Genomic DNA, 288,358 nt, shown 5'->3' on the forward strand with positions numbered 1-288,358 from the left:
AGATGAACCATGGCCTGCACCAGGAGCTGGGGGGCATGTTGGGTCAGGTATGGTCTGATCTTTCTTATGTTTAGTAATGCAAAGCGGCACGAACGAGCAACCGAGGTAACATGATCTTTGAAGGTTAGTTGGTCGTCAATCATGACACCCAAGTTTCTTGCTACCTTTGATGGAGCAAGACATAGGGATTCTAACATGACAACCAGCCTGTAAACGTTTTACCGGCTTCCCGACCCGGAGCTCTTGACATATGCTGTTTACTGTCAATGATGCGGTTATTTGTTTCTCCTTAATTAGAGTTGAAAACTTCTTCCTGCGTCCACACAAACCTTCCTCTGGCCGCCATGTTGGTTCTCTTGTGAGTGACCCCCAAACACCGCAACCAACGCAGCTGTTTCCATCGCTTTCGAATCAACCAAAACCCGGCGCTCGCGAGCGTCTTTTCATTTGTGCGAATCAGGGGATTTTAATTGGAATTATGGTGTTTCCATCATAATTTTCCATCTGAACAGGCTGATGGAAACGCACCATGTGACCTCTGAGTAGCAACAAGACGGTCGTCTCGACGACCACGGACTGTTTAACTGGCTGGAAAACGAATAAAAGTCGGTTAAAATGGTGAAGATCTGTTGTGAAATCGACTGTTCAAACGGATCAGATTTTATAGCCGACAGCTGGGATCCAGGTTTGAAATGTTGGATTTATTTATTTATCAGGTTATTTATCTTCTGTGTAACTGCAGCTTTTGTCCTGCAGACGGAGGTCAGGTGAGAACTTTAACTTCCTCATACTGACCCCAGTTTACATGTCAAATGTTATAAATAGACGGCGTAAATAGGGGGAAAAACCTTTGAAAACATTTGAACCTTCAGTGTGGCTCCTGCAGTGAAACTGCATTAATTCTCACAGTTTTCATGCCTAAAATGAATAGAATACAAACCGGAACGTTGGCTGGGGTCTCCATTGACAAATCTATGCTTTTTGATCGTCGTTATGTTGCTGGATTGAGGTTCTTCAAATAGATTTCTGCATTTCGGCGTGTAAAGATGTCGCCTTCCTGCAGGGCTTTTCTGGTCACACTCGTCCATGGAATTTAGCCTCATTTTGTCCAAGAAGAGGCAAAATAAAGCCTTTATGTCAGTTTAAACAGCGAGACTCACATGATTAACAAGGACAAACAGCAAATCCAGTCGTTTCCCATGTGAGCAAACTGAGGCAGAAAGAAGAAGGGTCCATGCATAATTAACAGCTGTAAATAAAGCCTCTGACGGATCAAATGGAAAACTCATTTTGTCAACCTGTCACATTTTGCCTTGAGAGGAAACCGAACAGTTAAATACAGATTCGAACCTGAAGACAAAGCTCGCCATCGCGTGCTCGTGTCTGTTCGGCGCTCCTGTGGCGGACTCGTGGGATGGACCGCCATCGTCCCACATGGCGCTCTCTCAACATGTTCGGCCGGTTCTTTTACAGCCTGAGGCGTAACTCGGCTGATGACAGCCATGAATGTTCCATTAATCATCTGAATGTCTGAATTAGGCGTAAAGGGGAGGGAGAAGAGCGCTCGGAGTATAAAACCTTGGACACGCTGCCCTTTGCTGGGTGTTCTGGTGATAAATTAGATTTAGAACAAGCTGCTGTCCGAGGCTCCGTACATAAAGATGGTTTTCGTGCAGCTTCTGAAATGATGGCACACCTTCATCTGAAGCTCAAACAAACCTGGAACCTCCGTGTTTCAGCCCATATGTTTCAGATTTAACGGTCGCAGTTATTTATCTGTCTGGGCAGAATTAAAAGACTTTTTGAATGCTGTGTCTTGGCCCAAAGATTAACAATTCACCAAGCGCCTTATTAGAGCAATTCATCAAATCAGCGGGCAGCGCTGATTAAATCAACTTGGTAATAAATGGAATGATCTAAAGCCTTCTGACGCCCAGAGTCCTCACAGCACACCTGCCTGATTAGGAGGCAATTTATCCCGTAGTTTTCCACAGAGTGGCACACTTTAATTGGGGGGAAATGAATGTCATTCTGTTATGCCTGATGGCAGGAACAGCAAGTCACGATGAAAGATCTTTGGGCAAAACTTCTGCCTCACGAGGAGAAGAAACCTTGTAACTCTGCAGTATTTTCAGACTAATTTTACAGGGTTTGAGCTCCCAAACTCCGGCTGAAACTGACTACGGAAAGACAAAAGAAAACTTCTGCCTCACGAGGAGAAGAAACCTTGTAACTCTGCGGTATTTTCAGACTAATTTTACAGGGTTTGAGCTCCCAAACTCCGGCTGAAACTGACTACGGAAAGACAAAAGAAAACTTCTGCCTCACGAGGAGAAGAAACCTTGTAACTCTGCGGTATTTTCAGACTAATTTTACAGGGTTTGAGCTCCCAAACTCCGGCTAAAACTGACCACGGAAAGACAAAAGAATGAACAAAACATGTATCGAACCAACCATGTCAAGCCGGGACCAAACACATCTCGCCTAAATTCAGTCGAACCAGCAGAAAACGGCCTTAAACCAAATGTCAAACAAAAATAAGCAAATAAGATCCAACCGTGGCAAGAAAAAACTAACACGAGCCTCTTTAATCTAGTGTGTCTCATGTGAAAGACCCTTTCTGGGCTTTTACATGTCATTAGAATAAGAGAATCTGATGATATTTGGCCTGCTAAAACTGCCTTATGATCAAGAGCCTGTTACCTATCAAATATCGCTGTTTTTCAACTGATATTCAGTAATTAACTGAGCTTCTGAGTGATTTATTCTTAGCATTTAAGATGAATAAACGAGAGAAAATAGTTTTAAAGCTGCGCTCGTATTCCCAAAGCGAGAAGAAACTAGATTTTTTTTCTCTCAGTCACCACATAAAACCAATAAAACTCTCAGAAAAACAGCACAAAACCAAGAATAAATAAATAATTCATCAGCTTCTCTTCCAACAGAGAGTAAGTGAACCAGTGTGAGAGGTTTATTTCTTCAGAATCATTAACATTAAGCTTGGTCAGCCCGTACCAAACCAAACAAAAACAATTAGACCAGATTTCCACAGAAAAATACTCTACAGCCAACATTCTCTGTATGTTTGAAAGTTTCTGCATCGTTTTAGTTTGATTTCACGTCATCAGGCCCGAAACTAACCAAATTAGAGCTTATCTGAGTTGGCAAAAGCTTCAGATGGTTTGTGATGAGTCGTCGATTAACGGTAAACTTGTCTCCAGCGAATGAGGGAGGTGAGGATCGCTGTTGGGGGGGGGAAGGGGAAGGACATCCATTATCCAGCAGCTAATTATCGAACCACTGCCATTTCCATCCTCCACATAGCTCTTTGATTCAAGGGTTTGGTCAATCAAACAGATAACAGCTCAATGAGCTTCATCTTTTTAAGTTAGAACTGAGCCTTAAAACAATGTACATGTATGATGGAGGTGTTTTCATGTGGGTCCAGGACCCTAAAAAAGGTAATACAGCAGTTTATTCATCCGCAGAAGCAGCACAGCCGGTCTGACCTTGACTTATTTCCTGTTTATGCGCCTGCAGCCCACGCACACCTTTCCCTTCCAAATCCATACAGAGATGCACAGATTCTGAGTAGATTACAGGCGGCATCTTTCGATTAGATGGATTCTCCAATACAACGACTCTGTTTCCCAGACATGTTGACTCCAGTCTGACACGCAAAGCCAGTTACTTCAGAAGGACTTAAAGAAATATCATCCGAATAACAGACACTGTTCCACCAAGATCAGCTTCTTTTGATAGACACGAAAAGAAAGTGGTAACCTCTGTCCACGAAGGTGGACTCTGGAAGCCATTTTTGATTCAGACATAGCGCAACCTGCAATAAAACCGATATATTTCTCACTTGTGGTGGTTTTGGGCTGTTTAGAAATAGAGTTGATACACTTAAAGGTGAACCACTGGGACCACTTCATCCACACGCCCCCCTGCAGCACAGCTTATTCACTCCGTGCTCTGTGACAGTCGGCTAACTTCACACAGAGTTTGCTGCTGATAGTTTTGTGCAACATGGCAGGATATTTATCAGATTTTGACAACGTGGACGACGACTTTGAGTAAGATGGACGTTCTTACCGGAGTGAATAAGCTGTGCTGCAGGGGGGCGTGTGGATGAAGTGGTCCCAGTAGAGTGCCTGTGTAGAAATCCCTCCGTTAGCTCTCCTATAGCTGCAAGTAGCCACATAACAGCAGCTATGAGCTAACAGAGCTATAGCACACGTTCATTCATTCATTCTTCTTAAAGTATTGGTGAAATAAAGACAGATAATGCCTTATTTAGAGGCTCTAAGCCCTGTTCACTCCGTTATATGGATCTCCAGTTATCTAAATATCTTCTGAAGGACGCCGACTTTCATCAAACTGTTCTCAGTGAGTAGATGAACGTATTTCATGCCAGAAATGAGGTTTAAAAATACCGGAGTTCCCCTTTAAGAGGACGTAAAAATGCATTTGACCTGGCAAACAACACAATGAAGTGACTCACGTGCTGTTATTGGTCTTAACCGGCATTCAATAAACTAATGGGACTGACCTGAAGATATTCCCAGAGTCTCACATACAGGTGCCCATTACACTTCCTACAGGTTTTATTTTCAGTCAGGTTGTGTTTCAGCCAATGTCTGATTCTCTTTGTTTTGGTTTTTCAGAAGATTTTCTTTGCTTTTTCATGGAAACCCGACGAGTTACTGAGTTTTGCCTGAAGGAGGAATGTTACAGCTGAAAACAGCTGAGCCAAAACCTAAGTTAAAGCAAGAGGAAAAGAGGCTGCATAAAAACATCGATCGTCACAAAGGAAGTGGATGTTTGCTGCGGTATTAAGATTTAATGAGGTTCTATATTGGAAATTTAAAGTTCCAGCCTTGTTTCTGGACTTTTTTCCACCCAAGCAGCTCTGAACGAATGTGCGTTTGTGCTCCACCTTGATAGGAATATCAAGATTTGGCTCATTGCATCAGCAGAAGTTTGAGGTCAAAGGAGCAGTCAAACCTCGGTGGAAACGCCATTTTAATGGTTCCATCTGTGAGTTTTAGGAACGATACAATCAGGCGATTGCTTCCACGCAAACTGGTATAAGGTGAAAAGAAAGTGGCAGCATTAATTCATATGAAAACCAGCTGTCTGTGTCGGTCATGCGTAATGGCTGTGAAAGACTTCGCTAATGAGGCTTTAAACGGAGAGTGAGATGTTTTGGATTCGCTCTTATTCGCTGCAGACCTCCAAAGGCTGTTTAAGGCCTTTTAAAGTCCCAGTGGCCTGCATCTGATGCTGGTTTCATATTATTTTTACCTCCCTGTGGTTCTTTTCCTGTTCACAGAAGTGAGTTAATCTTTTTCTCCATTCAGCAGTTCTTATTCGTGAACTTCGACCAACAAAATAAAACCCATTGAATTTCAGTAAAACTGCTTCTTTTTTAAGGTGGCTGTCATTATCGTCTGTATTTGTGTTGAAAACCAAGTTTTTATCCACTCAAGGCTAAAGTGAGAGTGAGTTTCCCAATGTGTGTGTATAGTTTCATGAACAATAAAATGTATAAAAGGAAACTATACGTGTGTAAAGCTTTATAAATCAGAAGAAAAGACTCGCTTTTGACCATTTTCTCCTTACTTGAGCCTTCCTGTGCACATTAGATGCTTATGTCTTTGTTTTGAACTCAACTGTTCGACCAGATTCATAAAGAAACATCCTAAATATCAACTGATGAGTCCTACAGGAGGTGGTGTGGGCCCCACAGAAGCCTGATAACTCAGTGATGTGACCTGATTAAAGCAAAAGAAACGGTATGAATCCACAGAAAAGCTATTGTGAGATGTTTGCAGCGACTTTCTTGGCAAGTATCTTGGAAGTGAATGGCCTAAAAGTGTACCTCTGAGCATCTGAGCAGTTCTAAATGCAAATATTGATTTTTGCTAGAGTTTATACCTTTTGCTGAGCCTTGTTTGAAGATGGATTGAACGACCGGGCGCACAGACTGTGGGAATGTGACTCTTAAGAGGCTCTTTTGTTTCTCAGCTTACTTACACTCTCGCAGACACACCATAGGTCACCATGGCTCGTGTGCTTTATTGTGAAAGATGGCCACTTGCGGCTAAGGAGGCTGATTTCATCTCCGCACAGTGGGGGCTTCCTGATTAGGTAATCCATCGAGGGCTTCCTCCAATGGAGACATCAAAAGTTGAAACTCAAATGGTGTGACAACCCACCCAAGGCATCGGTTTCACGCAAGCATACACAAAGCTGTCTTTGTAGTTGTAGGGAGCCACCCAGGCTGAGAGCATGAAATATTAAAGACCAATTTCACACTTAGCACACATACAGACAGTAACGTTTGCAAGAGAGACTATGATGGTTGTGTTTGGGGGGGGGGCTGCAGGGAGAGGTGTGGTCCATACATAAACATTTCACTTTCCCCATCGGAGACGATCAGATGTGCTGTGGGCCTGGGAGGCCGTTATGTTTTCTGTAGCTCATTTACAACCATTTCATGGCCAGAATGATGGAACATTGTGATACCTGTTGGAATGGTTCCACAGAGGTTAAATCACACTTTATTCATTCTAAGGTATGGTGAGAAATTCAGTTCAAACGGTTCAAGAAAAGTGAGAAATTCTGCCTTAAAATTAAAGTTAAAGGGGAACTCCGGTATTTTTAAACCAAGACCTTATTTCTGGCATTAAATACGTTCATCTACTCACTGAGAACAGTTTGGTGAAAGTCGGCGTCCTTCAGAAGATATTTAGATAACTGGAGATCCATATAACGGAGTGAACGGGGCTTAGAGGATGCAGCCTCTAAATAAGGCATTATCTGTCTTTATTTCACCAATACTTTAAGAAGAATAAATGAATGAACGTGTACTATAGCTCTGTTAGCTCATAGCTGCTGTTATGTGGCTACTTGCAGCTACAGGAGAGCTAACAGAGGGATTTCTACACAGGCACTCTACTGGGACCACTTCATCCACACGCCCCCCTGCAGCACAGTTTATTCACTCCGGTAAGAACGCCCATCTTACTCAAAGTCGTTGTTCACATTGTCAAAATCTGATAAATATCCTGCCATGTTGCACAAAACTATCAGCAGCAAACTCTGTGTGAAGTTAGCCGACTGTCACAGAGCACGGAGTGAATAAACTGTGCTGCAGGGGGGCGTGTGGATGAAGTGGTCCCAGTAGAGTGCCTGTGTAGAAATCCCTCCGTTAGCTCTCCTATAGCCGCAAGTAGCCACATAACAGCAGCTATGAGCTAACAGAGCTATAGCACACGTTCATTCATTCATTCTTCTTAAAGTATTGGTGAAATAAAGGTCTAAGTTTAAAAATACCAGAGTTCCCCTTTAAAAGCGGTGTCCACTGCTTCGAGGACACTGATTTCCATTTTTAATTTGCTTAATTTGCTTTTAGCAGACGTGTAAATGGTGGCAGACACGGAAGTTTAATGAGGTAAAAAGAGTCTAATTTAATATGCAGCGGGTGGTTCTCCAGTTGGGAAGCCTGCCTGACGTATTATTATTTCCTGTATGAGCCACAAACGCTCCATCAACTGCTTTGTTCCCAGACCTGTTAAAAGAGTTAAAAGTCGTGGTGAAAATGTGCTGGAACTGCTGAAAACTACTGGGATCTAAAGACACTCGGGCCGTGTGAGTTATTTGAATTAATTTACTGAAACTTATTCTTTAGAAATGAAGAGGAAGGAGCTCTTAAACTGTTCATCCCTCATGGCTTCTCAGACTCCAACCTAACCGTTCTGTTTTTGGGGCATTTAAGGTCAGCAGAAGCAGAAAGTGAATATATTATCACTTTTAAACGTTGATGTGGGGATTTAATAACAGTAGCTGTGTTTATCCCTCCAGCCGGTGGAGGTGAGCTTTATGATGTGGAAAACTGGGAGAATACGTTGATGGTTGGGCCAATGAACCACGAATTCAGCCTGTTTAAACTGGGAAGAAAGGAACTAGTTACCCTGGTTCATTAATAAGTTAAGAAGCCTTGTTTTTTTGCTCCTCTTTTAGCCGTATTGGCTAAATCAGTAAATAGCCCATGTTTAGTAGACTGTGTTTGGCTAATTTTATTAGAATAAATAGCTATAAACGTTTAAATCAAACATACATAGTATGTACATTCACTTGGTTCAGATGATGAGCTACAAACAGACGCTTTAACGGCTAATTTAGTGATCTTCTGTTTGCATTGTCCAGTTTAAGCTTAGATACTAGACTGGGAAGCTGATTGAAACCTCGTTGAAAGGGATTTTATGGTATTTTCTCTCCTTCCTGGTAGGGCTGCAACTAATGACTAGTCATCGATTATTGAAACGATTAATCTACCAATCGATTAATTACTAATTAAAACAATCTAAAACTTTAAAAGGATACATTCAAGCCAGATTTCATCTTGACTTTTCACATTAACTGAAAATGCTAAGAAGAGTGCGGCTGTAATGCACCAAAAAGTCAAATAAATACCAAAAAGTGAAGAAGAATAAAGCCTGGTTGTAACTTTTACTGTGAAGTTAAATAATACAATTTTAACGTTGCACTTTAATGTTAAAATCCAAGATAACTCCGCTTATTTATAGCTAGCAGGCTACGCTAACAAGCTAAATATCTTACCATGGTGAGTTCGCATCTCCCAGAGCGCCAACCTGCTTCCTTCACATGTTCATCCCTGACAGACGTACTCCCCTGAGGTCAGCTTTACAAAACCTGCAGGTAATCTATTTTTCTGGGTGTTGAGGGTGAAATGCTCCCAGATCCTGGACACTTTTAGAAGAGAGGACGATAATTCAGCCGCAGCCATTTCTACAGGTTTCTACAGGTCATCTCCAGCTATTATTTACTGTAACGTGCAGGCATCTCTAAGCAGAGATAGGCAGGAAGTGAGATGACTCACTCCGTACGAAAAATTACGTTCAGCTCGACAGCGTGAAAAAGACGTAACGACAATTATCGACAATTAAATACGTCGACTAATCGTTGCACCCTTATTGTTTAGTGAAAAAACGCTGTGGGGAATGTCTGATTTATGTGTAAAGAAGCTGATGCCCAAAAATTCACCACAGCTGCTTAAAAGGAGACCCGTTGTTTGCCCTCTGACCAGGTCTGAAAACCTTTCTGGGATAATTACGAGGTGAAATATCCCACTCGGGTCTCAGGCTTTACACCGTAATGTACCCCAGAAACATTTCTTATCGTAGCACTTTTGACACAGTTTCTTTCTTAATGTGTGACCTTTCTAACCTGCAGAGTTAGAAAAGCCATAAAGTCAAAAAAATGTTTCTTCGAGCCCGCTGGAGAACGCCATCGAGGTTCCACGTGAACACGCCTCATGCGTGATGATCAGTGTGTTTGTCGCAGATGCATTCAGATAACAAGTCGACCCTGGGCCCATAAATCTGTGAAAAACGAAGACCTGCTGCGTATCCAGCAGACCGACTCGTGTGTTGTTTTAATGACCCGAAGCCTCAGGCCAAACGCTGCTTTTCACAGCTGCGGTTCATGCAAAATGCAGATATCAGTGACACAGCAAAGCGTTCTGTGAACACTCGGTGTCAGTTTGTTTCTGCATCAACGTCTGCAGAGTCACGCCAGGCCCATATTTCTGCCACTTAACTTGTAAATAAAACTAAATGAACAAAGGAGGAGGCAAAGGAAAGGAGGGATAGAGAAGGTAAAGAAAATAGATGGCTGGGTGGGATAAATGTACTGACTGTACAACCTGAATGGACACTCACTAATTGAGACAAATGAACAACAGCAGAGAGGTGTGTGCACGAGGCGACAGTGGATTTATCTAGTCCATCTTTTGCCCTTTTACCTTGCGGGTTTTTTCTGTCTTTTTATTTCCTTTTTTACTCATGCATGACTGTTTTTTTTTCCTCTGAACAACAGAACGAAGCGCCGCACACTCCATCGTACATTTGGAATCTATAAATCATGTATGGCAAACCTCATTGTTAAATGAGGTTATACAATAGGAGTCATTGTAAAATTCTCGCTTCTTCCATTTATTCTGCATGTCACACTCTGATGCTGCTGGGGATTCTTTCGCTGTACTGTAAGTGTTACACGCTGCAAATGAAATGGAGTTTTTCTCCAGCTCAAAACTCCCCAAGTCTTTCCCTGCAGTTTCTGAAGGAGGGATCAAGTGTTGTGGACGGAGCATTTTGTTCCAAAATTAGACCAAAGACGGCCGATCCAACAGGAAGTCTCGAACTTTTATCCTAGTGGCTCGTTTTCCAATTAGCAGATCGTGGATGGAGGCAGTTGGTTTAAAAAACCTGGGCAGAGGAAAGTGAAGAGTTGATATATAATTAGAATAATCAGCTGAATTGGGTGTCTCCGGGGTCAAAGAGCACCAACATGCCGGCTTCCAGATGAGAAGCCGTCACCTCCCTTCTGTCCTGAAACCCTTTTTATTCCAAAGTCCAAAACAGAAGACGTGCATCTCGTCTTTTCCCGCCTGATAAAGGCAGCGTGGCCTTTAAATTAGGCTGCATGTGCCCACCACAGCTCGTCCCTCCCTGAGGGTTAGCAGCCCAAACACACGTCCAAACCCTTTGAAGTTCCCTAATAAACAACCAGAGGAAGCCTCGATAACTCGGCTTGGCTGGGATTTGGCATTAAGTTGGTTAATTAAACCATAAAGGTCCTGTTTGTGTCCACATTGTGCAGCATCCTCGGTGGGTAACATGCAGGTGATGTTCAGGTACGATCCTCTGAGAAGGGAAGCCTTGTGTCGGTGAAATGCCCCGAGGCTGTGATAGACTGCGACTGTACGACTGATTTAAGCTGAAAGCTGCCAGCTCGGGCCTTAAATTACTGTGCTGCCATCTGACTGTACATCCCTGGATATCATTTAACAAACGGGCTTGCTATGAAATGCCATGTGAGGTAATGAGATGATCACCCCCCCACATGCTGTGTGATTACCCTGAGAGGGAAGTTTGTTTCTCATTGGTTATGTTGGGGTGCGGGTTTGCTCGGCTTTGGGGGAAGGAAGGCAAAGTATTCAGACTTTAATTTACCACAGAGCTGCGATGCTCGGATTTAAAGGTTTGGAATAAGCTTTGAATTGATCTGGAAAAGCTGTTGACAGAGGCAGAAACGCTCATAAATAAAAAACTTTGGGTTTTATTCGTGTTTGCTTTTGAAAAACAGCCCCAAAAAAAAAAAAGTTTGACTTTGAAATCCCTCAAAGTTTAACTGGAGAAACATTTGAAAAAGCCTCGGCTGACACATTTAAAGCACGACTCTCTGCAGGATTGAAAAGGATGCTGTTGCATATCTGATCAGCAGCAAACGGCGCTCGGTTCATCTGCCGGTGACGGCCTGGCCGGAGCTGCTCGGCTCATCGTATCAATTTGAATTTTGATCTGCATTGACACGCAATTGTTCTGCACTCTGAGACGAGTGCGGAGCTGTTTTGAAGGAGCATTGTAATTGGTTAATGAGTCGGAAAGGGAAAGCTTCTTGATCTCATTTCCAGTGCTTAATTAACCTTGGAGTTGGAGATTTCCCCCCGGTGCCGGGACGAGGCAGGGCTGCCTGGTTCTTTGTCTCCGTCTTGCTTCCATTGCTCCGCCGGGTGTTCGACTCTCCCCTGCAATGACAAAAGGATGCTCAGCTTGTGTCTGTCTGGAGGCAACAACCCCGTATCGACCGATTTATGAGAGCAAATATGCGTCCGTGGGTCTGTCTCACGCACTGATGGTCAAACGGGCGCCGATATCTGCTGCATCTCCACTTTCTTCTCCTCTGAAACAGTTAAGTTCAGACCAGAGTGATATAAATAGCAGCTCTTCCCCTCAGCCTCTCCCTGGGCCAGCCCAGTTCTGCGGCCCCGGGGGTATGAACCCAGTTCTGACAGAATTGATCTCTGTTTCCTCTGTTCGGCTGCACCCGTGGGCCCGCCCCGCCGCGACTCGTCCGGCGCCCAGCCTCCGCAGCCCGTCCTCGCCCGGCCAGCGTGTCTCGTCTCCCGCCCTCTCTTTTATTCCCCCGTCTCTGCCCTCCTCCTTCCATCTGGCCCTCTGCACTCTCACTCTCTGTAGAATTTTCTTCTTCCACGTCCTCAAAAAATTGCTTTGGCTGCTTATTTTTCCTCCTCTCTGTCCACTACTCGAATCCTCCATCTGTTCACCACTCCATCCGTCCCTCTTCACCTCTGTCGAGTGCAAACAGCGCTTCTGTTTATTCAAAAAACACCAAATACGAGTTCTTTAATCCCAGAGTATTATTTCTATAATTACTATTATTTGGAGCTAAAGTCGCGGCTGAGGACAGTCTCTAACAGAAGTAGTTGACTCTGCAGCATCTTTACATGGACTTGAAATACTGCCAGCGCCATGGCAACAGACTCACAGATTTAAGTCTAATTTTATCTCTCGCTGCTCTGCTGCCAGTGTGATTGCATTGTATTCTATAACCTAAACATCTAAACACTTCTATCGCGGCCAACAACATTTTTAGACCACAGGCCTCTTTATTTTTAAGACTTCTGAAGACAAAAATGTCCCAAATACATGTTTAAGTGGTTATTTTTCTGCAGTTTGTCAATTAGACATATATATTGTATGCAAATGATGTGAATTTTAATGAAATAAGACCTCATTTACATACTTTAACATTTGAGAAAACCAAAACAACAAATAATTATACTTGTTTTTTTTACCTTTTCCCTGTAAATTGTGTTATAAATACATGAAATGTTACTTTCAGGTTTTATTCGACATCTTTATTGAATAGAAAACCTTTTAATTACCTCTGAATTAAATACTTCAGTACCAATAAAACCATTTTACATTCAAATAACCCAAAGATTTTGTGTGCAGATGATATTTGCTTTAATAGATAATGCCTCCTTTTCATGATTAAAGTGAGATCTCATAAAATAACCAGCTCCGGGAATTTTGGGTCCTTTTGGGTGAAGTTACCATGAAAAGATCAACTCAAAAAGGACACGTTTAAAAAGTGTAAAAAGAAAGGATTCACACCACATAAAAGAAAATGAATGATGAATAAAGATAAATGAATATGTAGAAACAGAAAAGATCAGCGGGTTAACGTCGAGCTGCAGCTGAACACACAGGAATCCTTTTTCTCTGGTTTCCACATCTTGGTGCTTCAGCCTCGGTCGGGTTGCCGTAAAGAATCGGTGTCACATTTAAACGTCCTTCCCTCTCTTCCACATTAACGTCTCCTTCTTTCTTCCCACACTGAGCTGGACTGCTTCTCTGTTTCTGCTTTGCTTTCCCTTCACATTCTCCTGCCAGGTGAGTCCTTGTGTGCACCTGCGACCTCCCTTTCCCCCTCTTCCATCTTGCGTCCTGCACCAGATTAATGTTCGGTAATTTGCTCCTCGCCGTGCACCTTCAGATGAAAGAGGCACTTTTTTTTAGCCACCTAAGTAGCTCTGCTGTCAGTCCCCTCCCTGCATTCATTCCCTTTCATTCTGCAGCTTCATCCTCGTCCTCTTCCTCTCCATCCGTCCATCAGAGACGCAGCCATATGGCTGGGTGCAGCCCGGGCCGGCCCAGCTCTCAGCCTCCTTTAAATTCACAGCCTGCGGGTCATTCTGCCTCTGCGGCAGGACGACAGACATTCCTACGAAGGGAAGGCAGCTGCGAGGTCCGACCAGAGAAGAAGAAGAGGGAAATTTTACTGCGTAAATATAAATAAGACATTAGCGTGCTGGAACTCTGTGATATTCTAACATTTAAATGAAACACATGGCAGGAAACAGCTGGTAGTTTGACATTGAAACAATGATTTGGGGAGTAAATTGGAGGTATATTAGTATAAATTAGCTTGACCCAAACTCTGTTTCTCAGTGTGAGAAAGTTCAGAATCGTTCCTTGAATTTTTATTTGCTATTTTCTGTTGTTTGATCAAAGACTAAAACCTTATTGGCACCATTTTTTTTTGCCTCTGGTGATGTGTGAAACTGCTGAAAAGCAACCAGAATAAAAGATGAAGCAACAAAGTGGGTAAACAGGGGATGACGCTTAAAGAGGAAAAAGAAACGGCAGAAGGAAAAGAGATAAACGCAAAGGGGAGCGAATGAGGCCGAATTCAGCAGGAACGAGAGGAGGAGACTTCTGAAAGAGTGAAGCTCAGCAGCAGGTTGGAAAGAAGAAGCAGAGACGAGGCGAGGAGTGAAACAGCGGGCATTAGAAGAGGGGAGGTGTGAAATTGAAACCAATAAATCCAGCACAGATCCCCACAGTTACAGCAGCCCCAGCAACTGTAACACGAGGACTCACAAATGAAGCGAGCCGCCTGCCAAACAGCTGAAACTCAAGTTCAGAGCAGCTCTGACGCTGCGATTTTTCTCCTTTCAACGGGATATTAAACAGAAAGAATTTACCGATTTTACCACCTAAATGAGTTCAGTTCGGACTTCTAACATCTGTAACTAAAGGTTTTAAAGCATCAGTTTTGATGTATTTGATCCATCTGATATTCAAACCTTCATTTCTACCACAAGGTTTACTTTAGTCTAATTTCTACAACACTGTACATGTGAGATAATCATCATTTATGAGTGAAAAACGTCACCTGAAGTCTCCTCCTGCATCTTATAGCTGTTTGAAGTTATTGAACCAAAGCAGTTTTTATACCCTGAAGGTGTCTGTCAGTGTATTTTCAGCCTCTTTGTGTTTGCTACAGCGCCGCAGCTACGTTTTCTAATTTAAATTTAACCACCGCTCTGCTGTGTAAATCGTACTCTAACCGTTTCCAAGCACGCGTTTCTTCATGTAAAATAAAGCAAATCAAGTATTTGTATACCACCTTATTATTAATTCAGAAAAACTTCAAAGGAAAGCAGCAGGTGGTCGTGTAAAAAGGGTGGAGGAATCGTCACACAGCGTGCTCATTTTGTCGTCTCTTATGGTCGTTTTAACATGCGTCTGTGACCCTGGAAAATAAAAGTAGTGCAGTTGTCTGTTTTATATTGAGATCAACACTAAAAAGCTCCAAAATAAAGCCGAACGACAGAGAAGCTGAGTGTAGTTTACGTCAGGAAACCTCCTTTTGACCGGTTTCAGGGCTTAAGTCCTCCCTCCACGCCGGCTCTTCATCACGTACTCCGGTTGTGTTTAACTGTGTGAAACCATGTGTCGTACTTGGTATAAATAGCTCTCATGAATAGTAAGCACTCGTAAGAATAACACACTGATGGAGTTTTATATCTTGACAAAGCAGAGGATTTATTCTGTGCAGCATTGTGAGAGGGAATGCGTTTTCAGCTGCCTGAAAATGTCATCACTTTGGCAACGTCACTTTTTCGATTTAAACCCTCTCAGATGATGTATGGCTGCAGCGCGCCAACATGGCACACACTAATTGACTGAGGCATATTGTGTGGATATTTTCTCCACTCATCCACTCAAGATCTTGAATACCAATCCTCCGCCCCCCCCCCCTCGCCCCACCTTCCCGCATAGCGTGAGCAGAGTGCGGCGCTCAGATTGTGATGGACTTCAGCTGCACCGAATATGCTCGATGATATTAATATAATATATCTCTTTTTAGAAAAAAAAACAACTGATAAATGGCGGCCTTGTCCGACGCTGACAGTGAGCTCCGGCCAGCATACATCAGAGTCCAAAGGCCCCCCCCCTGCTTTATAGACGGCTATTAGGATGAGCTCCCAGGCAACAAACCATACATAACAAATGGGCCTCTTTAGTAATATGATAATTTATAAAAGGCACCGAGTGAGACGGAGTGAATATTCTGCAGAATTCCCCCACATACTTTGTGCTTAATAGATGGTGTGTGTTGCGTGGACTCTCCTCAGGACTGTGGGAGCTCCTGGGGATGATGGAGTGAAGGCCGGCGCCGGCCTGACAGCTTTTAATAACTAATGAAAATACTGGAGGGTGAATTTGCAAAGAGAGGATTAGAGTGTGCCGGGGACAAAGGAGGAAAAGCAAAGGACGAGCGTCTGATTGGGAGAAAAAGCAGAAAATAGACGAGACGATCGTGCCTTCAGGCACCCGTTGAACCTGGGCGAAGCGAAGATGTGGCACCGCCACGTTCCCAGCATGCATCAGTGGAGGAGCCCATTGATCAGTTCTATTTGGGCTGAATTGCATCTTACTCCTCTCATATCAACACCAATCTTTCTCTCAATCTCTCTTCTTTTGCGTGCTTTGTTGCCACAGCCGCCCTGCTGAGTCTCATATCTGGAAAAAGAAAACGCGCACGCCTTCGGGATCAAACGCTCGGAAAACATTGATTAGGTTAAAACACAAGGAGGCTTTGGTGAGACTACACCTTCTGTCATCTTTGATGCTGCGCCTCATTCATCAGGGGCTGCTGATGAAGACCGTCTGGCTGTGAGTGTGGAAGCATGCGTCCCCACAAAGGATGTAGAGCCGGTCTGCAGTTGGCGTGCACGCAGAGGATGTTTTCATGTAGCGAAAACACAGCTTCAGCTCCCTCAGCCCTGAGGTAGACGGATAAAACGCTGTCTTCGTGCTGCCAGGTCTGGTTTCTGGAAGCGGGAGACGCCTGCGTCGAGTGTTCAAAGATCCGGATTCAAGCAGAAATTCTGTGAATTCCAGCAGAAGCAGAGCAAACAATCATTTTTCCAGATGCACGAGACGATTTTAACAAGTTCAGGGTAGAATCCTGTCATATATTCAGCATTTATGCTGTTTCTTTTTATCTTAATCTAAAAGGCTCAGAACACAACTTTGGACACGAGTCCCTCTGGCAGCTTTTTCAGGTCCATCCATTGATTTTCAGGATTGTTTCGGTCAGAGGATTGTTAAAGCCAAGACTACACCTTAATGCACCTTTCCTCTTATAGAGGCCGCCCTGTTTGCATCCAAAAAGTTAACCTCATCATCCTTCTGTCCAACATCCCTGAGGACCGATCTTCTTTTGCACATTTCATAAGACGAGGGTGCAGGAAATGTGCTCCAGAGTCTGCTGAATCTTTTTCAGCCAAACCTGGGTTCTGATTTACAATCCTATGAGCAAAACTCGGCTTGTGTGTTTGTTAGTTTGAATATATCTGCTAAAACAAAACTCTAGAGGTATTAATTGATGAATAGAAATGAAAATTTAACAGAAAATTCCTCAAATCTGTGATTAAAAACACGTGAACTGGCATTAGCAGTTGATTTGAAGGGGACAATCATGTCTAATCATTGTGTTTTATTTAAAGAAGCGGGATCTATCAAAGTCTGAACCCTTGACTTGTTTGTAGACTCTCATCATGACATGAAGAAAGGAGCCTCTGAGTGTCTCAGATGCTTATCAGGCTGCAAAAGAATACAAAACCATTTGCATAGATTCCACATGTCTGCAATCAGAAGGATTGTGCAGAAGTGGATGAAATCCAAGACCATTGTTCCCCTCCTCAGGTGCTTATGAACAGTTAGGAGCCTCTGTGGCGGTGGATCGCGTGTATATTCATGAGTCCACTGTCATGGAAACAGCGAGCAGCAGGAAAAAACAATCATTTAATTTCTCGGACCATTTTCAAAGGGATGTTAGTCCTGCCAGAATCACATGAAGTTGAGCTTCTCAGCAAACTGTTGGAGCTTGAATCGCTGCAGCATGTAAACACTCAAATGTTCATGCCTCAAAGCTCCATCTTTCTGCATCTCTTCCTGAAGTCAGTAATGTGTAAGTGTGAATCAGTGCAGCCAAATTCCCAATAAAGCTGCTGCTCTTCACACATTCTTGTTTTTCCTTCTTTCAGACGCGTCAGAAGTTGTGACTGAAATTGTTTGGATTGAGACTTCACATTCATTTAGATCAGGGGTCGGGAACCTTTTTGACTAAGAGAGCCATGAAAGCAAAAGATTTGGAAATTTATTTCAATGACAGCCATATAATATATTTTAGTAGCTCTCGGCACGCTTTCTTTCTGCTGTCTCCTGCCGGGTATTTTGATGCAAAGGTAGCATGGCGCGTGTCGAAGTTCCGCTTTACGTTCGACCGTTTCATCGATGTAATTTTGTCTTTGTCAACCGCAGAATTTGCTCTCTCCACAAAGGCGAATTCTTCAGTCCATTCGGCCTGAAATGTACGACACTCGTCATCTTTTTTTCTTCGTCGAAGGGTTAGCTTTGAGCTAATGACCGAGCAGACTGATTCAAAAGGGGGCGTTTACCTGTTTTACGCTGCCAACGTAGTCCAGTATCATCCAATTAAAATAATGGACAATTGCTCCTGCAGCCCTGAACAGGACATGAAAAATCGATGGATGGATTAAAACAAGTGAGAATATTTTGTTTTATCTGCGAGCCAGATGCAGTCATCAAAAGAGCCACACCTGGCTCGCGAGCCATAGGTTCCTGACCCCTGATTTAGAGAGTAAGTGAAAGGCAGTGAATTCAGCTCAGGATCCACCTCAGAGACAGTCAGAAGCAGCAGAACACTGCAGCGAGCCAGAAAACACATCTATTTTTTAATTAATGGCACTGAAACGGAACGTTTTAGCACCACAGTCGACCTTAAGTCCCATCTCTTCAACACGGTGGTGGTAGTATTATGTTTTGGGGCTGCTTCGGTGCATCTGGACCAGAGAGGAGAGAGCTCAGGACATCCTGAATGTACAGCAGGCCGACTCGTGCAGCTGTTCCTCCAAATATCCCAACATTTCATCACATCGAGCTGCAGGCTGGTGCAGATGTGTGTTTACTTTGGTACATGCTCATCAAAAGGTTACGCAAAGCTCCCTCACAGGCTGCTTGATACTCTGCGCGGCGCTGCAGTGCTCCTGTGGGATAAGACAGACCCAGAAAGGCATTATCACCTTTCTGCCAAAGCACAGGAATTCAATGAATTATTTACGTTACGGCAGGTGGGCCCCAAGACAGCTGAACAGCACAAGATTCAGTTAGGGGACCCGGAGGCCAGGGGCCAGCTGGGAAACCAGAGGGAATCAGTAGGGATCCCGAGGTAACAAGAGAGGGGAAATTAGATGACAAAAAAAAGCAGAAAGGTGGAGCCGGATCCGGGGAATGCAGCACACACTCATGCACAGATTTTTTGTTTGTGCGTTTCTTCTTGTAAGCATTTACCGCCGTTATCACACACTCCCATCGCTGATCTGTGCCTGTAAACATACAGGCCCGACTCTAAAGAATATCTAATAAGATCCTGGAGTCCACGTGCACTCACGCACGCGCACACCCCAACCATCATCAATCTCAGGCTTCAGAGCCGTTCCCCCCTCGAGTCCACGGCTCTGTTTTTGGCTCGGTCTCCATGCAGGTAGGAGGTCTCCTGATACTCACCACTGCGTTCGCTGGCTGCATTAATGCAACATGCTCCCCCATTAAAAAGCCCTATATGTGCCTTTGTTCCTTTCCCCCCACTCTGCAACTGAATCCACTCTCTGCAGGTAGAACTAAACAGGAAAGACTCAATCACAGTTCAGCTCGAGGTATCTTTTTTTTTTTATTATCTTATGAAAAAGACATCAGATGCATTGTTTGTGACACGGTGTTTTCATCTAAATGCAGCCTGACTCAGAACCCAGTGGAAATATATTCCCTGTTCCAGGACTCCACTCGATTCCTGTGGGACTTCTCCAAGGGGTTTCTTCTTCTTCTTCTTCTTCCTCTTCTTCTTCTTCTTCTTCTTCTTCTTCTCTGCTGGCCTAACTTCAAAGCTCCCGCAGCCAAAATAAACATCCGGAATTCAAAGTTTTGGAGGGAGGCAGAACAAAGCACAAAATATATCAGAAACTTTTTGGTATTCACCCATACGTCTCGTTTTTAAAGCCACGGTGTGACCTGCTCTGTTTTTGCTTGGTTTTGGATGAAATCAGGGTGTGAAAATCAGCGCCGAGGCAACCAGGAATAAGAACGTGTGACGGAAAGCATGGAAGGTAACGACATGCAACATTAAAATCACCTGCATGTTATTGTTTAGCAGCTTTAATCTCACTTACTTTGACCTCTGTCTTCCTGTGGCGAAGCAAAGCTAAAGGACCAGCAACAGCTGTCTGAATGTATGGCAAGATTTTACAGGCCCCGATATCCCACAATGCACCACAGGAGCAGCAGCTCCAAAACTTCTCAAAATGTCTGTCTGCTGACATTTTAAAGATATTTTAAGGTTTTTTTACGCGTTTCGTAGCAAAATATGATCGATATTACTGTTTTATTTTTATATCTATATATATATGACAGGAGATTTATCTGTTTTCTTTCTTTTTAACCGCAACACGAGACAAGTCCTGAACATAGTTGTTACATTTGATGTGATTAATGCGAATAGAGCTGGAGGTGTTTTGTGTTTGTGGAGTGGAAAATGTGTGCACTGAATTGTGCAACAGCAGTCACACCGTTCACAGCACAGAGCGCATTCTTTTATTATAATGTTCAGCCGACTTTGCAGGCGTCTGCAAACACATTCCTGGAAGTCAAAAGTGACTCTTGACGCAGTTGTCGTGTTCGAGCTATCGTGTCACGGTCATTTGTCTTCAGTTTGTGTCGAACTGGACTCAAACTTGGTCTAAAAGTGTCTCACATGGAGCCTCAAGTCTCAGAGCATAATCCACTTCCATCCTTCCAGCTTCCTAACACAGACTTTGTTGCTCATTTACAAGGCAAATCTATGCTAATGGCTTTGAATGTGTAGCGTGTGACCTGAGAAACAACTATGTGTGCAGCAAAAAGAGAGTCCAGAACAAACTGAAGCAAAGCAGGAAGTGACGCCCAACAAACAGCTGACAGATGCACATCTATGTGCAAACCGACCCATAATGTCTTCAGTTTTTGTGTTTTTAAGTGGAGACGAAGACTCTGGAGCTCTGTTGCTCTGAAAGAGGTTTGAGAACACGAACGTGCACGACCGACCGGTCTGGGCAAAACCAAGAGCTCATGAGCAGTAAATACGAGACACAAAGAGGAAGAAGAACATCAGTACAGCACTGTGTCTCTGCATAGTAAACGGCTGCAACACCAGAGCCTTTTATTGCTTATCTCAGTTCCTTCTGATTCAGGCCTTGATGTGCATGTTCCACAACTCTTTGACACCAGATTTCTGTTGATGTCTCAGAGGACCGGGCTTGTTGTGGCCCGTCCCACTGATCCTTAATCAGAGTGGGACCGAGGGAGTTCAGGTGGGTGGAGTGTCTCAAAGCAACATCCTCACAGATGCTGGAACCCAGCGTTTCTTTAGAGAAACAAAACACTGTTTTTACTGTTGTCTTTACGCTGATCAGCGGACACTCGACTTCGGTCCTGCAGCTGCACTGTGGTTCGTTTTAGTGGCTGCACAGCAGTGGAAGGAGCGACTGGGACCGAATTACCCCCCTCTAAATGAAATATATATTGACCAACAGGAAAGCCAGCTGTCTCATAAAAGAATTCATCCAGAAGTAGATGATCAAAACATGCTCCAACAGACTTTGAAATCCACAGGCAGTAAAAATGTGTGTTTTTAATAAAGTTACTCAGATCACTTCAGATACTAGTTCCAGTTAAAAAAAAGACACATTTTTAACTTTTGCGACATTTTTTTTATCTATTTGCAGAAAACAACATGTAAAGGTGTGAATTTAAACATTTTTAATCATAGTTAGATTCATGAGAGCTAACTAGATTTAATAGATTTCTTACTTTTTAGTTTTTTAAATCCTCGTTAATGTCGTTTTTAAATAGTTTATATTTTCAGTATTTTCTCTTTTCTCGGATCCAAACATGTAAAATGTTGTTTCAGCTTTATTAAACTTTACCTTTGCCAGACATATAATTAAAAATACGACCAGAAATAAATTTCCAGCTCTTTTTTTGACAGAGATCCGTGTTTTTAGTGTGTTTGGATGCAGCGTAATTGATTCCCACAGTGAAGCCCAGCCTCCACAGAGCATCCGTGGGGGGAAGAAAGGGCTCCAGCAGGGCAGGTGTCCACAAACCGAACACCTGAATCCAGCCTTCTCTTTTACTCGCTGCACAACCGTGTGTTTTCTTTTTTTATCGCCTTCAGAGTAATGCAGGGTCCAGAGGAAATGGGGTCGGTGAGTTGTAAAAGGTGTAGTACAAGCTTAGCACTTTGTTCCCCACAGCTGAGGCTTCGTCCTGCTTTCAGAACACTATTCCCAGATCGGATTCACCATCCTTCGTGCACCTCACTGTCCAACTAAAAGTAGCAGGAAACTTTCTCGCTCATTTATTCCCACTCAAATGCCAGAATATGAGTAGAAATGGAGCTAAAACAAGCTCTTTTATGATAAAAAATTATCTTTTGTGACTTTTTAACAACCCTTTTACTCTCAAATGTTAGTTTTTTTGGGCTGAGAGGAGTTCTGTGACAGCCTGGGTGGAGGTAAAATAAAAGAAAACAGGATGATGCTTCTTCAGGCCTCCATCCAAGATTCCTGTATTTTCAGATCATCTTTAAAGAGAATTAATTTCTGAATAATAATAATGAAGTTTTTCAGTTTTTGGTTGGTTTTGCGTAGCCACAATGAGACTTTCTGAGCCTAAAAATCTCACTTCTGTCACTTCTTTCTCGGTCTGCAGATGTTGGTCAGATAATTATCAGTCAGCTACACATGAGTCATGCAAAATGTGTTGTTCTTAAACCACAAAACTCTTAAAACACAAAAACCTAAATCTGTAATTTATTTAAACGTTAATTTAAAAGAGACAAAGCGAGGTGAAATGACTCTCTGTGTCTTCACTGGCCAACTTCATTGTATTTAGCAGCTTTAAGCACATTTTAAACACTTAAAAACAACAGTTTCTGCAGAGGAATCATCTGTGGACAGATGCACCTTCACACATATGATCCAGGACATGAACACGGATGCACCTACTAACGATAAATCCACAGTTTTAATGAGAGGAATCATCACTAATGGCAGGACATCAGAAGGTTTATTTAGAACTCACATACAGGCAGCTAATATCGTATGTAAATGAGTGTAAATAAGCAGTTTACACCTGATGTAAAGCTATTTAAGTCAATGCAAACATGCATCTGTAGCACTTCCTCACTCTGATTAGAGCAGCGAGATGAAGCCTCTGAAGAAGAGTGATTTGAGTTAAACATATCAGTGTTAACGAGGTCAACGGTGAACTTTAATGTGCCGCATCTCCTGCTGTGAGTGGGCTTTAAGCCCATCTGGGAATGATTTGCACCTATAGAGTGATTGTTTACAGAAACCTGGACATTATAACCATAGAGTGTATAAAAATGTTCTTTTTTAATGACATAAAACGCCAAATAACATGAATGAAACCCAAATATAAGTCCGTGAGCCTCTTTAATGCTTAAATCATTTTATTATCATGACAGGCGTGACATCGAATTGTTACCTTTTAATTTTTTTAATGAATTATTTGCCTGCATTTGACTAACTTGATCCTAAAATCAATTTGTGGCCGTAAAACTGGGGCTGGTGAGCAGGGAGCCGGAGCAAGTAGTACAAGCTAGGCACTTTGCTCGTACAGCTGAGTCTCCGTCCTGCTTTTCAGGCTATTCCCAGGCCAGGCCTGCCTACTGTGCTGTGCTCCCTCGCCTGCCTATGATTTGTGGAGCTCACTGGGGAAGAAGCTGGCTCTCCCATAGGTTAAAATCTGCAAACAATGAGTCCTGTGTTCATGACGGATGGCCTACATCCCTCCCCATTTGTCTGCACTTTATCCCCATCTCGGAATCAATTGTTAAACCCCAAAGTTTGCTTAACATACAGTCCACGGTATGCCGTGGAGATGGGAATTAAAAAAAAGAGTGGAGGGTGCAGAAAATAGAGGCGAGAGTTAGAAAGGGGGAAGAGAAAGAGATCAAAGTTGTGCTGGAGTAGAAGAGCGGATGAGAGGGACTTTCAGTATGACTTTCAGGGTCCTAATTAGGGACAGGACAGCGAGCTACCTCTCTCTGTGACATTTAGCTGGACATACTTGATAAATGTCACACTGCTGGATACAGCCACGACAAATGGATGCATCAACAACGGCTTAATAACCTTTACTGATAGTCCTGCCAGGAATTCAAATTCTTTATCTGCTCCTTGTTGCATCCCTAAAACACGGGGCCTGATAATCAACAGTGTGTGGCGGACGCTCTCGCTCACCAAATTAAGTTTACAAGAAGGCTGTTTCATGTACTCTTGCACTCCATCAGCGTGCGTGTTCACATGCGCTTTCGCGTAGTTCTGCCAAATTATTTTGGCCACGTATCTTGGCCGGGATGGCGGCTTTGAGAGGGAGACCTTTGTAACTAATCAGAGAAAATGGAGAGCTGTGGACCTGCCTCGTATCTTTCAAAGCTTGTATCTCAGCTGAGGAGCCAACTGAATTAATCAGCTCCCAAGACGGTAACAATTGGAGAAGAAGAACTAAGATATCGAGCCTTTTCTTTTGTCGGGAATATGATCGTTCAGGAAGTAAATGTCAGAAAAGTAACAAAAAAAAATGTTGCTTAAATGGGACAAACAACTTTATTTGGGACAAGCGTAGTCTGAATAATCAGAACTCCTCAGAGGTGATTTAAGGCTAATTACAAATGAGCACTGTCAGAGTTGGCTTCATTATTGATGAAGAACACGGTGAAACTCCGGCTCTGGATCCGTTTGGGTCCCATTTGGTGCTGCAATCAGCCTCTGATTGAAAGTGACGTCCCAGCCGGTCGGTTGGAGATTTGATAAGCTCCGGTTGTTTGTGGCTGACAGGTACACGACATATTTAGGGCAAAACACACATAAGGCGCCATTAGACTTGTGGGCCGTTGTCTCGAAGGGTAATTAATCCGGCGCCGCAAACTTCCCGCCGCAAGAAGCCGGCGATTTCTAAGCAACGAAGCGTTTTTTAATGTCGTTTTTCCTCACTTTCACACGGATTCTTTTGCTGAGACCTGTGATTATTTTTAAAAGAACAAAACCCAAATGGACGCCGTTTCCTTTGAAGTCTCCCTTTGATATGAACAATAAGTACTGAATAGAAAAACCCAGCTTTTGTCTGATTAAATTAGCCGTCTAAATATACACTCCTCGGTTTGTTTCTGGGATTCTTTTATCTGAGAAGTGCTCTCTGCTCTCCGTGGACCCGCGCTCCTGAGTGATTAGGCCTTATGTGTGTGTTGCTGCTTTGTAACACCTGCAAACGTGCATCGTACGTGCGCTCGCAGATCCCTCAGTGTTTGTTTATGACCATGTACGCTTGCATGCGTGTAGTATGTTTCAAATCATGCAGCCGTAGCGGCTGTGCGGTGGCTAATTGCCTCTCCTGAGGAATAATTAGGTGACAAAAGCTAACGTAATGGTGCCTCGGCTGCTCAGAAAGATCTATGTCGTGTCTTGTGTGTGTGTGGATCCGTGGCGACGCCATTTGTTTGCCGGTGGTAAGGAGAGGAGCAGAGGACGAAGCAGAGGCCGTACGTTTGGAGGCCAAAACCTGCAGAACCAAAGATGGCGCGACAATTAATTACAACTAATTAGATGTATCCGTTATATTTACTGGGCCAACAATAAATCAAATGGTCAAGCTATTTTTGTCCTAAAAGACTTAACTAACACCCAGCCAGTGTGTGCACGTGTGTGTGTGCACGTGTGAACATGCTGATGTTATGTTTGTGGGTGTAAACTGCTATTTACCGTTAGCTTTCCAGGTGTTCAGAGCTGGGTCGCCTCAGCCTCCCTCCTCTCAGATTAATAATCCATTAGTAATCCATTTCACTAATGAGCACTCAGCGGAGTCTGGACCGAGGGGGACACAGAAACGGTCAAGGGAAGCCAAGTGCATAATTAATGTCCCAGCCAATCAGACGTGCTATTACAGTCGCTACCCCCTGGAGGAAGGTGTCATCTGCCCGATAAAATGTGCAGTTTTCTTGATAAAAACATTTCACTTCCCGAGATTTTCTACCAGCTGGAAAGATGAAAGTATTGTGCACTGAAATGTGAATTTTACGAAGGTAAAAGCACTCTGTGTGGACAATCCAGGCTGTTTTAAATACCTTAAATGCAGCTAAAACCCCAAATTATGGTCAATAATCAATATATTGCGCACCCCCAGTTGGCAGAGGCTCTATACTATATAAACCAGCTCCTGGACGATGATTAGCTGGAACGATGTCAATATGAGAAGGTGAATACTCAATGTCCCAATGTAGCAAACAATCGGATCATCTGTTGCCTCCACCGGCTTTAACACAACAAGGCACAGAACTGAAGAAGCCATATGGCATTAGCATAGAGAAGCTACAGCTAGCATCTAGAGCTAGCAAAGCACAACAGTAGACACATGCTTAAGATGACATTTTACTGAATAGTCTGTCACTTTGGTAATTAGCATGAGAAAGCTTGTCAGATTAGCTTCTAATTCGGTCCGTCTGTCCTGTGGTCTGACAAATCAGAAAGATGCCACATCCTCTGAGGTGAAAAGGAGAAAGTTATCAGTTACTACTAAGTTCAAAAGGTCAAGGTGCTAAAGTGACACGTCTGTGGTCCCTGAGCTGAAATAGGAGCAAGAATAACTAAACCTTTGTCCCCTAACATACTGTACCTGTTATGAATTATGGTATTTAGTCTTTGTATGATTTTCAGTTACATTCAGGTTGTTTTTAGGGTACATTTAGAGTGTTTTTAGGGTACATTCAGGTTGTTTTTGGGGTACATGCAGGTTGTTTTTGGGGTACATTTAGGTTGTTTTTAGGGTACATTTAGGATCCTTTTAGGGTGTTTTTAGGGTACATTTAGGATCCTTTTAGGGTGTTTTTAGGGTATATTTAGGATCTTTTTAGGGTACATTTAGAGTGTTTTTAGGGTACATTTAGGGTCTTTTTAGGGTACATTTAGTGTTTTTAGGGTACATTTAGGATCTTTTTAGGGTGCAGTTAGGGTGTTGTTAGGGTACATTTAGGATCTTTTTAGGGTACATTTAGGGTGTTTTTAGGGTACATTTAGGATCTTTTTAGGGTACATTTAGGGTGTTTTTAGGGTGCAGTTAGGGTGTTTTTAGGGTACATTTAGGATCTTTTTAGGGTGCAGTTACGGTGTTTTTAGGGTACATTTAGGATCTTTTTAGGGTGCAGTTACGGTGTTTTTAGGGTACATTTAGGATGTTTTTACGGTACATTTAGGGTGTTTTTAGGGTGCAGTTAGGGTGTTTTTAGGGTACATTTAGGTTGTTTTTAGGGTACATTCAGAATCTTTTTAGGGTGCAGTTAGGGTGTTCTTAGGGTACATTTAGGGTCTTTTTAGGGTGTTTTTAGGGTGCAGTTAGGGTCTTTTTAGGGTGCATTTAGGATCAGTTTTCCTGTTGGAGGAGAGAATTTGGAGGTGACTTTGAAATGACTCCCAGTCTCCGCTTCACCACTCAACTTATGCAGACTTGATAAGTATGTGGCTGTCACGCTGTGATGGGTAAAGCGCTGCTTTTTAATATTGTTCCTGTGGGTTTTCTGGCTCTTAAAAGCTGTTACAAGCCCTGGCACATCAAAATAAGCTGGTAAACACATAAAATTCCTCACAGCTGCCGCCAATCCAGCACGACTACACCAATCTAGATCCTGTGTTTCAAGCCTAAACAGAAGATTTCCCCAGTGCTCCACCTGGCTTCCCCACGGATCTTCTGCCTCTTGTTTAGTAGTCACAACATGATGGAGCATGACAAAAGAGGCTGTTAAAAATTGAACGCCGTAAGTGGGAAAATGTGGTAGGCGGGCCTGTTGGTACCTCCACCATGTGCCTGGATGAAATCTGCCACCCTCTTCTCCCCTCACTCCCGGTACAGCTTCTCTCTCCTGCTTTCCTCGCCCTCCCTGGGGGAAGCCCTGTATCCCATCCATTCGATTGCCCTACGTGATGGATGTGCAGTGTGAGGAATGGGCTGTCCCGGGGGCCATGGCGTCGTTTCTGGGTTAAACAGCATCCTATATCAAACCCATCTATACCTTCACAAGCGGGAAGCCTGTTTACTGGGGCGGGAAACCACCGCAATCCATTTCTTGTCAGGATGTCTCGCCGATGCAACAAAAACTTGGACAGCTGCAGCTATGGGAGTGCTGGAGACGAAGGTGGTGATAAATGCAGTATGTTCTGTGGATTGGGGAACTTTGACGCTTAGGAGTAGGTTTGCTGCAGCCCTGCTGAGGTCATTTTAATCTGCATTCAATTAAAGGAGTAAAGTTAAGGTCCAAAATCACTCAGTGGGCGTTGATTGATTAGAAGGTTACACGGTATATACGTTCATTTCAACGACCGGGAGCTTTTATCAAAGATAAATGAACTTTCACTGCATCTTATGTCTGCCTCAGAGTATAAATGTGACTGACTACAAACGGTAAGAACTATTCCTGAGGTGGTGCAGCTGAGATTAATTTGTTTGGTAATTAAAGGCTCATATCAGCCTCTTTGCAAGTTTTGTTTTTCGAGTTTTTCTCATTAGAATTAATCTACATTACAAGCCAGTAATTCATAAAACAGATCAAACAGTTCTGGGGACTGTGAACTGGTTTGGATTCTCTGCTGCTTTGCTATTCCAACTGCAGTTTCATTATTTCAGGGCCGCTGAACCTCCAGAGTGTGACGGATGTTGTAAAGGCAGCTGCCGGTGCTGCAGTCAGCCGCTCGCCGTTTTCTGACCTTCTGTAGACCGGCCACACATGCGTCTGCTGTACTCTGAGATGGGAACGAAGACGGATCCGATGAAGCTCAGTTCTTTCAAATATCCGTGAAGTGGAGGAAGAAAGAAGAGTTAGCAGTTGGTGGAGTTATTAGAAAGCTCCGGCGTTCTTTCACAGGAATAAAGTCCAAACTCTGACTTCTGTTACATGCACAGTTGAGCTGAGCTGGACGCTGCTCGTGTCCCAGGATACGTGCACGGGTAGAAAATCAAGTTATTAAACTAAACTCAGTGACGCTGCGGCAGTAAAGCTTTGATTTCACACTATTCCAGTCCGTCTTTCATGCATTTAAAAACCCAGAGACTGTTTTTCTGTTTAGTTTCTGAAAACTTCGGTGTCGATGCTTCGTGTTTATCTAAGTTTAACAGTCCCATGGATCTCAGAGTGGAAACTGTCCTCTGAGGAAGTCGCCTTTTGCTGCACACGGGCTGAAAAAGACGCTGTAATGTGGTCTGTCACTAAGAACAAAGACATCTCGAGTACAATGAAGATCTCATCTATATAACCAAAGCTAATGTGGGTTTAATTAGCCTTTAAGGCATATTAGTCGGGGTTAAAATGCAGCCAACAGCAAGACGAACACGATCAACCAACCAAGACTATTAACGACTCTGATCACTGCAGCATGTTTCATTTAAAAGGTGTTCAGCTGCTCCGTATCAGACTAAAAGGAGAGAGTTGTGTGTGGGGAACATCTCTTACAAGCTTTGCTTTCAATTCGTTGTCTTACGACTCGGTAACAAGACGTTTGAAAGCAGTTTGAGTCGGGCATCTTTTCAAATCAGCGTGCAGTGAAGCTGGACTGCCAGGGAAGCAGAATACAGCTGAGCAGACTTGGCAGTAACTGCGATGGATTACAGCGCTCAATCAGATTACACCTGTCACCTCGTTGATTTTCATATCGTTCAGAGCTAAACTGAAACCAGCTGCTTCCTGGAACAATGCTGTGGGCATGAGCGATGGAATCTGATCAGTTCACTGCAGCTTTGTCTGCAGCTCTTTAGAAATATCCTCTTTCTCTTTGAATTGGATTCTTCTAAGCAGTTTCAAGGATCTAATTAGATGTTTTCATTCATATGCACAAACCTGCTCTGTTCTTCATTGTTTGTTGATTCACACAGAATGAAAACAGGCAGAAAATTCTCTCCTCTGTTACACGTGGGATTGATAAAGCAATAGCTGATATCTGATTGTGTAATACCAGGCTGCTCTAATTGATGGGCTTGCTGTAATTCCTCCAGATGCCTTGTCATTGAAAAATAAAACCAATTGTTTAGCCAGATGATTGTTGGTGGTTCTCTCAATTGTAGCCCCACTAATTAAATGAGAGAGGAAAACGTTCCCTGCCGTGATACCCAGTGGCTTTACGCTGTAAAATCCTCTCTGCCGCTCACACGTTTTCCAATAACTCGTGTAAACTGAAATGGATATCAAGCCATGCCTTGTTCTGCAAGCATATATTATTTTTAAAGATGCAGCAGCCTGGGAAATGAACTTAAAATCACTTCTTTCAACACATCTTTCTCAACAAAGGCAGCGCAGGGATTCACTTTAAATAAAAAAGTAGCATATAATGTTATTTGAACACTTGAGATGATTCAGTGTGCGCGGTTAAGTGCCGCATCCACCTTCCTTTTGAATATCTCAGCTTCTGAGGGAGTACACTCAACCTTTGCTGTGTGTGTGCGCATCCTTTCGTGTGCACGTGTGGCTCGCTGTGGCGTGTTTCCTGGAGATAAGACTGCAGTGCCAGGCCCGCTGCAGCCTTCTCCGCAGGCAGACCGTGATTAGAGGAATTTCTCATTCTCTGCAGGGCGGCCCCCTCTGCAGTCACAGCCAGCAGCCTTTGTGACGCCCTTAATGTTCACACCGCGGTACAAAAGGACCTGTGGTTGGTGATTTTATCTCGCTTTAAGATATGATACCGAGCCACTCCTTTGCTGTTAAAAAGAGTTATAAACATAAGTCCTTGTGTCTGTGGGTAGATGGGGGGGAAAATGATAAAAGATGTGAGGATCAACTGCATAAATACCCCCATAAAAGCTGTTTTTTGGCATATTTTAAACCTACGAAGCTCATTTTTGCCCACCAACAGAGGGAAAGGCCTCAGTTAAGATGATACTCCAGTCCACATTACACATTATATCCAAGCTAATGCGGTGTGGGCTCTCACCTGCGCGCTGTGGGAAGATCAGGAGTCAATTAGTGGGATTGGTTGGGCCGCCTCAGCCAAGTGGCCTGAGCCGGCGACAGTCTGTGGTGGACCAGCACACCGCGGGAGCCAAGGCGAGGAGCAGGGGAGCCTAAATGAAATGCTAATACAGGCCACAAAAGTCAGGGCTCTCTAATTGGAACACAGCTGCTGCAGGGACTAAGTATCCCGTGAAGTGGTGCAGAGGCAGAGGAGGCAGCGGGTCACCGTGATCAGGTCAGGTCCTCTCTTTGTGTGCAGCTCAAAATACATGCCCTAAAATGGCTGCTGGAAACCCGAGGAAGGGAAACACTCAACTTCAAGTTAAATCACAGGCTATTTCCAAACTAATCCACATCAAGACTTCCCTTAAAAACAAGAAAAAACACCCCGAGAGAGAGTTTATTTTTAGTTGTTCAACCTTTTTCTTCACACCTTCTGAAACTTCCAGATGTCCAACACGTTTCTTTCTAAAGATATTCTGGGTAAAAAGCTTGCACAGTGACACCAAACTGCTGTTTAGGTCCCCATATGACACCTTTTGAACATGAAGACTCTCTGCTTGGGTTGATGTTGGGTTCAGGGCCCTGATTGGTCCCATTTTTTAGGGAGAATATGTCTGTTTGGTGCCGCCCTCACGCAGACTTTTGCTAATTCATAGAAAACTCTGTGGGCTTGTTCCTAATGTGCAGCATCACCTCCCAAACTGTGAGAACATTTCAAGCTTGATATGATTTTGGTGCTATTGGAGCACTCTGCTCACGTGACTTTTAGAAGCAAACGATTATTTTGAGATGATAAATGGCTCGTGCGCTGCTTTATGTTTCGTGAGGCCTTGAGCTGTGTGAGGACCGTCTGCTGCAGCCCCGATGCTCCCTGTTTGTGAGCCGATGGGCTCGTTTAAACTCCAGCCGTTGTGTTTTTCATCCTAAATCTAAGGCAGCCTCATAAAACAGGCTTATTTTCCTCTTCTTCACTGAGGAGTGTCTGTTTAACATTCGATAAAACCGCCCTTTGTTGCGTTCATTGTCGTGCTGAGCTAGTTGCGATGCTAACGATGCTTTTATATGCTAATGATTGATTAGGCGAGTGTCACTCCTCACTCATGGCTGAAGATGGAAATCAGCCGCTGCCATTTGAATTTAAAATGAACATAATAGAGAAAACCGTTTTTACTTTGAACATTTAACATGTTTTCTTCATTAAATATGGTTTTTAATTCCTTTTAAGTGAATATTTCCTTTATTAGTTCAGCTCAGAAGTGAAAAATGATGTTACCGACCATCTATGTGACATTGCGGTGTAACTTTTGAATTAATTTGGCTCTCGTGCTTGTGCCAACAATGACAGATGTGTTTGGAAAGATTTAACAAGATTTCCACAAAATGAAAAACAGCATGTCCTCCTTTTAGGTGATGACTTTGCAGCTAGAACTTGAGACTCTATCCTCTGCCCAGAGGAGTTATTCTTAGAGGAGCGGGTCCTACTGAATCACAAGCTCGGGCATTGTGACAGCCTCTTAGCCCTTTTCTTACATTTTAAGCTTCCTTTTCATTGCCTGGATGTCAGCCTGGCCTTGCTTCACATAGGCTCAGATGAACACACGATTAGCTGAAGATGGTGGCTGAGTCAGAAATAAAGGGACACAGTGGGTCTCACTGCATTAAGGTTCGTCAGACCGTCTGTAAGCTGTCATCCCTCCCCCTCGGTATAATGCACGAGCTCATAGTGGTGATGGAGAGATGACTCCTGCCTCAGAGACTAAACTTACACCAACAGCCCAAGACCGAACCTCGGGTGGTGAGGTGGTCGGCGAGCCTTTAAAGCCGCCGCCTGTGATAATGAGGCCATCTCCCACAGTCACCTCAGCTTAGCCCCAGACACTGAACACAGACCTCATTTCTTTTCAAATATTTGCTCTAATAGAAATTAATAATGCACTTAAATTTTTGATGACATTTAGCCCACGCCTGCTTTTTTCCAGCGACAACACGCCAGCCACCGGGAGCCCAGAGGGAGACGGCTGCAGAAGCAGCTCTGCGCCCACAAGACTGACAGCTGTGTTCTGCCTTCAGCTGTTCTCATTCAAATCCAGAAGACAGCTGTTGAGTCTTTACAGAAGTCGTGATGAGAAATCTAGATGCAAAAATCAGCTAAATCATGACGTGATGCTGGAACAGATAAAGGAAGGAGGATCATGGTGTTTCAGGGCTGAGCTGCCACTCTTTCTCTCTTATATTTATAGCTTTAGCTGTCCCGTATTAGCTGTCCCTCACTGTCATTTTTCTCTCAACTCAATAACTTCTCCATCTTCTCTGCTGCCAGCATTTATCAGCCACTTACAGCCCTGCATGGACACCTCTGGACGAGGACACAAAACATGCAGAGGGGCTGACGGATAGAAAACTGATTCTTTACAAGTGGGGTCAGAAGTCTGTATCCAAACCGTCTGGCAGAGTACACTAATATCCCCGTGCTGAGCATCTTGGTGCTATTGAGCGCGACCATGCGCATCGGTTTCACTCGGCTGCACCCAATGAGCCAGAGCCGCGGAGCTGACGGGCGGCGAAGGGAAATGGGAGAAAGGAGGGGGTGCGAATGGTGGGCTGCTCTCTCCGAAGCACTTTATTCCATCAAATGAACGTCAGGGTTCTTTTAAAATGGAAGCAGGGGAAAGATTTGGCTTTGTTGGGCAATTCCCAACCCTGGGTGGTAAATTTAAAAAACTCTTGCTTTTGAGCTAAAAGAAAACAGCCAGCAGGAGCTGCCTCTGCTCCCTGGAGTTTGGGCATTTAATGGGGCATTCACGACGCTCGCAAGCCTCCAACCTGTTTAAAACATGCTCGTCAGCCTCCTTTTTCTCAGCCTTGAAAAGCATAAAAGTCCGGTGTGTTGTATCATCCGTCTCCAGTGACATTTGATGGACTGCTGGATTAAAGCGGCGAGTGTCTGCAGGGAGAAAGTAGCAAAGTACAGTGTACTCAGTCATGATGGAATATTCTCCTCCTGCCACCTTATCTACTCAGCTGGACTTACATGCAGTGAAAATGCAGCGCTGCAGCTTTCATTAGTGCACTGAGCAAAGATTATGGCTCAATGCAGAGCTATGAATTATGCAGGCTCTATGCACCGTGGTGCGCTGCCCCCCCCCAACTTTCCTGTTCATCCTAATATGAGGAACACACCCACAGGGTATTCCTTAAGCTCACGTGCATCAAATGCACAACCGTTTCAAATTAGGCTGCACACCGTCATGCTTTTGCCCTGAAAAGAGCAATCAAAGCCGTCACTGGTTCATTATCAGAGGCTTTTCCTGCCAGTAGGAAGGCTTCTCAGTCATAATCTGACATCTTCCTTCACCTTCTCCACCGGCTGATGATGCAAACCTTCACGCTCCCTTTGAGTGATCTATTTAGTCACAGTTGGCTGCAATCTTTCCTCACAATGCCTGAAAAGATTAGGACATTAGATCACATAATGTGGATGAACATCAATTGTTTTCAGGTTGTCGGAACACAGAGTGTAATTTGACTTAATTTACCGAGGTTATATTCGGATAGAAATGCCGTTCCATGCAGAATTACCACGTTGTAATTTCCTTCTTTGACTGTAACTAAAGCTTGGAGTCGGATCTCAAACATTGTCCAACTGCTGTTGCGTACAGTGCTCTGAGCAAATGGCAGGAAATGTGACTGCAGCAGGAGCTCTGTCTGTTAATGGTGTTTAGTGCAAGACGGCAGATGGTGGACAGGCTGGAACCAGCAATAAATACTAAGAGTATAATCCAAAACAAAGATGACAGCAGCCGTAACTGTTTGAAGTCACAAGTTACAAGCACTAAATGGAGGAAATTATGTTTTTTTTCTTCTTATTCAGCAGCAGTGGAGGAAGACGTGGGATACAAGCAGCAATATGGTGATCAGTGCACCTCAACCTCAGCCAGACTCAGCTGAAAACTGGTATACGGCGGCCTTTATGTGTATGGGAGGATGAGGAGGACGAAGCACTACATTCAAAACACAGTTTTTTATTGTAGTTGTTTCTGACACAAGTTGCCAACAGCAGCACATGCAAAGAAAAAGTCAAAATCCCACCAGAACGGCTGCTTTTTACAGGAAACTCAAAGAATATTGTAATCAACAATGGATCCTCAAATTCTCAAAATTATAGCTGCAAGCTGACAATTAAACTCTGTTTCAGACTCTCATAATAGCCCCCTGATTTAGCTGATTTTGTAGCTTCTAGAAATCTAAAATCCACCAAATAAGATGATAATAAAATGTCTCAACCTTGAGAAGTCTCATGCAAAAACCACAAAAAAAGCAGAAATGTGTCACAGTAACTCTTTCTCACTGTTTTGGAACATTTAAAAGTTCAGTGACGGGTAATTTTACCACTTTTTTAACCCTTTTTTAGTGAAACTGCCACGTTTTGGACAAAGGCAGCTATTTAACTTGCTGACATATTATTTGCAATCATGAAAGAAAATCTATGAAGTGGCCTTTTTGTTCAAATCGAACATGATTGAAATCCATTGTGGGGTAAATCGACATCAGATGGTGTTATGAGTCCAATTGTACATAATGTTTGTATATTACCGAACATTTCTTTCACCAACTAGCTGCTCTCCAGTGCAACATGATAGCAGATAAATATCAGAAGCTGAGGACACATATCGAGGCTGCTTTGATAGCTTAGACCAGGGATGTCCTCGAGGGCCGCTGTCCTGCAGGTTTTAGGTGTTTCCCTGCTTCAGCTCACCTGATTCAAATCAATGCATCATTAGCAGGCCTGTGCAGAACTTAACAATCTTTTGAAAAGATCCATTTCATCTGAATCAGGTGTCTTGAAGCAGGGAAACACCTAAAACCTGCAGGACAGCGGCTCTCACCTGATCTTCAGAAACCCTGACGGCTTCCTTTACAGGTAACATTTACATCAGATGTCACTGCTTCATACAGTGAAAAGATGGAGTGTTAAGGACACAGACATTTTCTCTGTTGTGTCCCACTGACCCCTGAGCTTTCAACCGCCTGGCTGGTGTTGATTTTAGCTCACAATCAATTCATTTTAATCACGATGTGCAGCGCAGGGAGCGGCGTGCTAATTGATTGGCAGGTATTTGCATATACAGTATGCAACAAAATGTCACGATCGGCCTTGGTGGTGACCTGTGTGGGCTGCTGGCAAAACAAACTGATGAGGGTAATTTATCATGCAGCTTGAGCTCTATTGAGCGCGGGGGGGGGGGGGGGGGGGGGGGGCCTGCCGCAGCCACTATTGTTAGCGTCGTCACTCACTTGTCACGCTGTGGTGAGCAGGAGGGGAGGGAAGATGGGATGAGTCAACAGAGGAGGAGAGAGGGGGAGGAGCCAGAAATGGGATGATTAATAAGATGATTAATAACTGAGCTGTGAGGCAGATGTTGCTGTGTGTGGCTACTGCAGGTTATATATATATTTCTGTATATATTTATATATATATATATAATTAGCTCAATCTCTCATCAGTCTCATCACGCCTCCTGTATTTAACCAGTACTGTCTAACCTCTTTTTTCACTGTTAAGGCTTTGTCGACTCATTCATTTACCGGTTATCTTAAATTTCCCTTAAAGGGAATTAAACTGTGTAAACTTCCTCCTCCTTGCTCTCTGCTTTGCGCTACATCCTGGACGTCTCTTCTTCAACTTGTGCGGATTTGGGGCCTTTTTCCGGGCGTAACTTGGTCCTCGGTCGCTCGGTCATAAGTTCAAAAGTGTCAAAAGAAATGATTCCGTTTTGTTTTCACTGACTTAATGTCACGTAGAATGCCTTAATTTGATTAATAACTTTTTAAACACACATCAAGGAAAAGCATTTGTTGTTTTTATAGTTTTTTTTATTTATAAAACAACCTGGAAGTTGCCTTGAAAAAGTTAATTTAGTCCTTGAACATATTGAAGTGGGTCGCAGTGGCTCAGGAGTATGACTGAGTCCACTGATTGCTACATTAGCTTTTCGGTCCTTTGCCCTGCCATATTCCCAAAGCACCGTTGGTTATTACTTCTCTTTGGCTCTTCGGACCTGGTGTTAACGTGTCTCCTGTCTGATGGAATCACAACAGCAGGCAAGTTGCCTAATGAAGGAACCCAAGAAATTGGATTAAATCTTCTCTTCAATTCAGTTCCCTTCCTGAGTATTGCACAAAGCAACAGTGGAGAGGAAAAACTCCCGTTTAACTGGAGGAAACCTCCAGCAGAACCAGACTCGACCGGTTGGGGATCGATACGACAGGAAAGAGAAGACGACAAGCAACAAAACACCAGGCTGGGGATACCTGCAGAGAAAAGAAAAGAGAAACACAAGTTAATGTCTATGCATAAAATATGCATAGACGAAGAGGAAATGATAAAGAGAGGAGAGGTTCCTCATCAGTCTAGGCCTATAGTAGCATAACTGAAGGGTGAACTGTGCTCCTGAACATTTTAAGCCTAATCTCTAAAATAAAGGCCCCTGAACCAAGACAAGAAGCTGGTTCCAAAAAAAGAGGAGTCTGAGGTCCAAGGACAGCAACTTCAGTCTTGTCTGAATATAGAATCAGAAAATTCAAGGTCAGTCTTACCAACTGATTGGGTAATCTGGCTTTGTGGAAAAGGTATAGCTGATTATTATCATTGTAGCCACGCTGCCTAATAACATTACCTAATGGAGTCATGTACAAAATGAAAAGTAGTGGACCGAGCACAAATCCCTGTGGAACTCCATCACTAACTCTGGTTTGTGAGGATGACTCAGTCGCACGAGCAAAGAAGAAAGTGAGGAAAAATGAATAGATACTGAGAGTTAAAGGAAGACATGACTCAGCAGAGCTGGTACTCTTAGGTCAGCCTGGCTACAGTGCTGAAAAGAAACCTGCAATTATTGTTCTGAATAAATAATAAGCAGTTCTACAAAGATCTAGATTCCTTATAAGTTATTAAACTATCTTTCCAGACTAGGTAAAATTCTTATAAATATGCCATTTTCTGCCCACCTTTCTTAAAATCTGCTTTAAAGCATGTTGCTGTGGATTTAAAATCAGGGTCAGGTGACCCATAAACACCAACAAACAGTCGCGTTTTTTGTAATTTCCATTTTGAGTGAGAAATAAAGTCTTTCATATACCATGTGGCTGTTTGAATCTGCTGTCAGTTGAGGGCTTGAGTCACTTCAGCCAGGCATGACCCTGCAGCCTCTCCAAGGTGAGACGCAGCTGTGGGTCCTTGGTCAGACACCCCCTCAAAAAGTCCTTACAGTCTGCACAGAAATACGGGGGTGGTCAAATTTATTCAAGTATTGGTGCTCTTACAGTTTATACAAGCAACATGTATGTGGTTTTAGACAAAAACTACTTAGATATCAAACAAAAATAAGAATTCAAGTAAAACTTTTATTTTTTGGACGATATATCCTTCTGTTATCCTTTGCCAGTGTTGATTAAGACAAGCCAGGTTTTAATTTAACTCCATTCCAGCCTTAATTTCCACTGTGGTGCCTCTTTTGAGATCAGTAGTACTCAATAACCCCTGGAGCACCTTATGATTAGGCATCTGCTCGTCTTGAGTCACGCATTCAGGGTTTATTAAAACCAGCCAAACCTCCTCTGTTACATATTAGCTTCATAAACCTTTAGCTTGTGCCTGTTGATGCATTTCTTCGTCTTTTGTTTAAAACTTTAGAGGATAACATTTAAATCAGAGAGAGGCTCTAAGCCTTTTTGAGTTAGTATTGACTTTGGACGCCTGAATATATGCTCTCCAGCACAGAAAAGGTAAATTTTATGAGTTTATTTTGTAGTTGTCATGCCCCCTTAAGGATATTATGTCAACGAAATGGAAACTGGAAAGACCCAAGAATATTTGGTGGATAAGCAGCGAATTTATTGCATTTTTCATTTTTGTGATGACAAAATGTTCCATCTTAGCATAAACTAAGTCAAATATTTATGAAGTAACACCTTGAAACAACCACATGAATTCTAATTAAGGACTTTATATGTTGCAGTTTTAATGCTGTTGATGAGAATAAAGCGATAAAGTTGTGGAGATGTGTTTCTTACCCTCTGAAAACTCGGAGAGAATCAGTGGGTGGTTGCACATGATTCCCCTGCTGGTTCTGAATGGTAGCTTCCTGTGCAACAGCCCGTACATTACCACCCCCAGCTGCCACACTGTAGTGGGTCCAGCCATGCAGCAGTGATGCTGGTGCAACTCTGGAGGTGTGTACACTTTGGTTCCTGGAATGCCATCAAACACAAGGAAGAAGGGTGAATGGGGAGGGATTTGACGTGGGGAGGTCAGCGGACAGCAGGACAAACAGCATACCTGTACACACAGTGAATACTTCTTCTGGAGTGCATGTGGTCGCACAGCCAAAGTCAATGAATCTGAGTCGTGGGGCATCAGTTCCTTTCTCAATCAGAATGTTTTCAAGCTTAATGTCCCGATGGAAAACCCCTCTGGAGAGCATCTCTATAGCTGCATCTACGAGCTGTTTCAGTATGACCTGAGAAAGATTACGACCACAGGAATGACCACGGGACAGACATTCTCCATGAAAACTGCTATAGGTTGTATCCTAATTACCAGCCACCTACCTTAACCTCCCTCTCTGGACGACGGACCAGCTTCCAGTTTAGGTAGTCCAATAAGTCCATACAAGGGTTCGTCCTTTCAAAAACCAGAATGAGTTCATCTTCTCCGTCAAACCAGTCCAACAGAGCTGGGGTCGTGCTGCTGCTTTGTTCTTGTGGAGCAGCTCCAACTTGGATCAACATTTCCACCTCCAGAGGAACGTCACTCATCTTCCCGTTCAGAACCTTTAAGGACCGAACGGCCAGATCAAAAACCACAGTCATGTGGACTTAAAGAAGAAGAAATGTAACACTCACCTTTGGTACGCGCTCAACTTTGCTCTGAGGAACACGTTTTATAGCCACCTGCATGGCAGAGACAAACTTGTTATCATATGTCAAACGTTTTGGACAAAGAGATCCATTCTAACCCGTAAAAACATACCTTGACATTGTCTTCTTTGCGGTATCCAGCGAAGACGGAGGAAAAACCACCGTTTCCCAGCAGCTCCTGTTCCTCATATTTGAACTGGAAGACATCTACAGACACACAAAATGTACAAAATGATGTGTCCTAAACAATGAGAAAGCCTGAAGTGCAGCTACTAGCTGAAGCAGAAATTCCTTCAACTAGGACTAATTAACAAGATACATTAACCCGTAATCTAGAGAAAACAATCGTTGTTATCTTGAGATAAAGACATAATTAAACCGTTATCATTATAAAACCAGCTTTGTTATCTCAAGATAACGAGATAATTAACTTGTAATCTTCAGATCATGACATTAAAAATACTTATTGAGCAAGGCCTGACGCATCATCCATACTAATGGATAACTAGTAGGTCATTTTCAGGAGGACCTGACTCGTTACGAACCCTTCCGTGCCATTTTACTCACATCTTAACCCAGCCTGACATCTAAACTAACCTTGGAAATGATTCCTGATTTAGTTTGTGATTTGCTCATAATCCTTGGAAAGGCCACTGCTTGTGTCTTACCTCTGATGTTAGTGTTGATGCTGCTGGCTGAGGTGGCAGTTGGGTAACCGGGTTCTGTTTTCTTCTTCTTCTTACAGTGTTCTTCGCTGTCTGTGCTGCTGTTTTTACGCTTGATGCTCTTCTTTGACACATCACAGTTGGTCGGAGTTTTAGTTTTCTCCAGAGAGCCTGAAGTTGTGTAAAATGTCATTATTTTTGGTCATTTTTGTGTCTGTGTGCGTTTTGTACAGATGGAACAAAACTAGTCTTTCACACAAAGGCAAAACACAAACTGCATATTTGGTTCAAACTGACTAAAAAGCTGTTTAACTTCAGACAGAAATCTCATATGTTTTATGTTTTGTTCCCTAATATGAAAACCTTAAATCCTGTAGTTTAAGGGGACAGATTCTGTAGTTTTGGAAAGCTGATATTTTTGCTAAGGGACATATTCTGTAGTTTAGGAAAGCTGATATTTTTGCTAAGGGACAGATTCTGTAGTTTAGGAAAGCTGATATTTTTGTTAAAGGACAGATTCTGTTGTTTAGGAAAGCTGATATTTTTGTTCAGGGACAGATTCTGTAGTTTAGGAAAGCTGATATTTTTGTTAAGGGACAGATTCTGTAGTTTAGGAAAGCTGATATTTTTGCTCAGGGACAGATCCTGTAGTTTAGGAAAGCTGATATTTTTGCTCAGGGACAGATCCTGTAGTTTAGGAAAGCTGATATTTTTGCTCATGGACAGATCCTGTAGTTTAGGAAAGCTGATATTTTTGTTAAGGGACAGATCCTGTAGTTTAGGAAAGCTGATATTTTTGTTAAGGGACAGATTCTGTAGTTTAGGAAAGCTGATATTTTTGCTAAGGGACAGATTCTGTAGTTTAGGAAAGCTGATATTTTTGTTAATGGACAGATTCTGTAGTTTAGGAAAGCTGATATTTTTGCTCAGGGACAGATTCTGTAGTTTAGGAAAGCTGATATTTTTGCTAAGGGACAGATTCTGTAGTTTAGGAAAGCTGATATTTTTGTTAAGGGACATATTCTGTAGTTTAGGAAAGCTGATATTTTTGTTAAGGGACAGATCCTGTAGTTTAGGAACGCTGATATTTCTGCTCAGGGACAGATTCTGTAGTTTAGGAAAGCTGATATTTTTGTTAAGGGACATATTCTGTAGTTTAGGAAGCTGATATTTTTGTTAAGGGACAGATCCTGTAGTTTAGGAAAGCTGATATTTTTTTTAAGGGACAGATTCTGTAGTTGAGGAAAGATGATATTTTTGCTCAGGGACAGATTCTGTAGTTTAGGAAAGCTGATATTTTTGTTAAGGGACAGATTCTGTAGTTTAGGAAGCTGATACTTTTGCTAAGGGACAGATTCTGTAGTTTAGGAAAGCTGATATTTTTGTTAAGGGACAGATTCTGTAGTTTAGGAAAGCTGATATTTTTGTTAAGGGACAGATTCTGTAGTTGAGGAAAGCTGATATTTTTGCTCAGGGACAGATTCTGTAGTTTAGGAAAGCTGATATTTTTGTTAAGGGACAGATTCTGTAGTTTAGGAAGCTGATATTTTTGCTAAGGGACAGATTCTGTAGTTTAGGAAGCTGATACTTTTGCTAAGGGACAGATTCTGTAGTTTAGGAAAGCTGATATTTTTGTTAAGGGACAGATTCTGTAGTTGAGGAAAGCTGATATTTTTGCTCAGGGACAGATTCTGTAGTTTAGGAAAGCTGATATTTTTGTTAAGGGACAGATTCTGTAGTTTAGGAAGCTGATATTTTTGCTAAGGGACAGATTCTGTAGTTTAGGAAAGCTGATATTTTTGTTAAGGGACAGATTCTGTAGTTTAGGAAGCTGATATTTTTGCTAAGGGACAGATTCTGTAGTTTAGGAAAGCTGATATTTTTGCTAAGGGACATATTCTGTAGTTTAGGAAAGCTGATATTTTTGTTAAGGGACAGATTCTGTAGTTGAGGAAAGCTGATATTTTTGCTCAGGGACAGATTCTGTAGTTTAGGAAGCTGATATTTTTGCTAAGGGACAGATTCTGTAGTTTAGGAAGCTGATACTTTTGCTAAGGGACAGATTCTGTAGTTTAGGAAAGCTGATATTTTTGTTAAGGGACAGATTCTGTAGTTGAGGAAAGCTGATATTTTTGCTCAGGGACAGATTCTGTAGTTTAGGAAAGCTGATATTTTTGTTAAGGGACAGATTCTGTAGTTTAGGAAGCTGATATTTTTGCTAAGGGACAGATTCTGTAGTTTAGGAAAGCTGATATTTTTGCTAAGGGACATATTCTGTAGTTTAGGAAAGCTGATATTTTTGCTCAGGGACAGATTCTGTAGTTTAGGAAGCTGATATTTTTGCTAAGGGACAGATTCTGTAGTTTAGGAAGCTGATACTTTTGCTAAGGGACAGATTCTGTAGTTTAGGAAAGCTGATATTTTTGTTAAGGGACAGATTCTGTAGTTGAGGAAAGCTGATATTTTTGCTCAGGGACAGATTCTGTAGTTTAGGAAAGCTGATATTTTTGTTAAGGGACAGATTCTGTAGTTTAGGAAGCTGATATTTTTGCTAAGGGACAGATTCTGTAGTTTAGGAAAGCTGATATTTTTGCTAAGGGACATATTCTGTAGTTTAGGAAAGCTGATATTTTTGCTAAGGGACAGATTCTGTAGTTTAGGAAAGCTGATATTTTTGCTAAGGGACAGATGTTAAACACAATCTTTTGGATAACAGAAGCTTTTCCGTGGGCTCATCAGAGTGGATTTCAACCTGTAACGGTCTGACTCGCTGCACATTTATTGGAAAATACGGAAAATTTTTACTTCTGTTGATGAGTTGCAATCAGTCTGAATTGAATATTCGTCCCGTTTTATTTATATTTCCCATTAGTTTCTATGGTTGAATTGTGTCTGGATCCCAGAGAGGGACTATAACCCATACCTTCCTCAAAGTTGTATATCCTCTTGCTGTATCGGATTCGCCCATCCTGGAAAAGCCTGGAAAAGCACGGGGCAGTGCGCCAGCCTGCTTAGAAATAAAAACAAAGTACATCTATGTCTTTATCGGACAGTTTTAGGTCAAGATTTTGTTGCTCTGATGTGCAAAAGAAAGACTTTACTCACCACGATTTTTACAAGACTCCACAACACGTGAAGTTTTAAGGGTTGGCAGTGATTTTGAAAACATATTGTTGAGTTAAAGTGATACTGAACTGTTCTCAGTGAACTTAACTACAGCACAGTGTGGTAGTTTGGAAGGAACCTGCTGTTCTCATACTCCATCACAACAGAAAATGGTTCTAACCTCTAATTTATGAAAGTTCTGTTTCCGTGGCTCTGGAATTTGTTGTGAGATCAAAGAAAAACACCAACTCACACATGCTGTTTGTGTAGGTGCAACAATCATGACACAAAGATGACTTATATGGACAAAAAGTGCAAGAAAGTCAACCAGCATGGAAGCAAAAGTCTTTAAAGGACATAACAAGCAGTGATATCTGTCGTTGGTCGGCACAAAAACACGGAGAACAGCTTCAGTAACCAGGATTCAGGCTCTAAATGTTAGATGAGGAGCTAAGAAGCTAAGCTAAAAAAATATATATGTGAAAATATCGATATAAAAGCTCCTTTTCCACCTTTAAAGTCGTTCCTTGCTCTGATACAAGTGAAGCATTTGTGTGTTTTCTGATAATATGTTGCACATTTCCTCGTTTTATTCTGTTTCCAGGAGCAGGGCTGAGCTTTTTATCCTTGTTTAACAGTCCTGGGCGGTGCTACCTGTGCTTTAAACGCCTCATCCAGCACCACAGTTAACCTGACATACCTGATAGTTTGTTCCACTGAAAAATATGAAAGTTTAATTGCAAACTAAGAAGAAAAAGGCGGGTTATTTTGAAGATATCTGGCCAATGACTGTATTTCTGTCCATTGTTGCTAGCTTTAAAGGAACAGAGAGGAGTGGAGCCAGTTTGTGAGCTCAAACATCAGAGAGATGTCACACTCTCCATTACATGTGCAGAGTGACTCTCTTTGGCATTTGAATGGCTGCCGGTTATATGATGAATCAAATCCAAACATTTTCTTTCTTCTCCAATTTTTATCCTTTAAGCAACGTGGATATTTGACTAGTTGATGAACGCCTCCCACCTCAGAGTAGCAATTCAGTTTCATTGTGCTGTAATTGCTGGGAAAAACTGTCAAAACTGTCGCGTGTGACTCCAACATTAGATCTGCTTTGGCTTCATGACGGAAAGAATTTTCTGCACCTCTGCTTTTATTGGCTCTCAGGTTGCTTGATAGTATGTGAACCTGCTGTGATTTCCTACATTTACAAGAAAAGTATTGATTAAAGAAAATACACCAAGCAGTACTTTTTCTTTCATGAACTAGGAACCACATCTCAAATAAATTGGGACAGGTCCATGTTCCCCGCTGTGCAGCATCCCCTCTTCTTTTAACAACATCTGTAAACATCTGGAACTGAGGAGACCAGCTGCAGGACATCTGGGAGAGGAATGATGTCCCGTTCCTGTCTGATAGAGGATTCTAGCTGCTCATCAGTCCTGGGTCTTCTTTGTTGTATTTTCTATGTACCTTTCAGCATTGATGGAGCCGTTCCAGATGTGCAGGTTTCCAGTTCCAGATGTGCACACCCCCCCCCCCCCCCCCCCCTAATCAGAGATGCAGGCTTTGAACTGAGAGCTGATAACAAGCTGGATGGTCCCTCTAATTTTAAGGATGTCCATAATTTTGGGACTTTGGCAACTTATATGTTCGATCAGTTGGAAATTATCCACTTTAGGACTTTTTAGTGTTTTTAAGTATTATTTCTGCAAACATAAAGGATTGAAGGATTAAACACCATCCACTAACTATGTGATATGAACTCTATGTAATATAGCAAAATGCTAGCTAGATTTTGAGTCAGTTTTCTGTCTTTATGACCCCTTCTCTTGCTTTTATTACACATCATTTTATACTTTACCCTAACACTAATTCCCACTTGCAGCCACAGAAGTTATTGTTCAGTTAAATTAGAGCAAGCATCTTAAAATGCACGCCAAAGCTGTGTTCTGTCGCTTCATCTCAACATTTAAAGTAAAACTGAAATGGCTGAGGCTGTAATTTGCTTTAGCTCCACCACATCCTTCTAATTCCACTTATCAGTAACTGCACTGAAAGAGAAACCAAAGTGATGTTAAACGTCCGTTGGTCTATATTTTTAAGCGTCTTTATGGGTGCAGTTTGTGAATCAATAGATAGTTTGCTGAAGTGGTGCGCCTGCATCATAACTCTCCCTTTATTATAACTGCATGGAGTCTCAAGGCAGTCTCCTGTGTGCAGACTCTGCTTATAAGGTAAACATTTGGTCATCATCACCATAATTATGCCCAAAGACAAGTCCCCATGCACAGCCTGGGCAGAAATAGAGTTAGAGGGCTAAAGGGAGCCAATGCAACTCATTAATAGTGTGCCAGACCTGCTGTGATAACATTGGATCCAATTCCTGAGAGAGGTTTTATTTTTTGACCAATTAGCTGCCTGAACAACCTATTGGCCATGAAGTGATCTCTGCTGGGACTTTATCAGACCATGCTCTATTAAATAAGCTCTCTGACCGGGCAGTTATGTACCACCACGGTGCTTAGAATGGCCGGTTCTGATTGATGTCACTGGCAAATGCCAAATAATAACGGCCGTTATGGTACATCTCTGTGCTGATGCTTCCTTATGGGTGCATTCGCTGCTTTGTGCGTGTTTCAGCTTTAGATATAATGGGGGATTTTTTGGTGTGCATGTGACAGACAACTTTCAGTGATATGCTTGGTGGAATGATTATAATAATGCTCAAGGGTGGAAGCTGCTCTGAATCTGAAATTCAGCGTTAGAGTATTCAGCGTATGTCTTCAGGTGGGTCACAGGCCCTGGCAGTCGCTGTTGTATAATTTAGGCGTGTGGGAAGTAATTGTAAACGCCATAAATTCAGCACGAATGCATCCACTGACACGTCTGAGTCACTGCAGGTTTGGGGAATTATTTAATGAGGCATAATAATTGTTCAGAATCGATGAATACCCCAGTTACATGTAGGCGTTTGCACTGATTTAAATTTCATCCGGTTCATTTCGTGCTTTTATTATTGGGTCAGTTGTATCATGATAGCATCTTCAGATTGGAAACATAACTGCAAGGTGCAACCGTGTAGTTATGTAGCTGAAATAACCATCCAGAAACGGTCAGTTTGACAAAGACGTCTATGAATTCAAACGCTTTATCAGGTGCCTGAACGCACCACAAAAAGACACAAGTCAAAAGTTTGACATTGTGCCAAATCTTTAGCATTTCTACTCTACCTTTAACCTGACTTTTAGCATGAATGATGAGTTTAATGAGCCAAAGTTTAATGTGCAAGGCTAATAATGTAGAATATTCTACTTTTTACTCAGGCCGAGACTTTAACACGTTAATTAAGATTAATTAATTACAGAAAAAAATTAACACATTTTAATCGCACTTATTTTTGCACCGCGGAACGTTTCTCACTGGATGAGTTTCCCCGGTTCGAATCCCGCATCGGACGGTCTTTAACTGCTTCATTCCCCCTCTCTCTGCTTTCTGTCTCTTTTCATCTGTCCTGGTCATTAAAAGGCATGAAAATCTTTTTTTAAAACCGGAGGGATGGATGAAAGCGTCGTTGGTTAAGTACCACCTTGAAAAAAAATAAAAACGTTTTGTTGCTTAAGCTTATGTATTCAGTCATTATTCAATGGTATACTAAAAAAAAAAATGCTTCTCACTGTTTTCAGGTCAAGTATTTATATGCGATTAAAAATGCGATTAATTTTGATTGATTAATTAATTACAAAGCCTCTAATTAATTAGATAAATTTTTTTAATCGAGTCCCTTTTACTCTTTGTGCTCGTTAAAAACGATACTCTAAACCTAAACCTACCTGTTAATGGGAGAACACAGTTGAAAAAGCAATAGATTTCACTCTTTAGTCTCAGTGTAGAACCTTGACTTGGGTGGAATCTGCAGAAGTCAAAAGATTGCCATAAGATAGCAGGTTTCATTGCTTTTTAATAAAGCCCAATTATATGAATGAAGCATTCTGCATCAAGGAACTTGACTTCCAGTTCAAACTTCTTATGTTTCAGTTTATCTCCTTGTAATCTCAGGCTGGGAGACGTCATGTTCCTGAAAGCCAGTTCATGAAAGGCATGAAAATCTTTTTTTTTTTAAACGGACGGATGGACGAAAGCGTTGATAAGAGCACGGTTGGTTAAGTGCCACCTTGAAAAAAAATAAACAGCGTTTTGTTGCTTAAGCTTATATATTCAGTCATTATTCAATGGTTTACTAAAAAAAAAAAATGCTTCTCACTGTTTTCAGGTCAAGTATTTATATGCGATTAAAAATGCGATTAATTTTGATTGATTAATTAATTACAAAGCCTCTAATTAATTAGATTATTTTTTTTAATCGAGTCCTGGCTCTACTTTTTACTCTTTGTGCTCGTTAAAAACGATACTCTAAACCTAAACCTAACTGTTAATGGGAGAATACACTTGAAAAAGCAATAGATTTCACTCTCAGTGTAGAACCTTGACTTGGGTGGAATCTGCAGAAGTCAAAAGATTGCCATAAGATGTCAGGTTTCATTGCTTTTCAATATCGCCCAATTATACGAATGAAACATTCTGCATCAAGGAACTTGACTTCCAGTTCAAACTTCTTATGTTTCAGTTTATCTCCTTGTTGTCTCAGGCTGGGAAACGTCATGTTCCTGAAAGCCAGTTCATGAAAGGCATGAAAATCTTTCTTTTTTAAACGGACGGATGGACGAAAGCGTTGATAAGAGCACGGTTGGTTAAGTACCACCTTGAAAAAAAATAAAAACGTTTTGTTGCTTAAGCTTATGTATTCAGTCATTATTCAATGGTATACTAAAAAAAATGCTTCTCACTGTTTTCAGGTCAAGTATTTATATGCGATTAAAAATGCGATTAATTTTGATTGATTAATTAATTACAAAGCCTCTAATTAATTAGATTATTTTTTTTAATCGAGTCCTGGCTCTACTTTTTACTCTTTGTGCTCGTTAAAAACGATACTCTAAACCTAAACCTAACTGTTAATGGGAGAACACACTTGAAAAAGCAATAGATTTCACTCTGTGTAGAACCTTGACTTGGGTGGAATCTGCAGAAGTCAAAAGATTGCCATAAGATAGCAGGTTTCATTGCTTTTTAATAAAGCCCAATTATATGAATGAAACATTCTGCATCAAGGAACTTGACTTCCAGTTCAAACTTCTTATGTTTCAGTTTATCTCCTTGTTGTCTCAGGCTGGGAAACGTCATGTTCCTAAAAGCCAGTTTATGGTTTCCACGCCTACTCATGTGATGAAAAATCATCATCAGTCAGTGAGATTTCACTGAGTCCGAGCTGACTTCACACATGCAGAAAGATGGAAACAGATCAAAGAGGAAGATGAGGAGCAGAGTGATGCGAACCCTTGTTTTTTAGCAGAGAATCCAGCCCTCTGTAATGTGCTGTAAACTGCTTACATGCACATGCATACGAAGCTGCAGCCAACTTACCCAAAAGCTGGAATGAAAGGCACCTGGTTCACTGACAACCGGGCCAAGCAAGGACATTTAAATGTGTGGAAAGTAATGAAATAACAGCTTCATACATTTATGGTGCTGTGGCTCCATAAATCAGTGAACTCTATGCAGCCAAACTGTTTCCAGTCTGCACTTATCTCATCACCCTGTGGTGACATTTTGATCATCTGGTTGCTGTGTTGGATTACTGGTTCTCACCCTCTTTCTGATTACCTCAGCTGTTTGGTCCGGCTCTAAAGCCGACGTTAAAGCTCGAAGCTAAGACTTGATCCTGTGAAACATGATGTGCGGTGACTTAGGAAGGAGTTGGATGGCGTAAACATGTCAGCCAAGAGCCACAAATCACACAGAGGAGGGAGCACACCCTGAATCTCACTTTCAGTTTCATGTGTTGGGTTCAAAGTCGGACTATCATTGTTGTGTTTGCAGTGTGAAGGCTCTCTGATCCCTCTGATAGAAATCTGTCACAGTTCCTTGCACGGAGGAGCCCATTGTTTTGAGGATTAAGGAGGATTAGGGGGCGGATGCTGGCAACTGTGGGGCTTGAGCTGTGTGACCCTTTAACTAATCATTATGCGACAGATACAGAGCACTCACACTCTTAAAGCCAGAGATCGCATTGGATTATCAATTATTCATGGCTGACAGGCAGAAGGAGTATGAAAGAGATGGAGATCCTTGCAGTGAGTGTCCAGAAAAGCACTGCAAACACTTGAGAAAAACTCATGAATGGAGGTTTTGAGTTTCTCATGTTAGCAGCCAGTGTGTGTGGTAGATTTAAGAGTTATAGAAGCCCAAAGCTTGGCTCTGTGGGCGTGCACGTTTGGTTGAGTGCTATAAATAATACACTAATGGATGTTAAAAGCTTCATCAATCAAAGATTTTACATTAAAAGTGGATCAGTGGCAACAATAATGTGAACAAAGGAGCATTTTAGCATCTGTCAGCTCGTTAGTTTGGTTTTATGACCCACAACTTCACATTTTTGCTTTGCTGTGAGAGCTCCTCTGTCTCTCCACCACTGAATTAGCAGATCTCTCACTGCGGGCTGCCTAACCAGCTCCACTCTTACCAACTAACTCCTCCACAGGCCGAGGCTGCAGAGGATTCACTGAGTGATGGGGCAGACAACTGCTGGATAAGAGGTCGTGGACGGCACTAAATCCGTGACTCTTTCTGTTTGCACTGGGTCCAAACGGCACAAACGGACTCGGGCTTGTTTAAGATGAGCTTCAATGTGTGTAAAAATGCAATGATTTGGGACTCTTAAACCAAACCTGCTCACAGTTGAACATAGAAAACCTATCGAGTGTTGAAGTCATTATTTAATGAAAAGTATTGGCTCCGGCAGCTTTAGCTCCATGATTGTAACTCTTTTTTTGATAATTGGCCTGTTAAAGGTGACATTTATTTCTTGTTTTGTGTCATTTAGCTTCTGGTTTTATTCCACTTCTCAAAATAAAGGCTACTGTTCACAGCAGTTAGTCACTTTCTTTAGTCCACAGTTGAACTTTTTCTGCTCTTATTATGCTGGAATTGGAATTCTCTTCCTGAACTTGGTGGAAAAAACCCACAAACGTGGGCTTTAACGTGATGTGGGGGGTTGGTGCCTTCACCTCACAGCACGGGGCTTCCTGGTTCAGATCTCAGATGGACCCTTCTGCATACCCCAGTCCAAAAACATCCATGTTAGGTTAACGGTTGATTATTCGGAGGAAGTGTGAGTGGGCTTTGTTGTCCGGAGCTTCCTGGTGGCACCTTTGGATAAAGAATGGATGGGAATGAAATGCTCCACCTCACTGCAGCACATTATCAGTGCTGTTGATGTTTTAGCTTTGATTTCCCTTCCTCAGTCTCTCTGATATCATGTGTGTGTCAGAGCTGAGACGAGTTCTGTTTTCATCGTAATGGAAGGAGATGACAGCGATTGTGAATGAGACATAATGGACTCACATTAGACTTCCTTTTGTTGTCTCCAACATGAGCAACTGTCAGAAACTCACTTGTTCCTGCTAGCATCTCCCCCGCTCTCAGCATTACTTTTCCTTCCATCCTAAAGACACTGCAGGCGACCGATGAGGCACAGCAAGACTGATAGTTAGCATGGCACACCATCAGCCCCCCAGCATTGTCTCTGGGGGGCTGTTTCAGAGGTTGGCGAGCTTTGGGCGCAGACACTAGGCTAATTAAAAGTTATATCCAGCTGTTTCACTCCAAGAAGTCCGGTCTGGTGCGGAGCTGCTCATCACCGTTAGAAACTCGGAGAGCATTCATTTGCAGACTGATATTTTCTCAGCTCAAGAGAATGTTTTACTGCAGAGTTTCAACATAATCTTCTAGTTGTGCTTTATATCCCAAGTAAAGTAAACAGAGAATCCACTTTTACCCTCGAGTAGATGCTGCACTGCCCAGAAAAACTCACCATTAAAGGAAATCCTAAAGACAGCTGGATAAAATGAGTTCCCTCTACAGAAAATACAAAAACATGAGGCATACCTCTGTTTTTTTCCCCTCTGGTCGATGCTGTTCATTTGAAAGTTTTGTCTAAGCTCGAGGTCCATAAGGAGCTGAGCTGAACTCAAATTAACTGCTGTGTTGAGAAGACAACTTCACATCATTTCCTGAGGCTTTGCAGAAAAATCTGTTTCACACTTTGGTCAAAATATCACAAACCTGTCTTAAAGCCTCCTCCCAAGAACAAGAAGAGCTGTGTAAAGTGTCCTCTGATTGGCTGAATTACTGAAGCTTTGTTAGTCTGGAACTCTGTCATCCAACCTGGAGCCAGGAAGCTACGACCACACATGGGGATTCATTTGGACACGTTTGAGCCACAGTTGGATCCAGAACATGAAAGAAAGCAGCGTGATGAAGCGCCACAGCGAAGATTACACCAGGATGTCACCGTATGAGTAACTCTCTGTGTATAAATTCAGCTCAAAGTACCGTTAGCTTTGTTCTAAAATGTGTTCATCCCAACACAGCCGAGACATTTGAAACAGTTTAAATCACTGTTTGTGGTCCAGACTTGTGCCCTTTTAGTGTTGGAACATTCTTCTCTTTTAGCTTCAGTCTGACCACAAAGCCAGCGTTGTTCTGCTTCTTCTTCATGAAACTTTCATCCGTTTAGTGTGAACAAATCCACACCTTTTGTGCTGCTAGCCAGGAAGATAAAAGAAGAAGAAGATGCTGAACAGTTGCTCTCACAAAAATATACATTTTTTTCTTTGCCTTTGGTGACGTTTAAGGTGATAATTCATCATTTTAACACATCAGATAAGCCAGAAAACATGGAAAATCAAGCATAAAGCGCCTTAACCGTCATCCTTTATGGTTATACCTCTGCAAAAACTCCAAGAAATCCCATTTCTGTTCAAAAGATGTGAAGTGATGAAGCTTCCTTCAACAACTGTGTCATTATTGGATGTTTGATTGAAAGTTTTATTAATGATGATTTAAGTGAAACAAATGAAAGCCAGCAAACAAATTATTTGGCTTCTTAGAAATTCCTCCTACTTTTAAACGATAGCAGTGCTGACAGCAAACATGAGTGGAATTAAAGGAGCCACCTCCTGGAAAAAGAATCGTTTGATGCAGAAGGTAATTAATTCAATATCCATACCTTTACACTCCACCGTGTGTATTGATTCCTTTAAATTGCCAGTAGCAGCTCTTGGAATGCAGGATTGTAAAAATGGAAAAATAAACGTTTAAGACACGCCATCACCTCTAGTTTGAGGGCACAGAGTCCTTCAGGAGGTGTCAGCGTCCCAGGCGTGCTGTGAATTGTGTTGTCGGAGGGTCACGTCCTCCCTTTCATCTCCCACCCTCCTCCCAAAGAGAGTTCTTGTGTGAAGCTGTTAGTGTGCTAATCGCCTGCACCACACTCCATTATCAAGGTGCCGTGTTCCTCCGGTAAATGCAGTCCCTCACTTCTCACCCAGTCTTTTGGGGACAGTTTGAATAAGTTGATGATGGCTGCTGGAAAGTATAAAAGAGTTACGTTTGTTATAACACACAGACGCCAAGTTGCTGATTCATTCCTGCTGTGCATGAATTCTGGAAAAGCCTATCAACCATTCTGATAAGAATAATCATTTTTGCTTACTCTCGGGGGACTGAAGATGTTGCATCAGCTTTTTGTGGACGTTCAAGGGCAGGTTAACTGTTTTTTGGGTCTGAGAAAATCTATTGAATGTATTTAAATGTAAGTACTGGATATAAAAAGTCCCCACCCAGCAAAAAGCTGTCGGAATGTTGCTGTTCGGGGTTTTTCTTTTAGATAGACTGATAATAGTCGGTGTGAAGGATATATTTATAATAAAGGATTGAACTCACGTCTCCCACATGATAATCAAACGTAACTCACTGAGCAACACCCACGATCTTAGAAAGAATAGCACGTATGTCCTTTCATCTCTTGGTCAGTTTTCTCTCGTCATTTCAGTGCAAATCCACTGAAAAACCATCGTTTAATGTACAATTTCCCCAAAAAGGGATGTTCCCTGAAGTCCACGTTCACATCTAATTCAGAACGTTGCACCAAGACGATGCGAAAGCTTGTGATGGACATTGTGAAACGATCATTTCTTTACTTTTCTGCCCTCAAAGAGCTTCTGCAAACAAGATGACGCAGTACCAGCTGTGCTTGTGAGTGTTTAAATGAATGCCGACTGATTTGCTTACTTTGATATAAAAGAATCGGACACAAACTCAAGGCCTAGCTCTGAAAAAAAACCACGTGCCGGTGATTCACGCCTCCTGTTTCTGGACAGTGGATGACGTTCCTGGTCCAAACTCTCCCACAGGTGTTAATTTGGGTTCAGATCTGGTGGCTATGAGTTTTCATAGCACATAATTCACATCAGTGCCGCACTCGTCAAACCTCGGTGACCCCTTCATGCCTTATGGATGTTGGACCAATCCCACTGGGACAGAAATGTTTTATCATGTGATAAAAGTGATGAGTCAGAACTGAACTTTGTATCGATTTTCAGAGACGGTTCCCTCTAAGGAGTGAAGTGGACCCAAACCATCCCAGAATTATGACCCTGCTGCATAACGGAGACAAGACATCCGTCACTGTCGGGGTCAGGGGTCCTTGTTTTCCCTTTAATGTGCCCCCTGCCTGTACAGTAGGTCAGCTTCAGAGATGCTTGCATGGTTGTACATTTTTATTCTGTACGTTTGCACCAACGAGCATCTCTGCAGACCTGTGCAGTGAAGACCAGACGAATCTCTTCAGCTCTTAATAAAAGTCTAACTGTGTGGCGTGGCCTGACTGGTTTTTGTTACTCAGCACACTGCTGAAATGCCATAAAATGCATATTTGCATTGTAAAAATAGCAAATTTCATTCTTAGCACAAAATGAATCCTAATTTGCTGAGTCAGAGTTCACACAAGATGTTAAGCCTCATTTTCACATCGCAGACAAATGGCTGAGATCTGAGTCAAGTCTGTGTTTTGATCAGCAGAACAGCTCCTTACAACATGTATTAAATTACCTTTAAAGAACTGGCATGATCCACCCAGCTCTGCCTTATTTTAGTCTATAAAAGCAGAAAGCAATGAGTCAAAGTAGCTGGAAAGTGCTCTTCTGGGTGGAAAAGAAGAGATTTTTACATGTGGGCTCGTGTTTCTACTGCAGCCAGAGATATGTGACAATGATGAATAAAGTTATTGGCTCTCTGTGGTCTGTTATTTTGTCGGATGAACGCTCTGAACCCTGCGACTTCCTTCTGTCACATTAAGCTGATAAACATAACCTGCACAGATAGAGCAGCTCCCCACTCCACCCAAATGTTCTGAGACCTCATTGCTTCACTCAGAAAAATCAAGGAAACCGGGTGAATTAAAGCTTGAAAAACAAAAGCGGAAGAAAACATGAGGGAAATAGGAACCTGTCACTTTCACATGAAACCAAAGATGGCAATTAAAGTTGGGATGATGAGTCGCTCTGTTCCATAAGCTGTGAAAGAAGAAAAGTAGAGATTCACTTCAGTGCTGTGACATAACAACAAGCTGTGGAAATGACAAGATGATGGGAGGACGTGCTTTCAGAGTAATTATTGTGGTGCCAGAATGGCGAAATAGAGTTGTCAGGCTCCTGACCCCATTACCGCTTCATATTTTCATATTTCAAACCAACTTTAATCCTTTAGAAACACTGAAGAATGACAATGCGATTAAAACTCTTCTGGCCTTGTTCGTGGAGGACTGTTGACAGTCGTGGAAGAATTTACAGACTCTCAGTGGAGCTTTAGGTGCTCCTCCACTGAGCCCTTTCTCGGTTAATGTTTGATCAGAACAGAGCATGAATGTGTGTGTGTATTTGATCCTCTTTGTGTATTTTGCCTGAAAATATTTAAATGTCTCATCCTGCCAGCATGTGTCATTTAAAAAAGAGTGCATGCTTCAGCTGTCTCAAGGCTAACAAAAGCTGTCAAATAATCAGATTGACTTGTAACAATATTTAATATTTAGATAAAAAAACAGTGTATATATTTATTTATTTCATCACTATTATGATTTAAAAGGTTTACTTATGTTGAGAATTCTAAAAAGAATCTTCTCAGGAACACAAGCCATAGCTAACCCTAAAACTAGCCTCTTAGCAAGCTAAGCTAACGTAGGTTTGGCTAGCTTAGCTGTGGAGCTAAACTATTCCCTCAGTGCTAAAATTACTACCTGAAGTGATTTCTTGACATAAATTACACACCAAAGCTGGAAGAGGAAAGCCCATAAACTGTCTTTTTTATTGTTCAACCACAGTATAGCAACCAAAGTATGGTGCAACCCATCTAATCACCCGTAGCATTCCTTAAACCTCCTCAGCCCTGTTTTCTGCAGCTGCCAACTCTGCAAACCCTGAGCTAGTTTTCTATCCTGTAATTCTGCTCAAACACATCACAGTGAGATCCTGTGGGTATTACTGAAAGCCTGTCCAGAGAAATACTCAAAACACAACTTCAAAATGACTAATAACTACTGTAAATATGTGAATATTTACCAAGCAGACACCGTTGCAAAGTGCAATACTCCCTGGAAGTTGGTTCAGTTGAAAGGTTCTCAGTTACTTTGCTCAACTTGTGTCCTGCCCTTGTGATTTTTGTCCAACTATTGATTGTGTGATTCAACGTTGTCATTCAGAGTGACACAATCAACCAGTGGTGTTGTCTTTCAAACAAAGCTAATTATGTCAGTGGAGATGCTGCACATGTAATTTCCAATTTCATGACAAAACTGATTAGCCGGCTAATGAGCTGTTTGTTATTTACTCCAGGAAAGATGTCATCATTGCACACTGGATTACATTAAACAGAACACACTCACTGCCTCAAACTCAAGCTAAATCACTTTAAGTTTGATTAAAAAAAGAAAAATACGTGCTGCATCTTTTTTAATCACCGGATTCGGATGGATAAAACTGCACTGGTTAAACACTCTGTGTATGCAAAGGGCAGACACAGGCATCTTCAGTTTGAATTCTTTGCACGGTAATTAGTTTAATTCACAATAATTTACATTGATTAATGTGTCTCATTGATAAGAATGCAAAGACCAACAGCATGAAGTGTTTTAAATTGTGTCAATAATGATGGTGGCTGGAACCTTAATGACGATATCCTGCGTCTGCAGGTCCATGTGATGCCAAAATAAGACATATAAATATATTTACTGTCTATTTAGTTGATGTTAGAGCCTGCTTTGATATTACTTCAGTACATCTGGGCTTTGGATTGTCAGCCATCTGTCACTCAGCCTTGCTTCTCTTTCATAGGATACTGGACTCAGACTCCTTCTTTTGTTTTGTTTCTGCAGCATTTTGGGAGAGATGGGCTGTTGTTGGGTGCTGTCTGAATCCTTCAAAGGGACCATCTCACTGTGACAATCCAAGCAGAAGGTATGAATATCTGTTTTGTTGCCGTGTCATTTTTATTTAGAACTGAACTGAAGACGAGACGTTTGCAAAACATGAAAATATGCTATCGGAGAAAGCTGCTCGCAGGATAGAACTCCGCTTTTAGGCAGAATTTAAGGCGGTAGATTGTGGTTTTGTTCGTATTTGTGCTATTTGGGTTATTATTGAATATTATAGGAGGTCTAGAAAGTCTGATATCCCCTTGAATAACATTTTACAGACAAAAATGGTCTTTTTTCTCCACCGAAATGTGTGATGATGATCTTGGTAGTTTTCTTTGTTGAGGTCCTGTAGTTAAAATGTGGAACAACAGCCACCAGAACTAAATCTGACCTCTGACGGTGACATTTTGCTAACTGATGGTCATTGATAACACACGCTGTCTCAGAACAGTAGAAAACGCATTTCTCTTAGATCAGGGGTCGGGAACCTTTTTGACTAAGAGAGCCATGAAAGCAAAAAATTTGGAAATTTATTTCAATGAGAGCCATATAATATATTTTAGTAGCTCTCGGCACGCTTTCTTTCTGCTGCCTCCTGCCGGGTATTTTGATGCAAAGGTAGCATGGCGCGTGTCGAAGTGCCGCTTTACATTCGACCGTTTCATCGATGTAATTTTGTCTTTGCAAATTAGACACACCGCAGAATTTGCTCTCTCCACAAAGGCGAATTCTTCAGTCCATTCGGCCTGAAATGTACGATACTCGTCATCTTTTTTTTTCTTTTCGCCATCTTCTTCGTCGAAGGGTTAGCTTTGAGCTAATGACCGAGCAGACTGATTCAAAAGGGGGCGTTTACCTGTTTTACGCTGCCAACGTAGTCCAGCATCATCCAATTAAAATAATGCTCCTGCAGCCCTGAACAGGACATGAAAAATCGATGGATGGATTAAAACAAGTGAGAATATTTTGTTTTATCTGTGATGCAATCATCAAAAGAGCCACACCTGGCTCGCGAGCCATAGGTTCCCGACACCTGTCTTAGATTTTTAGAGCCATTCTTCCTTGCCAAGCCTCAATGAGGCCCTTTATAAGGTGATTATACCCTCAGAAGACAAGTGTTGGGTTCCCAGTCTCGCTTTGCTCATCTCCTCTGAAGAGTGTTTAAATTTCTGCAACAGTTTTGCTACCAGAAGCGAGTTTCCTCGAGTGATTCATCCATTTCTGTGGAGCGATATCCGATCCTTTTAGGAAAAGCTTTGTAAAGCCTTAATTTTTTTTGTGTTGTTATCAGAGTTGGGCTTTATGAGACATCATGATTTGCAGCTGAAGGGTGATTCTGACTTCTTGTGGGGAAAGTTATTGATTGTTGGCTTTCAGTGGAGACAAAATAAAGCCTTTAGGTACACTGTTTCAGTACAATGTGTTTCTAATCAGACAATCTTTCCAGTAAGGAACAAACCAGGTGAAAGTGGTTAAAAAACATAGTTTTTCTCCAATTTTACCCAAATTCCAGTGAACTCGTAGTCTGACTGATATTCATGCCTGACTTTCAAGAAAAGCTGAGGATAAGTAGAAACTCTTAAATGAGCCCAAAGACACTGAGACAATGCTTCTATGCCCATGTCGTGCACATGTTTGCGTCTTTTAAAAATGCCTCAAAGGGAGTAAACACTGGAAAAGCACAGATTTTATCCAACAAACAATCTGAAAGGTGAAATCCTGGCAAAGTTACAGCAATCTCAGCCTGCAGTGGGGACCAGAACTCCTCTTTCAGCAGTGGGAATGTTGCAAATAATGTGTGAAACGACAAACTTGGCTCGTCTCCTGGTGCCATACTAATTGTTTCTGGTTTTATTCACCAGCTATTTCCAGTTTTAGACTCACTTGTCTGCTCAGAAAAGTTGAATATGTTCACAAACTCTCTGGTAAAATGTTAATCCCTTTAATTCAGCCGTGGAGCAACAGCAAGTCTGTAATTATCCATCACAAATAAAACTGAATTGCATTGTAGATTCAGTGGAGGATTGAACAAACTAAATTGATATTGTTCATATTGGTGGTGATAGTTCAGCCAAACAACCCAATTATTTCCGAAAAACTGTTTTTTTCTTGGTTTCTGGAAGACAAACTGACAGTATTTACGGTGCAGATGAACCGCTCTGCATTGGACGATGCTTTAAATAAACGGACAGCTGAATGACTCTAATAACCAAATAAAAAGCAGACTGTTATCTTGAATTATGTTGAAGGATGGGGCTCGTGCACCTCTACAATTATGCATGAGCCCCATGTCATCAATCCTGTCTATAGCACTAAATCTTGCCCAGGATCTGTGAACCCCTATTGATATTGGATTTCATGACAGCTATGAAACTCTCAGTCAAAGCTTTAAAACATCATCTTTGTCTTAATCCACTGATCGATAGGTCTGACAGGTTGAAATAACACAATAAAGTAGATTTACGGCTCTGACAATGTGGGAACATTTTATACTTAAGATTAAAGGCTAGTGCAGTGAAGGGGGGGGTGTTACAGTGTCTCTGCCTCTGGGAACACGTTGGTCCCAAGATCATGAGCAACACATCCAGCTTTTTAGGTATTAAACTGGTGATTAGATTATTAATACCACTCATTTTTTGGTCATATATACATGTGTAATATATATAGCAGTTTTATTTTGAAAACCAACCGGATTTTCTTGCGTTTCACTCGTCCAACTTCCTGTCTGCGTCATCGCCGCCAAAACAAAAGCTTAAATCAAACGCAGAAAAAACTAAAAGAATCCAGAGCAGCATATCGTCATATTTTACAGAGCCACAGAGAAAAAATATAACAGAAGATGAAACAAGGTCTGACATTGCCGATCGGCTGGTGGACAGCAGCATCTCCCAGGCCGAGGGGTCACTTGCTAATCCCTCGCCCCTGAAACCATGCTTGGGGGCTGCATTGAGCCGGGTCGCTTCGCTAAATGGCGAGAGGGTCGAGAGGGGCGAGAGGGGCTTATTGTCACCACAGATGGGTCAGTCCAGTGCACAGCCTGCTCTGAAGGTAAAGATCTGGGTCCCTATACTCTAGGCTCCACATCGACCTGCATATTTTTATTTTGGCAAATTTAAAAACAATATTTTTTACAATATCTAAAACTGACAAAGGATGCATTCAAGCCATATTTCATCTTCATTTTTAACATTAACATTGACTGAAAATGCTAAGAAGAGTGCAGCTGTAATGCACCAACAGTCAGATCAATACCAACAAGTGAGGAAGTGAAGAAGAATACAGCCTGGTTGTAACTTTTACTGTGAAGTTGAATAATACAATTTTAATGTTGCACTTTAATGTTAAAATCCAAGACAAATCCACTTATTTAGCTAGCAGGCTACGCTAACAAGCTAAATATCTCACCATGGTGAGTCCGCGTCTCCCAGAGCTCCAACCTGCTTCCTTCAAATGTTCATATATGTTTTTATATATATATATATATATATATATATATATATATGTTTGTATATATATATATATATACAATATACACACACGTGTGTCTGTGTGTCTTCCAGCTACGGTCGAAGTTGAAGCACGAGCTATTTGGGTGAAAGGTTTGGATAAGGGTATACTTTCACCCTTCCAGGTCACCCCTGGAGTGGCACTCTCAGTGATCAAAGGGAAAATTGGATCTTCCATAAGGGCATGTGGACCACTCGAGTGCCTATTTGGTGTGACATTCAAAAATAAAGCATGGAAGTGCTCCACTTTGGTCACAGATATATCCCTCAAAAAGTCCACTTTAGGACTCCGAGTGAAAAGCAGCGGCTGCTGTGTTTTATCCTTTTTCGTTCTCTTTTACCCCCTTCGTTGCACAAATGGTGGTTTTACTCATAAAACACAATCTGATAATACCTACGTAAATACTGTAATTGCACCAGTTTGTTTTTTGTTAGAAAAATATGAAGAAAAGAGGCACAACTTCACATACAGGCACATAGAGTTTAGAAAAGTCAATATTCTTGATTCACTCTTGACAAAAGCATTCCCCTGTGACCGAGAACCAGAGGGATTATCTGAGAAGGAGTTTGACAGTTTAACATATACATTTCAGGCAACATTAGTTCCCTATATGCTGCGCTCAGGGACACAGATTGAGACTGGAACCACGACAAGCTGCCGCCACTGATAAAGGCCCATTTAAATGTATAGAGGAGCGTCACGTAAAGAAACCTACTGTATCGGGAGGGTTCCCCCGGGGGCGGTAAGAAGCTGAACTGAAGGCGCGCTCGCCCCATGAGGCCCATTGTTAGTCTAATGAACAGACAGAATTTGATTAAAACATTTCAAACATCATTTGGCCCACAATGCGAGCCGAGAGGCTCCCCCACAGAGCGCACTTAACACCCTGATGATCTGAGGCGGGAGGCCTCTTACCCTCGCTCAAAGGTGAGCCTACAAATCACTGTAATGCATTCAGCGGGGGTCTCTCTCGCCGTTTCCGTTCCATCATTAAAAATTCATTAGACACTGTTTGTATCGCCTTCTCAAGGTTGTCATCCTCGATGGCCGACTGCGTCGGAAAAGGCTGCCTCCGCCGGCTGGAGGGGATTGATGAAGCTCCCAGTGTGTGCCGAGGTTCTCCTCGCGGCTTTGATGGCGTGCAGCGGATCAGAGTGTTGCAGACATGCTCCGAGTCAGAGAGAGACTCGGCAGCGTTGTGGCGTCTGACCACAGACTGTGAGCCCGGTGCGTTTAACTACTCTTAGAGCCTAAGGGCACATGCAGGCCGTTTGATGAGCTGCTGGAGTGGCGTGCCGCCGTGTTGTGTGTTTTGTTAAAGTCAGAGCGGGATGAATCACTGATACTTTTAAACATAAAGCATCGTGAATTTGTGTCGTGGGGCAGAAACGCAGGATAAAAGCTGCAGTAAGTGGAATGAATGAGAAGAAGAAGCTTTCATGCTTAAGTATGAAGTATATTAACATATTTATGAAGTAGAAATCTGTTGGGATTTAATACAAATAACAATCATTACCAACTTTAATCATAAAAAACTACACAGTTTCCATCTTTACTTGAGCAGCTACTTCTGTTCTGGAATCAGTTGTTAAATGAAGCCCGGTGGACACTGGACATTTAATTCAGCTCCAGGTTTTAGGTCCAACAGACCCTTTTGGCTGCTATGCAAATGGGAGACAAACTGAGAAGATGTGTTTGCCAAAGGAACGTTTTTCCACCCAAGAAATGAATCAAGCCTGATTTTGACTGAATGTAAAAGCCTCCAGTTTGTGGGTCTTATCATTAGCATAAAGACAGATTGAACCCTTAAAGCTCTTTGGCTCTTAAATATATCAAGAGTTTGTCCACATTTACACGGGTTTTTAATCTGTAAGCGTTGTCGATTTGGTAAGAGTAGCTTGTGCACTTTTTTTTGTTTTTTCAGATAAATAACAAGACAATGTTGGAACTATTTTGGCATTAAAGTGATACCATCAGTTCTGGTGAGGTGGTGAATTTGTTGCTGTTGCTGATGTATTTATTTCCCTCCCTCACAGTATGTTAAATGAATCACTTAGAATGGTTTAAGTTTTGTGCTCCGGAGGATTTGTAAGGATGCAGTGACATAATTATGGCCGTTAACTGATATCTCGGTGGTAGAAAGGCTCAGGTGATGCTAGCTATGCTAGCTGTGAGGTAAGCCCAAAAGCTTGTAACGTTGGTCATGATGAGCTGGTTTATAGATGGGTGCAGTTTGTTATTAATGAAGTAATGTTGGGACAGCATGGAGGGACGTTTTCCTTTGCTGTTAATAATTTGATGCACCAAATATACCTTAAATTCTAAAGAAAGTCCATCACAAGATGAGTAAAAGTGAACTTAGAAATCTACATGTTTTGCTTCACTTCTCCTCACTTCTGTCTTTTACTGCTCAGATGATTTATTGAAAATTCAACATTTAGAAGATTTAATCAACAGGAGCATTGTTCTATAATTGTACAGAAGAATAAAAGTCCTGTTTTTGGCAAAAACACAAAAAAATAGGCTGAAAATGGAGGTGAGGGGGAAAAAAACCAAACAGGCCAAAAAGCCTTGACACAGGAGAATCAGCTGTCTGCTGGACCGGGTCAGGCTGATGGGAGCTTGGCCGGCACGGTCGATGCACTCGGGCTCAGTCCTATCCTGCAGCTCCGGAGCAGGTCCCCCGGCCATAATGGAATCTGACAGGATGTAAATGAGTTTTTAAAAGAGCTGGTGAAAGCTGGTCATTTTTCTCATTTAGTGGTCCAGTGTGCTGGCTGGTTCCCCAGCTGTCACCCCACATCCCGGCCTTTTTCGGAGGCTCACTCAGGACACATGATGCATTTCACTCTTGTTATGTCTTTTTCTTTTTATTAATTTCCTGGAAGGAGGTTTTCTCGGACCGGGTCGTCGGTTGTACTGTAGTGGGTACAAACTATTGCTTTAAAGTGTTTTAAAAACATATATTCCAGTGTTTAACCAGTTATTCATTCATTTTTAGCATTAATATAAATGATTAATTTGTGTATTTCAGGTATTTTTATCCATAACTTTAAGCTGCCCAAGTAAAGCAGGAAGAAATGTGCAAAGTGTTATAAATCATCCAGACGTTACCATGGATATAAAACTGTGTTTTAAAATAGTAAGAAAGTCAGCAGCGTCCTCTTTTTCCCTCTGGGGGTATATCTGCTGGGAACCAAACCAAAACAGCTTAGGTGCAAAATGACAAAAGCACACAATATATTTGATATGTGAGGAACCTTTCAGTTGTGGAATTACACTTACATGACAGTTCTGTTGTTTAGATGATGTAGCATAATGTGATGTGAGAGGGTTTATTGGGTCAACAGGAGTAAATATTAATCCCTGCTGTTTCTGAAGGCCTGTAAAATTACAGTGTTTTTGTTGATACTCAGCTCTCTGTTAGCATGGCTCTATGATCCTCAGCTCTCTGTTAGCATGGCTCTATGATCCTCAGCTCTCTATTAGCATGGCTCCATGATCCTCAGCCCCCTATTAGCATGGCTCTATGATCATCAGCTCTCTGTTAGCATGGCTCTATGGTCCTCAGCACCCTGTTAGCATGGCTCTATGATCCTCAGCACCCTGTTAGCATGGCTCTATGATCCTCAGCTCTCTGTTAGCATGGCTCTATGATCCTCAGCTCTCTACTAGCATGGCTCTATGATCATCAGCTCTCTGTTAGCATGGCTCTATGGTCCTCAGCACCCTGTTAGCATGGCTCTATGATCCTCAGCTCTCTGTTAGCATGGCTCTATGATCCTCAGCACCCTGTTAGCATGGCTCTATGATCCTCAGTTCTCTGTTAGCATGGCTCTATGATCCTCAGCTCTCTGTTAGCATGGCTCTATGATCCTCAGCTCTCTACTAGCATGGCTCTATGATCATCAGCTCTCTGTTAGCATGGCTCTATGGTCCTCAGCACCCTGTTAGCATGGCTCTATGATCCTCAGCACCCTGTTAGCATGGCTCTATGATCCTCAGCTCTCTGTTAGCATGGCTCTATGATCCTCAGCACCCTGTTAGCATGGCTCTATGATCCTCAGTTCTCTGTTAGCATGGCTCTATGATCCTCAGCTCTCTGTTAGCATGGCTCTATGATCCTCAGCACCCTGTTAGCATGGCTCTATGATCCTCAGCTCTCTGTTAGCATGGCTCTATGATCCTCAGCTCTCTGTTAGCATGGCTCTATGATCCTCAGCACCCTGTTAGCATGGCTCTATGATCCTCAGCTCTTTCTTCATAAATTCTTAAAATTAATCCAGTAATTTGATGTGAGAATCTCAAGTTCTGCTAATTCTGGCATCAAGATAAATAAAGCAGAAAAGTTAGCTATATCTACATGGCAGAGTTGGTTATATCGAAGTGACTGAAGTGTAGTGAGTCTGTAACATTACAAACAATGTACATACCCATAAGATACACTATGAAACCATGATGTAGGGCTTGAGTTGATGGACATATGGTTGTCTGCGCCAAGGCCAAAACAAAAGCTTAAAGCACAGGTGCTGGTCCATCAGATTCAGCTTGCAGGCTTTGCTCTTTTATTTTTCCTTCTTCTTTATAGCTCTTCTGAAACCTTTTGTCTGTCGTTTACTGCAGTGGAAGTGGTGCTTCTCAGCTCCACACATATCCACAACTGTCCTTGTATACACAGTATTTATGCTTAAAACTGGTGCAAAAACCATTGCAAGCCTGTGGCTGGTGCCGTTGGATTAAGAATAAAGACAGTTGGAGATGATTGAGACCAGCGGTGGCAGCGGTGCACATCAGTGGCCGAGGAAATTCATGCAGGAGAACGAGTTGGGGCTTGTTTATCTGTTATCTGAACAAATCAGGTGTCACATCAGGTGTCACATCAGGTGTGACATCAGGTGTCACATCAGGTGTCACATCAGGTGTGACATCAGGTGTCAAATCAGGTGTCACATCAGGTGTCAAATCAGGTGTCAAATCAGGTGTCACATCAGGTGTCAAATCAGGTGTCAAATCAGGTGTCACATCAGGTGTCACATCAGGTGTGACATCAGGTGTGACATCAGGTGTGACATCAGGTGTCAAATCAGGTGTCAAATCAGGTGTCACATCAGGTGTCACATCAGGTGTCAAATCAGGTGTCAAATCAGGTGTCACATCAGTCCTGGACCTAAAAGTGTTGCTCGGCCTGTTAAAGAAATTCCCAAATTGTGTGAATGTGTTTTCTAAAATTTAATAACTGCTTCAAAGATTAGTTTCGTTGAGTTTATTAGAGAGAACCCTTCACATAGGTTCCCCCCCGACACCTGCAGAAGAGCCCCCGCAGGTCCAAGCCCCCCCCTGCTGGGACCCAGTGGCATAGAAGACTTTGTTCTGCGGCTTCAAAGATTTGTTCATGTCCTATTTAGACAAAAATAAACATTAGCTCTTAAGATGATTACAGGTGTCTGCATTTTAATGAGGGTTCATAATAAAACGCGCTATTAGGATTATGTTTATGCTATTAATTTTGTAACAATAAAAGTGCTGTTTGGTCTGAGCAGCTATGCTGGGTGCAGTTTCCTCACCCAGCTGCTCTCAGGGCTGTTCAGCCGCACCACTGCAGCATTAATGAGCTGCAATAATGACTAAAGGCAGTTAGTTAGAGTTAAATGGAGCTTGAACACCCAGCTGACAATGAACCATCTACCACAGAGAGGTTGATCGGGGGAGTGAAGGCAGAGCTCAGGACCAAAGCTGCAGAGCTTAACCCCACGCTTCATATGTCAGGGTACAAAATGTAGCAAGGCCCAGCCGGGTATGTACACTAATTATGCTTCTGATGCCCAAAGTGTCAGGCTTCTGGCTAAGCTACCTGTTAATTTAATGTTTCATACGAGGATAAACGGCTTTACTTCCTCATCTGAAACCTTTCTGTTAGATTCTGGTTCATGCAGACGAGTTCTCGGCGATTAATTTCTGCTGACTGCTCAGGTTGGTGCACCTGTTTCACCTCCACTCTCACCAGCAGCACCTGTCTGCTCTTCAGAGATGAGCAGGCGGCAGTTTGATTAGGGCTCTGTCACTGGAAAAGGTTGAAATAAGAGAAACTACTTCCTCCTTAGTTGTTGTTTTTCTGCACCTGTTGGGTTCTCCGCTGTTTGTTCTATTAATTTCAACAGTTTTTAAGATGATAAACTATTATCGTTAATTACAATTCATTCTCAATTAGAAAAACAGGAGAGGAGAAAACTCCATAAAGTGGCAATTACTGGAAAATAACTCGTCTCTTAAAACCACACGGCTCTGATTGAATCTTTTCCTTTTTTATGGGGCAAACATGTCACCCACTGAGGCGATGTTCCGTCTCTCGTTGCTCTAACCTTCACAGATTATTGGCCACGCTGAGAGAATCCAAACCGTTTTATAGGTTGAAAATATTGGCAGGGAGAGGCAACCTTGTGAGGTAAGCAGCTGCGCTGGACATATTGTGTATCGATCCAGCTTGTGCTGCGACGGCTGCACTTAATTAGATTTATATTGTAAACAAAGACTCTCAGTATGAAATGTGAATTAGCAGGCAAATGTTATCCATCAGAGGAAATAATAATATTTTGTGCAGTGTGCTGCAGTATTGGTATATCAGAGATTTATCTGGCTGTAAAAGGAGGGAGAATCTTTCACCTTTAGGGTTTTACTGCAGGCTGCACAGAGTCATGCTTCCTGTCAAATAAACTGAGATGTGCAGGAATCCAGGCCCAGGGCTGCACTTTTCTGTCATTTACTTTAAAAAATGTTGAATAAAAGGCAGAACGGGCTGCAACTGTTTAACATTTGCCTTAAAATCCACATTCTGCAGACTCCTTTGTGACTCCAGGGAGCCCCACGTTGTCCTGGCCTGAGAAAATTAAAACATTTGGAGGCTGAAAGCGAGGAACCTCAAGGATATGGAGCAGGTTATTAGTATCAGTCTTCGTTAATCAGGTAATTGTTAATTAGGTGGAAAAGAGAAGCCCCTTTAAGGTGTCATTCCTCTGTGAAGGGTGGTGCTGATCCAGGAAGATAAGTGAGAAAGCTCTTCAGAGAGGAGGACGAGTATCAGGAAGCAGGATGGTTCAAACTGGGATTTAACAGGAGAAGATGGGGTTAAGACCTCGCATCTCCGTGTTTATCCTGGAATCAAAAGACTTCTGTTTCCTGGGTCAAGTCAGAGTGGATTCAGGTGGATTTCCGCTTGTTGTTTGCAGAGGTTGGCTCTTATTCCCTGTGGTGCAGTGCAGGATACAACAGATCCACGGAACATGCGTCTCCATGTACCAGGAAGTGGTTGTACTTACATGTGAAGGCGTCTCGTTGCTCAGCCCGGCCATCTTTGTCAGCTCAAAGCAAGAGAACAGCGATGAAACTGCATATTTACTATAGGTTGTGTGTTTCCTAACCCCTTAAAGTCCTCTCGCTGCACTGCAGCTAATTTTACAGGAATATGGAGATAAATCTTACTGTTGCGTGAAAATACGTCCAACGGATCCATCGTAATGCAATCGAGTGAAATCTTTGATTTAATAAGTTTCCGAGCATATTTGGTTGTAATAAATCATCATCCCACCGTTCTATTTAAAGCATTCGCAGCACAGCAACGCGTTTCTGATTTATTGTTTAAGTGGAGCACATGTAGGAGCAGATTGGACCTCGGAGGGATGTATCTGATATATCACAGTGGAATTACAACATGGTGGCGGGGGGGGTGTGCACGTATGTAATTTATTAAAAACTACATTGCAGCTTTAATGAGCCGCTCTTGTATTAAAGTCATTATGGAGTCATATATTCGTTAAAATATAATGTTTAAAGGGACATTATTCCAATTAATGTCCTGATTATAGAATTTAAACCCATTTAAAAAACATTTATATCCCCCAAGAATTACTGTTTTTTTATATTTTATCACTGAGGAAATAACCTAAAAATTACAGGCCAACCTATGAATGTCATTTGGAGCCAAATTCATGGAGTGAATGAAAAAGATCGTAAAAAGAAAATGCTGTAAAGTGCTTCTGATAATGGAAGCATCACCGGTTCATTTCCATCAGAGTGATGCAGAGATCTGTGGGGCCCAAACCTTCACCTCCAGGACTTCTTCTTCTTCTTCATCTTTGTTTGGGGTCGTTGTATTTGGGGCCAATCATAAGCCTCCCTGATGTCTTTAATCGTGACCAAATGTGCACCAAATGCAGCCCAAACTCACAGGAACCGTCCACCCGGCCTCAGTGTTGCCGAGCAACACTCGGTACCTTCGGTGCAGAGCTCCTGCTGCCATGTTTCTCTGTTTTCATGTCGCAGGTTTGGCTTTTCTTTTGTCCACTTCTCTGGACTGTAGATGGACCGCGCCGGTTTCCCTCAGTTCTCAGCTGATTTTCACTTTTGTCCAATTAATTTACCAAATAAGAAAAGATCCGACAGAAGGGAAAAATCTCTATAATTCAGTTTTATTAAAGATTTAAACCGGGCTGATGTTGGGATTCTGTGAAATAAAAGTAGGAAGAGGATCCACTCGGCCAAACATTGTCAGAATAATTATTTTTAACTTTATTCTCTGTATTTTGGGGGAAAAAAAGGCAGAAATATCGTAATGTTTTAAACTGACGGCTCAAAGTTTTTGGTGGAGCTTTATCATTCAGATTCTGTGAAATAAAGAGAAAAATAACAATAATTTTCCAAAAGAAATCTAGAAAACAAGGTTTAATAGTCTTAAAAGCTTCATAGTTCTTCCACTTCCTGTTTGTGTCCAGTAGAACCAACTTTATCAGGAATAATCTCAATTTATTTCATGTGTTTTAAGCCCTTTTCAGACATACATTGGAGGGAATTTCTCCTTCTTACGCACGTTTAAACTTTAAATCAGCGCAACGAGCATGTCTGAAAAGGGCTTTTTAAAGGCTTCACTCCAGCAGGGATGTGATCACTTTAAAGGAAACTTGACTCTTTTTCTTTTTTTCGGTACCAGCTGAATGAGATCGGCTCAATAATTCCCGATGATGACCTCGGTCTCATTTTCCGGGGCACAATTCTTTGATGTGTTTAATTTATTCTTAGAAAAGAAAAAAAGTGTAATTATAGCCACTTCCGCCGTCTTGCTCGCCGCCGCCGTCGCCACCAAAGAGAGAGAGAGGCTGGATTTGTGTCAACAAACACAATCACACAAATAAATTAAGAGATCAAAACCCAGAGAGAGGAAATGAGTCAGTATTCCACACCGTGTACAATACAATATCATAGCAAATTAGCAGATTTCAATGGCTTCCACTGACTACCATAGATTTACAATGTTCAGTTGGCTGCACACCAGTCCTCAATCCTTTTTTTATCAATGGTTCTGGTAGACTGTGACTTGGAGATGACCATGAAAGAAAGCAGCTACTGAGGTGTGAACAGAAAACCAGACTACGAGCCAGCAGTCATGAGAACAACAGCATTTGTTCACATCCTACTAAACTGCCATTGTGACCACATTTCAAGTCCAATAAGCTTCTCTACAAAGGTACAACATATAAAACTGTTAAATATATAACTTTTTAGGGCCTTTCAAAATACATTTAATGACATTTCTTTCCTCCTTCTTTGTGACAGCATCCCTCCATCAGTTCTTTGATATGATTTACCCTCGTTTCTCTCAGAAAGCTGTCCGAACCCAACCAACCAACCCAACCGTAGCTACTGAAAAATGCAAATCGGATTTCTTTTTTTTTTCCTTTTATGGTTTTTTTTTGTTTGCGATACACAGTTATACGTATGTAGTACCTATATTTCCAGTTCCAAAATACAGTGGTGGACATAGTCTGAGAAAAAACAGTGTCTGCAAAGGTTTAAAAGTCCTCCTCTGGTTGTGGACTGAAGGTACGCCACCGGCTGCACCAGTCCGGGTGGGGACAGGTCCTCTGTCTGAATAATCATGTTTGTTTGCTCTTTGGTCTATAAAAATATGGGAGTTTTCCTCCAGCAGAAGGCCTATTCACAGCAGAGCGCGCTCACTTAGTGTCTTACGGCCTTGTGAGACGGTCCGAGAAGCGACAAGATTTGGTCTGTAATGATCCCGGCTACGCTCTGGAACTCCTGCACTACGGAGAGCGAGGTGGGAAATCCCTCATCGAACGCAGTCAGCGGCTCCAACGACGCGGACTTCCAGTGGTAAACAAAAAACCGTTGATGGGACTTGAAGGTGTCCGGTCCTCCGTGGCATGAGCAGGTGCTGCTAATTTCACAGAGCAGGCAGATGCAGTGGTGAGGAGGTGGATGCAACGTGTTGACCCAGCGACAGACAGCGGGGGAGGGGGGGGGACAGGAAGCAGGAAGGGTTTCACAGAGAGTTTGTCCTGGAGAGGGCGCTCTCCCTCTGTCACTCCCTGGTGTTACGAGACCTGCGACAAGAACAAAGGATTGATTAGAGGAACTGGTTTTTTATCACAGTTCAATCACAACACGAATAACGAGCTTCAGGGTGCAGTTTTCACAGGCTATGCTAAGCTATGCTAACATGCTGCTAGCCTCAAAGTAGTTAGCTGCCGTCTATCTTCAGTCTGCAGTGCTTCAGGGCTTTGACTGTAATCAGCCTTTGGGACATCATGGCTAACTCTTCCTGCTCTGTGTTTGAGAGAAAATACATTTCAGCCGACACACTCGGCCGTGTTCGGACTGCAAACGGAAACCAGAAAGATTTGAGCTAATTCTGCAGTTTGTTGGTTGATTTCAGTTTTAAAGTCAGTTGATTGTTGGAAACTGGAAGTTACAGCTAGCAGCTGATTAAAAGAAAGCAAACAGATCTCTTCATGGGAATGAATAACTTCATGAGTTTAATGATATCTGCAGGAGGAATATTTCTGTGAGTGTAAATGAATAACAAAGATAAAACACATAAAGGCCATCTGGACTCTGCCAGCAGCCAAACTGACACAAGATTAATTCATAAGAAAGAAGTGTTGATCATTTCACAAGGTGCAGGTGTTGAATGGAGAACAGGTAACAATGTCTTCTGCTTTGGGAATATGAAACATGTCAGTTCTGTTGGAGCCACAGACCCAACAGCTGAATGCTTTATTAGCCACGGATGTGATTAGAAAAAGTCTTTTAACCCAAACGGCTCCCCTTTAAAGTCACGTCAGCCTTTCACAGGACAGCTGTGTGAGGAGGTGTCCGTCTGCTCCCCCTGACGGGGAAATCCTGCTCAGTAATTCCCGAGTTTAGCTGTTCTCAAACCAAACCTGAACAGGTTTTTTTGGTGCTGAGATAGGCTGCAGGCCCCCTGTGACCAGCAGCTTTATCGGGTTCTGTAGCTTCGTAACAAGGTTTTACTTATTAGAAAAGTTGCTGTGAAGAACAAAAATCTATTAATTCACAAGCAAGCAGAGGTCCAGTTTCACATTCTTCCAGAGGTGGAGGAGCCCTTCATATTAATGATGCTCAGCTCAGTAAATGATGACAGAGAAATAAGTTGCTCGTACGACACCACAGAACGGCGTCCGTGTTCACGTGTGATGTCATCCGTGCAGGATATCCACTGGATATGCATCGATGGGCAGCCGGCGGAGGACGAGGAAAACGTTTGATTTGAGGGACGTTACAGCGCGCCGCTGTCTTTGGGCACAGCTTTGACGGATAAATGCGAACGCATTTGTGTCGTCTTTGATCCAAATTTGTTGTGCTTATTCCAGTGAGAATTCATGCAAATGCAGGAGAGAACCACAGAGCATATGGAGCCCCCAGCAGGGCCAATGCAGACGAACATGTGGTCCCGGTCTGACATTTCCTCTGTGTGAACTCCTCCTGACTCCCTTGAAAATGTCACATGGCTGTGACCCGTGGCAAATGTGTGAGTGGACGTGCATGACAGATGACGGGCGCCGCTGCCTCTCCAAAGTGGGCTTAAAGAGTGTGCCACTGATGAACTGCTGCGCGGTGAAATGATTTCCTACCCTGGATGTTTGCATCATAGCTGTTGTTTCAGAAGAAGCCGCTTTCTTCCTGCACAATAGCTGCATGAATATTCATGTCAACTGGAAGGTTAGGAATCATCCACAGGTTAATGAGGGACGGGAAATAGCTCATTACATCCTGTGCAGTCGGATGATGCCTGAAGCAGATGCTGAGATGAAAATACACGAACATGTATGCCCGAGCCTCCAGACACGAGTCCCTGTTCTACATGAGGAGGGAGTTCAAAGCTATCTGGGGTGTTATGTCATTATCAACCCTTTCATACTGCATTTCCTCAGAACATCAAAGTAAACACACGGCGCTATCCGCATCCCACAATGCGATCAGAAGTTAATGCTCCAGAGAAAACATTAGCACAGATTTACCCGCGGTGGCGCCAGGCAGCGAGAACAAGATGTCACCCATTTGTTTTGGATGCCAGCAACATTTCCTTCTGTGTAATCTATAGATTTTATCTGCTGGATGAGATCAGATCGGCGTGTGGTCTTTACACTCGAAAAGGAACAAATGTTTGAGTCCAATCTGAGCCGGGATGGCCTTTCATGTTCTATTTATAGTCTGAGGCGTCCAGCAGACCAGCAGCCGGATCAGATCCGGCCCATAAACGCCGACAGTATTGACCAACAGAAGAGGCTGCTTTTCCAGCCCTCCATAAGAGCGGGCATCTTTATGGCTTCGGCCTCATCTCTTTTATGACGCTGTAGGTTAAATTTACTACATGGCTACTCTCTGTTTCGCAGTCCCGTGTGTTGATGTCGGAGCCCGTCTGGCGCCGTGTTTTATTTGTGTGCACAGACGCCATCTGACACAGTGCTTTAAAGACTAAATACAGGGTTAGCCAATAAAGCAGAGCAAAAGCAAGCTGAAAATAAAAAAAATAAAACCAGCGGCTTTTATTGGTTTTGCTGCACACATGGATTTTCTGTGGTTAAACACACGGGAGGGAAATGGCGAGCGTGTGGAAAAATGAAGACATCAGCCGAGCCAATCTTCTGCTGAAGCTTCAGGCTAATGTGGGTAAAGTCAGATGAAAAAACGGTGCTTTCTGTTGTACCTCGCTGCCTCCATGAGGCCCATGGTGCTCTGCGGCTGCTCGTGTTGCTTCCTGCCTTTGTGGCACCAGGGTGTGGGTGGAGCTGCTGTGGTGGTGGTGGTGGTGGTGGTGTTGGTAGGTGGATTGTGGCTGTCTGTCAGGGGGTCATCAATGCTCTCCATAGTGCAAGAGTGTCGAGGGGGACTCTTGTCGCGTCATAGAGCCTGAGGGGAGAGAGGGAGAGGGGAAGGCGCGATGTTATCAAAGCCAATGATTTTATTTTCCAGAGTTAGACACAATCACATCACCACCACCACCACCACCCGCCATTTTCTTTATTGAGAGTCCTCCTTAAGTGGTATTAAAACTTTAAAATGATTATGGTGAGCGGGGCCCGTTGGAGCTCCTCATCCAGCCAATAGTGAGGCTGAAATGCGTTCTGCTCGCTGAGACTTTGCTGGTCCCGCAGATGACCCCCATCCCCTGACTGTCTGACACACAGGTTGATCTTTCAGTGGCGTTAATAGCAACAGGACACATCATGCTGCAGTGTCGGCTCTAAAGATCAACATGGAGGGGTGGCCGGCTCCAGCAGAGGTCCAATCCTCACTTATTTTTAATGCCTATAATAAGGGAAACGTCACAGTGAGGCTTTAAATGAGACGGTGAAAGTCGTTGGTTGTGATATTACCAGCTCGGGTTACTTTGCAGATCCATTTGTTTTAGTTATCTACACAGGCTGAACCTTCACTCAGATGCAAACGTTAGTCCTGGAGCTCCTGCCTGAACCAAATAACTCTGAAGGATTATTTAGATTTTTTTTTTTTTTGTTAGAAACGGCTCATTAGATAAAATTCAAAGTTGAGCTTCATTTGATTCTGCAGTTTCACAATAAGATCGAGATGTTTCAAAGTTCTTTGTTCTTGTATTTTGGCAAAATATAAAGCACATAAGTTGGAGATGAGCCGTGCAAACATAAGCCACTTATCAGTCGCCGCTTTATGAAGTGACTTCCTCGTTGGCCGGAGCTCTGAGCAGAGACTTTTCCTTTCACTGGCAGAGGCTTTGAGTTGAAGCAACACTGCTCACTCAGCAGATCAATCCCACAAGCTCTTAGGCTGTTAGGAACTTAAATAGACACGCTTCTTCATGTCACTTCCTCTTGCTACTCACTCCACTAACAATGCCAACATCTTTCCAACATGGAGGCCTTTGAAGGAGTCCGGCCGAGGTGATGTGCTGACTTGGCTCCCTGTAGAAGGAAGCGACAGTTCTGTTCAACCCGCTGAGGGCCCAGAGGGATCAATTACCAAGGCAGGTACCAACCCATATCCAGTGGGGGTGGGGGTTGTATGGAAATGGCAGGGGGATCCCATCAGGTCCAGGCTGTGGTGGAGGGGCCCTCGGATCTTACGTGCAAACCCCAATGGAAGGAGTTTAAATGGCTGAAACCCCTGGAAGCTTAAAGGGGAGACTCAGAGAAGCCCTTTGAAATGAAACCAGCTCATCTCCCTCCTGCCACGCGGTACCTCTGAATGCATGAGCTCATACATTATCACATGTTCGGTGTTCTCTCCTCAGCAGTTGAGGTTGCAGTGTGTTGTGGTGGAAAAGTCTTGATTACAGTAATCACCGTCTTTCTGTCAGTGGGCGCCACTTGTTCTGAGCACCCCATTAACACGCCAGTCAGCATCAGCCTATTGGAAAGATGATCAGTTTTACTGTGCTTTCATAAAGGCTGTCTTTAGTGTAATAATCACTCTAAGAGGTTTCTTTTCTTTTGCTGCTGCAGGACTTTGTGAAAAGGAACTGAAGAGCTTAACAAGAGCCACCAACTGAAAAATCACTCAACACTTCAGGATGCTTCACGTCAGACGTCTTCTGTCTCGCTGTGCTTTGAAAGGTTCATCTTATCACGCCGTCACATAAGCCGGCAGATAACCTGAGGTGATTTAGTTTTTCCTCCTCTAACGGCGTGCTCACGCTGCCTCTTTTCGCCGAGCGCCCCGCGTTGGCGCATGCAGAGGGGAGATAGCTCTGTGCGGCGTTTCATCTGCCTGTCTAAAATGGTGGAGGCCAAAGCACAGAGCAGCCTCCTCTCTGGAGAGAGAGAGACAGCAGTGAGGCTTTCACTGAATCAGAGATATAAGAATTGACTGCTGAGACTACATATCGTTTTGCTAACAGAGAGCTTTTTACAAAGGCTGTAAGTCTGTGATAATGGATATTTCTATCTTTAGCATTTTGGAGGGAAAGAAACATTTGTGTACTTGGGCCTTTTTGGGAAGTCAACATTGCTTTGAGTAATTCTTGATTCATGTTTGACTTTCTTTGACCCAACAGAGCAGCATCATTATATCCAATGCATGAAAAGGAAAAAAACGACCGAAACGACATTAATCTCCACAATGTTGAGCACAATAAGTTTTTATTGTGAGATAATGTACATAAGCATGAAGGGAGCAGTAGTACATCAGCTGTTCTTTAAGCTGCAGTTGGACTCCTGAAGGCACTGGAACTATAAATGTTTGAGATGCTGCTGTTTAAAGGTCATCCATCATATGCCTGAGTTTGTACTACTATACAAGGTGGATGTAATGCAGAGCATGGAGTTCAAACTAAAACATGGTTGATAATAAACATGGATAATATGACAGAAGTTCTGTTTATGTTGTTGCATTTATCAGATGCTTTTATCTAAAGCGACTAATATATGAGGATATAACATTACAGCTAGCATCCAAGCTAACAATAAGCTACACAGAAGGAAAACCACCAGTCAGGTTCTGTTAGGGGTGACAGTGTAGAGATAGAGGTCAGGCATAGAGGGAAGTTGATGGTCTACAAGAGTTTATTTAAGATAGACAGGGTTCTGGTAGTGCTTGGTTGGACAGTCCACCATCGTGGAATGATACATGAAAAGAGTTTGGATCGTCTTCAGTGTGGTGTTGGCACTGCTAGATGACAATCCTGTGATGACTGGAGTGACTGAGTTGTGATGTGATTGAGTTGTGATGGTGTTTGTGAGAGCATTCAAGTAGATGGGAGCTGTTCCATTAAGCTCTTTGTAGCTAACATCAGGGACTTGAATTTGATGCGGGTGGCTAAGGGCAGCCAGAGGAGTTCAATTAACAGAGGGGGGACGTGTTCTTTTAGGCTGATCCAAGACCAGATACGCTGCTGTGTTCTGGACCATCTGCAGAGGTTTCACAGGCTGGAGACCAGTTAGGAAACCAGTTAGGAGAGCGTTGCAGTAATCAAGGCAGGAGATGACCACAGACTGCACCAGGAGCTGGGTGGCATGTTGGGTTAGGTACGGCTTGATCTTTGTCATGTTTAATAATGCAAAGCAGCGCGATGGAGCGATGGAGGCAACACGATCTTTAAAGGTCAGCTGGTCATCAATCATGACACCCAAGTTTGTAGCTACTTTTGATGGAGCAAGAATTAGGGATTCAGCTTGGATGCAGATGCTGTGATGTAGGGTTGGTTTGGCGGGGAAGACAAGCAGTTCAGGTTTTAGAGGTTTAGTTGGAGTTGATGAGCTTTCATCCATTTCGATATGTCAGACAGACAGTCTGAGATTCGTGCTGAGACTGTGTGGTCGTCAGGTGGGAAAGACAGATAGAGGTGGGTATCATCAGCATAATAGTGGTTTGAGAAGCCATGTGATGGGATGATCTGTCCCAGTGAGGTGGTGTATATGGCAAAGGGAAGAGGTCCCAGTGCTGAACCTTGGGGGACTCCTGTGGCGAGGCGGTGCGCTGCAGAAGTGTGACCAAGCCAGGATCCTTTGAATGACGGATGGTTTAGGTATGATTGGAACCAGGAGTGTGGCCTCCTTGCAACGCCCACGCCTGAGAGTACGGCCGAAAGGATGCTGTGGTTCACACCATCAAATGCAGCTGATAAGTGGAGCAGGATGAGTGGTGAGGACTCAGCTGTTGCTGTGGCTTCTTTTAAGGCGTCTGTCACAGCCAACAGAGCTGTTTCAGCGGAGTGGCCACTTTTAAACCCAGATGGGTCTGGGTCAAGGAGGTCGTTGTGTGAGAGGTAATCTGTGACCTTGTAAAAGACCCTTTGAATGGTTTTAGACAGAAACGGGAGGAGAGAGACCGACTGATAGTTGACTGCTCGAGTGTGAGGGAGGGAAGGTTTCTTGGGCAGCGGTGTAACCTGAGCTTGGTTAAACATGGTTTGAAATGTGCCCGATGCCAGTGAAGCATGAATGACATGCGTGAGTGGTGCAGTTACCGTAGGAACAGTGGATTGGAATAAATGATCAGGAACAGGGTCCAGCGGGCATGTAGTAGGACGGCTACACGTGAGAAGTTTAGACACAGTGCTCTGAGTGAGAGGGATGAATGAAGGAAATTAGTAAGCTGTTGGCTTATTGCTGCCATTTTGTCAGTAAGAACTGAGGTAAAGGTGTTTGCTGCCAGACAGATAGAAGGTGGCGGAGGCAGAGGGTTAAGCAGAGTTTAGATGATGATGAATGATGACAGTAGGGCTTGGAATTTAGTGAGATGTGCAGGATCTTTTGATTTGTGCCATTTCCTTTGTGCAGCTCTGAGGTTGGTGTGCAGTGATAGGAGGGTAGCATTAAGCCAAGGGTGGGAGTGGGAGGATGGAGAGGGTTTGGTGGATAGAGGGTAGAGAGTAGACTATCCAGACAAGAGCTTAGTGTAGAGCAGAGTCTGTGGCCTCATTAACCTCAAGGGAGGAGAATGGGTTGGAGGTTGGAGTGGAGGCAATAATGGAGGAGAAGTGGGTGGTGCAGGTTGTTGTGGAAGGAAATCATAGGGGTGAAAGCACAGGGTTTTCTTGGGAGACTTGGTCTGAATTGAATGAGATGGTGGTCAGGAAAGTGCAGAGGCGTGACAGACAGACAGGGTCTCTGTGGCACAGGTTGTTGTGAACATGAGGTGTAGGTGTTTGCCAGCTGTGTGAGTTGGAGGATTGTGACTAGTTGCAGGTGAAATGAGTGCATTAACGTCTGAAAACCTGGAGAGTTAGGACTGGGAAGGTGGATGTCTATGTCAGCAAGGACCATTATGGGACTGTGAGGCTCAGGGATGGAAGTGAGTGAGGTGTGTAGGTCATGGAAAAAGTTCTTGTAAAAAGTAAGTGAGTTGTTCTGGTGGATGATATGTGGCAATCATCAAGAGTTAGACTGGTGCAGTTATCCAGATGGTCTTCAGCAGTTGTTGGAAATGAGCAGACTTGTTTCAGCACCTTGTCCAGATGTAAGGTGGGTGTAGTTGGTTGCAAGTGCAGCTGGGGTGGCAGTTTATTTGGGTTTAATTCAGGTGTTGTTGAGAGCCAGGATGTGAAGTCACTGGTGGTTGGCAGAAGCTGTAATGAAGTGTGGTTTGTGTCCTGCTGATTGGCAAGTCCACAGCTCCACAGATGAGGGAGTTTGGATGCAGGAATGAGTTGATAAGTAGTTACTGATGTATTGAATAGCTGTTGGCTCTGTCATCATCTGTCTTTTTCATGCTGTTGAGCTCAGTGTTGTCTTTAGTATGAAGTGAGTCATGTCACTTACTACCTGTGTGTGCTTAGAGATTCATGTGTGTTATGGTAAATAATAATTGGCTGCATGGGAGCATGTTTGGAGCTCAGGGAGATGTGGACTTGGCATGGTAAGATGTGTAGGTTGTTGGTTTAGCCTAGCAGCTCTAAATTTTGTTTTCTTTGGTGCCAACATGAAAGGGCAAAATTAAAATGGTATTATTCAAGGTCACAGTTACAACCATGTTGTGTTGTTGGTCACTTGTTGGTATTGATTTGACTGTTGGTGCATTACAGCCAGCACTCTGCTTAGCATTTTCAGTTGATGTTAAAAGTTGAGATGAAATGTGGCTTAACTGTATCCTGTTTCAGGTGTGAATCCTTGTAATTGAGTGATTAGTCATTAAGTTTTAATTAAGTGATGAGGATCATAGTTGATGAGGAAAGTGGTTGTTAGTTGCAGTTTGACAGGGGAGTGTCATCACAGAGAGAGGAGGTTTGTGGTTGTGTAAAACCTTCTATGTGAGGTGGAGATAACAGGAATGGGATTCATGGATATCCAAAGAAAGACAATAAGGTGGAAAGGCCAAAGCCATTAAGTTGAGTCAAGTAAGATTTTATTTGCAGAGTATATTAGGAACAAGTGGAGTTGATCAAAGTGCTGTACATGTGAAAAGCAGCAATAATGATACAAGTGGCTTGTATAGTGTTAGTAATAGTAGAAAAAAAATAAATAGTAACAAGCAGAGTCAAAATGCTGTAAAAGAAAAGGAGGAACTGGTGTCAGTTGTCCACTTGAAGTTGATTAAAAGCTGAGGAGAAGAAAGTGAGATGATCCTGCAGATTGAATGGAATATATATCATCAAGTAATGTTTGCATGGAATCATTGGATTTTGATGTAAAAGGGAAATAGATTGGAAAGGAAGGAAATATTATAGGTCTTGAAAGTTGATTGATTGTCATGGTGGCATTTATGAAAAGAATGGGGCTGAGGATTGAATGTGAAAGTGCTATAGATAGATAGATAGATGTGAACAATCATTAGATTAAGAGTTAAGTGTGCAGTTGTTATAAGCACAGTTAAAAAGACTAGTTTTAAGTCTTGATTGAAACATTGTGTGACTGGAGGCCTGTTGCACATGTTTTGGGAGATTGTTTGAGATTTTTGGAGCATAAGACTGAAAGGTAGCCTCAGCTTGTTTAGCCGTGACTCAGGGCACCAGCAGGAGTCCCCTGATGGAGGTTTTCTGAGTTGTAGTTGGTTCATGTGGCTCTAACATGTAAGAGATGTACTTTGGTGCAAGACCATGAAGAGACTTGTGTATAAGCAGAGCTGTTTTAAAGTCTATTCTCCGAGTGACAGGAAGCCAATGCAGAGACCTGAGTAATGGACTGACCTGGTGGTATCTCCTGGTTTTAGGCAGGACTTGAGCAGCGGTGTTCAGCTTTGTCTGAGTTCAGGTGGATAGGGTTTGTTACCTGGATCTGAGCTGTCCTAGTGCTGTGGTGGAGGCTAAAGCCTGAGTGAAAGTATCAAAAGCATTGGTAGAGAGGAGAAGGTCAGTAAAGTGTTGGTATAGCAGTTGTTCCAGAACTTTTCCCAGGAGTGGTGGGAGAGAACAGTAGGAATAAATTAGGTGCCAGGATAGGAAAAGTCTTGCAGAGCTCACCATATTTGAGACCTCTTTGGGGAGATGCTGGGGCTGGTTTGTAGGGTTTAGATGGTGAGGCCAAAGGGGCAGGGCCCCGGGGCTGTGTCCCTGCTCGGTGGACATGCGCAGGTAGACATGCAGGTCTTTACCTCTAAGGTCTTCACGCGACAAGGGCTGAACACCAGGGCTGACGCTTCCGCTGACGCTCCAGAAAGGAGCCTCGCTTATATGGGACACAGCTGTCCACATCTTAGCTAATTGCCAATTAGCCAACACCATCCAATGAGAACCAACCAAGACAATAGTTACCACCCATTCATTAACACCCCTAATTGCTCTAATTGATTTCTCATGGTCCACACACCATAGCCCATAAATGGGTTCCAATCATTTCCTCACCAGCACAGACTCAATTTAACTTGAGTTGAACTCACAAAACAAACAACACACTTGTGCTACTAAACAACTTGGACCACACTGACTGGAATCTTTCCCTATAAATCCAATATAGACCAGCACTGACCAACATGTTATTAGGGTCATCAGATCAGAACCTCCTTTCATCTACTTGAACCCAAAACACCTGCAGAAGGATAGAGAATAATCGCTGACACACCCCTAATTGCACCCACCAACTGAATACCAGTCACACCACAGTAGGGATACACACCCTGATTCCAGTAAAGGACAATAACCGTATGGAGGATGCCACAAGTGACACCAGGCCAATACTAAACATGACCTAACACCAACAAACACACAAAGCTGTTTCCATTCCCAACACTGTAACTTGTAGGTTAGCCAAAAACAACACCAAGTGACACACTAAACAACACTTTACTGCTTTAACATTGACAAACTTAACCTTCTTGGACACATCCCCCATAAAAAGTGAACACACTCATTTATAACTCTTTGGAAACACAAAGTCAAACTGTGTCATAACTTATGTGCTGCAGCACCTACACGACAGGTGTCCTTCTGCACTGCCACAAAACCTCACTGTCAGCCATAAGCAACGAGCCCATCAATCTCACATGTTTCTGCTGCACCTCTTCTCCCACAAATCCATACTCTGTTTCATTCCTTATAGATATATATGTGTGCTTTCTAATTGAGAGGCATGACTGCGTGCTCCTCAGACTAAGATGAATGCATCACAGCACAAAGAGAGGGGGAGCAACATGAAAAGGACAAGGGAGACAAACATGGCAAGTTCTGATGACAACAAGTCACACAGAGACAAAACAAGTTATTTTTACACAACAAATAATAGCCACTGAGCCACTTTCTGTAGGCTGAATATAACACTCAGCTCCCATACAGCTCAACTAAATACAAGGTCAGCTGCAGCTTCCTGTTCAACAGCCACAACACCTCCTACTAACTACACTAACAACAGAGACAACACAATGCCACTCCACCTCCACCACACATCTGTCAAATCAACCTCCTCAGTTAGGAAACAACACTGATTATTAATCAATTTCACCTGCTGTTGTGCTAATCAAACACACACCAAGTGGAAATTAAAAGCTATTGGCCACAAAACCACTACAAAACTGCCTAAACCCTGCAAAAACAACCTGCAGCAGCCCTCTGACATGCATGTTTCTGTCCAAAACAGTGGGATCAGGGCCCAATGTCCATCCATGCAGCTCATGCTGACAGCCCAGCACCATGAAGGCCAACCAGCTTCTGCCACATAACACCAACATTGGCACCATGTGCTCCTCAGACATGAGCACAAATTCACACATGTCTGGAGACCTGGAGAAAATTCTTCCACCTGCAACACCCTCCAGCACAACCACTTTGGCTGTAGCTCAGTTATGGAGCCCTTTCTTCAGAGAGCCACACAGCCCTCTACATGCTCACCACAGGCACCCATATGAGACCACATGCTGGTGCAGAGGACCCTGGGAAGTGTGTCAGCTATTCCTGAACAACCACACCACTGATGCTATGGACCAGCCTGACCATTCCCCAGACCTGAGTCCAATCCAGCACATGTGGAACATCATGTCTCCTTCCAGCCACCAACACCACATTGCACCAGACTGTCCCCAACTTAACTGATGCTTTAATCCAGATGTGCCAGAAGAGACCTCAGGAGAACATGCACCACCACCACATCTGCAGCGCCATTCCCAGGCATTGTAGGGAGGTCATACAGACAGGTGGAGGCCACACAGACACAAAGACTACTGAGCCTCATTTACACTGGACTTGGATCAGCCTGTAATAACATTTCCCACTTTTATTTTGAGCAGGACTCCACATCATTGTACAATATTTTCCTAACAGAGCACTTCGCTCCCAAACTGCAGGTTTACTTGTTGTTCCCAGAGTTTCTAAAAGTAGAATGGGAGGTAGAGCCTTCAGTTATCAGGCCCCTCTCTTGTGGAATAAGCTGCCAGTAAATGTCCGGGAAGCAGACACCCTTTCCACTTTTAAGATTAGGCTTAAAACTTTTCTTTTCGATAAAGCTTATAGTTAGGGATGGCTCAGGTAATCCTGAAACATCCCATAGTTAAGCTGCTATAGGCTTAGACTGCTGGGGGACCTCATCTGTCACACCTTTCCTCACTTTGCTCTCTTTTTCCCCCTGTTTAATTTCAAAATTGATTTTATGTACATGTGACATTATTGTGGTTATTAACCTATGTTTCCCTGTTCCAACAGATATCCTTTGAATGGCGTTATGGTGTTTTTCCCCCCTCTTTTCCCTCTTTTCTGTCTTCTCAAACCCCAGCTGGTCGAGGCGGATGGCCACCCTTCCTGAGTCTGGTTCTGCCAGAGGTTTCTTCCTGTTAAAAGGGAGTCGTTCCTTTCCACAGTCCCTCAGGCTCAGGACGGGAGATTGGACTGAAGACACATTTCGGTGCAATCTGTTGGTTTCCTTAGCTAGGATATTAATTTTTTGAATTAGCTCTATATGAATTAATTGGATTATGATTACAATGAATTGAATTCCAATTGGCTTGAATTGGACTATATTACTTAAGTGCCTTGAGATGACAATTGTTGTAATCTGGCGCTATATAAATAAAATTGAATTGAATTGAATTGAATCTACACCTCTGTGGGAAAATACTTTATATCAACACTGATCATTTTTATCTTATTTTGTTCACAACACATTCCACCATTAAATGAATAACAACTTTCAAATGGAACATTTCATTCATTGACACCTCAGAAGCACTCTTTCACTGCTCCCTTTATTCCTCTCAGCAGCGTATTTTACCTCCTGACACTCTACTACAATAACTCTTAAACATGTTGCTTGGCTGACTCAGATTGACTCAGATTGACTCAAATGCCCCCCAGAACCTGCCTCTTTCTTAGCATTGATGTTTGTGCAGAAACACCTGAAACACAGGTCACACATGCTCACTGGACTGTGCACAGCCAGCAGCCATTTTCAGGCCGTACTGCAGAGGTTCAAGCATGGGACAAAGACCCATTTAGTCATTCTTAACTAGACACATGCAAGGGAGTCAATTGTTTAGTTTTGGTGAGGGATTCTCCCCCAAGTCTGCCAATAACAACAGCTTTATGTAACATTTGTTTGGGACATTCAGCCTTTAAAGGATTTGGGGATAATTTAAAGTTACAGTCCTGGCTGTGAGGTAATGACCCAAATTTCCCTCAAACTTTACTCTAAATCAAAGTTTCTCCCAGAAGAAAACATCACCTGGATGGGAGCACATGTTGCTCTAAAACCTCTACATGCTTTTCACCATAGCTGCAGCCTTTCCACTAATAACAAAGCAGATGTTGAGCTTTGAACCACAATCAACTGTCACTTGATTTGCAGATTGCCAAACCTCTGCCTCTCTGAAGTGTTCTTTTTACACCCAATCTCTCATGTTCCTGACCACATCGACCCGATTCAGTTCCTCCTCCAGCCTTTTTCTTCATTACAGACATTTTTCATGGGAAAGTAAAGCTAAATGTGTCACTTCCAACAAGCTTTCTATGTCCAATCATGACGACGAATATTGGGCCGTATATCTTTACAGCAACACTGCCAGCTATGACACTCCTGGACACCATAAGCCGCTTACACAGCCACTCCTCAGCCTGGCACAGACGAGTGCACGCAGCCGTGCAACCATTGGACGAGCTGCCACTGAAAGACCCGTCACATCCTGCACATTGTCCAGCAGAAGCCGCTCAGAGCGGCGCTGACTGACAGCCTGAGCAGGATGCAGAGTGAACAATGAGGGACTGAGCTCACATGAATGTGGGGCCACAGATTCAGAATTACAAAGATGTGAAAACACACCCCAGCAGTCGTCATCACTTACATAACAACACATGCATTGGATCTATTAGCTCTCAAACCCTCGGTGGATACCACATTCTCTACAATCCTGCACTGGCTCCAGATAACACAGCTCAAACTGAAGTTTGTGGCTCAGCTCAGGAGCTCCTGACTGACAGGAAGTCACGTCTTGTTCATCGTGTCTTTTTATGTATGTTTGTCTTCCACTAAGAGGGCATAAACAACTTAGTCAGCCGATGACTAAATCGTGCCATATGCATTAATGATGCCCCACTGGTCCTCGCTGACATTCATAGATAGAGCATAAGAGAGTGACTGAGTGTGTTTGTTACATAACATTTTTCCCAACTGAAGCCTGTTAAATTACTACAATATTAACAGGCAGAGAAACAGGAGTTTTAACATCTCCTGCAAAGTGGATGTAAAGGTCACAACAGTGGGAGGAAAGAAGGCCGGTTCATAGACTACAAATGGATGCACGGGCGGCAGCTTCACATCTGTTGCCATCATTAACATTCCCAGTCTATCTCAAGCTAATTGCTGCCAATGAGGACAAAAACAAAGCCCGTGCAGTTCGTGTGGGTGGGAGAGAATCAGTCTTTTAAGGTAGAAGTAGCCATGCAGAAAGGCTGACCCAAAGTAATCATCTGCATATATTATATAAGCACTGAGCTCAGAGAGCAGTGGCCTGAAAACATCAAAAAGAAAACTAACCGTGTGGCGCTCATTTCCTATCGGAGGACTTCTCTGGAGACTTGATGGAGTTCCACATGAAGGAGCCAGAGCTGCAGCTCTTACTTCCACTTCATCTCAATCAGGCTGCCAACAGTGAGGAGCACAGCTCAACAAAGACACAGAGCATCCTTCTTCATTAGCCCCACACGTGATGGTTGGACATTAAGTTTCTTATTCCACACTGAAGCAGCCCAACGCTGCACCACTCTGTACTCAGCGTTAGCCATCGTTAGCTAATGTCGCTAACTCAGCAGCTCTGCCCATTACTTATCCCAATTAAAAGGCTCTGGTCTGTCGGGTGCTTTTGGATTTGGATCTTCAATCTCTTCAGCTCCAAAACTCCTGCGTGGATCCTTCAGTTTTACACAGATACAAAGAAATGATGCGGACATTTCTAAGTTCTAAGACATAAAAGATGCTGCATCCATCTAACAGGCTTCAAAAGTCTCCAACTGACACTAACTTATCAGCTGCTGTCATTATTGGACAGTATTCTGGTCCTTTCAGACCAGTTTATGTTGGCCCATGTGGAAACTGACACTGATCCAACTGACATTAAGAACCACATCCTGGGTTTTCACTCCACTTCTTCTCCCAACCCTGACAGACAGAGGAGAATCACAGCTTCCACAGCTAACAACCTCCACATTTAATCAGTGAGTGAAGCCAGTCCAGAAGCCTTTACATGTGATGCGTGGCTGCTGACCCGACTGAACCACACACAGAACCGATGGGTCACCCAGACACTGAACACAGCTGCCTTTGATCTGACTGAAGATGAAGTGGGTCAAGCTTCCAGAAAGCAGAGCAGTTAAAGCTGCCTGCAGATCAGAGCTCTAACGTGACGTCCTCTGAACGGCATCAACTGTCCCATCGTTGCTGTAAAGACAGATAAACGTGTCCCCAGTGGTTGGTGTGACCTCATGCAACCCAAACACCGCCTGGACTCACCGTGGTGGTTTTGACTCGGCCTCCGGGCTGCGTACAAGTCCATCCGGATTTATTGACTAACAGGTCACAGCCTTCGTCCTCCAGACACGGCACCATCTCACACCACTGCCTTTTCCGAACTATTCCAGCTGCAGACACAGAGGGAGGACGGTTAGAGAGGTGAGGAGGAGCAGAGAAAGATGCTGAAACACAGACTGCAGATGAAGAGCCATGAGGGGGAAACAGAGGAACATGGAGGCAGCTCATTTCAGTCAGGTAAACAAAATCAAACACTGCAAATGATATTTAGGAGCTTCTAACACCACGGATGAGGAATAATACTCATGTCAAATATGATCTCAGCAGTCAGATCCATCCAAACACAGTTTGTCTCAACCTCCTCCACATTTCCTACCACAGCCCGAGGCTTCAACTTATTCCACACACGTGTGCTGTAGGTTTCATTTATTCACCCAAACACACTGACAGTCAAACCACAGCCATGTCGGAGCTCTGCTTCTGTTTCTTAGCTTCATCGCTGGTAGATAATCTGCTCTGCTCTCCTTCTCAGCCCTCAGGAAGCGGCTCAGAGTCGCCTCCACCTCGTCGTGAGGAACCCTTTAAAATAGGGTGACCACATCCAAATAAGTGTGTGACACCAGCTCTTCCAGGTGGTGGAAAACCATCACATAATGCCTGTTATTTTAAAACTGACAGGTGCACATTGTGCTAAAAGCTGGTCATCATCTGTCACTTATTAACAAACTTTATCCTGAAACCTGCTACTTCAGAGAAAATAGCTCCAATATACAAAGAAACTGCTTGAATTAACATAAAAGATGCAACTTCAAATGAAGAAATAGGAGCAGCAGCAGTTGAAACCTCCAGCTTGTTCCACACCAAGTGTTACTATGCTCATTAATCCAACCGTTACAGTGTTTGCTTTGTAATAAAACGTTAGTATCAGTGTCCCTTTGGGCATAATCAATAGTGGTGAATAACATGTCAGTCAGAGGATCAGCCCTGCTGTCCATCAGAGGCAGTGATGCAGAATAAATCACTGTCTAAACATCTCTAATCTACATCAAACCTGCACCGCCATCATTCATATTAACAGCCTGGATGGTGACAACACAAAAACCCCAAAATGATCCAGAAGCACCTTAAAGGCACCTGTGGAGGTTTCACTGTAAACAATGATCACTTTCAGGGTTCTGCTGGTAGTGAACAAGCACAATTCATGGTTCATTACGCAATGTGTGCGGGGAAATGAGGGGCTTTTTGGGTTAATAACAGCCCTCCTCTGAGGAGAAGGTGTTTGATCACAGCCCCGGTGTCGGGTTGCTGCGTCAGCTTCAAACATCTGGAACATCCTTCAGTAAAATCTAAGTTAATAAGTTAGCTCCACCCCCCCTTCAGGGTCTCACATCATCTTCACGCAACCTTCAACACGCTGCAAAAACCCAAAGATCCATTATTGTAGCAGCAAAGCAACCCCAAACCATGACACTTCCACCCCCATGCTTCGTGGTTGGTGTGAGGCATTCCTTTCTGATGCCATAATGGGCGCCACAGACTGAAAAAACAGGTTAAAATCACATCAAATCTAATATTTCCACGAGTCCCACCTGTTTATTAACAACCACAACATGTCAGTTGGGCTATTAAATTGACTAAATTGACCAATTTAAAGATTAATAACTGCTTGTAGCTCAAAAAAATAGACATCAAATATTGTTTTAAGTGAGAAATCATCAGTTTTCAACAGATTTTGGTTTATTGTTGTAATTAATGAGTTTTAGATAAACACACAAACTTGCTGCTTTATCTCTTTTTTTTACATTTTTAAAGGTTTTAAAGTCTTAAAATCCCAATTTAAAAATTAGCAGAAGTCCAAACTACAACTCTGCGAACACACAAAGCAGCAGCGACTCCTTTTTTTCCTTTTTTAACATTATTAAATGATTAAACGTCTTATTTGTTTTGCTTTTTCACCCAATTTGATGCGTTTCACATGTCGGTGCCACAGTTAAACATCCATTTCATGTAAATCCACGGCCTCAGTGAAGGGCAGAGGCTGTAAAGCAGGCGCGTGCACGTGGACGAAAGGATGCACGTGAGACAATGAGAGGACATATTGAAAACACACAAATTGTCTGGCAGTGTCTTTCTTTTTAATCTCTTCCTTTTCATTATTTAATCCATTTCTGCAACTTCATCAAATGAATGTTGTCAGCAAGGTCACTTATTCAATCCACCGCCGTTCGTTTAGCTTCTGAGTCGCCATCCAGTGGGGTGACCCCCGGCTGATGAAGATGTATGGCAGCGCCTGGCAAACACCAGTAATGAGGGAATAAGTGATGTCACGCGTGTGCGTTGGTTGGAAAATGTCATTTTTTGACAGCGAGCGCTCCAAAACGGCTCCATCAGCGATGACAGCTGAGAGATAAGTTATCACGGGGGTGTCAGATAAGATTTAATAATGAGAACCACACAGACATTTGGAGTTGACAGAACAGATTTCCAGTTGCTTTGAGGGGTGATTAATGGAGATTTTATCCTGCCGACACCACAGCGCCACGATGACAATAACCACCACAACATAATGCTGCTCAAATCTAGATTTTCTCATTAACAGAGGGTCAGGAGGCTGTGAATTGTTCCTCTGATTAAAGTCTGCGCTCCAACATCTCAGAAATGCATCCATGTCATGTGATCATTTGTTGAACGTTGTAGCTACAACTTGTTTTCAGTTCCTACGGTCTGTAATCAAAGCTTTCATTTGCACCTTTAGCAGCAAGAAAAACTGCCCCCTAAAAGTCAGAAAACACTGAAAATTCAGCTTCATTTCATAAAATCTGTATATGCTGAAAATGCAGCTGAAGAACAAGACTTTTGGACTCAAAAGCTTCCGTTTTTAGTCTGTTTCATCAGCAGATTTTGAGCTGGCTTTGGTTCGGTGCACGTAAAACACATCAGAGTCTGAAAAATACTGGCTTTCATCTTCAAATTGATCTGTTTTCTAAAAATATACAACACACTGAACTGAACGTTATGACCCGAGCATCCAACCCAATCTCATTTCAGAGCTTTGGTCCAACGGTTACATAATAAAGGCTGTTGCAATGAAAGGGATCAGGACTCCAAAATTCATCCAACGCATTTGGGATTTCACTTTTATAGACTCTGAACTATCGACTTTCCTACTCTCAACCACCAATGGTTCAGTTCGATGACACAAAACAGGATTTCCAGGTCTTACAAACCAAGAAAAGGGACTCTTTTGATTCAAGCATTCAGGGCAGGGATACCCACATCCGGTCCTCGAGTTTCCCTGCTTCTACACACCTGATTCAGATGAAATGGATCTCTTCAGAAGATTGTTAAGTTCTGCAGCAGCCTGCTAATGATGCATCCATCTGAATCAGGAGTGTTGAAGCAGGGAAACCTCTAAAACCTGCAGGCCAGCGGCCCTCGAGGACCTGGTTTAGGATTACCGTGACCTGGATGAACGAATCCACACCAACATGGTGCCACATTTTACTTCTACTTTTTAACGATGGCTCAGGATGAAGCCCAACGCCTTTTCTGCTGAGCTGGAGGATCCATTACCCATTGGGTGGACCTACACTGGTCCATTTCCAGCTGGGAGAGGTCCATAGCAGTTACATCACACCCAACAATACTACCACTTCCACTAAATTACACCTTTTTAACAACATTTCTCTTCACATCTTTGCAGCCAACAGTGTCAGTGAAAATGTTTCAGCTTATAAACCATAAATACTGCAGTGGACGTGTTTGCTCCCAGCTGACTGGTCCAATAACACTGATGCATCATACGATCTATCAGAAACCATAAAGACGAGTTAAGACACCAGCCTTATCCGTCACATTTGGTCTCGCATCACCAGCTAAACTCATCTGCCGGCAGCATCTTGGCTCACAGCGACGCCGCCCGATACCATTGGACCACGTCGCAGCTGGTGTGAGGGCAGTGGCTTATGCTGAAACTTATTAGATTTAAGGGCCATGTGAAATAAATGCAGCTCGCACGGGCGTGCGTGGACATAAATAACCACACACCAACAGATTTAAAGGGAGCTAATGTGAAAGTGAAGGTATCAGCAGGAGATAAGGAACAGGGAAGCGGGGAGCATTATCAAGCCTTACACAGGACACTTATCTTCCCACCAAATACTTGATAACACTCATGTCAACAGCCAGCATCTTGGCCCAATAAATTCGTTCTAATACCATGCCAAGTCTCAGATGGCAGGAGAGAGATGCAGATCTAATAAATGGAGGTCAGCATTCTCCAGGATAATTACAAACCCATCAGATATGGTCTGAGCAGGCAGCGGAACGATGCCGGACACAAGATAAAAGTGATATTATTACGTCTGCACAAATCGGACTCTGGAAGCCTTTAGAAATCTTATGCTTCCAGGGGGCTTGGACCCCTGCTTGGGAGCCACTGTGAGATTAAAACATTTAGAACATGGTCTAACTGACTATGGCGTAACCACGCATTCTTTGGGGGGGTCGTGTCCCCCCCAACATTGAGAAAATACCAACCTGTTCCCCCCCAATATACAGAAGAAAATATGTAAAATGCATGTTCTCCTTTTATGAACCCTGTCCAGGGATCGGTCTCTTGTTATGTCTTATTTATTTTCACTTTATTTCCGTGTGTTACCGTGGTAACGGCTGCGCCGCGGTCGCCGTTGTTGATGCTAACACTCTAGCCAATGAGAGTGACCCACCGGGCGCGCTTGCGTGTGTTACCATGGGAACGTAACGGCTGCGCCGCGGTCGCCGTTGTTGATGCTAACACTCTAGCCAATGAGAGTGACCCACCGGGCGCGCCGCCGTCTCAGCAGCGGCTCTCCTTATCTTTACGTTGGACTTCTACTTTTGACGGAGCAGATTGTACCAGAACAGGAAATCCAACACAGAATCAACAAAATAAACTTCCGCCCCCTTTCAAAATAAAACAACTTAAAACAAAAATAACAGACTATTAGACTTTTCATTGTTAATGCACATTTTGAGACATTGACACAATAGAAATGAAGCTGGACTTAAAAGTCCTCGGCACATTTTTTGTTAAAGGAAAAGTCTGTAATTTGTTACATCATTAGTTGTCCTTATTAAAATATTTCCATAAACATGCTTTGGGTATTTGGTCGTTTTCCATTGGAAGCTGTCCTATTTGCTACAGAACTACTGGAAGAGCATAATTGTAATTGGTAGGTGTTTAAGGTCAGTAAACAGTAAGCAACTAACCAAAACAAAGTGGGGGGGCAGTCACTGTCTCGGAGAAATTACACTATTCCTTTAGATGTGAATTTATATGGTCAATGTAGTCCTCTAAACTATGTTCTAAATGTCCAAGTTTTCATATATAAATAAAGAATTGTAGATAATGCACTCAACAATTTTGTTTTTCTTGGACCCCCCCAATGTCTAAACCATGGTTACGCCCTTGCTGATGTTCATCACACTGAGTTCTTCTTCCTCTGGACAACTATTGATCACAGTTTGAGGGGTTTTAGTGTCTTTGGTTTATAGGAAGTTAGAACAGCTCGATCAAAGTATTGATTTTAAACGTTATCAAGCTGATTTTAAACACCCAAAGCATCGTCTCAGGGTTAAAGTTGGCTGTTAAAACCACTTCACATGAAGAAGAAGCGAGATACATTTTGTTTTACGTCCACTTTGGAGCGAATATAATCAAACTATCGACTTGCATGTTTCACTTCATGATTCAGCACCTTGTAAAACCACTTTGAGCAGCAAAAACATGAAGTAATCATTTTCTGGGTGATGTTATGGAGGAATTCTGGCCCCCAACATTCACTCAGTGAACTTTATACAATTTTACAGGTAGAGCTCGTCTTCATCCTCGCACCAGGAGAGCTGCAGATAAAACAAAACTCTCATAAAACAGATTCTGCAGGGGATCAGATGCAGCAAAACGCTGGCTTCACTCAGTTTTTGGGCCTCTCTCCCATCTCTTCTTCTTCTTCTTCTTCCTTCTTAGCCGAAGGAAGCAAAAGCTAACGAGGCTAAAAAAGTAGCAGGTCCAGGTGACGGAGGACGTACCTCACAAGATGGCGCTCCCATCCCAACACGCCACACAGCTTCCTTCTCTTTCCTTCACTGGTATCTGAAGATGAGACGGCTGACTGACACTAATTAATGCAACAGGAGGGAGTTCATTATCTTACTCAAACCTGAGTCTTTACACTTTATTCTACCCACGGCTCTCCTTTCACTTCAGGTCTCAGCCGCCGAGATAAAGTTTGAAGTAATTTAATTACAAATGCATCAAAACTACATGTTTACATGTCTTGATGCTTAACTCCTCTGCCTCTGAGAAGGAAGCGATTTGACCAGCGGCACCATGAGCTCAAACAGCCTGAGGCTTCTTCAGGGAGCCGGATCCTTCCAGCTGTGGATCAACTGGATTTCCTCCACAGGGTAGATTTAAGTGTGCTGAACACTCCCTCTGACCTGTTCATGTTGTTTTTATTTGGGGCTTAAAACAAGCAGAGTAATGTTTTATAGCTTCTCATCGCGACCTCGCTGGAATAAACGCATCTTCAGCTGCATTCACTGGAAATCTGTGGAATTCCCTGTTGTTCTTGAGTGCTTTAATTTGTGTGTTGGACTCATTTCTTGTGACTGCAGCTCATCCGACGCCCTGCATCCTCTCTGCTGATTAAACCTGCATGAATGGCTTTGAATGTTGTGTTTACAACCTTTCCTGCCCTGCATCTTAAAGTCAGCTGATTCCACCAGCTGGAGCAGCCATAAAAGCCGGGGAAGAGGAGATAAAACGCAGGGAACACTTAACCGATGAGGAAGGTTCAGCCCCACCAAGGTCCACAGAAAGCTCAAATAAAGAACCCAACTCCTCCTGCAGCCAAACGGTCAAACTTCCATCTTTTTATTTCAGCCGAGACCGCGGCAGACTGTTCGTTAGAAGCCAATCAGCATCAATGACTCCTGGGTCGCTACAAAGGGCCGCTCACAAAATGGAGCTCGCTCCACGCCCACCCTTCCCTCTCTAATGCATCGGCACGCAGCTCAGGCCGACTCAAATGGCCTTTTAAGCAAATTCACCGCGTCGTGCTGTGACTGTGTCACAGTTTTTCTTCCTTTGTAGTCCTTCCTCTGTAAGTGTGCACCCTCACTTTCACTGCTAGTGATCTGGCAGTTAAAGACCACTCTGCACAGCACTTCATTTAGCTCCTGGGGACGTGCACGTGCACGCCAGCATTTACAATGTGCACACGCACCCACAGACACACACATAAGGTCTTTGCTGGCATGTCAGGCAACAAAGTCAAACAAAAGACAGCTTGAAAAGGCTCAACTGAGTACCATTAAGGCTGTAAGATTGGCTTTAATCATGGAAATCCCTTCCTATGTCTCCTTTTCCAGTGGATCCACTATCGGGATAATTAACCGTGCTATCTGACCTGCTGTGGTAGGCAGACGTTCCCTGAAAGAGAATCAAGCCTTGCAGGAATTAGAGAGGATGCTCTGCAGTATGTGAGAGAGAAACCCAATGCAAAGAAATAAATCCCAGAGCTTTGTAATTAGCCAGCGCCTCTTTATACACATCCCTCCGCTCACAGCTGATCTGCCCCTTCCTCACAGCCGTTATTCTCTCTTTTAGCACTTTTATGCCCACTCTCCTCCCTTCCCTTCCTCTCTTCACCTCTTCCCCTTTCCTTGTTCCTTTCCAGTCGACTGCTTTGCCTGATTTTCATAAGATTATTCCACCCGTTTGGCGGCCTTGATGAGTATCTGCACACTAAAAGCTGTCAAGCCCCCTTTTTAAAAAGCTTTTCTGCCTTTTTTGTGATAAAGTGAATTTGTGTCCCAAATAGCTCCTCTGCACTCATGAAACTTCAAGAGGCAAAAATAATGAGATAGCATGCTGACTGACATTTCCAGACCTCCGCCCGTGTCTGTGTGCACGCATGTGTGAGAGTGTGGGTGTTTTCAGTGTGGGTGCATGAGAGAGAGCCCACCCAACACCACCATGAATGCAGCATCTTCTGTCCTAATCACTCATATACATGTGATATACCTCCTCTCTGTTTGCACTCTGCTTTTATATTAAAACACCAAACAGACGTTAGAAAAAAACCAAAAAACTGAGGCTTTAATGTGATATTAATTACTCAAATTTCCCAAAACAGAGATAACTGCTTCCTCTCAGTCGTGGGATGTGCCTAATGAATGTCTTTAATGGGAAAAGGCAGTGCCACTTCACAACTGGGTTTAATAGACTGGATTTAATTCTTATTCTGCTCCATTTTCTCACCACATTCATCTCTTGGTATTTTTATACGAGAATTATAGTGTTAGTTTGACTAAAACCAGACTTAAAATACATGAAGACAGACAGAAACAGGAAGGAGTGGAACAACTCCAGCAGGTATATGTTCAGTAGGATAAACGGCGCTCCAGACCTGGGTTTTCACCCGGAAAAGACACAAAAAGAATGAGAAATAACCCCCAAGACAGTGAGAAAACACCCCCGATGTCCTGTTGTTGGCTGCAGGAGCAAAAACTAGGGCTCTCAAGCTCAAACTTATGCTATTTGAAGCTCTAATTTCAAATCAGAGGCAGTTTGGAGAGTTATTTATACCACCAAAGCATCAAGTTTAACAGTGTGCTCCATCTAAAGTATTTTCCTTCAACAACTAGCAGCCTAGCTGCTCCTCCCTCTGGTATCGGCCAACAGACTCCGCTGGCATAAGCTCCAGCTTTACCTCCCAGACTACTGTGGCTGCTGGTCCAACGGACCGCCGTTTGTGTTACTTTGGTGTTTTAACACATTAGCACTCAGCTTAAAGGGAGTGAAACAGCTAGCTTCGCTGCTAAAAAGACTAAATCCACCTTCAATCAAGTCAAACGCTAAGCTAACTAACAGGTTCATTTGTAGCTTGAGGATGTCGCCACAAGTCATGAAAAAGTCCAGCTTCATGCATGGATTTCTCACTAAATAAAGAAGGATGTGGTCTTTCTATTTCTGAGAATGAATGAAACCCTCTCAGTTCCTTCCTGCTTCACATGCTATTCATGCTATTTATGCTAGCTGCCTCAGCGGTGCAGAACTGGCAGGTTGTGCGACGCACTGTTCCTCAGGGTTTTTCTGCAGCATACACACATATATATGTGTGTCTGTGTGTGTACTGGCCACCAGGTACAGCTGATATCATTCTTTCGCAGATGTGCTCTGACATTTCCTTACAGCTGAATGAAACCTCAGATTGGTGGACACACGCTTGCATGTACATCCGCCAGACACACACAAAGGAGAGCCCAAAGGCACAGTCAGCCAGAGGATGAAATGTCAGCGTGAACAGGAGTCTGTGGGAAAGAGATCATTTACCAGCAGTGTCTACAGAGACACCAGTACATCAGCTTTGAGCAGTAAACCCCTGACAGATACACCTGGAAGCAGCTTATGAACACAGAATGCAATACCCAGCAGACAGAGTTTGCATTGTGCTTCGTATCTAAGCCTTGCAACTTGGCTTCAAAGATTTAGAGTGCGTTACAAGCCATTAAAGACGTTTCCACACCTGAAAGGTCCAGGTTTCTCTGACAACAAATACAGTTTTACGCAAATAAACCAAACGACTCGTTTATTTGCAGCAGCTCACTTTGACTTCCTGTGATTGGCTGTTTGGTTCCGACACAAAAAGTCATTTCTTTAGTACAACTTTCTGTTGAAGAAGGATTTAAACACATAACTTTTCTGAAAATGGGGTTTGTTAAGAGTCAAAAAGCTCCTCGTACACCAAGTATAAAAGGCCGGTTCATTCCGGTTGGCTGCGTTCATACGTGGACCGAAGTGGTGTTTCCCTTATCTTTCCTCCTCTGTAACAAAAGGAGAAGCAAAGCAGTGCACCAAACACAGATATTCACACACAAATCCGTCTCCTCTTGCTACTTTTTAACTTTGCAGTCATGCAGAAGTGAATTTAAGGTCTTAGCTCATTCTTCTTAGAGTTTAAAGTGCGACTTAGCACTAAATCCACTTTTCTGAAGTGTCAGATTAGCTGTTAAAAGCCAGTAAAAGTTGGATGGATGCTGAAGCAACCATCGACCAAAACTACAAAGAGGGTGACCACAGGATGGGTGGGGCTGTGGAAGCTTTAATATTCTCTATATTCCACATGATCTGAGCTGAACTGCGTGAGGTTTACAGCCATTTTCAGTGATGAAAAGAGGAAAGAAACGTGACAAACGGCTTCCAACGACCACCGTGATCCTGGCACATTACAGCTGATGATAAATGACACAGAACAACGGCTTACAGCCACAAACGGGGATAATAATTAGTCTGCGCATGTCGCACTCGCCTTCTGCTAACTGCTGGTGTGTATGGATGCTTGAGAAAGGTGTGTGAGAGCTTCAGGACGCCTGTGAGCAGCTCCTTAAAGGCTTTGTACAGCCGGTGGAGGCCCGGACCCTCGTGACGCCCCTTCTCCTTCCTGGATGCTGATGTTTCTTGTCTGCTTAGCCTTATTGACCTCTACATCCAAAGTAATCCGCCTTAAATTATGCATAAGCTCCCAATAAATCTGTTTATTCCCCGTTTGCTTCCCTACAAAAGCCCAATAAACAAATTCCAATTAAGCAAAACAGCACTACAGCATGAACGATGGCTCAAACCAGCGCAGTCCCTAAAGCAGATAAAGGCAGAATTATTGCTCTTACTATATGCACGGCAGCTTATAAGAGACCTGAAAGACTGTTTCCTCACATGTGGTTAGTTCCTCCTGTTTTTAGGCCATCGGGCTGGAATACAGCCTCATAAGGATGGATGTTTACATGCTGTGGAGACATTAAGCGTGCTGTTAGAAATCAAAACTGATCATATTAATATGAAGGAATATTTCTGCTGGTTACACATGCAAAATGATTCAATCTTTGCTGATATTTACAGTCCAGTCCTGCTCTATTGCTCCTAACTCAAGGGATGAACCAGTGTTGTGTCGACACAGAACAGACAACTTAGCAAAGAAGCCATTTTAAATGTATGAGCGCATATTTGAGGATCTTTCATCCGGAGCTCCAAAACACAACTCTGAACGAGACAAACAAATGTGCCAGGATGTGGTATTAATCCTCCACGTGTGGCACTTTTCTGGAGAAGAAGAAGAAAAACCGCAGCCAAGATGTGTTTTTGGATACTTTAACTGTGGAGGACTCTCAGACTCAGACACATTTTTCACTTCTTCGTACACAGATACACATCCTTAACCCAGCAGGTTTAAAGACAAAGAGATGATGCTGAGTTTCTGAGGCGTTTCTTCGCATTTTCCCTCCAAGCAGACAGACTTTCTTTCATCTTTAAAGTGTTCTCCAGCTTTCTGAAGGTCTTTCAGAGTTTTTCTTTGGACATTTTCTGCTTTTTCTCTCATTTTCAGTCCAGTTTTTTCTTTGTTCAGCCACTTAACTCTGAGCTATGAAGCATTCAGACAGAAAAAAGGCTCCTGACTCAAGGGATGAACCAGTGTTGTGTCGACACAGAACAGACAACTTAGCAAAGAAGCCATTTTAAACTGGACCTTTAGGCACTTTGTTACAAAGACACATCATTTGTTCCCATTTCTTTAGCTGCATCTATGAAAAACAGCAAAGAAAACACAGTTTGACAGACAGAAAATAGGATTTCTGCAGCAACAAGGTGATTCCCAAAGAGCTATTAGCTGAAAACTTGGCATATCTCAGAATAAATATTGATTTTAAAGCCTTATATCCTGCATTTCTGTAAATTACTGCACCTGTTTCCCGTTTTATGGTAATATCAAAAGAAAAAAAACGCTTTATTTATACATATATATATTCAAAGAAATAGGAATGGATCAGAGGCTTAAAGGGGTTTTATTTATAGATATATTTATATATTTATAAGGTTGTGAAACAGCTGCGAGTCAGAACTAAACAAGCTTTGCCACAGCTGAACTCAAGGTGAAACCTCCTGAACAATGAAGTAAGATTTCAACTTTAAAGTGATAAAAATGAAGTAAATATAGATGTAAAATATATTTAGATTCATTCAAGTAATAATTTGCTGTTATTTGATGCTTTAATTGTTGAAATAAGTTTAAATATCAGAGTAATTCAGTTCTATGTAATGCCTAAAATAGCTTTAAACTATATTCACAGAACATTGTGTTCGTTATGATGATTTTATGTGGAGCCAGCAGCTCAGAGCTGATCACAGATCAATAATCAGGAGAAGAAATGAATTAGAAATGGAATAATGTCACGTTCTGCTCATTTCGCTCACTTTGAGGCTCTGAAAAGGTCATAAAAACATATAAAATCAGTTAATCTGCACAACAAACTGTTTCTTCTACTGAATTAGCTCCATTTTCTTCTTAATAAAGACAAAATTAACACTTTTTCACAGCATTTACCAGCTTCACTTCACGCTAAACACATTTCTAAAATGAACGTTTCCTCCTGAGAATCAGGCTTCATTTTACGCTCTTTTTCTCTCGCCTTCGTGTTGCAGTTTACTTTCCTCTGAGAAGATCTCCGATGCCTCCTGGTCCGAGTCAGGAAGCCCAGACTAAAGCCACATTTGCTGCGTGTCACGCAGCCACAGGAAGGGGCTTTGACTCCGTTACATCCAGCTTGCACCAGGTGTCCTTCACTTGGTCGCATGTGCATTTCAAAGGATAAACGCTCCAAATATATCTGTCCCCGTACTCTGAATTTCCAAGGCCCCTCTGCTCTAAGTGTGAGTGATAACGGGGCCCCAGCTGTGCTTCCTGCCACCGCCGCCGCTCCAAAGACGAGTGGGGGACGGAGGGAGGGAAAGGTTGAACTGACCCCCGCCTCCCCCCAGCGGTCTTGACCCAGTTAAGGCGGCTCTGTGACTGATAACCGAAGCAGAAACCCTCAGACGAGCATTATTGAGACAATAAATGAGCCGAGACTCCGGCTGCACTGCCTGGAACGTTAGTTATAAATTTAGAGTACAACTTGGCCGAGTTCTGTGTCCACCCCCCACCCCCCCGCCGAATCCTCTGATGTCACTTCCTCCCAACCTGCCAGCAACAAGCAGTCCAGCTTCCACTCCTACACAAACCCTCCAGCCTCAGAGTTACAGATCAAAATCTGCTTTTTATTCTCCATCAAACTGCTAACTTTAGATTAATGTGAGATCTTCTCACAAATCTTTGACTCATACTTCCCACTGAGAGCCTCCGGGGGGTGGGGGGGGCAAAGTAAAGTAAAGCAAAGCAGCACATCTGCATTCGTGAGTAAATCTGTTCCACATCTGCATTTAAACCCAAAGTTGAGTCCCTCCAGCAGGTTTATTCCTCACCTATTTAACAGGAGTTACCTGTTAGATTCTGTGACTTTAGCTCGTCTCACACAGCTAACACTGAACCGTTTATAAAAGCTCGTTTCACTTTAATTACAACTGAATTCAAGTTCAGGATCCTTTCCTGCACCTGTTTCTACGGAAACTGAAGGAAAGAAAAAGCCTCGTTGGAGGAGAAGAAGGTGAAAAAGACGCTGATATTTCATCAACTTGCCTTTGATTCATTTAGCTGAAACATGTCTAAATGGAGCTCACCTGTCCTCCCTCTGAACTACTTCCACTGAATTAAATGTTATTAATTCCCACTGAAACTTGAAGCTCGCTGATGAACAGTGTGAATAGACGGTGATGAAGGCTTTCTGCATTGTTCCACCTTCACAGACACAATAAGCATCATAATTAGCAGGAATATTGTCTCATGATTGCGTTTTAATGAAATCAGGCTGAAGGAATCTCCCTTTTGTCCCTATGTGTGTGTTTCCCTGCTCTTACTGAGCTTGGCTGGGTGGGCTGCTGAGTTTTAACTTGACATTTCCAAGGATCAGCGAGGATCAATAGCAAAGGTCAGAGCAGCAATAACCTCTGGCTTGTTGTGGCTCTTGGAACATGAAGTCCGCCCGTGGCTTCGCTGTCAATCGCCTGACGCCCTTACAGTATCTGCATCGATCCTCCGCCACCCGAGGATGTTCTGAGCCTGATGGACTGCATTCAGACGATTAAAAACCAGGAGTTTGTGTCATTTCCTGCCTGTCGGCGCGTCTCTCACGGCGCCGGTGGGCGGGTGCGGAGTGGAGGGCTGCCAGTTAGCGGCGCCGGTAAACCTCAGAGAGTCGGCCATTATGAGGTCCATCATGTGCACGGAGGGCGCCGTGCACCCATGATTGTAAACAACAAATCAATAGCTCATTTGTCATTTGGTTTGGAAGGAAACAAGTTTTTTTTTTTGTTTTTTTCAGGGGGGAGATCCACTTTTCCAATCCAAATGAACCAATCAATCTCAGCCCTCTCCTGGGGTCACTCCCCCCCCCTCGTCTCATCTCCTTCCTCACTAATACTCGGCCTCCGTTTCTCCGTCTTTCTCCATCACCGCCCACGTTCGCCTTCTCGTGGTGCATTTGAGATCCGGAGGAAAGGGGAGGACAAAAAAAAAAAAAAAGCAGGAGAGGAGAATGGGTTCCACTGTTCCGCACTGATGGTATTTTGTGTTAAAGTGGGGGGCAGAATGTTCCTGCCACAGTGCTGCTGATGCTGAACGGGACTGGCAGGTGGATTATACCTGGTGCTGCCTTGTCCCCGGACAAATTTAAAGGCAGCCCAACAACCGGGCACCATGGGAGAAAAGGTACCACGGAGGCTCGGTCCGCCTCACGCCATCCTCCCTTTTCCTCAGGCTATTTAACTCCTCTCGCACGATCTGTTTTCTACTTTTATCCACCAAACACACAAGTTTCCACAGATGAAACGTGAACATCTGCCCAGCTGAATGAGAAGCGTCTGCATGAGAAACCGTTGGTTCTGAGATCAACTACCAACTCGATTACGTCGAGCAAAGATGAGCCGAAACACTCCAATTTCCCACATCCAAAGAGATTGAGGATTGTCGGCCATCATGGTGAGATTAAAGGGTTTGTGTGTGTTTGATCCACTCTGAACGACACAGGCCAGATTATGCTTTCCTGTGCCACAGCGAAGAAGCCGCTGGTCCTCAAACGCCTCGTTCACACTCGATGACATCACCAGGAAGGCTTCTTGACCTTAAATAAAGAATGAGCTGACCAATGGTAGCGGATCAGGCTTTAAAGAGTTATTTTTAAACATTGAAGCTGGTAAAACTGGAGATCCTGTGTGAAATAATAAATCAGTAAATTACCTCAATGCTATTTCCACATCAAGCACAAATAAAGCTTTAATAAAGACACCGTGACATCACTGCTGCCACTTCCTGGTTGGGTTTAAACGATAACGTCATTGGTCAGAAGGAAGGAAGTTACTTGGTTTGGGCTGAAAAACAAAGTTTTTGGTACCTCTGAGCAGCTGAGGCTACTTATTCTTCTAATTTAATCCCTGATCAATGTGTTCTATCTGGTTATTTCCTGCATGACCATTTAAAGTGTTCTCGGTTCACGTTGAACGTGGATTTGAAACCAACAAAAACACCCAACAGAAGACGCAGATTTTATCTTTTTATTAAGAGGGGCGACCTGCTGCCTATTTACCAGAAACTGTAAGAAAACTCATTAAATGACTTCATTTTCCATCTTTAATGTTAGCAGATTAGCCCGTGAACAAAAGCTCTGTTAGATGTACTTCTTCTCTGTGATGTATGGCATATTTAATCAGATTTAAATGCATTATGTAACTCCTTACTGCACTAATTTACATTAGGACTATTAAAAAAACACATAAATGGATTACACAATCGTTTTTCTTCATCTTCTTAACGAGCTGCAAAGAGGTTGAAAATTAAAAGATGGATGTAAAGATAAAACGATGTTTTCACAGCACTCAGACAGTAACAACGGGACTAAAAGCACCTTTTAGGCCCGGTTCTGGTGTTTAACACACCTGCTCGAACCATTTTAAAGCACATCAGAGAACCTGAACACACGAAACGTCACCTCAGTGGTTCACGGGGGGGGAAACGATGCATTTATCGGTTTATAATCAATAAAATGTGGATTTTTACCGTATAAAAACAGTTTTCTGTCACTTTCTTTAATCCTCTTGACCTGACTTTGTAACGCTCGCACTCAAACCGTGCAGAACACGCTCTCCTCCTTCACTCTTTATCAGTCGGTATGGGTCCGGCCTCTGGTGGCCTGCTCCCTGTGGGCTCGCTGAAACTCTCCATATTGACTTTATCCCGTCTCAGGAGATGATCTGGTCTCCCTCAGGAGTCATTCTTCATCTGCACATATCACAGAAAGAGTCTAAGACAGCGAGAGCCGGAGAGTTTACGCAGATTCATCACGTCTCATGTTGGTATCAGAGCTCCAACACAATAATAAACTCGTTTTTAATCAATATTATTGCCTGTGAGAGTTAAAGTTACACATTTCCCCATTGACAGCCATTCAAACCCCATTTATTATATTTATTATGTAGCATTTTTCATTAAATTAAATACTGAACCACTAGTTGGCAGCAGAGCTAATGGAGGAGTCTAACTGTATGGAGCATCAAAACTGCCATTAACAAAAATGATTAAACGTATTTTTAATTTTTTACTTACTTTATATTTTGTTCCACATTTATTTTTATTTCCACGTTTATTTATTTATTTGTTCATTTCCACATTAATTAATTTATTTTCACTTGGTTTTATTAACAAAAATGATTAAACGCATTTTTAATTTTTTACTTACTTTATATTTTGTTCCACATTTATTTTTATTTCCACGTTTATTTATTTATTTGTTCATTTCCACATTAATTAATTTATTTTCACTTGGTTTCCTGTGGAATTATGGACGGCTGATTGGTTCTCGTAGCTGACCAATCGTGCTTCAGTTAGAGGTTAGTCACGCCCACTTCATTACCATACTACGAAAAAGTAATGATGTGGAAAAATAAATGGGTGTAATTCGAAAAAGTTTAATAAATTAATGAATAAATAAACATGGAAATAAAAAAATATATATAAAGTAATTAAAAATACATGGAAAACCATTTAATTATTTTTCATATATTACTACATAAAAATAAATTACATTACATTATAACAGAAATAGTCTGAATCAGTTGTGAGGTGAAGCTGTGAATCCACCTTTTCTTGTTATAATAAGGGATTAATTAGAAAAAAATTAATCAATTAAAACTTTATCATTCTGATCAGGGCTGAAGCTGACGAAAAATATTAAATTCTATGATTTTATAGCACTTTTTCTGAAGGGAAGGGATTGTTTGTGACGGCTGTCGTGACGTCTCCATGACAACTGACATCAGTAATCGTAGCTCAGCTTAAAGTAGTGACATTAAAAGGTTGTAAAAACATGAAAATAACATAGAAGTGTTCAAATCCAGCGTCAAACTGGGACATAAAGCAGCAACGATGCTCTCAGAGTGAAGTGGCCGTGGCTCAGGTGTTAAAACCGTTCTAAAGGTTTGATCCTTTAGGCTTGAAAAGGCGAAACAAACGACCTGCGATATTCTCCCGAAGAAGAAGAAGAAAGGTCGAAGGAGAAAGAAGCTCAGCTGCGATGCGTCTGCAGCCGTTTGAATAATATTTCAATTTAAAATACAACTTCATTGCCAAGAAAGTAAAGAAAGAGCCACAAAAAGTGAAGCCACCTCTCACTTTTAAATAAATGAATCCAAGGTGATATAAGTAGGTAAAAATAATCAGATGTTGCTGCTAAAAGGAGCAGAAAGATCTCCTTCGTGTTCATAAAGTCCAGTCCAGTGTTTCCAGTCATAAAGAAACTAATAAAGCTCCTAAGATGGCTGTTTTTGGGTAAATCAAACCTTCAAAAGCAAAAAAGGAGACAGTGATACAGCTCATCAGTGCTGGAAAAGTGCATTTAACAGGAACCAGCTTCACTGGTCACTCAGGGGGGGTTTGGCAGCATTATTGCTCAAGATAATCAATTATATGGCAGCATTTTTCCTGTCTTTTTATTTTCATACCCCAGAAGCAGCTCCTCCCAGATGCACCTGAATTTAAAAACGACTCACAAGTGGAAGCTCGGTGCAGAGTCCGGCTGAAAAGAGTCTGAGTTGAACAGCCGGCAGACAGAAAGAAAGACACTCCCACTCCCTCCAGGGTTATGAGGCCGCAGCCACGGTAACCACTCACAGGGATAGCTGTCTCATGCTGTCACTGCAGCTCCCAGCTCTTCTGTTCTGTTTACTTCCTCATCCCCCATAAAAGGGAATGTTGCATCAAAGCTCTCAGTCCCCACAAGGTTAAATATTCAAAATGGATGTTCACATGGGGCAGAATCTACCTTTGAACAGAGGACATAAAAACACATCCACTGACACAACATGGACACGCAGCTCATTAATAACACACATGCTAACGAGCACATTAATATTAACGAGTGTAATTAGTGCCAGTGATGAGAGGGCGGGGCCAATTAGCTTCATCCTGCACAGCTGGACTCTTTCTAATCATATAAGGTGTGTTTACTGGTGTTTTCTGTCTCTTTTCCCTTTAAATCTTCAGTTTATTTTTGCTTGTTGCCGGCAGCCGTGTGGGAAGTTATTGTGGACAGAAAGAAGAGCTCTGGGAATGTGTAATTTTCAGCCGATTTTCAGCCGCCTTTCAAAGAAAACAGAAAAATATGTGAACGAGAGCAGCATAAAGATTAAAGTAATTCCTGAAGAACTCTGTTTTTCTCGAGCCGATCTCAGCCACAGGTTATTTCTTTCCTTTTTGGCAAACTACTTCCTCTACTGAATTGCAACCCTGTCAGCAACATAGCCGCCGTATACCACCACCCTCTGGACACAGTTTGGCTTATTTGCCGATTCACATTTCTGCTTTGCAGCTTTCCAAAAGGTCACTTCCGATTGGTTTAACAGAACAGAAAGACCACTAAGAGATTAGGGCAGTGAAACTAAGAAAAAGCTGCATTTTCCATCGATTTTCCATCGATTTCCCGATCTTTCCCAGCTGTCTGCATGGTTGCAGTGAAAGGACGGTTGGTTCTGTGCAGGCAGCTTCTTGAAATAGCAGCAAAACCTGAAACCTGATGAATATAATTCTGCTTTTCACAGGAACAGAGCAGAAAATATAACCTGCCCCGGCTTCCAAAGTGCTGCATTCAAGGTAAATGCTCCTAAGTGTTGGGACCAAACCTCTGATAAGAAGGGTTTGTAACGCCAGGCTTTACTTCTTCCCCCGTCTATCAGTCAGGATGTGCCCTGTGCTTCTTCAATATTTACTTCTAATCAGTGAGGATTATATTTACTCCTGTGAGGCAGGCAGTCTCAGTTGACACAATGTAAACTAAATGGGTTGAATGTGGGTAATAAATGGAGATAGACTTGAAATGGTCACTTTGTGCACCCTTAACTGCTGCTTTAAATACCCAAGATTGCTTGTTAAGAACAAAACCTGCGTTAAAGTCCCAATAAATGCCACAAAGCTCTCAGCCATCCGATTACATGGATGTTTGCATGGTAAAAAAAAACAAGAATAAATTAGGACATCAGCCTAATGTTCATCCCACATGGTTACCACAAATACCCCGAGACACAGTTTTGCACAAATTGTCCTTGTCAGTTCAAGTCATAACCATAACCACACAGTTGCCATGATGCACATGCCCTCACATGTTCTCATCCTGCAATCAAATTAGTTTCACTTCTCTATATTAGCCTGCCGTCAGTTGGCAATGTGTCCAATCTATCCTTGGATAGCCTCGTAGCTTTCTGCTCTCTAGTTGGGATGTGTTGGCTTAACGCCATGTCGGCGTGCCCAAAGACGTGTCAAGAGAATTTTAATCCGCAGTAACATCAGGATGGACAACTGAACAGAATTAATGGAATTACTCAAACACATGCAGATGGACATGGGGTTTTATGTGGATTACTGCATGGTGCTGAGAGCCAAAGGAGAAGCGTGTGCACCAGAGCTCACCTGCTAAAGCTAAAGGGCACTGATATTAAAGTGTTCAGTGATTGTAAGAGCATAAAAATGCCATAAAACATGGATATTACTTACTTAAAGTGTTCTCTCAATAACAGCAGAGTTTAACATGCCTGTTTGTCCAAAATAAGATGGTTCATAACAGGCAGAGGCCTGAAAGCAAAAGCTAAATAAATAAATGTAACATGAACACAAGAGACACCATGGATTTAAAAGCTTCATGGATGTACCTGCTACTCTGGAAGGCTACAGTGCCTTTAGCCAGGAGCAAAACACAAAACTGCCATTTTCTCACAGTGATGACTGAAAACTGATGACACTGCGGTGTGGAGGAGGCTGACAGCGCAGGACAGAGCAGCACCAACAAGCTTTTTTAGAGCAATCAGGAAGAAAGTGAGAAACATCCACAGTAAACAACTGCTGCATTATTCTGACACCAGTTATCAGAGCCGTGTTCCTCAGAACTGTGAAGCTAACTTATCAGAGACGTGTTCCTCATAACTGTGAAGCTAACTTATCAGAGTTCTGCTCCTCAGAACTGTGAAGCTAACTTATCAGAGCTGTGTTCCTCAGAACTGTGAAGCTAACTTATCAGAGCTGTGTTCCTCAGAACTGTGAAGCTAACTTATCAGAGACGTGTTCCTCAGAAAAGTGAAGCTAACTTATCAGAGCCGTGTTCCTCGGAAAAGTGAAGCTAACTTATCAGAGCTGTGTTCCTCAGAACTGTGAAGCTAACTTATCAGAGCTGTGTTCCTCAGAACTGTGAAGCTAACTTATCAGAGCCGTGTTCCTCAGAAAAGTGAAGCTAACTTATCAGAGCCGTGTTCCTCGGAAAAGTGACGCTAACTTATCAGAGCTGTGTTCCTCAGAACTGTGAAGCTAACTTATCAGAGCCGTGTTCCTCAGAACTGTGAAGCTAACTTATCAGAGCCGTGTTCCTCAGAAAAGTGAAGCTAACTTATCAGAGCTGTGCTCCTCAGAACTGTGAAGCTAACTTATCAGAGCCGTGCTCCTCAGAACTGTGAAGCTAACTTATCAGAGCCGTGCTCCTCAGAACAGTGAAGCTAACTTATCAGAGCCGTGTTCCTCAGAACTGTGAAGCTAACTTATCAGAGTTCTGCTCCTCAGAAAAGTGAAGCTAACTTATCAGAGCCGTGTTCCTCAGAAAAGTGAAGCTAACTTATCAGAGTTCTGCTCCTCAGAACTGTGAAGCTAACTTATCAGAGCCGTGCTCCTCAGAACTGTGAGGCTAACTTTCTGCTTCACACAACTATAATCTATCTAAATCTGGCATTTGCTTAGTTTGTGCACTTTGACAAAGAGAGTGCACGAGCAGTGCTGCAGCAGCAGAGTGACGCTGCTTCAATGCAAGCTCAGGTTGGTAAAAACGGAGGCATCTTTAACCATCTAGTGTAGCTTCGTAGTTCTGACTTGTTTTTGTAGCAAAGCCCATTTATCAAGTGTTTCAAAGCCAAACCCTACAAATGTAACATAAACCTTATCTCACAATGGGAAATTAAAATGTAAATTACATCAAAGTCCAATAAGATAAAAGAGCTCACAATAAAGTAACTTTCAGATAAAAACAGAGTTTATAATATAATATAAAACAGCAGATGTTGAACTGTCAGAGCAAAAATCCATTTTCAAATAGTCTATTTGGTTTAATCTGAGTATCTCTAAAATATATTAATAAATAACAAACCAGGATTTAGCTATTTTGGTGGCAGGAGGACTGCTGATAGAATAAAGAAATAAGAGAAACTGAGGAGGCAGATGGGAGAGAACAGGTGAAGAAGAGGAGGGAATTGGGTAGATCCATTAGCATAGAACAGGAGCAGAAACTGTGACACATTAGTTGGTTAACTGGTTTATTCTTAGTGTTTTACTCCAGCTGCTGCCAATAAAAATGACAAATAAGGTGAATAGGAACTAAAAAAAATAATTTATGAACCGTTTATTCCGGTGCTCGAGGCGTTGTCGCTAATAAGAAAGAAGAACTGCTTCATGGCTACACCACAACGATAAATCCAACAGGAAGAACATGACATCAACCACAAGTTTGTTTTTCTTCCATCATGCCACAAACTCCCCGAGCTAATAATGTGAAATAAACTCAAATATAAGAAATGTTGTGGTTGAACATTATAATGACGGTAAATCTATAGGAATATATAGATTTAGCTTTAGCCAAGGCTAGCTCAGGAGATGCTAATGTGTTGTCTTACAGTGATTAAACACACATGCTTTTAAATGGTCAAACACCAACAGTAGTTTGGTTTTATGAGGCTGTAAAAGTGAATTCTGAATAAAAAATAGTCTGTGATTAAATTTTAAAAGCCAAACTGAGTCAATGGACTCGTTGAACACTTAACTATCACAACTGAAGTTCAAAACCACATATTCAGTAAATATCAGGTTACGACAGCAGCTGTTGTCAAAATGGAAAGTGATGTTTGAATTATCTTGAAAAGCACTATCTTTGAATGCAGCAGTGCAGTGGGAGAGCACTTAAAGTGGCGAAAGCATGCAGCTTTCCTCCACCCGGACACCTACACACAATAAATACAAGTGCTCTTTCCCCTCTTTAAATGGGTTTATTAATACAAAAGAACACTTTGCATCCAACCTAATCAGAGGAAGTGAGTTAGGGGGCGAAAGGCAACAAAAAGGAAAGGTAGGGAAGGAGCAGCAACGGGAGACACATCGGTCCACTTATGATTTATTCCCCCCTCTGGGTGAAGGAGACACCATTTGTATTCATTCCCCTTTATTTTTATCCCAGATTCATCTTGCCTTCATATGCTTGTCACCACCACACTAATAATATTTTGGCCATCTTATGTCTCTTATAAAAACTGCCCCCACGTGACGACAGATGACACAGAGAGCTGTATTAATATTCTTAAATGAATATGTTTTTTTACGGGGTATTAACAGGTTCCCTGGACGGGACGGTGTGAAGGTGGAGATAATGATGTCCGTCCTGTGGGGGGGACACACCGACATCTACTCAACAAGAAGCCCCCATCGTTTTTATTCTTATATTATTCTTACTGGCAAGGTGAACCGGCGCTGTTCCCACCCAAGGACAAAGACAACTGTGACCATGATCCTCCTCGCAGGGCATTGCAGAACAATTAGATGAGAGTGGAGGGTGACCTATGTTTCAGAACAGCACACACACACAGTAAAGGGCGTGTTTGAGCCCAGGACACTGAAGTAGATCCGCATGATGCACAAGGAACATGTTTATTCCCTTTATCCAAAAGAAAGGGGGCCGAGGTCTGTCCAAAGTGTGAAAACACCAGCATAAAACAACCTTTTGTAGTTTTTATTGGCGTCTCTTGGCTTTCCAGGCAACCAGCAGGGCTCTGGAAGTCTTGTCCATCACCACCCTGTGAATCAGTAGCCCCCATTTTACCAAAAATATCCATTTTCTTGGACCTAATCACACATTAACACCTAAACATGTGACCAAACAGCTAAATCTATGGTCTCAAACTGGGTTGAATACAAATTAAAGCCATTTCTAAAATACTTTGCTGTGTGTTAATGAGCTGCCTGATCATGTTAAACTATTCCTTTCAAGGCCTTTCCATCTAACCACTGTTCACAGAGCAGTCAACATTCCTCTGGTCGGAGCCGTTGTTCTGTCTCGCACTCGGCTGGCGCATCCATCTCACCGAGTGCAGCCAGCTGCACGGCGATTACAGGTGTGGGTTTGGAGCGCTACACAACAGCGAGACGCATACATTATTAAATGAACCCGTGTTCAGATGAAAATGCTAAGCCAGCCAATAAAAGCTAAATTACCAGAGACAAAACACGGCAGCGAGGAAGAAAGAGGGGCCTGCCTGAACCTGCATTGCATTAATGAACATCATCATTTCTGAAAATGGAGAGGAAACAGAGTTGCACCTATCAGCGCAAGACAGAGCGAGAATACGCGAGAGCGAGATGGAACACAACATTGACTACCTAATTATGCATTTTATCATTTCAGTCACAACAGAGTGCCTCCCTTCTTTAGCTGCCCTGCCTGCTCGTGCAGCTGTTCCCCGGCTGCTTTAATGAGGAAGATAAAGAATAATCACAACCGTGTTATATTTACATCCACTGACCACCAAATTGCTTCCTGCTGCAGCAAACAAACGCAGTTTGTCGCGAGTTTCCCTAATTCTGCAGCAAAGAAATCCATCCCAAGCCGTTTTAATCTCTCAGCAAAGTGTCCAACATGTGTGTTAAATGACCTAAATGTCCACTTCCCTGGAAGTCAAAGCAACCTCAGACCCATGACTCCTTACAGAGGTGTCCTTTACATTGTGTCCAGCATCCATTCAACCATATAAGCAGCTGGTGCCACAGCCATCCGACTCCCTTTGGCTCCTGTAGAGGAAGGCATAAAGAGTACAGTAATCCCATGAAAGGAAGATAAGTGGGAGTGGAGGAGATGTACACTGCAGGGCTCTGACACCTATCATATGGAATCAGCACCTCGTGAGTAATGGGGGTTAAAAAGGGAAAAGCGCTCTCTCTCCCGGTGCCAGATGGGCTCGAATGTGCAGGACCGGAGCTGCGAGGGAGTGAATGAGTGAGTGAAGACTTGCAGTCCGTCCGTCAGCGGCAGAAATCGAGCTGCACGAGCTGATTGGCCCACCTCATGGAGAGCTGGCAGGAAAAGCAGCTTCAGAGTCCAAAAAGGGAACATGTTTCATCAAGGTTGTCACCGGCTGACACTCAGACAAATACGGAAAATTACTATAAAGCAAGCTGTCTTTTACAAATGGTGTCTAAATGTTTGCCAGAAGGGAAAATATTTACATCTGTGCAGTGCGAAGAGATTGCAGCTCTTACTGGAGTCCTCGATGAAGTCTGACAGGCCGAGATCGTGGAAGTGATTTCAGATGCTGCTTCCTGAGGGGATTTCAGGAAAATAATGGGAAAAAACACTTAGAAGCATGATGAAAGGTGTGCTAATCTCATCCTTTTTATTCGGAGACCAGGCTGATAAATAGCAGCACATAGTTCATATTTACAGTCTCCCAGAGATCACGTAAAAGACGTCATTAAACGCGTCTCACTGTAGTAACCGGCTGCTTTCTCATATAACGGCACACTGCTGGGATATATGTGATAAAGGCTCTGAGGGGGGGGGCTCAGAGTTGCACAAACAGAGCAACACATCGACTTGTAGTCGAGTGTGAAATGATGCATTTGAGGAACTTCACAAAGAAATCGGCGCCGACAAATTAAAAAGTGTTCATGTGGAATAAAGGAGGTGGAAACGAATTAAAGGCTGAGGGGAAACCTGCTGCTACGACCACAGAACCGTCCGGTTTACATGATCCACATCTCATAATTACACAGTCCAGCCTTTTGGTAATTAAAGGTGCCCAACATTTAGCCAGATATCAATGATTTACATTTAAATCTGGAAGCTTTCAGCTCCCTGTCGTCTTAAATTGCACCCTGGACCTCTTTTAAGGCGTTCAAATACTATATAAGATTTAAAAGACTAACACTGTACAAACTGAGAGCTTTTATAGGCTATAATCTGTTATTGAAACCGTTGATTTACAAGCAGAACAGCGTTTAGATTTATTAGATTCATCTCACGTACGCCGGCTTTTTAGAGATGGGTGATATATCCATTACTGAGTCTCAGCAGTAGTTACGTCTACAGAGTCATTCGACACCCTCCTCCTGCTATAAATTGCGCCCCGGGCCCCGCGAGGGTCTGCAGAAGCAGTAATTATTCATTAATTGTTCGCCGCCCGTAGCCTGACGAACAGACCCCTTGGACATGCGTTCACGACAGGGGAACTTTTCTCTTCCAATTAGGCCAGCGAGGTGGAGACTGCGAGAGCGCGGACCGTCAACCGCGACGGTGCCCGTGAGCGGGCCTGTGGGGGCCGCCGAGGACGGGCGCCAGGCGTTTAGGAGGGCCAGAGATGAAGATATAAAGAGAAAGAAGGAGAGACTTGTGGAAAAATGAAAGCAATTTCCGTGCTGGTGACGGTCTGTTTGCCTTTGTGTCGCGTCGTTGTTCTATTTCTGCCGGCAGTAGGTGGCAGGAGCAGCCCATCAGGATAATTGAAGGCAGCGAGGCCCCGTGCTTCTCCACTATAAATCCCCGGCTTTACTTTGTCCGAGTGCATCTCAGCATATCTAACACCGCGCCGCTCATATTCACACACTTCCTCCTCCTCCTCCTCCTCCTCGTAGAAAATTACATCTGCTGTTTGTGTTCGACTTTTTTTTCACGCTGAAGGATTATTTTTCAAGGCAGATTATAGCAGAGCAGTTATTTGTTATGATGTCTGCTGCAGGACCAGGTGGAAGTCAGCCACAGATTTATCAGGCCGAGGTGTCCAGATGAGTCCGATGGGCTTACCCTGAGATTGCTGCACTGGCCTTGCTGAGAATCTCACTTTATGAAGAGCTCTGTAATACTTCAAGGCAAGAGGCTGATGGCTCATTTGACATCAGACAGAGCGCGGGAAGGCAATCTACCGAGCCAACATCCCTCTTCATGAACACTTACTACTGAGTTGATGCTCAGCTGAGTGATTTGCCTTTAAATCAGCACAGAACTGTGCAGGGATGATGGGTAAATTATTTCTTCTTCTTCTTCTTCTTTTTTATAGCCTACACCCAGGAGGTAATTACTGGACTCGCTGTTGCTGGGGTAACGCCAGAATAACAACGATAAGAGCAAAAATAAATAAATAAAAGGACATAAAGCTTAATGTGACGGCTTTCTGTTGCATCTATATACGCTTATCGTGCAGTTCAAGAGGGCTTCAGCGGTCTCTTTCTCATCCTAACTGCATTCATTATAATAAAACACTGAGAGCAACAATGGGGCATCAATAACCTGTGACGTTATCAACATCTCAGAACCGTGCAACACCTGGGTCCACTTCATCACAGCGCGCCTGCAAATTTATGAATGCAGTGGATGTGCAGCGGGCAGAGGGATAATGCAGCTTCATTAACAGAGAGCTTAACTGCACTCCTGAATGAATGCAAAGTGGCATCTGTGTGAGCTTCATCATCTGGAACATTAAATATTTACAGTGTGCATGCTGAAGGATTCGCACAGAATTCATTGATCCCACAGTGGTCTTTCAGGTGGATTTGGGCTTTTTCTGGGACTTGCAACAGTTATCAGGATCCGTCGGGAGCTCCAGGTCTTCCTTACGTCCCAAAAGAAGCGTTGCTTTGGCTTTTTCTTTGCTCCAAAGCAAACCGAAACCATCCTGCTCTGCACCAACTGTGTTTCACAGAGCTGGTGACAGAAAGACAAACAACTCGGATCTTAACAAAAGAAGCCCAAAGTAAGTTTTAGGAACCAACATGGCAGCTTCGCAGATGAGGAATAAGAGAATCTATAAGAGCTGCGTCCTCCACATATGTCAACTTCATTATTACTTCCCACAAATATGACTCATTTTGAGTCTGAATATCTGTCTTCGAGTCATAATTCAAAGCAAAATACAACAGCAGGTCCGTTTTCCTGGTAACTGTGCAACAATGGATTTGACTTTTGGAGAAATTCAGCAGCCACAAAGGAACATAACACAAGGTTAATGGATGGAAAACTAAATGCAACTCTGCCACCAAATGAAAAGCGGAGCGCCACACTTTGCATTATTTTTATGCTAATGTGCACCACTCGGCAGCTTTTTCACCCTGCAGGGAAAACACAAGCATTCGATGTGTTATAGTCCTGCTTGGACTATAAAACATCAGTGTTTGTGTGTTATTTGTAGGGGGGGGGGGGGGGCGTTGATGCCAGTCCCTCTGGAGTGAGAGCAGGAATATTTTCCAGAGATTCAAAGCTCATTTGGGACTCTTTACCCTGTAAAACCAACAGCATGACGGAGTAAGTTGGCTCCGTGACGTTTGATTGGTTCTCAGAACCGTCACTTTAACACAAACAGCCAACATGCCGCAGCATGAATTTATCATCGTAGTATCGGTGCTCAGCACAGGAAACGGTCACACTGCGGCCTCGGTTTTTAAGTGTCTAACATTCAGGGGTGTGACACTCTTTATCCATCGCTGCCTGAAGCTGGAACAGACCTTTCACCGTCTCCTCGCAGCCTGGAGTCTCTCACCTGGCTGGTAAAGGAAATCAGAAATGGATTTCTTACGACCGGTGTTCAGTGTCAAAGCAGCAGATCTAATTCTTTTAGGGAGAAATTTCCCTTGCATTCGGTTTATTTCAGGGTCTAAAGGATGCTTCAGAGCCACAGAGAACCCAACAGAGACGTAGTGAAAGCAATGGATTCAGAAAATCCTTTGCAACAGTGAAGAAAAGCTGCTGAACACCACACTGAGATGACTCATGATATCCATCTTTTATTATGCTGTTATAATTCATGACTGAATATTTTAGCAAAAAGAAATATTTTGTCAAATGTCAGCGACACCAAAGAGAATAAGAAGAGCAAAAAGATGCAAAAGGGGGCGCTCTGCAGGAGCTGCATGTCCCGGCTGTGATCGGTATATAAAAAGCACCGTATGATAAGTGTCCCGCCCCAGTTAGGAACCAGAACACCCAAGGAGAGGCGTCCACTTCTGCCTGCCCCTGTGACAAGGCCACAGCCCACAGTCATCCGTCTTCAGTCTGAGCCGAAAAGGGTCAGAAGTGGCCATCTTTTCCTCTTCCAGCCCCACGGCTCAAAGTGCGAGTAGCTGCTAGCTTGCTAACCGGCTAACACAGATGACACGACTTGTTTACCCAACACTGCCCCCTCCTTTCCTCTCTGGATCAAATCAGGTGCTGTGTGACTGAAGCTGTGTGACTGAAGCTGAGTGACTGAAGCTGAGGGACTGTTTCATAGCCCAGAGACTGACTGACGCATCACTGCCTGATTCACTGCTACAATTCTCATAAGCAAGCTATCCAGGGATGAGCGTCGAGTGGGGAGAGTCATCACTGTAGATTACAATGGAGCTTTACTGAGTTGGCAGTAAAGCTTCATTTGCAAACAATGTGTTAGAAACAGAGGAGTAAGTTCTTTATAAAAGAAGCAATGTTTCCATTTAAGAGCTGCAACAGTGGAAGTAAAAATACAGAATGCATGAAAATGTCAGTAAATAGCACATAAAGCTGTTTCTGTGGGTATTTAACTGTAAATTTGATTAAAACTGAAAGGCGCCATATATCACAATTAAATCCAAAAAACTTTGTGAACTGAAAAGAAGAGAAAAATCAGCAAGTGAAAAAATAAAAACTGCATTTGTAGCCGGTTTCTGTCTTTAATCGATCTGTAACAAAAGGCTTTTGAAAGAATAAAGAAACAACAGGGAGATTTATGGGCCTCTGAAATCATTTAAAAACAAGCAACAATGGTGGATCACCGTCAGGTTACGTTTAATAAAAGAAAGCGTCAGTGTTAAGCAGCTATAGTCAGTGTTTCTATGACAACACTGTGCCAACATGGAAGCTGTGGACCCCCTGAGTCTGTGGTTCCTCTCAGTCTCTCTGCTCCACAGGTGAACTCTGTGGATCAACAGCTACAGGTCCAGGTTTCTCCCTCAGGAAGCAGGAGTATTAATATTGGACTCATTAACCAGCTTTAACAAACACTGTTGTGGTAATTCATCACAATGCTAACGAGTCGCTAACAGGCTAACGGCACGCTATGAAAATGCTGCTTTTACGGCTCGTTTCCACTGACCTGATGTGGCCAAAAATATCAAACAAAACAGGTTTAAATTAATCTTGGAGCTATTCTTTTACATTTCATAAGTTTTAAATGATAATATTCTACTTTCAAGGCCAACTCATGCTTTCCTTGTTGTGTGATTTTATAATCTGGTTCATCTTTACAGACCTGCTGTAAATCTGGGTCTCACCCAATTTTACATGATGTTGGAGGCTTTAAACAATGAGTGAATATGTCCAGACTAATCTGACCTTAAAAATGTATTTAAATCAGACTTAAACTGGTTGTGGCACTTTGTACATGCTGCACAGTTCCAGTAATGATCTTTACAATGGAAATAAAACAGGAAACATATAAGCCTAAGAAGCAGAAGAAGAAGAAGAATTATCAGAAGAAGCAGAAGAAGAATTATCAAAATAGGAAGAATTAGATTAAGAGTAAGAAAAATAATTAATCATAATAATAATAATAATAATCAGAAGAAGAAGAATTATCTGAAGAAGCAGAAGAAGAAGAAGAAAAATTATCAGAATAGGAAGAATTAGATTAGGGGTAAGAAAAAGAATTAATCATAATAATAAGAAGAAGGAGGAGAAGAAGAAGAATTATCAGAAGAAGAAGAAGAATTGTCAGAAGAATCAAAAGAAGAAGAAGAATCATCAGAAGAAGAAGTATCAGAATAGGAAGAATTAGATTAAGAGTCAGACGAACAATGAATCATAATAATAATAATAATAAGAAGAAGAATCAGAAGAAGAAGAAGATATAAAGCTATTAAATTCACTGCTCGACATGGAACCAATTATCTGGCGGCTAACTTGTCATTTGTTTTAGTTGTTGAAGTAATAGTTAAACCAAAAACCCAATACTTAACAAGCTGAGAGGGGCCTAATTGCTACTCATTGTGTCAGAGTCTGACAGACTTTGATCAATAAATCAACACTCCTGCCCTGGTTGTATACTGGGAAAAGGAGAAAACTCTTATGAATTAAGCCTGTCAAGCTTCAATCGTTACACAACTGTCAAATGATCTCACCCATTAATGTCCGGACTCATTTTAAAGCTCAGTATTTAACCGTCACAATGAGCCACGATTAGCTTTGGTTACATTTACAGCCCAGCTGTGTAAAAGCTGCAGCTTGAGGGAAGTTATTGATGGAGAAACATCCCAATAAAACCAGAGATTATAATCCGTAGGTCAGTCGGTAGCTCAGAAAAAGGAGAACCAGAATTCACCTCAGAGGGGACTCCCTGCTGAGCTATCGGTGCCACAACCACAGAGACCCATACGTGAGCAGGTTGCTCCGGCCCAGTCTCACAGTCTCTCATCCTCCTAATACGAATAAGTATCAGCTCCCTTAAAAGGCACCAAGTGCAGCTGTAAAAAGGCTCAAGAGCATGAAATTGCAGATACTGGAGGGTGTACTTATGCAACACGAGGCTGCATTACAGGCCTGAAATGGGCTGAGCCTTCACAGACGTACATCAGAAGGAGAGACCGTAGAAATGAGAGGATGTGTGACACAGAAGGGACGAACAGAAGCAGAGAGGAAGGCATAATGAATGGAGTTAGAGGCAGGGTCAGAGTAAGACAGCATTTCATGCCACAGATGTTTTGTCTGAGCTGGTCCCCTTATCATGCTGACGGCTTATCTCCTATTTTCACCTCCTCAAAGCAATAAACACACAACAAGCACCTGGATGGGAAATGCACCACAGAGAATGACTCTTCAGCACTCCCTGTTTTCATTACCAGGTGCAGAGCGAGGCTGTTGATGGAGCTGCGGATTATCCTGCACGCACCGGATGACCGATGTGAACAGCTTCTGAGGCATGAAGGACACGATCATGTCAGCCAAGGCAAAGGCATATTACAACACCGAGCAGACCTCAAGGACTCCAGTAGATTAAAACTGATTGAAATCCCATTTGTGGCATTTGACGTCTTTTCTGTCAGCTCCCCTCGCCGCTCTCACGCCTCCCCCCACAGCGAGAGGACGCTGCCCCTGAATAAACAAATAAGATTGCATTTGTGGAGGCACGCTTCTCAGCTTTGCATGGCAATATCATCAAGCTGTGGGATTTTGTAATCTAAACAGCACCAAAGGGGAGCTGTGCGACAAAGTGGATGGAAATGATGGATTCTGACGTAAAAAAGCACACAGATGTGCCTCTGCGTTCGTGCACACCTTCACAAACATGTGGCAGAAATGTGCTAAAACATCTCAGACGTGTCCTAAATCAGCAGTTTGTTCGTTGAACTTTAACCCCTAAATGACCACGATCATCATCAGGCCGCCTGGAGTTTTTTAAAATGCACCAACGGTCAGGAGATGCTCACGTTACAAATGTGAGACACGTCCTGGGAGGCATCGCAAAGACTAATACGGACACAAAGCCCTTTATCTCTCCTTCCTGGTAGTTTTTTCATTTCCTACATGTCGTAGACGGTCGAGCAGTTCGCCTGCCAGATCCTGTCGGAGGCAACAGGACGGTCGTTTTCAGGGTTAAAGGGGACGTTTTATTGTTTAAAAACACCTTTTCTATGTCTGAGCGCTTATATTTGGATGTCAAACACTGATCAAACCACACAGGAAGAAAAGGATTTGGGAGAAGAGTTCATCTCACCTCCAATTGGCCCATTTTCACATACTGTGGTGCAAAGTCGCGTCCGTCGTACGACCAGCAGGTAAAAAACAGTCCAACAGAGCACCGGGGATCCCCAGCGCCTCCAATCAGAGACACAACTGTGAGGACACAGCCGAATAACGGGCAAAACAAGACATCCGAAGCTGCTGCTCACCGCAGGTCTGTCTTTGTAATGAAGCCGTTCAGTCCTTCCTCACCTGAGCACACAACCCCACCCTCCCCTCCAGGGGTGGGGGCCACATGGTGAGAGCAACAGGCGCCGAGATGGTGGGGAAGATGGATAAAGATGCGAGGATGCTGTCACCTTTTTCATACAATTATGGGTTTTTCAGAACTGAGGAAAGAAGAAGAATTCTACCAACGAGCTTCAATCACTTTTCCAGGTAAAAACAACAAGTTTATTTGTGTCAACGACGAGGTGATTAAAAAAGAATAAAAAGCATGATTTCAAGTTTAAACAAAGGAAAGGAATAAAAATAAAAAATCAGAGCAATAAAGATAAGATTGAATACAAATGTAATAAAATGATTTAAATTAAATTAAATTCATCCACAGCATGGCTGCAGCAGCTTATTCACTCCGGTAAGAATGTCCATCTTACTCAAAATCTGATAAATATCCTGCCATGTTGCACAAAACTATCAGCAGCAAACTCTGTGTGAAGTTAGCCGACTGTCACAGAGCACGGAGTGAATAAACTGTGCTGCAGGGGGGCGTGTGGATGAAGTGGTCCCAGTAGAGTGCCTGTGTAGAAATCCCTCCGTTAGCTCTCCTATAGCTGCAAGTAGCCACATAACAGCAGCTATGAGCTAACAGAGCTATAGCACACGTTCATTCATTCATTCTTCTTAAAGTATTGGTGAAATAAAGACAGATAATGCCTTATTTAGAGGCTGCATCCTCTAAGCCCCGTTCACTCCGTTATATGGATCTCCAGTTATCTAAATATCTTCAGAAGGACGCCGACTTTCACCAAACTGTTCTCGGTGAGCAGATGAACGTATTTCATGCCAGAAATAAGGTTAAAAAGGTTTAAAAACACCGGAGTTCCCCTTTAAGAAACAACCCCCACAGACATTATCTGAAGGAAAGTCACCAGGACTCATTTTCAAGTGTTACAAATGTATGTGGCGCTCTGATCTGTTCTTCTATCATATGTCAAAGAGTTAAAAAGATAAAACACACAAACTCTAAATCATCTTCTTGGTGTAAATGTGACGTGAATGAAGCATGAATGCAGGAAATGTAGCTCAGGCAGATTATTTCTAACTGAAGCTGAAAACTGTGGTTTTTCACAATGGATTTCTGGATAGTTTGGTCTAAAATCTCAGAAAATAGGAGCAAATGTCACAAATCACATTTCTCAAATCAAGTTTAAAGTCCAAAACCAAGAGGTTTGGACACAGAAGACAACAAGGAAACACCCAAAGCTGGGAACCTCACATGGATAAACTGGTTGGCGAATAGCAGATTTGGTTCTATTAACAGTCATGATTTCAACTGTGCAAAAACAGACATTATCACAGAAATAGTGTCACTATTCCATGAGATATAAGCCCATCTGTCGGTGTGGGATTTAGAAACTCGCCCCGCAGCAGCCTTTTCAAAATGACTCAACTGTAAATAGATTTGATGCAGGTTTTACTAACATAAAGACAGCTCTGTGATCCACTTAGCTCCACACTGAAGGTTTATCCACCTCAGGCCACAGCCATCCCTACAGGAGCTGCCCTAAGACTGTTGATGCGGCTGAACATTTGGATAACATGTTATATTCTTACTGTGCTACAAGGCCAACACAATTCAGAGCAAAAGTCAAGCATGCCTCAGGAACAGCTTGCTCATGTTTGAGTAGCTTTCACTGGAGTGAAAACTACTTGAACACTAAGTGGCCCCTTAAACAAAGCAAGCAAAGCCAGGATCTCCCCTCCCTCCCCCTCCTCTTACCGTCCACACAGGCGGGTCTGGCTCTTGTGGTTCCGGCGATCTGGCCCTTCTTACAGGCACAGCGGGCCGTCTGCCTGGCGATGGTCCGCCGCGGTTGGCTGCTGTCCCTGTCCAGCGTCACAATCTCACATGTCCCCGCTGCCAGCTGGCCTGGAAATGACATTGCACCACAGGACGTGAGGTCAGAGAGATGCAATCATAAACAGGGCAGAATAAACTAGCCTGTCGACTCTGTAAAATTTAAACTGTGTCACATGTTCAGTGGTCCAGCTCAGGATGCTTTAAACCTCCATCAGCAGGGCTCGGCACCAGCAACCATGATCCTTTCTGCATTTGTAAACATGTTGTAATGCGATTTTATCCAAAAAGCAGAGGCCACGAGTGCGTTTTTATGACTCAGTTTTCAGTTGGAAGTCACACCAAAAAGACGTTTTCAGAGCCCATTTTTTAAAATAACTCCTTTTATATGAATGACTTTTACCGGTTTGGATAAGCAGGAAAAACACCTGCTTTTTACATTTGGGTCTCCTTCAGATTTGTCCGCTTTATCATCTTTAATCCTGAACCTCTCAGGGGCCCAAAGAGGAACTCTGCTGAGCAGCTCAGAGACGACGGGAAACATCAGCCACCACAAAATAACCCACAAGCCATTTCCCATAAAGGGCCACATCCAATCAGCACACCTCTTTCAAGGTAATGCACCAATTACCCACGAATGAAACACATGAATACTGATGAAGTTTGTAATTGCTGCCTGGCCCCACCATCTTGCACATGCACACCTTTCCATGTATTCAATCAAGTGACCTCTGGCCTTGTAGCTGGGGCCTTGCTGCTCGCAAATTAACCTTTGTCTGTGTGCAGAGGCCCTCGGGTGCCATCCGAGAGAGGCTTATCAGGATCTAATTGTGATTGGCAAGAGGATGGAAGCTGTGATTAAATCTGGACTGGAGTCCCGAACACTTGGGTGGCTGGCTTAATGAACTGAGCTGTGAGGGGTCACACTCAGGGTAATGGGGATCCATCAGGATTCATCCACACATAGATACCTGTGGTGACCGTGGCTGAGAGAAAGACAGCGGGAATAGCATATTTAGCTTCTTAATTAACTTTTTTTTGTGCCATTTCTGCAAAACCTTTGGATGTAAATGATTGAAAATGTTTCAACATGAACCCATTTTATTTTCTTCACAAGAAAAAATTTAAATAAGAGATTATTTCTATGATTTGTTTTGGTTTGGCACCAAACTCCAATGATACCAGAGGTAAACACTTCCATTCCTCCCCTCTTCTCTGGGTGTATAAATTGCCATCTAAGCTCCTGCATGTGTAAATCTCTGTGGATACGACCCAAAGCAAACTCAAACTTGTTCTTCCTGCTCCCTTTCTGGAACTCCTCCACTGCAACAAGCTCGACAGACGGTGCGGATGCTTCATGTAATCTCGCGGATCGCTGTGGCACCGTCGCACCCCGTGTGAAGTCAACAAGCTCAAAGACTGTGGCTGATTAGAAGCTGCGATTCTCGACTGTTCTTCCATCTTGAGTTGCTGGAGCTCATTAATCGACTGCATTTCATCAAACACTGGCCTTGTTTTCAGTGCCGCAGCTGCAGCTACCAGGAAACTGCATGTTGTTGCTTTTTATAGAGCTGCACCATGATTAAAAAACTCCTTGTTCAACAGATTTTTAAAAGATTTGTTCCAGTTCACGTCGCACTTGGCTGTTGATTTAACATCGTTGTTAAATTTGTCAGTTTTCATTTACTTACGGACAAAAAAAAGAGTTTTAAATCAGTGGAAACAGCTTTACTGCACGTCCAGATCACTCAAAATTAGAAGAAACACACAGATTTCAGTCTCAACTTATTGTTTGAATTAAAAATGCATCAATGTGATAAAATATAAGGCATAAATAAGTTTAATGGGTTTCACAGCTTTCTGTTAAGGTTAATAACTTTTACTGGAAATCAGGAGGTAAAGTTCTCCTGGTTATTAAACACAGGTATAATACTAATAAAATGCAATTAATCCAACATTAATGGGAAAAGTTGGTAATTATGATCAAATTACATTTAAAAGCAACCATTTAAGTTATAAAAGTCAAATGCAAACTTTATTTCATCATTTAACACCTACATAATCATTCGTATTGTTAGATTTAATTGTTGGCAGCAGTTTGCATTGCTGGACAACAGATAAACAAATTAAATGACTCGTTTTTAGAGGTAAATTAGAAAAATATCGCTTTGTTTATTGTATATTTACAGGTGTTTCGTGTTGTCAACAGGTTTTGTTTACATGAGGCTTTCTGTATTTAATTAAACACACATACAACATTCCGTTAGAGTTTTAGATGTGTTAGTGCGACTCTTCTTTTATTTGAAAACTTTTCCCTAAATAGAGGAAACCTGTAGTTAGCCGTGAGCTAGCAAATGGCGCTAATAGGAAAAAGCTATCACTGAGCAACCACGTACCTCCATCCTCTGTGGTTTCACTATGCTGTCAGCTCTCTGTTTTTCTTTTGAAAGCTTCTTACGCTTCCTCTGGCGTTATTTTTTCGAAAACCTTACAGTTATTACAATTTGCAGCTTAGAGTTTCTCTCCCTGAGTAGAAAAGTCCAACGTAAACACACGATATGCTAGCTTGACTGCGCCAGGCTAACGTTACAAGTGTGATGCGTTCACTTGACCAAAACAAAGATCGAATTTCTGACACCTTGCGCTAACGGTCAAAAGTTTCGAGCCAAAAATCATCCATTTCCGGTCACGAGCGGAGCAGTCGGTGCATCTTTTTTAAAAACTAGCCTACGGCAACGACAGCAGCTCTGACTGTACAAAATTGGCTAGTGTAAGCATGCCAACATACTTACAAATCTACGACGGAGTATTAGGGTCACACTATATTTCCCATTTCGAGAATAAAGTTGAAGTGTTTAGAATAAAGCTGTGTAACCATGGATACCCTTACATCTGTCCATTACCAGCTGTTTCAGCTTGAAGAAATGTGGCCACATCATCCGATTCTGTGTGGTTTGTCTTTCTGAACATAAAGCAATTCAAATTTAAATCTCTTTCAAGTATTTACACACATTATCACACTGTGTTTATGGGCTAAAAGAGAGATCATTTCCCTGTTATTAAAACCTATTCTGAATCACAATCAAGGCATTTTGTATGCCTCGGCACGAGGTTTGATTTCATCTTAATTATGCGACTTTATTCTCGACATGACTTGATTATTAAAATGAGAAATTAAAAATATTCTTTTTGTCCTAAGGGACTCTAATACTGTCCTTATGCTATAATATTACCTTCAACCAACAGAGCTCAACAGGGATGTATGAATGAATGTATGCTGAATTTACCCTAACACATCAGTTTCTGAATGTTTGAACAGTCAAACAAGACCATCAAATTGTAACCAAGACATTTCGCTCACAAAAATAAAGAAATTACCACAAAAATGGAACGATGATGCTTTTCAAAAAGCCGTCCGGTGCACCTAAAAAGGTTAATATTCAGCAGTTTTATCATCCTCAGGAATTAGTTTATTTAGTCTTTACTTTACTTCCCAAGTCGGAACGTTTTCCAATTTTTAATACTCAAATATTTGGAGAAGAGTCCATGGGGAAATGTGAGAGTGAATTTGAATCTTTAGAACCACAATTTTTCCCTTTTTTCTTATATTATGAAATAAATAATGTGAGAGTTGACTTCTTTTCTACAACAAATAGCTCCAAGGTGCTAAAACACAGCAAATAAAGGAAACAAATAAACACAAAGATGCAGGATGTTATCCTTTTTGGAGGTTTTTTCCCCCACAGTCATCCCAAATTGGATAGTGAAGAGAGGAAACCAGTAATCCTGTTTTCTGGAATAGCCTCATGAATCCTGGGAAAAATCTACAACTGGCAGGAGTCCTCAAACTAACCCAAAGCATGTACCAGCAGCGCGATGATGATTTATCATCACCCTTATCAGCTTCTGTTGTTGAGCAGTTGTCAGCTTGGCCGGCCAAATGGCTGATTAAAATGTATGTGTGGCCGCCGTAGAATGAAATGAAAGCTCTGACTGTGGCAGAAGATGGATTCATGTGGCAGAGCATACGGCCTAATCTAATGTTATTGACACGCACAGTTGTCCAGCACAGTTCCAGTGAAGGGAGATATCTTCTCCTCAACTCCTTGTCTGAGAGCATATCTCCATTCATTTTTTCAGGAGCTCTATAAATTTAAAGCTAAATCGATCTAAATGCAACAGAAGCAGCTTTTTAAGCATCTCAGTCCACTGAATCAACTGCTGAGACATTTATAAGAAGTGCAGTTTCGGCTTAGGAGGAGAGGTAAGTAGAGGTTTTTTTTAGTACTTTGGATATCCGCAGTGGGCTCGAGTCATGCTGGGACTGCATGCTGAGCGGCACAAGAAGCAGCCATTTCCAGAGGATCTCCGAACGTCCTCCTTAATCCGGCACAAAAGTGCCGTCTGACAGGAAATTTACTGAAGTTCATTCCAACAAACAGTTTTTAATTAGTCCTCACTTTACAGTAAAACTCTTGGCAGCGAGCATAAGAAAGATGTACAAATAGCCACAGAGTGTTTGCTTATTGTAAATCTGCACCACAGCAGATGGACCCAAAGCACTAAATTAAATTGATTTTTTTACTTATTTATTTGCTGTCACAGCCGACATTGACTATGTGGTTAGAAACTGGGCTGGAAATCCAGGTGAACCCAAACTTATCTCGCTCAATAGAAGAAGGACCCATCAGTCTCCATTTCAGCTGAGCTTCATCTTGAAGCAGCCGAGGTGGCCGAGACAAAAAAAGTCCGTTTTGGTACGTCCCCAAATCAAGGTAAATTAGAGACAACAGCGATGTGGTAAAATGACCGCTGAGAAACAAAGATGGCAGCCGCAGTGTTTGACCACGCTGGCATCAGCCGGATGGTTGGCACTGATGACATCAGACTCTGAGAGGAGGCAGCACACACTTACGCTTACGCTGCATAAGAAAGCATTATCAAATTGAGCCTTTTCTTAGAGAAGCTTCATCACATCTTTATTTCTAACAGCCAGCGGATCAATTCTGACCTCTGTGGTTTGAGCCAATCGAGCGACTGCCACTGGCATGCTTAGAGCACTGCGACCTCGGCAGCAGCGCTGGGGATGTGCTGCGTAAGACAAAGAGCCTTAAATGCTGAAATATAACATATTGATTTGTGTCATAAGCAAACGGTGTCGTCATCGTGTCTCAGAGGAACCCAAATGGCCCCGGTGCTTGTCTGCGAGGCAGTAGGAACAACAATAAAGCTTCTTCCTTACATTAAAATGATACATGCGATGTCTGAAGCTTCGTCTTTTCCACATGTTCCCCACTTAACCCAGAAATACCGCATGGCAGCTTGACATAGCTGGAAACTGACATCACAGCTGCTCTGCTGGAGGACAGAGGATGTGTGTGTGTTCATGTATGTTTGCACATGCCAGACTGAAATGCTATAGCGCTGCAGCATGCTACAGCTGCTCAGAATAACAGAAGGAAGTCCGGGGCCAAGACTGCCAGTCACAAATCCCATTTTGGATCCAAATACTGCTTTAGTAGAGCCTTAATGTCATCCCTCTACCCCGAAGGCTGGCAGGCCAGTTTTTAAATGAATCCTTTTAACATGCTCGACCAGAGGATGGAGGAGCCAGCTGAACACGGCGGAACAGGACGGAGTAGCAGCTTCAGGTAAAGGAGCCGGAGGATGACGCCGCGCCTGAATGAAACCTTCAAAAAGATGTGCAGAAACAATGCAGACAGCCACTTATATTGGAATTTATTTATAGTCTGGACCCTGATCACCAACAGCAGTCTGAAGAGGGAACAGTGTGTCCTTGGTGTTTAAAAGTATGCCAAATGAGCAGCGTGATAGAAATAACTGAAGAAATTCTGATTAGGGCTGTCAGAGACTGAGAAATCTCACTTTCTAACTAAGAGCAGATGAGAACATTGATGCCATTCTTACTTTACAGTAGAAGCCAGTTCACTAAGTACAGCAGATACTTACAGGTAGTTTAATTCTGTCCAATAACAACCTGCCACAATCATCTGAACACAGTCTAACAGCAGTTTCTGTAAAACAGCTAAATGTAATCTATTTATTTGTGGTCTTTGACATGATACAGAAGTCTCCTGTACAGCTTCTTACGTCTGCAGTTGTTTGGTTAAGTTTGGGGACCCGGTTTACCTGGTTAGGTTCATGCATTTAAAACTGAAGACATCAAAGCTGGTCTCCTACTGGTTAGAAATCTCCTTCGTTTATCCCACAACAGCCGTTTTTACAGGTGAACACGGGAGCTTCAGTCCTCGTTAAAGAAGCAAAAACATGAAAAGCCAAGGCAGAAAACATCTTTTGTGCGGATAAAGAACAAATATCTTTGGATTGATGCTGAAGTTCCTGTTTCCTCTGCAACAGGTAATTCACACAACTACCAAAAATGAGCCGCTAGCTAAGAGATAATGATCTAAAGTTGTCATTATTCATTCCTCAGAGTGATAAAAGTCACCAGAAGCTCGCCCTGAGATCATTAATACTCTGCTGATGTCACCATGAGTCACAGAAAGTTCTGGAGACAGTTCTTATTGGGAGAAGTCCTTCATCATGTCAAGGGAGCCAGCGAGGGAGGGAGGGAGGGTGGCCTGGCCGTTCTATTTCGGGTGACGTGAGCTTGTATGAGCGCTTCACTTCCTATGCGGAAAAGTGATTTGATTTTCCTTTGCTGCATTTTTCCCTAAAATGCTTGGGCAAGCAGCAATCCCACTGAAGCATGAGCATAGCCCCACACACACGAACGCATCGGGGAATACACATGCATAAAAGAATACAAGCATAAATGCAGCGTATAAATGCCAAATATAACCACAGGATAGACTATAGTCCTCTAAAGGTTGCCTCGTACACACAAACAGTTACCTGAACATGTCAAAGTAATCTCAGCTGAACTTTGCTGAACCTTTGTCCCCGATTCTCTTCATAAAGATCTTTTCTGCTTCCTCGTCATTCTAACGAGTCAATAAGCCCAAAGGAAGAAACTCAGCTTCTTCATTCATACTTGAGAACAAGAAGGAAAGCTCCTGCTAATCAGCAAATATTAAGATGTTAGCATAGTGGTTAAAGCTGCTAAGTGGGAGCATGTTAGCATGCTAATATTTACAGTGCTGCTGCACATGGATGTTAACTCTAAGGGTCACAGCACACACAGACAACTGGGCATGTATGTGACCCTTTACCCTCGTTTAAGTCCTTCTTCTTCTCTATTTTATGCACAGAGCCTCGTGCACATTGTGTGTAACACCACTGATTCTCAAAGTCCAGGAAGGATCCTAAACACAGTTCTGAAAAAGCCACATCACATCTCACCAAATGACTTCGGTCATCTGAACGCAGCCACAGCCCTTTGCCTACTTCCAAGAAGGCAAAAAATGGATCAATGCATTTAAATTTAAGGTTTTTCTTGTTTTTTTTAACCATATTATTTTTTTTTTCTATGTTAAAATACAGAAAAGCAAATATCGACTATATGAATAACTGTTAAGGTGGCTACTGCTAACCACTGCCATCATCTATACCTGCAGACTCATCAGGTCTGTTCTGTTTTCCAAATGCAAAGAGGGAGTCTTTGCTAGTCCAAGAACATATCTTTGACTTTGAAAAGTACCCGAAGTCTTAGAGTTATCTTTATTATTCAGTTTTGCTTTCTCAAACACAACTGAACGGCTTAAAATTTCACAGAAGTAATGTAGAGAACTGAATGTCTTAAATGCATTAAAATTATGGATAGGTTTCTGGAATACCATTTACACTAAAGCAATTAGTGGACTTCACCCTGGGCATTTCATGGTTATGCATGATTAATCAATTAATTGCTAAAAGGAGACCTCCCAATCCCACCACTGCATGCAAACAAAGAGCCTCTGAGACCCATGCACCACTGCATTGAGTTGCTGTTAAAATAAATGTGTTTATTCTGTCCAGCTGCAGCTTAACAGGTTTTCCATAATGACACCAGGGCTCCTTTTTCCTTCTGTGACCTTGTGTAAAGGCCCTTAAAAATGATATTTTCCCACGAGACTCCCTCTTCTCCCCTGTGTTGGTGTTTTAGAATGATGAATTCTGCTTAATAACAATGTTTTAGCATGAAACAATGAATGATCATCAATTAAAGCGGTGGGGAATAAAAGAGAAAACAAATGACCTCAGCAACCCTGAGTAACACAGGAAAGCTTTCTGCATATACACTCATACCACCGGCACTTCACCACTGCAATTAGGCTCGTCCCCCCCCCCCCCCCACACACACCCTGAGGATACATCACAACAGGGCAATAATGATAAGGTGAAGTCACTTAAATTTTGCAAGGATTTCGCAGACTAATCACCTCTGGGTAAATGAGTGGGAATGCAGTCATTTTTGTTCTTCACCCTTGGGAGACAGAAGCAAGGTCTGTCAGATAACATTAGGCCCCCGATCAGGGCAGACCGGCCTTGAATGTGTGAAAATCTATAATAAAGCATCTCGGTGTGTTCAGTATGTGTGGTCGGGTTGGAACTAACATGCATGTTTTATTCCAGGTTCTGCTGCTGCCGGCTCACGCTTAAAACGAGCTTCCTCAGTATTTTATCTCCTATTAAATGTGTTTAAACTGTCTAAATTTGTAAGGATTAGCTGAGCAAAGACATGCCTTTCAGAAGGAAAGTCTTGATGTCAACCACTTGTGTATTCTGCACAAAGGGCCGATAAATTTTTGCAGAGTTACAAGTGCGTAGTCTGTGCACTGTGCAGGGGAGTGGCAGGGTGCATGGCTCCTTTCACTGCAGCTCGATCAGCATGCAGGCTGAGGTGCAGAGCAGAGCTGTGATTGAATACAGAGGCTGCAGGCCCCGGCACTGCCTTTAATCTCCCCTCTTCATTTAACTTGGCCTCTGTGTTGCTGCTCTGCTCTGCCCAGGCTCAGCTGGGCCATAAAGACATCCTCACAAACACGGCCACGTCTGCCAGGCCTCGGCCGGTCCTATCTGTCTTCGAATCTGTCCGTCTTTGTGTTGATGTGTTTTCCCCTGCCTGTGTCTGTCTCTGATTGGTTTTCCATCAATTTTTCTTCTTTTTTTTGTGCTTCAAAGTGCAGTTTGCAGATTGTTTAATTCACAAAGTAGCAAAGAACATTTCAGGTTACATGGGGGAGACGCTCTGCTTCAAACTGCACAGTTTAGGGTACAGTGAGCTGCAGTAAACACAGTGTTTCTGACCTAAAAATGCTAACAGAGTTAGCTTTTCTGCCCAAGTGCACTTTGTAAATGTGAGGAAACAAGACGTAACTCAAGCTTCAGTAACAACAAACACCCCCATATGTAGTACATATTTTATGCAGGAAGATGATGTACTCAGAGATTTAATATCATTCCAGATGGGATGTAGAAGCCAGAGTCCTGTGACATTGATAGATAGCGGTTCAATCAGCGCAGCCGCTTCTACTGGACGTCTCAATCTGCATCGGGGTGTTTGACAATGGATCAACAGTGACAGAGCGCAGAGATAGTCTTATGTCTAATTCAATGCTTCCCTCTCCTGCTCTGACCTCTAGGGCTTCATAAAACCTAGCACACTTTCGAGGCAGAGTTTAATAAAGCTTAAAGCTCACCAGCTGATCCTCGTACTTCTGTTACTTTAGCAGTAAACAACCTCTATTTTTGTTTTACTCTGAGATTTGATGGCAGACTTTATCGTTCATTAGCGTTGCTAATTTAGCAGGACAACAGCTCATTTTTCCACTATTTCTATTTCCATTACTTCTCCTAATCGTTGTCCTTTCCTGATGACAATAAGGATGAGAGTTATGACTGTGATCTGTAACTCCTGCTTGGATCCATATTTCTGTTTATCTCACCTGAGCTTGTTCCTGATAGGTCACTACTGAGCGGTGTTTTTTACTAAAAGAGCTCGAAATGTTGTTTATAGGGCCGGGACTCGATTACAAAAATTAATCTGATTAATTAGAGGCTTTGTAATTAATTAATCGCAAATTAATCGCAAAATAATCGTAAATTAATCGCATTTTAATCGCATATAAATATTTGACCTGAGAACAGTGAGAAGCATTTTTTTTCACATGGATTTTAGTATAACATTGAATAATAACTGAATACATAAGCTTAAGCAACAAAACGTTTTTTTTTTCAAGGTGGTACTTAACCAACCGTGCTCTTAGGCACACTTCCATCCATCCGTCCGATGCGGGATTCGAACCGGCGCCGTTTGCAGTGAGGACTGTAGCCTCTATAAACAGGGCGCCTGCACAACCCACGACAACGCTACGACCATCCCATCCGTCTGTTTCTTAAAACTAAATTTCCCATCCACAGTCCAACCAAAGCGGTCTCAGCTTCTTCCTTCATGTTTAATATTGTTCACTGGGGTTTGTTGTTGTCTGAAGTCATGAACGTTAGTTGGTGCTCCAGTATAACTGGTATGCCTGAAACTCATCCTGTGAGAAACGTTCCACGGTGCGATTAAAATGTGTTAATTTTTTATAACGAGTTAATTTGTTTGTAATTAATTAATCTTAATTAACGCATTAAAGTGTTTAATTTCAGTCAGTGGAGTTGTTAACCTGCATTTTAAGGTTTTTTTCTCTGTTTTCCAAGTAAATCTGACTATAAATTCACGTGAAAAACAAAACATCTGAAACATAAATCTGCCTCAGACAGTAATGGAGCCCTAACCTCAGTGTCAAAGTTTACACACACTGTATTATGTAGCTTTAGTGCTGCTAATGCTAATCTGAGAGCATGTGCAACATTTTTAAAGGAGAACACAGCAGACAGAATGAAATCTGTGCTGTAATCAGAGACTTTACGTGAAACGCGAGGGAAATGGGAGGTGTCTGTAATAATAGCACCGATCGGTCTGTTTTCTTGATCATAATGAGACTTTTCAGCAGGAATTACTTCCACAGCAACACAGCTGCTGTGAAGTGTCCGCCCGCATAAGAGCTTCTGGTTCACTTATGTCGGTTGACCTCCTCCAACCTTCAGGCAACTCTGAGTGTTTCCACGAAGACACGCAATCCCATTAACTTCAGAACCTGATTCATCACGACGGGTCATTAGCAAAACTGCTGGAGCCGTATATGGTTGTAATGTTTTCGATTATATGACACCCGGCGTGGACGATGTCTTCAACTTTACATCAAACAAATGGACGTGTCTGAGGGGTAATGATACAAAGAAAAGACAGAAAGGTCTTCAATATATGAAAAACGTTTGATGGATAAGAGTGTAAATGCTGCACTGAAGGCTGTGTGTGAACATCCAGTTTGATGAAGATCGTGACCCATGAAAGCAAAGGGGGAGGGTAACACTTTCTAGATGTTTAATTATTTAAAAACAGAGTTAAGATATGAAGAGGCAGCAAATCTGTAAAAAAAACGTCTGCAGCAGGCAGTGCGGATACAAGTTTAATGTGGCACAGATGCACTGCGCGGGGTCAGGATCGTTGAATTAGGAGCGTAACCTTCAATAAAAACACTCAAATAAACAAACAGAGAATTTCACGGCTTTAGTTAAAGCAGCCAGAGCCCGTAGGACACCTGTCAACAGCGGCCTCTGTGATGGACAGGAAATGCTGTTAGGCGCAGGAAGTTGGCAGCTGCTCCAGGCTGAAAGTTAATATTTTTGTGTCCCGTGGGGAAAAAGAGCCTGTAAGCACAACTTGGGATACAAGAGATGAAAACAGAGAGACTCAGCCCTTCAAAGGCTGCACTCTCGTTGATGGGTCTTGGCTGTTGGCTGCTTTTCAGGTGAGGTGTTCCACCAGTGGGCCTGAAGCCGACGGCACGAAAACAGCTCAGCGGCGTGCTATTTGCAAACTTTGCTTTGAATTTTCTGTGTAAAGAAAGTTAAGTAATCAAAGACTATTTCTGCAGGAGCTGCTTATGTTGTCGGAGTTTAGAGAAACATCTGCAGCTCTGGCCTGGTCTTCATTGGATTTATGGAAGCTAACAGTTGAGGAGCAGCAACAAACACGGATGTGACCTTTTTAACTGATTAACTCTATTATTCTTGAACGTTAAATCTACAGTTTGAAAGTAAAAGTGTTTTTTTGAGCCGTTTAACAAAGGTATAATCTTGAAAAACATATGAATATGCAGAATCCGTAGTTAAATGACATGATTTTGGCTTTCTGGTGTCTGTTTTTAGGTCTGAATAACGTTGACCAATCACATCACAGCCAGCTTTGAAGCCTTCAGCTATCGTCCAATCAGGATTTAGCTTTTTCTGCGATAACACATGATTGGCACAAGAAACTGGGAATCTGTGCTTGGCTTTTCAATAAAAAACATTTGGCTTTCGTTTAGCTGTCAGGAAGAATTTAAGACCCTGTTTTTTATATTCTTTCTTTACTTTGACAAGATTACATCATAAGAAATTGCAGCTTCTTTGAGCTCTTCCACACAGTTGATTTTCTTCTACTAACTCACTTTATTTCACCACATCTAAGTCGACTCATGACTGATACAGGTGAAAACTGTGAAAAATCCAGTTGGGACAGTTCTCTTTAAACCTCATCCTTGTATTGCTCAATATTCTGCTTTAATCTGTAATTTCTCTGATTGATTTTGGATGCTTTTGTCGAGCGTGGACCGTTAATCAATGTCTTCAGTAACGCTGTTAAAGGAGCACTTCAGGGTGGTGCGATGGTGGAGAAAGTCCTGATGGAAGGATCCATTTATATCAGGGATACTTTGCTTGAGGAACTCAAACAAGTCTAATACTAGTCTGTTAATACTAGTCTGTTTAAAAGCTGCTATTTTGCATAACCATGGCAACGGGAAGGTTGTTCGCATGTGGGAGCAGCTGATTGAGCTTTCCAAAGCTCGAATAATGTCTGAAATGAGACCCCAAAGAGGAGATGTCCAGAACGCAGAGCAGGGTCAAAACAGAGAGAAAGGAGGAGGAAGTCTGAAGCATTTCAGATCATGAACAAACACCCTTTAAAATGTTGAAAAATACCTCACAGAATGATGGCATGTGACTAGTTTGGGCTTGTCATCAAGTGTCAGACGCCACATGATTGTCTTCCTCCAGATTAAAATGCACCTCCAGTCTCCTCAGTGATAGTTGCAAGAAAAGAGCATGAGCCTAATGTCTAAAGCGTCGTTTTAATGCAGCGTTAAGCTAAAAATGCCACAGTTTTCATTGTGGACGAGGCTCTGTAGGCACTGATCTACGAGGGGCAGTGTTTAGCTAAAGGTCAGTCACCATGATGTCCTCAGAGGGTTCATGATGGGAAATAGTCACAGTACCAGAACAACCCCTCTGAGCTGTGGCTGATTAGCAGCCCACCCAATTACCATCATGCGCTTTTCGGCCGCCATTAAAGCCGGGCAGACAGTGAGGAGGCATACAGCTGTCACTTCGTTCAGACTTCAAAGTTGGCAATTTGTGTTTCTGTGTGCAGAAGTCATCATGTCTGGGACAAAGAGCTGGAAGAACAGAGAGCTGATGGACAGGGAGAAGAGGCAAGCAAGAAAAAAGAGGAAGCTGATGAAAATGAGGGAGAAATCAAGCGGAAATACAAAAGAGACAAAAAAAACAAGGAAATACCTGAGCGGTTTGTGCCATGACCTGAGTTAACGGAGACGATTCTCCTGTCAGAACAAAGGCCTTTTCCTAACAATCACAGTAATACTGCCGACAGCTGACTGACTGACAATGAGACAGCCACAGAACACCAGGCTCGCAGCTCATCTCATGTCCGACTATTGTTGAGGATGGCTTTCATTTCCGTGGAAACACTCAGGAATTCCAGCTCTGAAAGAATCTGTTCCTCCATCTCTTTGCTTCTTTTTTCAGATGAATAATTCGGTGCGTGCTTTCTCTTTTAGTCCCACATCTTAATTCTGTGTTTCTGCTCATAAAACCAAGGAAAAAAGCTGCAAGAGTCAATATTTTGTTGTAGAATAAGTTCCAATCAAGGAAAATGAGAATTAAAAGCAAAAATTAACTAATGCAGCAGAAATGTTGGGACATGAGACAGTTTTGGAGCTGATACCAAACAGCTCCAGGCACAAAGGATGGGAAGGAAAGAAAAATACTGAAAATAAACAGCCGGAGGAACATGTTGCAGCTAATCAGGTTAAATGGGACATGATCGGGTATAAAAAGAGTACCTCAGAGAGGCAGAGTCTCTCAGAAGAAGAGTTTCCTATGTTCTGTTGTGAATAAAATCTGGGTTTATTGTATTCTGGTTTTCTTGTCTTGAGCTCCCGTTCATTTCTTTGTATTTTGAAAAGAAGAAATAGGTGTCATGGATTTATTGAAACAAAAATGAATGGAAGTTTCTAAAGATTTGTTCAGTTCTCAGCAGCTTTAAAGTGAATCTCTGGTCTGAGCTCCTTTATCCTCCAACACAGCCTGAACCCTCTGAGACCAGCTTTCTGTCATTTCTTTAAGGAGTCTTCAGGAATAGTTCTCCAGGCTTCTTGAAGGACATCCCAAAGCTCTTCTTTGGATGTGGGCTGCCTTTTGTTCCGTTCTCTGTCAGATGATCCCACACTGCTTCAATAATGTTGAGGTCCGGGCTCTGGGGAGGATTCATCCCTCCATAAGACCTGTTGCCACTGATTTTCAGTCCACTTCTTGTGTCATTTGGCACAGCTCAGCCTTTTCTCCCTGTTTCCCTTCCTTAAGAACGGCTTCTTGACAGCCACCCTCCCATGGAGACCATTTCTGATGAGGCTTGGGCCAACAGTAGATGGATCAGCTGAAGGTCCAGATGCATCTCTCAGGTCCTGTCAGGTCACAGCTGGATTTTTTCCTCTTTCTTAAGGACATCACTTTCAGATCCTGTTCATCTGCTGTAGATAGTTTTTTAGGCCTGACACTTCTTCTTCTGTCCTCCACTTGTCCAGTTTCCTCAAATGTTTTAAGGACACACTGCACACCATGCTGAGATATGGGTATTAGTCTGAGTTCCCTCTGTTTGGATCCATTTGAATCATTACCAGGACAAAAAGGTAAAAGTATATCAGCCCTGTCGTTGCCTCACTGCTTTCTTCCCTTTGGATTCTGTAATTGTGTCTAAATCAAAGCTTAAACAGCCCCCCCCAAACAGGGAAATCTGCAGAGAGTGCAAAGCTAACTACTCCCAGGTCACAATTTGTTCCAAAGAGAGCTCAGCCATCTTTAAAACTTTCCTCTTTGAGAAGATTAGGTAAATAATACTTGTTTTTTGACATGTTTTTTGTGTCAGTTTGAACATTCAGTATCTTATTTTTGCACCATCTGTAAATAGGATTGAAATTAAATTGCTGATAATTATGATGCAGTCACATGAGCACCAGAGAGTTAAAGTTGACTCTAATTTAAAGTCAGCATATGCTTCCTCTAATAGGAAAGACGGCGTCGCACTTCCAAGCAAGATGTCGCAAGTTGGTGCAGCTTAAGCACGTCTTGTTATGTAAAGACATTATTTATCTTTACTGTAACACTTGATTGCAGCATCATTATCCTGCAGAAAGGTATTTAAAACGCAACTAATGTAAAGATTTAAGTGTTATCTTAAAAAAATGAATCATCATCATCTTAAACTCCCGTCAAGTCCATAATATTCTCAATTTTAGAGGTTGAAATCCACCTATTGATGGTTCATTGAGCCCATTAATCGAAGAATTCCTCCATTTTTAAAGGTTATTTTGTTCAGCTGAGTTTAAAAAGAGAAAAGATTTGTTTTTAACAGTTGGCCCATCATTACGCCACATGACCAAGGCACAAAGATAAAGGTTAAAAAGTGGAGACTTTCTTAAAGGTTTTAAAGGTCAGTGTGATTGTCATATTTAAATACCATTTAAATGTCTGTGCTGTGACTGAACCCTGTAACATTAGCAAGAACTGAACGACCTCTTGTGTACAAAAAAAACATCAAGCTGCGATAAGGTTACTCATCTGGAGAATAAGCGAGAAGAATAACTTAAATGATTTTTACTTCAGTGTCGCATGAATCAGAAAGAAGCTCCCAACAAGGTGCTTCTGTTGTGGAGTTAAATGCAAATATTTGGAGACAAAAACTTCAAAAATACAGTTAAAGGTAAATTTGACTCAGCCAGAGACCCAGGAGGGGCCTCGCCTTCACCTTGTAAAACACAAAGTTTTACGGTTATGTTTTGGCTGGAAGGAAAGTCTGTGGCGGTGCATCTCTAATTTCTATGGTAATATGTCATTTACTGTTCTGTGCCCCTGATGTATGTGCACCATCTCTGGAAAATAAACCTATCAGAAGTTGTTACTCTGCTCATTTTTCATTTTCAACAACAAGCCCCTGGACAATTTTTGAGGGAAAAGAAAAAGAATCAGGTGGGAGTTACCTCCGTGAAGGCCTCTGCACAGTCGCAGGGAAACTTCCGCACCCATAACTCTCCTGGTTTCAGACATGCAAATACATCATCTCTTCCAATACTCCCTACACATTGCCACAAACTGCAGTGAAAACAAGCACATAAAAAGGAAAACTGGGTCTTATATTTCACTGTTCTGGAGGGGGAAGCTGTTTGGCCAGACGTTTGCTCATGAATATTTAGGTGGTGCTGTTATGAATATGCATCAGGATGCCAGAGCTGCACTATCAGCACACAGATTTATGAGCTGGTGGAGGAGATAATGATAAGGCAAGAGATAACCTGGCTACTTGTGTGAGAAGCACAGCAAAACAGCAGGAACTGCATTAATGTTCGAGGATGAAATGCGGATAAATAACTCTTTTGTCCATTTAAAGTCTGTTTTAAAATATATACTCATAACATAGCATGTGGTTCACAGACAAACATCTAAATCAGTGTTTGATTGATGAGTCATGCTATCTCTAGTTGAATTGCAGGAAAAATAAAAGGTGTAAAGCACTTTAAAATTGGAAAAAAGAAACGGCAAACAGAGCAGAACTGTTTGTGGGAAAATATATGAAATGGCATTTCTGTCATTTTCAGGGGGTGATTGTGAGGTTTGTTTCTCTCGTGCCCCTGAGGTAAACTGACAAGGAGAGAGTCACAATCTTTTTTTATCTGAGCAATGCAGTACCTGCCATGTGTGTATCAGCTGTGCACGTGTGGTGCCTCTTAAAGTGTGTCAACAGCGATAACGCACCATACTGCCGAACCCCATGGTTGCAGAGATATCGCAATCTGGTGCCTCGGGTGCCGCAACGCCAGGAAGAGGAATAAAAGACGGCATACAGGGAAATACTGAAATAGTTCGGAATATGCCCTGCAGGACGAAGGTGGGGATTTGGCATGGACATCATACTGGATCCTCCAGGATACAATTTCAGTTAAAAGAAAAGGTTTTGTTGTGTGCAGTCAGAGTTTCTTGGGGTACGGAAAGCATAGCAGGTACTGACAAATATACTCAGCTCAGTGGGTCGCTATAATAAACAAGATGCTAATTTTACAAGCATTTGAATAAGAATTCTTTGGCAACGTCGCAAGCACTGCTGGCTTTATGTGAACTTCCACCACGCTAAATGTTGAGATTATGAATTTGGATACCCTCCATAGGGCCCCAATAATAATCAGAGCAAAATATATGACAGAACTAATTAAATTCCACCATGTCTGAGGAGGAAAGCTTAATTTCACATGCACGTGAGTCACTGTGGGATTATTTTTGCTAGCTTACGCAACCATGTGAGAGGCAGCTCATTTGACCTCGCTCAGAAAACTGCAAATATTTTAATTCAATAAGAATTCTGACCAAACATGGCAGCTCTGCAAAGAATTCAAAGCTATGGCAGCCGGGTGTTAGCTGCAGCTGCAGCACCCAGGCATGGCTGCCAGGCTGGGGCACGGGTTTCACTTGGTGCCTCGTTGGTTGCTGCACCCGTGATCGAGGTCTCGAGTTGGACTGTTTGACTTGGTGTTTGTACTTGAAGAACATTACAGGTTACCTGAAACTTCATCCTATACCTGCTAATAACACTCCTGCCTAAAAAGAGTAATTATATCACTTGCTATCGATGATTAGCTTCAACTTACTTCATGTGTATGATGCCGATTCTTTGGACTTAGCATCAGATCACACACACATAATTATATATGAATATAAAAACAGAAGAACAGTGGGATCACAGAGCAGTTTTGATGTAAAACTCAGTGGAAAATAAAAAACACACACAAAACTCGAACCCATATCCTGAAAATCTACCTCCGACTCGTTCCCAGCATCAAATATTGCTGCTTTGGAGCTTAATGGCACTTCGATTAAAAGTGCGATTGGCATACATTACATACATTGTGCAATAAACAATTAACTATAGTGCTAGTTTCAATGAGCACATCTGTTTATCAGCATGCACCCTCAGTCGAAATTTATGCGACTGAATTATTCATGTGAATTATTCCAGGGCAAAAGTCCACGACGGGATCCATTCCAGCCGGCTACAGTCATAATTTGTGACTTTGCATGCTTGAAAATAACACATCAAACTCCAGCAAAGCTTCCAGTTAATAATTCCAGAAGGCGCACGGCCAAATAACAGCGTGCTGTATCTGTAGCTCGTAGCTGATGGCTTGTATCTGCAGCAGTGATGAGAGACTCTGAAACAGTGCTCTAACTTTCAGTAAACTTCTTATTTCAACTTCTGAGACTTCTGCACTGAAACCTGGATCCATGTGGACACTTAATGGCCGATTATGAGTAATTAATAAACTCTGTCTGGGCAGATTACTAAAAGGCATCCGATGTCTACAACAGTCCTTGTGTAACAGTCCTCAGTACTGCAGTTTATTGGCTTCATAATGGAAACAATGAGACAAGTTTGACCTTCATGAAAAAATAAAACCTTTAGAATTTACTCAAATTCTGGGAGTGAATCAATCCCTCTTTGGGTTTGTGATGCAAACACTGTGCAGGGAAGAATGGATTCAGTGAAACACAATTAGATTCAGGGGGCAAACACAACAGTTTGTTAAAGTTTGGATGAATTCTGCGAGAGGACGACGACCCTAAACGCACCTCAGAATCTCTCACTGGACCTCAAAAGGACAGTAAGGACAGCCCGATGGTCAAAAAGTCTCATAGAGTTGGACTCCTTTTGGGGAAAAATGGATGTAAAGTCTTTAAATGCTGTTAAGCGGCTGTTACTTCGTGCACAAAGTTTTACTTTCAGCTCTTTTAGTCATTTTTGAATTTGTAAAAGTGGCTGTGAAGCTGCTTGCAGCAGAGAGTGAAAGAACATTTTTATTCAACTGCTAAATAGAGAACGTGATATAATGAAAACCATTTCTAAAGCGGAAGAGAACCACGCGTCCACGCAGCCGACCAACGACTCGGCAGAGTTGCCTCTCTTCAAATGAAACAGTAAAGTAAAGATGGTGCCCGGCAATTGACTCCAGCATAACTGACTAAGAAGTGCTTCTGCTTCCATTTAGAGAGGGAAGAGAAACAGAAGAGAGATACAGGAAGATAACAAAAAAGGCTGCGTATATATCACAGCAAAAGGTGACACGTTGCTGCTGCTCTGGGAGTGTGCGCTGCCTCCTTTATGTGCCTCTCGGAGGACTCGAGCACATCGGCGTCCAGGATTTTTTTATCTATTTATTTTCACATCCTGAATTCTCATTTCACAGCCTGTTTTGCTTTGCTCCAGCAGAAGAAACGGCCCGGCTTACAACAGCCACCGCATTTTGCATAACAAAAGGGAGGGAAAATGGAGATGCAGGAAAAGGGTGGAGAGGAGAGGAGTCAAGTATGTAGGAAGTTCTCCTTTTATGAGGATGTGTGTGCATTTGAGTAAGTGTGTATGCATGCACTCTCTGTGTGTACATTAGTAATAAAGCCCGGGGCTAAAGCTGGAGCGGAGACAGTGAATGTGCCATAATGGAGACTGTGTGTTCACTGCAGCACAGCAGAAATGATAAATTATTCATCGGTGACAACATCAGGGGTTTCATCAGGTCACTGCTGTTATTACCAGATGATGGTCAGCGGTTGCTTTTAGGCATAAAGTCCAGCCCCAACGCACCTTGTTGCGCTGCGTTGATCACCATAGAGAGTGAAAAGAATGATGATAGAGTTGGGAGAGAGCTGTTTACAGCTCCCCAAACTCTCACAAACGTCTTGTTTCTTTATCTTATCGCTCTCTGCAGTTTTTTTGCTTCCTTTCCCTCTCAGTTCGCTCCCAACAGGCATCATTTTATTTAGTAAACTCCAGCCACTGCACGTCTCTGTCCCTGCATACATCTCTCTTTCTGTATGACCACCCCCCCAAATTGCATTTTCTTGCTCCCACAAGTCTTACTTCTGTCTCCATCTCCAGTAGAGAAGGTGCCAAAACAGTGTAATTGATATTCAGACTCTGTCACAGCCAATGCGGGGCCTTGTTAGCAGAATGAGAACGGAAACATCCTTATCTGGATCTCTACGGTAACCACAACATGGGAGGAAGGGGCATTCGGCTTCATTTTCTGCACTTATTTGTATTTCTACTTCATTTTTTTGCGTGTGTTGCTTTCTCTCGACGTTCTCCCCCTGCTGTTGGCGCTAATTATTGGGAAGCTGTGCTGCAGGCTTCGAGGCACACAAATTCAACAGGAAATCAAACACAGAGTGCTGTTTCTGCTCACACACATCATCATATAGGCAGGGAAGCCACAGAAGAACACCTGCCTGGATACATTCATGCACAAAAACACATGCACTGACAATTCAGAAACCAACACGGCCCCCTGGCACAGCTATCGCACATCTGTATCTACACACTCGACTCTAACTATGTCCTCTCGTCTGGCTCCTCTCAGTTCCACAGGGCTACACTACAAGACACATGTCTTCGCACAGCAACACCGTGGGGCTATTTTAAGGATGTTGAGTGAGTGTCCTGCTCTCGACTAAAACTACTACATCCCTGGGCGCTGTAAAATGTGACGGTGGATTGAACAAGAATTAACTAAGGCAGCTATTTATACATTTGCTCATAAAGCAAATTTCTTAATAGCACAAGAAAAAGCACTTTATACGTGATCACCAGCACATTTAATCATCAACCTCAGTTTAAGTTTTCATATCTCAACAGCATTTTGAAAAGTGTAATTATTATATTGCTTTGACAATAAAGGTTTTTTTAAATCAATTTAAATTCAGAAGTGAAGCTGATTTTACATGCTGTAGGAAGTGTTAAATGTGTACCAACAGTTTGATGTTGTGCCATTACATTTAATGCAATATATACGGTAAATTATGACGACTCAACATGATTAGATGTCAAAAGATGTACAAATCACTATATTATAACAGCTTCCCCTTCTTTCAATACCAGCTGGCTAAATACAAGGCAAAGTTTAACTTCAATGTGTTGAAAATGCAGCAATCAAGCTAGTCGTCGGTTAGCCTGTTAGCTATTAGCATCTGCGTTTAATCTTAGCATTTTTGAGTGCTCCTTTGAAAAACAAATTCAAATTCTCAAGAGTTGCTTTAAAATACAAATGCACATTACTCCATCACCTCTCAGTAGTGGGGCGACCGAAACCCATGATGGATGCCACTACAACAACATAACCATTAGCCATTAGCCATTAACCACTGTCGGCAACCCAAAGTAACACACTGTTAGCATGCAATTAGCTGTTCAAACATAGCTACACTGTCACTAAATTGTTCCAGATTAGTGAGACAGATATCCACATAATGTATCAAGACATTTTATTTGCTTATTTGCATTTTGCTTGTTGCAAATCATAAAATATGCTAGTTGCTAGCTATGCTAGTTGTCCGCTGTGGCATACTGAGATCAAATGTCCTCCTCTCTGTTGCTGCATTATGAATATTGTTAGATGACAGATGTTCACATCAATCCCCTCAAAATATAAAGCATTATATAAAGCAATCTAATAATCACAGGTTATCCCAGCACAGAGTGTTTTAGGACTTTGGGATGAAAGCGGATTTACTGGCTTTTTGAACTGTGTACGTCACCACAAAGCAAACTAATTTTCAACGAGCAGTTACTTGTTGAGATGAGGCAAAACCTCAGTTTCTCTGCCATAATTGGCACTTAATTCCCCTCATGTATCTCTTGCACTTCCCATGCCAGCCCAACAGTTAGTGGGGGTGGTTCCATCTGAATGACACCGCAGACGGATGTCCGACACGAGATCGTTTAGAAACTTTTTCCAACAAACTGCCCAACGTTATCCGTCTAAATTAGAGCCACTAAATTCTCTTCACACACAGTTTAATAATATCAAGTCTGCCTCGCTAATATTACATATCTGCAGTTATCGAAGTGGCACTTTGATTAAAGGATTAAACTGCTGCACTTTGCTAACTTTGCAACTTATTCAAACCTTTTTTGAAGGCACTGACACTGACATTAAGCACATTAACATCAAACTTAAGACACAAGTTATGGCCTCTTCCACTTCTTTTTTCTTGCTTTGAATGCTGACAGCGATAAGCATCTGAAATGCTGATTAACTCTTGGCCCAGTATGAATATCTTTATATATCAGTCATAATCTCCCTGACGGAGGGGCCTGATAATCCTAAATAACAGGCTTGGACCCACTTTGAGAAGGATGGAAACTTCAGATTTCTCTTTTTACTCTCTCTTTGGCACTTGTGGAGCTTACCAGCGCGACCAATCTGTGTCTGCCGTCACCTGAGTTGCCATGGTAACCCTCCCCCAAAAAAAAGAATTTATTTCGGGAAGCAACCCAGCGGCAACAACCTGCGACTCTCTGAGCCCGTTTCCTTCTCTCCCTCCTCAGACGCCGTCATCGTTCTACTTGTTTACTCTTTCGCGCACTTTCTTTTCCCTCCCATCCGTCGACAGTGTCATTTCCCGCCATCCTTCACCTTTCTTAACCCTTGGATTTCAGGTGTCTGTCCCTTTTCCGCCTCATTAGCTAACACAGTGTGTCCATATTCTGCTGCTGGGCGAGTTCATTTGTAGCTACAACCAGAGGAAATGGTGCATCAGGCTCCTTCACTGGGCTGTTATCTGCACTCATGGCCAGGGCTCTGTAAGTGTGTCTGTGTGCAAGTGCACGCTAGAAATCTATAAAAAAAAGTGCATGTGTGTATTTACATGTATTGTGCGCATGTGTGCGTGCACCCGTGTGCCAATTATTTCATTACTGGCTGACAGATCTCGCTTTCCACTATTACTGCTCCCCAAGCCACGGGCAGCAGCAGCAAACCCAGCAGTCTGACTCTCACACACACACGTGCACACACACACGTGCACACGCTTGCTCCCAGCAACCAGTTCAAGTCCATCAATTAAGGAGGCAATTTGCTCAAGTGGTTGCACCTGGGCCAAAAGGCAGGTGGGTGGCAGTGCTCTGTTTACCTATCAGACATTATCAGGGCTGAGATATCGCTGCTTTTACTTCCGCCTTGCCTCCATGTTGCCAGATCTGCTTTTTGAGCTGCGTGCGTGTGCTTGTGCACGAGCAGGAGATTATGTCAAGTCTTCGCATGATAACTGGAAAGCACTGTATCTGTCAAAGCGTGGCAACCCAGTGACAGATGATGCTAACATTTTGCAGATGTGATGTTACACATGTTTAGCGTCAGGTTATCAAGCTGCTGACATGAAGAGGAGCGAGCAGATGGGTGACAAGACGGCTTCTGTGAGTGCGTATATTATGTTTGCTTTAATGTGGACTGTGTGCGGCGATATTTCATCCTTTCAGGAATCCCCCAAGAACCCGCCGAGCTGAGTGTGAATGCAGGTATGTGGGTGAATGACCCTTCCCAGCGGTTTATACCCATATGCACACACAGCTGCCTGTGTGGCTGCGTTGCTGCTTGCAGCATTTAAACACAATCTTGAAGAACGATGGGTTGGGAGTGTGTGATGCTGCTCCACACACTCGTACAGTCTGTTTGATGAATTAAACTTGGAGCTGCAGGAATTTGCTTTGCAATGTACTCCAGCAAACATAAGACAGTCCATAAGGTCGATCGGGCCCTGCTGCATTTTAACGAGAGTAAGGGAGAGATTCGTGAGCTCGTGCTGGTTACCTCTGCATGTTACACCTCATCGTACAGATGTGCTCAGAGGCATCAGGGCCGGGACCCACATGTCATACAGCCAAGGGCATTGCACCCCACAGGCCCCATTCCCTCTCTCTCTGGTTTTTATCCTTGGGCTCATGTCGCCGAGCACAAGATATAATTTATTGTCTGTTCAGCAAGGCAAATGTGCAAACCTGGCATATTTCATTTGCTGAACATATCATTATTAAAATATGATTTTCTACCTCCTTTTTCAGTGTTTCACGTTGTGCGGGGAAACGCCATCTGGGGTACATCTGATTCATGCCCTTCCCATTAATTTTCGTGGCAATAATAACCTCCGAAACATAAAACACCGGAGAACGTGCGCGTACTGCGCAAGGAGCGGAGGGAAGCCAAGTGTTGTGAAAGGGAAAAAGATGAGTGATAAACTAAGACACATCAATGCATACCAAATAGAGAAAAAGATGCATTACACAGATGGTGAAACAATGGGTGTGGAAACGCTGTGACCCTCCTGCACCCTTCACACTCCTCTATCTGAGCTCAAACAGACACAAAGCAAACTCAAGCTGCTTTAGCACCCATGAATATAGCATGCCTTATAAATTTTTTGCATATGCAGTGTGTATTACTTATAAGCGAAGACAAATCGCGAGCAGCAGCACTCAGGAGAAACAACACACCTCAGAAGAAAGCTTTCTGTATTCATGAGATTGGTTTTAACAGTCCCTGCAGGTACAATAATGAAGTTCCTCTCCCCCGTCTGGAATGGACTGTAATGATTATGATCAAGCAGAATTGCTGGGTTTTTTTCTCCATCCTCCCTGCTGCTGTATCGAAAGAGCTGTAAACATAAGCATAAAACTATATGTAGCAATGATGTAATTGTAAAATAAAAGGCTATTAACAGATGCAGAGGAAGAGAGGGAGTTGGAACAGATGCCCAAAGACCCAGCTGACAGCCAAAAAACATTTAACTGCCATATTTGAGGGATTATCTCACATTTAACAGAAAACTTGTGTTTTCGGTATTTCTCAGCTGTGCACAAGTCACAATATTTGCTTTTTAGACTTCACTGTGTCACGAAAAACCCGTCCGATCATCCCGGGAAGTGAAAGCAAACTTCCTCCTGTGCAAGAATTAGCAAACAAGCGCAAACATGACGTTATTTGACGAATCTCTGTCATGGAAACTGTCGGTTGACACCGTAACGCTTCCCAGCTACATCAATTATCGCCACGTGAGCTGCAAAGCCGATGCAAGCCTAACACACATGTCAACACCTTTCCCACCGCACGCTTTAATGGCATTAGACGATAAATGAGTGGCAGCGCTTGTTATGACCCATAACGACACGGCTTGTCCTTTACAGTGAGCTAAACCCATTTTCTTTCACTATGTTAGATTGAGAATAGGAATTGGATACCCACAAGCAATCTATTCAAGGCCGAGACAAGCTAAGAGGATGTGACGTGCCAATGTTTTTTAGTGATTTTCATTATGTGTCATTCTATTCTAATTCATTTTCAATTGGGCCATAAGCGCCGTCGCCACAAGCAGTACAAAAGGCAGGAATGAACGAAAGAGGATGTTGTTTGGCTGCAAGACATCCCGAGAAAGAAAATAATGATCTTTATGAAATTGCTTTAGACACAATCTGACAGGCGATACAAAGCAAGAGGCCGGCCTTGTTCGAATCGATAAAGCCTCCATTAGTTTTCTAAAGAGCAACATGCAATTTGTTGCGGTGGAGCAGCGTAGCGTTGGTGATATTCTGCTCTTCTGACACAAAAAGCTAATGCGCTACGGCCAACTAATGTCAAATTAAACCTACACTTCTGTCGGATGGAAATAGAAAAACGGTTCGAACACTCTGGATCCATAAAGCCCGACCGAGCCGGTTATCACAGACGCCACATTTATCTCACAATGGCCTCCCGGGGCCCAGCTTTTGTGTAGGCAGAAACAGCCTTGTTTCTATATCCTTTCAAACGACTGTGATCTCATACACACCGAAGATCAGACTTCCTAAGTAGCTATTGATCAGCTTGATGAACAGAGACACGGCGATTGATTGAACAATGGAATAACCTCATCTCTACCTTTGACACTGCGTGGAAGCACAAATTGAAACTGCAGAAGGGTAAACACACTTCTCACCAATCATTTCCTCAAGAATGTAAGGACACATCACACTCAAGCACCTTGGTGGTCAAGTAATCAATATCCCAGAGAGGTAGCCTATGAATAAAATGGACAGAGGGTTCAGCTAAGTTCCCTTAAATCAGCACTCTTTGAGCTTGTATATTTTGATGAATCCTCAATAAGCCTGAGGTTGGATCATCCAGGGGGGAGGGACGAGCTTCTGTTAGAGAGATGCTCATGATGGACGTGTTGCCAGTGTTGCAAAAATGGGTCCAGCAGAATCCGCCTCTCCTTGGAGGAAAATGCTGATCTGAGAGGATCTTTCTCCCACTGGCTGGCAAGCCGATTGACAAATGGCTCTGCTAGTCTCTAACCTTTAAACTACCAGAACCTGGTCCTTTTTTATTGTCCTCCTCTCTGTGCATCAGACTTCCTCTTTTGTTCAGAATACAGTCGTGCGAAAAAGAGAGTTCGCTGCTCCCAACCAGGTCTTTAAACGAGGTTGGTAGAACCTTAGGTGAACAACACACGAGATATTACACTGCGTCATTACTTATTTAACATAAACTAAGCCAGAATGCAGAGGCAGTGGGTGAAAAACTAAACACTTCCCACTCAGTAGCTTGAAGAACCATTATTATGAGCAATAACATCAAGTTATCCTTTTTTGCATGATGCTATCAGTCTCTCTCATGGTTCTGGAGGAATCTCGGCCCTCTTCTCTCCAGCGCTGCTTCAGCTCTTTGAGGTTTGCAGCATTGGTTTCTGCACAGCTCTCTTAAGGTCCCACCACAGCATCTCAGTCAGGCTGAGGTCTGGACTCTGACTGGACCATTGCAACACCTTGATTCTTTTCTTTTTCCCACATTCTGCTGTAGATCTGCTGCTGTGTTTGGGATCTTTGTCCTGTTGATGAGCCAGTTTCAGCCCAGCTTTAGCTGTGGGACAGATGGCCTCACATCTGACTCTAGAATACTTTGGTATCCAGAGGAGTTCATGGTGGAGTCAATGACTGCAAGGTGCCCAGGTCCTGTGGCTGCAGAACCAGCCCAGATCATCAGCCCTCCACCACCGTGCTTGACAGCTGGTATGAGGTGTTTGTGCTGATATGCTGTGTTTGGTTTCCTCCAAACGTGCTGCTGTGCATTAGGACCAAACATCTCCACTTTGCTCTGGTCTGTCCAAAGGACATTGTTCCAGAAGTCTTGAGCTTTGTTCAGATGCAGCTTTGCAAACCTAAGCTGTGCTGCCATGTTCTTTTTAGAGAGAAGAGGCTTTCTCCTGCAGCCCTTCCAAACAAGCCATCCTTGTTCAGTCTTTTTCTAACTGTGCTGTCATGACCTTTAACCTTTAACATGCTAACTGAGGCCTGTAGAGTCTGAGATGTAGCTCTGGGCTTCTTCACCTTGGGGTGAACTTGCTGGGACGTCCACTCCTGGGAAGATTGACAGCTGTCCTGAATGTTTTCCACTTGTGAATAATCTTTCTCTCTGTAGAATGATGGACTCCAGATAGTTTGGAAATGGCCTTATAACCCTTCCCAGACTGATGGGCAGCAGCAGCTGCTTCTCTAAGCTCATTGCTGATGTCTTTCCTCCTTGGCATCGCGTTAACACACTTACTCAGCAGCACCTGGCTGCTGCTTAGCCTCTTAGTTACTAAGGAGGATAATAAGTGTATACTTGGCTTCTTTTACACACTGATGCTGCATCTTGGCTTCCTTTTTAATAAATAATGTGTTCAGCATGTGGTTTTTTTTCATCTGAGCTTGTCTTAAAACAATTTTAAGACCCAATAAAGAGCAGTCTGATATGCAGAACCTTAGAACTGAGAGAGGGTATAATTTCCTTTTCATAACTGCATGTGTGTACACACCCCCACATGACTAATTCATACAGCTGAGCTCCATCAAAGCGCAGTGACCAGAACACATTCCCTGGCAACTGAGTTTGGTTTTAATTAAAGATACAGCTGCAGCTACTAAAATTATCCAATCCTTTATGTGGGTCCCAGTGTCTTCCATCCAGGAACAGCACAGTCTAACAATCTGAGTTAGCTTGCTGATCTGTGGCACAGTTAACTACATGTGTTACCAGACTCTGTATTACGTTAATGTGCCTGAGGATGGAAGACACACCGTTGCATGTCTTTGCTTTACAGAGCAGTTTAAATCTGTATCTACAAGCCTGGATTAGCAAGGCTTCTGGGAGTTTCAAGGCGCACTTCATGGGGAATGAAGTGTGTAAGGGTCGTACATTTCTGATATCACTATTTCCAAAGGCCAGTGAGTCACTCTAGTAAAAACTGGGGTCCAGAGAGCATCCTTACAGCCGGCTTTTCATTAGGCTGGAACCCCAGCTGCTGCCATTTTCTTCTTTTATTGTTCCACTGTCCTGCCAGAGCACAATCAATAGGACTTTAGGAAAACTGGGTGCAATAGTGCACACTTTTTACCGTCCCACAATCAATGGGAACTGTGAAAAACGGTGAAGGGAGCAAATACTGACGACACACACAGTGCTCCGGGACACTGGGCACCTGGGGGCCGTTTGGCCCAGCTTAGATCACCCAGAAAAACCACCACAGGTTTCTGCTGCAACTGTGATTGATTCATCAAAGTGATTTAATTAACAAACCTGCTAACTAATGAATCAATTAAGCAATTGATGAATGTGCATCACCCTTATGGATTACAGCTGATACAGACCATTAAAGATAAATCGTGCTCAATTTAAAGCAGTTTACGGCAGATTACATGCAGGGGGAGTGCTTACCTATGTGCACCATTGCTGTGAGGGATTTGAATACACTGAGGGATTTGCCAAGTAAAACACAGTGATTGTGACATTGCTTCTGTATGCTAAAGGAGTATTACTGCAGCATTAAATACATGCACATTATCTTTATCTCGCTTGAGCCTGAAGCGTTGCTCCAGGGCTCAGTTCCCTAAAATCCCTCCTTTCTGCAGATAAATAAAAGATGCTTAAAAAGAATACTTAAAGACTCCATTTCTGCTGCTAAAGCTCAAGTCAGAGCTATTTCTTTAGTTTATTTTAACCTCAAATATAATTGAACAACATATCTTAGACGGAGGTGACGGATGGCAAACAACCATCTGCCTTTTCAAGCTTTTCTGCTGCTGAGGCACAAAGCGAATTGTTAATATTTAGCTGGAAAAACACAATGGCATTCGCAGGTTGCATGATGCAACCGAGCAGTTGTACTGAAATCTCTGCAGCAAGTAAACAAAATAGCATCCAATAAAAAAGGAAAACAGCAACAACTGCCAATATAATCAGCACTTGTGTGGAAGATTTTGGGCATCCTGGATGCAGCTGGCAGCTGCTGTTGGACAGTTTGAGTGCAAACAAAACACAGTCGGACTGATTTTTCATTTGAGCGCGACCAGTCAGATTCATGCAGGAGTGCATGAGGCAGGGGGGTCACATCCTTCAAGGTACATTTGAGGCATGTTACAGAAGCCAAGAGGGACCGAAGCTATCTGCTTTGCAAAGGTGACCTGATTAGAGACTCTGTCAGAAGGACCTTCGAAAGCAACCTGATGACCCCCCCCTGTGATCGACAGAACTGTTAGTTTGATATCAGTTTATCCACCTGAGAAGATGAGACACTCTCCTTTCTAAACGTGCGCACATGACACCAAGCTTTTACCGCTGCTTGACCCAAATCTGGCTGAGGCAGCCGCTCCGAGCGGACGCCCCACGCCAAAAAGCATCATTCCAGTCCACAGACGCTCGTCCCCAGGAACGAGCTTCTGTTCAAGGTAAATGGAGACAGATTTTGGTTGCTGGATGTCAGGTGCAGTGTGTGTTTGCACATATCTCCGTCACTTCGGCCCCCTCCGACTCAGCCTGCAGTGCCACCAGGAGATCAATAACTGCAGCCATTAGGCAGATCTTTTCCAGTCCGCTGTTTCAGATAGATCTACTCAGAAATGTGTCCAAAAGAACATATTTCTGCAAAATAGGCAAGAGATGACAACATTTCCAAGTGACATTATTGTTAGTATAACTGTCACAAAGACCAAATCGATTTCCATTTCCTACCAACAACACAGGGCACGAAACTATGAAAACCTTTTTATTTCACTGTATCCACCTGGCGAGCGTCCAGAGCAGGAAACCCAATTTGAGCAAAAAGCTCCACTGTTGTGCGGCTGGCTGTGACACAGACATCAGGCTGTTTTTTTTATCCTGATGCAACAGAGACGATACCAACTCAATGTTCGGCCCAGTCTCACCAGAGATTGGGGATTATCTGCAGAAGAAACCTTTCGGAAGGCAGCTGTTTTGTTTCGGGTCGAGTGTTGAACCGTGAAGTCCGGACCATTGTTCGCTTTTCTGACCACAATCAGGTGGCTGTGAAGTAGTAAAGTCAGTCCTCGCAGGAGTACAGCAGAGGTGAAAAAGTGGATTAAACCAACAATCTGTGACTTAAAAGTCTGGGGTTCAACACCACCTACACAAAGCCCTTCTTCCCTGAATACAGATGTTTTGTCCTCGCCTACAGAGGCTCAACATCTGCGAGAATCAACGTCGTCACATGGCGACAGGCGCAGAAACGTTAGCATGACAGAAGCTGCAGTACAGGACTGAGGAAGGAAATGTTAAGAACCTTTATTGTGACACTGCTCTCTATGAACCAGCGCACGTATTTTATCATGCGTCATGAGACTGATTTGGATCTATACTCTGCTTCGTTTGAACATGAATCTATCAATCTTTTTTCCAGGAAATTAACATTGGCTACCAGTTAAAACAAAAAAATAGACCTGCATTGATCGCTTTAGATGCCTTTTGGGCTGTAAATCAAGCTTTTTGAGCCTCGAGGCCAACAGAAAAGCCTTTCATGGAACCAGACTTGACAGGGATGGTGTCATTGTCCCGGCCAAACAATTTGCAGTTGATGCATTCTGTTAAGGACCCTCATGTTTCTACCTTTGGCTGAGGCCTGAGCGTCATGGACGTCATCCAGCAGTTACAGACCAATCATTACAGACTATTAAATTTGTACCTTCTATAAAAATTTCTCTCGATTTGCAGCCCTCAAGCAGACAGTTTTCTTCAAGTGATCTTGTTGCGAGTTCAATATTTGGGCATTTAGACAATTAATTTAGCCTGAGGCTAATTTCACTCCACATTAATACTACATAAAAAGAGAACTGTTAGAAGTCTGATCTTTTTAGCTGTAATTGTAATCCACAAGGTCTCAATTTTATGCCACAATTCATTCCACTTCACAGAGTTTCATCTCATTTTACTTCGATTGCCTTGGACTCACCAGCAGATTTCTGTTGCAGGAACTATTCCACCAACCTGTCAAGGCTTTCTATTGCCATGTGACAAATATCTAGGCCAATGAAGAGCAAAATGGGATTTGCTCTATTGCCTGAATTATTGAAGTGGACACTGTGGGAAATTTATGGCACAAAATCCATCTACATTCTAAGTGCATACTGTTTAAATATATGTTCCCAGTCCTGATCCACCCTCGGTTTCTCACAGAAGAAGACCCGGTTTCACATTATGCGAAAGAGCTGACGCAATGAGGTGTGCAAGCCCCAAAAATACGTGTTTGTGGCGTGTTCGGCTGGCAGAGGGGTGACATTTTGTTTCCTTGTGAGTATCCCCATTTCCAAAATCACCACCGCAGCGCTTGAACGCTCCCACCTTCACTGCTGTGAAAATAACCCTGCTGTTGACAGGCTCCCTTCAGATAACACACATCTGTACACACACATCTGTACACACATCTGTACACACACCTACATGCATAAAAACACAGCAGACACGATCAATCCGTGACATGGCAGAGGAAACTAAAAATACATTTACTCCCTTCCCTTTTGTTCGAATACGCTGAGGAGACATCGGGCAGCCAAGATGTTCTTCATGAAAGAGTGTGTGAGACGAGAATAAAAGGGGTCTGTTCTTTCTCGGCCTCTTGTGCATGCCTTTCATTATCCTCATCCCCTAAAGACCACCACTAATGCAGTCCTTTGAATTCATTTTATCAGTTTGCATTATTAGGCCTCACAGCCAGCTATGACCTTGCTCATTCTTGTAGTCTAAAGTGAGCATCGTCTCAACCCCTCCTTTGTGCAGCTCCTCTTCATCTCTTTGCAGGGGATTTCAAACGGAGACCTCTCCACAAGCCACAGTGGCAGCAACCAGCATCTTTTCTCGCCACAGAGTGACCAGCGGCTGTCCCACAAAAGTTGAAAGCTATTGGATGCCAAGTTAGAAAATGCAAGCTGCGGGGAGACTCCGTGCAGAAGCACATGACACAGATAAACAACTCAGTGGCCAAGGTCAAAAATATTGCCTTGCCAGTCAACAAGCTCAACAATGCTGATGGCCTGAATCTAATGAGAGTCCCTCGCATTAACACAGCCACGAGCAGCGGTTTGTTGTGCTGTAACATGGCCACAGTCCTCTTTTTGACCTCCACAGAAAAGGATGCTACAGTGAAGTAAAACTCCAGTGGAAGAATCTTCACTCCCCGGGTTTCGTGTTTTCGGCTGCCTGACCAGTTTATTTTCTGTTTTTTTCTCCTGTTTGCCACTGCTTGACCTGAATATCTGTCCAAAAATGGAGGCAGTCATCCCAAGCCAAGCTTTTCAAAATCCCCACAAAGGAAATGCGTGACCGTCCCTAAAACAGACTGCGCGCCCCGGGGAGGGGGGAGCATGCATCAAGGGAATATTAAGAGTAGTTTTTCTTTTTTTGGAGAAAGGCTTTACACAACACAGGACTTCTCTGGCTTCCACCGTTTGACTTTCACAGGGAGTTTGAGCAGTAAGTGTGTTCAACCTCTGCGTGAAGATCTTCCTGCAGACAGATGTGATTTGTATTTATTATGCTGCGTTGAAGGTGGAATTAATGACTGGTTCCGGGGAATAATCTGACTCTCTTAAAGATCAGTCAACTTATGACTCATTAACCCGCGTGCCAGTCACTGCTGAATGTCAGCAAATGACATTCCATTAGTTAGACCCCCCCCTCCTAAAAAAAAAGAGAGGTGAACCTCACGCCACGATGCAGCCATGCCTGCGGGCTGAGATGGCAGACGCACGGTGGACAGACAGCACTGATCCTCGCTGGGAGATGTACGTGAGTAACCATCAGGATTAATATAAATCTCCGCGTGGACGTAAAAGGGTCAGAAAACACAATAGAAGATGAGTGGAGCGACATTACAACCGCTTGACCTCGATGTTACCCTAAAGCTAGACTCTAGTGCCATCTATTGAAAACGATTACAGCAAATCAGCATCTTTACGCAGAGAGCTGCTGCCTTCAACGTCAGTTTATTTCTCCGATCATTTTTAGGATTTTGATCAGTCGGGAGGATGACTTGTTGATGAGGAGTGCAGATTATCCGTGTGTCGTGCGAGAGAATCGGTGTCCCTGTCCCCCTGAGTGGGTGTTCGTGTTCAGAGTGACGGGCGTCCGGCGCTCCGCATTGGACTTATTGTTGCGGAAAACTTAAAATAAATAAATAAAAAATAAAAGCGACGGCGCGTTAAGACATCACAGTGAGAGCTCAATCTGTGGAGTTGTGAGTGATTACCTTCTTTGAGCAGGCGGGAGTGGATGAGGAGGATCAGAAAGCAGCAGATCGCCGCTCCGGTCAGTGCCCACGCAACTCTGAGCAGCTGCATCCTGGCGCAGGAAGGTTTGTGGCGGACACAGACAGCCGTGCAGCGGGATGAGACGCGCTCCACCTCAGCTCACAGACACGCACCGACTCGTGTTCTGCTGGCTGTGTAATTCTGGATTCATCATGTAGCAAATCTCCCGGTTTTCAGATGTAATGAAGAAGAAGGGCTGAGATTCCGTAAAACCGACAAGAAAAATATGCGCGCTTCTTCCGCCGCCGGTGCGTCAGAGAGGCTCCAAAACCGAGGGGCGATTAACCCCGAAAACCCATCTGTAGGGCTGGCATGTCTCCTTCCATCTCCTCCTCCTTTTCTGTCCCTTCCAAGAGTCTATCTTCAGCTTTACTCACTCTCCACAGACGGGACGAAGCGGGCTGCGCCCCTCGGCGGGTCTTCGAGTGCGCACGGCGGTCCACGGCGATGCGGGGCGCAGATGATGATCACCGCTCTCCGCACATCTCTCCCACTGCTGGAGAGGCAGAGGCACACACTGCCAAGCAAGTCGCCTCGCAGCCCCCTCTCTCCTCCTCTCTCTGGCACGCGTTTTCCCTCCCTCCTCCTGTCGCGCTCCGTCCTTCTCTTGGAACAACTACCGCTCCGTCGTTCCGTCACTTTCTCTCTCCTCTCATCCTCTTTCCCTCCGTCTTTCCACCCTCCTCTCGGTTTCCGTCTCGACTCAGTCAGATGCAACTCTTGCCATTTACGCACGGGGACAGTCAGTCTCATAAACTATGCATCTCTGGGAATAATCCCCACTCTTATTCATCTGCGCGCTGAAAACATTTCCCCACAAATCTGAGCATCTGGGATCTGAAGAGTTTTCCTAAAAGATCAGCAGCGCATATTCAAAACATTAAAGGAGGATCCAAACTGTCGCAGGGAGTAATGCCTGCACACTTCCATCCCCGTGTGTGTTCCTTACCGAGACCGACTTTTTTTCCTCCCTCTGCTTAGCTCCAGGTTACGTCACTACTCCCCCAAATAATCTCCTCCAGCTACAAAGCATGAGAAAGCCTGGTGGTACATAATGTTTCCGCTTACAGGCCTAACTAAAAGTGAGCTGCAGCCGGTGTCATTTGGTAGTTGAGTCGTTTAATTGTTAAAAGGCATCTTTCTGGTGAGAGGCTATTTTTAAATAGTGCTGATTTTATGCATCTCATCCATAGATGCTGCTTAAATGCAAGAGAAACTCTGCTCTTCCCTGTTAGTCAAGCCTCTCGGTTATTGAAACAAGCAATGTGGCTTTGATTAGCCCGACCTCAGGCTCCATTTCTGAGAATACTCAACACCCCCTGAAACCAATTACAAATGCAGCCTGAAATCTCATTACAGTAGAATGTACAGGATTCTCAAAAGAAGCCTTTGCAGCTCCGTTGGATGTGCGAAAGGATATCAGGATCCCGCGAGTTAAAGCAATCCAACTGGAGGAGGACCAAAATTACAACCCCTGGCAAAAAATATGTAAATCAACTCCTGAAGGATGTTCATTCAGCTCCATTTTGTGGGGAGGTGGATATCAGACATGAAAAACAGTTTTACTTAATATCTTAGCATTCTGGTCTTGTAACAATGGAAAGAGTGAATAAAAGAGTTGGAATTAAAACACTAAAACGAGTCCCCGTAAGAGTTTAAACATGCAAATGAACCTGCAGTCAGCCGGTCCAGGACCAGGCTGACTGACAGGAAACATGACCCCAACAAGAGAGCTGTCAGTGGAAACCAAGGCAAGGAAATCCAAAGAAAGGCAACATACTGGATGGAAAACTCAAAGAAATATGTCTGAAAACAGGAGTCAGTATCCAGGCCTCCGTTACCACAGAAGAGGTGAAATCTGGAGCTGAGTTACAGCTATTAGCAGTGGAGCCACCCTCTGACACTACGAATTCTGAGCATTTCTTTCCTTTTTTGTTCAGCTTTGCAAAAATATTGCTTCAGATCGACTTGGAAAGCTGGCCTGAAGTGATCTTCAGTGATGAATCAACAGTCTGGACTGGGCAAGGAGGTGATGATGATGATGAACTTCAGTTTGGTGCAGGTCCAGTGAAACATAGAAAGAAGAAAACAACACATTTCCCCCCCCCATCACTGATGATCGGGGGTCAAAGACCAGCGGAGAAGCACTGCTTCTACTGTAAACACACAGGTGCAAGTTCAAGTTTTAGACACTTTTCTGGCTCCATCACTCTTTTCACATCCTGCAAAGCTCATCTGACAAGTTGGAACCGGATCGATTGATTATGATTTTCATTGGTGAAGCCGTAAAATAATTCAACATCCAGAGGTACTTTGATTTTTCCTGTTCCACGGTTGTCCGCTTGCTATAGAATAAAACTGAGCTCCAAGCCTCTGAAAACGTCTTCATTACTTTGCTTGTAAGCTCTCAAGTGATCAACCAGTCCTTTGGAAGAGACTGGTCATGTGACCACAGCATCTGAGAGCTGCACTCCCTCCTCAGCCTTATGTGTGTTTAATAATCAATTAGAAGAGTCGGTTGGTAGACTGACGGCGCCACTCAAACCAGAAAGCTGTCACTGCGGTGTCGATAAGGTCGGCTCCTGCAGCTACAAGGACTAATTAGCTGATAACAGTCGCTGCAGAGCCCGCTTCAGTGTGAGTCCACACGTGTTTGCACTGCACTAAGTTTGCATGTGATCCATCCATCCGCTGCACAGAAAGCAATTAACACAGACGTGCATCCTCTGCGAGGACTTGGGACGAAAACATTTGTGAAGGTGTGCAGGTCCAACACATGAAAGACTTTTCTCACCGGCAGAGCAAAGCACTGCAGATGGAAGTCTGTACGCGGACAACAGCCAATTTAAGTGGTGCTCCGAGAGCGAAAAATAGCTTGATCCACAAGAGAAACTGAAATTCAGAAGGTTAGTATTCTTCTAAACTTGGTCTTGACACCTTGGGGAGCACACCTGAACCTGTAAAATGCATCTGTTCATACAGAGTGACTGAATTCTGCAGCTTTCACACACAAAAGCCTGTTTTTTTCCGCTGGTCCTGTGCCATCGTGAGCATTCAGCAGCAAAACACATACACTGAGATGGATTTTCTGTACTACTTTGTATGTTTGAAGCAGTTTGGGTCCCCCTCAAGTAGAAAAAAAAGGAAATGTGGTTGGAAAATTAGCTGCAATCATGCTTAAATACAGTTGAGACGTCAGTTCATCCAGCCCTCTCCATTTTAAAATACTAACTGCCAAATTAAACCTTTTTTTCTTCTTTTCTTCTTTTAAATGTCAAAGCTGCAAAAGTGGTCAATATTAGCTCCGACTACATGTCTCTACATTGGGTAAAAAAGCCTCACACAGCTCCTGGCTGCAGATCCAGAGCTGATTTAAGGTGATCTGAGGTGACCGGGGTGCTAAACTGCTCAGTGTGCAGTTTAAACGGGTCACAGAAACATTAGGAAACAGACCATGTGACCGGAAAAGGCTCCAAACTGTTGAACTTTTCCTTTCTGAAAGCCCACAGAGGGCTTTTAAAGGTTTTTGTTGATTGAAAAGAATATTTCTCTATTTAAGTTTTATAATACATCTTTGTACCATTTTTAATTAAAGATAGAGTTTTAAATATTCGGTTTTTCTTTCTTCATGGCCACATATGCAGGATTTAGCATCTGCAGCGCTGCCTCGGAGAACAACTTTTCGATCTTGACATCCTTAAAAATCCAGGTAGGATGTTATCCTGCACTTTTTCTAACCCCTTTTCAAGTTTCCAAGCACCGAGTTCTTCTTTTGTGAATTATTTAACAATTTCACTTTACTCACCTACACTGCTGTCACATCTCCTCATTCTCTTCCTCCCAGCCTAAACCACCACCCCCTCACCGCTCTGCCTTCCCCTGCAAAGTGCCAGGAGAGGCGTTACTTGCTTTGTCCTCTGTGCAGGTCACTGGCTTTACGCCAGACAGCGCCCATGCCAATAAAAGCCATGAGTAATGGCCTAAAACTTCTACATTCACTGTGTTTCCCATTATTTCCCATGGCCAATAAATCTGAAGGAGGTCTTAATCAGAGAGAAAAGCTGGAACATAAGGCCCATGTCCAGCAGGGTGTCCAACAGTCAGATCCTTATAGTTTAATCGGAGATTAAAGTTGAGGCAGCAGCAAACCAAGATGGCTTTTCTTGTGACCCACTTTGTCTTCTAACAGGTGGAGCCAATATTTTCTAGGCAGATGAACACGCTGTAGCTGTCATGAAACAAAACTGCCTCTGGGCCTTTGAGATCAGGTTGACTCTAAATGAAGTCCCATAAGAGCCTAATGAACAGATAATTGAATAAATATTTCAGAAACCAAGGAAATACAGCGATGGGGGTCACGGCGGGATAGTGCACTCCTTTATGTCCCTCAGTGTTTCAAACAGCAGTCCAGTCAGATCTGGAAGGTTCATAAAAACGTTCTCCTCGTCCTCATGCATTTTTAAAAACCAATTTTACAGTCCAATACTTAAATAGCTGGAAGGCAATTAGTCTTCGTTCCACAGCGTTAATTCTCATGGTCATTTGCAGTCGCACTGTTTCACATTTTCACTTTTTTTTCCCTTTAACTTTGCTGCACCTGTCAGGAGTCAAAAGGTTTCGATCTGATGGCAGACAAACCGTGAACACAAAACTGCAAATAGGATCGTGTTTTAAGTCAGACACGGTCGGACTCGTTAAACATATTATGATCCACGGGCAGGACTACCTGCAATGTGTTTCAGGGCATCATGACATGGAGAAAAGCTCAGGAAAGGACGACTACTCTTCAACCCTTATTTGAGGTGTGCACATCAGTTACAAACCTGGACTTTCTCGTCTTCTGGAGGAGGGAAAAAGCACCTTCGGTGTCGACTTTGATTCAAAGAAAGAGCAGAATTCAAAAGGCCTCAGTATGTGGCAGGCGTCGCGCTTCTCTGTTTACTTTTAATCATCTAATGCATACAGGAAACAATCCATTCACACGGCTTCATCGTTCATATTTACATCTTTGTATTCAGTAAAACATTTATTAGCTGAGATGTCGGATCATTTTCACACGATATTACTGATGCGCTGGGAAAAAACTCTGAAAATTAAAGCTGCAGCAGAACATCTTAAGATAGAAACTGCAAAGAATGTGTCATTTACGGCTCATTCATTTCTATGACGATTCATCAGGAGCCTTAAGAACAGACAACTTTTATTACTTTTTCTATTATCTGACAGAGATGTTCCTTCTCCATGAATTTTATCTCCTTGGCAGCTTTAATAAGACACTATGTACAGTCTGCAGGTCCAACCTGAAGGATTTACTCTGCGATGAACTGCCTGTAAGATCATTCTTAAATGTAGTTATTAAATATTAGTTATGACACATTTGTAAATATAATCTAAACATCTTCATTCTTTATAATTGATTCAGTGTTTCCCAAACTGACTTAAGCATTAAAGCAGTTCTTTATTCATTATTCATGTTACACACATTTGATTAATTGCTAACGTAACTCACATCTGAGCAGAAGTCACTCAGTTTTTCCCTTAAAGGGGAACTCCGGTGTTTTTAAACCTTATTTCTGGCATCAAATACGTTCATCTACTCACCGAGAACAGTTTGGTGAAAGTCGGCGTCCATCGGAAGATATTTAGATAACTGGAGATCCATATAACGGAGAGAACGGGGCTTAGAGGATGCAGCCTCTAAATAAGGCATTATCTGTCTTTATTTCACCAATACTTTAAGAAGAATGAATGAATGAACGTGTGCTATAGCTCTGTTAGCTCATAGCTGCTGTTATGTGGCTACTTGCAGCTAAAGGAGAGCTAACGGAGGGATTTCTACACAGGCACCCTACTGGGACCACTTCATCCACACGCCCCCCTGCAGCACAGTTTATTCACTCCGGTAAGAACGTCCATCTTACTCAAAGTCGTCGTTCACGTCGTCAAAATCTGATAAATATCCTGCCATGTTGCACAAAACTATCAGCAGCAAACTCTGTGTGAAGTTAGCCGACTGTCACAGAGCACGGAGTGAATGAGCTGTGCTGCAGGGGGGCGTGTGGATGAAGTGGTCCCAGTAGAGTGCCTGTGTAGAAATCCCTCCGTTAGCTCTCCTATAGCTGCAAGTAGCCACATAACAGCAGCTATGAGCTAACAGAGCTATAGTATGTTGCTGTTATGTGGAGCCTATGTATGTATGTACGAGCTATGTGTTATGGCTGCTGTTAGAAATCAAACCGAACTGGTGGAGTTTAGGCTGAAATTCTTTGTTCTATGCTAGCATCACTTTACCAGGCGTCATTTCGACATATAACATGCATTATGGCCATCATTCATACTTTTGTCCATCAGTTGCAAACGTCAGACGCTAAAGCTCACATTAATGCAGAATTAATTACACTGAATTAATATTTAAGACCAATGCAGACACCAAACAGACTGAAGACTGCTTGATTAACACCTTGAGTCTCATCAGTAAATAACAAAAAGAAATATACAACAAGGTTAATCTTGTAAATGGTATTTATGGGGATGCCAAGATGACAACAGACAACATATCTGTTTGTAAAGTTTAAAAAACCTCATAAATATGGTGGGATGTATGATAAAAACATGCATTAAACACCTAATCTGTTATATGTTAAAAAGAGTGTGTCATTGCCATTCACTGCCCATTCATTTCCAATCTTAATGCACAAAAAACAAATAACAGCCACCGCTTGTAAATGTACGACAAGCACTTTTCTGGAGAGTTGTTGGTAACAATAACTTGATGATGGAGCATAATAAATGTGCTACGAATCCTTTAATGAAAAGCTGTTAACTGACAAAGGTGAAAGAGATCAGCAACACTGCCTCAGAGACTGAAGTCTTTAAAATACGTGTTTGATTGGAGTCTGTAGAGGCTGGAAAATCTGATTTTCAATCTCCAGATGTCTTGAAGGCTCAGTTTTTTAGTAGAATTTGGACCAACGTAGGCGCAGAATCTGTAACGTCATCCGCTGCATTTATGAATCGTTTTCATGTACAAGTAAAGGACATTTTATTTAGTTTCACTTTTACATTCATTTTAAACCAAAAAGTATTCAAAAATGAAAAGAAGGGTCCAGAAAAAGCCCCCCCCCCCCCCACACACACACACAAGTGCTAAATAGTCACTTTGTTGAATGCACACAATGCAAAAAGAAAGCTGACTTCATCATTTAAATATTGATCAACTTTTGTAATGAGGATGTCATATTCAATCTGTTACGATGTAATTGAAGATCAATATTCTATCAACATTAAATGAACCGCGCTTTCTGTGTTATTCTGAATCGATTGAGGGAAAGTTAATAGGCTTGAGTTTCAATTTTCATATCAATCTTCTACTTGTGGACCATCGTCTCTGCTTTTTAAATGTGATCAAAATGTCCCGTCTGCACATTCAGGGCAGATCAGGTGAAAGAATAAAGTGTGAATAGAAAGATTTCAAACCTTAATGAAACTTACTGACACGGGCTTTTGAATCTTTTTGTGGGACAGTGGGCAGTACAGGCAACTGTAGCCTGTTGCTCTGCAGACTCTGGCTCATTTTCCTGTTAAAGGAAGGTGAGACGATCAGGTCCATCTATGATCTGGGTGCACGAGTCGTTCGGGCTGCAGAGAAGGTGATTGGCTGCAATCTTCCATCTTCCAGGAAGATTGTGGCTGATCCCTCCCACCCTGGTCACAAACACTCCCCTCTGGCAGGAGGCTGTGGTCAGTTTCTTCCAATCCGCTACAAGCCTCATCAACAAGGCCCAGAGCCCCCCCCCCCAACACTGACTCTATCCCCTTCCAGAGCTACAAGCTACATTAGCGTAGCATCTTCAGACCTTCAGTCTCTATTTATTTGGGACCACTTCATCCTGTTGTATATCTGCACATTTATAGTATTTATAGCATTCAGCTTGCACTGTAGCTCCTTATTTTTGAAGCTTTATACATATATTTCTATATTGTCTAAACTTAATCCTCTGCACCAAGTCAAATTCCTTGCATGTGCAAACCTACTTGGCGATAAACTTGATTCTGATCTACGAGTTAAAGCAGAGATCGATACTCTTTGCATTCAGAGGGGTGACAATACCAGTCTTACTCTAACTTAGAACCATCAGAAATTATATTTTGGTTGGAAACATCTATGCAACAAACCAAACTGTTGATCAGTTGATTCGAGCTCGACTTGTCGGCCTGTCGGAGCTAACGCTGTGCTTCATTCATGCTGTTATGGAAAGGTAAGGTTCTGTTGGAGGAATGTATAGAAATGTCTTTTATGGAGCAAAGATTGTTGTTTCTCACTGCCAACACATAAGAAACTGCTCCTCTCTCAGGGTCTTTAGATGTCAAACTACTGGGTCAACAAATGCTCTGCAACACGGTCAGGATTCAGGTCGACATGTTACAGCATTTTGTTGCCACTTGGGGGCAGTGTTAGCAACACTGTGTGTGGAATAACCCGAGTTGTTGGTGCTTTAGCTTTGCCCTGGAGTGGAAAAGACAGAAGATTATTGGATGAAGATCTTACTAAGTGTTAAAATAATCAGGACTGCCCAGAGCAGCTCTGGTTTGGGCTGTATTTTCTTCATGCTTTTAAACTTAATCCTTTTTGGTGCTTCCTACACGCTGCATAATCACGAGGGAAATACTGTAGATGCTCTTTGGATTTTGGAGGACTGAACACAAGTCCATCTGCACTGAGTGAACACTCCCACTGTATCTGCAACAATGAACAAGCCCTAAAGGGTGTTTCAAAGCAGTTCTGCCTAAACCTGATCAGTTTGGGCACCTAAACTTGCTGTTTCAAAGTATTCAATAAGCCACGATTAAATGAAAAATACAAAGTCTGTCTAATTTAATTCAAATCAAGTGTCCTGTTAAATTGCAGTCCCTCCCACCACACAATGCGTACTGGTTAACAAACCAGCATTTTACTCCCTGTGGCACGGATTTTGCAGCTCTGATGAGCCTTCAGGATAAAAAAAAATGTTTTTTTCTCTCAATTTTCAGTCTCTCCACGAAGCTAAGCTTCGAATTAAAGCCTGTAAATCTTTTCTTTAAAGCACCTCCACTTGTATCTACAAAAAAATGCCCATTTGGCTCGTCTGGGAGCAGCAGCTCGTCCAAAAATTTGGATCCATTCTCCTGGGAATGTTGTTCTAACAATGAATCTGAAACGCCTTAGTGCTCATTTTCACAGCCGGGTCATTCCACATTTCTGAGGCATGAAATGTGGGGATTCATCACAACACTTCCTTTGGTAACAGTGACTCAAAAGCAGCAAAAAAAGGCACTTAATTCAGTTACACAGCATGACGTATGCAGAGTCAAATGCACACAGTGAAGTTTCCTATTCTGTGCAAATGTGTGAGGATCAAAGTTTTGAATCGCACAGGAATGATATCAAAGCTGTTCTCTAACTCTCACAATAAGCATTATATCTACAGGCAGTGTTGCAGGGCTGCAGGATGTGCATGCTTATTAATCCTATCAAAGGTATTTAAATTGTATTTAAAGGAGCAAATCACATGATTGACATTTAAATGAATTTAGGATTATTATAAGGCACTTATGTACATTCTGCATGTGTTTCAGTGAGACAGCCAATTCCATTCGGAATATATGGCAGAGCGTACCTGCTACAGGATGAAAAGCAATACAGCGGAAATTGAAATGCAGCAATAGCCTTCAAGCGGGAGAGGCTTTGGCCTCCGTTGCCAAAATAAAATTGTATCGCGAAAATAGAGTAGATGATAATATTTGGTATCAGCATTGTCTGGCACAAAGTAAAGAAAAAGACGGAGAGAAAAGAGAAGTCTCCTCTTTAAATTGCTGTAACCTTGAATCACCCTGTCATCCCCGAATTCATCTGCGAGTACAAAAAAAGGACAGGCGTTTGGAAAAGGAATGTGATTATTAGATGACGGCATAAAGAGGGAGAAACCAAGGAAGGACGAGGAGAGAGAGAGCAGCCAGGCAGCCACGGAGGAGGGGAAAGGGTGAGACATGGGAAAACTAATTTTCATCTCTCGGGGCATGAGGGAGACAGCCAGTAGAGCTTATGGAGTGACATGAAGGGTGAGATGATTCACAATTTTGCAGCAACGCTTCAGCAGAAAGTCAGACACCAACACAGTCTGCCTGTCACAACAGGCTGCTGATGGACACACTGCCGCGCTCGCTCACACAGACACGAGGCTTTCACTTAACCAGTCAGAGGGATTTTTACACCGTTTCATTCAAAACGTGGACAGTAAAGCTAACGAAATACAGTTTTATGCTCAGTTTTTATGCTAAAAACTACTTGGTACATGAAGTTTAGCATCTGAAACACCAGATTAACTGATTAATCACTGCAATTCTAAATTAAATGTTTGGAAATAAGTAATAAGTCTGATTTGGTCTCCACCAATTTTTAAATTTGGCAGGTGGAGTTACCTCAGAACAGTTTCTCCTACACACTGACATTCGATTCAATGGTAGCATTAAAAGTACTGACTAAAGGAGGTTTAAGCTGAAGTTAATCAGGTGATGTCAGTCCGTTCTTTGATGTAACTGCAGACTGGAGCCTAAAATATGGCATAAAAAACCCTAAAATGAGGCTTCTTCGACACATACCGGAAAACGATCTATGCCGGCAGCGGAAGCTTGCAGATGTGCTGTCCTGTTCCTTTAAATAGAAGCCTTTTAATTAGCAGAGTAATATTTTAGGTACCTCACCGATGAGTCAACTTTAGCATAATATTGACAGATTAAGAAGAAAAAAAGAAGCAGAGAGAGAAAGATGGAGGAGAAACATACGATGCAGAAATGAGAATGAAAGCAATCACAGATAAAGTGGGAAAATGTGCAGAAGATGACAAACACTGAACAAACAGAGCAGCATCCTCTGGCCTCTGCAGGGCTCACGCTCATTCTGAAAGCACTAAACAGGCAGGGGATCAGCCCAGATACCAACCGGGCTTTGTCTCTTTACACCGTGAAAATATGGCCTGGAATCCCATTATCCGCGGCTGCAGAGATGTAACGGCGCCGTCTTTATAATCATATTCCACAGCACAGAAGGCGTGGCACCACCTGCGCTGTGTACTGTAGCTCCAGGTTTAAAACAAACGCTCTCACCCATTCATACGGTCTCGTCTCAGGAGGCTTTTTAGTTGAAGGGCAAATAGAACTGGAGCAGAGAGTGGATGACACTCGTTTGGAGCAGCAGCCACATTCATAGTCTCCTTTATGTTTGATTTACTGACGAATACATGAGATTCAGAAAGGAGACACGTGAAAGCGCACGCGTTTGTTCGCACATGCTCTGTCACTTTCACGCACACGCCTCAGCCGAAGAACTGAATTGATGACAAGAGCAAGATTTGATTTCATCCCCTCTCTGCTCACCTCAGGGTTGTCAGACAAACAATCTCCCGACAGCGAAAGTAGACTTGAGATTAGTTTTGCAGGGTCTTGGCAAGTGGCACGTTTGCCTGCCTGCCTGCCTGCCCTGAAAGCCATATCTCTGCCTATATGCTTGTGTGAGAGAGACAACATACACACACAATTTATAGATCAGCGCGCCTGCCCAGATATACAGGCAAAGGCACACAAGGTTGCATCCTGCATGAGTCAAAGGCAGCCGCTCACATCTCTCCCCCACTGTCACACACATGCATATATGTACAGTATTTATAGACACAAGCTCACAAAAACATCACCTAAGTCCTTGATAAACATCTCTTTTGTGGCGGCCAAGGACAGAGATGTCTGGTCTGGTTTTCACTGCGGGGGCTGATCCACGAAAGAGTCAAGGTGGAGTCAAATCAGAGTCAAATGTTTCCATTTATATGATGCACACACGCCTGCATGAGGAGGAGGTTGCACACGAACCGCAGGGGTGATGACAGCATCTTAATGACAGTGGGGCTGAAGAGGAAGAAAAGTTTGCTAATTGAGAGTACGCAAGAGGTAAAGAGACGGCGAGATGGCTGATGGGATTAAAGAAAGGAGACAAGGAGCAGAAATTGAGTGCGTGTCATGAAAGCTTTCAGAAGAAGAGAACTATCATGCAAAGCCCCGTCTCTGATCACTCATGTGTTTGCATCTCAAGTAGGCCTGAAATGCTTGGAGGGCGACAGTGATGTTTCACAGCAGCACCGGGCATTTGCATATTTATCCACCGACAATATTCTCCCCAAAAACTGCAACTTTTCTTATTTTCCCCCCACGTTTGCTTTGTTTATTGATTGATTTAAGCACGGTAAGCATAAAAAAAAAAAAAAGAAATGCATAAAAATGAGCTGAGGCGTGTGTTTTCACTCTCAGGAGGGAATTTGCATTCCAACCACCTCACATTGTGCGATATTGTACGCATAACCCCTCCTCGTGTCTCAACAAAATCCTTCACACACACTCGGATTCTTCAAAAATAATAATCCACCGCTCACATGCACACTCACAAACCCCCACTACCTAAAATTTCTCACACATGCATCTTTCACACACATCCAGTCTGCGGACCGCTTGGCTTCTGCAGAGCAGTGTTAGAAGGAGGAGGAGGAGGAGGAGGCGGCTCCATCTGTGCAGGGAAGTTGGGTGCCTGGCAGTGTCTTCGGGCCGCTCGGCCATCCGTTCACCCCATCCGCCCATCCCTGCCTCCACCCATTCAAAGCCTTCCACCTGCACTCCCCCATCTTTCCCCGAGAACTGCAAATAGTCGCTTCCTGCCACCTTTCATGTGAGGAGCGAAGGTGTGGCTGGCGTACACTTCTGTTGTTTGATACAGTGGCCGCATGATGCTTGGATGCCACACACACATATGCACACGAGCAGCTTGAACCGATTTCATGCGTCACCACTTATCGAGTGGCAAGCTCTTTCATGGGGATGAAAACACTGGCTGGTGCGCTTGTGTCAAGCATGAGAAATAATAAAAAATTTAGTTAGAATCGGGTCAAACATCTTTGCTGAATATAAACATACATCAATCAAGTTAATATGCAGCTTGTATGCAGAGGCTCGTATGTTTGGTAGCAAACCAGCTGATTTTTGATGACAAAACTACAAAAAAACCCCTGTTTTTGGCTAAAACTCTTCTTACACAAGTCAAGAAACTTGCTAACATCTGCTAACATCTGGCTTTTTGAATGCAAAGTGTTTCAATGACATTCAGTTCCATGTGAAATAACTTCAACTGGCGGTAACAAAATGCTAATTGTGGCATTGTGGGTGCAATGTTCGGGAATCTACAGAGCCACATGTTTATCTCATATGACATCTACAAAAGATCTAAAACTGACAGCATTCCTGGGCAAAAAGAGATAAGATTTATCCATTTTACCTGACTGCAAGACAGCTGGCAGCTCGCTCAGTCCTGCTGAGTGGGCTCAGCGTCTCCACTGCAGTCAAACATAATAAACTAGCTTAATTATTTCACATAAATCACATTCATCAGAAAAACTACCTCTGGCAAACAGAATTTTTTTAATTGGCTCGTTTCATTGGGTGTATCTTCATTTAAAAAAATCACTTAAAGACGCTACTTTATGAGTAAAACGGTATAATTCTTTGTCTGGTGACAAATGTGCACATAAATCATATTTTTTAGCGTGCTAACATGCTATATTAATGTGGTACATGTGATGAGGATCAATATGAGGAACATATTTTAATGTTAAAATTATATGAAACTTGTTCACTGCTCAATTTAACCCAAAAAAACTAAAAAAAACATGACATTAGTTAAAGCTTTTGTTAGCTCTTTTCATGATGAAAAGGTTAGCGCTATATCCTTTAGCAAGGTTGACGTTTTCCTAAACCATGCTATGTAATTTGTATCCCAAAACCCACCCAAGTAATTTAGTTCCTTAAAGAGAAAGTAATATATTGTGAGAACCTCTCTCTCTGCTGTCCTGTGGCGTGTAAAGGAAGCAAAGTTAAGAGAGGAGACACTTTGTGGATGGACAAGCTAGGCAGGCAAGATCCAAGCCTGCACTCAGCATGGAGCTACCATCTGGTGATGGTAGAGAAAAGAAGCCGGTGCAGCTCATCATACTGAAGTAGAGCAGTATTCTTCAATGGTAACAGTCACAAAGCTGCTCCACAGACAGACTCAGTAGAGTCCCCAAAGCATTAGGCTATTTAACACTGATGGGACGAGGTTGAGAGCTTGGCCTGAAAGTCTGCTCTCTATTATATGTCACTGGCTATGCTACTACTATTTCTTCCTGTGCACTTGCTCCACCATCTTTATCTTAACAGTGTAGTTACTTCATTCAGGAGGATTTTTGTTGTGTATACTTATCCTTGAATTTAATTCTATCTTGAATAAAAACACATTTCTAGTTTCCTTGGAAAGACCATAAAGATCAGTACCTCAGTGTGTAATTAAAAGTCTTTCCTTAAAGCCGGTCAAGCTATTCACTCCATTCCTCCTACCGTGTGATTTACCGAGCCCTGAGGTAAACATCTATCATCTGGACTGCTTACAGGACATGACTATTTACATGCATTTACTGTTTATAAGGGCAAGATTCTGTGGGCCCTCAGCAATTTTTGCCAGCCCAATCACTCCACTCCTCAGTGGGATGCAGGCGAGGCAAGACTTAAAAAACACAGAAATGGATCAATAAAAACAGCTCCAGGAACATAACAAGGGGCCCGAGACATTGATCCATCATAATTCCTCAGATCCCAATCACAGCTGTGGAAGGAGCCCAATATATGGAGGCCCCACTCCGAGGCCAACAGTGCCAAAAGCTCTGCTGCCAAAAGTGCCAAACACCCCAGCAGTACACCTCCGCATGTGCACTTTCCATGCCCTGAAGGTTGGAGTGTTTGGCAGCATGGGAGGGACTTACCAGGCAGGTGGTTGAGGTGCAACGGAATGAAATATGAGTGTTGTTGAGAAGCCACAACAGACATGCTCTGTGGGGCCTTTTCCTTTCTCTGTTAAAAGTTAAATTAGGCTTGTGTGGAGCACATATGAGTAAGGATGCTCCGAGTACAAGACGGGGATCTGGATCTGCTCCTTTCACCTGAAAACGTTTTAATTAAACAGCTGTTTAAAGCAGGAAGTTTGTCGATGCTCAATTTTAAATGACTCGGATCAGATTGGGTCAGCGCTTTTCTATCAATTTCTTACATTTTCACAAGCAGGATGACCATGTTTGAGTCAGTGTGGCCACAAACCTTATTTTTCTGTTCAAAATACACTCTTTAGACACTATATATACAACTGTTTTTCTCTGCAGATACCCCAGGCCTCTTCCCTTCACACTCCCCTGTGTCCCCTCACTTTCAGATCTAAAAGTGACAGAATGAAGGAGGCATGAGCCAATCGATAATAGGCAACTCCTGCAATGTTGCCATTGCTACTGCCAAGCCCCTGGCTAATGGAGCACACCACAGTCAACAGGAGGAGGAGGAAAATAGGTTCAAGGAGACTGATTTTGATGAAGTCCCTTTCAAAGCCCAACACTAAGTTGAAAGCCTCTCTCTCCTAATTGATCCTTTTCATTTCTGACCTTTCTTTTCCTATTTTCTTTCTCTTTAGCTCTCCTGCATTCCCATTATTTTTCCCACCAAGCTCCTGAGCAAGTAGCAACTGTCCATGCTAAGCATGTAGGATAAACTCAGTTTTTACAACTTTGTGCCTGTGTCAGACACTTCTTCTTGACACTCCTATTCATTACTCTTTCCACTGTGGTTACTTCGGCAGCGAGTCAATTTTGACAAGGTCGTGGAGCCGATGGAAATAACAGTTGTCACATTTCCCTGCTATTGTGCTGCTACCTGCTGCACTTTGCAACAATTACTTGCCAGCCCACTGACTACACTTTTAATACTACAGCAAAAATGAAAGTTCAACACAGATAAACCCCAGACAGCACTAAAATACAAGCACTTTAGCACAAACATCAGTGCCTGATAATAACCGGCCTCTGTTAGCAAGTTTGCTATCAATGCTAAAGAGTTAAGTTGCTCTTAAACTGTTCGACTAGTGAACAGGCAGTTATACTGCATTGCATATCAAAAGAAGACCATAAAACTGGGGGAAACAGTCTAAAAACAGAAATGTGATTGATTTTCTGTCCTGATTTGCCATCAATCCATCAAATGTAGCTAATTAGCTAGCCAAACAGCTCGTATATGATCAATGCTACAGACAGAGCGCCTAACATAGTGGATGTTGCCAGTTAAATGTCTTTAAATCTAATAATGTAGCACTGGCATAACATTTCGTAGTATAGTGCAGGCGTTTATCGTGATATATGGAGTTTGTACCATGAGTAAGCGTTTCACTTGTCATCCAATGCAAAATACGTCACCTGCTTTAACCCCCCACACTGGGAGCCAAAAATAAACGGTTCCGAGGTGAGTTGCCACCAAATAACAAACTTTAGATGTCTTAGAATGTTTCATCTCCATATTAAAACAGCAAGACATCAAATCCATCCTTAATCCACCTGTCAGTTACTTTCACAAGATTAATTCAAAACTGCATTGCAAAGATGTTCATTTAGCTGTGGTGGAAGCACAAAAACAGTAAGTTAATAACTTGGATAAAAAGCTATCCGTGTGGACATTTAGCTGTGGTGATAACACATGAAATAATAAAACACGATTGATAAAGTTGTTGATAATGTTGCTCCTGTCTGCAGCCTCCTCCGTCAGCCTACTTTTCTTGGCTCATCCCCGGATGCATGCTGGGAGCCGCGACCTGCTTCTTTATCAACACAGAGCCAGGTGCACTCTGGGTGCTTCCTGCTTGCCCTTTATCAGCACAGAGGCTACTGAGATGCAAGCGTGGTGTGTGTGCATTTGCCGGACATGGTGGAGGATCATATTTTCTGGGTGCGCGACTGAGCGAGAGCAGAATGTCAGTATGTGTGTATTTGTCTGCTGGCAAGTATTTGTGCGAGCAGAGGGAGCAGATCCCAAGCCTCTCCCTGGGGACTTAGGGAGCCTGTCACTTCAAAGAACCACAAGGGCCCACCATGCCAGTGAGCCTGCCAAGGTGGGAAATCCTGTTTATATGGAGGGGGCTGCCTTGGCAGGACCAGTGGCTAACACCAGAGCCTGGCATTTGCATTTACTGCCACCACCCATGGAGGTTTCAATCCTCAACCACGCTGGGATGCACAATGCAGCCTCTTTTCCTTTCATAGGCAAATGTATCTGAATCAGACCATAATATTTCTGGAGGTAACCGAGGCTTTGATTTGACACCTGGAACTTGTAAAAAGAGAGACAGCAAATGTAGATATGGTTTCTTTTTTAGCACGTAAAAGCAAGATGATCAGATAATGGTCTCCGTTATTGCGTCTGATTCAATGATTCAATATTATCTGTGATCATTTGCGAGGTGGCCTCTTGCTGCTTCCTGCTGTGCTCATGAAATGAGAAGCCCACATCAGCACCCTCGGTGTAGTCTACAAAAGGAAAGAAAGAGCGGGGGGGGGGCAGCCTTAAGCCTTCAAAGTGGCTGACTGGGGAGATAGAGAGGAAAACAGCTTTGCCTTTAAAACGTTTTGAAACACTTTTATCTCATCAAGCTTGGCTGATCACAAAGAAAATTGATCTGTACCGGGGAAGAAGTTCTTCAATGCACTTTGGACTCCTCAGTGATTTTCTTGACAGGTTTCCCGCTGAGGGACTTAGTTTAAAGAGGATTTTGATGAAGTTCAGGAATGACGTTGATGTGACGTTAATGTGTCAGACTATTCTAAATCTGTTCCTTTTTTAAAACCACTGAATGCCTCTTTTCTCTCATTCCACTACAATAAAAAAAAACACATTTTCAAAATAAGAACCATTTAACGTGACATGAAACCTTAACCCTGCCCTTTTTTTTTTGTCAAACCCACTTTTCAGTTCCTTAACAAAGAGAGCATTCCTTGAATAAATGTAATATTTAAAGAGAAGAAAGCAATGAGGCATTGAAACCCCCTGCGGTGTGTATTAATAGTTTGACCCAGTAATGTCATGTAAAGGCTTGGAGCTGGAGTCACAGTGGGGAGCTGTGTGGCTTTTTGGCCCAAAAAAATATCAGTAATTTCAAAAAGGCAACAGTTAAACATAGAAGAGGACATGCAGCAAACCTGAGTTAATATTCCTCTGATGGTTTCTGGATTATTACAATTTTACTGCCACGGGGGTCAGCTGGGAGTCTCCCAGAGTCTACCTGCCCCTTTGCTGTCGTGAATATTCAAAGTACACAAGGACACTCAAGGCAAAAACCGTGGAATGAAGTCTTTTCCATTTTCTTGACTTCCTCAACTTCATCCTTTACAGCCGACAGCCTGCTGCTGCGTTACCAGCCGTGTGATACCTCCTGAGCAACAAGGATGGCTTCATTTAAGCAGCATCCAAAGTTTTGATTCAGTTTTCTGCCAAATAAATCAATCAATCAAGATGCCAGGACAGTGCAAGCTTTACATGGCATCAAGTAGCTTTGCTAAAAATTCTCAAAACAAATTGTAATGGGTGAGAAATTCCAGTTTTCATCATCAGTTATCAATAACTTCTTTTTAGATTTATTAGGCAAAACTTGACATGATCCTCCTCGATTTCCTGTCACTGCTTTTGATTCTTCAGAAGATATTTGAGTTAATCAGTATTTAAGGGATGACTCTCCCTCCACCAAGCAGCTTCACAACAATAAGCCACTGGTGTATGTCCTTTTATTTGGATAAAATGTTCATTTATTCCAAGACTATTGTCCTGGAAGAGGCATTTAAGTGGTCTTTTTAAGGAAAATGTAAATATTACAACAGATTTCTTTTTATCTGGCGGCACGCTGTGTCCTCTGTGTGATCTTTGAAGGATGTCTACAGCTATTACGGCAGAAATTTACCATAAAATTACACGAAAACACAGGACTGAGCATTTCCTGTACTCACAGTGCTTACTAATGTGGTACAAGGGTTAATATAAATCATCTTATTGTATATTCATCCTTCTATAAATTCCTATAAATAAAAAACTCAAACTAAGACCTATTTAGGAGTAACACATTAAAAGCTAATGAGTCACGATCACATCCATTACAGTGAAAACTGATGCGTTTGTCTTTGGTTGTGCTTTCGATGACTAAACTGTATTTAATAAGTAATCTGTCAGTTCAGTCAGTCCAAATAAACCAAGAGATGAAAGCATCATTGCTTATCATCCAAAAATGTGTAAAAACACTACAAATATAATAAAATTAAACAGCAGGATGCATTGATGTGTATTAATGTGCAAACTGTACCTCTATTTTTCTATTTTTCCTCTCTTAAAGGGAGCGAGCCCGAGGGTCAAAGTTAAAGGGGAACTCCGGTGTTTTTAAACCTTATTTCTGGCATGAAATACGTTCATCTACTCACTGAGAACAGTTTGGTGAAAGTCGGCGTCCTTCGGAAGATATTTAGATAACTGGAGATCCATATAACGGAGTGAACGGGGCTTAGAGGATGCAGCCTCTAAATAAGGCATTATCTGTCTTTATTTCACCAATACTTTAAGAAGAATGAATGAATGAACGTGTGCTATAGCTCTGTTAGCTCATAGCTGCTGTTAGCCCATAGCTCTGTTAGCTCATAGCTGCTGTGTTGTTGTTATTGGTGTCTATCGGGGGGCTTATAGAGGGCTTTCTACACACTCGTCTACTGGGATGATGTCATCGACATGCGCCACTGCATCAAAACTGAGTATTTTAGGGCCAGAGGCCTAACCATAAACCTGTTTGGTCTGCGGATGCTGCTGATGACAAGCATTAGGCAGCAGGAGAGAAAGGGCAAAGGAAAGAAAGAAGGATGGTGAAAGATGTCGAAAAGAGGCTTTCCCGAGAAAGGCCTGCAAAATGATTGTATGGAGGCATGAAAATAAGGCACAGAAGGCTGAGAATGAACACCAGAAAGGAAAAAAAAACACCATAGTTCCCTGCATTTATTAAAATTCCCCTCACAGAACAGCTGTATTTCTCTCAGCCACCGAGCCCCAATGGTAGCACCAACGTCATTACAGCTTTCACTTCACAAGTCTGGCTCGTTTTTCTTCTGCCAACAAACTTGGGCGCTATCGGATCATTTCTGGTGTGTTCTGACCCTGTTTCAGAGCTCACTCCCACCAAGTTCAGGCAAAGCCTATTACAGCCTGTTGTCTAAGAGTGCATCGACTTAACATGCCTTCGGCAGGAGAACTGCCCCTGTATTTACCTCCTACATGCTCCCACAGGGGCCACTTATGTGTTTTTAATGCAATGCAGCATGTTTGTGGGTAGGATTCTATAAGGGAGCAAAAGGTATATGCTTAAAAAACAAATGGTGTGTGTGTTCATTTCCAGGTCTGTCTTCCCACTTCACTGTAAGGCTGTATTCCCAGTTGCTGTCAGTCAAGGTAACCTAATACACATCTGCGAGTGAGCATTTAAAGAACGGCTAAGCACTCACCAGGGGTTGCCTGGCAGGAGCACAGGAAGCAAACACAAGGTCTGCTGCTGGCACAAAGGACGCTTTACAGCCCTTTTCTGCCATATTCTTTATGATGCAACCATTAAAAGTTTTGGGCAAGTGTTTTGGTCATTTCGAGCAGTTTTTGAGGGACTTTGCTCTTAAAATTGGACTGAAACCTTGGTCATTATCGAACTGAACTGAATGTTTTGGTGGTCAGTTGAATGAAACGCACATTTCTGTTCAAAGCCAAAAGCCTCTGCGTCCATAACAGTAAAAGTAAGAGATATGCAACAAGAATGACAGGCAAGACCCGCAAATCAAGTGTTGATTGACAACACGAATACCACCACCCTAATATCCCACCTGAAGCAGCCATAACAGCTCGGATCTGTGTGGGCGTGAGCTCCATAAGACCTCTGAAGGCAAGCAAGACTTTAAGGGATCCTGTAAGTCTGGGCCGTGTCTTTGAAGTGCCTTAAGATGACATTTGTTGTGATTTGGCTTGAATTGGAAACTGAATTTAAGTGCTGTAAAGTGAGGTCTTAATGGATATAGAAATGTTCCGACAGCGTTAACACCTTTATCTCTTTGTCGCACCCCTCAAACGACCCCTGAACTCCTCTTATGGCACAGTTTAGATGGAAGGTTCCTGTCAAAGCAACAGAAGGTGCGCTCACTCCCCTTCATACACATGATAAAGGCTGCTCTATGATCCAGTTCTGATGCACATTGCAGGCGCTTTGGGTCCTGCAACACACCTTTTTAATCAAAGTGAGAGTTATGGTTTTTATTCATTCATTTCTGACAACGTTACCACTGCTACTGCCTATATATATATATTTCTTTTATGATTTCTTTGTATTTTCACTTCAAAGGAGCCCGACTTTTTTTTGGAATCTTTGTGTGGTCTTAAGCAATAGATCTCCAGGCTTTTTGAAGGTCTTTTAAAGTTTTTCTTCAGACATTGGTTGTTATTTTTCTTTTTAAACTCAGTTTCAGTTCAGTCCTTGTATCCTATTCTCCAATTTTCAGAGGAATTAGTTTTAGTTTTTTGTCTCTTGTCTCTTAACCTACTGAACACTGACTCATGAATCATTTAAGCATAACAATAAAGGCAATTAACTCGAGGGTTGAACCAATGTTGCGTCTAATTTTTAATTCTACATTTAGGCATTATAGCAGCTGGCCACAAAGACACATAATTTCTTCCCATTTCTTTAGTTGCATCTATGAAAAACAGCAAAGAAAACACAGTTTGACAGACAGAAAATAGGATTTCTGCAGCAACAAGGTGATTCCCAAAGAGCTATTAGCTGAAAACTTGGCATATCTCAGCATGGTGTGCAGTGTGTCCTTAAAACATTTGAGGAAACTGGACAAGTGGAGGACAAAAGAAGAAGTGTCAGGCCTAAAAAACTATCTACAGCAGATGAACAGGATCTGAAAGTGATGTCCTTAAGAAAGAGGAAAAAATCCAGCTGTGACCTGACAGGACCTGAGAGATGCATCTGGACCTTCAGCTGATCCATCTACTGTTGGCCCAAGCCTCATCAGAAATGGTCTCCATGGAAGGGTGGCTGTCAAGAAGCCGTTCTTAAGGAAGGGAAACAGGGAGAAAAGGCTGAGCTGTGCCAAATGACACAAGAAGTGGACTGAAAATCAGTGGCAACAGGTCTTATGGAGGGATGAATCCTCCCCAGAGCCCGGACCTCAACATTATTGAAGCAGTGTGGGATCATCTGACAGAGAACGGAACAAAAGGCAGCCCACATCCAAAGAAGAGCTTTGGGATGTCCTTCAAGAAGCCTGGAGAACTATTCCCGAAGACTGTGCATCTTAAGCTTCGACACTGCTCAGTCTTTTAAGCATTTTCTTTATCTACGAAGCAGTTATAAGCTGATATAATCTGTACATACAGTGTATAATAGCCTGATATTGATGACTTAGAGTATGCAAACACAGACACCGACACTTTTGACTGCTTCACCCTGGGGCCACCATCGTAATTTTTGGCAGCATTTGTGGTCCCTTCCCACTTTCCGTGTTACAGCATCCAGGCCTATTCAATGAAGATGCTTCAGGGAGCACGGAGGAGCAGTATGGAAAAACAGAGTGAGCATTCAATTCAGCCGGAATTATTCCCAGGTCTGCGCTCTTATCCTGATAAAAGAACAAGCAAGAAATCTGTGCCTCATTCAGAGGCCTCTGCATACAAGCTCAAATCCTTTCCTGAACAGCGGCTGAATTTTCCATGCTCATGAGGGAACAGCTCGTGCGCTTTACAAGCAGCACAGCGCATTGTTCAGCGTAACGCCACATGCTGGGATTTCATGTTGATTCGTTTGTACTTGAGCAGAGGTAGTGAGAAGTTGACTGGGGGTGGCCGAACGCATGTCCTTTAAAAAAGTCTTTCAACTGGGAGCATTAATTACTTAAAGACAGTCAGTTCAGACTCTTGACAAGATACTGGAACTTTAACAATGTCAAGCAGAAGGTTTTTTTGAGTCTTAATGGACTCAGAAGTGCTCTGCTCTGTTGTGGTGAAAAGGAGATTACAAATGCTGCAGGAGGGAGCCACAGAGGAAGCCATTTGGCTGCTTTCTGAAAATCCTGCAAGCAGAAGAATATTTGAGGCATAATATAGGCACAATGGCACAGCAGAGAAGAGGAGTAAGGATGAGGATGAGGAGGGGCAGGCGGGGGTAGAGAAGGGATGAAATATTTTAACCATATAAACAGCTTCCTTCTTCACAGTTAACATTAAGTTGCTTGTTCTTAAGAAAACCAGCAATGTGCTGTATACCTGTGCACCTTGCATTTAATTAAGCAGGTCCCCTCTGCCTCTTTCTTCTCTGTCCAGGAGCCAGCGTAATCATTTCATATACGTTGTGATATCATCTGCTTAATGTGCTATTTTACCATACTTTTAAACCTGGGTGATAAATTTAGCTGTGCTCTCCGTGAACAGATGCAGGGCCTCGCTGAAAAATGTGCGCATTAGATTAGCAGCACTACAGAAGCGAACCACCACGGAAAGAGAAATGCAGTTAATCTCTCTTGGTGGTTCCCAAGGGAGCAGAACTTCCCATGGCTATAGGTGTAGTGTGGAGGAGGTTTGTGTCTGCAAATGGGGCGGAGAGAAAGATTAACACATGGACTGAAAAGGATGCCTGCAATCAGATGCACGCTCCCTCGTAAGATCCTGATTCATGTTCAAGTCAGTCACACAATGAATCCATCTGCTCCAAGTGAGCAGCAGAAACCCTGAAACAGAACTGCTTTCACACGAGCCCCAGCTGGATGTTCAAAGACTCCCTTAACGTACTCCTGGTGCCTGCCTCCCAGTGTGTGAGGGCTGATTTGAGGTGACCTCGTTATGGAGAGAAAAGAACGAGGTTATGACATGGAGAAATTCTATTTCTGCCCTTGTGGCCATTCATTTCCATGCAATAGTACGAGGAGGATTCATCATTTGGTCCCCTGTCATGAATTTGCATTTGTAGAAGTGTGTGTGTGTTGAGCCAAGTCTGTACATCTTTTCAAATGTGTTCAGAGGCAACTGTGAGCATGAAAATAAAGACTAAGTGGGGCCAAAAGTGGTGTAAAGCTAAGGTTAAGCAGTTGTGTGAGTTCATGTGAGCTTCTCTGTGGTGGACTGACAATATGAAAAAGAATAGAACCAGAGAGTAAGCTTGGTGTGTTGCTTTGGTGTGTTTATGTCCCAGAGAAGACTTCCCAGTGGGGACTCACCAAAACAACCAACAGTGATTTGCCTTCCAGTGAGTCGAGGCCACAACAAGGCCAGGGCCAGTTCAGCAACCCCGATCAGACACTCGGAGATGAGTCATATAAAGTTCAAGCCTAAAAGTGAATGTCAACCCGAAGACCCCGAGGGCATTATGAGCCAACAGCTCACCAGGAGAAGAAAGAGAAAACAGGAGAGCGACTGAAAACATTTTGTGAGACAACTGTGTTTCGAATTAAGCATTCATGAAAATACAGTGAGACACGTCACATTCAAGTCTGAAAATAATGCAGCATTCATGACTGCACAGCTGGCTCTGAGACGCACGCCGGATGCAAACTGCACAAAAAAAACAAAAACCCAAAGATTAAAGACCTCTTTAACTGTTTAAACAAATTAAACGGCATCAAAGCTCGTGACAAACAAGTTTTCCCTCATTCCTAATGAACATCTGACCAGTTATTTAGATTTATTCCCAGCGAATGCAAACAATGGCGAGAAAAGCAGTGAAACTGTGAGAAACAAATGTCTATGAGAGGAGATAAATGAGAAAGAAGCACTCAAACAAACATCTGAGCAGACTGAGACGCTTATGTTTGGATTTGATTCTTTGTATACTTTAAATATCATTACAAAATGTTGGATTTGCCATAATACATAACCAGGTATTCAGGCAAGTACTTTACCTTTAATAACCCATACTTAACCACTGACTTGTTAGCGAGCTAAATGCCCATTCATCCTGCTTCTAAAGGCACATTGTCCTGTTAAGAGTCCAGTTGGGTTGGAACCTACCAGAGCCAACACTGGGTTCATCCTGGACAGGTTAACAGACCAGCAACCATGTGTTCAAAGGACAGGAACCTCACTTCTAAGTACAGCAGCTTCTCACCTGATCAACAGTCAAGAATCTTAAATTTGCTGGTGCTGGCATGAAACTGGAAAAACAAAACAAGAGCTCATGTTGTACCACAAGCTGCATTTTCACAGACGAAATGCAGGTCATTAAAGCAGCTTAAACTAACATTTTTAGAGCAGGAAAATACAACTTGTTGCGTGTTGTAATGAACACAAACAGGATCATCACCTGACTGTCAAAATAATGCAAACATTAACAACTAAGTAGTTGTACTAAAGGTTTATTTTTTGTGAAATAATGCCTGAATGTCCCTTCAAAGACACTGTTTGAGGATGAGAGGTAATATGCATGTTTTAACTGCTTCTTTGAACACATCAACTGCTAGCTTACACCTTCAGACTTTCTTGGCCACCATATTTCTAAGTACATTTTTTTATGCCCCTATTACACATTTATGTTGACACTTTTCTTCCTGCAGGGTCATAGCAAACAACAAAAGCTAATGTTAGCTTAAATATGGTGTTAGCTAGCACAGTTGCTAATGCTAAATTTAATGTATTTAGAAAAGAAAAATCACACAGAGATTCAAATATAGATTGTATTCACAAACATAGTTTATAGCCGTTAACTTTCAGTGGTTCAGTATTTCCCAATAAAACTCCCCTATCGATTTAAACAGTAGTTAAGTAAACTACGCTGTTTACTTGCTAGCTAAAACAAATATATTAGCCTGAACGAATTCAGATCTTCTCCACCTTTGAGACAGACTTTGGTTGAATTTATGGAGCAGTATGGCAACATCTTAAAAACAAACAAACAAAAGAAAAAGAATTAAAATAAAAAAGTGCTTTTTCATTTTATTGGACGAGAAAGAAAGAAATTTCTTAGTTATTGAAGATAAGAACGGCAGGAACTGGGTTGGTGCTTTAAGGGAAAACTGGAGTGAAAGAAAGACATCTAATAAAGATTTAAAACTAAACCTAAAGAGGTATTTAATTTGAGATTTATTTATTTGCAATTTTTCACATGTCAAAGTTTTGTCAAACTAAGTTAACTGCTGATTTAATCGGATTTAGAAATGAATCTCTGTTTATGCTAGCTAACGTTAAAACCTTTTCAAAAAGATTAAAACTTTCATTAAAAGATAAACAGAGGTAAGCAGATAAGTGCAGTTGATAGAAATGCCTAATCTGCTTATGTTCCAATTAAAATGTATTAAAAACAACAAAGAAACCGGTTTCATAATTACCGCGTGTTCCTCTGATGCAAAAATGTGGAAATATTCTGTTTAATACTATCTGGTTTGCCGAAGCAATAACACAATGCTGCCGTCTCACAGCACATAAAATTGAAATGGCTGATAGAGGTGGTGATGACACGATATGTCAACAGGAAATAGAAAACAAGGCACACCACCTCATCTCTGTCTTGTGTGTCTCATTTCGATTTCACTGGCACTCAGAATCATGTCACTCCAAAAGGCAGGGGATTAGGAGGTGGCGGTTTGTAGTGCAGGGAGAAAGTGAATGCACACACAAACGTGCAGCGTGTGCATGCTCGTGTATTGATATACTGTCTGTGTGTGATCCAACAAAACATCTCCCTTCCCCTCCAGCAGCCTCTGAATGCAAAGAAGCGCCTCAACGTTGCCCAAGGATTTGTTAATTAGCTTGCCAACATCTGTCCTCTCAATGCAAGAAGGGAGAAGAATGCAAAAAAAATTACGCCCATCATCTGATCGCCACATTTCTTCAACAGCACCCACAACAACAGATGTCAACCACCCTCCACCTCCATAACAGAGAGGCAGGGGGAAAAAATGACATTTTATATATATATATGATGCCTCTTTAATTGATGTTAGCATTCTGTTGAATAATGCATGTGCTTCTTTGACTAAGGGCTGCACAGCAATAAATTGTGTATGTGTATTTGTGTGTGGGTGGGTGTGAAAGTGGGGGATACTGTCTACTTTGATGTGAAACTCATATCCCACATCTAATGTCCTGCACAGGCCGAATGGAATTGATAAAATGATCCATCCTGCTCTTACAGAATGATTATAGCTGTGATTAAGTTGTATGGGACAGACCTTACAGAAGATGAAGAAAGGGCAAGGTGTTCTCTCTCTATTCATTTCACCGCTGCTAGCTTTGGGTATGCAGCGCTCAATGTAGCCTCCCCAGACATTGACAAATGAAGTAATTACATTTATGTGAGTGTGTAGGATTGATTCATCAACCATTGCTTGCTACCAAAAGCTTCTGATTTAATTGGGGAGCTGGTGACACATGCATCTTCCTGTGATAACAGATCATTTTTTACCCTAAATTAAATCCCCCTCTAATATTTCTAAGGAATCCAGAACAGCTCTGAGTTGATGATATGCAGTTTGTTGCACATTAAACTCCCTGGCAATTATTCATAGCTTGAGAATTGGAAAACATATGTTGTTGTCTGTTAATTAGGGATATGACATGATACAAAATCTATAGAAATAACCAAACACTGATTTTTCAGTTGCACACACACACACTGGTAACATATCTTCAAAATATTTTCTGAAAACTTCCACTTTTGTGTCTCCAATCTGAATCTGAAGGATGATTCAAGGTTTCACGGTCATGTCGAGCAATGCAAGGCACTTAAGGTCAGTGTGGAAGGCTACTCTCTGGACCCTTTAACACACAGTAAATACCAATGAAAAGCTGTAAAAATGCTCCTTTTTAAAATCACGCAGAAGAACTATGTAAGTTTGGTCAGAAAAAAACAAATACACTAAAAAAGGCAGTTTTCAGACACAATTTCCCTGTTTTTGGACCTCTGACAGGGATTGTCCAACCTGTAGAGCAATTCCAGCTCAGTCTCATAATGTGTAATAAGCATGTTCCACATGTGTCACAACAACACAACGAGGTGATGTCAGACTGTAACAATGTGTTCATTAATATCTGAGCTAAACCACGTCCAAACCGACGACTGGTGACAGCACAATGTTGGGTCTGGCGTAGCAGTCCAGTCCCTCAAGGTATAAAAAAAGACCAACCAGATATGAGTCTGGCATGAATATCTGAAGTATAAAAATCCATGTATTGAAACCCCATGGATTGAGACATTCTCAACACAAATGGAAGTCTGAAGAGAAGAAATGGGTCTCTAAAAGTGATTTAAAGTGTTGGAGGTTGGGAGCAGCTCCAGGGTGGGGTGATAAGTTCTAGTTTAGAGCCTAGTTTCAGATACATGCAGGAGCAACTGGCTGGATGATCTCAGCTGTTCTGGGTAGAATGTAGAAATCAAGCCGCTTGGAGAGATTAGAGTTCAGAGAGTAGAGATCAGAGATAAAATGTAAGAATCAGTCCAGAAGTGAACGGGAAGCCAGTGGAAGGAGGACAATACTGAAGTGATGTGGTCCCTCTTTTACTTCCCTATCAGGACACTTTTGCATTAGCTGTAGGCAATGCATGGATGACTGGTTGATACCCACATGTTGTCATGAATCACCTTCTCTAAATTTTTGCAGGCAAGATGGGTCTTTAGTTTGGGTCTCAGGTGAAAGAAGCCAGACTTAACAACTGAGAAATCCTTTAGTTGAATTTAAAATCACTGTCAAAATAAACCTTAAAACTTTTCACAGAGTGGTGAATATAAGAGGCTGTATTTCTACAAATCTAATTAATACCCTGAGGGGGGAAGGACGCTCGTCCCTGGGACATCAGTATTTTATGCTGCTTTGTGAGACCATCACAGCTCCTCCTTCACCCCATTTAAGAATATATGGCAGAGGGATTTTGGATGTGAGTTTGGTGATGAACATATGGAATAAAATATGTCAGAATGTCTTTACATCATTGTCTTGTGATAAAGTTAGTGACACATGACCTACTTTATGTTTATGTTTCTGTATTTATCAGACGCTTTTATCCAAAGCGACTTACAAATGAAGATATAACAGCTTTATAAAGCTAACATTAAACTACATAGAAGGAACCCAGGAGTCCGACTCTGTCAGAGGGGACAGAGTAGAGATAGGGTGCAGGCATAGAAGGAAGTGCAGAAAGATAAAGTGCAGAGATAGAGGGGGTAGGGAAGTACAAGGTAAGTGCTGGGATAGGAGATGCTCTCTGAAGAGCTGGGTTTTCAGGAGCTTCCTGAAGATAGACAGGGACGCCCCTGTTCTGGTAGCGCTCGGTAGGTCATTCCACCATCGTGGGACGACACATGAACAGAGTTTGGATTGTCTTAGGCGTGGTGTAGGAGCTGCTAGACGACAATCCTGGGACCAACGGAGGGACCCAGTTGGGACAGAAGCCTTTGCAAGAGCATTCAAGTAGATGGAGCCGTTCCATTAAGCTCTTTGTAGCTAACATCAGGGACTTGAATCTGATGCTAAGGGCAGCCAGAGGAGCTCAATGAACAGAGGGGGGACGTGTTCTTTTAGGCTGATCCGAGACCAGACGCACCGCCGCGTTCTGGACCATCTGCAGAGGTTTCACAGGCTGGAGACCAGTTAGGAGACCAGTTAGGAAACCAGTTAGGAGACCAGTTAGGAAACCAGTTAGGAGACCAGTTAGGAAACCAGTCAGGAGACCAGTTAGGAGACCAGTTAGGAAACCAGTTAGGAGACCAGTTAGGAGACCAGTTAGGAGACCAGTTAGGAGACCAGTTAGGAGACCAGTCAGGAGACCAGTCAGGAGACCAGTTAGGAGACCAGTTAGGAGACCAGTTAGGAGACCAGTTAGGAGACCAGTTAGGAGAGCAGTTAGGAGACCAGTTAGGAAACCAGTTAGGAGACCAGTTAGGAAACCAGTCAGGAGACCAGTCAGGAGACCAGTTAGGAGACCAGTTAGGAGACCAGTCAGGAGACCAGTCAGGAGACCAGTTAGGAGACCAGTTAGGAGACCAGTTAGGAGACCAGTTAGGAGAGCGTTGCAGGAGTGAAGGTGGGAGATGACCATGTCCTGCAGCAGGAGCTGGGGGGCATGTTGGGTCAGGTATGGTCTGATCTTTCTTATGTTTAGTAATGCAAAGCGGCTGAACGAGTAACCGAGGTAACGTGATCTTTGAAGGTTAGTTGGTCATCAATCATGACACCCAAGTTTCTAGCAGCCTTTGATGGAGCCAGAGATAGGGATTCAAGTAAATTTTACTTTAAATAAAATGTTTCCTAATTCATCCCCAAGATGCTGTAAAACACATATAGGATAAAATATATAAAAGCTTTTCTGGAGGGCTGAACATGATCTGACTGTTAAAGCTGAGGAGAACCTGCTGGACTTTGTCACGGTTTATGTTCTGTTCCATGTCTCGTCTCCTCATTTCCTGTTTTATTTTGAAATCGCTGACCTTCTCCTCTCGTTTCAGGTATCTTGCCTTCCCTGATTCCCAAGTGTTTCCACCTGTTCCCCTTGGTCCCTCATGTGTTCAAATAGTTTCCCTTGTCTTGTGCCAGGATGTCGTCTCTATTTGAGCATCATTACCAGCCTTTTGTCTCAAGCCTTGATCCGTAGTTCCACGAGCCTGAAGCGAGTGACTCTCCTGCAGTGCTGCCTTGTTCTGTAAATTATTCTTATCCCTAGCCTTAGTTTATTTATTAACACGTTAAGTTTCACAGCCTTGTTTTTTCCTCCGTTTTCCTCCGTGATTTTTGTCGTAACCTTTCATAGTCGCCCCCGTTAAAGGAGAGTTTTAAGTTTATCGGTAAAGTTTCAAAGAGCCTCTGTTTGGTAAAGAGTCTTTTGTTTAAACCGCCTCATTAGGAGAGCTTGGCCTTTGTTTTGTTTAAGTGTTCATAGCTTTTCTGTTTACCTCCCAGTTTGGAGAGATTTATGTTTTGTAACTTTCATAGTTGCGCTCCTCCTCCGCTTAGTTACTGAGGAGAGCGTTTAAGTTTTCCACAGCCTTTCCTTTGCTCTGCGGGGAGATGGCCCTACCTTGCTGTGCTCTGTGTGCCGTCTTTAAATAATAAAAACCCTGTTGGAATCCAAACGACCCTGCGTCTGAGTCCTGAATCCCCCGGTAACTGGCAGACTTTACACCAACCAGGACACTGCATCCCACGTTCACAAAGAGGATCAACACAATATCCTGCATGCATCCTATTCAGCAGAGACCTCCATCACTTAATCTGTTCAAACAAACTGAATGAAACTTTAAGACTGGACTTAAACATCCATTTTAAAACATAAAGGGACATCTTCCTGAGGATATGGGGGCCGTTAATGGACCTCTGACACTCTTTACAGCAAGGCAGACAGAAGAGACCTATGAGCTTCGACCTTCGGTTTATTCATTTGATTCATTTATTTCATAAATATTTCTCTGCAATAGTATGTTTTTATTTTATTTTATTCTATTTTGCACTTCATCTGTTGTGTTGTACATGTTTAAAGGTTGAAAAGCAAATAAAAAGATAATTGGAAACCCACCGCCTCACGCCTTTTACACCTGTCAGAGTATGTTATAGTTGTGCAATGTCCCTTATTTTAATTAAAAATGAAGCCACGGTACAATTCACAAAAGTAAACAAAGACGTGAACTGTTATCTAACCTTTACGAATGTAATTTTACAATCTTTAATCATCATGTAACGGCTGCACATAATGGAAAACAGTTCAGAATATGAGGTCATATCTCAGTTTTGTCAACGCTATGGCCTGACAGGGCTTGATATTTGCAGCTGGAAAACAACAACTATGCCTGCAGTGACTTCCCTGATATCATTCAGCTGCTGTGTTTTAGTCCATCTGCCCAGAGCTGGTGCTTCAGCTCCACAGACTGTGCCTTTTTCAGGAAATAATGATGGATAATATTCTTGTTTTAGGCTTGAGATTTAATGGTGTTTTCTCTCGAGTCGTAATGTGTCATTTTCACAAATGGCACCACAATCAGACTTTTACACCACTTCAATGTATTCCCAGATGATACCCAACATGGAGGGAAACCAGGGGGAATTGTGAAGAAAAAGCATAAAATCAAAATAAACCACATTTAGCTTTTTTATCATATTATAGAGCTACAGCATTGTTTGCATTTAATGTGGGTTTTCACATGAAATAGAGTTCCCTAACGAGTGTAATATTGCACAAAAGGTTGGATAAAAGAATTCATAAAAGAGAGAATTTGCATGAATTTCACCAATTGTGCAATATCACGTACAGTATATTGTTGCCTATAGGGTCCCTGCTGAGAAGTCTTAATGAGCTCTTCAACCCTAAAGAGGCAGGCATAACTCGCATGTTCTGCTGTCAGGGTGACAATAGAAGGGTTTATCACTGCCAAAGGCTTAGAGGGAGAGACTGAGCGGCAGGCGGCGAGGAGACTGGGGGTGGAGGGAGGAAATACTTAACAGAAAGAAAGACTGAGATAGTAAGAGTGCATGAGAGAAATAACAAATCGCCTCCAGCCTGCCATGCATACATAACCGAGGCATGTTTCAGAATGTCTGGAAGTATCAGCTGGAATTACACTGCTGCAGCTCGCTGAGCACTTTCAGGCGACATTTCCAACTGTATCCCTCGCAGCGGTGCTACCCTTCTGTCCCACCCCTCTGCTTTCCGCTCTCTCTGCCTCTATTGTTGCATCTCCCATCCCTCCCTGAGACTGTGACAGAGGGGTAAAGAGGAAAAAGAGCAGACAGCAGGCGGCTTTTACACAGCAGAGCCCCCGGGCGGCTGATTGACAAAAGATGCTTAACATGCACAAACCACAGCAGAGAATTTGTCCATATTTCTAGTTAAAACATGTGTGGAATTAGCTTTTGCTGGGAAGCGTAATGAGCCACACCATGAAGCATTTAGATTTCATGGTTTTTTGGGTGTGAGGTGCAACATCTTGAGTGTTCAGGATCAACTTGTGTTTACTGGAAGTAAAGCTGGTTAAAATCAGCTGATGAGTTATTACAGACTAAACTGTGCACTTTTAGGCTGAGAATACACCCAATATGTCTGATGATCAGGTTAATAGCTATTAGTTACTGTTAGGAAGATCTCTTGATCATGATGTGTTACTTTTTGCATGCAACCGGCCACAAACAAAAGGAAAAATGCTGATTTGCACCGTGGCCTCACAGCGAGAGGGTTCCTGGTTTGGATCCCAGCTCAGGCCTTTCTGTGTGCAGTTTGCATGTTCTCTCCGTGCACGTGTGGCTTCCTCCCACCATCCAAAAACACGCATTTTGGGTTAATGTTGATTCTAAACTGTCCATGACTGAAGAACAACCTTAAATTAGATTAAGCTGATACAGAAAATGGATGCACGGACCTATCAGGGATGTTAGCGCGATGCTAATACCTTCCCTAACATATTGATAATTGATATTAGAGGGGAAAACCAAGGTTTCAATAAAAATATGCAACACATTCTTTGTGTTAACTAACCTCCACAGAGTGGTTCCCGGCAGCTGCAGGTGGTCAGCGCTGCACGGCGGAGCTACTGCTGCCGGTAGAGTGAAGGGAGGAGTCTGAGAGGGGTGGCTAGGTCTTTTAAACTTTCCATCCCAGCTCTTTTACTTGTGCTTATCTTAGTTATGCACATGCCCTATGATAGGAAGTTTAAAGGGCAGAAAGCGTGCACAGGAGCGGGCATCATCTGCAACAATCAAGTGAGGTCAGAACAATGTTTATAGGTTTTAGACATTTTAAAGAAAGACTATCAGACTGTGGTAATATTTAGAAATAAAGAGCATTTATCCTGAACTTTTGAGGCACTAATTATCACCCACAGCGCAGAGTTGGTGGATCAAGAAGGCTGCTCTTTGTACCGAGTACGGTCCATGCAACAACACTGTCACCAGGCAGAAGAACCAACCAAATTTAGAAAAAGTACATCTATCAAATAAAGATCGTGTAGTGAGAGTGCGTTAAAGCTCCAAGGAAGCTTTAACACACTCTCAAGAAGCTAAAGCTGCAACAGTTCAGCTCAGCCACTTATTTCATCTGACTGCCTCATCTCTTTTCAGGCAGAAACATCCTCCTGTGTTTTCTGTCATACCATTAGTCCTTCCTGCTGTTGCAGTGTGAAATCAGGCTTATCCACTCAGAGGCTTTAAAATCTTAACTTATTTTCCAACATTCCCACAGCTAAAGGAAACTTTGGAGGGGCACTTTACAGAGTTTTTAAGCTCAGATGAGACTGTTGTCGAGCTTCTCTTCTGTCTCAAACATCTGTCGGACTGGATGGTGGAGATCTGAATGCAAACCTGACTGTTGGCTTTGAATAGAGGATAATACGTCACAACCCATTCATTTTCAGGTCTTTGGATCTGAAACAACACTTTAAACTGTTAACAAATGAGCAATATGACCCAAACAATTAGCAAAGCTTGTTTAAATAGTCAAATATTAAAGAAGTAAGTGACGACAGTCTTGAACAGACTACACAAGTGGTTCATATCTTTAATAGTGTTGAATATCATCCAGTTAAATATCCACTTGACATTTCCAGACAATTTCATCTTAAACTTCTCGTGCACTGCAGAGTGTGCCCTTTTCTGCACCGGTGTGCTTCGTATAAACCAACCAACACTGGGAACTGGGCGGGTTAACGGTGGTTAATTACTCACCTGAAGCCTGGTTAAGTTCAATAACTTTTCCTGCCTCAGATCAGTTTTCTAAGTTTGGTTAATCTCATCCTTTGGATCCATGTTTGGAATTCTAGTCTTGATTCTGTTTTTCTGGTGCATCTTAATTGGCTTTAATTCATTGTTATGTTACCAGCTGCTGCCTGTGTGTCATTACCTCCTTCAGTATATATCCCCTCGAGTTTTTGGTTCTCGTTTGCAGGATCCTCTCTTTTGGATTTAGCTGGATTTTTGGTCATTTGACTCCCTGCCTCGACATTGTTGTTCTAAGTTTTATCGAGGACTGTATTTTCATGCATTTGGGTTAACGTAAAAGTGCATCAAAGCAACCTGGTTAGGTTAAGAAAAAGACTGATTTAGATAATAAAATGCCAGATATCAATGAAGAGGGACTTTCTTCCAAGTCTGCGTTGGAAGAAACTGTTCAGAACAAGAAAAATGAAAATGCTGTGCTGGCCAATAATCAGATTTAACATGCTACGAGCCATAAACAGCAGAAATAGAAGATATGAAATGTAGAAATTCATTGTCACGGGTGCACTGGAGGAAAATGGGGAGGTTTTGGATCTATATACATTTGCATAATTTAACTACCCTGTATAATTTATTTATGTATTCAGAAATACATTTGACTTATCCGATTAGAGATATTTGCTGCTTCTGAGGCTCCATATGTACCTCTGGAAATATTGAGGTTACTGCCTAAGTCGTAGGCACAGTGGTTGTTTTTCCCATTAAAACAGGAAGCCCTCCTCATCCACTGGGCTATGCAGGGTCTCAAATCAAATCTTTACTGTATATCCCTTATGCTCTCTGCAACAGCAACTGCAAATCATTTCTTCGTTTCTGCATCCCAAAATGGTTGTTGGAGCAGCAGCAAGCTACGCTAAAAGATAAATGATGGCAAGCGCGTTGTAATTTCCATATCAATCATGAAATGTGTCAGCAGCTTAAGTTGGAGTAGAAGGAGTAAAGGATAAGAAAATCTGTGTTTTTGTTATGAAAACACTCCACCGAGTGGAGAGGACTCAAACCGAGGGCAACATAATGCACCCCGGGGCACGGAGCCAAGCTGACTGAACAGGTGTCTGACTGACTGACAGTCACTCAAACTGGTCCAGAATCTCAACAGTCTCTGACATGTGGGCGCAGACAGGCTGCAGCTGTCGTTTAGGCCATAAATGTCCAGGAGATTTAGCATCCGGCAACATTAACATTGAATCGTGGCTGTCAGCGTGTACGTCACCAGGAGCTGATGTGGAGATGGTGCGGCTGACGAGCTGGCAAGACGTGAAGGAAGGGAGGATAAAAGAGTGGAGGAAAGGAATGAGAGGAGGCCCTTGAGGCCACATAACAAGTTCTCAAGAGTTGGGCTGGCAAAACTTTGCGCCGGTGTTATCTTGTTAAGTGCAGGAGTCATTGAAGGACACCAGACAATTGATTGAACGGAGTTGACTTGAGCACAATTTCCTCCTCATGGCGACATGCATCAACCAGGCCGCGGGTGCCTATATTCTGCAGCTTAACTACCTCTCAGGCCTCCCGCTGTGACAAATGGCTTCTGTCTCCTCTAATGTAATATTTGTTTCTACTTCTGAGAGCATCCCTGCTACTCTGCGGCATGTCGTCTGCCGACTGCTTCATTGTGTTAGCCGACTTCATTCCCCCAACCGGCTGTCAATTGGTGGACCGTCTGTCTGTCTTTTGTCTCATTGCCTGCGCAGTCCTTTTTTTCCTCTACCAGGATCCTTCCACTGCTCCCTCAGCAACCTCCTGCTCCGTCTTTCTCCCACTCTGATTTCTCCATCTCCCCCAGCGCTCCGTCTCCATCGCTTTTCTCTCTCTGGCTCCTTCATTCTCAGTGCCTCTCTGCTGCTTCTTTTCCTCCCTGCACCTCCACTCTCCCCCTTTTCCGCCTCTCCACTTTGCCGCCATGTCTTTGCTCCAGATGCTAGCTGTCTCAGCTCCATGGGCTGCGTCTCGGTGATGGGCCCCTGCAGGAATTCAAAGCACCATTCTGGCATTTTCTTCCAAGCAATTGCTTTTTGCAGTAATAAAGGCGGAGTAGCTTTAGCATCTCCCTCTGAATGGGCTTACTTGCCTTGGGCAAAAACAAGTGCACATCCGTGAATCCTCTGGAGGCAGGAAAAAAGTCTCCGTCCACATTCAGACCCAATTAAGCCGTCTCACCCAATTTGCAGGATTGGTTTCAAAAACTCACCATTAATCAAAAGCTTTCAGAGAAGCTCCTGAATTTTAAATTCCTTGTTTGTATTTTTTCCCCAACAGGAGAACTCCCACTTATACTGTCATCGTAGAGCTACATACGTCTCCCACTTCGTTTACTGTGACCTGTTGAGCCCTGCAGTCATACACCACTTATGATATGATATGTAAATATTATACACACAGTTTTATTGGTAATTAAAGTCACATTGACAGCAAATTAATTCACAACAGGACACGGAGCATTTAAGGTGCAATTAGCCATGGAAGCTGCTACCGTGATACTTTGCCTAACTGCAAACTCCAAACACTCTGCAATTTGTTTTCACATTAAGTAAATGTCACGGCATATTAGCATGCCATTACGGCGTCCATTTTTGTCTTTCCTTTTTTTAAACACAGCAATGTTCAGGTGGTGGAAGGGAGGACGAAATCAGTAACACATTCATCTGTAAACAGCGTCAGTCCTGCGTTCCGCTTCCACGATCATGCAAAAAAAAACACGTTTTAACCTAACGTACCTGCTATGAATGCTTTTACCAACAAGCAGAGGGTCAGATAGCATCACAGGAAGGAGAGGCACTGAGTGTTATTGCGTTTGCTTTCCCCACTCGGCTGAACTCAGATAGTCAGCTAAAAGGCCAATACTCATTGATTCAGTGAGAGGCTTTGGGAGAACAGTGCATCTGTAATTTCTAAATAATTCTCTTTGACTGTTGTGTTTTGATGTAAAACAAGAGTGCTGTGCTCAGTTTTACAGAGAAGGCAGCTCTGCTGCTTCTACTCAGCATAACTGACACTTGTTACTGAACACGATAAGACCTTGTTTCAATTTTCCCCTCAGCCCCACCTCACAATGGTTTTCACCATTTCCCAAGTAAAGTTTCAACCACTAGCTGTTGCAATTCCCTCCTGAAGGGCCTCTGCTTACTATGAATACACTACAGATATGTGCCAGAGAGCAGCACTGGGATTGGGATGCAAATCATGCACGAGCAGTCAGTTTCAATGTTGCTGTAGTAGGTCAAAAAATAAAGTGTGGATGCTAGTGTGACACCAGCTCTGGAATTTAGCTAGCTCTAACCACAATGTTGGAGTCAACAAATGAAGCTAACAATAAGCAAAGGCAAATGTGTCTCATTTCTGAACAACTTTCAGAATAAGTTTAACACATTAAATCAAAGATTTGTACAGTATGGTATGCTAACATGCTCACAGAGACATTGCTAACATCTTGAATGTGAGCACTAATATATTATCCCGTTAGCATGCTAACACCAGCTAATCAGCGCTAAACAAAATGTACAGCTAATGGAAGCTAATGGAAGACATAATGTCTTCCAACAATCCTCAGCTGTTGATCTGAATGATCAACAGACCAGCTCTGCCCTCCTGAGAGTCAAACTTCCACTTAGGCAGACCTGCTTTTGTGAATTTAAGAAGTTAATAAAGAAATTAGCTGATTTAAACACATGATTTCATCATGACTATGTGGCAATGTGCAGCCCAAAGGGTACAAGCAGTTTTTTATTAGGACTTATCAGATCATGGATGCCATTGCTTGGCAGCAAAGGCCAAAAGTACCAGCAGCAAGCCCATCAACAAGCACTTCTGACAGTCTAAATTGTGCTTATTTCCATATGACAAGCCCAGCGATGAGCTGACTGGAGTCTTTCAGTACAAACAAAAACAAAACACCGCCTGTGGCCACGTTGCTGTCTCCCACTTTATGTCAATGGGTTCCTGCACGCACAAGCCCATTGCTTCTTAATATTTCATCCTCTAAGGCACCAAATGCTTTATATTAGTTCCCAGCCTTATTAAACTTGACGATTTTCATCTGCAGCTTGGTCTTTGCAGAGTACAAGCAAATGACAGAGCCCCGTTTCAAAGGATACTCATCAAGGCCTTTAAATTTTCAAAGCTCCCCTTTATAAAGCAGTTAAAATATAGATGCGATCTCTGACCCCATTTCCCGCCGTCCACAATGCAGCTCTTTGCTTTCTCAGTGGAAAACTCAACAAGTTGACTCCTTTTATGGATTTACATCCCCAGGCCATCGGCAGCCCTTTCAGCTGCTTCTCGACAGCAGCTCCACTCTCCGTCTCCCTCCCAGCAGAAGAAGAGGCTTCGGGCTACACTGAAAATAGGAGAAGATATTCCAACATGCACGTGCATTTACCAACAAGTTCTTGTGGGTTTCTTTTTTTTTTTGAGGTCAGTCGAGTCCTTTCTCCTCAGCTGGTGAATCAGCTTCAGAAGAGATTATGTATACACACACGTGTGTGTGTACGTGCCCGTCAACCTATGTGTGATTATGTGTTTTGAAGTGTACAGGCGACAGGAAGAGGCGCCCGGGCGCAACACGCCATTTCTTCTCTGTGGATGCCCTGAAGCTGCCGTTCTCAGTAACAGTCAACCATCTATTGATTCGGCTGCAGAACTATAGCAGCTCATAAACAAACAGGCAGGAAACACAGGAGACCATGCTGGGAATGACTTTAAGTGGCAGCAGAGAGCTTTTGTCCCTGACAGCAGCAGAAAACCTTCAATTGTGTGCGTTTCAGCATCGTTAAAATCTATAACCTCGCAGGGTGATGCTCATGGATGGGTATAAGTATGGGTAGGTCTGTGATAGACTGACTTTTCTCCTCTCCGTGCTTTGACTTGCCTGTGCACATCATCACAGCCGAGACTGGAATGAATCAGCAATTGTTGGAGGTCTAAGAGGAAAAGAGTTTGGCTTCACCTCACTCCCTCTGCACCCTCCCCTCCATTTTCTCTCCTCGTTACTCTATCCTCCCTCATTCTCCTCCTCATTCCCTCTGTTTGCAGTTCAGACCCGAACCGCAGCCGCTCTACAGTCCTCAGCTATCCCGAGCTAAGATTAGCATACTGATTAGCTACCCTTGCAGGCTCTCTCATCCGCCTTTCTCTGAGCTCATGTGCAGGGCTACAGCCTCATGAATACATAATTGCTCCGTCTGCAAACAAAACCGAGGCTGAGAGCTTCCAGAGGAGGGAGCTAGTGCACAGACGACAGCGTTGTTGATGTTGGTTTCTGTAATCAGAGCGTACTGGAGCGTTTTGTTGTGATTACACTTTCCAAAAGCACTCTTATGTTATGAACACTTCAGCTGCTGGGTTGCTGTATTTTATGTCTATGTGTTTTTTAGCACTACCCTCTTTCAACCTCAGCTCTTTTTTTTTTTTTAAACCCCCCCATCCCTTTCATCAGTCCTTTTCCTTCTTCCAGCACATCACTCCTCCGATCTTTCCCTCCTCACATCCCTCGCTTGTCTCATCAAGACTCGAGTGCGGATGTCAAACCACCTCCTGCTCACCCCTTCTTCTTGTCCTCCCTCCCATCCCTCCCTCCTCTTTTCAATCTCTTCCTCTCAGAAAGGCCTGAGTGAGGACGGCAGCTCCTGTTAAGTTGGATGTTGATTCTGGGTGACAGGCACCATATGAGTCATGGTCATAATGACAGGGCCTCCCCTCAACTCCACCTCATGCCTGTACAACACAACAGCACCGCAAGCTAAAATGGCACGAGGTATAAATAACAGTCCTGCAGCTTAACACTTCAGGAGTCAATCAGAATAGTAAGAAGTGCAATTTACAGCACAACACAAATACAGTGTGAGGAGAATAAAAGCCCAAGTTTACCATCTGTTTACATACAGTATGTGGACATGTATATGACTGAATGTGCAGACATCCCCGCGGTTCACTCCTTAGGTACATACAGAATGTGATATGCTGTAATAGAAGTAAAAATCAACAAGTGACCAGCAGAAAATTAATTTGTAACCGATTTTTTTTATCCTCGGTGTTAAACCGACCTCAGATTATCTTCCAGATTAATCCAGTAACCAACAGAAGCAACGATTAGCTGTAGCCATGAAGATTTTATTCTGTGAACCAACTTCTAATGTGAGCAAAGAACAAAAAATGGAAAATATGAACCTCTTTTTTTGGCAAAGAGAAGAAACAGACTGCATGAAGTGGTCAGCTGAGCTCAGAACAAACACTTCCGAAAACATGTGAAAGAGAGGAAATAAATGAAAAGACAGTTTGTACAAAAAGAAAGAGACATGAAATAGCTGAGCAGAAAATGGAGATGGAGGATGTACAAAAACACTGAAGGGGCATCAAAGGTTGTGAGAGCAAAGCCGAGGGTAGAGAGATCCAGGAAAACAGAGACAGCAGAGATGAAAACGGAAAAGAAGAAAGAAAACGTTCACAGTTGTCAGATGTACTGAGCTGCAGATTCAAAGATTCAGAAATATATTCACGCAAAAAGAAAAAAAAATCAAAAGAGCAAAAAAGGAGGAAACAACAAAAAGGCCTCGGTGTCACACTGAAGGCAGAAAAAAACAGAAAGATGAGATATTTTGTTATTCTGCATCACCGGACAAATGAAACTTTGGGCACAAAAACTTGGGCGAGGAGGCGATGAAACAGGAAAATATAAATCCAAGAGTCAAAACCGCTCCGATTATGAAGTTCCAGAAGGAATACGTGTCGCTAGGTAGGAGGTCGAGGTCTAAAAGACTGCTGACCGAAACAAACATCCAAGCACCATTGATTGGACACAAGCAGAAGATCAATCGACATGGCCGAAGGCACCATAAAAGAGGAAAGGAAACTAGCCCTCCCTCCTTCTCTGGAAGCTTTCCTTCTATTCCTTCTCATAAAGCAGCCCTTCCCTCCCCATTGATTAACCTGGAATCAGTGTGATTACAAAGCAAAACTCAGTCATCTGTCCACTGTAAAAAGAAGATGACAGAAGAACTCTGCCAAAAGATCATCTGATGAATCTGTTCATTTCTATAAAAAATGCTCAAGAACAAGATGATTATATTAATCACCAGCTCAGCCGTTCATTTATTTATTTTTTAATGGGCTTATCATGGCTATCGCATACAGCCTCCGTTTTTCACACATAGCAGACCGAGGTGCACAGAGCCAGCTGGATTTCTGAGTCAGATGCAGTTGGAGACAAGAAGGTGTAATGCAGAGCTGGGTGGGGGGGGGGGCACTGAAATTACTGAACAACTTAACAAGGCTTTCTGTTACTTTTAAAAGGGTCTGATTTACACCTTAAGCCTCTGTTTGGTGCAGAGACAGCATGACTGATCCCTGACAGTCTGATTTCAGTGGGTTACCATGCAGGAAGGTGATGTGTGTGGGAATTAAAGAGCGCCACGAGAGACCTAATTAGGCCTCTGACACACTCAAGTTAATCCTCCTATCCTGTGAAAAGTGCTTCCACCTGACAATGTGGCGCATTTTCCACTCATGCGGGTCCTCAGTGGGTAAAAGTGCCCTCTCATCCCCGCCTGTGTGTTTGCATAAGTGAGAGCAGGAAGAAAAACACTAAGAGAGTGCGCGTGTGTGCACGCACAGTTGGGAGTCCCATGCGTTTTCCAATAACTGTTGAGAGAGGAGGGGGTCAAAAATGACACCTCGACTACTACTGAGATCAATACGCTGAGAGCGGCTGCCAGCATCACTGGCGTGATTTTGATGTCAAAGCGTGCCCACATGACACGGTCACCCACTGCGCACTAACGTGCCACGGTGTGCGCGCGTGTGTGTGCGTGTGTGTGGCCAGAAAATGAGCGGCGGGACTTACCGCAGTAAAGGAGCAGCAGCGCTGTCAGAAGCACAACAGCCCAGAAAGTTGACGACATCGGCCAGCGAGCGGCATCTGTGCGTCTTCCCAACCTGGACACCGGAGCCATTGAAGAAACGGAGACTTTCCTCCTCACAAACAGAAATTAAAAAAAAAAAGAAAAGAAAAATTTCACAATCCAACTCGGCTTCTCACGACACTGATATTTCCGCGTGTAATCCCACAAAAAGGCATGCCGAGATCGAGCGACTGACGGAGAAGCGGTCACTGAATCCTCTGGTCGTCAGGCTGCCGGTGCGCAAAAGAAAAGGTCACATCTTTCTCAGGAAAACCCTGCTGAGAAACAACGCGTGCTTTTTAGGCGGTCAAAAACACAAGTTGGGCAACGTTCCCTTAGTTGTTCCAAAGTATGACGGTCCTACTTCAATAAAAGGAGGCGCAGTGCGCTGGTGCCTGAAGAGACAGTCCACTTAATGCTCAAAGTGTTCAATCATCTGTACCGCAGCGTCGTAAAAGCTCATTTCACCTGTGGTCGGTTTCCACGCGTCTCCTTCGCCTCAGCATTCGGACAACGCAGTTAGAAACCGGGGCACGGGGGGGGGGAGAAAAAGACAAAAAAATAAACTGGATAATATGAAATCCGGTGAATAAACGCCAGCGCGGATGGAGGTGGATTGGTCGTATAATGAGGAGAGGGGGGAGGTAGGGGAGGAGAGGGGGAGGGGGGGGGGGGACTCCTTCAATCTGACGGGTTTGGCACGAAGTAGATGAAGATCACAGCATGGTTGCAGGAGCAAACGGAGGGTGGAGAATAAATGGGTAGAGACAGAGACTGTGGGAGAGGGAAAAAAGCGCACCGTGCGAAAAGTGAAACATTCAGATAATCAATACTACGTCAGCAATAAGTCGCGCGAGGCTTACAGAAATCACAAGAAATTCGAGCTGTAGCGCAAAAGAAACCAACTTACCTCAATGTAGCCTATTGGCAAATATCCCGGTGTGTAATAAATTGATCACAATCGACAGTGAATGGGTGATATTTTCCCAACCAAGAAGAGATGCTGCTCAAACACTGCGCGTGTGCATTGTGAGCTTTAATTCGCACCAAATGCAACTTATTCCCCTCTCTGGATCAACTGAAGCGTGTTTCCAGTCATTTTTACCGACATAAGGTGAATTCAGAGATGTAAATGAACGTTTAAACACATCTACACGAACAATAACTTCCTTCTGAAATGGATTTTATTGCCATCTTGAGCCCAATTCGTGTTACCAACGTGGATCGACCCCCAGTCACAGAAAAGCAATTATTGTCCCAAACAAATCAATACTCCTCTCATGCAGTTTCTGCAGAGCAGATAGTCCCGCTGACTGACACTAAATGCAGGTTTGAAATGATTGAGACAGTGCTGTGAATCTATCTGCTCCACTGGACTTAATTGGAGTTTTGAGGTACTTACAGTGGACACATGTCCAGCATCTGATGCAACTGTTTAATTTCTTATTCTCGATGTTTTTTCTGGTAGTTTTAGCCACCCTGAGGGAAACTGTAATCACTTATTGATCACAGCACTCTCATGTATGTATTCTAAATGAAGGAATTCTACTTTTAGTCAACTGTTGTCATATACCTACCACAACAAAACAACAACAGCCTCACATTATTATCAGCATTTAAAGGCTTATATGATTTGTAAATTTTCTCCAGTTCAGAATTATTGGATGCATGTATCTACCTTTTTAAGATGGCAACAACCTGCAACAGTCAAACATGATCAGAAATAGTAAAATTACTATATCACAAAGGCTCAGAAGAGGTGTTTTCCTCTGCTTTGAAAGGGCTATAACAAGTTATAAATGAATAAAACATGATTATGGTTTGGTTTGAATGACAATATGGTTAGGATTGGAGATGAAAACACAAGATTTGGCTTGGATATCACTAAATACAGGTCATCCTCGTGTGAAAGCTGCCCTATCCGAAACAACGGGGATAATAAAACCCAACACACGGACAAAATTACTCACACATTTTCCTGTTTAGACCCGGCTAAGTAAGAATACTGAAGTGTGTCAGGTGCACGGACAGCAACACAGCAGAGAGATGAGGCTTCAGCACCGGTGCCTGGGTGAGCGCCACATTGACCAGCTTTTCGGCCCCAAGGATAGCTCCTTGGTACCAAGGACAGCTCTTTGAAAACATGGACAGCTCCTCGGCTCCATGGACAGCTCTTCGGTTCCATGGACAGCTCCTCGGTTCCATGGACAGCTCTTCGGTTACATGGACAGCTCTTTGAAAATATGGACAGCTCCTCGGCTCCATGGACAGCTCCTTGAAAATATGGACAGCTCCTCGGTAACGTGGACAGCTCCTCGGTAACATGGACAGCTCCTCGGTACCAAGGACAGCTCTTCGGTTACATGGACAGCTCTTTGAAAATATGGACAGTTCCTCGGTAACATGGACAGCTCCTCGGCTCCATGGACAGCTCCTTGAAAATATGGACAGCTCCTCGGTAACGTGGACAGCTCCTCGGTAACATGGACAGCTCCTCGGTACCAAGGACAGCTCCTCGGTAACATGGACAGCTCCTCGGCTCCATGGACAGCTCCTTGAAAATATGGACAGCTCCTCGGTAACGTGGACAGCTCCTCGGTAACATGGACAGCTCCTCGGTACCAAGGACAGCTTTTCGGTTCCATGGACAGCTCCTCGGCTCCATGGACAGCTCCTCGGCTCCATGGACAGCTCTTCGGTACCAAGGACAGCTCCTCGGTAACATGGACAGCTCTTCGGTACCAAGGACAGCTCCTCGGTAACGTGGACAGCTCCTCGGTAACATGGACAGCTCCTCGGTACCAAGGACAGCTCCTCGGTAACATGGACAGCTCCTCGGCTCCATGGACAGCTCCTTGAAAATATGGACAGCTCCTCGGTAACGTGGACAGCTCCTCGGTAACATGGACAGCTCCTCGGTACCAAGGACAGCTCTTCGGTTCCAAGGACAGCTCCTCGGTACCATGGACAGCTCTTCGGTACCAAGGACAGCTCCTCGGTAACATGGACAGCTCTTCGGTACCAAGGACAGCTCTTCGGTTACATGGACAGCTCCTCGGTAACATGGACAGCTCCTCGGTACCATGGACAGCTCTTCGGTTACATGGACAGCTCCTCGGTTCCATGGACAGCTCCTCGGTAACATGGACAGCTCCTCGGTACCAAGGACAGCTCCTCGGTAACATGGACAGCTCTTCGGTTCCATGGACAGCTCCTCGGCACCAAGGACAGCTCTTCGGGAATCATGGACAGCTCTTCGGTACCATTGACAGCTCCTCGGTAACATGGACAGCTCTTCGGTACCAAGGACAGCTCTTCGGTACCAAGGACAGCTCTTTGAAAACATGGACAGCTCCTCGGTACCAAGGACAGCTCCGAGGACTGACACCTGGACCACAGCACCACCTCTGGAGCTCCATCCTGACAAGCTGCCTCTGGAGGCCCCTGTTCCTCCACCTCAGTATAATCTGCCCACACCATCCTAACACTAGCACTCATTTAACAATCTTAAACATTTGCTATTTAATTTCAGAGCTGTTAGAAATGCTCTGACAGGACGGTCATAAATTCCAACAAGTTCCTTCATTCTTTCCTTTCCAAGTCATCCCTGCTTAGCCGTGCTGTAAAGTGCTCTAAAGTGGAGCATTTGTAAGCCATACTGGTGGTAATAAAACACTTAATTGCTACAACTGTCTCCAGCAGTCCTTGTAAACCTCCAAATCTCTATGTAATTGCTGTGTTCTGTAACTTGTCTCAGCAACACTGTGAGAAAGTGGATTTTTCCCCCTGAAAAGAAATCAACTCTGCACCTTTCCAACACTCATCTCCCACCTTCTCCCTTCATGCCCTCTCCTCCTTTCCTGTGGCAGCAACCGTGATCTTAAAAGCAACAGACTCAACATAGACAGTCAATTACAGCCCCAGCTGGAAGGAGCTGGCATGTTACCTCCTACATGGTGTTGCATCAGGGACTGTGGCAGCTGGGCCAAATCCTGCCCATTTCCTCCGAAAACACACAGACGATTAATGCAACTGCACGATATCTGGATTCATGTCCCACACTCAGACATTTGGTACTGTAGACATAACTCGTGAGCTGTGGCCTATATGCTACCCTCCCCCTTCCCTCTTTCACTTTTGCAAAACAGCACAAGACACACGAAGCATGAAAACACCAACTCTAATATTGCTTCAAAGGCATCAAAGAAGTATAAAAGACACAGACTGACTCACTTTATTTCTTCCAGCTGCAAACAATAATAAGATATTACATTTTCCCCTCTCACATCAATGTGCATTGTGGTGCTGGTTCTAAAGCCCGTGTGTGTTCACTGGTGCTTAGCGCTGATGTCTGGCCTCTGCTGGAGTTCAGATGGATTTCAGAAATATTTGCTTGACTTTAAATGTCGTTTCATAACGGGGATGAGGATTTCATGAGAAACATCCACCAGCTGCTGTCAAGCTGAGAAGCTCTGGGGAAAAAGAAATCTGATAAACACACTCCTTCGGTAGATTCAAGATGCCCAAACTTTGGACTTCTGCTGCTGGAAAGACAGAAGAAAGGTCCAACCACAGAGGGAGCAATGAAGGATATGTGTAAACAAGCAAGAAATGTCTGTTAAATCTAATTATTTGCAGGCTAAAGCCCAGGTTATGTTGTACTTTCATGGGCTCAGTGTGAAAATATCCAAGATTTACACATTCTGGTGCTTTCTTTGAACCCAAATAGATGTAAATGAATGGGATTCAATACAATTCAGTGTTGGAAAAGAGAAAATACTCCCACTGCAGGCAAACCTGCTGAACTTGGACAACAGAGATGAATAATAACCAAAAGCTAGCGATGTAAAGAGCTGTAAATTCATGGTTTAAAAGGGAACTGTTGTAGTGTTTTGACCAAAGTATGTTATTTGAGACCTCAGGAAATACAGTAAACCTTTAAAAAAGGGGCGCTGCATGTCTCTTTTAATGCTTTTTGCTCTGTAAACTTTAGAGTTCAGCATGGAAACGCTTTCATGCAGCGACCTTTAACTAGTTGCTAATCACCTCCTTTCTTCCTCTGCATTCATTTCCTCCATTTTTACTTCCTGATCAGGTTCAAAAAGTGCACAGAGGCAGCGAACGTCCCCCAGAAACCTCGCTGTGTTCGATAGAAAATCTGCCAAGCACACAAAGCTCCTCTATTATTTCTACATGTTTCTGTCTGTGTTTAATGAAAAGGAAATACCATCTAAATAAATTATCAGTGGAGTTAAGCCGAGTTATTTTTCCAACATTTGGAAAGAGATTGCTGCTTGCCCATCTATTCAGGGAAGCTAATCTAAGCGACTGAGCCGAGGCAAATTCCACGGATAAAAATACTCACTGTGTGCACATCCAAGCGTGGTTTTCAAACTCTCCCCCTTATTTGGCACATCACAGTTTCACCGTGTACTTCTGCCTCCATCTGTGGTCTTGGACTGGTCACAGTAGACAGTAGGACTCCGTTTTCAGTTGGATATAAAGTCAATCATTCCACCTAAAAGTTTGTTCACACTGTGGGTGTTTCTGAGAAGAATTGCTAAACTATTTGTATGCTGCTGGTCTTGTCCAAAACCCTGAAGGCGCATCTGTAACAGCAGCCTATTGGTGACATGATAAGGCTAAAACTAATGAATTAAAACTTGTTATAATGTAGTTTCCACCACAGAGTTGCACAAAAAGCCCGATGAAACCTCTGCTGTGAAGCAAAGTTGAGTTTTCTCATTAAAGGTGAGGAGAACCAGCTTTAGAGGGCAACAATGGGGAAGAAGAGACTTAAAGAGAAGAGGAAAAGTTCTTATCTGCACTCGAGCTCAAGTCTGCTGATGAGCAGGCGTTGGTTAAAAAGAAGTGAGCAAAGGAAAAGGAGTTAAAGTCACAGACTTTGACTCTCAGACACATAGAATAAAGATGCATGTTTCATCTGCTCTATTCAAGGAGAGACAAAGAAACAAGTTTAAATTTGACTGAACCTCTGAGAAAAATGAAGGTCCAGTTGCTTAAATGAAGATCCGTCATCTTATCGACTACCAATAGACTTCCTGTGCTTTTAATGTGGTCTTTAAGAGTAAATTTAGCAAATAAAGGCTTGAATAAGACTCTTTTCTTAGACCCAGTCATACTTTTCCGGGGGTCCGGACAGATCAGTGTGTTTCTGAGCTGATGGTCTCAGCTGGAACCAGTTCTTCCACACCAACATATTCTCATTCGGCTTTAATCCTCAGTTCAGTGCTCAATGTCACCACCAAGCTGCAACACTGCTTGTCTTGGTTGTCTTTGCAACTTTGACATCTCACAGCAGCTCTGATCCCGTGGGATCCCCCATCGGTAGTCGATAGCTAAAGCCCAGACAGAACTGACCTAATGATTGAGCCGTACATGGGTGTAGGGCACCAGTAGCACCACAGAAAACCAGGAAAAAGCAGGTTTGCTGCACAACACTGAGCCTCTGGAATCAAAGTATTCTTACAATGTGACACAAAATGTGAGAAAACAGTAAGATACTTTAAATCGAAGAATATTTTAAACTGCCGATGCTTTGAAACGTGTTAATGAGAACAAAATTAAATGATTTTAACCCATAAATTAATATTTTACTCTCAAGATAAAGTAGGAAACAGATTTTAATGTCATTGTGAATATTATATATTTGTTTATGACACTTGAAAATCACCACAATTGAATGTTTTTTACATTTTAGACAACTTTTTGGGGGGAATTGGGTGTGTAAAATGATCATTTTCACTATAAGTTTTGTAATTTGCATTAATATTAAAATGGTATCATCTTCTAAAATTAACTCTGAAACTTTTTAGTGTTACTTTATGACCCAAAGCTGCAAACTGACAGGTTTACCCACTTACTTTACAGCTAACAAGCTTTAATTTGGTAAAAAGCAATTTCCCGTTCAGCAGCAGAAGCAAGGATAACAAAGGTAGGATTCTCTTGTTATAAAAGATTGGCAGGGCACACGGTGCACGGTTTAAAAGTGCCTCAGGTAGCCTCAGACTTTACTGCAGGGATGATATGCTTTGTGCCTGTGAGTGAGGTTTTTACTGCAAATTTCTGAGGTGCTACTTTAGGAAGAATCCACCAATCAGAGCCAACATTAAAACCACCGACCTGTGAAGTGAACTATGCTGTTCATCTTTTACGGTGACACCTGTCACAGCTTGGAAATTACGCAGCAAGTGAGCAGTCACCTTATTGATGCTGAGAAAAAAAGAGGCAAGCATGAAGATCCGAGTTATTCTGACAACGACCAAACCGTGAAAGGCAGAAAGACAGGTTTCAGGAGCGTGGAGCACTTTAACCCCGAAGATGTTGGTATTTTATGGGTCTAGAAAGCAAAAAATATACAAATTTGAACAAAAAAAACCAAACAAAACAGCAGAAAATGTGTAAAATGAACATCTTACACACATGGACTTGATTTAAGACAGCAACACATCGCCAGGCTGTTGTTTTGAGTGGGACATATAGAGTCTCTGAGCTTTTAAATTAGCAATGCGCATGCCATTGAGATGCATATTTTTCAAGCCTAAAACATGTGTTTTTAGCATTTAATACAAATCATGTACGTTTAAATCCAGACCTCAACAGGCTGCAGGTGAGGGCAAAGGTCATTAGTGCTACAGTTGCTCTGCAGTGGGAAAACGGTGTAAATGGACCACTTTTGAGCCTTTATAGTGAAACTACAATCTCTTGGGGTGGAGATCAAGGCAGATTTTAGGTATTTTATTATGAGAGCTCATAAAAAATGCATTTTTAAACATTGCACATATGTTGTTGCCAAGAAACACAAAACAGCAACTTTTCCTGCACACAAATAATTCAGCAGAAAGCAGTACAGCTGGTGAGCTGCTGTTCGATTCCCCAGAGGAGCTGCTGGAGCTCAAACTTCAGGAAACCTTGATGCCGACTCTGATAGAAAGGTGACGGCACACAGAGCACATCACAGACTGGTCAGGATGCCGATCCTGATCCCCGTCTACTGTCATAAGCCTCTATAATCCAGAAGGATCAGGACAAAGGTGACCCGGTCTGGTCAAGTTTCATCTCACATCATGTGGAAAGATGGGTACACATGCATCATTTACCCAAGGAAGAGATGACTTTGGAGGGCACTGTGGGAAACCAGCGGACACAGTGCAATGCTTTGGGTCAAGTGGCTTTTATGTGGATGTTCCTTTAACAAACATCACCTTCGTAAATATTCGTAAATCCCCTCATGTCATGGCAACTGTAGTCTCCAAAGACTGAGGCCCATTTCAGAGGGAAAACGTGTCGTGGGACTCGGATAAGTTTGAAGAAGATTTCTTGATTTGGTCTCCAGATTTCTGTCCAATCCAGGTGTGGAGGGATACACTGGAGAAATAGGTCCAATAAATCGATGCCCCACCTCACAACTAAGCAGACTTAGCAGTTAATGCTGCTTGGTACCACCAGTGGTACTGCAAGCAGGGTCCATACTTTCAAAGATTAAATCTGTTTGGGTTTGAGGGGGAATTTTACCTGGTTTATGGGGTAAAAAGGGCCAGTGAACGCCTACGTTTACGTCATATTAGCTGTGGTTCCGGGTGCTTTGGTGTCGTTTTAACTGGTCACGCACATGCCGACCTCTGTAACCTATTGTGTGGCGTGTGAGTGGAAAACGGTCGAGTGAAATTAGTGTAAAAGTTACAGATTTTCTCAGTTGCGGCGCCGGTTTTTGAGGAAAAAGACTGCAGCGAGTCCATTACGCATGAAGCGCTGGTTTTAAACATCACAAAATTTCTTCTGTTAGCTTAAGGCAGTGCAAGCAAAGACGATACGACCTCTAGTGGCCATGAGAGCAACTACACGTGAAATAATGCCATGACACAGTGATCGTACTTTGGTTCTTACCGTTATTGCTTTTTAAGTGTTAACCAAGAGGTTTTTATTTATAATCCTAAACAAGTGGTTCTATTGTATAAAATGGTGGAAACATGAAGTGTTTGTGACAGAAAACACTTGAGAATGATGATGGGAACGCTGATAGGTCATATTTACCTTCTGCCACCTGCAAAGGTGCTTGGATGCCCCTGTAGTTCATGTTCGGAGGACTTGTAGAAGTTTATGATTTTAATGCTGCAACTTGTCACGGAACGCAGGAGCAGGAAGGAAGGATCCAGAGGCTGAACTTCCATTTCCAAAGAAAAACTAGAAAATGCACAAGAAGGAAAACAAAACTAAACTCGGGAGGAAACACAGAAAAACCCGAGAATGACGGTGAGGATCTGACAAACAATGAGAGGAAACCAGGAGACTAAATGCTGTGGGGGGAGTGATTACTGAGCAAAGACACCTGAGGATGATTAACTCTGGAGATGGGTGGGGGTCTAACAGGGAACTGAGGGAAACAGGAAGTGACAAAGAAACTCATGGAAAATAAACAGACTGGAAACAAGAATACAAAAAAAAACACAAAAACACTCAAAGATCCTGATTTTTACACATTTAAAACAGATAACGAGCGTATAAAAAGCAGTGAAGGTGAATGTTTGAGATCACGTGTTCAGATAAGGGAAATCAATGCGTCATTTAATCGATTTTTTCCCACCGAGGCTCCTTGTGGTTTTACACGGTTGTGAAAAGAATATTTTGACGTATAATGGAATTCTGAATGAGGCCTGACAGGTAAAATAACACATCACCTAGCATTAGCTGAGCAGTTATTGTGTCAGTAATGGAAAACCTGGCGGGGAGCTGCTTCTTCTCGCTGTGGCAGCGTCTCAGACCTGACCTTTAAGTTCCTTCCTCCCTTTGATCTGTCCAGACACAAGCTACTTCCCCTTTATTGGGCCACAGAGAAGCCCTTTGAACTTAGCTTGCAACTCGGTGATTTAAGTGAACAAAGTCTTCTTATTGGCACCCCAGCAGACTCCCTCTTACTGTCACAGATTAAGTGTAAGTGAGGAAACCCTTCATTCACAATGAAGAACAGGGAAGAAAAAAGATCTCAGACTTAAAGCTGGAGCTGTGCAGCTCAGCCGGTTAATTGTTGAACCGATAAAATGTATTGGTTACATTTCTCATTGTGGCCCTCAGCAATAGCAACAGACGCAGATAAACAAACCTGTCGTCTGACAACTGGCCGGCATGCGTCATTTAATGATAAAAAAAAGTAAATTCAACTTGTACATAATAAACCAGTCAAGCAAGACGATGTTATTAATTTCCTCTTTGCAATAATTCTGTCAAACAAGAGCCATACTGACATCTCTGTATGGGTTTCTCATTAAGGCTCCTGTAATCAGGCTGTTATAATGTCAGGGGCGGAACCGCCTTATTTCAGAGAACAACACACGAGTACGAGCTTAAAACTCCCAAGCAGTGAAGCGGTGACATGATGTGCTGCTGTGGATCGACACGTTTCGTCTTTCATCGCCGCTGTTTTCACTGCAGAGACTCGGCTTTAATTTAAGAAGCAAAAGGGAGGACGGGTTTGTACTTGGATATGCAGAACCCTCATTTTGAGGGGCTTAAAAGTGATTGAAAAATTAACATGTGCATAAAAGACATGCCCATAATTTATAGGAAACCCGTGAACATCACCAAAGTATGAGCTTCCTCCTTTTCCCAGGGCTGGACGATAAATTAAGCCTAACTCTGCCCTTAATTTCTGTATTTAGCGGAATCTGAGCCCATACACTTCAAAATTAATTCCCCTGTCACATCAGCATAAAACACCAGTGACACAAAGCCAGTGGAAAGCATGCAGGCCTATGCAGGCCTATGCAGTCCTATGCAGGCCTATGCAGTCCTATGCAGGCCTATGCAGGCCTATGCAGTTCTATGCAGGCCTATGCAGGCCCATGCAGGCCTATGCAGTCACGCTGCCAGACATGCTGATCATCAACACTGTCTGAGCTTTGCTTTGCCATCAGGAACCTGCATTTCTGCTGCTGGGGCAGTCAGGCATCTGCTGACTTTGTCCCTCTGGTTTAGGCTGATCATACCTTCATCTGTTGTTTCAGAATGGATCCTTCAGTCCTGTGTCTGATAGCAAAGCTAACTTAGCTAGCATAGCACGAGTTGTTGTTTAAGCAATAACTTTGTGGTTGTGTGAGCCAAACTGATGGGTTTCATTGGGTTTTTGCAGGCATTTTAAAATAAATCTTTCCAATTTAACTGTGGAATATATGATAATGCAATGCAAATGTTAAATTATTTCCCACCATGCAACCTGTACTTCACATGAGAAAGCGTCTTTTCACTTGGATGAGAAGACATTAAATCACTGCTGGACTCTCTCCTTGAAGGAATTACTTGCACTGTACGGGTAAAAAAGATGCTGTTAGATAAATAATGAACAATTTGCTCAGTGTGGTATTAAACATTTCTGTCAGCTAGCCATTACCCAAACAGCAGTCACAGAACATCCAGCTCAGAGATGATTTGATAATAAAATGTAATTATCCACTCTACGTAATAGAGATGTGTGACTGCAGGTATGCAGGTTTCATTCCAGTACCTTCTGCTGACATCTCTGATTATCTCAGATCCCACAGGTACTGGGCCATCCACAGTGAATGCATGCGCACGTGAGCTGGTGTGCACACGTGAATCCAGTCCAGACAGTACCGATAAGCAGTGATGAATAAATGCTCCGACTCTCTTACTTAGCATGCAACAAGTTGAATGTGGTCCAGAAGAGGGTGAAGCCCTGAAAGAGCAAATTCACACATGAGCACACATCTGACGAATGAAAACAGAGCTGAGGCGGCGTCAGCCTTCCAGCAACAAGCAGAGAAGGTGGTGGGAACAAAGTGACCCCACTGTTCCACGCACCGACCTCTTTGCTGTCATTTACAAACAGATAACAGGTGCTGCTGTGCGGCGCCTGCTGGCTTGGCAGCTTGCCTAAAGCCAGAGGATAATCGAATGGGGAAAAGGTGTTAATATCATATCATTACGAAGTTATTACTTGTTTCTTTGCACTTTCGATGACCGATAACTACTCTTAAAAGGGAGAAATAAGCTAAAATAAGTCAAAAAGTGGAAGACTGAACGCTTCCATTTAGCCCAGAACTGACAATATAAACTGATATCATCACTTTAGCAGCATTACGATGGGCTCCGCCGCCATGTTCTTACGACAGGCAACACCAGAATGTGAAATCAGTCGGTTCAGGAGTTAAAGCTGCTTAGTGATCGTGGAAATTTCCTGGGAGCATCTTGTTGGCAGCACACAGGAAGTATAACTTGAAACGACATCTTCATGACATGTGAAATGAAGGAATGTGATCATTTTAACCACCGCCGTCACGTTGATTCAATGCAGACATTGTAAAGGGGGTGAAAGAACTTCTCAGATGTCCATTTTTCAACCCCAAATCAACGCTGAAATCGCAGCTGTCGATCTTAAGTCGATTTACTGTAATCGTGTTTGACGCTTCGTGGAAATATCCTCAGACCGAAGAGAGAGAAAATTAAGAGAAACAGCAACTGAGATTAAAACTATGAGCTATAACAGACTGAATCGACTGCAAATGCAGCTTCGAGTTTCAAGCGTAACCAAAGTAAGGAGCTGAACTAAAACATTCTTTCTGTCCTCAGCTGCAGCAGACACAGCACACATCTCTGCTAGCTGTGGGCTGTTTGTCTGTCACCTGCCTCTGACCCTGCTGGATCACACATTATCACTACAGTCATTTAGAAACAGCACCTCCTCTGATTTCCGTCTTTGCAGCTTTACTCTGAAAACTGTGACCCCACCACTGCCTTTAAAACACTCAACAAGGAGAGTGTCCTTTTTCCCCTGTATGCACCGGATATCATTTGAGTTCCTGCCTCTCCCGGCTCCACGGTTCTCCTCCCCGATCCCCACTAAGCAGGATTTCACACGCCATCCGTCGCAGCTGGGCGCTGCAGGTAGCTGATTTGCATAGATTGTTCAAGAATGGTAATTGAATGGGGTGCTCTCAAAAATCATGTCGGAAATCATTTTCTGTTGCTTTGTTTTGAATATCGCTCTATTCACGGCAGATGAAAGAGGTTTTATTATCCCATTACGGGGCCTATGTCGTGGTGACGCGATGGCGACTGTTTCCTCTCAACGCTCTGTTCGAATGGAGGGAGAAACTTTTTAATAGGATCCCCACAACAACAATCATCTGCCGGCAATTCGCTTTCTTGTGAACGAGGTCCCATTAATTGCATTTACAGACTCTGAAATGAAGTATGGCGAATGCTTTAAGTCAACGGCTCCCATACTAATTTGCATCGTAATGAATACATTTCTCTGGGAATTTGAAATGATCCCACATGAGCTTTTTTGGAAGAGACGCTATGGAGTTGCTTGGAAGCAGAATTCTGGGAATAGGAGGTCTAATCAAAGCTATTGTGTGTAAATTTCCCGCTGGTGTAAATCTGCCAGGCTCAGTCTAAAGCCTGTAAAAGGACCATTTATGGGAGGGGAACTGTGTCTCTTTACAGACACTTTACTGATGGGTATTGTTTCGCCATAATAAGGCTGTGGCTCAGTGAAAATAAATCCCCTTTTGAGAACATGGTTGCTTTCCAAATGCGCCAAGAACTTTGAGAATTAGATCATAAACAAATACGTTGCTAGTTAAAAGGGAAGTTGTTCTCTATTCTCTTATAATTTGGGCTGTTTGCAGTCCAGTCCCACAAGAAAATGTGCAATAGGCTCGTCTACACGGTGAAAACATAGTACTGTTCATCATGAGATGGCAACAGATACGTAGGCTGTTGTTCTGTGTATGGGAGCTTAATGGTGACGAGTGAATGTTAAAGGGTGTGAGCCCAAATCGAATCTAAACCCAACCAGTGAGCAGTGGGGTGGTTTGCAGCTTAGTTTAAAGCAGCTGAGATGAGGAAATGCAGCTCTGAGGCTGAGGAAATGGCTCCCAGTCAGGAAAAAGGTGAACTCCCACCGTTAGAAGAACTCAGGGCAGATCCAGCACCTGATGGAGAGTTTACATCCATGCCTTCCAGTCCATTTGTAAAAGCGTTGGGTGGGGGGTTGTGGAGAGGTAGGTCTGGAGACTGTTGCCATGCGACCCAGTCAAAAAACGACCATTTAAAAGTAAACACAGAAGCCAAAACTGCATCCTGTATGCGTGCTGCACCTGTGTGACCCCTTCTAGTGCTATTCCTGTGGTATAGGGACAACATTTTTATCAGTAGCAGCACCTGCTGTTAAAGATAAAGACTGGGGAGAGTCCACAATGCCTAAATAACCTGCATAAAATAGTTACAGTGATGCGTCAACAGCATAATTCACTATAATTACCAATGTGGTGAGCATAATCACAGGTTTACCTAAGTATGTGGGTTGACATCGCACACATGTCATAATGAAAGCTGCTCCTTGATACTGAAATCAATGAGGAAGACACTATCGGGCACAATGTTTAAGCCTCTATTGTGGACCAACAAAGATAATATACGTTCTGCCTTAGATTGGTTTGCTGTTCGGAAATCTGCTTCCTCATCCATGCCGAGTCAGAAACCTTGATGTGTGCTCGATCACACATCAAGGCAGCAGCCTAATCTCTCCCTTATCCTTTCCTCCAGTTACAGTGCTGCTGTGGCTTTGCCTTCCTCCCTCTTTTCCACCCTGTCCATCATTCCTGTAATTCCCTTGCTCATTTTCTGTACTGTTTTTCCAACCCTGGTGCCCTCCTTCCATCCCAGCTCTCCTATAGACACCAAACATGCTCTCAAATCCATTTGGTGCTCCCAGCTTTACCCTTCAGCATTTAAAATCCTTACTTCAGTGTCTGTTCTCTCTAAAGCCCTCTGGCCTCTCCTACGCACCCTTTCATATTTTCTGTCCAACCCCAGGCCGCCTTTCTTCTGCAGACTCTACCCCAGCGTCTTCTTCAAACTGTAGACCTCACAACTCCAGTCACTTTGGCTGGTTCTTTGGCAAATTTTGCCTTTCTTTTTTATCTTTTCCCCCCCCCTACCCCATCTCAACCCTGTATCTGAAGAATAGAGGAGAAGCATGAAGGGCAGGAATCAGTACTCCCAGAGAAAAGGAAAAAAAGAAGCACAAATTGACAGGCCTGAATCCTCAGGGCAGCTTTATGGATTCTCAGCACAGGGTTGAGAAAGAGGCTCACGCAGCCATGCGAGACCTGCCCCTAGAAGGCTAAATATAAAAAGAGATCTGGGGATATGTGTCTGTGCCATCTAACAATCTCAGGCGGCTAGAATAGCAATAAACAGTAAACTCAAGGGATAAAAGCACATAGAAGGAATTGGCGATTTGGTGGGGATTTCTTGTTTATGTTGCAATGATTGGCATTTCCTTAGGATTTTCTATTGTCTAACTTTGCCAAGTCCCGACCTAAATTGTTTGATGAATGTAAATGCAGGGCCAAACAGTTGTGCCTTTGAACGCAGCACGAACTGGCCCCCTCCCAGGTGACTACATGAAAATCTGGTTTGATCCAAAGGACAGGCAAAGCCACAGACCTTGTGTGTAGATTGGAAGTAATGTGAAGAGGCAGAGAGGAGCACAAGGGAGTCACTCCATAATCTACTCCAGTATTCACAGTACCTTTCTAGCTCAGTCTATAATACCCTCAAATGGGTTTCAATGCTCAGGCTCAAAGCTAGCCAGAGAGCTCTGGAGACACAGTCCCATTCTGATGGAAAATGCCCAGCTGCAAAGAATGCATCAGAAATGCACGCTTGCACACACTCAAGCAAACACAAAGTGTCTACGTCTGGCTGGTAAGTAATTAGAGAAGGTTGAGCAGGTGAGAAGCGCCGTTGGCATATCAGCCCATAGAGCAGAGACACTGTCCTGTCTCAAATCTGCCACTGGCGTCTTTTCCTCATATTCACCGACACAATGCACTGGCAACTCTTTCAGAAAGAGACGGATAAGTCAAAGAGCAACAGAGTGTCTGGAGATTATAGTTCCAGCAAGGACACACAAAGTCAAAACGTGCATTTCATATTCAGAGGAAATGACAGGACATCACAGCAGAAAGAAAATAAGGGAGCTGCAAGGTGTTTGGTGTTGGTTTCCTAATCATCAGAATGATTAACGACCCCCATCAAGACTTTTTTTATAGCAACAGATCATCTTACATAAGTTGTGAAGTTTATTGGAGGTTTGTGATGATTGGATGATTGATATTCATGCTGTGTCTGTCCAGAATTGACATTTCTTAGCTCGAGGCTCTGTATGGGAGGATATTTGGTGCATCACAGATCCGTGTTTCTGCACAGAGCTGAATAATGGACTAATATTAATCTCAGAATAGACTGACGTGACTGTTTACCTCAGCATCGCCAGTACAGACTGTGTGCTTCCTGCAAAAATTGGTTAAATGGAGTGTTGTGGTGAGTCACCAAGCTATATCTGTAAAATGTATTTTTCCATCGACAAAGCACAAATACCTGGGCTCTGTTCAGGTAAATGCAGACTTCCTACCTTTCAGCTGATCCGCTGTCAAGCCTTAAAGGCCATGTACAAACCAAATTTAGAAGTACAAATCCATCTGGAGTGGTGACTGCTGCTATCATTGGGAAAGCATTTTAATATTTATGAAAATGGGACTTTTCAGACCCATTTTCTAAATATACTCTATAGTGTGTGAAGTTTTTAACTTGAGAAATAAAAGCAGAATTTCAGTGACATTTTTGCCCATCTCTTTATCTAACAACCAACCAGTTAGCTACAGCTGGGAGCTGGTTAGACAAGCATAGGATAAAGACTGGAAACAGTGGCTAAAGCTAGCACAATCTTGCTAACTGGGACTTTTCAGTCCCATTTTCTAAATATAATCTTTATAGTGTGTGAAGTTTTTAACTTGAGAAATAAAAGCAGAATTTAAGGGACATTTTTTCCATCTCTTTATCTAACAACCAACCAGTTGGCTACAGCTGGGAGCTGGAAACAGTGGCTAAAGCTAGCACAGTCTTGCTAACTGGGACTTTTCAGTCCCATTTTCTAAATATAATCTTTATAGTGTGTGAAGTTTTTAACTCGAGAAATAAAAGCAGAATTTCAGTGACATTTTTTCCATCTCTTTATCTAACAACCAACCAGTTAGCTACAGCTGGGAGCTGGTTAGACAAGCATAGGATAAAGACTGGAAACAGTGGCTAAAGCTAGCACAATCTTGCTAACTGGGACTTTTCAGTCCCGTTTTCTAAATATAATCTTTATAGTGTGTGAAGTTTTTAACTTGAGAAATAAAAGCATAATTTCAGTTACATTTTTTCCATCTCTTTATCTAACAACCAACCAGTTGGCTACAGCTGGGAGCTGGTTAGACAAGCATAGGATAAAGACTGGAAACAGTGGCTAAAGCTAGCACAATCTTGCTAACTGGGACTTTTCAGTCCCGTTTTCTAAATATAATCTTTATAGTGTGTGAAGTTTTTAACTTGAGAAATAAAAGCAGAATTTCAGTTACATTTTTTCCATCTCTTTATCTAACAACCAACCAGTTGGCTACAGCTGGGAGCTGGTTAGACAAGCATAGGATAAAGACTGGAAACAGTGGCTAAAGCTAGCACAGTCTTGCTAACTAAGCTAGCAAAACACCAATGTTCTTATTTTGACGTCCCACGTGACAAGTCAATGACGAGAGGATTAGAGCACACTCTCATGCCGTCAAGTTATCAATCACAAGGTCGTGTGGTTGCCAACAGTCACACTTCTGGCAAAAGACATCCACATTTAGTGGAAACCAAAACAGTTTCTGCTCAGAGACTGTTCTACTTTGATGCAGAGAACATTTCGAAAGGGGAAAAATGAATTTTTTAACATTTCAGCTCCCCTTGGTTGATGGTTATAGAAAGTACACACAATTAAAATCCCCTTCTGCTTCTGGCAGCTTGCTGTTGTCCAAAACTTGAATATTATGGAGCGAAAACAATGAAGCACACCCTTAGGCAGCCAGGTACTGAGGCTGCAAAACAAGCTAAAAACATCAGCCCTGCATCACTGTGTTTGACAGTTGTTATGAAGTGTGTGCCAGAACTCAGTGTGTGGTTTTCACTAAAGGTGGTGCTTTAAGTTGTGGTCAAACATCCCAACTTTGGTCCCATCTGTCTAATTCTTTCCTTCTTGGCATTACGTTAACACACTATAAACAGAAACTGTTAAAGCTTCTGCTTCTTCTATTTTCTGATGATTGAGTCAGCGTCACCCGACTGTTGCCCAACCTCCTCCTTCCTATGGAAGTACATAGTTTTTCACACATTACAGTGCATTATGTCACACGTTATTGTTCATATGAGGTTTATTTATTGAATTCTAAGAACTATTAGGAACCATATGTTTGCTATTACTTTTTCCAGGTTATGTCCTTAAACGTAAAACTTTAGAATTGAAGGATTAACTTGTTTCCACAACTTCACATTTCTTATCAAATACGTATAAAAAGCATATTTGTACAACTATTTCCTCTCAGCCTTTCCTGCAATTTAATCTGATAAGAAGTACAAGAAAGATATTGATATATGTAGATTCATTTGATCCAATACTGATGAGTAAGCTACCTTTTCTGCAGATACAGTCACAGCTATTCATGTTGAATTAGATGATAATACAGAAAAGAAATTATTACAGAAAGTTCAGCTACCTTGTTTCTCCTCAAGACCTGAGTAAATGGGAGGCACATTTCCAAAGTTATCTGTAATAACTAATTGGAGAGCTTGTCATGTTTTCACTTTTTTCTTAATTTCAACCTCGATGTTATTCGGCTCCAATTTCCATTTATTTTACCCAGCTAAATACTGCATAATGTGTCAGGGCCCTAATTGGCTTTGCTTGCAGAATGCAAAAATGATTTCATATTTCCATCATTTCAGTTCTCTGATGCACAAATTTGCTCTGAGTGGGATAGCATAAAAAAATCATTACCTTTTCACACGAGGCGTCAATTGCTCTGATACCGGCGACTGTCGGGATGTTTGACTGAGCTGTGCAACATATTGTTATTGATCTGGATTGGTGTTAATCTGTATTTTTTGCAGTTTGCCAAGTCAAACAGTCACAAAAACCGATTCTCTGGCTTCCTGCTCTTTCATTGTTTTCATTCAATGACACATGAAAAGCAAATTATTCCTGGGAGATTACATCAAACTCATAGACTGGTCATTTAGTCACAGACAATTAATTCAACTGGTGCAGTGCTTTTTCTGCTTTTTCTTCTTTGGTTTGGGATGTAATTAGGTGATCTTCCCCCCCTTTTTTTGTCCAGGGAAGAACTATCCATAAATCCCTTTCAGATTTAACTAAAAAAACAGACTGATTTGGACATTCAGCAGGTTAGTTCATCATTTATTGAATCTACTATTTCAGTTATGAAACATGCAGCCACTGGTTATATAACATACTTTGCACTGATCAACTGGCTCACAGCTATTAGACAAATATAAATGTTCTGATTTGCTTTTTAGGGAGTTGTTTTTGGAATGCAATACAAGGTTTTTGCCTTTACCGCCACGAAACACTGTCACTTACTTCACTTCACTTCCTTGTTTGATGCAGAGGACTGTCATCGACTTTTCATTCTACCATCAAGATCCAAGGTTCTGCAGGTTAGCACAGTTAAAGTGACAGGACTGAGTGTGTGTGTCCCTTGGAAAGGCTCCAACTTCTCAGTCTGTAGGTGGACAGTTGAAAGGGTTCATCTTCCACCTCACTTGGCCTTCTGAGCAAGTCTGCGTGGGTTTTTGTGTGTGTGCACCCATCGTCATACCTGCAGTGTGCATACCTGACAGCATACTTGTGTACTGGATTTTAGAGTCTGTGTACGTCTGTCTGTGTGTTAGTTGGCTTTGTGCAGGAATGTCAGACTGTGGATAGCTTCTGGGTGTGAAAAGGGACAGTGTCGAGGCTGACAGCCCACGGAGGGAGCTGTTTGGGGGGCAAATACTGCTGAGGTGTAAAGCTTCATGCTGGCAAAGTGGAGTGAAGGGGTGGAGCTGTCAAGTGTATCTATTTTTACCCATCTGTCTTTTTTCTGTCCTTCACCGCTCCCTCTATAATTTTGTCTTCACTTCTGTCTTTTCTGGCATGACACCTTGCACGCCTTGAATTCGTTATGTTCTGCCTCTCCAGCTTTGTCTTTTCTACCAGAAGTAATTGCACCTGAACAATTTCTGACAAGTAAAGGGGAAACTTGATGTCTTGCAGTCACAATCTGTTGAAATTATTTCAAGTGTAGCATAGGAGATGGTTCTGCTTTTCAATTAACATGATATTAAATCAATAATAATAATAAATAATAAATAAAGCTAGCAGTCAGCAACAATGCGACCATTTCATGACAAAATTAACAATAAAGCATTTCACTGTACAAATACTTGAAGAGTATTAATGCCTCAAGTCTCCTGGTTGAAAACAAATGTCCTTGATCACTGCTAACTTTGTCCACCACCATCTACACTGTTTTCTCATAACCTCCCATCACCCTCTGTGATAAACGGTTTCCTTACCTTAATTAATTTTGTCCCAGGAATAAAGAGAGAATATCTTAGGTTCCTAATCTTTTTCTACTTTCCTCCATCGTCCGTCCAGCTGAATAGATATTTGGATTTTTCTTACCTATTATATACCTATCCATATATCTAAATAATTTAAAAAAAAGAGTTTTAGCAGTGTTTCAGTTTTAATATTACACTATTTTAAGAGAAAAGTCTGTATAGTGGAAGCTAGCTAGCTAGGCTCTATAGTTAGCTGCTTACTACAGTAGCAAACCATGTAGGATGTAACTCTCCATATATTTTTTTCAAAACCAGTGAAGATTTTGTGAAAAAAAAGTGTTTGAGTTTAGATAATACACTAATTTAAAACAATTTTAACTATACAAACTTTTATATTTGAGAGTAGTCACAGCAATGTATGACTGTAAAGTGGAAGCTAGTAAGCTAGGCTAAACGTTAGCCGTTTACTACAGTAGCAAACCATGTAGGATGTAACTTTTCTAATATTTCTTTCAAAACCAGTGAAGATTTTTGCATGTTTTTGAAAAAAAAGTGTTTGAGTTTAGATAATACACTAATTTAAAACCATTTTAACTCCACAACATTTTACATTTGAGAGGAGTCACTGCAATGTATGACTGTAAAGTGGAAGCTAGCAAGCTAGGCTAAAAGTTAGCTGTTGACAGTAACGATCCTTATCAGTTATATTGTGTCATAATTCATATCCACAAAATATTACTTCTAATCATTTTAGATCATGTGAAACTGAATCTTTAATGCTCTTATATTCTATTAACTTGTATAGACTTAATTTGTTAATGATTTGATATATCTACATGAATCTCAGCTACTTTGATACTGGAATCACTACATAAATGATGGCTCTTCTCCACACATGAAATATGCAACATTAATGGCTTCATCATTCTGTTGGGATGGCATTTAATCATTCACATATTGGTCACTTTTTCAGTTATGTCCCACGTCATTCATTCAGACTGTGAAAATTATGGCTCGAGTCACAATGCATACATGATATCTGAGATTCTCATGAGACTGGATAGTGCAAGAAGTATAGTATAATATAATTGTCCTAATAGATTCACAGAACCATATTAATTCATATTGGTTTTGCCAAGTGTCCAATGGTTGTGAAAAACAGGTGGTGATTGGAGGTTTATTAAATTTTGCACTTTTATACATGTTTAGGCTTATTGAACAGTCAGTGGTTCACTGTGAGGGTTAAATTTAACTGCAACATCAACTAAAAGAACATTTTTGTGGGTATTTCCCCACAGGATGCTATCTCAGCACAGTCATTATTCTCAAATCACAGCTGCCGTTTACCATAAGACACAGTGTTGAAATTTTAAAACATATTTAGATAGAGAGCGGACGCTTTGCTACAGTTCAAACACTTTTCTTTAGCTCATTTTTCTAAAATACTGGGTGAAAAATGATTGAGCTGTAGTTACTCACTGTAGATATGTCAGATTCCCCTGAACAGATGATCATATGTAGAATTAGTTCCCTCCTGCTGTGATTGCAGCCATTTGCACTGGTTTCATGTTGAAAGTGGCACATAAGTAACTTGGTTCAGCCTGATTCACCTCTAAAAAGGAACAGAAAAGCACCAGTTTGGTATTTATATTTGACAGATTAATGGAAAGCAGCGAAAGGGTGTTCGACCAGTGGTTTAATTAGGTTGAAGAATGCAGGTAAAGCAACTGCTGTAAAGTCAAGCTTCTTATGGGAGCAGCTGGTGAAACCCACTGTTCTCTACAACCGAACAAGTCTGCAGAGCTTTACCTACATTTGATCCTTCTCTACCCTCCATCACAAAGCTGATGGTGCCTCATTAATTCCTGCCTAATGTTAGGTGAGAATGAACACAGCTACCGAAGCTCCTCATGTTACATCTACAAACAAAATGTTTCATTTTTTAACGGGAGATTCGAAACATCTGATGCATTTTATCTACATCTTTTATCATTGAGGCGTCTTTCTCTGTCATACTAAAGTAACAAATGTATGACATTGGAGCAAGATAACAACAACTTCTCCTTTGTTCTTTGATTTTCTGGAGCATCTGAACACGAGGTAAGGACGTTCCTTTACAAATCTATTGTTATCATCTACTTATGCCAGAATATTCACGTTCAGTCATTGCATCGATACAGAGTCATCCAAGTCCACAGCCCAACAAACGTCTATTTTTCTGTCGTCATTTAAATTTAGGCAAGGCAAGTTTATTTGTGTTGTACAATTCAACAACAAGGTGATTCAAAGTGCTTTACAGAGACATTAAAACAGAAGAAATAAAAAGCATGATTTAAAATTTAAGCAAAAGAAAGAAATAAGAACAATAGATCAAATCAGAAAAAATTATATATATGAAAGATAAAATCAGGAGTTAAAACATGATTCCGTTTTGAAACTCAAGCTTATTCAAAAGCAGCTGAAAATAGATGTTTCTTCAGCCTGGACTTAAATACTGAGTGTTTCAGCTGATCTGAGGCTTTCTGGGAGTTTGTTCCAGACATGTGGAGCATAGAAGCTGAATGAAGCTTCTCCAGGTCTGGTTCTGACTCTGGGAACTGATAAAGAACCGGATCCAGATGACCTGAGGGGTCTGGGAGGTTCAAAGTGGGTCAGGAGGTCACTGATGTATTTTGGACCATTCAGAGCTTTATAGACCAGGATCAGAACTTTAAAGTCTAAGAAACGAACATACGGAGTGTTTCCCATCAAGAAGGAAAAGGTACTGGCTTTGATCAAGTTAGCTAAATTCATAACCAATTTAATTATTTTAGTTTAAATGAGAGAAAAATGCTGAAATGGTTTCCTGTAACGGAAACATAATCTAATAAATCAATACAAAGAGCAAAATATAAGCAAATAGGTGATTATCTTTGACCTTTATAAGCTTGTATAAGTTATATTAGTTTAATTAGAATAGTAGAATTATTACTAGAAGTTGACTCAGAGCACCATCCAAATACAGGCAGTAAATTAATTTACTGAATTATGGCTTTTCTTGGTAACATTTCCCGTTTTATTTTGTTTTATTTTGAAACCATCACATTCCTGTGTGTACTTCTTTGTTTTGCTTCCTTTGTTTTTTTCGCACCCCTGTGATCGTCTGCTCTGCTGCGACTGTAGCAACCCGAGTCCCATAAATACAATGCAGAGATGCCAAAAACTGCAGCTTTTCAAATGGCAATCTGAGGCTGGCTCCAAAAGCAAATCAGTCCCTGCAGAATAAAAGATTTCTGTGGGTCTTAATGGAGCCCCAAATGAGAGGGAATGTCCATAACAACTAAGTACATCTTTACATCTCATGGCAAAACCCGAAATAGCCTCATAAATAATTATTTCTATTCGTGTTCACAGACAATATTTACTGATTTACATCAAAATATCCTTTTCCTGGATTACTGCAGACTCAGCTAAACACACAAACCAGACTTCCTACTGAAAACATCACACACTAAGTCACCCTGGATGGCATGAAAAGGCAGATGTGTCAGCATAAATACGCAGTTTTCTTTTATCCGTGAGACTGGGCTGGTTCACCACAACAAAGCTGCTAGTTGAGTGCATTTAGATCAGGTTGTGAGGGGGGGGGGGGGGGGGGGGGGGGGGGGGGTTACACACAGAGGGGGTGACTTATACTCAGCAGGTGGGAACGGGTTGAAAAACAAACTAAAGTTTGACAGAAAACTACAAAACACAACATAAACCATCAAAGTTAATCAAATTAATGTACCATATGCTGCTGATTTTACAATATACATTTAGCCAGTTTATCACCAGGGTTCCACTGATGTTAGCATTTAAACCGGCACTATCAACATGTAGAAACAAAGCATAAGGCTCACACAGGGTGCTTACACTAAACGTTTGGCCATGGCTGGGACATTAAAGCTTTTCTGTCCAAGTACTTGTCCTCTGCCCTGTAACAAAATGTGTCGAATCTAATCTGAGTCAGTGTTTCGGCTGCATCATGTTGCTTTAAAGCATAGAAAAGCTGAGGGGGACACAGCTGCTGCCGATCGGGTTATCATTATTCATTGTGCACATCCTAAACTGTCACTTTTCAGGTCTCAGGCTTTCTCTGACTCTAATCTTTCCACTTCCTCTCACTGGATCTGAAAAAAAGCATCTCTTAAAATGCAGGTGGAGAGTTTTCCATATTCAGAACAACCAAACACACTCTTCAGCACCACACCAAGACTGCTGTGTTTATATTTTTATTACTAAGTTTGAACGGCCTCCATATTTCATGCCACTGATCCACAGACTCACCTGAGATGCTCCTCCTTTCTCCAGCTGTCTGAGCAGCTCTTCTGTGCCCTGATGACACCATCATGAAACATTTAAACCACTTTTGACTTTTTCAAACTATCTTTAATATTACTGGTGATATTTTACTTTGTGTTTTGATGCACTGAAAAATAACCGTCTCTTCTTTTCTGTCTTTTTAAGATAAAAAATAAGAAAATTTTGCTTTTTTTGATCAATTTCAAGTCAAAATATCTTTGAAATGTTGATATCTTGCAAGCTGATACTGTGATAATGATAGAAAATACACACCAACACAAATTATATGCAGCGGTATGAGATAAACAGAACTGATCGCAGGAAAATGACTGAACTTTTTCTTTTTTAGTCATAGTTTAAGAGTCAAGAATGCTATAAAACTAGCAGGCGTCTGAAGAAAAAGGCAGAATTCCAGGCATCTAACATCCAAACTTTACTATTCAGGGCAAATTAATGGAGATTATTTCAGTGATGAGAACACTTGTGTTGAGTCAAACCAAGTCTAACCTCTGTAAGAAATCAACCTGCTCGGAAATAATATTAAAGTTCAGCTAGTTCTGCTGATTTTAGATGATTTGGTTTGTATCGACATGCTTCAACTCCGTCAGACAGGCTAATGAAACTCAAGGTTAACTCATGATTTAACTCAAAGGGGAATGTGGAGCCGTCGCCTGCCAATCGCTCCCCTGGACAACAAGTCAAAGTGTCCTTGGGCAAGACTGAACCCCAGGTTGCCTACAGACGCCATCGGTGTGCATGTGTGAGAGAGAAGAAAGCAGTGCAGCCTGCAGCTGTATGTGAACGTGGCTTTTAGTGGTCAACACTGGAAAAGCACAGTCCATTTACCAATTAAGAGTAAAGTTCGACACATCCTGGCAGAGGTGCTGAAAAAGTGTTTCATTAAGTGATGTGAAATGACAGAAAAACTTTATTTTTTCAGATTGTTAACCTCAGAAACTATTTACTCCCATTTAAAAGTGGCTCATAAATCAGAGGGAAAATACACCAGCTGGGGATTGTCAGAAAGAAACACACTAAAGGTAGATAACATCTACTGTTTTTATTTAGTTTGACATTCGAGGAACATTTTAGGGATTTTTAAGTAGCAGCGGTGGGTTGATTTCTTTAAAACATTTTAAGCAGAATTAGCTCATTTTGTTAATTTGGAAAGCAGCAGGTATAAACGAAGGCTGATGGCTCCTGGAGGTTCATTAACCTACTTCACACAAGATGACACTGGAGCGCAAAAATCAACATGCGAGAGGTTGGAAAATAAAAAAGGTACCAACCTGAACTGGATGTTTGCATCGGGATCATGAGCTTGGAGTAGTGTTCTGCAGGTGGAACTAATTGGATTGATTAGCAGGAGTGCGATAAGTGATTGGTCCGTGTGTGAGAGCGTGAGAGGAGAACCGGCCGTAGGCTTATGATTAGATTAAATGAATCAGGAAGGAGACTCCTCTCAGATTTAAGCTGATAGAATAATACAGGGGAGCAGGAGCACTTCAGTGGACAGGGGCCTGGAGGCTGATGAATTAAGGAGGAGTAAGGGAGGCGCTGGACTACTTGTGAGTCTGATATGATACAAAAAAAGAGGAATAAAAAAGTAAGTAGTTATGCTTCACAGGCCACAGCAGCTGGTAACCGTCCACTGGTGATTCATAGAGTTGGCCCAAAGGCATGTCGAACCTTCTGGCTTTTTGTCCATTACAGTCACTAAGTGGTTAAACACAAACAGCACCGAGAGTTGATTCAGAACACAGGATGAAGGGAGGACATGTTGGAGATGCAAGTGGGCGTGAGGCAGGAAAATATCTACGATACGTGTGGGATGTGGTGGTGAAAAATCCAAGTGAGGGGAGTTAAACTGCTTCCAAGAACCTTAAGTGTCCTCCAGACACAAACTGCAGCAGCAAAAACAGGATTGCTCTGTAAATGTCGAATAATATCATAAAATCTTTCATTTATTGGACGTACAATTGCTTTTTGGAGCTTCTGCAGTCGCAGTGTTCTGGTACTGAACATCCTGGCACGTCCAAACAGAGTCTAATTTCTCTGTCACTGTGAGAGTTTATGATTTTAATGGACCGCAAGCACACTCAGCCACAGATGTCCCCTTCAGTTTTAGGGTTTGCATTTCTGTTGTGTGCAACAACTAAATGTACAGACGGCTGAGACATTAAAGACAAACTCGACACGTTTAAGTAAGATATTGTGTTAGAAATTATTTCAGAGCAGTTTCAGTGCCTCTGGGAAAGGATTTCACAAATATATGTTGAAGGGAAGGAACATTATTCCTCCAATATGGCTGGAATAAGGTAAAAGCTTGGTTGGCATGCCTCAAAGTGCAGATATTTAAAGGGGAACTCCGGTATTTTTAAACCTTATTTCTGGCATGAAATACGTTCATCTACTCACCGAGAACAGTTTGGTGAAAGTCGGCGTCCTTCAGAAGATATTTAGATAACTGGAGATCCATATAACGGAGTGAACGGGGCTTAGAGGATGCAGCCTCTAAATAAGGCATTATCTGTCTTTATTTCACCAATACTTTAAGAAGAATGAATGAATGAACGTGTGCTATAGCTCTGTTAGCTCATAGCTGCTGTTATGTGGCTACTTGCAGCTATAGGAGAGCTAACGGAGGGATTTCTACACAGGCACTCTACTGGGACCACTTCATCCACACGCCCCCCTGCAGCACAGTTTATTTACTCCGGTAAGAACGTCCATCTTACTCAAAGTCGTCGTCCACATCGTCAAAATCTGATAAATATCCTGTCATGTTGCACAAAACTATCAGCAGCAAACTCTGTGTGAAGTTAGCCGACTGTCACAGAGCACGGAGTGAATAAACTGTGCTGCAGGGGGGCGTGTGGATGAAGTGGTCCCAGTAGAGTGCCTGTGTAGAAATCCCTCCGTTAGCTCTCCTATAGCTGCAAGTAGCCACATAACAGCAGCTATGAGCTAACAGAGCTATAGCACACGTTCGTTCATTCATTCTTCTTAAAGTATTGGTGAAATAAAGACAGATAATGCCTTATTTAGAGGCTGCATCCTCTAAGCCCCGTTCACTCCGTTATATGGATCTCCAGTTATCTAAATATCTCCCGAAGGACGCCGACTTTCACCAAACTGTTCTCAGTGAGCAGATGAACGTATTTCACGCCAGAAATAAGGTTTAAGAACACCGGAGTTCCCCTTTAAGTTGCCCAGAAGTAACTTATATTTACTCATATTTAGTTCCCAAAATGAACTGCAAACCATTAATTATTTGTTATACACACCACTGCAGGCTCACACAGCCAGTTTGGATACTTAAATCTGTTAATATAGAAGCCAAAATGCACGTGCAACAAAGAGACAAATTGACCCAAACAGCTGAGCAAAGCCACTTGAACCCCTCACCACATCAGTCAGGTTCAGGATGCCGCATGTCTCATCCCTGTCAGTGGTTTTTGTGTCATATTGACTTCAGCTTTGTACACCAAGCCTTCCAATCAATATATCAATTATATCGGTTGCGTGTTCAGGCGGGTAAATATGACCCATGTTGGAGTCCAATAAATCCCTTCACAGGCTGATTGGTGCTGCAGCTGCTGTTCTTTGAACCAAACGATTCATGTGATGTCACAGGAAGGTTTTGGTTACTGAATGACTGTAACACTTTTGTCTGGCTTCAGGAAATAACATCACTTGGTTATGGCTGGATAAAGATCATAGTTTAACCGTCACCCTCGTAGACAAATGGTCCCATTTTGGGGATGAGGACAGTTTTGCTTTGTAATCTTGGGCTTGTTCACTGCTACCCTACAGCTGCCTTGTTTCACCAAGAGTGAACAAGCCCGGCTCTTGTATGCCAGCCACAGAATCAATCAACCTGTTGCAAACTGATGTATTTGGCAACGGCACCTGCTTCATACTCCAGTCTGGCAGGTTGTTTGTATTCATGGGTTTATTAACAGCCATTCATGTTGGCAAATTTATCCCGATTCCCTTTTGGATAGGACTGGCAATCACTTCTAGCTGGGACAGAGTACATTAGGGTTCAAGCCAAACTTATTGGATGAGATGCCCAGAACAGTTTCCACAAACCAAAGGTGCTCTTTGTGGTTTGAGGAAAAAAAAGAAAAAGAAACCGAACATCGTTAATATCACTTGGCTTCCTTCCATTCTGCACTAATCCATGGGCGTTATGGGCGCCAAAGGTCAACAATGTTTGACCTCTTGTACCAGTCTTTCTGTTCAATAAGACACTGCTGGAAGCCAGCTGGGAAAATGGAGGACAGATGGGGAAAAATACTTGAGGAGTTGAAGTTAAAGATGGACTTCTGCACCTAAACAAGTCAATCAGATCTTTTTCTATTGCCAACTAGGTCCAAAATCAACTGGGCCGGTTAGCATTTATTCAGACATGAAACTGGATTTATCTGCTTGATTGGAATATAGGTTATGAGTTAATTGTTTTTATCTATCTTTGTATTAATTCCCAACCAGCTCCCTCTCTTCTCACGTTTGAATTCAAATCTAAAGCCAAAATAACTTTGCATTTTCTTCAGAAGTCTATGAAACATTGAACTTAAGCGAAGGTGTTGCTTCTTGTGATAAAATCATTGAATATCACCACAAACTACAGCTCTAAATGGACCTTTCCGGCACATTTCAACTAATTGACCTGATGTTTCTGCCTGAAAACTCAGCCATCAAAAAGCCATCTGACCACAGGATACAGGTGCTTTGTGAAAAGAAACCCGATAATTATATTTCTACGCCCATGAAGGCCTTACAGTAATAGGGCAACAAAAGTGCCTGCACTCACACACACACAAACACTTCACGATCCACTCTAATGCGCTGTGGTCGACTTCAGGCAAACAGCAGGGAAGTTGCAGAGTAATGGGACAATCCATCACCAGCTGCTGCATGCTGCTGCGTGGTCTTAGTCAAAGAGACCCACCCACGGAGACAGCGAGGCAGCAGGTTGTGAGGAAGCAAGTGGAGAGTAGTGATTTAAAGACCAGAGGTGATAAGTGGTAATCGAGAGAACGGCAGGGATGACTTGATTATTTTTGCCAAAATTCTGGGGTGTGATCGCTGCAGGGTTGGGTTTGTGAGTGTATTTCATCTGTGGATACATTTATGGGTTCAGTTTGTTCATAAAGATTTTTTTTTCCATTCACTTCTCAAGATCAATGTGAAACAAACTAGTTTTACCACTTTGTGATAAATAAACCCATTTTTTGAGTGATGAATAAAAGAAATTACTTGGAATACGCTTGAATTAAATGAAATTTAGTTTGAATTTGATCAATCAGATCCTCACAGATCAATTCAGACATGATAAGCAGGGTGTTGTAACACGTGTGAACGATCTGGAAAAGGACAAAGCAAACCAGGAGGTATGTGAACAAAGGAAAAACACAGGAAGTAAACCTAAAGAAGGTGACAATCCAAACAAAACCAGAAACCATGACCTCTGTTGCACCTATTGGCACATAATCTTCCTTAGGATGAACTGAAGTTGTGTAGATCCTTGAGTTTTCATCCAGCACAAAAGAAAAGTGACGTCAGTGATGGGTCACGGTGCATTCACTGGACCAAACAAGGAGGAGATATTATGCACCATTTTAACAATTTGAGGCAATTTTCTGAGGTCTTATTGACACATATGAGACAGGCTTTGGTTTAAATAGCTGGTGGTTTTAACACAACAGCCCTACTCTGACTCCAACTGAAACAGCTCTGCTGATGGCACTCTGATTGGAGGGTTGTGTTGGAAACACACCTTGCTGCAGGTTGTCTGAGTTACAGAACCGAACCGTTCAACTAGAAAGCTTCAGCTGACAAAGTAATGTGGGGACAATAATGTTCATCTTTCAGAAAGGAACAGTAATAACTCCTTAGAAGTTGCTGTACGTCATCTTCATTAGCTAAGCTGTTAGCGTTAGCTTCAGTTAACAAAGTAATGTGGGAACAATAATGTTCATCTTTCAGAAAGGAACAGCAATAACTCCTTAGAAGTTGCTGTACTTCATCTTCATTAGCTAAGCTGTTAGCGTTAGCTGCAGTTAAAGTAATGTGGGAACAATAATGTTCATCTTTCAGAAAGGAACAGCAATAACTCCTTAGAAGTTGGTGTACATCATCTTCATTAGCTAAGCTGTTAGCGTTAGCTTCAGCTAACAAAGTAATGTGGGAACAATAATGTTCATCTTTCAGAAAGGAACAGCAATAACTCCTTAGAAGTTGGTGTACTTCATCTTCATTAGCTAAGCTGTTAGCGTTAGCTGCAGTTATCAAAGTAATGTGGGAACAATAATGTTCATCTTTCAGAAAGGAACAGCAATAACTCCTTAGAAGTTGGTGTACGTCATCTTCATTAGCTAAGCTGTTAGCGTTAGCTTCAGTTAACAAAGTAATGTGGGAACAATAATGTTCATCTTTCAGAAAGGAACAGCAATAACTCCTTAGAAGTTGGTGTACTTCATCTTCATTAGCTAAGCTGTTAGCGTTAGCTGCAGTTAACAAAGTAATGTGGGAACAATAATGTTCATCTTTCAGAAAGGAACAGCAATAACTCCTTAGAAGTTGCTGTACTTCATCTTCATTAGCTAAGCTGTTAGCGTTAGCTTCAGTTAACAAAGTAATGTGGGAACAATAATGTTCATCTTTCAGAAAGGAACAGCAATAACTCCTTAGAAGTTGCTGTACTTCATCTTCATTAGCTAAGCTGTTAGCGTTAGCTGCAGTTAACAAAGTAATGTGGGAACAATAATGTTCATCTTTCAGAAAGGAACAGCAATAACTCCTTAGAAGTTGCTGTACTTCAACTTCATTAGCTAAGCTGTTAGCGTTAGCTGCAGTTAACAAAGTAATGTGGGAACAATAATGTTCATCTTTCAGAAAGGAACAGCAATAACTCCTTAGAAGTTGCTGTACGTCATCTTCATTAGCTAAGCTGTTAGCGTTAGCTTCAGCTAACAAAGTAATGTGGGAACAATAATGTTCATCTTTCTGAAAGGAACAGCAATAACTCCTTAGATGTTGGTGTACGTCATCTTCATTAGCTAAGCTGTTAGCGTTAGCTTCAGCTAATAAAGTAATGTGGGAACAATAATGTTCATCTTTCAGAAAGGAACAGCAATAACTCCTTAGAAGTTGCTGTACTTCATCTTCATTAGCTAAGCTGTTAGCGTTAGCTGCAGTTAACAAAGTAATGTGGGAAGAATAATGTTCATCTTTCAGAAAGGAACAGCAATAACTCCTTAGAAGTTGGTGTATCTTCATTAACGTGTCGTTACTTTTTTGTTTTAACTCCAACGTTTGAATAAATCAGTAAGTAAGTGGGTCACAAAGATCTCTGTAGAGACCAACAGCCTTTAATTTGAGGCGATATTTACCTCATAGAAGCATTCCTTCCACTGATTATCAAAAACTAAAGACATCAGAAGAAGAAAAGACGGTGTCATGTTCATGCACACACATTCATTACTCCAGTAGCATTACTTGCAGACCCAGTAGTTCATGTGTTATCCTGTGGTTCGAGGTCATCTATATCCACAGTTATGTTGTATATGATTGCTGCCACTTATGTTCTTTTGTGTGTTTGTTTTTTCTCTGCTTGTCTGCTTTCAGCTGCTCCTGGTGGCTCGAAGGCTGGATTCCCCTCAGAGGTGAGTCTGTAAGTCTTCTGTTCTGTTTTTACAGGTGTTGCAGCTGGTTTTCTGCTTTTTCATGGTTTGTATCTTTCTATTTCTGTTCCGTTTCTTTCCCCCGGTCCGGTCCAGCACTATTACATGTTAAATATTGTCACAAAAATAAATAAATAAGCAGTTTTTAGCTATCAAGGGGAGCTTTACATTCATAAAGCAAATCTGTTTGGCTTCAACGGTATTCAGATTATAATTCTGCTGCCATAATGCTGGACAGGACAGGGGAAAAAAAGAAGAATAAAAGACGTATCGACAGAGAAGAAGAACAGAAAACTGTTGCTTTTGGCACATCATGGATCACATAAACATACAAATGGGGCCATGTTAACACAATAAAATCAAACACACATGAAATACATGGTGCCATGGAACCAAAGGTAAAGTTTATCTCGTTATACGCTGATATGTCTTGACCCAATTCAATCTTGACCTCATTGAGACCTGTGTGCTGGAGACACGTGGCCACATCACAAAGGAAAATGAAATTAGACCAGATTTAATAGAGCTGTGCCAGGCAAGGAAGAGACCCATCATGAAATCAGCTCTCCATGCATAGTCCAAATGGAGACAGGTGATCAACTACGACATGACCCACAGATGCAATTAACAAGAACTGAAAGAGCTGGGGAGGAAACACCGAGGGCACATTTGACCCTGATGCAATTCAAAAGAAAACCATGAGCAGTGTAATCAAATCAACATAGTGCACCACTTCAAAACCAGGCAAAGAAGCACAGTGTTAAGGTCACACACTTGCAGATACAACCAGAAAGGGCTCGAGCACACTTATCCTACCCTCCTTACACATTCATGCCACGAACAGACGGATCGATTGCTAACCCAGGGATTCGATAGTAACCACATTAATCCAGCCCTGGGCACAGTCGGTGTGTCTACCAGTCAGCCACTCAGTCAGCCACTCTGCTGCTTGGAATCAGTATTGGTTTACAGAGGAACTCTGAGGGAGAGCAGGAGAGGAATGGGGATGAATGAACGACTGCGAGATGCTCTGAAATGTCACAGCGCTCACTCTGCTTGCCCTTTGCACAGATGCCTGTTTGTAGGCACAGAATCAAACTGCTGCACAGGCCAAAGCTCGTGTAATTAGTGCACTGTGTGTTTCTGTGTTTGCATCACGCTTTTCATGAGAGAAAGCAATGAAAGCAAGATCAGTTGGACTGAAAAATGTGCTTCTGTGTCTTCTTTCAGTGGACGATAAATTAAAAAATAAAACAGTATCAAATATTATTTTACAGCAATTAGTCCAAGTTTTTTTAATAAATAGTGCATAACTTACAGTGTATTATCTTAACATTTATGCATTAAAAATATGGACTGTGGAGTAAATATAATTTCATGTACTCCCAGTTTAAATTCTTACCATAAAATATTCAAACTACTGGTCCGTGCCCCTCCCTCTCTGCTGTGCTTCAGCTCTGGATCCAGAGCCTCTCCTCGCAGATGACGCTGACTTTCATAAACAAGTTAGTAACTAACAGCCGTGGAGTTATGGATCCGATTAATGGTATTTTTTGTAGGAAATATTGGACCGTCCCTTTTGAAAGGAAGGAGATCATTTCCTCCCACTTTTCATGAAGGAAAGACAGAAAAAAGCAAGATCAGTTGTACTGAAAAATGTGCTTCTGTGTCTTCTTTCAGTGGAAATTAAAAAATAAAACAGTATCAAATATTATTTTACAGCAATTAGTCCAAGTTTTTTTAATAAATAGTGCATAACTTACAGTGTATTATCTTAACATTTATGCATAAAAAATATGGACTGTGGAGTAAATATAATTTCATGTACTCCCAGTTTAAATTCTTACCATAAAATATTCAATCTACTGGTCCATGCCCCTCCCTCTCTGCTGTGCTTCAGCTCTGGATCCAGAGCCTCTCCTCGCAGATGTCGCTGACTTTCATAAACAAGTTGCTGTAGATCCGGCTGTTAGTTATGGGTCCGATTAATGTTTTTTTTTGTAGGAAATATTGGACCGTCCCTTTTGAAAGGAAGGAGATCATTTCCTCCCACGATTCCTTGCAACCACAACTCTCAAAGTGCCAATTATTTTCATCCAGTTGCACCAAATATTGATTTGCATTTGAAAACCAGAGGGTAACTGTGAGCAGCCCATAATGATAAGTCTCACTTTTATGCCTTTTTCTTTCCCTTCTATTTCTTAAACCTGTCTTTAACCAATTGTGAGTTACAGCCAAGATCCAGGTGAAGTTTCAACAGGTAAGTTGTTGACTAGACTTTAGTTTTCCACTCATACGTACTTCGGCTGCACAATTATGACCAAAATCATAATCACGATTACTCTGATCAATACTGAAATCACGATTATTAATCACAATTATTAATCACGGTCATTCATCATGTCTGGAAAAACATGTATTTTTATTGCCCCATTTATTTATTTTTATTGTACTAACAATTTTTAGTGAAAAATTAAACTTTAAATAAGAATAAATAATAAATAATGCAAAATAAAAACCAAAACCCAATACTTTAACATTTTAAAGTACTAACTGTATTGATCGGACACGTCTTTGGCCAAATAAAAAGATATCGCTGTTATTCCTGCGTGTCTTTGGGAGGTGGATGGATCGGGTTCTGGGTCGGCGCTGGACACGGATTTTGTGAATTAACATTAGCTTTGGCCTTCATTCATTCCTCATATTTAGGTTTGTGATGTTTTTTCAGGTGATTTAATAAATTAGTGGTGTTACTCTGGGGCAGACACTACTTTGTTGCACTCTTTGCAAACAACTTGTTCTTGTTTAATGTCACTTGCCCTGAATCCGAATCAATTCCAGCCAATGGATGTCGCCCCGTTTCGAGGCTCAAGCTCCTCGCCGTCCTCAGATGCTTCTGGATTCTTCTCGGCTTTTGACACGACTTCCTCTCATCAGTCTTACTCATAGACTGTTTAACTAGCTGCCTGCAGTCTGTCTAACTGTGCACTTGTTATTCAGGCAGCTCAATGAAGCCTTAACCATGCTGTCGCCCCCTGGTGGTTGGTGGACTACTGGTTGAGAACATGTGGTTAGATGCAGGCAGCAGAGCTGCATTTTTAATGTAAATATCATTGACGATCAGGTTAATTTAATTGTGATCACGATCAAAATAGGATTAATTGTGCAGCCCTAATACGTACCATGAATTAGGCATCTTTCATCCACTTGATTTCAAAGTGCAGGTACTTGCTTTGTTTCCACATACCTGCTCACATCACCTGGTCTCATACACTGAAATTCACTGAAAGAGGGGCAGCCTGCTGGCAAACTCCTTACTGAACCGTTCCGGCCAACAATCATTTCCCTGGCTGAGTTCAAAGAGTTCTCACTTTCATGGAAAGCAAAAATCCTCAGTCGCTCTCAGCACTCATTTAGATCAAGTGGATTTTCCCTCCGTGGCTCAGCAGCAGCTCAGTTGAGGAAGGTGTGAAGCTGAGCCCTGAACCTAATGAACTCTGAAAAGATGCAGACACTTTACAGGTGTTAAAAACATTATTCCAAATGTACCTTTTATTAACTAGATATGGGTACATTTACAGGCCTCTGATGGTGTAGCCCACCTCTCACCAAAGACAGCTGGGATCGGCTCCAGGTGCTGGGCATGTTGGGTTCTGCACTTCATCCACTGCCATTCTTACCCTGATGCAACAGTCAATAGAGCGAATAAATCTGCACTTGGATCCAATAACCTTTTTCTCTTGCTCCAGAGTCCAATCTTTATGCTCCCCAAGCAATCTGAAGCCTCTTTTTTCAGATTAGGGTCACTGAAAAGTGGTTTCTGAAGTCACACTCAGCTGTTTAGCCCCAATACCTTGAATTTAGCACTTATTCTCACTATTAAACATGACAGTTAGGGTTAGATTACTTGTTGCCAGATCAAACACAATTTTAACAGCAGCACTTTTTCCAGTAGATATTTTCTTAGTTAAATCAAAGTGGTGACTTTTTAAGACTATTTTGGCCAGGCAGTACATATAAAACCTGATTTAAAACACAACAAATGAATTAAAGTAGATTTTCTCTCATATTCACATGCGCTTCTTTGCAATATTCTCTCTGCTCCCTCCTTTTCTCCTCCCTACCCTCAAATAGCCCTGAGAGATTTTGTAACCTGTTTTTTTTGCCATTGATTTGAATTAAGTAGCCTAAAAACACAGATAAATGGATTTTGATAGCAGCGTAAATTGAAGAGAAGCTAATGCTTTGAAATGGCTTTGAAGGCTTGAGCAAAGCGGCTGTTCGGGATGGATTACATTTTGAGATCATCAGCTTTGCTGTTATGCATGAGTGGACTTTGACTAAGCATGCATGTGTGCTTATGACTTAAGATGTGTGGGCAAGGATTTATGTGGTCCTCTGGAGTCCTCTTCACGGCATGGAAGCTGCATTATGCCCCATGGCTTTCTACGAAGGAAACCCACATGCACAAAGCACCCAGACTTAAACAAATATGTCAAACCAAGAGTTTAAAAAAGTGTTTTCCTCTGACTCACCTCCTTCCTGCCGTCTTTCCTTGGGGATCGTCACATTCTTAATTCATGAATTATGAAAAATTTAGCAGCTCAAGTGCTCAGTGCCATTTTCTTCCTTAATCAAAACAAACAAAACATGATTCATTTCCTTCTCTGATTCATGCTATCACACACAGAGACCAAGGCATGGTCACAACAACGCTGCTAATACGGCATAACATGGAACTCCCTTGAAGCCAAGTAGCTGCTTTGCAGGTGTTTATCGCGATTAGAAACCAGCATTCATGCTTCTAATGCCTTCAAACCACTTTAAAATTGCACTGAGTAATAAGGCTGCTGTATTCAATATTCATACTTTTTAAATTATAAATAATATCGAGTAAACAAAGGCTGTGGCTTCTGAAGGAGGTTGTTTTGTCATTTTGGGGGATTTGATGATGGGCACATGAAAAACGAATATTATAATTACTGCGCTGTAGCACCACGGTTCTCTGGAAGACAACGTCCAGTGACCAATCAAAACTGAGTATCTTAGAAGTTTAACAGGAGTGCTGCAATAGATAGAAATCGTTCTCATTTCAGCAAACCTTTATCAAAAATATAGCTGCAAGCAGCGATACGGGGTCTAGCAGAACAGCAGGTAAGCCTGCGGCTGCTCAGGAAGGCATCATGAGTCCACACACCAAGTTTGGTGTTTGAGATGAACTCGTCTTCATCCAGGGATTCCAACGGTACCTCATTTGTCCAATTTTAACCAACAGCTCCAAAGCTATGAGCAAAATGCAGTTTTTCTACTTATAGCGCCTCCTCTGGGTGGAAGTTCACCAGACTTCTTGGGCCTCTTAAAGGTTTGGTCATGAGTCTGTGTTATAAGTTTGAAGTCAAAAGATCAAATGGTTGCAGAGATATGGCCTCACGTCCTGTTTGGCGTGTGAGCGCTGAGTTTGATTGGCGGCTACTGCCAAACGGAAGCGAATTTAATAATACCACTTGATAACTTTTATGAGGCTTGCTCTGAAGATTCTATGTGTCAAGTCCCGTGGAAATCAGACAATCTGGGTGACCTGTAATGCGTTTTGAAGGTTTTTGATATAATTCAAAATGGCGGAAAATCCAAGATGGCGCGAATGACGTCATAGGGTCGGTTGACATCGGTTGGACTCGTCATGATCCAAGGATTCCAACGATACCTTGTTTTTGAAATTTGGACCAACGAGTCAAAAGTTATTTAGATGAATGTGCTTCAAACTTTGACATGTTGGTGGCGCTAGAGAGTTTGGATTTTCGGCACCAAATTTGTTGAGTTTGCTAATGGGATGGTCCTAAATATATGTGCCAAATTTCACAACTTTTTACCATACGGTTCTATGGGCTGCCATAGACTTCAATTGCAGCGGAAAGTAGATCAATAATAATAGGAAAAACAGCTAAAACAAAAGGGTTCTGCTAGACCCCTAATAAATACAGTGTGAAAAACCAGCTGTGGACCAGTGGAGGATGGTGGCAGAACCACTCAGAAGCATCTCCTCTGAATGCTGTGCAAGAAAAACCTCCAAACTTCTCCAAATGTCTGAGCCATACAAGCCGCACCCACAGAGTCTTTGGACCACTGGCAAAAAGGTTCACATCAGCCTGGTAACCGAGGCAGTGAGGGAGAATCCAGTGGTTTTGCTCATTTTAGACTGTATTACGTTCAAGCATAAACACTTTGGTACGGTTTAGGGGTGAAAAAACTAGGTAATTATCATAAATGATGGAATACAATTTGGTTACTGCCAATCTTTATAGAAGAAACTAAAACGGATCTTCCAAGTTCAATGTTATGTCAACCTATCCTTACATGGACTTTGTGGCTCCATAATGATGTAGCTTAACTCCTCCTTAATCGAGCACAGTTACATGGAACCATCTGGCTAGTTTTCATCATAAACCGTTTCAAAAAGTACTTGGAAGATGACTGACTCAAATATTTGTCCATCTTTACTCAAGCTGACATCAACCAGTCAGATTAACAAAGTTAAAGCATAAACTACAGCTCTAATACGACCGATTTATGTCACTATATGTCTGGTTAGTCTTGCAATAATGACTGTTATCACACTTAAATCCTACCTGTAGCAATATAGGATGCCAATGTATATTATCTTGGCTTCTTTATTGCACCATCTCACACAGACACTTACCAGATCATCTGCTGCCTTGAATGGGCATTAGCATGGAGAGGCTAACAATTGGAATGTCAGGAAGCTTTTGGATTGAATCCTCCCTCAGTCGGGTGTTTTATTGTCTCTGCTGGGTGCTCAATAGACTTATTTTAGTCCTTTTTACAAAGCTATCATATATAAGAAGTAGATGTAGATATTAAAGTGTCACCAACTGGTTGCTGAACTGCTATTCTGAAGCGTTCTGTTGAGCTTTCGGTTGTTACCGCTTTTAGCTTGGAGCTTTAGAGGATAGGCTCTCTTGTTATATTCATAATCTCTGAAGGATTATTGGTAATCATGATGAAGACTGTCCTTTTACTGCTGAAAATAGACAGCAAACAGACTATACTGACTACACTTTTGCCCTGTCTTCAGAGGTCACAGTAACTGCAATAATATGCTACCAATAATATGTTGTTGCGACCCCCCACCCCCTTTTATTTTCCCTTGTAGCTAGTAGTTACTGTACTTTAACAATAGTTTTGATTTTGGTGGATATCAGGGCTCCTTTTGAGAAAGAACGTCCACCATTTTGGTTAAATTAACTTCACCAGAAACATGTTTGCTTTTTACTCGTTTGAACTGCTTAACCTAGCCTGTTAGCTTAACCTAGCCTGTTAGCTTAACCTAGCTTGTTAGCTACATAGTCACTAGCATGAAATACTATAAAATGACTCTCAATCTGAACTGTGGGCATTTGACTGGCATTGTTGACCATGAAAATCTTTTCTCTGGTTCACTGTGTCTCTCAATTCCCTGCATTTCACCCTAAAATATCATTTTCCCCCACGGAAAAAGATTGTACTTGTTCTATTCTCATTATGGTTTGCGTTTCTGGTGAGGAAATGCAAGAAGAAACACTTTTGGATCCATAAAAACAATGGAAATTTACAAGCTTTGGCTCTGTGGATCCAAGTGGTCTTCTGTTTGACAATTTTATTACTTCTGCTTTTTGAAAATGACCATATTTGGCTGATTCATGTGCATATAAAGTAAAGAAGGACCCAATTTAAGTGGGAAAAGTGAAGAAATTTAGTAGTCACTGTCCCCTTGGATTTCTATCATGGCAGGTTGCTGTGATTGGTTCCAGTCCAGTGCTGCCTGGACCCATTTAGATAATAAAATGGCCCGCAGCTTCAGGACTCACACATACGGATGCAAATGCAGTATATGCACACATGCACAGATAGGAAGAGGGACAATATTTCTTGTGCACAGGCAATGAAACACAGCCGTACAGGCAAAAGCACAGCTCGAGTGAACACTAAGAGTGAATGTAAATCGATTGCAGCAGAGGAAGGAAGGCAGCGATAGTCTCCTCTATCTAGTTTAAAACTGCAACATATGGTCAGTAAACTAGAATATGAAATCTTTCTCAAGATTATCTCAACTGGCAAGCAAGGCAAAGCTTCGCCTTCGAAAGCTTTTTGGTATTCAAAAAGTTTAAAAATCCAGTTTTTCTTTTGCATTCGCTGGGTAACTTGGGCAATATTCTCTGTATGAGGGTAAAAAGCATTACTGAGGCCTCATGAATCATTTTTAATCTTGTTAGGAGGTATATAGGATGACCTTTTGTGGTTTGTCTGTTTACCTACCAGCCACTGGGTCCATTGTGTAATTTATAGGGCATCTAGCTCATACACACTGTCAGTTGGGACTAAGGTCAGACTGAGTCATTTTCTAAACCACTGAGTGTGTGACTGACCTCATGTGCTCACATACAGCAGTGTGCAACACAACCCACTGATTTCCTGATTGGAAACCTGCAGACCCTGCACTCTGATCCGGTCACATCAGGGAGAATGCATCATCCTGTCTTTAGTCGATGTATTTTTGTGGATTTTTAATCTCAACTTAATACGATGAGCCTCCACTTTTCATTTTGAAAGTCATCAGCACTTAAAAATCTGCACTTCATTGTTTTATTCATACTTTATGTTAGATGCCTATAGTCTGTATCTTAGATCATTTACAGCATACAGCCTACTGACTTTGGTGATCCCTTTACATTTCATTTGGTACCATCATAAGGCTGTGATGTGAAGTGCTGCAACTAACGACTATTTTGATAATCGAATAATTATCGATTATTGAAACGATTAATCGGTTAATTACTAATTAAAACAATCTAAAACTGTAAAAGGATACATTCAAGCCATATTTCATCTTGACTTTTAACATCAACATTAACTGAAAATGCTAAGAAGAGTGCGGCTGTAATGCACCAAAAAGTCAAATAAATACCAAAAAGTGAAAAAGAATAAAGCCTGGTTGTAACTTTGGACTGAAGTTGAATAATACAATTTTAATGTTAAAATCCAAGACAACTCCGCTTATTTATAGCTAGCAGGCTACGCTAACAAGCTAAATATCTTACCATGGTGAGTCTGCGTCTCCCAGAGCTCCAACCTGCTTCCTTCAAATGTTCATGCCTGACAGACTGAGGTCGGCTTTACAAAACCTGCAGGTAATCTATTTTTTCTGGGTGTTGAGGGTGAAATGCTCCCAGACCCTGGACACTTTTAGAAGAGAGGACGATAATTCAGCTGCAGCCATTTCTACAGGTTTCTACAGGTCATCTCCAGCTATTATTTACCGTAAGGTGCAGGCATCTCTAAGCAGAGATAGGGAGGAAGTAAGATGACTCACTCCGTACGAAAAATTACATTCAGCTCGACTGCGTGAAAAAGACGTGATGACGTAACCGACAATTAAATACATCGTGTTTTTATCGACTAATCGTTGCACCCTTAGTGATGGTGCGTGCTGGAGGATATATACCTCCCTACATTCTTTCACAATGGTCATCTTTCCATGAGATAGTGCCCCCATCATCAAAAGAGAAAGGAGCAATTTGTCTTCACCGATTCGAATATTTCAACAACATTTCCTGCTAACAGCTGTGATGGAGTGTGGACCAGGAATCTAATTAGAACCCACTTATTCTGGGTATCAAACCTTGTGACTATTCCTGTACATTAATTTGCACTAACAGCCCTATTTCTATATATTTCCAGTGAAATTTGATGCATTTAGGTTCATGCAGGGAAAACCTTAATATATATCACGATATAGAAAAGAAAATTTGTATTTTTAGTCAAATCTATACTTTGCCAAGTATTCTGCTATGATCTAAGACACTTGTTCAAAGTCATCTGAGATTTAGACAAACATATGCCAGTCTTATTCTAGCTCCCTTATGTGGATAAAAGAGCAGCTGATGTTGGCTGTTTAGGGCAGTCAAGTCCAAAGGGATCAACAGTTTTGATATTACATACGTTTCCCGTCCACTTTACAACAAAAAACAACTCTGAAAAAGGCTTTTCCAGTAAGTAAAGTAAATAAAACAGTAAAATGGCCGAATAGAGGCGCGAATCCTCAACATATCTGGTCCTGGTTGATATTCAGAGAACATTCCAACAGACACTTGCCCAGATCAACACGTTCGTGTACCTTCTCAAAAAGCAAGCTGCATAAACAGATCAGACATTATTAGTGATGCCGACATTTCACTAAAAGCCTCCACTTGTGCCCAAATGAACTCTTGTTGTTACGCTTTATTGAATCCACTTCATGACAGCTTCCACTCTTGAAAATGTGAGTAATCACAGGAACACGTGAAAATGACTGTTAGTTAAACTGCTAAATGTAATCATTTTGTTCCCTTTTCCAACATGTTCAAAGCATTTCGTACCAATAAGATGCCTTGTTACCCGATAACAAGACTCTGAGTGCATCTGTAACATCAGTGGATGTATTTAAAGGTTATGAAACTGTTTACATTTCTGTCCTTTTCATACATACGTGCACAACCATGAGATCATACACACTCTGCTTTACATAAAGCGCTGGAAAATCTCATTAAGCCCATCTTAATTGCTCTCATGTTTGCCTTGCTCTTGCACAAACTGAACTGCATTGTGGTTACATGCACGTCTCAGTCAGCGCTCACTGTCTCTGACCCATACAAAAATCCATATTCCACCCCCACAACTGAGCTTTTGCACATCTTATATCATGAGACATCAGCTCCAGATGCCTATTTGTGTTCTGATAACTGTTCTTCTGGATGCACAATAAAACAAGCTTGGGTTCAAACTAGACATGACCCACTTCCTCCCAAAGCAGCAGAGCCGTCTTGTCTCAGACTATTATACCTCCTGCAGTAAGATTCTCTTTGGATTGGCCTTATAAATACAGTGTTTCGCCCATTCAGAAGCCTGATTAAAAGTCTACAAGAATATAATAATAAGAACACACCCCATTTTTATCAGAAAATGCTTTAAAATATTTATTTTCTTTGTGGTTATTTTCATGATAATACAAAAAAACATGTTCCCCTCTTTTTGTGCTTTTTGCTCATTTAAAATGTTGAAATATGATCTTGGCAGATGTTTTAATGTGGAATAATTTCTTATACTGCAGGAGTAATTTCGTGTCTTTCATGTATCTACATGACAATAACGTCTTAATCTTAAAGGGGAATTCCGGTGTTTTTAAACCTTATTTCTGGCATAAAATACGTTCATCAGTTTGGTGAAAGTCGGCGTCCTTCGGAAGTAAATCTGGCCCCCGTTTGCCAGATCACGTGATGGAGGGATAGTTTTAAATAGCTTTGCACCATCTACAAGGACATTAGTGTCGTGTTAGGATAAAAGTTTGTCGTTGGTACCAACAGAGATGCAGAAAGACAGACTTATCAGAAATATATTTACATTTACCGCCGTTTTTCTGGGTAAAAAGTCCAGAACAGGCAGAGTGTTTTTTCTTCCTTTTGTTTAAAGGGGAACTCCGGTATTTTTAAACCTTATTTCTGGCATGAAATACGTTCATCTACTCACTGAGAACAGTTTGGTGAAAGTCGGCGTCCTTCTGAAGATATTTAGATTCCTCGAGATCCATATAACGGAGTGAACGGGGCTTAGAGGATGCAGCCTCTAAATAAGGCATTATCTGTCTTTATTTCACCAATACTTTAAGAAGAATGAATGAATGAACGTGTGCTATAGCTCTGTTAGCTCATAGCTGCTGTTATGTGGCTACTTGCAGCTACAGGAGAGCTAACGGAGGGATTTCTACACAGGCACTCTACTGGGACCACTTCATCCACACGCCCCCCTGCAGCACAGTTTATTCACTCCGGTAAGAACGTCCATCTTACTCAAAGTCGTCGTCCACGTCGTCAAAATCTGATAAATATCCTGCCATGTTGCACAAAACTATCAGCAGCAAACTCTGTGTGAAGTTAGCCGACTGTCACAGAGCACGGAGTGAATAAGCTGTGCTGCAGGGGGGGGCGTGTGGATGAAGTGGTCCTTTAAGACATAATTAAAATGCTTCTGTCTTTAAATAAAGGAAGAAAAGTCTACAAACATGTGGGTTTCAGGCAATTAATAACAAATATTCTTCTTGGTGTAGGTTTCAACTCTGCAAAGCTTCTATATGAAGTAAAAAATGTAGAACATACTGAAAAGAAAGCATTCCTATCCCCATCTGTACGGAAATGGCTCCTAATTTCTAAAAATGTTACACCAACTATCATCGATGCTGGCATTGCGCATGTATTGTAAATCAGCCATGTCATGCACAAGCGTGTTGCTGTGAAATAAAAGGAGTCATGGCTGGGAGGAAGAGGCAGTCTAAAGCATGACCACATTTCACAAAGAAAAAGGACAAAATGATTAGTTCTAACGGGCTGAAACACCAGCGATATGCAGAAACATGATTCATCTCCTCAAACCGTCTGACTGCATTTTGTAATGGGTTTTAGACCATGGTTCTGAAAGAGAAAAGCCCTGTATGAAGCAGACAGGAGCAGCTGTGGATGGAGAAACTAACAGCATCCTCAATGGTGTTGGATAAAAGATGACATGGACATGGCTTTTCATGAAGAAGCTGTAATTTGTCAAGATGGGACGCTTTCTGTGCTGGAGACGCTGACCAGAAGCTTTTCTGTTCTGCAAGGTTTAAAAAAAAAGAGTCCAGTGGCTTTTTAAGGAGTTTAGAAACACGATGGCATCAGTTTCTCATCAGAAATATGATTTTCTGTTGATCTTTTCCACAGCAGAGCATTGTTTAGACGCCAAATTACTCTTTTGACGCCCGAATCGTTCCTTAAAAGCTTCATCCATTATCATCCAAATTAAAGGAGTACACAGACTAACCAAAGGTACACAAACATGTGTCAGAGCAGTTCTTGTCATTAGAAAATGGTAATTTTCTTGATTGAAGAAGGGACGTAGTTCTTAGAAATTAATTGTATTTTATTTTCCAATCAATTAGGACCATTTCGAGTCATCTATTCAAAACAATTCCTCTTTCTCTTGCTCATTTACACACCACTACACACTGCTTTTGGAGGCTCAGCAGGCTCAGTTTCAGTGTTGATGAGCGAGGCACCAAAGGGAGCCTGATGACCATTCAAATGCAGCCAAGGCACTCATTGGATTGTGTCTCTTTACGGTCAGTCTGCTGCAAACACACAACGTCTGCATCAAAAGTACGCTGTGCGACTGGTTTGAGTCGATTAACAGTGAACCTCAAAGCCAATCTTCTTCAGTATGATCTAAAAAGGATCTTTGAACAGGGCAGCAGGACTCCATGAGCGTTTGTATGCATGTGGATGTGCGTGTTTGTGCATTTAAATGTGCTATAATTAACTGAGGAACCCATGTGGGGCAACGGTGCTTTGTTTCCATATCACACATATGATATCATATCATCTTGATTAGCCCTCAGCTCTTGTTTAGGTTTCATCAGTTTTATTTACACACAAATGAAGTCGGCTGCACCAAAGACAAATGAAGAATTAGCAGCTATTCCTTACCTTTAAAGGGGCGAGTCTGCATCGATTAGCAGTCTGAATCGTTGCTGCCGTTTCTTCTCTTGCTTACATGTTGCACCACAGCCTTCCCAAGCTCTTACATCTGCAGCACCTGGAACATAAAAGCAACATCAACACATAGTTTGTAGTTAGATGTTGCCTCGATGTGAGGATTAATTCCAGGAACCGCGAGAGGCGGGATAAAGATTTAGTTCAAAGAAACAGAAATATGAAACAGAAGCTTGAAACTAAACGAAGGAAAAAAATAATAAAGAGAGCTTTAGCTCTGCAGGAGGTTGAAGATCAAAACTCCACTTTTCTTCTTTAATAACCAGAGGCCCAGATCAGAAAAGCAAGAATTTCAGCTAACAGATGTCAAGGGCATTTAAAGGGGGGACAGGTGAAGAGGGGCCTTGGATAAGAACAATAAAGCAAGGAAATCTCACAGTGATGGCAAATTAAAAGGAAGTCTTCTTCCTTAAAGTGGGAGACTTAACAGCCCACAGAGAGAGAGACTTCTCAAAGTTTCATTTTTACAGTGATGAGTGGAATCTTTTAAATCAATAGGAATAAAGTATATAGCACAATATGCAGCTGAACGACTGAATGTCAAAGCTGCAGCACAAATCAATCATAAATGAGAGTAAAAGCTTGGTCTCTCCTCAAAAAAAACTAACCTTTCCACTGTTTACTGTGCTGCAGAGGCAGGCCTGAGTGTGCCTTAAGGCCATTCCACATAGTGCTCATTATACTAAGAGCAGGCTTCATTATCATTAGCAATGTTATGCACTGACAGCAGAGGTTCAGTCAGGGCAATACTGTACCCTCAGCGCTTAAAGCATCATGCCAAGTTATTCTCCCAGTAAAAAAAATGCTTTTGTGTGTTATATGTTACAAGCTTTGTGATGAGCAATCATTTGGAGACACTTAATGTTGTCATCAACAGACGCATTTATGGGCCTCGGGTGATACGAAGCACCGACTTGATCTTTAACTGAAATTCTGCTTCCTCTTTCTGCCTTTTTGTTTGTTAAACTCTATTTGAATCATTTGCTCTGTGATAAACTAGCAAAAAGAAAGAGTTTCAAGCTCAGATACATACGTTGTTTTGTCAAGAATGTAAGGAAAGGATTTTCTCTTAATGTTAAATGGATAAGGAGTCACATGTAGGACAGTTTAAATGCAGTTATTCTCACATTAAAGAAGCTTTAGGAAATTTGAGAGGCTCACATAAAACAGCTCTAATCAACTTAATTTGTCCAACGCTATAATTATTTTACAAACAATTCTGCACGTGGCAATTAGAATTTGATTAGTTTCAAGGAAAAGTTGCCAATAACGGGTGTAATGACACACCACATATTCATTAACGTTATCTCGTCGACGCCTTGAGCGACAAATTCTGTCAACTCGCTTTTACTCAATAAATTAATTCTTTTACACAAGTAACCAGATTCTCTCCCAGAGTTTTTGACCATTCTTCCATTTGTGGGGTCAGATACTGATGTTGGACAGAAGTCTGGCTCTCAGTCTCTGCTCTAATTCACCCCAAAGGTGTTCCATCGGGCTGAGGTCAGGTTCTTCCACACCAAACTGGCTCATCCAGGTCTTTATGGACCTTGTTTTGTGCTCTGATGTGCAGCCATGTTGGAGCAGGAAGGGTCCATCCCCAAACTGTTTCCACAGAGTTGGGAGCATGAAATGGTCCAAAATCTCTTGGTATCTGAAGCATTCAGAGTTCCTTTCACTGGAACTAAGGGGCCAAGCCCAGCTCCTGAAGAACAGCCCCACACCATAATCCCCCCTCCACCAAACTTTACACTTGGCACGATGCAGTCAGACAAGTACCGTTCCCCTGGCAACCGCCAAACCCAGACTCCTCCATCAGAAGCGTGATTGGTCCCTCCAGAGGAGGCGTCTCCACTGCTGTAGAGTCCAGCGGCGGCAGCTTTACACGCTGCATTCACGCTTTGCATTGCACCTGGTGATGTGTGGCTTGGATGCAGTTACCATGGAAACCCATTCCATGAAGCTCTCCACGCTCTGTTCTTGAGCTGATCTGAAGGCCTCATGAAGTTTGGAGGTCTGTAGCGATTGACTCTGCAGAAAGTCGGCGACCTCTGACCCCGCTCTGTCATCTTACCTGGCCGACCACTTCCTGGCTGAGCTGCTGTCGTTCCCAATCGCTTCCACTCTGTTATAATCCCACCGACAGCTGACTGGAATACTTAGCAGCGAGGAAACTTCACGACTTGTTGCACAGGTGGCCTCCTATCACGGCACCACGCTGGATACCAGATGATGCTCAGAGCTCATGTTTTATTTGCTGTATGAAGCATATTCAGGCCAATCAGAAGATACTAACATGGGACAGGTTTGATGTTGTAAAATGGATAAATATTGTTTAGGCACAACCTCTGTGTGGAAGAATCCTCCAACTACTATCTCTGTTATATGTCGGGGAAACCATAGTTCAGCCACAGGCTGTATTACAACATTTAACAGGTGTTAAAAGCCAATATCTGTCAAATCAAGGAAAATATTGAGTATTGTTCAACTGGCTGCCAGCCAATGGAAAGAAAGAGCATTTTAAGGGGTTTAGCAGCCCAACCTGGATTAAAAAGAATTTAGAAAGCTGAATGTACAAACTAAAGAGCCCTTCTAACCTCCGTATGTCCACAGATGATGTGGGGTAATCACATCAAGAGCTTAGCAAGAACTCTAAAGAAATCTGACACTGTCTCCACAAATCGCTGGAAGCCAACTGGACTAGAACTACTACCTGTGGAGCGTACCTGTTGTCAGCTCTCTTTATTGTCCAGCTGGCTGTTCTGCCGGTGTCAGCTGGTCATTATTCAGGCTAGCGGCACCAGCCTGAGCTTTAAAAATGAGACGTTTTTCATAAGATCCCACAGGGAAGTTCTTTTTTTAATTGTGGTTCTCAATTAAAAGTGGACCGAGCTGCATTAATAGTGTCCGACGTGGAGAGAGAACGGCGCGAAACATTAACCCGGCCAGAAAAATTACTCAGCGTCAGAATACATCAGAAACTGGACCAAATGAGAGAAAAATAAGTATTAGAATGGAAAATACGTGTTAAATTTGAACATATATATGATAAATATGAGGATTAGTGCTGTGATGGTTTAATAACTAAACCTTCCCGTCGTGACAACTTTCATGTCTTATTTCCAAAGTAGTGACAGGCTCTGTGTTTCCGTTTTCCCACCAGTTCAGTACCCCCCCCCCCCCCCCCCCCCCCCCCCCTCAATTATTTTGGGGAACTGGCACCGTGTCCACATGCATAATAATTAGTTCCAACCATGCATGAAACTACATTGAAGGGGATTGGGACAGCGGCCATGCTTGTCAGCGATAGACAAAGAATGGGTCCCATTAAAGAGATGAGCTTTGGCTCACACACACTCACACAGCTGTACTTACTCAGACTATAGCTTCACAAACAAATAATCCAGGAAAACTGCAGCTCCAAAGAAGAAGAGCTCCTGGTACTTCTTATTTAAACTATGTGCATCACTCTATTACTTTTACTCTTTTTTTTTTGCATTTTCTGGCATCATCATATGTAAAAAACACTCCTTTTTCAAACATTGTTCAGAAGAGGAAGATATTAATCAAATTTATATGCCAAATAGGTCTTCAACAATGTATCTGCTCCAGTGGTTGTTGGGAGTGAGAAAGAAAAGACTTGGCTCTTTAATAAAGGGGTAACCTTGGACAGGATCCTCTGAAGGAACTCCTTATGAAGAGATGTGCTTTGAGGTGCACGGAGAGAGGAAAAGCTGTAGCCTTTCCCCATCTGTTGATTTTAATGAAGCTCTCTGGGTCCATATGTTGCACCAAGGTCTTGTGCTAAACATATTGCCAAAGGGGAGGTGAAAATGCACACTTTACTTGTACTCCTTCGAAAAAGGAAGGTGACTTGGGTTTTGCTCAAAACTTGCATTAAATGCACTCAACATACAGTATACTTTATATTTATTTTTATATTTATATATTTAAACAGAGCAAGGTCATGGTGCAACTCGCTACTCCAGACAGAGATGCTGCTGCACTATCTGAGGGCTCAGAGGGAGGAATTATGCTGCCTCTGTTTCAGTGATCAAAGGTGAGCAACGTGGCTGAATTCGGGTGTGAAAAGGGCTTTACATACGGTCACTATCTCTCTGACATGTGTACAAAAGCAGTTGCAGCAAGGAGCCATTAACAGTTAGAAAGCAAGGAGAAACCGTAAAGGATGGATGAAATGGATCCACGGAAAATGCGTGGAGCTAACTGCTAGCCCCTGCTACTAGCATACATGCTAAGCTAAGGAAATGGACACATATGGGGAGTGAAATCTGCATTTTTCTCCGATTTCTCCAACCAAATGCATGCATTTCCCAGTATGTCAAACTTTGTAGTAGCTATGGCTGCTTTCTTAAACAGAAACATTACCAACGTGAAGCTTTTCTCGTCTAATAAATACCTCAAGTAATCAGACAATAAGCACGAGAGAAGTTCTGTGATGAAAAACCTGCAGCACAGGTGGCAGGTGAGCAGGTTTAAGGTTACATTTTTCAACCAGTAAACAACACACATGACTTTTTATTCCCAGATGCGTGTTCCGTTGCCCCCGGCAACCCCCTCCTGTAAGACATATTCTCATTTACATTGGAAAACATATCTTGTAAATGAGTAAGCCAGAGGTTGCCAATTAAAGAAGTTACGCAACATCTGTCCCCGAAGTTCTTAAAGCAGAAACGGTGCCGATATGCAAAGTGTTTTCTGCCACACTGCGTCTCATTTTAAGTTGCGAGCTTGTAAATAGTGACAGGTGTGGTGTTGATATTCTTTTTTATACTGTGCTGGAACTTGCTTTAAAATGACAGCTGGTAGACTGCAGCACAAATTAAGTTTATTAACAAAGAAAACAAAGCTGGTTATTCTCACTGCAGCAGAGTAAAACTGCATGTGGCTTCGTGAGATGAGCCAGAAGGCATCAGATCCGCTGAGTGGGTGTGAGAGTAGATTGAGATTAATCCCTTTACATTGTACAAGTATTTTATTAAAAGTCTGGAAGTGTTTTGCCTACAAATGAATGAACATGTGCTCCCAGAAATGATGGAATAGATAAGAGATCTTATTTCTTAACATGGACTCCTGCAGTGGTTCAAAACAAGGAGCTTTAAGGTTCAGATTTAAACTGAAAGGCTTAACTTTGCTCTTTGTTTCAGGGGAATTAATGCTGGTGTGTCCATCAACAACATCTCTGAGCTCAGCTGTGATTCCATCATTTTTGTCAGTAAAGGGCAGCAGGGTTTGGTGTTACTTGGTATTTATCTCAAGCTGTATTTCGACCACAGGAACCAGTTACTAAACGCAGTTAGGAGGGCTAATTTCAGACCAAATAAAAGGCATTTATAGGGAGAGATGATCCTGAACCTTTGGGATGATGCTTACAGAGTTGAACACTATTTCTAAACATATTATGACGACTTACGATGAATAAAACTGACCGAAACACTGTTAATCAGGTTGTCTGAGGCTGTTCCCTTTGATTCCTGAACGGTGACGGTTCATAACATTAATTATAAGCTGTAACATGGTGGAAACATATCAAATAAAGCATTTCTATTTGAATGGATGTACAGTAACATCCAAAAAATGCAGGCTACAACTTCTGTGTTGCTGCTGGTCAACAAGAAGCTTTTAACGACACATTTAAAGCTAAATAAGAGACTCTACTCATGTTTTATGTTCATGTTACCAGGAGAAAATGCCTGAAATTGTCTTGCAGTGACGCTTTAGTCCTGAAGAATGTGGAAGTAACTATACTTTACCCACGTTCATTATTGAGTTTTTCCTCTTCTTCTGGATCCTCTGCCATCTTTACTTTGTGCACATGCAAAGCTTAAAGTGTGGCTTTGGCTTAACTTGATTAATATTCCTCTCCTCCACATGATTAAGCACCTCTGTTTGGTGAAACCTTTAACCCCCATAAAAGGGTTAAAGCCGATGACCTTCGGGCTTTGAATAAATATGAGAGACAATTCCATTTTAAGCAGACATTATCTTTACATTTAAGCGGCTACCTGTTGCCACTCCTTTATTAAATCTAACATGTAACATTGAATTAAATCTGACATGTAACCCACCTGGGACACGTGCAGCGAATACATGCATCAGAAGGGCGTTAAATTGTAATTTGAGATCATTCTTATGCCGTTTTATCATTTATCAATAGTCAAAGCATTCGTATCTCCAGTGGCTTCACTCATCTGTGCCTTTTTTAGTAGTCGTGTCTCAGATCCAGTATCGATTACTGCAATAAAATGCTTTCAAATTCCGTGGACATGTGTAGCTGCCAGGGAGCCCACCAGCATTTCTGCAGCACGACCCGGTTTCATGGCTCTTTGAGGGCATCTGGGAGCCAATCACCTTGTTAGCAGCATCGACATTGAGATGGAGAATGATAAAAAACCGCCGTGCACGGACAACTGCTCCCAATTACAGATGAAATGATGTGTAGTTGTTAATGAAGATTGGATTTAAGAGAGCATTTACTGTCCGGTGTTGCTTGAAATGGCAAATTTTGGTTTAATGTCCCTGAGTTTTTAAAAGGCTGCACATCTTATTGCTTGTTTCATTAATCTACAAGTCCAAATAATAAGAAGAGGAAAATAATTAGTCTGTGTCATAATTAAGCAGCTGTCTACGTGTACACTGAAATCTTTGTGGAGTTGTACAGTTATTGATGCTTTTCTTCATACGAGCCAGTAAAAGCTATGCTATTTCCACACAAAAATACTTCCTCAAGTTCAGCCAAATCTAATTTCCTGATAAAATTTCTTCATTATGTAACTTTTTTTGTACAAAGCAGGTTCAAAAGAACATTTTAAATGGAAATATTTTCATTTTTGAGGTTTCTTTTTTTTTTTAAATGATAGCAAAATCCTTTTTTTCTTTTTTAGTTTTGAGATGAAAGTTGGGATCACATAAGACAGTAATCCTTCAGATTTTATGGACAGGATGATAGATATTGACCAAGATCTCTATCGGAAGGGTTAGATTGATTTTTAAACAACTTATTTCAAGTTTAGGAGCCAGTGGCTGGGTTTCCATCACTGAATAAGAGAAGATGAAGGAAACTCATAATCTCACCTGACAGTGACGGGACTCATCAGCTCTGCTCTGAGCCTGGAAAAAAGTTAAATCAAATCACATCTCAAACATCCCCAGATATTAAACTGATTTCTGAAGAAGACCTCTCTTCATTTCTTCTTCTGTATCTCCACCAAACAACTACTTCTTCTACTGAAATCCAACTTCTAAGAAGGTAACCCACAGCTTCACCTTCAGGCTAGTTTATTGGCTTCAAACCAGCCAATGGAAACATGTGACCCAGATTTATTAATATTTGCTTTGCTCATGAGAAGAAACCCCAGTTTCTTTGCTTTTAGGAACTCTGTAATGGTAATAGTTGACTGGAATGCAGTTTTCCATGCATCCCTTGCCCTATCACACGTTTTCAGAGCTCACAACAAAGGCTTGGACAATATTAGCGATGCTAATCATCAAGCTGATCATTCGAGGGCCTTCTGCACCTTCTTGTGGTGAAATAACTTGTTAAATTGGGACTACCTCAGTTTTTTTAACCAAGCTGGAGAAGCTACTGATTTTTTCTCAATTTCAGCTCTTTTATTATTTAATATTTTGTTTTACGTTGGTTTTTGAATCCTTAATTGCACCGACTGAACCAGTTTCACTTGTACTATTTTTATGGTTAGGATTGTTCTACTGGTGCTCAATTATTAATTAAATAAGTAATTCAGTTAATTTATATCCGTTTATTTGTTTTGAAAAAAATAGGAAAGAAATGTTTAAGTCTGATGTTGCCTTGCATAAAATAATGATCCCAGTCTTTTCCATGAAATGAAACTTACCGTTTCTTACCATAATTCTGTTTTTCTGTATCGGATCGGTCGATACTAAACTTCATATCGGTATCGGAGGTGAAAAAAGCAGATTGGTGCATCCCTAGGCAATATATTTGCAGCACTTATCCTTAAAAAACAGATTTTTCAGAGGCGCAGCCCAATCACGTTCCTGCTTAGTTAATCACTCAAACGACACATAATCTAAAAAAGGGCTTAAAACGCATGCATACACCTGCAAAAAGGCCGATTCAACAGAAACAACAAACACTGTACATGCTAAGTAGCATGAGGCTAACTGTTCGTCTGTAGTCTTTCATATATACCAACAACCAGGGTGCAAACTACGGGGCAGCCAGGGGGGTCTCAGCCCCCTTTAATGAGACATGAGCTCCACTGAAAACATGATTTGTGATCTCTAAAATATTGGCAAAATGCTGTTTTTTCCCATGCATTTCCTTTTTGTTTTGCTTTTTGTTCTTTTTGTACTGTCATTATCATGGATCATGTGTAAAATGAGGTTATTTTTAATGTATGATTTGTGCATGAGGGCGATTACCGCCATTTCAATTTAATAAAGATACCGGCCTGCATGCAATTCCAGTCCTCACCATTGAAGCGTGGGGGCGCTGTGTCTGAAAACGAATGTTACTTAATCTTTAAATATAAATAAATCAATTAAAAAACCCTCAATTCCGGTGCTAAATAATACATTCATCATGTCTAAAAGAAGACAAATCTCCTTGCACATTTTGGATTCACTAAGAAATCAACCACGAATGACTGAGGAGCAGCAAGACGCAAGTTCTACGGCTGATGATGCTTTCTTGAGGGCCACCGCTGCACCTGTGGAAGCCACCAACACCCGGGCCCCGGGTGACCTGCCTGGAGTTTGGATGTGATATGTGCTTATAAATAGGCGTAGGCTACAGGCAGGCTTGTAATAATGATGTAGTTTTGAGTAAATCCTCGTTCTGAGGCCCACGCACAACCCTCCAGCCTCAACCACAGGTTACGCAGTAGTTTTCAGTGTTTGGGGGTTTTAAAAACTTGCAACATCATCCTAATCTTAAACAAGGAGGAAGTGGGGATATTTCTGATCATCATCCCTGTGGAGGGGTAAGAAACATGCAAAACAGGCGCTCCATTAGCATTTCGGCGCTGCCAGGCCCCTGTGTTTGTACTGTAAATGTATGCAGTGACGGTGCCTTGGGTAACGGCCGGCCCACCAAAGGACAAATACCCCGCGTTATAAATAGTTGTAGTCGTCTGAATATTTAATTTACCCTAACAGAGGCGATAATATTTGCACAACGTCACTTAACTTCTGCTGCTCCACCTCAGGAATTATTGATGACAACATTAGCGAAGGAAGAAATACATTTCACAGAGTTTTTATTTATCTTTTTAAATCTCCCCTTCCACACACCGACAAATAAAATGAGCTGCCTCCGATAGGTTTGCTCTTATCAACCCAAACCAATCGGTGTTTCTGCCTCCATCGAACCAGCAGAGGCAGAGCATGGTCCTTCCTTGGAGGACCCCTGTTCCACTGCATGTGAATTTTTCTTTATTAGCTGCAGAAACATGGTGTCGCAGTCCAGAACCAAGGGATCAAACGGTGGACACTCTCATCACATCACTGTCACACTTGTGCACAGCACAATCAGACATGCACAGACAAACACACTGTCCTCTGTGCTCACTTCCTCTCCGTGCTGAATGCCTAGTCGAGCCATCTCCATGGGGACTGTCTCCTAGCTACACACACGCCACAGCCACACATACGCTTGTCCCATCTCATTTCTCCCATGGCTGATCAAAAGCAAAGCGCTGTCAATCATTTACACACGCCCCTCCAATCTGGACTTTGTCCTTGGATATCGAAGACAGTCATCCTCTTTCTCCGTGTCCATATTGCTTTTTGCTTCCGTCTATCTTTCCACTCTCCCTCAGCCTCTTCAGCCCTCTCACATCAAAGCCAGTGAAGACAGCTGTCAGGATCTAATGGCGGGGAGCTGTCATGGTCGGTGAAATGAATTGGTCTCCTCTGGCACTCCAGATCCCCTTCAAACAGCACATCTGGGCCCCGCCCCTTTTCCTCATCAGCTAATTGTCTGACAATTAATGGCTGCAGCTGCTGATTGCTACAACAGGCCTTGGACATGTCAACACTTTTAAACCACGAAGGCTCAAATAGAAGCTTGCTGGTTGTATCCCAAAATGAGTTAACTCCTGCTGCTTCGTCCTCAGGGAACTGAAAGGGGCAGGAAACACAACCACGTTTAAAGTATCCCAATATGTCTGAAACACACCGACTGACAAACCTCTGCAGCATGAAGAGGTGCATAAATATACGAGGAGCTTATGTTTGGGAGTTTCTCTGGGAGTGGATGAAACGGCTTTAATTTGACTAAATTCAATAACTTATCACCGGGAACGGCTGGTATAATTGGGCTAACAGGGCTCAGCCCTCCCTACATTATTAAATAAAAATTAGAATATAATATATAAATATTTCAATAAAAACTTTAAACAAATTGTTTTTTAATTTTTGATCAGAGGCGGAGCAAAATCTGAACTGAAACCCATGAAATCGGTGAAAACGGGCTAATTATTTACAGCCCAAGCGAAGCAACTCAGTTACACTTGACTTTTCTTCAATATTTGAGTGACAGGTTGCAAGTCCCGCCCCCTCCATTTGCGGCTCATTTGGGCCAATCACAGACGACTCTACTTGATTGCGTGTGTCGGGCGAAACTTTGACAATGGCAGGCATCGGCGTTAACGAAGAGAATTATTTACTTTCAAATCCGTTTTCTTCAGTGTCCTCAGGTGAAAAAAGTAGGGGCACATCATCCAAAGGAAATCCAAATTACACAGAAAGAAAAGCGCCAGAATCGTAGCTTTTGTGTAACTTGGTTTGAGAGAAAGGCTAACGGTTAACAGCTAACGGCTAACGTTAGAAAGGCTAACGGCTAACGGCCTCTTGAAGCTTCTCTTCAAACACAGATGGCACATTTTGTGGAGTATTTCTTTTAAGGCTCTCTTAACGTCTTTCTGGAGTGTTTTTCTGGAGTTACTATTTTAGTTTTGTGCTGACGTTTGGATTATTGTGTTCCAAAGCTACTTGCAATAGGCTATAAGTCTGGGTTGACCTTTTTTTAAAACCTTTTATGGTGAGAAAGTATTTGTATTTACAGAGAGATGGTAGATTTTCCATCAGTGAATTCTTCTAAATAGTGTTTTGTTGAAAAGGCCCGTGCTGTTGTGATAGTTTAAACTTACATTTTAACAGGAAACCTTTTATGTTGAAATGCAACTACTTGGCTTTTATAATACATTAGCCGACCCATTCAATGTCACCACAAGCCTGATTATCACTATAAACTTGCTAACAAATAGCCATCATCTCTTTGTCCCAAGCACACACATCTTAAAAAGCAAATCTAATGATCCTATTAATGATCGACTGGTTCAGGTTTTCCTTATGAGTAAGACTCAAATATTTCATCTCACAACTTTTAAGAGTCTTAACAAATAAACACGACAGTCGCACTCAAGCAAGAGTTCATTTCTGGGGTGTTGCCTGCAGAAATATACACATTTTCTCCTGCCTGCAGCCCAGTAACTGAACAAACTGCTGCGTCTCATTTGAGTGGTCAGATAGATCCCGGCTGCACGTTCCTAACCAGTCTAATCTACATAGAGCTACGGGGGGATCATTATTCAAAGTCAGGTCGCTGGACCAGAGTCTAAACATGTTGCCCAGCTATCAGTTGGCTGGATATGTGACAGAGGAATAGATTAGGTTCCAACTGAATAGGCAGCGTGGTACAACAAGTGAGAAGTATGTAAATGGATTCAGTAGGAAGAAAATAAAAAGACTAATTCAATCCGGTTCAGTTACAGGTCACCGAGTAACGGCAGCTTTTTGTGCGGCTCAGCATTTTCCTTTGATTTTAGCAAATGATCAGGCTCAGGACTTAAACCTGCCGAGGTTATCTGGGTTCACTTCGGAGGCTGTGCGATACGTCAATGAAGATTTGCAGGCAAAGATCCATATGAGAAAGTGAAGCAGGTTGAACGGAAGGAAAGATAAACCTTCCCAAGGCTGCAGTTCCATAAAACTATCCCATCTACGTGAGCCTGTCCGTCCTCAGGGTTCAGCTTCGATTTGAGCTTCACTTAAAAGCACCATGTAAAAGCGGAAATTATGTACTGTCACTGCTTTTGTAGCCTTCCCATGCATCAGGAACATAATGTGCATATGTCTCTTCCTAATTTGGCACATGGAGACAAGTGTGACTTTTCCTGGCTCAAAATTGCAGCTGATAGAGAGCCCTATGGCTTCCTGGCTGGGGACAGTGATTGAGAAAGGCCAGCTGGCTAACTCCAAGTCTGGATGTGAAGTGACAGATGAAATATGGTCTTGGAGACTGCCAGAGGAGAAACGGGCTCTGGGAGAGATATCCAGCGGCCAAGGTTGGCCAACAACACTCGGCCATTCACGACTTAAAAAGTGGGCACGGGTGAAATCGTCCGGTTATGCATTTGGACTGAATCTGACCCGCCGGGGGGCCAAAACCAGAACAATGTCAGAGATATTCTGATGCATAAGATAAAGAAGAGTTCCACAAAGTCAATAAAAATTGACGGTCTTTGTTCTGGTGTAACATCACTTTCAGTTAAATTACTGAGTGAAGCCACGACATCGTGACCACAGAGCGAACTAAAGACAGCAAATGAATGCATTTGGATTTGTCATCCGGCCCATCTGTTGGTGCTCTGCACAGGTCTTAATCCTCTTTATGAATAACACAGCAGGTACACCGAAGCTGCCATTTCACATTCAAGAGGTTGAAACAAACCAGTGGCTGGTAAACAAGGGTCTGACACGACGCCGCTGATGTGGCATTTAGTGTCCACTGCCCTGAAAGCAACCACTTCGACTGATTTCACGTTGAATGAGAGGCACCTGAGGAAGACAAACTTGCTTTGTGAGATTAAAAAATAATGTTCCATCACCGCGTTAATCGGCTGTGATGCAAAATGATCCCGACAAATGTGGTTTCCAGACACGTCTGCTCCCGAGTCGCTCCATTTAGCTGCTTTTTAGACTCGCTCACTCCTTTTTTTACCTCTTCTTCTGCGGTCCTAAATCCTTAAAACCCCTGTGTGCTCAAGCAAGGTCCATCACTGTGGACTGGAAGGCACGCATGTGGGCTAACGTGCACCGACAGAAGTACATTGTTGGCATCAAGTGGGATAAAAATGTTCATGTTCTAAATAACTTGACCAACTAATAAATAAATGAATGAATAAATGAAGCAGCTATATTCAGTTCAACTTGACGATATTTCATTATTCTCCAAAGGGAAGTTATATTGTTGCAGTTTAAATATTTAATAAGGACAAAAAATAGAAACCTGATGAGGTAAATCATCATAAGACAATGATAAAGCAGCACAGCACGATTAGATAACGGCTATATACTATACACCATTACTCAGGGTGCTCAAATACTGTAACTAATGTTTTAGTAATTAGAAACGAAGGAGTCTTTACTAATTTCGTGCTCTGCTCTGGTTGGTTCAGAGTTAATCCACAGATCCACTCATGAGGAAAGAGGTCAGCACCATCAGTTCACAGATATTCATTAACCAATCATTACAAATGTGTCATTAATATAGAATACTGCAGCCTGTTCTCCCGTTACTTTCCATTAGCTGCTCCTCAAAGTCAAGGGTACAGCTTTGGTAGGTCCTTGGCTACCAGGCAGCAACGTACGATGCAAACCACTTAAATACGTTGTGCACAACCTTGGCCACGTGCGCACAGGATTGCATCTGCTTCTGTAATGCATCTTTAATATTTCGACATGCCGGATGAGCCGATTCTTTGCCGTTTCTTTTTAAAAGATGAGAAACTTCTGGAAAGTCTCGTGCAAAGTCAAGCTTGGTTTCACACAGGAACCAAAGCCACCAGCTGAAGGCCAGGAGATAAAATACCAGGTGAGAGGAGCTAATAAACAAGCTGAAATCACTGCGTGTCACTCAGGAAACGGCCAAAAGTAAAACTCCAGACAGCTCAGGAGCACATTATTCAAATATCACTTACTGTACGAAGGAGGAACTACTGGAAGCAGGAGAAGTGAGGTTGAGATCCTCACATCTTCACAATGAAGCTGTTTGAAATACTTACTGGAACTTTAAAAGGTCAAGACATCCTTACAGTTAGAGGAAAAACACTTGGCTTTAAGCTTTAAATACTCCAGTCCCACAGACTGCATTTAAATTACGTGTGAAATATGTACATATTCTCATTTAAAGCTACAAAAATAGAAACCTATTTTCCCAGAGACTGGTTCGCTCATGAAATCCATCAACAACCAGGAGCCTGTGTTAACGAGTTGTTCCTGAACATCTCCAGGTCGGCTCTTTGTGATCCATTCTCAGAGGCAACAGTTGCTTCGCTGCTTTGTTCATTATGGAAATAAGATTCCTCCCTCTGTGTTTATGGATCCGCTTCGTGTCATCGTGCTCAGAACGGATCGCGCCTGAGGATGGCAGCCTCACGCTGCTTTGCCCTACTTAGTAAATCTGGCCCCCGTTTGCCAGCTCACGTGATGGAGGGATAGTTTTAAATAGCTTTGCACCGTCGACAAGGACATTAGTGTCGTGTTGGATAAAGGTTTGTCATGTTGTTGGTACCAACAGAGACGCAGAAAGACAGTAAATCTTATCAGAAATATATTTACATTTACCGCCGGTTTTCTGGGTAAAAAGTCCAGAACAGGCAGATTTGTGAGTGGTTTTTCTTCCTTTTGTATAAAAGGGGAACTCTGGTATTTTTAAACCTTATTTCTGGCATGAAATACGTTCATCTACTCACTGAGAACAGTTTGGTGAAAGTCGGCGTCCTTCGGAAGATATTTAGATAACTGGAGATCCATATAACGGAGTGAACGGGGCTTAGAGGATGCAGCCTCTAAATAAGGCATTATCTGTCTTTATTTCACCAATACTTTAAGAAGAATGAATGAATGAACGTGCGCTTTATAGCTCTGTTAGCTCATAGCTGCTGTTAGCTCATAGCTGCTGTGTTGTTGTTATTGGCGGCTATCGGGGGGCTTATAGAGGGATTTCTACACACTCATCTACTGGGATGATGTCATCAAAGCGCCGCTGCAGCACAGCTCATTCACTCCGGTAAGAACGTCCATCTTACTCAAAGTCGCGGTTCACATCGTCAAAATCTGATAAATATCCTGCCATGTTGCACAAAACTATCAGCAGCAAACTCTGTGTGAAGTTAGCCGACTGTCACAGAGCACGGAGTGAATAAACTGTGCTGCAGGGGGGCGTGTGGATGAAGTGGTCCCAGTAGAGTGCCTGTGTAGAAATCCCTCCGTTAGCTCTCCTATAGCTGCAAGTAGCCACATAACAGCAGCTATGAGCTAACAGAGCTATAGCACACGTTCATTCATTCATTCTTCTTAAAGTATTGGTGAAATAAAGACAGATAATGCCTTATTTAGAGGCTCTAAGCCCCGTTCACTCCGTTATATGGATCTCGAGTTATCTAAATATTTTAAAAATCATGAGTTTAATACCAGGTTTAAAAATACCGGAGTTCCCCTTTAAGTAAATTTATGCTTTAAGTAAATTTAAAGTCAGCGTTACGGAGTTTAACTGATGAATTGGAGCTGTTCCCAAATCATTAAATCGTCTACATCTGACTGAAATGACCTGTGAATGATGGAGGCTCTTCATAAAGTTTCATTTTAAACACACACAGCACAATGCATGACTTTGTTTGACGTCATGCATCGACATCATCACCACAAAGTGCTAAAAGTACAACTTTCCTCAACAGCATTCATCCACCTTTCTTCAATAAGCTGTAATTCCCCTTCTCCTTATAGAAAAACATCCATAATTTACAGGAAAACCATACTATAACTGACCTCGCTTGCTGCCAACATGCGTTACGCTTGGAGCCAACAAGCGATATCATAACATTCACATACTCACTCTGACATGGCTTTCATTATTCATATTTCACCCTTGATTTCTTAACAACTCAAGAAAGCTCGTCAGCCTCCATGATTTATTGATGCAAGCCACCAGAGATTGTGTGTAGGAATAATTTACCTTTTGTGACCTTAATACTAAGTGGCTCGAGAAGTTATGCAGATTGTAGCGTCTAAAGTGTACTTCAAAGGCAATAAAAAAATATGATTAATATTTAAATCTTCCTCTCTTGGAGGTAAACGTGCTTGTATTCATATTAAATCCCTCTGTTCATAGTTTTCTGTACAAATAACGCAGTCGGTAATCTTTTTAAACTCATTACTCCACTGTACTTGGCGCTTTGATGTAGACTAATACTCTTGGAGGGAAATTTAACCAGCATTGTTCAAAAGGAGCCACTTAAAGGATCTGCTTTTGTCAAACACAGAAATGGCTGGCTGATCAACATCCATCAACGGACCGTGTTTTATTGTACAATAATTCACGGACTGATTGCCGTGGATAAGAGGGTTTTACATAATGCCGCTTGCTGTTCGCTCTGAGAACAAAGACGAGTCCCTCCTCGTGTCTCACTCTCAAATCTGCGGGTGAGCTCGTGATTAATGTGTAATTGACTTGATGAATGGGTTTCCCATTCCGTGAATCCATCAAAACACTGCTTGATTAAGCGTCCTCTGCAGCTCTGATTAAAAACCAGCACGATCGGCTTCATTTAAACACAAGCATGGGCCCATCGTGTTTCAAAAGCTGGTCACACCCACTGATTATCTCCTTGCAGTGTGGGGTAATCAATGAACATAGAGGCTGGGCACAGAAGGCTGGCATAGCTGTGGTTGGAAGGGATGCTCTGCAGGAGAGTCGGCCCGGTTTCACCAATCAGTCATGCCAGCAGAGGTAAAATAGGATGGATTGGAGGCAGGGACGGATGGTGGGGGGTGAGGGTTTGAGAGGTGAGAATAAGATGGAATGGGATTCAGACACGGATAGGCAGATGGATATGGAAAGAAAGAAGGTGTGGTGGGGAAAGTTTGATAGGAGTAGCAGGGAGTGTGAGAGCGGAGAAGGACAGGTGCTGACATAAGAGATGATGAAAAGGTGCCACTCGGTTCTTCCTTCTGATGAAATCTACATCAATCTGCCATAAAGTGACCATCCATCTAATACTGAGCAGGTCCGAGTGTTAGGAACCGGGACATTGGATCACAGAGCCGTCGTTGGTCCTGTGGATGCTGGGGTCCCTCAGATGCCATGTCTTCAGGGTCCTGGAGGCTTCTGGACCCCTTCCACAGCCTGAACCCACCAAAACACCTGCATTTGGGTCCAGTTGGTGCCCCCCAGACCAGAACACCACACATTTTCCCCCCCATTCTCACTGCACACACAGCGGCAGACATCTTACAGTGCAGATGGTGTCCACCTGAATAGAGCTGGCAGGTGGGAATGTTCAGAAAAGCTGGCCCACACCGTCCTGCATTCATATGATTCATTGTCCACCTGTTCGTCTCATCATCACACGCTCATGAGCTCATCCAGAGCCGACAGGTCCAGCAGTGATTGATGCTCCCCCGTCCAAATGTTTCCACCTCTCGTTCATTTGCATCTACAATCAGTCCGGTGTCTCCTTTTCCATCTGAATCACACAGTTTTTAGAAATGGTAAAGGCTTAGATTTTAATCAAAATCAACATAAGAGTCCGAACAGAATGGGATAAATGATGCGTGAGGAGCAGCAGAAACTAAAGAGAACCGTACACAACAGCTTGTTTCCCCCTATGTATGGAAAAATGTGTTCAGACCTCCCACAGCTCTTACCCAAGGACGATATTTGAGCTGATCTTTTATCTCCTTTCGGTTGACAATTTAAGGCCATTCCAGTTTAAATTGGTGGAGTTCACACATTGATTATTTAAAAGATGTCTTTGGCAATTTCACTGTTTAGCAGTTAATTACAGACCCTCCCAGGCCACATCCAAGAGCTCCCTTTAAACGATTATTGATTGACCCAATCTGCAGTAACAGAACTGATAAAATCTGCTCCTCGGGAGTATTTGAAATTTGTTTTAGTGCTCGCTGCCCAGCTGCTTGCCGTAGAAGCACCACAGCCAAAGAATGAGTAGAAGACCATTTAAATCTTTCCTTTCAATACACCGAGTAGGAAAATAAAGAGTTTTTATTCATAATTCACATCTAATTTGAAGTAGAGATGCAAAAATCAACAATTTTTGGTCCGTTTGTGTTGGTAAATCCTAACCTATAAAGATCTTTTCCCCCATCAGTCACATGTGGAAACCAGAGTTTCTTTTAATGAAATCACCTGAACTGGAACATTCAGAAAATCAGATAACTAGAGCCCAACAAAAGCTGTGCTTTTAGCTCCTAATTTAAGGAAATCAAGCAGAATATGGGAGCATAAAGTGATAATATACATCCAATATGCAGAGGATGAAACGGATGAAATGATGAAAGCAAAGCTACTCTGGAGGACTAAACCACATGATTTCATCATTGTGATGAACTCCTTTGCTTTGTTACATATAAACTTTGCTTATCTGGACCAAAACAAGCAGCCCTTTAGTTACTTAATCTATTGATTTTAAAGTATTGCTTCACAATTCAGTGTCTCCATCCTGCAATGTGTCACGTTTTGTGTCAAAAGTCAATAATAAAGACGTGAAAAATCTAATCTTTGATGAGGAAAATGTCCTTGTCGAGTGTTCCAGTCTTTTCCACGATAAAATTAAGACTTTTGACTGATTTTCTGTAATTAATTCCCTTTGTGCACCACTCATCCAGTTTAGTTTCCAGAGCTGTGGAGATAATGAAACTCTTGCTTGTCTCTGCATACATTCATTAACACTCAGATGAGTACAAGCAGCAGGAAAGCATTTCCCTCCTCTCCTCACACCTCCCCCTCAGTTAGAGCCTTATTTTGTTGGCAGCCATTAATCAGTCTCACAGTTTTGCTTCACCTCAAGTTGTTTTCCTCTAAATTTACTCCTTTAATCTGCTGAACTTCATGACCACTCGATTACCTCCTTTTGATTTATCTTTAAGTTTCTCTGCCTTATTTCTGCTAAATTATTTCCAATATTCCAACTTTTGGGCTCGACTGTTCCTCCCTCCCTGCAGTCTGAGCAAACAAAGCATTCCCTCGGAGAGCCGGACTGATCCCTTTGAGCTGCTCTTGATCTCTCTGTTTGACAGCTTACAAATGAGCCTGACCCCATGTAAACAGCACACGCAAACACAGATTCCTGACGCAACCACAAGTGAAGTGAAGCTTTAACCTCTGTCAGGAAGCACGACCCGCGCCGGCCCCTTCATTTTCAGACATCGACAGTTTGTGCTCCCTCTGTCTCTCACTGAGTCACCTTTGACCCCTAATGGCTGGTGGCATCCAGAGCAGAATCCACAACGCTTTCAGAAAGAGAAAAATGTGGACATGCACCTAAATGGAGCTTCTTTCCACACTGCATGATGCAAGCCTGCCAGCATCCATCTCACACCACAGAACTGCAGCATCAGCATCACTAAAGTCGGATTTTTGATGCACCTCTCATCATCAGGTTCGCACAAATGCCCGAGGAGCTCCCACTGCAGCTCCGACAGAAATTCAGATATTCAGCTCTGCTTGATCACAAACGTTTCCCAGGTAGCTTCGGCTCGAGCCGCTGAGAAGAAAAGACCAACAGGAGCGAGATGTGACGGTCGAATTTAAGCCCATTCAGCTCCAGAGCAGGTACAGAAGCATCATACTGGAGCTGGTTTATTTTCTCTAAGCTAATATTAGCTGGCTGCTCCAGAGCAGGTACAGAAGCATCATACTGGAGCTGGTTTATTTTCTCTAAGCTAATATTAGCTGGCTGCTCCAGAGCAGGTACAGAAGCATCATACTGGAGCAGGTTTATTTTCTCTAAGCTAATATTAGCTGGCTGCTCCAGAGCAGGTACAGAAGCATCATACTGGAGCTGGTTTATTTTCTCTAAGCTAATATTAGCTGGCTGCTCCAGAGCAGGTACAGAAGCATCATACTGGAGCTGGTTTATTTTCTCTAAGCTAATATTAGCTGGCTGCTCCAGAGCAGGTACAGAAGCATCATACTGGAGCAGGTTTATTTTCTCTAAGCTAATATTAGCTGGCTGCTCCAGAGCAGGTACAGAAGCATCATACTAGAGCTGGTTTATTTTCTCTAAGCTAATATTAGCTGGCTGCTCCAGAGCAGGTACAGAAGCATCATACTGGAGCAGGTTTATTTTCTCTAAGCTAATATTAGCTGGCTGCTCCAGAGCAGGTACAGAAGCATCATACTAGAGCTGGTTTATTTTCTCTAAGCTAATATTAGCTGGCTGCTCCAGAGCAGGTACAGAAGCATCATACTGGAGCAGGTTTATTTTCTCTAAGCTAATATTAGCTGGCTGCTCCAGAGCAGGTACAGAAGCATCATACTGGAGCAGGTTTATTTTCTCTAAGCTAATATTAGCTGGCTGCTCCAGAGCAGGTACAGAAGCATCATACTGGAGCAGGTTTATTTTCTCTAAGCTAATATTAGCTGGCTGCTCCAGAGCAGGTACAGAAGCATCATACTGGAGCTGGTTTATTTTCTCTAAGCTAATATTAGCTTGCTGCTCCAGAGCAGGTACAGAAGCATCATACTGGAGCAGGTTTATTTTCTCTAAGCTAATATTAGCTGGCTGCTCCAGAGCAGGTACAGAAGCATCATACTGGAGCAGGTTTATTTTCTCTAAGCTAATATTAGCTGGCTGCTCCAGAGCAGGTACAGAAGCATCATACTGGAGCTGGTTTATTTTCTCTAAGCTAATATTAGCTGGCTGCTCCAGAGCAGGTACAGAAGCATCATACTGGAGCAGGTTTATTTTCTCTAAGCTAATATTAGCTTGCTGCTCCAGAGCAGGTACAGAAGCATCATACTGGAGCAGGTTTATTTTCTCTAAGCTAATATTAGCTGGCTGCTCCAGAGCAGGTACAGAAGCATCATACTGGAGCTGGTTTATTTTCTCTAAGCTAATATTATCTGGCTGCTCCAGAGCAGGTACAGAAGCATCATACTGGAGCTGGTTTATTTTCTCTAAGCTAATATTAGCTGGCTGCTCCAGAGCAGGTACAGAAGCATCATACTGGAGCAGGTTTATTTTCTCTAAGCTAATATTAGCTGGCTGCTCCAGAGCAGGTACAGAAGCATCATACTGGAGCTGGTTTATTTTCTCTAAGCTAATATTAGCTGGCTGCTCCAGAGCAGGTACAGAAGCATCATACTGGAGCAGGTTTATTTTCTCTAAGCTAATATTAGCTGGCTGCTCCAGAGCAGGTACAGAAGCATCATACTGGAGCAGGTTTATTTTCTCTAAGCTAATATTAGCTGGCTGCTCCAAAGCAGGTACAGAAGCATCATACTGGAGCAGGTTTATTTTCTCTAAGCTAATATTAGCTGGCTGCTCCAGAGCAGGTACAGAAGCATCATACTGGAGCAGGTTTATTTTCTCTAAGCTAATATTAGCTGGCTGCTCCAGAGCAGGTACAGAAGCATCATACTGGAGCAGGTTTATTTTCTCTAAGCTAATATTAGCTGGCTGCTCCAGAGCAGGTACAGAAGCATCATACTGGAGCAGGTTTATTTTCTCTAAGCTAATATTAGCTGGCTGCTCCAGAGCAGGTACAGAAGCATCATACTGGAGCTGGTTTATTTTCTCTAAGCTAATATTAGCTGGCTGCTCCAGAGCAGGTACAGAAGCATCATACTGGAGCTGGTTTATTTTCTCTAAGCTAATATTAGCTGGCTGCTCCAGAGCAGGTACAGAAGCATCATACTGGAGCAGGTTTATTTTCTCTAAGCTAATATTAGCTGGCTGCTCCAGAGCAGGTACAGAAGCATCATACTGGAGCAGGTTTATTTTCTCTAAGCTAATATTAGCTGGCTGCTCCAGAGCAGGTACAGAAGCATCATACTGGAGCAGGTTTATTTTCTCTAAGCTAATATTAGCTGGCTGCTCCAGAGCCTGCTGCAGATTCTACCAAAGCCTGCACTTCCTGTCAGGATTCCATAAAAACATGGCTGTATAGGTGGTAAACGGGGCTGAATTAGAGGAAAGTTGCACCTTATGAGGGTAAACTGACCACCTCATGATCAAATTAAATTAAATCTATTGGAGGTTCTTAAGATAATCTAAATTATCTCAACAAATACTAATTTCTTATTTCAAAATAAAGTCTTTGCACCTCTGAAACAATCTGTTGAACAGTCGTAACGTTTCCAAATCAGACGAAAGCTATTCAAAAGAAATCTGAAGCTGAATGTTTGAAGAGAAATGAGAACAGTTGTTCCAACGAATCTCAATTTAATAACTTTGCTCTGGAGCTGCTCACCAATTCAGACAAATGTTTAGCTAACGAATTACATGGTTCAGCATTTGCAACTCACCAGTGTGCATCAGGAATATTTTCAAACTGGGATAAATTGGCTCCGATGAAACAGCCATTACATGCCAAAACGATCTCTGACGAGCCAAAAACAGTCACAGATCAGTGCTCCCAAGTGCCTCTCCTTTTCACAGCGAGGCACACGACGGGCCGTCCGAAAATGAACGATCCTGCCACATAAGTGTCTGAAATTACTCAAACCACCTCCCAAATTCAGCTTGGAGTGTGTCCAGCATGCAGCAGAACTCACAGACAACAGAGCAAAGGTCTGTCACCATAGATGGTAGAATTACAGCATGTTTATGGGATGGGAAGCTTTTGCAGATGTGCAAAATGAGCCCAAATCCACTGAAAATGTCAGAAATGACTGAAGGAGAAGTCAGAGAATAACTGGTGCAGATCCATCTGTGAAAGGTTGGTGAGGAGTAAAGTCATGGACCTATAAATGCAGGAAGTCTCCTGCATTATAACGTTTTCCTAATCAGGTGTGAAGGCCTTGGCCAGGAAGACGAGCCGGGTTAAAGCTCCGAGAGCGTGACACAAAACATGTGGTCCCCTGAAACAAAAACTGACCTTCAGCCGGCGTTCTGGCCCAGAGAAGCCGGCACACGAGGCCCATCACGCCTCCGACATCCTCCTACAGCGATGCATGCAGGTGGAAGAATCACGCTCGGCCAGTTCTTCCTCTTTCATTTGCACTGGATCTGACGCTCGTGACGATATAAGAGAAACAGGCAAGAAGCTCGATAGATTTGCACTGTGAGGACACAACTAAACAAACAGAGAACAGGAAGTTTTCCAGGAAAAATCCACACTTGAATCTCTCTGGGAGTCTTTGCATTAAGATTCTCTAACAGAGGCTCTGGGCTGAGCTGACAGTGTGCAGTTTGGGATGTTTTCCGCCTTACGAATATCAAGCTGGGCTCACAAAAACAACCGTTTTTAAATGTAGGATTTCTGTCAGACAGTGAAGAATGAGGTCAAACCTCTCTGGCTATCATGAGTCATTGAGGGGAAATTCTGCAGCTGAGGATCTTTTTATTTAGTCTTTATTCTGGGATCGTATCACCATGGACAAAGAACACCTCTGTTTAGTCTTTACCGACTAAAATACCCATTAAATCAAATTAGTTTTCAGTGTATTAGGTGTGAGGAGCACAGCCAAACAACTAAAAAGTAGAAAGGAATAAATGTAACACCTCTTATCTTTTTAAATCAAACATCGGATGGGAAACAGCGTGCTGACAGACCTCTGCTACTTCCATCTGAAATGCAGCTGTTAGAGGCCTTTAAACATATATATTTATTTGATTTACTATCGTGCAATAACTTCTGTCCACAAACATTGTTTGAGCCGGTCTCCTGCCTGTCCTCTCAGCCATCAGTCATCATGAGGAACTTCAGGGTCGTGACTCTCAGCAGGAATCGGGTTATTTGCTGCTTAAAGCACACAAAAGCCTTTTAGCTGCATCACCTTTAGTTTTTGGCGCTTTTCAGCCACTCAAAACGCCTTTAATTCAACATAAACACATTAAAGCATGAGGGTCTCTACCATCTCTGGCAGTTCGGACAGGGCCTTTAGCATAATAACCGTTAAAGTGGTGCATATGTCCACATGAGATCTGCCTCTCAGCTCTATGATCGGCTGCCTGAAAAGTAGCAGCAGCACCTTTCTGAGAGGTTTTTAAGCTTTAAAACTAAAAGTGCAGGAATAGGCTGCTCAAAAAAAGAGGAACACTGAAAAAGAGACCTTAAACGACTGTAGAAAACATGGAGATGATGTTTCCAACATGGCGTGGAGGCAGAAGCGCTCCGAAGTTTGGTTAAATTTCACCAAAAAGGACTAATTTGACCACACAGCAGTTACTTTGCACAAATATAAAGTCTTTCACACGCTGCTAAGCGATGGCGGCGACTCTGGCGAGGGAAACGGCGTCTTCCGTCTCAAAAGTCCCAGGTAACGTAAAACTTCCAGGTCCTGTTGATTGTAATCATGTTAGCGACATACTGCATGAATAATAATAATAATAATCATAATAAGTCCTAAAAGGTCTCGTATCCTTCCTTAAAAGTGCTGATTTTTCTGCATAAAAACTGTTAACGTGCAAAAGTTGATCATTGAGATTGTATTTTATGTCAATGTTCACATGAAAAAGTTCCTGTTTTTCAGCTTAAGCCAGCTTTTAGTTGAAGTTGAGGGTAAAATATTGGTGCATACTTGATTTTAAAGTGTTACTGCAACCAAAGCCATTTACACGATAAATAACTGGATGAAAATCGAACCAGAATTGCTAAATTCTTCCCTACTCACAAATGCCTCTAACCAGTCCTTCTTCTTCTTCTTCTTCTCAATGTTTGTAATCATGTTAGCGACATACTGTATGAATAATAATAATAATAAAAAAAAATCCTAAAAGGTCTCGTATCCTTCCTTAAAAGTGCTGATTTTTCTGCATAAAAACTGTTAAACGTGCAAAAGTTGATCATTGAGATTGTATTTTATGTCAATGTTCATATGAAAAAGTTCCTGTTTTTCAGCTTAAGCCAGCTTTTAGTTGAAGTTGAAAGTTGCAAAATACTTGATTTTAAAGTGTTACTGCAACCAAAGCCATTTACACGATAAATAACTGGATGAAAATCGAACCAGAATTGCTAAATTCTTAACAATTCCCATCCCTACTCACAAATGCCTCTAACCAGCCCTTCTTCTTCTTCTTCTTCTCAATGTTTGTAATCATGTTAGCGACTTACTGTATGAATAATAATAAATCCTAAAAGGTCTCGTATCCTTCCTTAAAACTGCTGATTTTTCTTTAACGTGCAAAAGTTGATAATTGAGATTGTATTTTATGTCAATGTTCATATGAAAAAGTTCCTGTTTTTTAGCTTAAGCCAGCTTTTAGTTGAAGTTGAGGGTAAAATGTTGGTGCACACTTGATTTTAAAGTGTTACTGCAACCAAAGCCATTTGCACGATATATAACTGGATGAAAATCGAACCAGAATTGCTAAATTCTTCCCTACTCACAAATGCCTCTAACCAGCCCTTCTTCTTCTTCTCAATGTTTGTAGCGACATCATCATCATGTAGGAAGACGAATATTTGTGGTGAGACGTCCAACAATCTGAGCTTTAGTGATGCAGCCGTCACACATTCTGCCCCCAGTTCAGGTGGATTTGAGATTTATTGCGTTACATTTGGTCTAAATGTCCCTTTTTCTGCATCTTCCAGAAGTTATTTCATATGTTTGTTGAAGACTTCTCATCATGAATCTAAATATCTGTCTGAGGCTAATACTATGAGCAGCTTTTAAAGCTCATAAACGACCTTTTAAACGAGGTTCCACTTGGTTAATCTCACTGATTGAAGAGTAGAAGACTTCCAGAGATATTTGTTGTGCCAACCCTTTTCCTTTTCCAAACCATCTGGCACACAAAGATGTAGAATAATGGGCGGAGCCTCCTCAGGCCAATCAGAGCAGACTGGGGACGGTCTCATTAGCAGCAAACCCAAAATAAACCCAAGCAGAATCCCTCCACTGGCACTTTCATGTGAATTTTAACACTTAATTTCTGTTCTTTCCGTCCAAAAGTCACACGCCTTTAGCTCTGTTTAACGATGATTCAACATTTATTTCCTCCCAGAGTCGCATTATTCTTTCTCTCAGATGTTGCAGTGATGATGGGAGAGTCGGACCGCTGCAGGAAGTCTCCTCCAGCACATCCCAGAGAGTCTCAGCTGGGTCTCCCTGAATCTGAGCCTGATGAAGGAAAGAAAGACTCCACCGATGGAATAACCTGGTCTCTCAGTCTTCAGGTCGTCAGCTGATCTCATCACGTTGCTGAAGCTCCATCTGACCGACTGCAGCAGCCTCAGATCACATCACTGCCCCCACAGGCCTGTAAGGGAGGCACCAGGCACTTCCTCCGCCTCCCTTCTTACCCTGATGCTCCCGTCACTCAGGAACAGGGTAAATCTGGACCACATGACCTTCTTCCACTGCTCCACAGTCCAATCTTTCTGCTCCCTAACAAACTGAAACCTTTTTCTCCGATGAGCCTCACTGATTAGTGGTTTTCTTAAGGCTGCACAGCTGTTTAGTCCCAATCCCCTTAAGGTGCAGCTTCCATCGCCTTAAACCAAACACACTCTGTGAATTTTGAGGGTTTCACAAAATCGTGCTCAGAACATAATGTGTAAACATTTCATTTCACAGTCAAGCTGCCCAGAAAGCAAAAGTCATGAAGATTTCCTTGAAAAGCAGCTCCTGGTCTGACTTGGCAGATACAAGGACTCTGTTTATATTCAGCAACGCTTCAATCTGTTGCATTAGGGCTGATTCTGAGGCTCGGTGCGGATAATGAATGGTGTTATTTACTGAAGGGAGGCCACTGTGGAGCAGTGAAATGAGTGTGAGAGGCAGGATGGGCTACTTCAGCTCAGGGCCAGAGACGACTCCTCGACATAACACCCTGCAGGCACAAGAAACCAGGCACACACACACTCCTACGCAGCATCCGTCCTCTGAGGCTGGAGCAGCCAGTGAGATGCTGTTGGAACCTGCAGCCATTCACCTGAAAACCTGCGGTACACAAGAGATCTGCAAGTGTGCGATTAGACTGTTTACCTGCTTCTTCTTCTGTGTTTTTTCGGGGTATTTTGGCCGAACCACTTTCATCCGAGCACACATGCGCCATAGCAACACCTCCACTTAGTTTCGACTCAGCGGTTCCAACAGGTTGATTTATGTGAAGAAGTTGGGGCAGAACGCTGGGTTGCATGGAGGTCATTGTGGATTAGACATTACATCTGTGTGGACCTCATACATCTTCTTTTGACACAACCCTTACTTTCCAGTGAAGTCACGCGTGTCTCTGCACCTGAAAGCTTCCCTCGGCGTCCCTCTGACAGTCTGCAGGATGTTTTTAAAGGCACACTTCACATGTTCTGCACACGTTTACTGCACGCTTCAGAGAATTTGCTCCTTTTTTATCTTCCTGCCGTCATAATTTAGGCCCTTTGTGGTTCTTTATGTTGTCATTTTTTACTCTGGAATGTGCCACATCCATACAAACCGTCTTAGTTTTAGGTTTACATCCCATTTCCACTCCATGACTGTTGCTGCCAAAGCGTTAAACAGATAAAAACACCACCATGAGTCTCATTTCCCTCCTTTTTTTAAGAGAAACTGTTCTATAAACTGCACAAATCCTTGAATCTGTTTAAAATATTTAGATCAAATCACGACATTACTACAGTTTCACGATTAACATCAATACTGTGAGACCCTGACGCTCCTATTTTCCATCAAATATACAGTTAGACGGCTGGATTTTACTCTGGAATGTGCCACATCCATACAAACCGCCTTAGTTTTAGTTTTACATCCCATTTCCACTCCATGACTGTTGCTGCCAAAGCGTTAAACAGATAAAAACACCACCATGAGTCTCATTTCCCTCCTTTTTTGGTGAAAAACTGTTGTATAAACTGCACAAATCCTTGAATCTGTTTAAAATATTTAGATCAAATCACGACATTACTACAGTTTCACGATTAACATCAATACTGTAAGACCCTGATGCTCCTATTTTCCATCAAATATACAGTTAGACGGATGGATTTTACTCTGGAATGTGCCACATCTATGCAAACCGCCTTAGTTTTAGTTTTACATCCCATTTCCACTCCATGACTGTTGCTGCCAAAGCGTTAAACAGATAAAAACACCACCATGAGTCTCATTTTCCTCCTTTTTTCAAGAGAAACTGTTGTATAAACTGCACAAATCCTTGAATCTGTTTAAAATATTTAGATCAAATCACGACATCAATCCTTTAAGACCCTGACGCTCCTATTTTCCATCAAATATACAGTTAGACGGATGGATTTTACTCTGGAATGTGCCACATCTATGCAAACCGCCTTAGTTTTAGGTTTACATCCCATTTCCACTCCATGACTGTTGCTGCCAAAGCGTTAAACAGATAAAAACACCACCATGAGTCTCATTTCCCTCCTTTTTTGGTGAAAAACTGTTGTATAAACTGCACAAATCCTTGAATCTGTTCAAAATATTTAGATCAAATCACGACATCAATACTGTGAGACCCTGACGCTCCTATTTTCCATCAAATATACAGTTAGACGGATGGATTTTACTCTGGAATGTGCCACATCTATGCAAACCGCCTTAGTTTTAGGTTTACATCCCATTTCCACTCCATGACTGTTGCTGCCAAAGCGTTAAACAGATAAAAACACCACCATGAGTCTCATTTTCCTCCTTTTTTGGTGAGAAACTGTTGTATAAACTGCACAAATCCTTGAATCTGTTTAAAATATTTAGATCAAATCACGACATCAATCCTTTAAGACCCTGATGCTCCTATTTTCCATCAAATATACAGTTAGACGGATGGATTTTACTCTGGAATGTGCCACATCCATACAAACCGCCTTAGTTTTAGTTTTACATCCCATTTCCACTCCATGACTGTTGCTGCCAAAGCGTTAAACAGATAAAAACACCACCATGAGTCTCATTTTCCTCCTTTTTTGGTGAGAAACTGTTGTATAAACTGCACAAATCCTTGAATCTGTTCAAAATATTTAGATCAAATCACGACATCAATACTGTAAGACCCCGATGCTCCTATTTTCCATCAAATGTACAGTTAGACGGCTGGATTTCATCAGCTGCTGATGGTCCCAGGCTGTCACTGCCAAACTTTGCTCTATGTTTGTGTTTTTCCACCCAGGACTTGGTGGCTGTTACAGTCAGCAGAGAGTGCTGCGACCCTTTGACTCGACTTGTTGGCGTCAGACGCTCCTCGTTGATCCCGTCGTTGTCGTGTTTGCATCACTTCCAACAGGCAGTGAGTGACTAATGACACTTCTGGTGAGGAGTCTTGGAAGTGAACAGCTCCTGAGCTGCAGCGCCGTGGATAAATCGGCTATTTTTAGAAAACTCGTCCCTGCTTTAGGGAAAGCTGTCACTTTCCACTTCTAAAATGTCCCTGTCTTAATTATCTGTGATTCTCACCCTGACGCTCCCTCCTCTGCTGAGGCTGTCTGTGTTCATTGTTGTCTATCTTTTCCCATCACTGTCTTTGGCTCCCGTTTCATCTGTCATTTTCACTCAAACGCATCACCTCCACCATCCCTCCCCTCTGGATTTTTCAAATCTCCATCCACCTCTCCACTCATCTTCCGTTCCATGCCTGTTTTGTCTCCCAAAGTCATCCTAATTAGTGTTTAAAGCTCCTGCTTCCCCACGGCGAGGTCGTCTGTGCCCATAAGCCACCGCTGCCTCGCCGTCGTCCTGCCAGCTCTAATGAAATAAAAGTCTGCTGCCGTCAGTGTTTGTGTGCATTTCAAAGAGAGAAACGAGGAAGCACTCGCACATCATTAACAGCATTATCTCCATTACACATCCTGACAATGACAACGAGCTCAGAGAGACGGGGAGTTGGGAGAAAGGTCTCCCTCAGAGGACAGAAAATCAGCAGCTAAACTGCAACCCGTCGAGAAAATGGGAAACAGCAACTTTACACTTTTTTCTTCACCTCACTCAGTTCAGTTCAACACATTACTTTTGACAAATGTGAGGATTTCTGTAAAGGAGCCTGCGTGCAATCATCTAAATCTAATACTTTCTTCTGCATTCCTCTGTCTCTTTGCATGACAGCACCCCCCCACCTCCAGCTCCACAGCAACTCTAACTAGATTTGACTCCTGTCATGATTTTCGGGCCCCGGTTCCTCCTCCTCCTTCATAAGAAATGGACAGGGAACAAAAACCAGAGCAGAACAGAAACTATTGGTCTTTTATTTATTGCTGAATTTCCTCTGGGAGTGGGAATCAAAAGCGAGGTCGGATGAAAAGAAAAGCAGCAAAAAAGGGGACATGATGGAGGTGGAGAGGATGCAGGCGGAAGAGGATCAATACTGTGAATCTGCTGGGATTTGAAAAGGGGCCTGGAGACAGTTTAGGAGCAGCATATCCGCCGCCGATTGTGTGTCTCACCTGAGGGGTGAGGCCAGGCCGGGCTGCTCGACCACCGCTGCTCGACAGATCAATAGTCCTGCATTTCATGGCGTGTGTGTGTGCGTCTCCATCCTTTCTGCCCACAAGCCCAAAGTCCACCGACACAGAGGGAGAGGTGAATGTTAGAGAAAGCTGTGCAAACAAGGAGGTTGTTATGGGAGCCGGTGGAAAATAAATGCTGCACCAGAGGAACCGAGGCTCACGTAAAGCTCAGCCTGGCTGGAGGAGACCTTTCCAAGGTATTTTCTGTCGAAAGGACTGGAAATACATTCTCTAATCTACAACTAAAATCCTTTTAGACATTCAATAAAGAGCATTTCAGATTATCAGAAAGCCAAGAAACATATAAAGCTCCAGAAAGGGATCAAGCAGCTGAAGATACCTCGACAGCAGATAAACAGGTGTTCTTAAGCTCCTACAATATGCACATTCAGTTGTTCTGTGAGGTGTTAATCCTGAATTAAAGTTTCTTCCATGCACAGTCCTGCAGCAGAGGGCTACATTTTAAAGTATTCATGTTGTGGAACATATCCCAGGCCACATGAATGTTTCATGGCACTTTTCCGAAGGTGCGCAGCATGCAGAATGATAAGCCCGCTCTGCAGCGACTGCGGCTCACAAACCCGACCACTGATGTGTCGTGCGATGCAGAATAAAGAGGCGGAGGTACGCACATCACACAGCATGACTTTCGACAGCTGTTGGCAGGTTTTTAAAGCCCTCAAAACGGCATTAAAGGCGGATGCATACGTTCATTTGCAATTTAAATGCCCAACATACTTCGTGTCCCGTGTGTCATGCGGTTTGGCTCAGATGATGTTTACTAAGAGTTAAAAACTCTGACCTAATGCACACAAAACAGATGTGACAAATGGAACAAAGACATGCATTACCATTGCAGCATAACTAAACCTAAACACGGGTTTGGTACAGACGTTACGCACAAGGCAGAACCGGAGCTGCATGCATATCTGTTCTTTCAAAACTGCTAATTAGCATAATGTACTGCAGGCAGCAGCTGGCTCTCCATACTTGAGTGCATTATCTGTAAGCAAGGGAACGAACATGTGTACTTTGTTGTTGTTTTGCAAGTCAGAATCATCATTATTGCAAAAGCTAAAGAGGAATACAAAGCAGGGAGGACAGCTGAGGGCGCAGGAGGAAAAAGCACTGGCATGTGGAGCTTCTGTGAAACAGAAACTGTTGGCTGGTTCCAGAGCACGGCCCTTTTTCTGAAGTGGGTAATTACACTGATATCAATCTTCAAGGCGCTAATTAGGACCGAGGCTGTCAGATAATGCTCTTCTGTGGGCTCGTTAGGGTTTTGTCTTCACTTGTAATGCTGGACGTTTATGGTGAGCCACTCTGGGACGGGACAGCGGCCGCCGCCGGTAACCGCCTCACTTTCAGCAAACATACAGAAATTCACTGTTAATTTGCATAAAACTGAGCTCTTTTTAGAACGCTGATGAGTCTCAAAAAGGCTCAAATCACTTTGTGCTCGATACAAACGAAGCGGCTCATTCAGGACATCGAAATAAAACGATAAAAAGAGCGGAAGACAACCATCACACCATGTGGAGGCTGTTATGTCAACCGAGAACCAATTATCACAACTGCTAAATCAGATTAATCTCGTTATTTTGCTGCACTTAGTGTAGAATATACAGAAAATTACTCACAACACTTTAACTTGTTTAATCCTGGTTCGTTAAACTCTGCTCGAAATCCCACCCGAAGGTGAGCAGAAACCACACTGAGCCTGACATTTGGGAGATAAGAAACGCTTGGCCTTGTGCAACTGCAGTAAAAATCCCGTAAAAACGATATATTCAAGGCACTAAATGTACAGCCCTTTTATGAGTGGAACTCTGAAAGTAAATGCCTGATATTCAAGCTTTTTCTTGGACAAAGTTGACCCCTCCAGCTACGAATGTGACGCTAAGACATTTAAGATGTTACCGTGTTATAATTACTGGCTCCAAAAATACAGCAACATGACCAAATGGTGAACTCCAGGCTTCAAAACAGCAGTTTACAAACTAATGAATGATGTCACTGCAGCTAAAACCTTTTCATTTGCAAAGTCAAAGGATGTGACAGAAGACAGAATCAGCAGAATGGATCCTGAGGATATACTGTCTGCTCAGATTCAGCCAAATACGGCGAAGATGGTTGGCTGCGACTTCCCTGCTCAGATGGACAATGACCCGAAACTTACCACAGCAGCAACTCAGCAAAGTAAGCAAAGGAATAACCTGCAAAAACCAAGTCCAACGACAGCTAATGACCCACAAACAAAGCCTCAAATGGAAGGAAACAAGCTAAAAAGGATAATCTATGTTTTGATTAGTTTCTTACGCTCACATATGAGCCCAATAAGAGAAGGTAGTGGGTACAAAGAGGGATAATTAAGAAATATTTTCCCCTAACTGTGTGTGAAAGACTTGCAAACAAAGCTGGGAGTCAGAGCCCACATTCATTATGTTCCTGTAACTAAACTGTGTCGCGGTTAACATTAAACAGTGGGACTGTAGCCATATTTCCCCCGGGGGTGTCAGGAAAATAAATACTAACATTTGTGCATTGCAATGCATATCATTACACATGCAATAGCTGTTTTACTCTGCTTACAATTAGCTTTTTACACTGCTGAGGAGGTCTGAATTCAGCACCTTACACTTTAAAAAGCTCCCATCTGGTCAGTGAAGGAGCCATTTTACACAGATTCACCAGAAATGGCTGTAAGGTGATCATAAAGTGCTCCATTCATCTCCCTGTTGGTTGTAAGGGTGAAAAAAAGAGAAAGAGGCAATCACCTTGTCTGGTGAATACCCCCTTTGGCTCATTTAGCTGAGTAATACAGAGTGGCTTCAAGAAATTTTGATGAATCATCCATTGAGGGATTTTTTCTGCTTCTCTGCCCCTTCCTAAATTTACTTTTGGGATTAAAAGGGACAGTAAGGAAGGAAATGAGGAAATACTGGTGGACGAAAAGCTTTAACAGAGCAGAGATACATTTATTCTTCTTCTCGGGGTTATTGTACCTGAGCTTAACTACTCCCAGACTCCCGGGGGGGGGCAACACGACACAGAACAGAGGAGGATCAGAGTTTTTACACCCAGGTAACTCCATATCTACCCATGTTTGTCCTGTCCTGGAGGAATGGACTCCATTAGACCTCTGAAGGTGTTGCTGAGCAGAATTAGCAAAGTCAACGACTCCATCTCCTCTTGCAGTCCGACGGGGGGGGCGATTATCCTGCTGTAAGAGGCCACAGCGATCAGGAAGCACCGTTAAGGTTGGTCGTACGAGTCAAAGTATCGTCTCCATGGTTACCTGAACCCAAGGCTACCCCCACTGGCTTCTCTCTCTCCATCTTTTATCCTGGTGCCATGTTTTCCCCACATTCCTGTAGACCAGGGATGTCAAACTCCGGTCCTCGAGGGCCGCTGTCCTGCAGGTTTTAGGTGTTTCCCTGCTTCAACACACCTGATTCAGATTAAATGGATCTCTTCGAAAGATTGTTAAGTTCTGCACAAGTCTGCTGATGATGCATTGATCTGATTCAGGTGTGTTGGAGCAGGGAAACATCTAAAACCTGCAGGACAGCGGCCCTCGAGGACCCGAGTTTGATGTGCTTTAGACCAAGTCACCCACTTCAGCTGCTTTGTGGCCCCGTTCTGATGCTCATGAGCCCATTATAGGTGCTTTAGACACCTTTAGAGGTCCCTCCGACCCACTGCCAGGTACCATTGTTACTCGGATGATGGTACAGGTGAACTCAGACATGTTCTCTGGGCCCTTTCTAAGCAGCACTGCTGCTCTGTTTGAGGGAGAAGTTGCTCTTATATCCCAGATTCCACATTACTGTTTCTTTTCCTTGTACATTTACCTCCATTAAAGTAGTTTAGGACCCTCAAAGTTTCTATTACTCCATCATAAAATGACCTTTTTCCAAGACTTGTTCATAGGACCGACCATGATGGCATGTTCCAAGTTGAATATATGCAGAGTAACATATAAAAACCTCTTGTACAAGACAATAAAACTCGGACAGCATGCAATTGGTTCGCTAATGGACCATTAAAACACATAAATATAGTTCATCCAGGCACATGAATGCTTTCATTAAACCGTCTGAAAATACTGGTGAGATTTCACAGTGGCTCTATGGGAGAAAAGTAAAAGATTTACTCAAAATCTCATCTTCACAAACTTTTACACATGGATAACCACACATGAATATGCAGATGTTGTGGGGTCCGGTTAGTATGAACCAATCTAACCGAGCGGGTTGTGTTGTGTTAAGCTGAAAGTCTGAAAGCTATTTAAATTTATCTGCATTCTTGGTCCAGATATCCATTATCCGACTGTCCACAGGCGGCACCGGAGGCCCCAAAACGCCAACTGTTGCCCCCACAGGCAGCAGTTATTAGACAATAGCTGATGGGTTACCAGATAGCATCCTCACAAGACCGTGAAGGTCAGTGTAAATGGAAATCTGTCAAATGGTTGTATATTTCTGTCCCAAGGAAACTATTCTGGCCCATCATTAATTCCCCCTCCATGTGATTGTCAGCCTAATGTGGCTCGAGTCTCAAACCAGCCGTCATATCAATCTTTTGGATTGATTCAAACCACAGCCTGCCTTTAAAAGTCCATCCTCTGAAGCCTTCGTCCAACTTAAACTAAATAAGAAACAGCCCATAAAAGTAGAGCACAACTGAAATAAGGCTCAGATTTATTCTGCCTCCATATGGAGTCAGTCTCAGCATGACAAGCCATGTCATCTTCGCTAAATATTTTGCCTCCTTCTGTCATTTCCTTCAATGACGCTCTCAGAAGGCTCCTCAAACATTAGCCTGAGGAGGCATTGATGGAACCGCGGTTTGGGCTGAACAGGATATCCTGTTCGGCCACTCAAAGACGAACAGGGGAAAAAGGCAGCAGATTTTGTGCTAACAGCTGACAGTGTGTGGTGTAATTGCTGATAATGCTTCCTGATAAGCCCGAGCCAAAGGCCAGGCCTCAGGGAAAGCGCTCCAGATTGCCGGCTGAGCAGAGACTGTCACTCACTGCTCGCCGTCTATGGCCGTCTAATTAAGGACCGCACAGCATCACAACCCCACAGAAACCACTAACCTTGTCTCCATTTACACATCTGCGCTTAATTAATTCCAGGTAATCTGCTTCTGGAAACGCAGGACATGATAACCGGGGTCACGGAAAGCAAAAAGGGTCCAGATTAAATAAAAAAATTACATCACACACGCACACGGACGACCTTTTGACCCCTCTTCAGGCGCCACATGACAAAGTAAAGGGATCTTAACCTGTTCTCCACACACAGACATCAGTTATTAACCTTTAGCCCTGTGGTTACAGATGAGACATATTCTCACAATTTATATGAGCCAAGATTAACGCAACATCCCATAGTTCTGCTGCTGCAGGCCCAGGCTGCCGGGGCAGCTCCCATGATGCACCTCTCTGTGTACCTATGACATCATAGCTGTCATTAACTTGTGTTTCTCTCTCTCAGCAGGTGTCTCTGGCCTGGTGTTACGCTGCTTGTTGTCCCCTCTTTCCTGTCCTCTCAGCCCCAGCTGGTCCAGGCAGACGGACCCTTCCTGGTTCTGGTTCTGATGGAGGTTTCTTCCTGTTAAAAGGAGGTTTTTTGTCCTGCACCAACGCCTCGACCTTCCTCAGGAGAATTGATCAAATCGAAGATAAGTTTCAGTCCATGAATTATATTAGATTTGAATTCATTTGATTATGATTGCAATAAATTGGATTTTAATTGGCTTGAATTGGACCGTATCTTTGGAGTAACTCATATGTTGAAGTAAGTTAATATTTGGTGTTCTATAATAAACTGGATCAATTGAAGGTCGCAGATCAAACACAGTTTGTCAATAGTAATTATTGAAACGATTAATCGACTAATCGGTTAATTCCTAATTAAAACAATCTAAAACTGAAAAAGGATACATTCAAGCCATATTTCATCTTGACTTTTAACATTAACTGAAAATGCTAAGAAGAGTGCGGCTGTAATGCACCAAAAGTCAAATAAATACCAAAAAGTGAAAAAGAATACAGCCTGGTTGTAACTGTGGACTGAAGTTAAATAATACAATTTTAATGTTAAAATCCAAGATAACTCCGCTTATTTATAGCTAGCAGGCTACGCTAACAAGCTAAATATCTTACCAGAGCTCCAACCTGCTTCCTCTTCAAATGTTTAATTTTTCTGGGTGTGGAGGATGAAATGCTCCCAGATCCTGGACACTTTTAGAAGAGAGGACGATAATTCAGCCGCAGCCATTTCACTGTTTCTACAGGTCATCTCCAGCTATTATTTACCGTAAGGTGCAGGCATCTCTAAGCAGAGATAGGGAGGAAGTGAGATGACTCACTCCGTACGAAAAATGATGTTCCATACATCGGCGACTAATTATATTATCGATTTTTGTCGACAACGTCGACTAATCGTTTCACCCTTAACACAGTTGTGAAAGAGGAGCTTTATCGTGTCCTAAAAGCAACACTGAAGTGTGACTAATGAGGATTGCGACCGCCATCAGAATCCAGTGTGTTTGTATCAGCTCTGAAGCTGATAAAAGGAAGAAGTTTTTACATGCAGGTAACTCCTCCGTCGCAGAATTGTGACGTCAATCTCACTTTGATGACGTAAAAGTTGGACACGTCAATATGTTTCTGTACTCCAGACATTTACTGAAGAGCTCCGCATCGTTCTGACAGTTTGACCTTTCAGATAACACAATAATCACATCGGAATACTCCTCCAAAACTTGGGGTTCATTCCAAAATAGAGTAAATAACTAACTTTATCCGTTTTGGTAACAGTCGTTACCAGTAAACCCAAACCAGGATGCATCTAAACTCCCCTGTTCTTTCCCTTTGGTCATATTCTTTCACATTATTCATGACACAAATGATTCTGCCTGATAACTAAACCGAAAATTATTCTATTATGTGAAATCACCACAGTTCTGATCTTTAAAACATTGGCAGAGCAGTGAGGGGGAAAGCAATTTTCCAGACTATTATGTGAGTTTGATTTTCCTTCCTCTCAATCTTACAGTCTGAACTATTGAAGTAAGAGCTGAAAATGATTGAAGGCCAAGATCAGTGAGCCCATTTCTTCTCTCTTCTTGTTTCCTTAATATTTTCTTTGAATGATGTATTACGTTGCAGTAGGTTTCTAATTACCAATTGCGATTGTGTTAAAATAATTCAAGCCAGCGTTGGACACTAAAAATGGAGCTACAACTCGAAATGACTCGCTTCTTTTGAGCCTTTTGTTACACTTTTCTGCCTGCTCTCATAAAGGAGACCCGCACAATAACAGACATAATGGCAGCAAGGGATAACTGAGTACAGCCATGTTCAATGTCACTTAATCGTTTTTTGACACAATTTTGAATTAAATACAGCTTTTTTTGTGTTGCTTTGTGTTCCTTTGAAATTCAAACTGCAGCAGACTTGAGGGAAATTCTGTGGCAGTCATTTGCAGATAAATGCAGCGAGTGGAAATACTTCAGCAGGACCGTGACATTTTTACAAAGGAGTGTCAGGCTCAGGCTTACAGCCATGGAAGGAGGAAGGTTGCTGGGTAAGTATGCTGAGAATGCAGTTAAAACGGCTCGGTTAAAGGCGAGCACGAAGCCCGAGGACACGGCGATGATGCAGCTTCTATCCTGGGATTGAAATCCTCTCTGAAAGTTTAAGCGTTTTCCGAAGCCAGCCTTACCTGCCATATGGCCTCGGTTTGTGGTCTGGGACCGCCGTGGCTCAGTCCATAAGGCAGCCGTCTCTCAAACCCGTGTAAGAATCCCCGCGTGGGAGGTTGTTTTTTTGTCTTCTGAACATTTCCACTGTCGGAGCGCTGCTCTGCCGTCTCGCTGCTTAAATAATAGAAAAGACACACAACAAGGACAGGATGTGGTGGAGTTGGAGTAATTGATTCTATTAACATGATTAATAGAATACGTTTTATCACGGAGGGTAGCAGTGAAACACAGTCATTATTACAGTAGTGTTTATACGCTCCAATCCATTTCCCTCTTGTGCTCAAACGACAGCTGAGCCAGACTTCCTCGGGCAGCTTTCCTGGATCATGTTCATACAAACTGACTCAATGCATCCAACACAAAGCAGAGCAAGGTCTATCTCATGGAAAAAGGACAGCGGTGCCCTGAAAGGTTGTGAATGACACAGATACAGTGGGGCAAAAAGTATTTAGTCAGCCACCAATTGTGCACTTAAAAAGATGAGAGAGGCCTGTCATTTTCATCAAATATGAGACAAAATGAGAAAAAAAATCCAGGATTTTTAATGAATTAATTGGTAAATGTTATGTTTGTTATGTTTATGCATTTAGCAGACGCTTTTATCCAAAGCGACTTACAGGTTTTTAAGTGGGAGAACTTGCACAATTGGTGGCTGACTAAATGATTTTATGAAGAGATTCCTGGACTATGCAGACAGGCAGATTTTTCCTTTTCCAGTTCCTTTTTTAACCTGCAGACTGGAGCTTCCTCTTGAGGTTATCTTTTTTAGTAGACCACTAATATTGAGGGTAAGATGGTGGTGAAGCATGACTTATTTTTATCTTTTATCCAAAGCGACTTACAGGTAGGCAGATAGGGTAAGGGGGTCTTGCTAATAAACTACCACTAAACTACTGCTAAATTCCTCAGTAAAATAAGTATCTTAATAAGTAAGATTTCTGTCTCTCACAGACCTGTAACTTCTGTCCTCCACTCATTACCTGTATTAATGGCGCCGGTTTATACTTGTTATCAGTATAAAAGACACCTGTCCACAAGCTCAAACAGTCCCACTCCAAACTCCACCAAGGCCAAGACCACAGAGCTGTCAAAGGACACCAGAAATAAAATTATAGACCTGCACCGGGCTGAGAAGACTGAATCTGCATTAGATAAGCAGCTTGGTGTGAAGAAATCAACTGTGGGAGCATCCATCCATTATCTGCCGCTTATCCGGGGGTCGCGGGGGCAGCAGCTTTAACAGAGAAACCCAGGCCTCCCTGTCCCCGGCCACTTCCTCCAACTCTTCCGGGGGGACCCCGAGGCGTTCCCAGGCCAGCCGAGAGACATAGTCTCTCCAACGTGTCCTGGGTCTCCCCCGGGGTCTCCTCCCAGTGGGACGTGCCCAGAACACCTCCCCAGGGAGGCGTCCAGGGGGCATCCTAACCAGATGCCACCTCATCTGACTCCTCAATGCAGAGGAGCAGCGGTTCTACTCCGAGCCCCTCCAGGATGACTGAGCTTCTCACCCTATCTCTAAGGGAGGCCCAGACACCCTGCGGAGGAAACCCATTTCAGCCGCTTGTATTCGGGATCTCGTTCTTTCGGTCTCTACCCACAGCTCGGGACCATCGGTGAGGATGGGAACGTAGATTGACCAGTAAGTAGAGAGCTTCTCCTTCTGGCTCAGCTCCTTCTTCACAGACGGGTCGGTGCAGAGCATCACTGCAGACGCCGCACCGATCCGCCGTCAATCTCCCGCTCCATTCGTCCCTCACTGTGAACAAGACCCCGAGATACTTGAACTCCTCCACTTGGGGAAGGATCTCATTCCCGACCCGGAGAGAGCATCCCACCCTTTTCCGGCTGAGAACCATAGTCTCGGATTTGGAGGTGCTGATGTGGGAGCAATTATTAGAAAATGGAAGACATACAATGTCCCTCGATCTGGGGCTCCACACAAGATCTCACCCCGTGGGGTCAAAATGATATGAGAACGGTGAACAAAAACCCCAGAACCACAGAATGACCTGCAGAGAGCTGGGACCAAAGTAATAAAGGCTACCATCAGTAACAAATTAGGCTGCCAGGGGCTCAAATCCTGCAGGGCCAGAACGCTGCTTAAGCCAGTAAATGTCCAGGCCCGTCTGAAGTTTGCCAGAGAGCATTTGGATGATCCAGAAGAGGATTGGGAGAATTTCACATGGTCAGATTAAACCAAAATAGAACTTTTTGGTAAAAACTCGTCGTGTTTGGAGGAGAAAGAATGCCGAGTTGCATCCAAAGAACACCAAACCTACTGTGAAGCACGGGGGTGGAAACATCATGCTTTGGGGCTGGTTTTCTGCAAGGGGACCAGGACGGCTGATCTGTGTTAAGGACAGAATGAATGGGGCCACGTATCGTGAGATTTTGAGTGAAAACCTCCTTCCATCAGCATTGAAGATGAAACGAAGCTGGATCTTTCAGGATGAAAATGATCCCAAACACACCGCCCAGGAGTGGCTTCATAAGAAGCATTTCAAGGTCCAGATCTCAACCCCATAGGAAATCTGTGGAGGGAGTAAGAAAGTCTGTGTTGCCCAGCAACAGCCCCAAAACATCACTGCTCTGGAGGAGGAATGGACCAAAATACCAGCAACAGTGTGTGAAAACCCTGTGAAGACTCACAGAAAACGTTTGACCTCTGCCAACAAAGGTTATATAACAAAGTATTGAGATTAACTTTTGTTATTGAGCAAATACTTATTTTCCACCATAATTTGCAAATAAATTCTTTAAAAATCCAGGTAATGAGTGGAGGACAGAGGAGCCTCTTAAAGAAGAAGTTACAGGTCTGTGAGAGCCAGAAATCTTGCTTGTTTGTCGGTGACCAAATACTTATTTTACCCAGGAATTTACCAATTAATTCATTAAAAATCCTACAATATGATTTTCTGGATTTTTTTCCCTCATTTTTTCTCTCATATTTGATGAAAATTACAGGCCTCTCTCATCTTTTTAAGTGGGAAAACTTGCACAATTGGTGGCTGACTAAATGATTTTACGAAGAGATTCCTGGACTATGCAGACAGGCAGATTTTTCCTTTTCCAGTTCCTTTTTGAACCTGCAGACTGGAGCTTCCTCTTTTTTAGCAGACCACTAATATTGAGGGTAAGATGGTGGTGAAGCAGGACTTATTGTCCACATTTCATATTCCGATGTGCTTCTCCCTCCTCTTGCATCTTCGCTGTAAAAACTTCGCTGAATTTAAACTCCGTAAAATATTGAACACTAACCTTTACACAAAATAAAGAACTCCCCTCTGGTTTATTTACATTCTGCATCAGCTGCTGTCACTGTGCATGAAAAGCTGTGGAATAGGACACCAGAGATTACTCTACACCTCATGAAGCAGGAAAATAATTGTTATCGACTTCCTGCTTAGTCCTGGCTCCTTCTCATTTTTCCCTTCTTTTTTCTCCTCTCTTTGATTTTACCCTAATTTAGTTCTGTGTTGACTCTTACTTTATGGGTAATTCTCATTCTCTCCTCTGTCTTTTCACCTCCTGCAGCTACTTCATCTATCTGCTCACTTGTCAAACCCTCCCCTCCCCTCTTTTTCCATCCATCCCCAACCTTCCTCCCATGTGAACAGGCCGCTCTGACCTGTATCTGTCTGGCTTGGATGAGTCCCAGGTTTGGTTTAAAATGCCCCAATTATCCTCCTGAATTATGATGTCCTGCTCTGGGCAACGTTGCTCCATCTCTGTGGCTGACTTTTGAAATTTGGCACAGCACAACAGAACCATTTACCAGCTTAAGAGTATGTTTACACGAGCTCTGAATGCACCAGTCTATGAAAACCTGCAGGAATCCCCCGACCAAGTCTGAGAAATTACACTGCCTTCTTTTATTTCCACATATCAGAGGTGATTAACCATTTCCTCTTTGGTACAAGTGATTAACCATAATTTATAAGACTGTTCGGACACAGAATGAACACAATATTCAGATCGACACGCTGTAAAAATGAGAATAAAAACTCCCAAATGCAAAATAATAAAACCCATTCAGTTTCTGAAGGCCTATCGTCTGTAGAGGCTGTTAAAGAAACATCTGAATATCTATTACGCATAAAGAAAGCAACATTTTTTGCTGGAGAAAACTGAATGATCTTGTCAGGTTTAGACTTAGACAGGTTTAGCTTATTGTCAAGTCAAAGTCAAATTTATTTGAAGCATATTTCATGGACAGAACAATTCAAAGTGCTTTACATTAAATAAAAGTATTGCAGCGGGGAGCAAAAAGCATTAAAAATATGTAAAGAAAAATAAATAAAATCATTAAAAAGAATAAAAACAACCAACAGCCTTGATAAGTTAAAAGATATCCTGCAGATTTCATGCAAAGACACATGAGAAAAGAACTGTTTTTAACCTGAAATTAAAAAATATCTACATTTGGTGACAGTTTAATCTCCACTAAATGCTAAATGCTGCTTCTCCAGGTTCAGTCTGGACTCTGGACTGGACCAGCTGACCCGAGTCCTTGGATCTAAGAGCTCTGCTGGGTTTATATTCTCTGAACATATCACAGATTCTGGGATTTATAAACCACCAGCAGGCTATTAAAATCTATTCTGTGACTGCCTGGAAGCCAGAGTAAAGACTTTAAAGCGGTTGTGATGCGTTCAGGTCTCTTAGTCCTGGTTAAAACTCCAGCAGCAGCGTTCTGGATGAGCTGCAGATGTTTGATGCTCTGTTTGTGGAGTCCAGTTAAAAGACCGTTACAGTAATCTACTGGAGATGAATGCATGGATGAGTTTCTCCTGGTCTTTTTGGGAGAGAAAACCTTTAATTCTGTTGGTAATTCTGTTTAATTCTTGGTGACAGCTTTGATGTGGCTGCTGAAAGTCAGATCTGAGTCTATCAACAGTCCAAGGTTACCAACTTAGTCAGAGATTGTAAAGGCCCGAGTCTCAAGATATTTACCAACGCTGACCCTCTTCTCTTTGCTGCAAAACAGAATTAATCAGTTTTGTCTTCATTTAATTGTAGAAAATTCTCCAGACACTGACAAAGTTCGTCTGCTGGGCTGCAGTCATCTGGTGACAGAGACATAAAGTTGTGTATCGTCTGCATAACTGTGATAATCGATGAGCCAGGTTGTGAAAATAAAAAAAATGGGGTCTTGTCCGGGATGTAAACCCAGAGTTTTTTGCACTTTTGGTACAACTTTGCAAAAGAAAAGGATGGAAAGTAGCAATTTAAAAAAATCCTTATGTTTCTGTATTTATCAGACGCTTTTATCCAAAGTGACTTACAAATGAAGATATAACAGCTTTATAAAAAGCTAACAATAAGCTACATAGAAGGAACCCAGGAGTCCGACTCTGTCAGAGGGGACAGAGTAGAGATAGGGTGCAGGCATAGAAGGAAGTGCAGAAAGATAAAGTGCAGAGATAGAGGGGGTAGGGAAGTACAAGGTAAGTGCTGGGATAGGAGATGCTCTCTGAAGAGCTGGGTTTTCAGGAGCTTCCTGAAGATAGACAGGGACGCCCCTGTTCTGGTAGCGCTCGGTAGGTCATTCCACCATCGTGGGACGACACATGAACAGAGTTTGGATTGTCTTAGGCGTGGTGTAGGAGCTGCTAGACGACAATCCTGGGACCAACGGAGGGACCCAGTTGGGACAGAAGCCTTTGCAAGAGCATTCAAGGAGATGGAGCCGCTCCATTAAGCTCTTTGTAGCTAACATCAGGGACTTGGATCTGATGCGGGCGGCTAAGGGCAGCCAGAGGAGCTCAATGAACAGAGGGGGGACGTGTTCTTTTAGGCTGATCCAAGACCAGACGCACCGCCGCGTTCTGGACCATCTGCAGAGGTTTCACAGGCTGGAGACCAGTTAGGAGACCAGTTAGGAAACCAGTTAGGAGACCAGTTAGGAGACCAGTTAGGAAACCAGTTAGGAAACCAGTTAGGAGAGCAGTTAGGAAACCAGTCAGGAGACCAGTTAGGAGACCAGTTAGGAAACCAGTTAGGAGACAAGTTTGGAGACCAGTTAGGAGACCAGTTAGAAGACCAGTTAGGAAACCAGTTAGGAGACCAGTTAGGAGACCAGTTAGGAAACCAGTTAGGAAACCAGTTAGGAAACTAGTTAGGAGACCAGTTAGGAGACAAGTTAGGAAACCAGTTAGGAAACCAGTTAGGAAACCAGTTAGGAAACCAGTTAGGAGACCAGTTAGGAGACCAGTTAGGAGATCAGTTAGGAGACCAGTTAGGAGACCAGTTAGGAGACCAGTTAGGAGACCAGTTAGGAAACCAGTTAGGAGAGCGTTGCAGTAGTCAAGGTGGGAGATGACCATGGCCTGCACCTTATAAACCCAAATTACATAAAAATGAATAAAGTATGGTGTGTAGGGTCAGTGGAGTCAGTTATTCTGGATAACCGAGGAAGATGAGGTGCAGATGTGTGACAAACCAAGCCGAGTCCAACCTGACCAAAGGAAGTCGAGCAAGAGGAAGCCACAAAGGATGTTGCAACTTCTATAGCCTTAAGACCAATGGACCCAGTTGCTCCACATGTATCTGGATACTCCAATTAACTGACGAAACGGCGATGAAGACATCCTAAAGACTCAATCGTCACAGCAAACATGCAGCCAGCAGCGACCTTTCAGAGTGAAAACCAGCACTGAGCCCCTTTCTTGCACTCATACAGCCGACTAATAACAAAAACACACTCAGCTCACACTTGGATGAGCCAATATAGCCTAATCATCCCATCATTTCAAAGGAACTGTGTAACCCAGCCTCCGTGGTTATATTTCTCTTCCAACCCCCCCCCATCAGTGTAACCCTGCATTACATCTGAACCCACCAAACCTCTGGTGACATATGTTCCACACTCTGAAAGGTAGTCTAATCATCCATC

At 42.5% G+C, this 288,358-nt stretch overlaps 2 protein-coding genes across 4 annotated transcripts; both read right to left on the reverse strand.

The window, feature by feature from the left end:
• Window positions 1–33,092: 33,092 nt before the first annotated feature.
• LOC140282790 (serine/threonine-protein kinase pim-2-like) lies at window positions 33,093–40,596 on the reverse strand. Its single transcript, XM_072377351.1, has 10 exons — window positions 40,407–40,596; window positions 39,851–39,945; window positions 39,724–39,771; window positions 39,430–39,651; window positions 39,158–39,338; window positions 38,893–39,069; window positions 38,003–38,090; window positions 37,062–37,131; window positions 36,846–36,900; window positions 33,093–33,175 (listed from the first exon to the last, which is right to left on the reverse strand). Exons 1-10 carry the CDS (start codon window positions 40,594–40,596, stop codon window positions 33,093–33,095), a joined length of 1,209 nt encoding a protein of 402 aa, XP_072233452.1.
• A 29,801-nt stretch (window positions 40,597–70,397) lies between these two features.
• LOC140283173 (chemokine-like protein TAFA-5) lies at window positions 70,398–197,920 on the reverse strand. Of its 3 annotated transcripts, none has more exons than XM_072377863.1 (5): window positions 197,102–197,920; window positions 120,760–120,909; window positions 86,529–86,656; window positions 73,403–73,605; window positions 70,398–70,775 (listed from the first exon to the last, which is right to left on the reverse strand). In XM_072377863.1, exons 1-4 carry the CDS (start codon window positions 197,208–197,210, stop codon window positions 73,597–73,599), a joined length of 396 nt encoding a protein of 131 aa, XP_072233964.1. In that variant the 5' UTR covers window positions 197,211–197,920; the 3' UTR covers window positions 70,398–70,775; window positions 73,403–73,596. The 3 variants fall into 3 exon arrangements, with proteins under 3 accessions (XP_072233964.1, XP_072233966.1, XP_072233965.1); XM_072377865.1 differs by lacking the exon at window positions 197,102–197,920 and adding an exon at window positions 154,549–155,552; XM_072377864.1 differs by lacking the exon at window positions 73,403–73,605.
• Window positions 197,921–288,358: the final 90,438 nt, after the last annotated feature.

The sequence above is a fragment of the Leuresthes tenuis genome, unplaced genomic scaffold (genome assembly GCF_036924035.1).
Source record: "Leuresthes tenuis unplaced genomic scaffold, fLeuTen1.0.hap1 SCAF_23, whole genome shotgun sequence".
In the NCBI taxonomy this organism is placed as follows: Eukaryota; Metazoa; Chordata; class Actinopteri; order Atheriniformes; family Atherinopsidae; genus Leuresthes; species Leuresthes tenuis.

What these genes read in the sequence shown, in the direction of transcription:
- LOC140282790 (XM_072377351.1), bottom strand. Translation starts at nt 40,596, where the DNA reads ATGACATTTTACACAACTTCAGGCTCTCTGGAGAAAACTAAAACTCCG. An exon ending in AGTATTCACTGTGTGTACAG is followed by an intron (nt 39,070 to 39,157) that starts GTATGCTGTTTG and finishes ATGGCATTCCAG; the next exon opens with GAACCAAAGTGTACACACCT. An exon ending in TCTCTCCGAGTTTTCAGAGG is followed by an intron (nt 38,091 to 38,892) that starts GTAAGAAACACA and finishes ATTTCTGTGCAG; the next exon opens with ACTGTAAGGACTTTTTGAGG.
- LOC140283173 (XM_072377864.1), bottom strand. Translation starts at nt 197,210, where the DNA reads ATGGCTCCGGTGTCCAGGTTGGGAAGACGCACAGATGCCGCTCGCTGG. An exon ending in GCTGCTGCTCCTTTACTGCG is followed by an intron (nt 120,910 to 197,101) that starts GTAAGTCCCGCC and finishes TGTCATTTCCAG; the next exon opens with GCCAGCTGGCAGCGGGGACA. An exon ending in CAGACCCGCCTGTGTGGACG is followed by an intron (nt 86,657 to 120,759) that starts GTAAGAGGAGGG and finishes CTGTGTCTGCAG; the next exon opens with CTGGAATAGTTCGGAAAAGG.